The sequence below is a fragment of the Ornithodoros turicata genome, chromosome 3, assembly GCF_037126465.1.
Source record: "Ornithodoros turicata isolate Travis chromosome 3, ASM3712646v1, whole genome shotgun sequence".
NCBI classification, from domain to species: domain Eukaryota; kingdom Metazoa; phylum Arthropoda; class Arachnida; order Ixodida; family Argasidae; genus Ornithodoros; species Ornithodoros turicata.
Window position 1 is genome coordinate 7893414 of NC_088203.1, and position 250175 is coordinate 8143588.

Genomic DNA, 250175 nt, shown 5'->3' on the forward strand with positions numbered 1-250175 from the left:
GGAGAAAGGCGCCGTGTAGACGCCTGCACTGCCGCGGCATTCCTTTTCTGATGACCGTGCTCTGATTGGTGGTGTAGGGAATGACGTTCTCGCCTTTGTCCGGAGAGGAAATTCCGGCATACTCTCAACATCCGGCGTCTGCTCTAGCTATGTATCCCATCGAAGAGCAGTCAAACTGTGCCACTATTTCGCGTGGGATTTTCGATACTGTGGTCAGTGATCCACGAGGAATAAAATGACACGGTAGTTTCGAAATCGGAACTGACGCGACCGCCCCTTTAAGTTGGGCGGTGACGAGAAACCGTTCTGCGAAAATATTTTACATGGTGGCTCCTCATAGAGCCTGATGAATGAGGCTGGCCTTCAAGCAATGTTTGTGATGGTAGTGTTGCTGCATTAATGAGTGTTGTTGCTTTTTATTCCGTGTTAGCACCGCGAAGCAACTGTGAACAGATGGAGAGAGGAGAGCAGGAAAGAGTGGGAGACAAGGCGGGGGGTAAGTATATGCATCCTGGGCCGACTTCAACGGCAACTGCGCGGAAAGTCTTCCAGAAAACAAGAAAGCACAGCCCGTGGTAGGATTCGAACCCACCACCTCCCAGTCTTCAGCATGACCCTGGCTGCCACCGACGAGCCACTGCACTAACACTCAGCCACGCACTCTTAGAAATGAATTTCACCACATAGCACGCGCCTAACCAACCATCATCCCGGACGACAACGTTCTCGCCCCTGATTCGTTGAAAACGGGAGGCGGAGCCTATTTCTGTGCCGTGCATAATGAGCACAAAATAGGCTCCGCCTCCAGTTTTCAACAAATCAGGGGCGAGAACGTTGTCATTCGGGATGATGGTTGGCTAGGAGTGTGATGCTGCTTTAATGGATATTAAAGCCAAATAAAACCAACAGATATTGGTAGCAGAAATTGCCCCAGGGCATATTTGAGAAATCGAGGCAGTAGGTTATATGAGAAAGCTAAAAATAGATGAAGATAGCGATTGGAAAGGTGTACACCCCTATTGTCGCAGAAGCTTGTTTCCTGTACGGCCCGTTACTCTAAAAGACAGTTTTCTGTGTCTGTACATATTATATGTACTAGTTTTGTAAAAACGTTTTCTCCAGACACTGTTTTGCAAAAGCTTGTTCCCTCTATCTTCTGCTCTTCCGTAAAAGCTGTTCATACCGACCTTGTTCCCAGTATGTTTGTACAGGATGCCACATTATAAAATTCATGGTGGAAAGTGATGTTCTGAGAACAGTGGGAGAAGGAAGTCACTGAAAAGGTTAGCTAGCCGTAGGATTCGAACCCACATCTTCTGTACTGCTGATGTGGGTTAGAGTCCTACAGCTAGCTAACCTTTTCAGTGACTTCCTTCTTCCATTGCTCTTAGGCATTTGAGGCTTTGTGTGTTTGTCCTTTCTCCCGTGTTCCAGCCTCAGAACATCACTTTCCACCATGTTTCGCCGCTGCGTCGCCCGATCGTATGAATGTGTGTGTGAGTAAGAAAAACATGTAAGAATGAAAGTGGGAATGAGTGAGTGGGTCAGTAGGATGTGGTTTGTCCCTTCGAATGACGCACCCTTGGAAGTCACTGGAGGGGTGTGTTACACCCCTGTCGCACTAGCTAAACATAGCTAACTTAGCGTCATTTTTGTGGAGTGCACTCCAGCCACGCGAATGTCACTTTCACTACAGGCTTGCTACACGGCTTAAGTAAGTGTCACTTAAGCAATGGTGGCAATTACGACAGATGAGAATAAATGGTGGCAAAATTTTTACGTGCGCGTCAGAGTACCTTCCTCAGAATGTTTTTCTTTGATTTAGAAACACCTCATGCAAATCTTCTTCCAACATTAGACAAATTGACTTTAAACGTGTGCCACAACAAAATGGCTGCTGCCAGATTGCCGAGACCGCGAAGTTTTCACAGGCTATGAATGAGAGCTATTAGCTCACAGGCTATTAATGTACTCCCATTAATAGCCTGTGAAAACTTCGAGGACATGTTTTTTGTGACAACACATGAGTGACACTGACAAGTGCAAGTGTCAGTCGTTGAAAATGACGCTAAATTAGTCTGTCTAACAGGAGTATCAGCTTAGCCGAATCCACCAGCAATCCAGAAGATGTGGCTAACCCTACCGCCGGCTAACCTTTTCAGTGACTTCCTCCTTTCATAAAAGTCATGCTGACAGAATGTGTGCTTAGCTTCCATATCAAGCATTTGCTTTAATGCGACAAAAAAGAGAGACTATGATCAAAGACTTTATACATTAAAAGATTAAAATGCCACATATCAATAAGCACTGCTGTGTCATAACGCATGCAAGTACTGCACCCAGTGAAATGCATGCAATAAGCTCCTCTTGCTGCAAACCTTTGGAAGCAGCAGTGAAAAGCACTTGAGACAACATTACAAAGTATGTGCACAGTTAAAGCATATCAGGTAGGATAAATAAAACACTCAGCACATGAGCATCTGCTATCAATGGTACAGATGGAGTACTATCTACAATGGGTATACTATGATAGGATATGGGACTGGTCACAACATAGGGCACCCTTTGAAGGCTCCTTGTGGGCTCCTTATCATGTCCAAAATGATAAGTTCATCTGCATAATTAAAAAAGCAGGCATTTGAAAGAAAAAGAAAAAGGTCAGCCCAGTATGTTACAAAGGTGTAGAAAACTACAGGAACTACGCATAGATGACAAAATTCCTCAACCATCCTCGACGGATTTCACTACTGTACTTTGCATCTCTCTTCAAGCTGCTTCTCCTGCTCATCTTGCAATCGAGATGAAGACCGGAGACGACGACGCGCGGAGGTGACCGGGGCAACATCCGCCGTTGTCTGCGTGGCAGTCTGTTGATGTGAAAAAGAAGAAAAAATAGAAAATGAAATGAAAGTGTTGTGTAATTCCTGTGCCAAATCAGCTATCAAGTGTTTACCTTTCTTGATGTGGCTGATGTTGGTGGGGTGTTGACAGTTGAGCTTGTGACTGAAACAAATAATTGAGTGAAAAGCATAAGCGATCATGTTTAGTTTGTTTTGTGTTGCCATTAGATAAAACATACGTAATTGACAACCTGGCCAATTTTAATGTATCATAGAATAATAATTATTTATAAATAGAAATTATTAATATTATAAATATCATTAATAATTTTATCATCATAATAATTATAATGTACAATATAATTCATGTAGCCTTACTTGTATGAAGCGAGTATTAGTTATATTTATGAAGCCTTCTTAACAATATAGTAATTTGTGTTCTTAATGATGTATTAGCATGTACTGCATTGTGTTTCATATTTTGTATTACCCATGTAATGGCAGTCACAGTCCTTCGGGTTACTGAATAATACACAAATAAATAAATAAATAAATTTACATATCTAGGTACTAAGGAGGTGCAACATTCCTGTAGACGGCCAAGATGGTGTCAATAGGCCCCCTCATTCTTTGATGCCTTTATCGCGAAAACTGACGGGAAGCGCACGGAAGAAACTAGAATTCATCCAAAAGCTAAAATGTTCATTAGAAAGATGGGGTCTACCAAAAAACATCCAGGCTATCTACCGAAATGTTATGCCATATATATCCCATATATGCCTATATATGCCTTATATATGCCTATATGTCCCATATATGCCTGTTATGCCTATATATACGATAGGACATTTACAGGTCGACCAGCTGGGTCGCAACATTCCCTTGATGGGACTCGCATAGGTGCCAAAATGTGAAGTCCCGATGTTATTTTATGTCATGCTATTGGAAGGTGTTTTATCGTCGAGACACGCCTATTCCTGGCCTCTGAGCTGTTCCAATGGCAAAACATGTCAGCTACAAATTGGTTTAGCTATGATTTTGAAGTGTTCCAAGGTAGCCAGAATGCAGAGCCAGAAAGTACCCACACAAAGATGTAAGCCGAAGCTCTACGGCTGCAAACAAAAGGAGTGTTTGTTTATCGAGCACACACCGTGCCGAGCTACTCACACAGCAAAAATGGCAGCCGGGATTGCGGCACACTAGATAAACAAACACGCAGAGAAGTCATAGAGTTTCGGCATACTTATTTGTATATGTATGTTTCCAGAAAACACCGGGGTGTCTACCAAACTGTAGCCTTCAAATTCCCAGACTGTTCCAGGTTTTTTTCATTGGCTATTTCAAGCGAATTCCCTGATCAAACGAAAAGGGAACTTGGTGTCTGCTCCTACGTCGAGGCAGATAATTTGTTGCATTTGAACAAGTACGATAAATTAAAGTGTAAATAACAATAAAAGTAAAAATAAAAATGTGTTCCAATAAGCGAAGGTTTTTTCTTGCTAAGACATCGTGCACATAACCTTATTAAAATAAAAATGTAAAATAAACAAATAAATAAACACATATAAATTAATTTATTTATTAGCATTTTAATAAATAAAAATAAATAAATTTACTTTAAATAAAAATGTTTGCTTCACTGTTGGAGAACTCGTACTCGTACTGTGGCTCATTTACGGACCGTGTCAGATTTGCCAACGGTCACTTATTTATCACTTACACCCATGCCTCCGAGCTTGTCGTATTCGCGCATCGTTACACGCGGCTTTGTTGCTGCGGCATGGCTCTCCTCTGCGATTTACCCCCTGACTGCAGAGTTTTTTTTGTCAACATTCCTGAAATTCTCGGCTTTGCCAGTCGCGTCAAAATTTCCTGACAATTATCGGTTTCCTAGCTTGGCAGACACCCTGAAGGAGTATCCACCCAATAGATATCGTCAAACACAGGAACAGATAGCAAGCAAGCTCGTGTGTGACTGAAGAAGTTAGCATAATTCCTCGAGTCTGAGGAGCAGAGCAGGGCAGGGACAGGGACAGGGACAGGGACAGAACAGGGACAGGGACACCGAACAGTCCATCTCGTCACGTTCCGCGTCACCCTTGTCGCTGTCCCGCTCCTTAGACTCGAGGAATTATGATACCTTCTCCAATAAATATATTACAATCTTTAAATATTATTTAAAATCTACTGGTGATTGCATTCTGGAAGAAATTTGTCTTATTTTATAACATACATTTTCACATCCAAATAGAAAAAAAAAAAAAAAAGACTCAAAGTATCCCACATCAGCGCGATGCATGCTACGAGTTCCCCTTGCATAACTGGCAATACTTGCTTTGCCAGCAAACAATTTTTCGAGTTGGCATTTTGATCACTTTGCAACAAAGAATGACACTCAGGGAAAGTGAAGCAAAGCATTGTTCTCAAGCTCAATGACGCATACAAGACAGGAAACACCTCAAGTAAGGACCACCACCTCCAGAAATGCTATCATGCTATCATATTTAGAGGCTCAAAGAAGTCTTAGCATACAAGAACCACAAAGACAAGATGCAAACACCACAAAACATGCTTCAGCAGAATGCATGCAAACCTATGTGCAGTGCAGGTGGCAAGAAACCTCTTTGGGCTAACAATAAATGCTGACAACACAGTTTCAACTGCATTTGGATCGACAGATCCACCTCAACTGATACTCTTCGAGATATTCAAGAAAATATTCCACCTTCGTGAGAATTTTCTAGAATAATACAACATTCAACACTGGAAATAAGTTAGAAATAAAGAAATAGGACATCTGCTGGCAATTAATACTCAGGGATCTACTGAAGGCTGCCACAGATGGAATTCCCATAATCAATTCTCTTCATATACATATCTAATTTTGCATCTTTTTTACCAAGCGATGTTTACCAGATCTCATTACCTGTCCTAGCTATCATTTAACTAACATCATCCATGTCAAACTAGAGTGCAAAGTGAAAGAGAACAGTACTGTTACAGTTACAGTAATCCACACACAAAAATGGGAAAAGTCTAACACTCACAAGTGAATAAGATGAGTATTTAAAGAGATTGAAACATTTAAATAATTTATTTTGCTAAGGAACAAGCTTTCGGACTGAGTCATCCTTCATCAGGTGTGATACACTGAACACTTGGTACAGATATTTATACTAATGTCCATATTTGTTAGCATAAATATCTCTACCAAGTGTTCAATGTATCACACCTGATGAAGGACAGACTCCATCCAAAAGCTTGTTCTTTAGCATAATAAATTATCTAGATGTTTCAATCTCTTTAAATCTTCCACACGCCCTGAAGTTGTAAAGCCTCGAGCTCTATGCACTAAAAAGCACTTTAAAGGCTTCCACCTATATTTTCCAATTCATTCACCTGTGCCAAGGGCCCCGACCAGAATAATTGTGATGCTACACTTCAGCAAACATGCAGGTTAGAAAAAACAAAGGCAAGCAAATTTGAAGGCTCAGGCTTGGTGAATGTTCATGCCACATGCAAGCATTTTCTCCCTGTTCAAAGCAATGTGCCCACAAGGAAAATCAGCCAAGGTAGATAATGTGCAGTAGCCAAAGCCAGAGCCACAAGCGAAGCTGCTGCCATCCAGCTAGCCAACTGCGAGGCACTAACCAATCCCTAGGGGCACGCGGCTGTCCTGCAGCTTCCTCCCGAGGCTCCTGGTTCGAGGTCGCTTGGGAGACATGTCCCTGTCTATGTCCTTGTCCTCCTTCGTGAATGCGTCGGGGGACCTCCTGTCCTCCTTATCCGTAGGGTTGACACGTTCCTCGTTCTCTAGATCTATGGTTGTCAGGCCGATTTAGGACATACATTTTGAAGGTGGAGATATGGGGGCAACAACACATTAAAGGTAAATGTCGAAAAACTTCCAAAGATTTTGTACGACTCCATATCTAAACTATTATGTTGATTGTGCGAGGACTTCAGTAATACAAACTGAGCACTGCAAAATGGGCACCCTTTTGTTTACGACGCTTACAAGCACACAGCCTCACATGAAAAATTCAATGGAGAAAATTGCAGAGAGGGATCCGTCCAAAATACCTCACTGACATGTTGACGAAATTTTCATTGTACGACAAGAAACTACAGCTTTTTAATGTAGAAAAAAAAATTGAGAAAAACAGAAAATTTAATAGAGAAAATAGAGAAAAACATGAAAAAAGTGAGAAAATTTAATGGAGAAAATTGAGAAAAGTGCAAAGAGGGATCCCTCCAAAATATCTCACTCTCATGCTGACAAAATTCTCATTGTATGACAAGAAAATACAGCGTTTTAATGTAGAAAAAAAAAATGAAGGAAATGGAAAAATTGATAAAAACAGAAAATTTCATAGAGAAAATGGAGAAAAAAAAAGGAAAAATAGTGAGAAAATGTAATGGAGAAAATGGAAAATCATGTACGACAAGAAAATACTACTCTTTAATGTAGAAAAAGAAAATTGAGAAAAAAAATTGAGAAAATATGACAGAAAAAATGGATAAAACTGCAAAGACAGACCCCTCCAAAACGCCTCACTGACATGCTGACGAAATTCTCATTGTATCACAAGAAAATACGGCTTTTTCTTGCAAAATCATCGCACACATTTTTGCTAAATATTGTTCACTGTGGTCAGCAGAAGAAGTGTCGGTTGCAAACAACATAAATAGGTCAAAGATTAAATGCCAGTAGTAGTTTACAAGGACAGAACGCTTCCGTAATGACATACACACCTCGTACGTTGTCTTCACGCCGTCTCAGCCTGGATTGCGGACTGTACGGAGACCTCCCAGGTGATAATCCCGATGTCACAATCTTTCTCTTCGCTGCTTCCCGCGTTGCCAAATAGGAGCTCGCCTTCTCACCCTTTGCTGTTGCTTGTGATGAGCAAGGCTTTTCATCCTTTACTTTGGCGGATGACGGTCTAATGGGATGGCTGAAGACGGTTAAAAAAAACGGGGAAGTAAAGCGTAGAGGAATGAGACTTTTATCAAATTTCAAATATTTAACTGTGCAGTAAGGGGGTATAAAGCATTCCCAACTTCAGAGAGCTACGTGCCAGTTTTTCTCAGCGAGATGTCCATAAACCGGTGGGGCAAGTTTAACGTTTATTGACAAGTCCTTTTCCAACGTTTATTGACAAGAACTTCGGATAATGTTACTCGAGCTGAACAACAACCATCCGCCAGTGTTGTGTTGGTCCTGCAGAACTAGCGATTTTGTAAAGCTGGGTTCACCTCATGCAGGGAAGCATCAGGTGAAGCCCACTTTCGGGGTGGTGTCCTTCATATTCGTGGAATAGTCGAATATTCGCAGAACCGAATGTTAGATATTCGATTCGCAAATCGAATACTTCGAGTGACTGATATTCGATTCGAATTCGAGAACTCAAATGTTCGCACAGCCATACTTAAAAACTTAAACAATCTAGTTCTGATGGTTACCACTTTTGAATTTAACACAGAACCTGCTGAGTATGATGGCAATTGACGTTCTGAGGCTGGAACACATAGAAAGGACACATATATAGAAAGTCTCAAGTAGTGCTCGAGTAGTCCTACACAGTTTGCCATGCGAAAATGATTAGTCAACCAAACATGTTGTTGCACGCAGCATTTACTACGGAAGGCATCCCCAACAACACCGAATATCCTCTGGATGTACGAATAATGTCCTAACGGATTCGCACGTCCGAGGGATATCTGAGTGACATCCATCGGACGTACGAATCTGTTAGGATATTATTCGTACATCCAGAGGATATTCGGTGTTGTTGGTTATGCAGTGTAGTATTTACTTTACCTGGTATTAACCTCTTCTCTTCGTTGTGTTGCTCCAAGCCTTGCGCTCGTCTGTCGTGTCAAGCGGGTTGGCCTGCTCGCTGGCCCCTCCAGATCTGGTCCGGTCTTTTTCTGAGCCTGTGAACCAGATCGGGCGACATTTGTGAAGATCGATTTCTTGGCAGGCTCTTCCTCGGCACCCCCGGCGGTCTTTGGCGCGGGAGAGGTCGCCGTGGCCGAGATGGTCACCGTGTACCGTTGCTTAGAGGGGCTCCGGTGGACACTCTTAGTGGCAGACGTCACAGTCTCAGTGGTAACGGTTATCCCTCCCGAGCTGGGCGCCTCCCGCGACTGGGATGGCGTCTGCTTTTCCCTGAACGCGCAATGTGGCTGTTAGGGACTTTCTTCCGCGCTACTGAAGATGACTACTTACATCTCAGCCAGGCGCTCCTTGCAGACGCGCAAGCGCGTCCGCAGCCACACGGTGGAGTCCTTGAATTTCTTGCATTCGTCGCTGACAGTGCCGAGGTTCGACCAGGCTTCCGCAGCCTCCTTCTGGTACTTCTCGACGTCGGCTTCTAATTCCTGCACCGCACGATGTTACAAACACAAGCTCACCTTCTACTCGTATCACTGCGATGCTGTAAAAGTAACTTGGTTACAGTTACAGTCGCCGTCAGATTTTTCGGATTCCCGGTGAGATCGCGCAAACCGAGCAGCCCGAAAAAACAAATTTTGCTTCAAAATAAACTTTACTAAGCACTACAGGTTTTCCCGGTGATTTTAATCCAAGCGCCATCGAAATTAATCCACGTGCCATGCAAACTTTATGGGGCATGGGTTAATGTAGCTAGAACTTGGATTAAGATCACCAGGAAAACCTGTAGTAGTCTGGACAAATGTATCGATGCTTTCCTAACGTGCATCCAGCTCTGTCTGATAAGATCGGCTTCCATTTCCCGAAGCGACATTTCGTCACTGTACACTGACAGACACACCACCGTCACCAAGTCCGCAAGTTGGCTTCACCTAACGCCCACGAGCTCTAGGTGAAGCTCGCCTTACAGCGCAGTCGCGCGACTCGCGGGCGGAGAGCACTGCTCGGTCAATCAAGCCATTGGCCAAAAACGAAGACACAAAAGCGTTACGACAGACTTCTACTCAGAGGAATGGAAAATGAATAATCATTGCCTTTTTTTTTTTCATCAAAATTTTAGTTCGTTGATTTCTTTTGATACGAATTTCTAATGATACCAATATTTTCCGTCACCCCAACAGAGAAATTCGCTGGCTTGGAAAACAGAGTCCGAAATATCAAGCGACGGGATTGCACGGCGTCCGAATTTTTGGAAGTTCTTATACATCCACTCTCTGGGACCCGCAGCCGGTCCGCGAACCAGTCCGAATAGCGTGTCCGAAAAATCGGGGTCCGAAAAATCGTACCGCTGCAATGCCGTAAACGTAACTTAGTTACAGTTATAAGCTACCTTAATGTAGTTACTACGCCCAACTGGTATCGACCACATCTTTCATGAAAGTCATGACAGTACACTGATCAGGGGCGGATTTAAAGGAGTACAGAGGGCCATCCAAAAAAAATTTCAGATTAAGACATCTGATGAAAGTGTGTGTGTCATTATACCGAATAGCGCGAAAGGTTTTGATGTGTGCAATTCGTTTCCCAGAAAAAAAATCACGCAAACATAGCTCCGCGCATTCACCCTTAACTCGCCACTCCAGCTATAACGAGGATGAGGAGGTATGGTGCCACATCACCGATGACGGTATAAGGAGAACTCGTTCTGCTTCGCCGGTCAGTGGGGGGTTAGCGCCTTGTCCCTTTGCCGCCGTAAACGTGTTTTGCCAGTTCTCCCGGAGAATTGGGGATAGAAGGAGCGGCCGAAGCATTACCGAGCAAGGAGAAAGGCTTCGTCAGAACCCCGACAGCAGAGTAGCAGACAACGTTTCTCTAGGCCAATCAGCGAGCGTTCTCCTTATAGCGTCAGCGCGAGGTTCCAGGCAGATCACAGGCTGGTACTGCTCTCCACCACCGTTCGCTTTTTGCGGCGTATTTTAAATTCAATTTCTGCGATAATTATGACTCTGTGGTGCAAATTACTTCGCATGGTGCACCTTACTGGCCTACTTAACAGTTTTATAGGAAGAAAACTGGGTGTTAAAAATGACTTCTGTGCTACTTTAAGGGTCTGTCATGGGGGATCATCAGCCAGGAGACAGGGTTTTTACATAAGGAACACAGCCAAATGGGGGACGGCGGTCGCCCTCCCCTTTCCCCCCAACATCCATGGCCCCGTGCCTTACCTGTACTCGCTGCAGCGCTTTTTCGCCTTCTGCACAGCTCTGTTCCATCCGAGCCATTTCCTCCTTTAGGCTGCCAAGCTGAGATTCCAGCGTGTGCCTCTCGCGCTCGTGCTTTTTAGCCGCCACCATGGCTGTGTTGACTTTGAGACGGTACTCGTCGCTCTTGCTGTTTGCGGCGGAAAGTTTTTTGGCCAAGGCTTCCATCTGTAAAGTAAGCCGAGCGATCCCACTTGGAGCACCGGTCGTCGGCAAAACATTGCACAAAGAGCACAAAAGGTGGACGGGCTGTTTGTTCTCCTTTTTGCGATCCCTTAATTATGACCCGTGTAAATTAAGGCTCGAGAGAATGCTGGGAGCAGCAGGGCTGCCGTAGAGAGCCATTTATGCTTTCACGGCTGATGCTGCAGGATCAAATTCCTGATACATTATGTAATAAATTACTTCATAAGTTAATAGATTAGGTGTTAAGGGGTGAATAGATTAGCACAACTTCTTAGGCTCTACTCAGCATTGAACTTAAGCATCTCACCAAGCAACTTAAGCAGCATAACCTTTTTGCAACTTTTTTTTTTTGGGGGGGGGGGGGGGGTGGGAGGGTAGTATGCATCCTGAGCTGACCTCACCAGGAACTGGAGTTTAACTTACACCAGCACTCATTCATAAGTACTATGACAAAAAATTTGTTTGCTTTCAGAATAGGACAAAAAGAACAACGGCGCTACTTGTGCTGGTCGTGCAACACTGCATCTCTTGGCATTAAAGGAGCTGTTACACTTTGATACACGTTGTTCATTGCATTGTGCACGTATTCTATCGTACATCACCGTATTGAAGAAAAACGAATCATCATTCTGGGTGTTGTACACGTGGAGTTATGACAGCAAAAGAGAGAGAGAGAGAGCTACGATCATTCCTATTGGTTAACATGCGACCTCCCTCGCCCTGCCTAATTGGTGGAAATGCATGCAGTGATGTCAGAGCCAGATGAGTTACGATATTTGCAGTGTCGATTCTCTACGGATCCATTACCCTCTCCGCCGTAAAACTTGGAACGCAAGTTCACACTGACGCAAGTACTGTAAACGTATTTTTATTCGCGCTGCACGAATTTTTGCGAATTGCGAGTTCCGTTATTCGTAGTATTTAATTTTGCATTTGCAGGGTCGTTTCTTTTCGCAGGATAAACGTTAAGCTGCGCTCAAGAGCGGAATTTTTCACGATTTTTTTAGCAGTCACGAAATCCTCAAAACCTAATATATATCGCTACACATACATCCTAATAAAAATATGTTTACAGTATTTGACTTTCACATTAACGCGGATAAACTCGCGATAAAGCGTCATAACTTCTGATAAACAATTTCACGATGCGGCCATCGTAAATCGCCGTCTTAAAGATAACTCACCTTAGCAACACTGGACTCCTTCTCCTTGTTCAACATTTCAATTTCCACTAAATTCCCGTTGTACTTCTCCCTCAACTGGCTCATCTCAGCTTCCGTCGTGCACAGCCTCGATTCCACTTCTTCCCTCTGTGACGCACTAGACTCCAGTTCCGTAGCCAATGTTGCCTTCAAACTCTCGACCTGCTCTAGCCTCAACTTGAGCGTTTCTACTTCCTTCTGCTCACTTTCGAGTTTTAATGCCAACGAGGAACAAGATTGCGACGCATTTTCTTTCTCCAGCGTGACACTTCCGAGCTGTTCTTTAAGTGAACTTAGCTCCGCGTCCTTCTCCATCAGCGTCTTCTTCAACTGCGAGGAACGCAGGGCAACTTGATCGAGCTCGGCTAACGTCTTTTTGTGCTCGTCGAACAGGTTTCCCATGTCTTCCTTTTTACGAGAAACCTCGGCCTTCAGTGTGGCCTTTGCGGATTCTAGAGCTGCAACACTTTCTTCCAGGGTCTTCAACGACTCTCCGAGACGTTCCCTCTCGACTCTACTCGAGGAGAGCTCGGACTCCAGAGAGAGCTTTGTCGACTCCAGCGAGCCGATTCTGGTGAGGTGCTCTTCTCTCGTTGCATTGCTGGCAGAAAGCTTGCTGGAGAGATCTTCTGCCTGCACACGTTCCGAAGCACGTTATGGGACAGGTCTATGTGTCGGTCTGGTACTCAATTTCCTTTCTTTGAGAAGGACGACTCAATACTGCTTTTTTACGCCGTCTGCGGCTCATTAAACTTTTTTCCTACAGACGTCACTGATATATACAGAATTTACGCACAACGAGATGTATTCGTATACACTTAGGGAGCCTTCAGTTATGGTTAGGGTTTCTGATTTTCAGTGATTATATTTTCCGAGGTAGAGCGAGGTATTGCGAAGAATGGTGACAAAGAGATTATTATCCTGTTGTCTCACGATGTTATATGACGATTCAATCCTGTATTATATTGTAATTTGGTGTTGCGTTCATTTCTGCCGCATTTTGGAAAGTCTAAAAAATTATAATACGAGAAAACCTGGAACCCTAATTATAATTAGTAGATACGGGTCACATTACGGAGATATATTGATATGTTGATATGTATTGATATGTATGATGATATGATATGTTATATTGATAACATTACAGTGCTCGACACTTTAATACAGGATGTCCAAGCTAACATGTACCAAGATTTAAAGAAAGACTGAGCACTCTACGAGAATGAAACGAATTGGATGTTGTGTTAACGGTTGTGTGTCCCCAGCATTCTTTTTCACTGGGCCTAATTAAATGGATACGGTGCTTGAGACACACCCAAAGAAGGTGTTTCAAAATAAGGTATAATTTGCTGCCCCCCCCCCCCCCCCCCCAAGGAAAGCCTTAGCCAAAGTACTAAAATATTGGTGCATGTTAGCCAGGAACCCCTACATGCAGACACAAGACACACTCAAACTCAATGCGGAACTTCTAATGCATTGCTTGTGAGGAGGTGGAATAGAAGTTCAGCTTTAGACTAGCCAAAGCAGCCGTTGCAACACGTTACCAAACTTACTAGTAAGCTTACTAAGGTCAGCATGCACTATCCAACATGGGCATAGACTTGATTTAGCACCACTGATCATACACCGCTGTGCATGTACTAATACATGTATCGCACAGCTTTTCCCCAGCAGATGGCTATGATAACATCCGTTACAGCAACTCACCTTTGCAAGGATCGCTTCCTTTTCCTGCTTCAATCTCTCAACTTCCGCCAGCTGTTCACTGTGCAGCTCCTTCAAGTGATTCAACTCGGCTTCCATGCGGTTCAGCCCCTCAGCCAGTTCCTCTCTCTGTGCCGTAGAAATTTCCAAGTCGCAGGCCAACGTTGCTTTTGCGACGTCCAGTTCCAGGAGTGCCGACTTGAGACTTTCAATCTCCTTCTCTGAATTTGCTAGCTTGCCTTCCAGAGCATGACACCTTTGCGAGGCACTTGATTCCGAGGCCTGCGCAGTTTCCAGATGGCGCCTCAACGTGTTGAGCTCTGCATCCTTCTCCGCAGACTCTTTCTCCAGCTGCGCCGAACGCACCGCCGCTTGATCCAACTCATCTAGCGTTGTCTTCTGTTGACCGAGAAGACGCTGCATCTCTTGCTCTTTCGACGCAACCTCGGACTCCAGTGACGTCTTCTGCTGTTCGAGAGATTCGATTCTCTCTTGCAGGGTCTTTGACGAGTCTTCAAGGTGCTTCTTTTCTGCAGCAATCTCCGAAAGCCTCGATTCCAAGCAGCATCTCGTTGACTCCAAGGAGATGACCTCCTTTCTCATGTCATCTACTTCGGTCGTTGCTTCGTTGTGAAGTTTGACGAGGGAGCTCTTTTCTTCTGTTGAGCGTCTAATCAGTTCCTCGTACTGGACCTGCAGGTTCCTCAACTGTTCCTCAAGAATGCTGCGCTGGCTGCTCAACTCCGATAGTGCAGCGGAAAGCTTCGATACCTTGTCTAATTCAGTGTCCAGCTCGTTCCGCAGAATCTGGGCTGCTTCTTCATATTCCCTGTTGCTGAGTTCGAGCGCCTTGGCGTGATTTGTCGACCTCTCGATCTTCTGAGACAAGTTTTCGTTCTCCTCGTGGAGATCTTCGAAGCGTCTCGTCAGGTCCACGTTCTTGGATTCAGCAGCATCAAGTTTCGCTTTTATCTCCGAAAACTCGGCTAATTTCGCTTCAGCCCCAGCCAGTCTTCTCTCCACTTCCACCAGTTTCTCTTCGTAGGTCAGATTCCTGTTCAGCGCCTCCGCAAGTTCCTCTTCTTTCACGGTCAACAGTGACGCCCTATCTTGGAAAAGTTCTTCGGCCTCCTCAAGTTTCTTCTTCGTCGTCTGCAACTCGTTCTCGATAGCCTCGATGTCTTTCAGCTTTTCCTCCAGCGTCGCCTTCTCTTCTTCCAGGCCAGATATCTTCGCGGAGAGTTCATCAACCCGCCAAGCTTTCTGTGCCGTCCGTTCCAAGTCCTCTTTGAGCGATTTGTTTTCCTTAGTGACAGCATCAAGACGAAGGAGCTCTTGCTCTTGTTCTTCCGCCTGCTTCAGCACCGCGAACTTCTCCTGCTCGAGACGAGTTCGTTCCGCGGCTGCCTGCAGCTGCGCTTCGCGGAGGTCACCGACTTCGGTGGAGAGGGTGTTTCTTTCTTCCTTGACATGCTCCAGCTGGAGGGCGAGTCCCTCAACTGTCTGTTCATGATCAAGTTCTCTCGCTTCCCAGTCCGTGGCCTTTATTTGGAGGTCTAACAACTCGGATGTTAAACTTTCACATTTTTCTGCGAGAGAACTCTTTTGCTGTTTCAGAGCGTCGGCCTCTGCCTGTAAAGCTTCCAGCCTCCTCGCTGCGGTATCCTGTACGTCGCTCAGCTGTCGCTCCAGCTTCAGCAACTGGTCGTTCAGAGCGGCGGCCCTCTCTGATGCCGTCGTCTCTCTCGATGATCTCTCCCGCAATTCTTGTTGCATAGACTGCACCTGCATCGTTAGCTCGCATACTCGCGCCTCGCGGTCCGAGACAAGCTCCTTCAGCGACGTAGCCTTCTCTTCAGCTTGCTGAAGCTGAGTTTTAACAGCCGCCGTTTCCTTAATGCAGCTGTCACGCTCATTCGTAGTCTGCTCCAGCAGTTCTTCCACTTCTTCGAGTGCACTGTTTAGAGACTTCGTTGTTGCTGTATGGGAGTCGAGCTTCTTCTTCAACGACTCAGTTTCGGCTCGCAGTGCCGCGACCTGTCGAGAGCTTTCGGACGCCATCGGTTTGAGCTCGACCAGTTGCGCTTCGAGAGATTTTATCTTCTCCGTCTGCTCCGCGACCTTGTCATCGTGCAGGGACACCGCCTCTCGTAAGCCTCCCGCTACCCGGTCGAGGTGCAGTAATTGGGATCGTAGCTCGACAACCTCTGCCACGAGCTTCTCTCTTTCGAGATAGAGCTCGTCAATGAAAGAGTACAACATCTTAATCTCGGCTGTCCTCACGGGTGTCACCACGTCAAGCAGCCGGTCAAAGTCAACGTCGGCTCCGAATATCTGGCACAGCTGGCGGAGTCCGTCCCGCACGGTATTGAACTCTGAGCGCAAGTGCTGATGACGTGCGTTGATTGTGCTGAGCAGCTGGTCACACTTCTCCTTTGTAGTTGCAACATCGCAGGTTTTCTCGGAAACACCGCAGGGATCCTGTTTTACTAACAGCGAAGAAACAACGTTCACGAGCTCGTTGAAACAAGCAAAGACTTGCTTCTTCTCCTTACGCAACGCCTCTATGTTACGTTGAAGATCTTCGCAACGTCTTTCAGCCTCTTCCTAAGGTGACAAGAAGAGCAGTTTAAGTTTACTATGCTCCGCATTCACTACAATCTGTGACAAGAAAATTTCTTTTACAGTATCGGTAGCGTCAGTCATTCTGGCACCACTATTTTGCTAAGCCACTTCACCGAAGAGCTCTGTGCGTATTAGCGTTAGTTAAATTTTCGCAATTCCCGTTCCCTGATCAGCATGTCACCATGTCGGCAGGCAAGTTCAAAGGCTTTTTGTTTGCTAAAACGAGGACTTACTTTATGAAAATGGCGGCTTCAGCAAGTACTAAATACTGTATAAGTGTGTCTTTTTTTCGTTTTTCACGCGGAATTATTTTTCGTATTTTTCGTGAGTGCTCCTAAAGTCGCGATTTTAAGTTCCCGTGAACATGACAAGTGGATAAGTACCTATTTATTACAGGATACTTGACATGTAGTTTGTATGCACGTTAAATCGCACTGACAAATTATTGCGCAGACCTGCATGCTATGGGGACAAATTCCAACTTTTTCACATCCAGATCACATCAGATCTTGGCACTGCCTGACCGAAGTGTACACTTCCATGAGCCACGAAGCCCGCGGTGGCTTCAGGAGTCCAGCTTTGTTGGAGACGGTTGATTGATGGGGTCGTGAATTTAAGTGTGCGCGAAATACTAATCGTGCCAGTAGTCTAGGGAAACTTAAAAATATTTTCCATGCGAAAAAAAAAAAAAAAAGAAGAAAACGGGGTACATAGGATTCTTAGTTTTAGGGTTTTATGATTTTCCAAATTCGATAGGGAGAATCTGGTGGTATTTACTCAAGAATTCAGGGAGAAACCCGGCGCTATGATCTCTGTTTGGTATCTAATCGGGGAATTTTTGAGTGAAACGAAAGGCATACAACAAGCCAAACAAGCCACTGCTGTGACACTGGGACAAAAACAGTAATCTTTATATTTTCACTCGGTACTGGGGCAGCGAATGACCGCGGTGTTCGAAAGCTTGCACGAGCTCCACAAAAGCTCGTCTTTGGCTCCTGCAGGACGGGATCACAAAGGGAGGACAAATAGGTTGTCACAAATAGCTCCCTTTGCTAATATTACGACTCACTTTTTCGACGGTTTACCGACAATGACAAGTTGAAGGATCCCAAGGATTTCGGGTAGATATTGGGTTTTACCCGAATTCTTGAAAACTTGTTTGCGCTGGGGTGAAACTATTGTGAGAAATCGAATTTCACCCGAAAACAAAGAACCCCACATATACCGCGTTTCACTGAAGCCAAGCATCGCTTCGTCACAAAAAAAAAAAAAAAACGGCGGAAGAAAGAAAGAGTAGGTGAGCCAACCTTTGCCTCAAATATAAAGTCGTAGCATGCGGAGTCGCCACCGTTAAATGATACGCTGCTGTCACCAGCACCATCCTCGGGCATGAAAGTGATGCGGAGAGACGCCTTTGTCTCCACGGGTCCGCGACAGCTGACACGCACTTCTGAGCGCATGTCAACGTGCTCCGCGGGAGAGGCAATGGGCTTTCGTCGGGTGGGAGACGGCAGCCACACATCGCTGCCCATGTTGCTCCCGATGGGTGAGAAGTCTCTGTAGTCTGTACCTCTCGACAAGAGTCTTTCTTGCATGGCACTGGAGGAGATGTTACAATTAAATGGCTTTGTGATACAACTTTCCCGTTAAGGGGGAATCACTTCTTCGCAAGACAATAGAGAAAGTTTTTTCGCACACCGCTCAGAAACGGCGTAAAATATCGTCAAAACAGAAGTACTGGCGTATTCTACTTGCTTTACCCTCGTCAATGCCACATTTTGTAGAATTCCTGGACTATCTGTTGATTTGTATTGAGCCCGAATTCGCAAATATTTTAGTGCGCGACACTCTATCGAGATGCCAGGACATGTTCGAGGCGCACCAAACTTTAATTTATGAAAAATCACAGCTCAACCTTGTCCTCTAAAAAATACATCACTGACAAGAGAAAGGCTAAAAGAACATGCAGTACCAATGTTATGATGATCGTTTAGACCGTTCAGAACATGCAGTTCCGATGTTATGATGATCGTTTAGACCGTTCACGTGTCTTGTGCAAACGAAAATCGCCCATAGATTTCTGAAGAAGTGATTCTGCCGTAAAAGCTACTGCTGTAAAAACTACAGTTAGTTACTGAAAATAGAGTTTTACCACATCTCAAAACAACCCTCAACATCACCTTTATCTCTGTTGCGCACCTCCACGACGTCTGCAAAGATGCGGTACCTCACGCTTACGCCACTGTCTAAACGATACCGCACATGAAGGTGATAAAAATAGTTTCACTGACTTGTCTTGGCTGTAACTCCACTCCAAGCTCTGATCTCCCATGGTGTTGTTGACGCTCATGAACACAGAGCTGTCGTCTGCTTCCGTCGAGTGCCTCAATTTCATGACCTTCTCCACTCTGCTGTGCAGCATCTCTAACATCATGTCAGCCGTCTCGTAGATCCTATGCTGCGTTTTGGCTAGCCTGTCGTGGTCACACATCAGTTCCACAATGCGACTTTCTAGGTGGACAATTTCGGGGGTTCTTCCGTCATTCTTGCATTTTTCTGCATAAAATCAAGTACTGATCACCATACATCACATACTGAGTGTTATTAAACACTCGCGTTTCCGAGCTTTACGTTTTTCCCAAGTCAAATTCGGGGTGGTGGGGGTAGAAATCGGGCCTAATGTTAGAAATGTTACGTTTTCTTAATGTGAAAGAAGGTAAAATTCTGCGATATCGTGTGAAAGGGAAGATTTTTGTGAGGAAAGCGAATAGCAGAACACGCAAGGTGGTGAGGGGCAGCGCTGAGTGCAAAGTGTGTAACCTCGCCACTTGGATTTTTATTTTTCGTTTTATGAAAATGATGACAATGCAAGTCGAGGGGGCAAAAGCTAAAAGTGCCTTAGAAAAAGAGCTCTTGACGGCCACTGCAACATAACTTAGTTTACCGGGTGGTTTTACTGCGCTTCAAGAAACGCAAAATATTTTCTTTGCAAGGCACGAGTTTCCGAAGATAATTAGTTTACAGGGGGTGTGTGCAGAGGTGACGACCTCGCCCTTGCTGCTCCCGGCACACAGTAACATCGAGTCTGTCACCCCTCCCAGCACTTTTTATTGGCCGCGGAGAATAATCGTCCACTAGTGAAATGGACCAGTCGAGATGGAAGGCGCAAAATTCAACTGCAAAGAGAAAGAAAGGAAAAAGTGCACGCCACACTATTTGGTGATTTGACGCACCGCCACACAGGGGAGTGATGGAGTACATCTGACCCGCGAGAGTTTAAAACAAGACTTCGAATATGATATTACCGCAGGCTATAAGATGAATCTGCTGTGGCTAAGATTTGGTAGTTAAGCGGAAGAACCTCTTGGCGGCCAATCTTACTCACCGAGCAGTTCCTTATGCTTTGCCCGATCCTCGGAAAGCTTCTCTTCGCATAGCGCCATCTCACGGCGGGCTTCCACGAGCTTCTTGCAAAGCTCGGACAAGACGTCGTCCACAGTCTCCACCCATCTGAGGCTGCAGGTCGCCGCCTGCTCTTCATCTTCCACCAGGCACGACGTATTGGGCGTACCTGCACTTCCTTCCCTGCTTTTCTCCCGAAGCTCTTCTTCGATCTGCATCAACTGGAGGTAGAGGCCGTCGCGTTCCGAATTGCGCTCGACGAGTTCCTTCTCGGACTCCGCGATGACTGTCAAAAGCCTATCGACTCTACTCCTCTCTTGAGAGTCTGTTTCCTCTCTCAGTGCAGTAAGGGCGGCGTCTTTTTCCGAGTTTAGTTGCTGCAGTTTGAGCTCGTACGTCTGCAACAGTTCTTCCTTTCTGCAGATTTCCGTCTGCAATCTTTCTCGGGCGTCGAATGCATCCTGTTCGGCCCCTTCAAGTTGCTTTTTGAGCGTATCGATTAGATCAGATTGAGACTGCAATTTTGTGTCAAGGACGGAGATGTTCGCTTGGTAGATGGCACATTCCTGCATTTGTTATCAGGAGAAGGAATGTGAACCATTCATCATGCTCAGTGCTTTCATTGCTTTGCTACTAAATATTGCCAAACTGCTTTTTGCAAGTCATGTTTTGGTAAACTTCAACAATGCCTCATTTTTCATGCAACGCCTTCGATATACAGGGTGCCCAGTGAATGAATGGAACTTTCTTGGCTCAACAATAACGGTGAGAGAATGCCTTATCATTTTTTTAAATATCTTTCGCAACACAACGATATAAAACTACTTGGGATGCACTCATAAAGGTTTTTGCCACACATTATAGTACTTTACATTCGCATCACATATTACTTAGGCTAATTTTGTTATCCATGACTTGAAAACTCGAGACGATACAGGGGACGACAACAGACAAACACAAACACGGACTCCGTGTTTGTGTGCTATCATCCTCTACCTCGTCTCGGGTTTTCAAGTCGTGGATCGTCACCACCAGCTCACTTGTTACCTAACTTTCCTTTCGTTTGTGCAATTAATTATTAGTTAATAATCAGTTAATTTTGTTAACCGAACTCAAAAATCACCCAAGCAGAGGTTCCATTTTTTCTCATGAATTCCCAAGCCCATGGTCGTAACACACTATATTCCAGACAAAACTGCAGTGTTTTTCACAAAATTTCCACAAAAATTTGATGTCCGAAAATCCATCACCATAAGACCTGTGCGAATAGCAAAATTTCCATTGCGAATAGTTTATGAATATTTCGCTTGCACTGCGAATCGGATCCACATAATTACTTTGTGATGTTGTGCTCATTCGATGATATTCTGCTCCAACCGTGTACGCCTTTTCAACCAGCATAATATGTCGTAAGAGATGGTCCATCTGTGTTGTGTACGGTAGACCGCATTAGTGGGATGAACTGCACTGAGAATTTGTCAACATGCTCCATGCAGATTGCTTTGTGTGCATCTCCTCATTTCTATGTTTACGCTGTAAATTTCCTGCACTTTTTTTTACACACTGCACACATTTCCATCCGTTATTAAACGTAACTCTGAAAGCTTTCGGTACATTTACTGGAATATGCGGTTCCCAGAGTAGTGTCGACCAAGAGCTCACAGAAGTTGTAGAGTGGGCTTCACCTAAAACACCAGTGTACTGAGATGAAGCAGACTTACAGAATGGAGCCATACACAAAAAAAACAATGCTGGTGACGTGAAGTGGGCTTCACCCAGCTCTTGGATGTAATGAGGCGAAGCCCACTTGCAGAATGGCGATAAACCCAATTGCGCTTCAGAGCATTTGCCCGCTTTTCGAAATTGTTCCAACGAATGACAGGTGTACTCACCTCATTCTTTTCCAGCCATGTTTTCTCCAACTCCGCCATTTTAATCCTCGCCTCCTCGAGGGCAGACCTCAAGGATTCCGTCTCCTCCTTCAGCGCGTCCTCAATGTCCTTCTGCTGTCGTAGCGCTTCCTCAAGTTCCAAGACCTGTCTTGTCAGCGAGTCAACCTGCTCGTTCTTTTCACACAGCGATTGCTTCAGCTCCTCCGTGGCCCTCAGCTCTCCAACCGCGCTCGCGAGACGTTGCTCGAGTTCTTCCGCCTCTGCGGCCTTCTGCTGAAGCTGTGTCTCTGAGGCAGCCAGGTCGTGCTGCAAGGCCGCCACTTGCGCTTCGGCGTCCGCCAGCTGATTTTCTCTGCAGAGCAAATCCCGAATCGTCTGCTTCAATTCTGCCACTTCGCCTTCGAGAGACGATATTTCTGCGTTTCGGTTGCAGATTTCCTGCTGAGGTTCTTCAAAACGCGGACTCGAAGTGTTACGAGGTTCCTGTTCAGCTTCCAGCTCCGCGATGCGAGCCTGTAACTGCAGAAGCTCAGTCTTCAAAGCAGACTGGGACGCGAGTGCAGACGACAGTTCGGCTTCTTTTTCATCCAAAGCAGACTTCAACACCGCTTTTTCTTCCGCAGACGACTTCATTTCTTCTCGCTCATACTCCGGCCGACCACATTTCCCGTTTTCGTGCGACGCCTCAATCGTGGGCATTTCACGCAGCTTCTGCGCAAGACCTTCAGCGACAGCTTCCTGTTCATGCAATTGTAGCATCAACTTGCGCACGTCATCCTGAAGTGCCTCTTTCTCTTTGCGCAACGTTTCCTTCTCCGCGCCCTGGCTTTTGAGGACATCCGCCAGCTCCGCAATAGAAGACAGCTTTGCCAAAAGTTCGTTCTGCAGCTCGGCTATCTCCGAGGATTTCGCTTCAGAACAGGCAAGAGTTGCCTCATAATCGAGGTTAAGTTGGCGATTCTCTTTTTCCAGAGTTGCAAGTGTTTCTGTCTGTTGAAAATTTAGGTTTTTCAGTTGCTCCATGTCTTTGAGCAATGCAGAAAGCTTCTGCTGCAACTGTTGGATCGCGGCATCTTTGTCGTCTTTCACTTTTTCAACTTCTTCTTGTAGGTCCTTTAGTGTGCGACTTTGTTCGTGAAGTTGTTCGCCTTTTTCAACCAGGGTCGCTTTCATTTCTGCCGCTCTTTCCTCCATAGCGTCGATTTGGGCGACCAGCGATGTCTTCTCATTCATGAACTTTTCTTTCAGCTCAGCGAAGTTCACTTCACCTTTCTGAAGTTCGTCGTTGCATTTCTGCAGTTCCTCTAGTCGTTTCTCAAGAGTGCATTTAGTGCGCTCAGATTCTTCATGCGCCACTGAAAGCTTCTGCTGCAACTCCAAGACTTCAGCATCTTTGTCTGCTTTCACTCTGTCGACCTCTTGTTCCAAGGCCTTCACTTTGACAGTTTCTTCCTTGAGCTGCTCATCTTTCTCAGTCAAGGTTGCTCGCATTTCTGCAAGGCTTTCTTCCACCGCACCAATTTTGCTCACCAAGGATGCTTTTTCACCCATAAGCTTCTCTTTCAGCTCCGTGAAATCCAGTTCCGCTTTCTGCAGCTCCTCCAGCTGTTTCTGCAGTGCGTAAATCGTTGCATCCCGCTGGGCTTTTGCAGACTCGCTATCTTGCTCGATGCGCGTCAGCTCCAGCTTCAATGTCTCTGACTCTCTTAGTTCGGCATCCAGTGCTGTCTGGATGCTCTCCAGCTGGTTGACACGAGACTTGTAGCGCACGACCTCCTCTTCGAGTTGCTGCAACGAGGCCATTGCCGTCCTCAGTTCTTCATCTTTAGCGTGCAAGATGCTTTCCACTTCTTGCAGCTTTTCTTTGAGGCTGGCTCCCTCTTCGATTTCTCTTTCCTTTTGGGCAAGCAACTCTGAAAGTTTGTCATTTGTAGCGCGAAGCTCTTCGACGGAACGTTCTGTGTCTGCCTCCCGTTCCGCGGCTTCGTGCAACCTTTGTTCCAAGGTGTCCATGCAGCTCTCCTTCTCCTGCACCAGCTGTGTCAGGTGATGCAATCTCTCTTCATAAGCCTGACATTTTTCTCGTAAAATATGGTTGCCCTTTGTTTGGTTTTCGATTAGATTAGTGACCTGAGACACGAAAGCTTCATCTTTGAGTGACGATGCTTCGCCCTCGATGCAAGCTCCGCCGTTTTCTTCTTGGCATTTCAAAACAGCTTCCCTCAGCAAACGCTGCATTTCCTTAGCCCTGTCCAACTCTTGCGACGCAGATTTCAACGTCTCTTCCGCCTCTCGAACTTCCGACTCCACTCTGGCACGCACTGCTTCTTCTTCTGAGAGTCGAGCTCGGATTCTTTCAGTCTCTTCTCCCAGGGCTCTCGCCCTATTGGCTTGTTCATCGACCTCCGCACTCTTCTGTGTCAGTGTTGTCCGAATTTCTGTCAGTTCCTTCTCTTTTCCAGCAATCTCCTTCGCCTTCGAGTGCTGCACTTCCTCAAACTGCCTGTTCAACTCCGCCAGGTCACTTTCAGCTTTGCTCAGGTTTGTGCGAAGCTCTTCGTTAGACTTCAGTGACTCCTCAACGTTCCTGGTCAATTCAGAAACAGCTGCGTCATGTTGCTGTAGCAGAAGGTTGCGGCTCTGTTCCGCGCGACTCGCATCTGCTTTCAGAGATTCCAGCTCCGAGTCTTTCACGTTTGCGGCTTCCTTCAAGTCGTTGATGCACGAAGTAAGCTGCAGAATATTCTTTTCGTGTTGAAGCATGTCGTTCCGAGCTGCTGCCAACTCGGCATCATTTCCAGCCTGCGACTTCTCCAGCGTCTGCAACTCTTTGCGGAGGTCTTCACAAACCCTCCGCGCGGCTTCACACTCTTCCGAGAGTTCTTGCTTCGAGGCCAACAGCTCTTTCTCCGTCGCGGCATGCTGTTCGGCGGAAGTCCGCAAGTTCTGCTCGAGGCTCTCGATGGTACCTTGCCGTTCGAGCATGTTCTGCATCATCTTCTGCGTGTCTTCATTCAGTATCTGCTTCTCTTTTAGGAGCTTCTCTGTTTCCGCCTTCCGCTCTTCGAGAAGTTTCGAGAATTCGGACAGGGACGATGCCTTGGACGACAGTTCCTTTTCAAGTTGAGAAACCCTGAGAGACTTTGATTCGATGTCTGCAACCAGTGCCTTGTTCTTTGCGTCCGAGCATTGTCGTTCCTGTTCAAATTTCAAGGCTACGCTCTTCTGTTCACGTATTTCCTCTTTCGCCTGTTCCTGTTGTCGTAGCAAGATCTTGACCTTTTCCTCGAGCTCTCGCTCGTGGGATTGTTTCTGCTTGCACTCCGACTCTTTCTCAGCAATCTTTTCCCGCAGCCTTCCCACTTCTTCTTTGAGTGCCTTTGCACTGTCACGGTGGTCATTGACTTCTGCTTCCTTCTGAGCCAGAGCCCTCTTTGTTTCTGAAAGCTCCTTTTCCTTTGCTGAGGCTTCCCTCTGCAGAGCAGACAGCTTCTCTTCAAGCTTTGTCTTCAGCTCTGCTGAACGGTTCTCTGCTTGTTGGAGCTTTGCATGCTGTTCGTCTTTCAGCTTCAGCGCCTCTTCCAGGTCACGCTTTAAGTTCCTCACCGTCGTCTCTTGTTGAGCAACGGACATTTTGAAGTCCTCCATCTGTTTCCTCAAAGCGTCTGCCTTCTCGGATTCCTTTCTAACTCTCTCATCTGCTTGCTTCTGAGAGTTGGCCTTGTCAATTTGCTCCTGCGCCTAAGGGAGAAAATTTCAATCTCAGCCGCTGCTAGGGCAACAGATATACGACGGACGTTCATACTTTTTGTCGTTGCAGCTGGCTTTCCAATGACTGCACCAGGTTTTCTTTTTCCTTCACCGTGGACAGGGTGTGGTTTAACTCGGCAGTTATCATTCTGCACAAAACAGGAATAACGTCAACTGCAGAGGCTGGATGCAGTGCTCTAAGGCTCACATCCAGAAACCCAACCAAGGGACGGACGGACACCACTACATTTGACATTGGCCGACAATCTACGTAGCTAACTTTTTCACCCGAAAAGTACTACAGGCGAATCTCGATGATACGAATCTCACGGGGTAGCGGAAAGAATTCGTATCATACAAAATTCATACAAAAAGAATTAAACCGAAATAAAAGCTGAGGCAAGAAAAGCTGAGGAATCTGGTAAATAAACGTGGGCTCTAAATTCATGCGAATTCAGGTGGAAAAATTTGCAGTATGCTAAATTCTGGTAGAAATCGGGCTCAGTTATTCAAACTAGCCGTACCGGTTTGGTACAAACAGTGATGTAACGGTATTTGCTGCTGAACAAGTTAGTGAGCATTCCTACAGACATCTTAGTGAGGGCAATTTTCTGGGTAAAAATCGGGATTCACCCTAAACAGGCAGCCTTCAATTCGGGGTGCAAATTCGGGGAAGGATCGGGTTAAGCCCTAAAACTTCGGGCTCTAACGTATATGTCGGTTACTTTGCATTTCACACACACAGTAAATGTTCGACACCCTTTCAGAACAAACACTAGTATGAGAAAAATGTTAGGGTTACGTTTTTTGCTGTTCGCCCCTCTCCAGTTGGGACTTGAAGCTGTCCAGCTGCTTCTCGAGCCGTACTTGTTCCTGATGAGTGCGCATGCGCATGTCATCCAGCTCTCTCTGAAGCTTGCCCGTTTCTGGAGACAGATATAATAAACGTAAGAAACGACTATAAGATGCACAACCACATGACGCTGTTGTACGTTTGCACCCCTGTTTCATGCCTCGGACCAATAGAACATAATGAATACTGTCAACAACGCAGGGTGTCGAACCGAAACGTTTTTCGTTCCGGTTCTATCATAAACGGTTCGGTACCGGTTCTGCTCCGGAGCAATAAAATAACGGTTCATACCGGTTTTAACCAGTTCCGCTACTGGTTTGCATATGCTTTCCCAGAAAAAAAAATCAATGTTGCAAAATGTAAATCCCTTTATTCCGCATACATGGTATTTAATATTAATAAGCAGCTGTGAAATTGGTAGCTCCTGGTTCCTGTAGGTGACTGATAGTAGCGTTCAAATAGGCTTTCTCCTTTCTTGAAGCGCATGATACAGACGGACTTCTTTGTACATAAAGCACTTTCTTGCTGGATTGGTGCGATCGCGTCCCATCCGAATGTCTGCTGCTGCTTCCTAGCCAGCAAGCACCACCGCACGAGTAGAACGCAATTCGAGGAACACCTTCACTCACAAGCGCGCTCGATGGCTCCGTTTCCTTTTTTCTTCGTGTCCTGTGCACAAAAGAGGCGCCACTTTGCACGCGCTTGCCCACGCGGGCGTGACATTACCGACAGAGAAGCCGTTACGCAGCCCCCTTGGGTCGCTGTTTAGTTGAGGAGAGTTTGGGCGGATGAAATTAAAACGAACACTACGGCACATTGGTAGAGAGTCACAACCAGTTACATGTACCTCTAAATATATGTGCGTGAACGATAAAACGTTACAAAGGGAGCCTAAGGGTCATAGCTAAGGCCCTTCTTTTTCTGCTGCGGCAAATCCTGAATTCCGCGGCAGGGAATTATGATTTCTGCATTTTTCCGCGGTAAAAGGCGAATTGCCCTAATTCAGACAGAAAATACTCTCTGTTAGCTCTTAGCATGGAGGAACACAGTTACAACTCCAAAAACTGTTGCGACTTAGCATAACGAGATACATTGTACTTTCTTCCGAGAGGGAGTGACGTTTGTCACCGACTATCAAATTGTACTTGCTACGCGACCTCTCTGCATGTGCAGAGTTTACTGTCACACAGAGGTACTTGACAGCTATGGACACCAAAGCAGGGGTCAGCGTTTGCATTCTACTCCAGAATCCCAATATGCTAGAGGGTTGTTCCAGCACACAGATGGGGCCATACCACGGCTTTTTCTGGTTGCCTCATCTACGCTGTAACGCAAGCCGACCCGGTGCGAGCAAAGTCCGTTCATCTCGCGCATAAACTGAGTTGAGTACGCGGTTTCTGCAAAATTCTGCGCAAAGCCTCATATTCCGTGGCAGACACACAATTCTGCAAACTTTTGCAGAATCGCGGAATCGCAGAAAAGGAAGGGCCTTAGTCATAGTATACCGACATACATTCCACTGTAACCGTAACCCTCGTAAAGTATCCATGACATGACTTCAGAACACACGACGTCAGTTTCATTCGCCTACACTCAAAAAACAGAACTTCACCGCATAGCACGTAGTGCGCCAATCATTGCCGCGAATGATAGGGTTACCGCTTTTGATTCAAGGAGAGCCGGATGCGAACGCCATTTTGTGTTAATTACCATATATCCAAATTGCCACAAAAAGGTGTACGCCCCCTTCTCTCCTCGAATTAGAAGCGATAACCCTATCGTTCTTGGCAATGGTTGGCGCACAGCGAGCTATGCGGTGAAGTTCTGTTTTTAGAGTGCATTCGTAGTCCAAACCGGCAAAGTTTTTTCTTGGACCGAAAACCGTTAAATAAATTTTTTTGCTTCCCTCCTTAGCGAAAAAAATGTATACAGTTTCGATTCCGTTCCGGTTCGCACCAAAATAGCGTGTTTTTTTCGGTTTTCGGTTCGCTCCGACAACCTGCAACAAGGAGCATGCCATATGCAAAGCCCACGAATTTTAGTAGCAAAATGGGATCACTTTTAACTAGGGGTGCGCAAATCCGTATATTTGAAGTTGTATAGAAGAATATCGAATCTAACGGAGGAAAAATGTCATTCATGAAACAAACAAATTGGTGTCCTGCCTCAGCTTTGCCGTGAACGTCTTTTAGCTTCTTAGTGTGCATCTTTAAGACGCGCTTTTTTGTTCCTGGGCTGTAGGCATTATTTAAGAGTCTTAACATTTTACGGAGATCTCCCACTGGCACCATTAAAATGCACACGGGAGGGATGCCGTCCCTTCCTCAGGCGAAGTACGCACAATAAACTTGGGCTAACGTTATCTTAAGCTAAGCTACAATCCATCTGTGTTGGTCCTGCAGCACTGGGGCAATTTCGTAAAGCAGGCTTCACCTCATACAGGGAAGGAAGTATCAGGAGAAGCCCACTTGGGGGAGGGGCCATTCATATTCTACGAACAGCCAAATATTGGGCATTCAATTCGCTTCGAGTAAATGATATTCAATTCGAATTCAAGAACTCGAATATTCGCACACCCCACTTTTAACATTTGACAGACATGACAGCCAATGGGGAGTGGCCTGTGGCTCAAGCATGCGAGCCTCTGGAGAGGGCAGCGATTTTATAAATTGAATTGCACTGTAACAAAACATTGTTCTACTGTTGTTCTACTGAAATATTCTATTCGGGAATGATTTTTACACCCTGCTTACAAATTAAAAATTGCTTTCATCCAATCAAAAAATCTAATTAACAAATCAATTAAAAAAATTTTTTTTTTCTTTCGCTGCAGCGCGTTCTGCAATGAATAACATGAGCTCCCGCAAAAGAACGAAGGGAAGATGTACAAAAGAAGAAGATGGCAAGGAGAGAGGAAGAGAAGGAGAGGGCAGCGATTTTATAAATTGAATTGCACTGGAATAAAACATTGTTCTACTGAAATATTCTACGGGAATGATTTTTACACCCTGCTTACAAGTTAAAAATTGTTTTCATCCAATCAAAAAATCTAATTAAAAAATCAATTACAATTTTTTTTTTTTTCTTTCGCTGCAGCACGTTCTGCAATGAATAACATGAGCTCCCGCAAAAGAACGACGAGCGCAGGAGACCTAGACAGCACGCATGAGGCTTCTGCCGTGCACACCATTAAAAAATCCACTCGTCCGAAGCGAGTCTCAGAGAACGGGGGGGGGGGGGGGGGGGACGTCATGACGTGGTCCCCAGGACGTTACGTAGGGCAGACGTAACGTAAGGGGCACGTGGGTTGCGAACGCACAAACAAAAAAAGCACTGCGACTTCCCCACATGGGACACCGTACAGCGAAAGTATTTTTGCATGGTGGCTCCCGGTGGACAGCTTGACGAATGAGACAGCTGGGTTTCGACCCACGTTAAATGTCACCTCACTGCTCCTTTCAAAGGGCACTAAAATGCAAAAACTTGCTCTCAAACGAAAGTCAGCGTTTCAATTAGTATAACGTGAGCAAAATTAGTTCACACAGCGCTACCATTTAGACGAAAAATCCGTAACAGAATCAAAGTTTTGAACTATGATAACAAGTACGAAATCGACATAACGTGTAACATAATTTGAAGTGAACTTGCTCTTGCATTTTAGTGCCCCTTCAAGCAAACTGTATTGGAATACTCACGCAATACATAGCTAACCATACGACCTCATTGGCCAAAGTAAATACCTAATTTCACCCGTTGTTTACCCAATACATCAATTTTCCTATAACTGCATTCCACTGGGCTAAGTCCAATATTCTCCCGCATTGGCGCTGGCCTTGCAAATCTACCACTCTAAAAGAACCTGCACATGCTAGTTGGGACACCTAGTGCTATTTATTTATTTCATTTATTTCGTGCCCCCTGCAAGTGAACAAGCGCTTCGTACAAAATCAAAAACCTCAATATGCAGACGACAACACCATCTGCATAGAGGGGTTCTCCCCGCATGGTTATGTACGGCACCTTGTATCAAGGTCCTAGTCTCCTCTTTCAGCGCAGCTTCTCGCTCCTTGAATTTCTGCTCTTGTTTCTTACAAGCAGTGCTGGAATTTTCAACCTGGCACTGTAACGTGCGGCAACGCTGTTCCAGTTTAGACATCTGCAACAAAAGCCAAATTTAGTACAAGTTGGCATACTAAGATTTATTTAGTAACGCTACGTGCTAGAGCATAAATTTCATTCAGGCTGTTTTACTAGTGCCTTCCTGTCGACTGTAGAAATAGCAGCAAATCATACAGCAAGCAATTGCCAGTGTTGAGAAGAAGAACCTAATCTAAGATCTCAGATGGGCATGCTACGATAACATCACAGTGATGTGGCCTCGCATATTTTATTGTCATTTGGCATCCTTTCATTGCTGAGGGGATCCAAAGGGAACTCCACTAGCCCCTTCCTTTAGTGCCGCACAGCTGCCCACAAGTTGCATTTTAAACCTACTCCATCTGAGCAAAACTAATCTACAAAAATCCAAAACAATTTCAGGAGCTGTAAAATAAAAGTACAATTATACGATATTAGGTGGAAAAGAAGATTTTTGAATGAAAAATAACAAAACAAAAAAATGCAGTTCAGACAAACACGAGATTCCGAACAGTTGCGTTGAACGTGATGTCCTTAGCATTTCCTGGTGCTTGCATTGGTGGTGCATTTTTGAAACCTCATTTTCAGGGTTTTACACTATGTATACGATGGTGCAAATCAGCAAATCAAATGATGCAAATAAGAAAACTCAAACGATGCAAGTCATGGTAAAACAGGTTTTAAAAAGTTTAACCTGAAAAACACGAGATCCTGATTATACTGAGATTCTGCTGTATAAGTACAGCCTGAAGTTTTAGGGTTTAATCCGATTTTTACCCGGCAAATTGCCCTGACTGAGGCGTCTGCAAGAATGCACACTAACTTGTTTGGCAGCAAACGCAGTTACATCACCGCTTGTACCAAACCAGTACAGTTAGTTCGAGTAATTGAGTCCGATTTCTCACTGAATTTAGCATACCGGAAGTTTTTCATCCGAATTCGCATGAATTTAGAGCGCATGTTTGTTTACCCGATTTTTACCCCCCAATTTAGAGGAAAAAAAAATTCCCGGAAACTGCAGGCTCTGTGTATAAGAAGCTGTCCCTAATTGTGCCATGTTTGAACCCAACCGCTCTGGATGTCACCCTGCCATGCACACTTATCACAGCCTCTCAGTCGTACCTGGTCCTCCAACGAAGCCTTCTCGGACCTAAGTTGGGCAACCTCGTTGACCTCCCTGCCGCGTTGAGGCGTCGAGAGGGCGCGCGTCGGCGTTGAAGGGACGTGTGTGGGCGTCTGCAGCACGGAACCCATGGCAGAACGGGACCTACTGTGGCTTGCTGGAATGATGTACGTGAAAGCACAGAGAGCACTTTAGCCGCATCGGCACTCCGCAGTCGCGGTCATCCTGAGCGGATCAAATTAAAAGCTAACACAAGGCCCACAAACCGAACAAGTGGCTTCATCATTTCACATAGACTTCATCAAATAATGACAAATCTAATGGAACTTGACACTTGGCAGTGTTTGTTTTCATACCTTCAGCAGGATTTTGAACGGGTACAGACACTTGAAAACTTAATGCAGAACCGCCCTCGGGTTATGCTTGCCTTGTACCTAAGTGCGCGCTTTAACGTTTACTTTTCGTTGTTGTTGGTGGTAGGAGGATGTGATTCTTCAATATGTACTATTTTTGCCTGCACTAGCTGCCATCGTTACCCGTGTATTTCAAATCATACTCGTAAATACTTGTATTGTTTTACTACATCCACACGTGATGACTACAAGGTAACAAGGCAAATTGCTGAACTGGAAAACAAACCATTTAACTGCGCTTGTAACTCCTCTACTTTGGCTTGAAGTTGAGCGACTTGAGCCGAGCTGTCCGCGGCACGGTGTCCATTTGACCCGCCAGCAGTCTGCGTTACGAGACGTGTCAGTGTGTGACTGAAACCAGTGAAACTCAAAAACACCTTGAGGGCTTGCTTCTCATTCGTCTGCTTCAAAAGGTCCAACTGGATCTGTTTTTGTTCTTTCTCCTTCTGTGCCCACTGTAGTTCTTTTTCCAAACGCTCTATATGGACTAACGCCTGCGATGGCAAGCCATTTTTCCACTCGGAGCTAGCCCAGCTCATGTTTCAGTCGATGAACTGAACCTGCAAACAGCACGTAAACAGAAGTGAACCGTGAAACAAAACAAAGTTACACAGTTGAAAATAACGCTTTGTGCTCTCGCGGTTCATTAATAACATGAGCAGGAAACACTTACTAAGTTCGCTTTAGTTCAAAGTCATCTCTATGATAGGAGAAATCGACGTTTAGTACTTTGTAACTGAGGACGCATGACGCATCCCTTGCACACGAGAAACCAGTGACCGTTGGCGTTCAAATATGGCGGGCGGAGTGCGCAACGAGCGTAAAGATTGGATTGGATTGTACTATTATTGGCCAAGGGTCGCCTTATCCCTTTTGAATCAGGGCAGAGCTCGTGTAAGAGCTTCACAGGCGTAGAGACAGGAAAAGTCTCTTTCACCCACCACCAGGTTGCCAAAACTAGTTTCCGAACTAGTGAAGTGGAGTGGAGCAAAGTTGCTTCGGCTTCAGTCGCTTCTTGTCGGCTCCGCGAAATGTCACCGCGAAAGATTGAAAATAGGATGAAAGTAAATATATGGCATTGCCAGACCCTCGCTTTTTCTTTTTTTGGTGAGGGGGGGTTCTCTGTCGAAGCTATGGTCGAAGCACGTAGCAGGGGAGGGGAAAATCGGAAAATTCAAAGTATAAGCCTCCGTAGTAAAATAAAAACTGAAGCTTCCTTTTTGGGGGGGAGGGGGGGGGGGGGCGGAGTCCCTGGTTCTACGGGAAGTTCCCATGGAGGTGGATTTCATCCTCATTTTCCCTCTCCCGAAGCCCACCGACAAAAAAAAAGTGGGATTGGGCGATCGCCTCCTCCTCCGAAACATAAGTTTCACCCTCCCTTCTTACATGCTTACGCGCATCCGCAAAGCAACAGCTCCCACCCCCAAAATGAGGATCTGCTAGTTACGCCGTTCGTTTTCCACCAGGAAGACCGCCGCGGGATGGTTCACGTGATTATGAGAACCAATAGGAAGGGCCTCACACTCCATCCCTCCAACGACGAAGCTCGATGCCGGAGCCGGAGTTCTTGAACTTCGCCGGCAATCGCTGCCACTGCTTTGACGTGCAGCGTGCATGTGATGAACCTCTCATCATCATGTGTCCAATGTGTATTTAGCTGGTGGTGTCACCATTCAGATTCACAAACAAACTGTACCCTGGACAAGATATTAACCACCCTTCCGTACACTTGTTCCTGTCATGCTTGCAACATGCTGTAAAGTGCTTGACAGAAAAGAAGTGTGGGTGCTATCTTTATTTGACAACATATCTCACGTTAACTTCACACAGAAGCACACATCAGTAACATACTGTATAAATAAAAGTACACTGGGATGTCCTCAGACCTGCAGAACAAAACAGACTAATGATTTACAAAAACAAGATGCCATTTCACAGAAGCAGTTAAGATCTAAAGTTGAAAATGACTCGTTTAGCAGGTTTCCTTTAATGCCCTATAGGTTAAGCTTTTGCTAGTAGCATATGTGAAATACACCAGATGCTGTACAAATACGCGTGGCATTTTGCTACCCATGTGATAAAATTTCGTCAAGCAAAGCCAGGCTAGCAAGCCAAACAAAGCTCAACCAAGCCAAGCTAATACTAATTGAAGCACTTTAACTGCTGACAAACCACTTTTTTCCTAAAGCACAAAAGAACAAAATGTTGTGACACACAAATCTTTGGCAGGTAATTTATTCGTAGGTGGAATCTGAACTTTGAAGTAAAAAAAAAACAAAACAGAATAAGTTAAAAGAAAGAAAGCAGTGGAACATGGTTTGAAACTGCACATTCCAAAGCGCGCTCAAGTCATGTCACTCACTCCACAAATGCAATTTATCGGTAAGATAGAAAAAAAAGGGGGGGGGGGGGAGGAACATTGGACTATGGCTAATGAAAATTTCAGGTGCAAACAAAAGAACAGCACAGTCCTCACAAAAAAAAGGAAAAGAATCATCACACTCGCTCCCAAGGAAAGTGTGCTTCACGCACACCTTGAAACTCGCTCTCTGTACCTAGAAAAAAAAAATTTGCACACCTCTGCCAAGGGTACAGGTACTTTCACCGCCCTTCTTACTGGTGCGAAAATAACCAATGCCTTAACGACAACCCTCCGAGCGTGCTTTTCCCCCCGTTTTGCCTCGTTATTGAATACAAGCACCGCTACACTGTATATTTTGAGGCACAACACACTTGCACAGTCAAAATTCAGCCGAGTGCACACCCTTTTCCATGCCAGCAAAAAGTGTACATACTTCGAATTGGGGAGGCCCTACGAAGCTGCTAATACCGGGAGAACATCGGATGCAGGTGTATATGTCCGTCCGTCTGTCCGTACCCCACTCAACCTGATCAAACAAAATGTATAAAACTCTTCTCTTTTATTTTTTTTTTCACCCCCGAAGGGACGACGACCTGACTCTCGCTCGCATGTACGTTGGTTCACCTAACTTCCCTCCTCCTGCCGGATCCCTCAAAAAGAAAAAAAAAAGTACCTTAGAGGCCCGTTGTCTCTTTTTCTCTGTTTAAAAAAGATAAATGTGTCTTAAAGCGCTAGTGTCTCTCTCCTCCGCTTACACGAGGGTGTCGAAATCACCCAAGCTCCACACACATCACCAGTCGAGAAAAAAAAAAGAAAAAAAAAGCAGAAAAACCGTCAAGTCACTGTCAGAAGTCTTTTCTTTCCTGCACTCACTCCCTCGAGAGACCTCTTCCCTTTTTCCCTCAGGATGACGAGGAGGCAGACGAGGATGGGGAGGTTGACGGGGAAGAGGAACCGTGGTGGCGCTGCTGTTGCGTGGGCAGCTTTGCTAGGGGAGGGGTCTTTGTGGTTGGATTGGAATTCCTGGAGGAGGCTGACTGCGGGGAAGGCGAGTGAGGGGAAGGGGAAGAGGAGGAGTCGGCCAACCACGGGTGCTGGAGGCAGTCAGAGGCACGTGCGCGCTGGGCGGGGTCGTACGCCAGCATCGGGAGCAAAAAGTCCGCAAAAGCTCGGGCATCCTCGGCTAGCCACTCGTACTTTTCGGTGAGGACCTCGTAGAGGCCCCAGGGCTTCAGGTTGCTGATGTGCCGCAGTTCTCCTGCAGGGCAGAAACACCGGTTAGCAGGTGGGTTGATTTTTTTTTTTTTTTGGGGGGGGGGGGGGGGGGAGTGTTTGCACGTGCTGGAAGGTGTACACGTGTTCTACCTAGTCATCAACTGTCATTCACACCTTCTTGTTGGCTGTGTTGGTTTTGGCTTTTAGTTGGCGTTATAGTGAGTCATTCCTTCTTGCTCTGGCACAAGTATCACTTCTATAAGCAATGGTCATATAATAGCAATAAATAAACTGACCGCTTAATGAGTAAACGTGTCACTGACAAGCCAATAGGCACGTGCGCTTCTGGGCCCATACACACTCGACTACAGCCACCCTACTCCTGAATCTTATTCAAATACAGTCAACCCTCGATTTATGAACCTTCGATTTATTATTCCCTCATTTTATGAACACTAGCACGAGGAACCAAACTTTTTACATGCATTTTTCCCTCGTTTTATGAACCTCGATATTCGAATAATGAATGGAATTTCTGGGAACCAACTAGGAGTTGCCCAGCGTTTTTGCCCTTAATTTATGAACGGATCGTTCCGAGGCCAACAAAAACCTTCAAAGGAATTATTCGTAATCTTATGAATGATGCCTGAACAGACAAAACGTTTTCCAGGTATTGCACCCTCGGTTCTTAACTCCTCGAAATCCGAACAACAAACGGGCTTTTGCAGAAGTGTTCCTGACCTCAATTCATGAATAAGGTGTCCGCTGTCACCCGGAGATTAATAAACATAGGTTAAAAACCCCAGAGGAAATCCGAGACCAGTTGAGCGCGAATGTGCTGACATCTCCTCTTTCCAAGATTGACACAGCGGAAGGCATCGTCCAAAGCAAAATTAAACTATTTAGTATTGCATAATAAACAGAGTGTGAATGCGCTAACATCTGTGCTTCGTGAGATTGATACAGCAGAAGGCATGGTCGAAAGCAAAATTACCGTACACAATATATTGCATTATAAACACAATACCAACTCGGAATTGCTGTTCCATTTGCTCGATAGTACTCACTTAAAGGAATTTTCGATTTATGAATCCCTCGATTTATGAACGATTTTTCAGGGAACCGAGGGTGTTCATAAATCGAGGGTTGACTGTACTAAACCGTAGGGCAGGCCGATATGTTTGAATTATACAGAGTTTTGCACCTTCGAAATATGTGACCTTGACGGGGCACCGAGCATCCGTTCCAACTGAGAGATATCAACTTAACGGGATTGCACTGCACTTGGATGGATTATTCCTTACCCCTCTTGGTGAAGAACTCGCGCGAGTACTTTCCAGAGAATGCAATGTGACGTGGAATTTCTCCGAGCAGCTCAATTATGTGAGCCAAATGGTCCTCGTCTCTCGTGTAGTCCTCACCAGAATGAGGTTCAAACAGGTAGTCTCCCGTCGCCAGTTCAAAGGCCTATGAGGGAATGTTCAGTTTGTTAGGTTGCACTTCCAAAGGTCTCATGCCAGAAAATTTTACCATGCAAGCTGTGCTCCAGATGTCCGCCGGAGTGCCGTAGCCACCACCCAGGAGCACCTCTAGACACCTATACTGCCTCGTCTGGATGTCTTCCGTAAAATGGTGTTGCTGAAATGCAACCGTTACTGTGAAGTGACTTTCGGCACATATCAGACAAGCTAAAACTCGAAGACAAATGAGGCACACGCTTTCTATAAACTCTGACAAGATACGACTTACATGACAATCCGTCATTGGATGCAGATTATACCTCTGCGGTTTTCGTAAACATTTTTGAGCCATTAAAATCCATGTGCAATAAGATGCCAGAATGACCTTCGTAACACTGCACCAATTAGGGTCGCAAACTCCTTTGTATCCAGAAAAGGACTGATCACCTCAGCACTGCTATCAACTAGCTTATTCTATGTTGCTCTATCCCTTTGCATCTTCATTATTTTGAAGTGCAATTTACGCGACACGACGTCAAATTAATTGAATATGCTCCAGTGTCATAGTCTTGACCGTAGTGCTACTCAGCATAAAATTTGTTACAAGGTTGTTACAAGGTTACTTTCTTACTAGTCGTATTGTAACGTTACGGGGGCACTGCCCAGCGACACGTTTTGTTGCCTTCGAATTCAGCTCCCTCCTCCATCACATAACGACCCTCTGAGGGCCTTTGACATGTTTCTAAATAAACAAGCAGTACTTACCACCCAGCAAGCATTTCCTAAATCGGCAATTTTTACAGATATATTACACACTTCATGTACTGGATCAGGCAGCCTTTCAACAGCCTTCTGGTTCTCTGCACACACAAGAATTCAAATTAAAAAAATTTAAATTGAAAAAATTCAAATTGAAAAAATTCAAAACGCTCTCGCACTCCTCATACCTGGACAGGAGGCGACCCGCCGCAGTTCTCCGCCACCAGAGGCGGGCGGTGCCAACGTGGACTCGGACCGCTCCAGCTTGTTACCCGTCCTCTGGCGTGGTTCGAGGTTGTTGGAGAGGGACGGGTTTCCGTCCCCACCGTGCCCGTTGCACACGTCTGACAACCGTCCCCCGAGTGCCCAGGAGGGGTCGCCACATTCTGCACCGTTCCAGCCCATCTCTGTGTCTGAACAACGCGGAAGGAAAGTGCAAGGTGTTCTAACTAGGGCTGTGCGAACAGTAAAAATGACAAATATGAATACTGCGAGCAACCCTGTTTACTGCAATGTGCATGTGCAACTACATTTTGATAATCGCAGAAATATATGTATTATGAAAGGACGAGCAAGAGGTTGCCACTCCCGTAAGACAATTTATACTCCTACAGTTTTGTTTCAGGTGTACCCAGAGTTGTACTACCACGTTACTCGGGAAAAGTAATTGATTACAATTACTGTTACTACTGCACAAAAAGTAATTCTTTACCGTTACAAATTACTTTCATCAAAAATGTAATACGTTACTGATTAAAAATGTAACGCGTTACTTTTTCCGTTACTTTTAAATTGTGGGCCATGGCAAAAGCCAACAAGCCTGCGGCGAATGCAACTATGCAGCTCTTGTTGCAAATCTAAAATGAGACACCAACATATATGGTAAGTGAAATTCACAAGTACATTTGAAAGCAACATACAAAACACATACACACGTTTATTACAAATTTGTTTGCTGAAAAGGGTTGTCACTGTTGAAAGAAGGTTAAAAAAGTAATCGATTACTCTGTAATTCATTACCGAAAATTGTAATCAGATTACTTGGAAAATTACTTGCTCACAAAATTAATTGATTACGTTAAAAATTACTGAAAAAAGTAATTGATAGTAGAACCTCTTTATAGTAACTCCTCTTGTAGTAAAACTCTGGTTATAGTAAACGAGAACTGCGGTCCCGATAGAATCCCATACATTCAATGGCACACCTGATATAATAAAACTCCTGATCTAGTAAAATTTGGTCATGGTCCCAGAGAGTTTACTACAAAGGGGTTCTACTGTACTAGTAACGTAATTACTAGTAACGCGCCACGTACAACTCTGGGTGTACCCCACTCGTTGCAAAGTTCCTCGAGGGTACACTGTGTATTTGATGCACTGTTACCGACAGTATCACATGCTTAACGGCACCACCATTTTGAGCTCGACGGTGGATGTAAGAAGGTGGCAGGTCACACTCACACACACACACACACACACTCCTGATGCTAGCGCTCTGGTCCTGTCGGCTTAACCTGCCCTCTTGTGTCACGGCAGGTGGTGGAGGCACGGAAAACGCTTTATGACAAATGTGATGGGCTGGGACACCTCCAGTCACGTGGTCGTGCAACAGAGATGCAGTGCTTTGCGGGTGTCCGGAGAATTTGGTGGCAAGTTACACTCTGCAGTCACCGGCAATTTGAGCATTAAGTACTCCTTCCTATGCGCCACATTCTTTAACTGCCAGTCAGTGCTGTGTACATGGGGCACTGCTGCCATTCTGGATGTTCATACAGTGTGCACACTGCACAATGTACACACAGCCCTCAGTGTGCATGCCATTGGACTGTGCAGACGCTGATTCGTTGTTCAGGTGCAGCACTGGAGCATCCCAACCAAACGAAGAGGGTTGAGTACACAGGGTGTCTACTAAGCTGCAGCCTTAAAATTCCCCGACTTTTCCAGGTTTTCACTGACTATTTCAAAACAAAAGGGAACTTGATGCCTGCTGCTACATTTGGTACAGATCCTTCATAAAACAGATCATTTATTGAGAAATTAGTAAGACTGCCCTACTTTTCTGCCTCTGTGCTTGTCGTATTGGCGAACTGCTACTCGCAACAACGTTGCTGGGCCAGGGCCACTCAACCGCTCATCAGCACTCGCGATTCACTGTGCATCATGAGAGCACTTGTCTGCGATTTTCCCTGACTTCAGTTGCCCCTTTTGGCAAATTCCCTGACAATCCCCTGACTTTTCCAGTCACATCAAAATTCCCCGATAATTCCCTGTTTTCCAGGTTTTCCAGGATGGTAGACACCCTGGTAAAACATGAGCGGCGAAATGAAACCAACTCTGCACTAAACAGCTGGTGGTGCCGACAGCGATTGTACACGCGCATGCGTCCCGTGAACGCCGCTGTTGTGTAGTTCTGTATCGTAGAAGTTTTATTCACACGACTACCTATGCGTTCTATAAGGATTTCTCATGTAAAATTCCAGCCATTTCTACACTGATGCCCTTTTCAGTTCAGTGAAAGTCTTCTTCACAGTCGTTTGGTTGCTCTCTTTCTTTTTTTGCAAACTTCACTTGCACATAATTATATTTACAGCCTCGTGTTTTGGGGTTATTTCACAGTCACCAAAACAAAGTTGTCGTAGGATTAACTACAGTAAATGCAGATTTCCCCCCCAATTTTCCGCGACCGCCACTGAGGGTATAGAACCCAAAAGGCCCTGGGAACTCTCCAAGGTGTAAATTCAACCACCCATATTGGTACTGGAGAATGCTCATGGATTCACACTCACTCACACACGCTTGTTTGAAGTGCGAGAAATGGTTCTTCCACCCAAAGACCCGCTCTTTCACGTGACACTGCCAGACTTTTCCGTTTTACAGCTTCTTCCACGAAAGCCGTCACACAGTCACGTTATACCGACAACACAGTGTTGCCGGGCCTCCCAGCTATTCACACGTATAATCCACCAAATTAGATAAATTCCAAAGGAATAATGTCAAAATGTACGAGTAGCTCACCGTTGCGGTCCTCTTCTTCCATCCGAACGGACCTCTCGACCGCGCTGCCGCTGGTGGCGCCCCCTCCGTTGAGCGTCTTACTCGTTCCCACTTCTTTCTCTCCCACTTTCCTTTCTTCCTCCCCATCTTCCTTATTGTTCCCCTCTTCCATCTCCAGCTCTTCCAGCTGCTGCATCTGCCGCTCCAGGAGCTCCTGCTGCCGCTTGGCCTTCTTCCGAAGCTTTTTCTTCTTGTTCTTGGACATCTTGGAGCTGCCGCTCGAGGTGTCCTGGACACTGCTCATCCGTAGCTCCTTTGGCGCAGTGCTCACTGCAGAAGGACACTCAATATAGATTGACTAGTCAGTCATTCACTACATTTACAAGTTGACCCACGATGTTCGTGAATTTCATTAGCCGAGAGTCTGTACCAGGAAAACGTAACAGAATACTTCCATCACTGTGTATTCGCATGAGCGACATCCTTACGGAATATTCTAATGGAAGAAAAAGCGGAAACACTGCTCACAGAGACGAAGTTCCGCCCCGTGTTATGTTGAGCATTCACACGGTGTGGAATATTGGGAGTGGCATACTGCGTACTTAGCACACGACACTTAGCAGATGACATCGTCAGGGTCTTTCCTGTCGTCTGCTACGGAATATCTTGTGGTTGTGTCGCAGGATATTCCCCCACAGCTATCAGTGTACGTGAACACTGGACGTTGAGCACTCGCACTCAGAAAGCTAGGACGTTTTTGGAGTCTTCCGCTTCCGCGGGGTATATTCGCTCGTGTGGATGCACGGTTACAGTGTCCGTTACTGGTCGTTGTTTTCGTTCCCGTTATGCTTCTATTTCTGTTTTCGGTACACACGCAGCTAACTCCTCTGTGTGTGTGTGTGCGTCTGCTGTGATTTGCCCGAGCAAAGTTGTCATTCCTTCTGTTCTGTCTCTGCCATGTGACGTGTCTAATATATTTTCTTCTTGTTGTTTGTTTGGACCATTGCTCAAAACCTGGAGTGCAGTCTACTGCACGAAAGCCGTTTTTTGTACAGGGTGGGTGCTATAAAATGTTAGAATGATAAAAAAAAGGACTGCCAGGTACACAAAACACAAGAGTAAAATTCGGAACTAGTGTACCCAAAAGGGGAAATAGGTGGGAAGACGATAATTGGGATACTTTTACGGTTTCGAGCGGGCGCTCTTCATCAGAAAAAAGGAAGATGGAGAAAGGGGAAGGACCAGTGATGGCCACTAACTACTTCTACAGTAGTTTAACTATAACTACTAACTACTTTGTGATTGAGTAGTTTAACTAGTAGATCAACTACTTTTCAGGGAAGTAGTTAAAACTACTTTTTTAACTACTGCAATGTAGTTTAACTACATCTATAACTACTTAACGCTGTCCACCAACACCAATCCCTTGTAGTGTTCTTGGACAGCTAAATATGAATCACAAGCAATAATAAACTTTGGCTCAAGCCATTGCTACGATCGTCAAATACAAAGCTTGCGGCGGGATTCTTTCTGTGCCTACGCGATAAACTAAGTTGCACAATTATTTCACAGCAAATGAGGCTTCACTAGACAAGCATTAAAAGTGAAGATTTAGTTGACATGCACGACACAATTGCTCTGCACCTCCGTTCTCATCAAACAAGTAGCTCAAGGTAAAAGTCGGAAGCACAATCGTGCCGTAAAGCTTGCGGCAAAATCGGAAGTAGTTGGCGCCTTCAGTAACCTAACTACTGTAGTTAACTACTTAAAATAGTAGTTTAACTAGTAGTTGCCACTACGTTTCTGCAAGTAGTTGATAACTACTTTTCAACTACAATCCGGTAGTTTAACTACATGTAGTTAACTACTGGCCATCACTGGGAAGGACCCTTTTTCAGATGAAAAGCTTGGAACGTCAAGTATCCTAATTATCGTCCTCCCACTTATTTCCCCTTTTGGGTACACCAGTCCCAGCTTTTACTCTTGGGTGCTATGAAAGGTCAGTCGCATTTTCGTGCGTGACGCCGTACCTGCTTGACAGACAAGACTTGCGCTACCACACACCTACGAAAAAATCGTGGTTACCAGCCACTGCATGACAAAATAAATACGGCCACGCAAGCTTTCGGCTTCATGTATTTCCTATGCGCTACACCGATGAATGGAGACGAAAGTTTCGGTGGTCGCATTTATTTTGTTACACAGCGCTTGGTAACCACAATTTTTTAATTTTTTTTGTAGGTTTCTCTGGCATAAATTCTTTACTCTGAGGCAGAGGAAGTCTTGTGCGTCAAGGAGGTACCGCGTCTCGCCTGAAAATGCGACTGATCTTTTAGAGCACCCAACCTGTATATTAAACAGATGCTCTCAACTGCCTTGTTATTTATTTTGAATAAGTGAAAGTTTCTCGGTTTCCATAATTGGTCACATGCTCAAGTCTAATGCTTGGAATGCTGACATTAATGACATTAATCCAAAATCATAATCTAAAGTTTTTCTTTTTCAGAGAGTCACCCAGTGGTGTTCTGCATCACATATGTAGCAACATGGAAAATTACTACGCAATTTTACTCAAAACTGGATCTCACTCTTTACGCATGATATCAGCTGTCTCTGTAGAACTACATATCCTTTTCATGGCCAACATGAATTATGAGACAGGACAACGTCATTTGTGCTATGCATTCCACGAAATACTCACGAGGGCGAGTTTTATCACTCATTGCATCGATTTCTGGTCACATTACAGTCAGCTCATAAATAGAGCCTGAAGTTTTTGAGAAATATTTTTTTCTAAATTCGAGGGGTAAAAATCAGGTAAATAAACATGCACTCTAAATTCATGCGAACTCGGGTGAAAAAAAAACTCCAGTATGCTAAATTCGGGAAGAAATCGGGCTCAACTACAACTAACTGTACTGAGCGTGAGAGAACCGATGTTCTGAAGCTGGAACAACATAGAAAGGACAAATACATACAAAGCCTCAAATTGCCTAAGAAATTAACGACGAAAGATGACGGTCACTGAAAAGGTTAGCCGACTGAAGGACTCGAACCCACATCTTCTGGATTACCGTAATCCAGAGTTCAAGTCCTACAGCTGGCTAACCTTTTCAGTGACTTTCACCTTTCATCGTTAACTATACTGGCTTGGTACAAACAATGATGTAAACTGCATTTGCTGTCAAACAAGTTTGTGTTTGTTCCTACAGATGTCTCACTGAGGGCAATTTGCCGGGTAAAAATCAGATTTCACCCTAAGGAGGCCACCTTCAATTCGGGGTGCAAATTCGGGGAAAAATCGGGTTTCACCCTAAAGAGGCCACCTTCAATTTGGGGTGGAAATTCGGGTAAAAATTGGGTTTCACCCTAAGGAGGCCACCTTCAATTCGGGGTGCAAATTCGGGTAAAAATCAGGTTTCACCCTAAGGAGGCCACCTTCAATTCAGGGTGCGAATTCTGGGCAAAATCGGGTTAAACCCTAAAACTTCAAGCTCTACTCATAAAGTCCTTTGCGTGGCATCCACATGTAAGGATAACGGACAGTCTTTTGAAGCTGCTGAAATTTTTTGCAAAAAAGGCCACCTTACATTTATGCAAATATGGTGCCAGAACAACTTTGTAGCTACGTCACTGACACGTGCACGCATCAATATCATAAGTAGACCCTGAAGTTTCCGGGTTTTATATTTTTCCAAATTCGGGGGGTAGAAATCGGGTCAATAAATTGATGTCGAAAATTCGTGCAAATTCAGGCAGAAAAATTACCATCAGACCGAGTTCGGGGAGAAATCGGGCATTATTGTAGAATAAACGTTCACTGTACCGTTTATCCAGAGTGCCAGAAGTAAGGGGCAGTCACATATTTTGTGAGAAACTAGTATGTCAATGCCTTGAGGTGCCTATCCTAGGTGCAGTTTTGCAGGTAGAAATCGGGTTTAACCCTAGATAGGTGAACCTCAATTCGGGGTGCAAATTCATGAAAAATCGGGTTTAACCCTAGAACATCAGGGTCTAATCATAGGCATGGGAGGCGTTTCATACCCAGAGACCCCGGCAGCCGCAAGCCCATCTTCTGCCACTGAGTAGCCTCGTAGGCCAACCTCCTGACGTAGGCCTCATCCACGGCGATCAGGATGTTCTCAGGCTTGATGTCTGTGTGGATGATCTGACACTTGCTGTGCAGGTACTCCAGCCCTTCTAGCACCTGCTTGATAATGGTCTTGACATTTTGTAATGGAATGCCCTGGTAGTTGGAGCGGATTATCAGCTTCAGGAGGTTGTGGCCCAGGACTTCGAACACCATGCACATGTCTGGCACTAAGTCAAGGGAGCACAACTTGAGCAACAGCAATAGCTGCTCATTTATACGGACGTTTACTGCCAGAAAAAGTAGAGAGACGCGATGACTCAATGTCATTTATGACCAATATAAAATGTTTCAATGTTTCGATAGATAACCGTACCTCCTCACCTTTTTGTTTATTGTGTTTTGTTGTTTGTTATTGCAATGTACGCTCATACACTCTACACATATTGATACCACAAAATAAATAAACAAGACCAATGTAGCTCAGTCATCTAGCTGGGGTGTGACCAAGTAAGCACGCCTACAAACACTGCAAGGGCAGTGCAACGGCATCCATCTGAACCACCAGTCAACAACAAGAGGATACGCGTGCCATTGATGCCAGAAATCTTGAAGTCGTCCAGCAACTGAACCACCCTCTCCCTGCAGCTGTCGTCCGTGTCGCTCTCTCGCACCTGCAGGCAGCACCATTCCAGACAGTCTTTAAAAGTCCACCAATCTCACACTTTCAACATTAACAAAAGCATAACCGTCACAGAAACCCAGAAAGCCGTCTCAAGAGTTTTTTCGATGTCTGACACATTATGAGAGGATGGGACTTGAACTAACAACTAACACAAAAAATTTCTCTGTATGCACTATTTTTCCTAGAAAAAGAAAAAAAAGGAAAAGAAAAGCAACTGAATACTGCCGCGCGTCCTACTCACACTGGAGGGTGAAACGAGAAGGAGGAGAAAAAACATGACGAGGGTGACCGCTATCCAATCGGGGACAGCACTATGTTTTTTCTTTTGTTTATATTTGTTTGTTTTTTCATGTTTCACCCCCAGTTCTTTCTGTGTAGCACGTTGCTCTAAACCAATCAGCGGGCTGTACCGTAATGACGTCAAAGCGACCCGGGCGAACCACTGCGGGCATTGCCGCCGTTGCACACGGTCGCAACTTTTTAAATTTAACTTTTAAATACAATCCGCACCTGTCGAATGAATCACTTCGCATAGGTGCTTTTTAAGAGGCAGGTTAATGGCTTGGCTTAAAAAAAAAGGGGGGTAGGGCAGGGTAGGGCAAAACAATAAGCTTTCTATCGCATTTCTATCGCGTGCACACAAACAGCAAACCGCAGGCAGGAGAGAAACGACTCACCGCTTTCAAAAGCTTGATTTCGTCCAAGGCCGTGTCCGTGTAGTGCGATGCGCTCTTCACAACTTTTAATGCTACAAATCGTTTTGCTCTGGAAAAAAGACGGAAACATCAAGGCCGTCATCTCGCAACAAGAATGCGTGCAGCGTGACAGACAAGAAATTCGACACAAAAAGGATACACACACACGCATGAAACAGACTTCCACTTGGCTGCGCCATCTTCTTTTAGTACGAGGCTTCTACGCCAGCTCACTCGTATACACACACACACAAGGTTTTACAAAGGCAACGTACATTAGGTCCCAGCATAGCCAGACAGTGGAGAAGTGGCCCCAGCCCAGCTTACGAATCACGTGGTACCGGTTATGGAATAGGTCGCCAATCTTGACGGGATGGTAGCCTCCTGCAAGGGCCCAACAACAGTCGACAAAAAATTCAACAGTCGATAAAAAATTATTCGCATTGACCAAATGACAAAAGGCTGCGTTCATACCACGACCTACTACAGGTTTTCCCGGCAATTTTAATCCGAGTGCCAGCTAAATTAATCCGTGCCCCATAAAGTTTGCATGGCACATGGATTAATTTAGCTGGCACTCGGATTAAAAATAGGCGGGAAAACCTGAAGTTTATAGCGACCGTGTCATGACCGGCGACCCCTATGAGGAGCCCGTCCGCACGTTCCGATAGGAGCGCCACACATCGACCCGAGGGATTTACATCATGATTGGACAATGGAAATTTGAATTTTGAACGCGCAGCAGCGAACGTACGACTACCGTAGCAGACGACAGCAACAGCTCCTATGAAAACGCGGAGAATGATGATAATCAACTTTAGAAAGAAGCATCTCCCACGGGACGTCCGCAGTAAACAATGAGAACTGGCCGAGGCAGACCACAAATAGGGACGTCGATCGCTTCTACAAAAACACTAAGGTAAGAGGAAGTACAAATTATCGTAGAAATTGCGGAAGCAATAACCGGGCCGATGAGCAGTGCCACCACCAGCTTCCAAATGTGGCGCTGGGAAGGGGTCCATGTGTCACGGTCATTATGATCTACAGGTTTTCCCGGCGATTTTAATCCAAGTGCCAGCTAAATTAATCCATGCCCCCATAAAGTTTGCATGGCACGTGGATTAATTTAGCTTGCACTTGGATTAAAATCGCCGGGAAAACCTGTAGTAGGTCGTGGTTCACACACACAAAAACACCAATTTCTCCCCCCTGCCCACAGCAACACCATAGTCGACCGGAGCCTAACGGCATTTTTGGTGCAAAACTCCAATGGGGGAAGACAGAGGAGCAACAATGCAGAAGACGTGGTTCCCACTGAAATTTTGAACAAAAATTCGACGGTCTTTCGAGGACCTTTTAAGGTTCGTCCACCATTTTGCCTGGGGATGCAAAATACAGTTTATGACCAGGGCTACAACATTTCACAAAAACATTCATAAGGTACAGTTATCACACGAGACTGTGCAATAGTGATCCGTTCATCACAAACGTGATTGATGACTCCTGAACATTAAAGATCATGGGATAGAAAGGAAGATGATTAATGCAACACAGGGCGCCGTACATTTCATGCCCTTCTGGTTTCTGCCTTCTTTATCCTATTGCAATGAGTGCTAACACCTGCGGTTTTGAAGCTGTAGTTATGACTTTGGAAACGTGGAATTTGCGCTCGCAGCTCCAAGATAATCAGCAAAATATGCAATATCAAGGGTTTTCAAGTGGGACTGTGGGAATATTCCAGGGTTTTCCTAGACCTTGAAAATGGCATTTTCAATTCCAGGGTATTCAAGGTATTCAAGGACCGGTATGCACTAAGAATTAAACTATGCAACAAAAATTTGTTTTCAGGTTATTTTTCTGAACAATAAAGTGGCAATGAAGAGGTTAACGAAAAGTCCACCCAACAGCAAGAAAAAGTAGTACAAAACGGGTCACGGATGAGAATGCAAAGTTGAAGCGTGCAAAAAAAAGACACCGTCCCCAACAGTAACTAAGACACAACACCGTGGGGAGTTGGTCTACAATGGGGCCTAAATGCCGACCAGCAGCTCAGAGCTGTGGCACATAGTTGCCTGCTTTGCAAACCGATCATAGTATTACATCATTATATACTAAACCTTCAGCCAGTGGGCACAGCAACATTCGCCATGTCTGTACAATACCTTTGCAGTAGTCTCGAGGGTCTTCCTGCTCGTCATCGTCAGAGCCCAGGATTTCCTCTTCCTCCTCTTCGTCTTCCGCGGCATAGTCGTTGTACTGAGACTCACCCCTGCATTAGACAGGTAGCAATAAGCGGCAGGAAACGGGAGCAACTTTCCTCAGCAATTAATTCGATTAGCAATGTCAGCTAATTTGCTAATTCCATATTCCCGTTTCATATCGTGCTGTGCCATGGAGTCATGTTATGTGCTGGCATCACAGAGACAAGAGTGTGATAGGCAGTGATTGCCAGTAGTTAACTACATGTAGTTAAACTACTAGTTAAACTACCTGATTGTAGTTAAAAAGTAGTTATCAACTACTTGCAGAAATGTAGTGGCAACTACTAGTTAAACTACTATTTTGAGTAGTTAACTACAGTAGTTAGGTTACTGCAAGCGCCAACTACTTCCGACTTTGCCGCAAGTTTTACGGCACGATTGTGCTTCAGACTTTTACCTTGAGCTACTTGTTTGATGAGAACGGAGGTGCAGAGCAATTGTGCCGTGCATGTGTACTAAATCTTCACTTTTATCGCTGCTTGTGATCCCTATTTCGGTGTCCAAGAACGCTATAGAATGGGATTGGTGTTGATGGACAACATTAAGTAGTTATAGATGTAGTTAAAATACACTGCAGTAGTTAAAGAAGTAGTTTTAACTACCTCCCCTGAAAAGTAGTTGAACTACTAGTTAAACTACTCCATCGCGAAGTAGTAGTAGTGGTTATAGTTAAACTACTGTAGAAGTAGTTAACGGCCATCACTGGTGATAGGTGTATACTGAAGATCCCACGATTCACTCCCCATGATGCTGCCCGCTTTTCCATCATCGCCAAAGTTCAATACGAGCACTACCACACTAGCTGTGTTCACAACACCAACCTATTCATTGACTGCCGGTTGTTAATCGTAACAAGGTTGTGTTTATTGAAGCAAATGCCTCAGGTCTAGAGGCACAGATATGTGAATAGATTACAGAGTGATGTGATCACTCACTCGCTCACAGGAAGTTGTGGAGTGAGGGAGCCAACTGAGGGGTCTCGAGAGGGTGTGTAGATAGTCTCATGTTAAGAGGTGAACTACGACCATCGTTCTTGTGCACGGGTGTTATTGTTTAGAGCAGTGGTTCCCAGACTCCCCGCGGTCCATAAAACTATAGACGACCAGGTCGCCCCCTCGCCGGAATAGCGGGCACGGTTTGTCATTGTTCCTTTAATTTGTGGGCCGCCTCGCAACCAACACTTTGGGAACCACTGGCTTAGAGGACAAAAGCTCTGAAAAGACAGAAACACACATACATTTAACGCACAATGTGTGTCAACATATGCGTGTCGTCTTTTTAGCGCTTTTATCCTCTATATCAGCGTTCCCCAACCTGTGGGTCGTGACCCCTCGCAGCACAGGTCCGCACGACGGCTTGAAAGGTAAAAAAAAAAAAGAAAGGGAGTGGCCAACACACGATGTCCTTAGAACACGATCTGCCTACTATTCTGCGTTGCAGAGCTGTAGTGATGAGGAGAGGGGGCAGGCCTGGATGCCCTCGAACGGCAGGCCCTGGCAGGTTTTCGTACGGTATAAAGCGGGAATCGAGAGAATTTGAATTTACAATCTCGGCATTAGCATTTTCTTTTCTTTGTTTACAGAGCTTCTGACGGCAGCGAGAGAGAGAGAGAGAGAGAGAGAGAGGTGGGCTGCTTCATGTTCACCCTGCCCCGGGTGCAAACTTGCCTCGCAACGACTCTGCAGAGACGTAACAAACACCACCACCACCAACTAAAGAAAAAACAAATATATAATGACAAACAAGCTCACAAATGTGGTGTAACAAGTGAGCTCACTTGGGCGAATAGGAACAGCTATTCCTGCTGGCACGCGTTTATTTCTTTTTTTCTTTTTGCAATGATTTCGAGCCCAGCTGATTCACTCTCACTATACTATATCAAACTGTCAAAAAATTTCAGTGACAATTTTGTGTATTAACTCTTCATGCACTAGAGTAGAAAAGCTGAGGGTGGGGTCACAATGTGGAATCTTATCATCAAAGGGTAGCAGACATTGGGAAGCACTGCTTGAATGATGTACTACTACTACTAACAGACCCAATCGGATGCTCCGAGTGCTATTGCTGCATGATCCACAATGGCCAAAAACAAAAAAAATTATGGAGGAGGGGCTTTCACTGCTCCACCACATGCTGCATTTCCTTTGTGCTTCACTGGCCTTACCCACTTTTATCCTCCATATCACCAGGTCTCATTAGCTAGGTTGAATGAAGAATTTAGAGCGCTTTAATGCTAGTCATTCAAAATAATGACGAATATCGTTCTCCCATCAATTTAGTGCACCAAAAACTGTGCGTAAGCTACACACACCAACGAGAACGTCCCAGAAAGGTAGGCGTAACGTGCAACATGTCGAGCATGGTATCAATTACGTGCACCCGACGAAACCTGGCAGCGGTCCTAACGGTCATCCTTCAAAGTTGACAAAAGCAACCCCCAACAACTACGACGACGTCCCTCTGAATCGTACCAACTTCCAATTCGAGAAAAACAACCACAATGAAACAAGTTCACTGTACTCTGAGCGAGGGTTATCAGTAGCCTTCGGGGAGGGTAGCCTGAGTCGAACACCTCAGTTCAGGATGCCCAGTATTTTCGTGACAATCGGATAATTTGATAATAATATGATAATTTTTACGATAATTCGTGGCTTTAAGTTGTAAGAATTATGACCCTGTATAAAGAGTATAGATAAACATCACCCCCATGCATTTCCAATGGTCCATCTCAGTGAAAAGCGGCCACTTTTGCCTGTGTGCACCACACACAAGGTGGCGCAACACACAGTAGGATTAGTGCTTAACGATTGTGCACATTGCCTTGTTGTAGGCAGTGCCACCTGTGTGCGGTGGTGTGAATGTGAAGCAGACCAAAAAAAAAAGGGCTGTTTTTGAGTGAGATAGACCATTGTAAATGCATGCGGTGTGATTTTGCCGGATTCTTAATTAAGAGTGGCAAAGAATCCCAATAAAACTTCAGAAAAATGGCTACCAGCTCGCAAAGTTTGGGGAGGGATAAGCCCCCACTAAGTCTTCCATTTTTATTGTGCGAACCAAGTGTGTAAGGACGAAAAATAATGTAGTTACAAACTACTAGTTACACTGAATATTTTGCAGTTAACTACAGCCAGTTATGTTACTAGAGGTCATACCTACTAGTACTTCCTATTTTTGTCCGTGACCTCAGCATACTTTACAGCTGTGCTAGTCATTGTTTAGATTGGGTAAGACTTAGTTTTTTCATTTTGAGGATAATAAGCCAGGATTGTGGACATGGCGACTGCAAAAAGCATGTCAGAACCTCCGCAACATTGCTTGGAGCATGTCCTGCATCATAGACCAGTGCCGCATTTGAGACGTCTGCAGTGACGTTTCAGTACAAAAATACTACTGCGAACCTTGACAGGAAAAACATTGTTGCATAATGTACTTATTGTCCAAAAAAAAGGCATTATCCAAAAATGTGAAGAGTGAATAAAAGAGTGGACTCTTTCTTCAACACACTTTTGCGGTTTGCGACATTCCCCGTTAAATAATTTGTTGCAGTTTCTCGTGTACATTCATTTCGCTCTAACAAGCCAGCCGTAGCAAGTAGCTTGCCGTAACAAGCTACAGGACGAGAAAAACTGTGCGTTCGGCAGCTATGCACAAACAGATGTGGAAACAAACAACGTGCAACGCTTGGTATCTTAAGTTATCACAATTATACAGTTCATAACTCATGAGGGATGTACAAAATACATGTCATCGGATTATGGATCATTCAGGCGTATAAGATGGTATGTTATCTACACAACTACTGAATGAAAAACACACGACGAAGCGATCTACTTTAAGAGAAGCACATACTACACCGCTAACCAGAGTTCTAAAGCGATATAAATATCGCATATAAACCGGTAACCGAAATCACATTTTTCGGTTCAGGTTACGGTTAATTGCGGCTATGGTTCTTGAAAAAAAATTCGGTTCCGAGCAGTTTTCACTTCCGCTGCGGTTTCAGTCGCTAGTAAATACTGCATGTGATACGTGGTACAACCTTATACATGACTGGAATTCGGAGAGAAATTGGGTTTAACCCAATTTGATCCTAAAACTGATTCGGGAGGCAACAATCGGGGGCGAATCGGGTTTAACCCGAAAAGACCGAACCTAGAGGTCAGAAGTCAAACAAGAGCAGGACCACTGCTAATAAGAGTTGCGGTTATTTCAAGTACAAGAACGCTTCCGGCCCTATCGAGAGCAGACAGGCATTAATTTAAACAACCCACTCATTATCACCTTCACATAGCAGTATAAAACAAAGCAGCCTTGCGGGGGGGGGACAGTCTCAAAAAGAACACAATTTCGGCGCCGTTAAAAGCCGAGGCCGCCCCACATTTGCGGCGCGGCCACGTTATTAAGTCGGCGGAAATCGATACGTTCGGAAAGTGGAAATAAAAGTCGTGTCACATTAAAATAACCAAACTGCCTACCTCGTTGGGTCGTGCGTATGTACCGGAGCGATTACGGATGACATCTCCACTTTGCGTTCATGCCAAATTGGAGACGACATCACGCGAGTTGAATTTCGGGGCACGAGCCAGCGAGCGTGCCTGGCTCACGCACTTTGCTCAAATTCACGAAAGGCCCCGATAATCTAATCCACGTGTTCACCAATTTGCAGATCTGCACCACACGAGCTTGCGATGTATCACCAATAACAACACTGTAGGTGCATTTCCGCATAAACACTCTGAATCACGCCAAGCAGATTCCGATGCTATTTTACAGAGTTCACCACTTCCGAACGTAGTGTTGTGACTTTGGCTTTATTTGACGACCTGCGTCGTTTGAATGTCGAGTTGGGTTCGTCGATCTGGCACGATAAGCGATTATTGCTTAGGCTTACGACATGTGGTTTTTTGCTTCGTACGGACCTGTGAAATATCTTTGTTTGAATAGTAAGTGACAAGGACGATTTACGTGGTTATGCGAAGCTTCAACGATCGGAGCGAACGCGTTGCAACACATGATTGAAGCAATGATGCACTCATTCGGCTGCACACGGTAGTGATACAGACACTCGCTGTTACTGTGACAAACAAACACCGCGTAACGTTAAAACGAAGCGGTTAAGAAGTTCGCGGACGATAAACGTAGGAGGACGAGTGCTGTCTGTGTGCAGCTCTTCGAGAAATTGGTCAACTGGAAACGAAACACACGAGCAAAGTTTCTTAAGCCTACCTTCTCTTGTCAGATGCGTCGGCACGGCCTTTGAGCTTAGACTTGGGTCCCTTAGAACGTTTCTTTTTCGCCTGGATCGCCATAACTGCGAAGAAAGAGCGACATGACGACTTGAGTTTCGTCCCTGACATGATGCGCACGGTGGCTGACGCCCAAACAACCTAATTTTTATGAAAGACACCCACCTTTTCTGTTCACATCGGCATTCATCTTGCAACGGGCACCACAAGCAGCGATGCGGACATGCGCAAGTAAGTGCCCTAAAGTGCCGCCCGAGGACGCTTGCTATTTGCTTTTTTTCACTTATTGAGCGAATTAATTTACTGCATCATTGTAGTTCGACATGTGAATGTATAGAAAAGTAATACTGCATTGGGTCACTAATGTTTATTATGATCATCTTCATCGTTGTGTTCACCGCGTTGTTGAACTTTTTTGTATTTTTTCACGTGACACATCTCGTCCAATCACAGAATGTCACACCTGCTCACGTTTGATGCTCGCTTCCGCTACTGTTTTCCTTGTAAATAATTTCGGTATCGAGTGGGCAGTGTCACGGTGTCGGTCGGCTTATGATTGCAGTTGACAGGGACCTACGATATTTATTAACGAATAAGTACGACTGATCTTCATTCTATAGTTGAGTGCTGAGGCCGACACTGAGGTAAGTGTCCACTGCATCGCTCGACCGCAACAAATTTTTGAGCATGTTTGTCGTGAAGAAATTCTTGAATATTTCGTTCCGCTTGCCTTGCTTATAGAGTGACAACGCAATCCTATTATCTGTAGAGGTGAACGAGTAACACATTTTGGTAAGTCGTGATAACTGTCGTTGCTTCGAAATTGCGCCGCATCTTTTATTGTGTTTGAAGCTTACCGAAAACGACAACTTTTGATAAACATGGAGGCGATGTCTTTTCACGCCGCTGGGCGTATTTTAAAGATGATTATGTTGATATACTTTTCGGGGTCATGCTGTAAGGAATGTCTGCTTCTAAAAATATCCGCATGGTGCCCGGTCTATTTAGTGCAGCTTGACATTGAGGCGCTAGTATGAGTCACAGGCAACGTGGAGTAGCTTGCCACGGTAGCATTGGTAGCATTGCGACAGTGGCAGCAAGAAGAGCAAGATATTACAGCATGCGGCCTCGCATCATCATACAGTGTGTTCAAATGCAGGCATAAGATAACACAGCACGCATAAAACCGAATATCCCAGTCTTCGTCGTTTTCCTCCTCTTTTTCTTTTTTTCGTCATTTAGCGATTTTTGATCTCCGAACTAAATACACGAACCTGCCATGTTTACATAGAGGGACGCAGTGGCTGGAGAAGTACTTGGTTGAAGCGAAATGTTGAAATGTCTTCTTTCTCTTCCAAAGTCCGGCCACGCCAATACTCGCATGTGTGATGTATGTACAATAATAAATATCATAACGTGAGAATGGCTAGGAAGCAACCCGGTGGTATAGATCCGCAATGAACGCGTGTCTGTTCTTTTTCGTGGCCTCTGGAAAAAAAAATTGCCCAACGTATACATAGATCTTGCAAGTGTATGACTTTTTTTCTCGTCGTGCTTTTCAGGCCCAGGTAAAACGAAGCAAAAATGAGCTTTCAGTGGACGATAGTAGCTGCATTTCTGTACGCGGAAATAGCCGTAGTGCTCCTGCTTATGATTCCGTTTGTGTCACCAAAAGCGTGAGTACTGGTCCACCTGGTATGACGTGTAATGCAACACGTCGTTTATTTTTTTTCTGACGATGCACAGCGTGTGATTCACATTTGCGCATCGATGTTGTTTCAGATGGAACCGCATTTTCAAATCTAGGTTTTTAAAAAGTTTGAGTGCTCAGGCTGATATATACTTCACCGTGATGATCGTGGTTCTGCTTCTCTTCTTCTTTGGTAAGCCAGTCTCAGAAGTTAATGAATGTACAATACAGGGTTTTTCACCTACAGTGATAAAAAATTCTAACTGGCGACTTTGGGCAAATTGCCTTCGGTATTCCTGCCGCCATTTAGGAAGGCTTTGGATGGTTTTTAATTGACGGAAATTTATTTGTTTCAATCGAACTTCGAAAATTGCCAAGCGAACCTCACTTTTTTTTTAACGTAAATATGAAGTCCTCCACGGATAACTGTAGACCCAACAAAAACTATGCACAGTATAGCAACAGAAATAGTCGGAAACCTACTAATAATAACTCGTATACCATGAAATAAAAATACATGGTGAAGAGCACAGAGGGAGACAGTCAAACAAAACAGAGAACTATTTCTCATAAGTTCATACCAGCTTGCATCTCCCTTTTGTCTTTAAAATAAAAATAAACACAAAAACAGAGGAGCAGTGCTTCTATTGTGGAACCAGAAGGTGGAGAACTCATTAACTGAAAAAGTCCACTTGACACACCAGGAGAAATAAATGGGCTGTCCTTCCAAAGTAGGTGTTGAAAATATTAAAAACAATTCGAGACAAATGCAGAGCACTGAAATTACATCTCCTATTACGCTGTATTGTTACCTATGTTCAAAAGAAGTACAACGATTGTAGAAAAATGAGATAGAAACAGCTAGCTGAACATTGTTGATAATGAATGGCTTTCAGTTTGCTACGTTAATATGACTTATATATCACATTAAAATACAGTGGCCTCTATACATAACTGTTCCATCTCTATCTATCTTTTTCTTTCTTTTTTTTTCGTGTGTCACTATTTAACTTAGTGTAACTTAGGGTAACTGTAGAAGCAATGCCTGATAATTAGGGAGTGACTTTTTCGGGTTAAACCGGATTCCGCCCGGTTATTCCCACCCGAAACTGACCTCCGACCAATTCGGGTTCAACCCAATTTCTCCCCGAATTCCCGTCACTATGAAATCCTCAAGTGACGTTTTCCACTGAAGACGAACAAAGGTCGCCACGTGTAACCCATGTAAGAATGGGTCACATACGTTCCCAGCAATACGCCCATGTGTGTCAACACTGTCTATGCCTTCGGGAAATACCGCTGGGATGTCACGATACCGCAAAAAAAATAAAAATAAAATAAAAGAGAGATTAGGAAAGGACTTAATAGACAAGAGGAGAAACAATAACACCCGAAGGCACAATTATCGCCCGATTTCTCCCCGAATTACAGATTTAAAAATAGCGCCCGATTTTTACCCCCCCCCCCCCCCCCCCCCCGAATCTGACAAAGGCATTTAACCCAAAAAAAGTCCCTCCCTACTGATAATCTGGTTCTGTTTAATTCGTTAATGTTTCAATTTTTTTTTAGCCTTTGGGCCGTGGAGCAGGTTCATTGCGGGCCACACGGGGGCCGTGTGTTTGAGATCCCCGATTTAAATACTACTGTCACGACAGCCAAAACCAACCGCAAGATAAATTTGAATTTTGTCTGGCTTGAACCTGCTGAAATAGATTCTACACCTCAAACTCTTTTGTGAAAGTCAGGGCAAATCTGAACCCGTCTGTCAAGACTCCCGGAGAGCATCTCGAGAGGGACCCAGAAGCAGCATTGGTACTGAACAGTGTTTACGAATCCCTGCGCAGATTCAATCCGTGAGATGCGTAAGTACGGCAGCCATGGCGAGGAGGAAGCTTCACAGCACCATCACCACCACCACTCCAACTTGGACGCCGAGATGCAGCAAAGCATGCGAATGTTCCGTGCCCAGCGCAATTTTTACATCGCAGGTTTCTCACTTTTCCTCTGGCTGTTAGTACCACATTGTCTTTTTCACCAAATGGTCAATCATTCTTCAGTGTCACTGTCTAGAGCCCTGCGCGGATGAGATTTTTTGCATCCGCATCCGACCCGCATCCGCGCACACGTTATCCGCGTCCGATCCGCATCCGCAGCATACACAACAGTTTACATCCGCATCCGATCCGCTGAGCAAAAGGCACCATCCGCATCCGATCCGCAAGTTTCATATAGGGCGCGTAAAGACCGCAGGAATCATATGTTGGTATAATTTCGGATGCCTCCATGCTGTCACGGAAGGACTCACGAGTCATGACGACAAGCAAAGGTAAACTTTTCAACAAATGCGATATGGAGAGACTTCTGCAACGCGTGGAACGCTACCTCGCCGGTGCTCGCGTGGTTCGGGATGCCAGAATGCCTCCTCTCCCGTCTTGGCCATGCGTGGTCAAAGGTGAACCCGAGCATGCGCTCGCGTTGTCGGTGCGCAATAGAAAGAAATTGCTGGTAGAAAAATTGCGGCACACGGTATATCCGCATCCGATCCGCGTCCGATCCGCATCAGACCTCGAGCCATCCGCATCCGATCCGCACACCGCAGGAAGTGCTAAATTTTCATCCGAATCCGCAGGTATCTTGCGGATATCTGCGGATATCCGCTCCCATCCGCGGATGGTGCAGGGCTCTATCAGTGTCAGTCTTGTAGACCCTGAATGCGATTTCTCTCGCGCAGCGTGATTCGTCGTGTGGTGACGCTCATCAGCGCCCAGGCGGTGCTCCTCGCCGAGAACCAGGCCTCGATGCGTCAGGCGCAGTCTGCAACCGAAGCCGCGCAGAAATTAATGAAGCAGGGCAAGGTGAGGTGCTTTCGTAGTTTTAGGGAACAGTGGGAACAAGGGAACAGGGATATGAAATTTTTTCTCACACGACAGACTCTTGGAGCTGAGGGCTCTAAGCAGAACGAAGGGAACAGCAAGACGGAATCGCTCGAGCAAGATTTGAAGGAGCTGACGGAGGAACTTGACAAGGCACGCAAAGGTGGGCTAGTCTTTCTTTTTCTCTCTGCTCGTAAGTGAATGCTGCCAAATTTAGAGTAAAAACTGTGTGGTGTTTTCTGATCTGCAAACTCCAGGCTAATGTTGATAACTGGACAAAAAAAGTAGAGAACTCAGACTTAATGTAACAAAAAAAAAACAAGTTTTACTCAGACGTTTCGTCCGTCATGTGACGGACATCATCAGTGCCGAACTGAGTGATTTCCCAAATGTTGATACCAATTTTTACAGATTCGGGTGTTACGGGCTTTAAGCCTGATAAAATTTTGGTAAATGTCCAGACCAAGACCGTACTGTAATACACATATTTAGAAAAGTATGTGTTGCATAAAGGTTCAGCATCGGGTTCAGTCAACTACAGTATTATCTGTTGCAGAACTTTCGGGCACGAGTACAGTGTTTTTTGTACACTGCCTCACTGCGTTAAGGTTGTGCAAAATTGGGGGAAATTTAGACAAAAATTGGCCACGTCGGCCAGTATTTAGGAGGCCAGACTTTTTTTTTTTAAACATTTTTATTTGAATTTAAAAAAAAAAATTTTTTCTTTTTTTAATCTGGCCCTATACCAGCGTTGTACATTACTTGTCACATAGCACACTTCAAAACGTTCCCGTTGCAGATGTAGCGCGGATTACGGCAGACCGTGATGCGCTCAAGGGCCAAGCTGAGAACTTGACCAAGGAGTACGACCGGCTGTGCGAGGAACTGGCAAGGGCACAGGTGAGACAGAGCCGGTGCCATTTGTAGTGCAGAAGTATCACTAGTAAAGCAGCTTGTGTCTGCAGACGTTGAGTTTGAAATCGTTCGAATGCCGACAATACGTGTGCATTAGCAGGTGGGATCTGGAGAGTCATCTGGGAAGAAAGACAAGTAGAAGTCCTGAGCGTTGCGAAGACCACGTCTTTGTTCCTCTGTCTGCGGGGCAGGCAATATTTAACGGTCAACACGACAATGTAAAGTGTGTGTGTGTAAGAGTGTAACACACTTTCTCTTAATCAAGGTTGTGTTGGAAAATCACTGACGATCTGCTGTAAGATACTTACGTTAATGTCTACACTCCTTTTACCTTGCTTTTTTTGTGTGTGTGCACATGTTGTAGCATGATTGCAGCCATTAAAAAATTCATCCTTGGGCTTGTTGGTAGTATATCGTATTTGAATAACAGGAAGTGCAGTGAAGGACATATAGGAGATATGACAACACAAGCACCAATATAGTTACAATTTGCAAAACTAAACACTAAACTAAGGGAATGTTGAATGAACCAAGCAGCTATCGTGTAATGGTAAGTCGTAAAAAAAATTGGGTCTGGTAGTGGAAATGTGTATCACGCTAGTGCATTTCTGGAAACAGATTATTGACAGGTAATGGCTATACCGATATACAGTGACATTTTTTCTAATATATATCTACACGACATGGCACGAGGACGCAACCCTGATTTTTTCATTGTGATATGGCAAGACTGTATTGTTTATCGCAGAGACTATCCGCCAACTTTGAAAGGTGGTCTTGTGCCCATCTAGAGCTGCTGGATTTAGCGCTCTGTAGGATTTTATTAAATTTCGTTAAATCGTGTGGCGTGTACACCTTACTTCGAAGCACCACTTCGGCAAAAGGTACGCAGACAACTGAAAGGGCTAGTAACAGCAACTTGCACCGCCTCCATAACATTTGTTCCATTGCCAGAAACGGTAACAAAATTCTAAGTTGGAATCGGAAACCGAAAACTGTATGAGAAATATTACAGTAAACACAGGTGGTAATGAAAATATGCCCAGTGCCTCTATTTTGTCTGTCTGTGTCTATTTCATGTGCATGTCTGTCACTGTTCCTACCAATAACAATGCATTTTTGGAAAAGCGGTACCACCATTTTTTCTGTTACCCATAGGAAAGGGGAATTTGATACATTTTCATTGCAGGATGTTTCCACCGAGTCATCATACTATAGTACAGTAGAATCTCGATGATACGAATCTCACGGGGTCGCGAAAAAATTCGTATCATCCGAAATTCGCATCAAACCAAAATAAAAATTGAGGCAAGCAAATAGACAGTGACTATTCATTTTCCGTTACTGTCAGCGAAAGAGGTCGGTCGTAACGCTTTTGTGTCTCCGTTTTTGGCCAATGCTGCCCAAATACGCGAGATGATTCAAAAGACGTAGCACGTGCTTTCCACCCGCGAGTCGCGCAACAGTGGTCTAAAGCGAGCTTCTCCTAAAGCACGCAGGCGTTAGGTGAAGCCGACTTGCGGAATGGTGACGCGTAATGTTGCCACAAGTTGTCCCGATATGTTCCTTCCACGTGTTCTGGTCGCTGTTTTCCGCCAGAGCGATGTCACACAGCTTCCCGGTTTATTGTTGCGAGGGGGGTAAAACGGTCAAAACAGAGATAAGCTGATAAGGTTCCGGGCCGTGCAATCCCTTTGATCTTATCTCCTCCATCACCACCAAAGGGAAAGTCATTGCTTGCATTGCGCTACGTGAGGTAAGTTGAGTTCGTGGTGAGGAACGCCCTCCCTTTTCGAAAGACGCAGCAGCATGACTCGCGCGCTCTCGCGTCACGGGGGAAGGACCTCTGTCGCATCCTGGGCTCATTCGTATCACCCGTAAAGGCAAGATAACGCGTTCGTATCATCCGAACTCTAATACATGGGGAGAATAGGCATTCCGGCCGGGACCGGAAAAGAATTCGTATCATCGAGATTCTACTGTTAGGTCTACATATAGTAGCATACGAGCATAGTACATAGAGCCGAAACAAACTATTATTGTTTACGTTATTTTCTCTCAAGCTTATCGTGAAGCACATCGACTTTGCTATCCCGAGGACGGACGCACCTGTAGCACTTGACGTCACACTTTCACAGTGGTCACTAAGAGAAACTGCCGAAATTGTAGCTCAAGCAATTCTAGAGGCAAGCTTCACGGCAAGTGCTTATAGAAGACTGAACTGAACTTGAACCTTGGAGTAGTGACGGCGTCGCAGGGCTGCGAAGGTCACTTGAAGCGTGACTACTTTCAATGAGCCAGAACCATAGTTGTGCTCACCTGACGATGAACTGCTCTTGCTTGACTACGCAACGCACGATGATTCACTAAACAAGTACCTATACCTAAGCTACCGACGCCACCTGACTAAAGCCCTATCTACAGCGCTGAAACGCGAAAGCCGTCGTATGTAGCGCATGTAGTAACAGTAATGTACAACATGCAGAACCTGATAATTTGGTCTGGTGTGGTCTGTACCACATTTGTCCTGCCTGAAGGGAAAAAAAAAGTTTCTATTAATGTGCGAATATTTTCTTATCTGGACAAAACTTCCCACTGGGGTTAGGGCAATGATAATGGTGAAAATAAAGCTACGCTACGGACTGTGCCATTAATTTGCTTCGGTGACAACGGAGGAGAGTCGACAGCAAATTGCTAGATGCTAATAGCATCGAGAGAGCAGGAAGAACAGATATGCAAAAACCTCCCATATATTCCTCCCAATATTCTCGCAGTGGTCTGTCACCATTTCACGTGTTTACATTCGTCCTTTATTCTGTACAATTCACATGTTACAGAAGCTGTCCAAGATATAATCACAAAAACATATCACTGACAGTTTAAAAAAAAATAGTGTAACGTAAGCTCGCGTAATTATTCACGCACACACAAGGACTTGGCATCACAGACAACCAGTTATGCCACGAAGGCACCAAGGTAGCAAACCTGGACTAGCAGTCCTTTTCTCCGAGATACTATCAAGCTTCTGCTGCTGAGAAAAAAAAAAATGAAGTGAAACAAAAAAATAAAATCTTCAAACGCAACAACGGTAATGAACCATTCCATCCACCATTCCGATATTAATGCCTCGTTCGTATGTGCACTTTTTCTTTAGGCCAAAAATAACTTTGCAATTGGCACCTCAACACTTAAACCAATATCTTGAAAGTTAGTTATTTAGTCTTATCTAATTAACGATGCACAATAAGAAATAAATACTGGCGATTATGATACACAACTGCTAGTCACACCTAGTCAGTTTCATTCGCACAGTGCTCTCAATTTCCTAAAATTTGAAACCGAATTTCCTAAAAATCTTCGTGCGTGTTTGCTGGGGATACCTCTCCGCAATAAAGGCCCTCTATAAGTAGGGAGTGACTTTTTCTTGTTAAATTCCCCTCCTGGATTTGGAAGGGGAAAAATGGGGTGCTGCTTTCAAAGCTGAAAATTTCGGGGTGAATTTCGGGGTGAAATTGGGTGCTATTGATCCAATCGGATGTTATTGCGCGTTTTTTTTTCTGCTCAGCAAGCGACCTCAGTGAGGCCGACAACAGCGAACCCTTTCACCAGCACCACGGAGCACATACTGCACTAGGTTTTGAATGCAGACGACAGTGATTTAATGCAGAAAACCAGCGTGGATGTCTATCGAATTTTTAATTCCCTACTTGTACTGAACACACATTAAAGAAATCAAGTAAAACTGTGGCAAAATATACCTCTCTGTTGCAGCTCTAAAAACACACCATATCTCTACCTGCAAGCATCCCCATCGGAAGTTGCAACGCCGTACTGTACAGATCCACTCTCACTCAACGGTGTAGTATTTATTATCTGTACAAAAAACCTTCAAAGTCCTCGTGCAGTACTCGAACCATTAAAAAATTCTGGCCAAGCTCACGGGATGGATGCTACGCATCAGAATCAACGAAAAACTTTGTACACAGATACAGACCTGTACACTACAGATGCTATAAATGGCAACTATATCATACATGTATATATATAGTACAAACCGCGTTAAGCGCTATAGATGCTCTCAAGTGCCGACGTCGGACTTTTGCAGACTGGCATATATTTCTGGCAAGGCCACTAAAAGTGAGCGCAAGAAAAGAAAGAAAGCAAAGTCTCGAAGATAGAGAGATAAGAGCACCATGGATAGATGTTACTGGAGGGCTTGTGCGAACTTTAAAAAGAAAAAGGCTGCAACAGTGCGTGGCTGGAAGTCCAGTTAAGGGTTGCCAACATTTGAAAATGCCTGGAACAAGCCATGGGGGAATGCTGGCCACCATTTCGCACACATTTTTTCCAGCATTGTGATGGATGGCATACCTTAGAAGGTGATAATTCGAGAGCTACTAGAAAAACAGATCTTGTGCCCGAGCAGCGCAATATCTGCCAATATTGGCAATACCGGCACAATATTGGGCTGACATAGCCAATATTGGTCCAGTATTGTGCCGGTATTGTCAATACTAGAAAAACAGATCTTGTGCCCAAGCAGCACAATATCTCGGTCAATATTGGACCAACATTGACAATACTGGCACAATATATGGCCGGCGTTAGCCAATATTGGTCCAATATTGGGCCAAGATGTTGTGCTGCTTGGGTAGATTCACCAAAACGTTACACATGATGTGTAACAATCGCTCCTTCCTGTTTTTTTCTTCCTTTTTTTTATGCCATGATTTCGATTCTGGATCGTACTTAAGCGATGGCCAGCTCCACCACAGTTCATCCCAAACTCGGCACGAAGATCGATTCTTTCGTAGCAGATCGGAAGTCTGTCCGCAGCCACGTGCAGTGAGACAGAAAAAGTAATTAAAAAAAGTACAAAAAAAGGAACATTCAGCCTGCAGCTCAGGGTAAAAAACATGATCACAACCAAGCTCACAGAAACGGTGTACAAGATAAAGGCTATGCCATCGCTGACATTAAAGGCAGTGGGAAAGATTTTTGAGAGAGGTTAAATATTAGATGCACAAATATAATATCATGTGGACAGAATGTGGACCGCATTGCTCAGCAACTCAACGTTAAGGCGGAGCTACAAACGGTTCGCGATTTAAACTATGCTTTCCGAAATACAGCATTTTAGATACCGCGGCGGTATGCGCTGGAAAGTGTTAAAAAGCTTAATTTGTCGTTTCCTAAAAAACTCGCCCGCGTTCTGAACCCACGGTTATTTCATCTCGGTCCAATGCCTCGGAAAGTATAATCTCCCCCGAAACGTACGTGGCCGTACATGTGCCGTGGAAGAAGAGTCCGCGAAGTCTTCGACATACGGAGGCGGAGAAAAAAAAAAAAAAAAACGCCAACCATTTCCCTTCGACAGCAAGTTCAGGCAATTGGGGTCGGGCGTTAACAGAAAATTTAAGGGAAGTGAGCAATGCGGAAATGACAAAGTTTAAGCCAAGATGTCGGCCCGCTTGTCGCGTAGACGGTTTCTGGTCTTGGTCCTCGCCCGACAGCTTGCCACGTTCACCATGTGCTGAAAAGGAAGGAAAGAAGAAAAAAAAAACGGTGCACAGATGATGGCACGTTTCGAAGTCTGCAGAGGGGAGGGAGCTTACCCTCTCAAACTTTGTGACCTTGGAGATGATGGCATCCTCTTGCGTCAGAGGTGGTCCCAGCTCAAAGATGTCTCTCAACAGTTCATTCTCCTGATGCGAACGTAAGACAGCACAGGTGAGACGCTCGTTTCGACACGACGGTATTAAAGGCCCCTAGCTTTCCGTGGCGGAAAATTAACGTATCCGCGGGATTCCGTGGGCGGGAGAAAGCGAGCGAGAAAACGTTGCAGCATTCTCCTAAAGACTGCTTAGCGACTCTCATTTTCCAGCCTTTCGTAAGTTTCCAGTGTGCAAAGAAAAATCTGACTCAACTCTGGCAATTTCTCTTCGGGAGTTCCTGTCAAATTTTATTTCGTTGCAGCACGTTCACCAAGTGCCAACGGTATCAGTTGTGTCGGGCACCGCAGTTGTGACTAATCGGGTTTAACCTGAAAAAAATGCTGCAGATTGATTGAAATCCTTACACAATAGTGTAATATGTTACGCAAAAAAAAAACACGATTCTGGGGGAAACAGACCGTTCAGTGAGGCATGGCCAATTCCTCTTAATTTGGCAGAATGCTCGATTCGCGGAAAGCTAGGGAGGACTCTAAGCGTTATCGTGAGCATTACCGCAAGATGAAAGTTGATGCCTGCACCGATGACCTGACAGAAAGCGTCGTACTGCAGTTTCCTGCACCAGGTGTCAAGCTCCAAAACCTCGCGGCCAAACTTCACCGTGATGTCGGGCGATCCATTTTCCTGAATAACAAGAAAGAAAAGGTTGATCCAGAGCCATCCCCAAGATCATAGTACATCAAGGTACTTCGTCACATGGCAAACGTTCCCTTTTTACATCCAACTGGATCCCTCTTTGCGAAATTTAGCATAATCAGAATTATGGATCTCTATAAGTACCGTATGTCCATTACATATGTAACTTCAGTAAAGCAAAATAATCACATCTTTCTAGCCCTAGCCAATTTAACCATGAGATTAACCTCTTATTCACTACGCTACAATGAGCCCTACTTCACACCGTGTGCACAAACTAATTATGGCTCACAGTTGGTTTCATATAATCTTCCACGACACATCAATTCCCATATCCAAAACAACATTGACATCAGCTGTCTTCCAATTCGCTCCATAAAGGCCATGTATGTTCACAAGGATAGTCATATTATTTCGTGTGTTCTCATAGCATTTTTGTTTTATGCATCTTAATGCATTGTGTTCATTACCATTGTCTCACTCCGTAATTCGTCTGGTCTGCTATTTGTCATTGCTTTGTTGTATCTGTCGAGTGTGCAGAGGGGGGTCAGACCTCGTCAAGCTGCAGTTTTTGCAGCTTTTTGTCTGTATCCCCTCACCAAGTGTCATTGGTGAAATAACTTATATTATTATTATCATATTCCGCCTGGAGCAGGATCAGGGGTGGAAGTGGTGTCAGGACTTTTGGAGCTACAATTGGAGCAGCAAAAATCTGCTTCTGGAGGAGATATGGAGCAGGAAAAATTACATTTTGGAGCACACATGCCGGAATTTGGAGCCGGAACGTCTGGTACGCAGATTGGTTCCTTGAAGATTTGAGATCCGCACATTGTCATGTACTGCCAGATATACCATGAATCATGAGAAACTAACCATTTTCTTCATGTAAACATAAAAATATCAGTGTACAAAATTTTATAGACTAGCTAGCACGACTAGTTAAAACATACACACACTGGTGAAAACTAGTGCATATTTTGTTGACCAGCTGGCTTGATTAGTTGAAACGTACCCACACACCTGGTGAAAACTAGTACAGAATGAAACTTTCAGCACTGCAGGAATGCAGTCACAATACACAATCAGAAGAACGTTGTAGTTTTAGTGTTGACTGAGGAGTGCCATGTGCAGTGCTTACATTGGTACAATTATCCATAGTTTCCATGTTACTCGTGCAGCGCTGAGAGTATAACGTTCGTCTGATCCCCTCCTTTTCTTGTTCCGCGGGTTACTCTCAATCTCTCGAATGCGTTGGAGAAACTTTGGAAATTTTGCGTTTGCGTCCTTCAGTAGAACGCTCGCACTCTCCACCTTCACCATGTCCTGTGACTTGCCACCTTGGCTGACCAGTGACTGGACATTCAATGAAAATTTTGGGCATCCTCAGCAGTCCGCGTTCTCTGTTCTGTTTCTCTTGCTTCTCGTTCCAGGCGTTCTTTGCACGCCTTGTAGTAGTTTGGGAAACAACGTACGAAAGTTTATTCCTTCCGCACTGAATGGGGAAACCTAGCTGGGAAAATCTCTGGTGTGACGTCTTCCCATGTGTAAGGTGCAGAGTTCACAATCTCCTAAAGTACGAAAATACTGTCTGCTTTTAAAATAACTTTCTTGTACGTTAGCTCTGGCCTCAAAAGCGTTCAGGTCCTTGCTTCGGCACTTGAAGAATGCCACTCTCGTCTCTGTGATTCTTTACTCTGTCTGTGTGTCGTTGTCTCTGTCTGTGTTTCTTTGATGCTGCATGACGCGTGACAGCCGAACCACCAGCGTGCACGATATGGCCACGCTGCATGAAGTGCAGTAAACATCGGTTTATTTTACACTGGGTTGGCACCACAACGAAATGAGGTCACCATTTGGGTCGATCCATTTGAAGATGTCATCGTTGAATTTCGTGTTTCTTTCTGAAATGTACATGGGCCCTGTCCCGTGATTCTAACAGAAGATAAGAACAAGGAAAAAAAAACAAGTCAGCAGTGACTTATGCCTATCGTTACTTTTGCTCACCGTCGCACAGCGTGCCTGCACCACCTAAAAGATGACAAAGGCAAAAGGAACCGCAAAAGCGCAAGTGCCGCTGCCGCGCACCCCATCAAAGATAAGCCTAACGAGCCTGACTGGCGGCCTAACCAACCTGAAATCAAACCAAATTGTCTCGGATTGGCTGGCTTTAGATTTTGTTGGATATGAAGAGAGCTTCGTGGGCGGGTTGATTGTGGGGCGGATATGGATGCTCGTGACTCCCTTTTGGCAGTGTTACCAGAGTGGTACGGACCTCGGCGGTAGTTTGGCGCAACTTTGATGTTGCGGCTCAAGTTGGTGCATGAAAAGCAGCGAGGCGCAGAATGGCGCAAATGGCGCAGCACTTCCACCCCTGAGGATGAATGTGAATCAAACATTGCTAATTTCACTTTGTTGAACACTGCTGAAATATTTTCCTTCAATTCAACCACTCCAGTGGCTAACGCAGTCAGCTCCCACCAGGAGGTGGAATATGAAAACTGGATTTCAGGCGTCAAGGATGGACAACGATAAGGTGTCAAATGGTGATGCTGCGATTATGATTGGGCTCTGATGTATATTAGAGCCCGAAGTATTCACGATTTTTTTTTCTAAATTCGGAGGGTAAAAATCGGGTAAATAAACATGTTCTCTTAGGGTGGAACATGGGTTCCACCCTATGGGGGCAACCTTCAATTTGGGGTGCAAATTTGGGAAAAAAAATCGGTTTAAACCCTAAAGCTTCAGGCTCTATCTATATCACGCGTGGCAGCTCATCTGGTGTTTGAGATACACACTCTCGTCTAACAGACAGACGCAAAAATTCAGCAGAGGGAGGCAGCTTTTGGAAGAACCAGATTTCAGAGAGCTAAAATAGGCGTGTCAAGTTACACATCTGCTACGGGGACAATATATAAATTTAAAAAAGGAGGCCATTTTTGTTTGGTGCTTGTATTGACGTGACATCTAACAGGCGCAACCAGTACCTTAACGGCACGGTAGACATCCCTGAAGGTCGATCGCTGCTGCCTCCGATCCTTCTTGGCACGGAACTTTTGACTGTCCGTGGCAAGCTGCCGCAGTTGTTCCAGCAGCTCTTCTGAGGGATCTTCGAAGTCCTGTAATGGGATCGAGCCCTCTTAGGGGATAACCACGGGACATATTCTCCCAGCACCATTCCGGGCCGTCAATTCGCCTGGAGGGCCGAGAAATTAATAAATGAACTAAGAACCGCGCTCACTTCGTCGTATTCACGGGCCACCTCGTAGATGATAGCGATGACCTCGCCAGCTGCAATGCGCAAGTCTAGGTCGGAGCTCTGCAGGACCTCTTGGAGCTTCTTCAGCTGGCTGGAAAGCAGGAGTATGTAACAGAGCGAGTGTTTGGGCTGGTTGGTACATGTTTCAATTAAAAACAATTAAAAAAAAAAAAAACAGTACTGGGTAGGACAAGGATGGAGAATAAAAACGACAGGGACCGGAACCGAACTGCAACCAAGTGAAGTTTTATTTTCGAGCAAGCCCAGGTGTGTCTGCTTGGGCTTGCTCAAAAATAAAAATTTCACTCGTTTGCAGTTCAGTGCCAGTCCTTGCCGTTTTTATTCTCTGTCCTTGTCCTACCCAGCACTGGGGATTTTCAATTGTTTTTAAATGAAAGTAGGAGTATGTAGGACTATTTCACTGCGGCCAATCGCTACTTCAGGGTATAAGGGGCATGCCAAAATTAGTTTTACCCCCACAATTTACATCAGCATCACCAGGTAAACTATGGAAGACCCCTGACAACTGAATTCCCTTGGTGGGTATAAACTTTAAAATATTTCTCCCTCAGCTCTGCCTCTCTCCAACGTGTGTTCGTTTCCAATGTGAGAAGTGCTCTCCACCTGGAAGTCTCCTCTTTCGCGTGATACCTCCCAATATTACAGTGTACTACAGCTCCTGACATGAAAACTGATTTTTGCCTCCTCAACTTGGAACACCACAAAACCCGAAAACAGCGACATCTAAAGTGGCACCCCTAAGATCTCCATGGTGCAGGATCAATGTCAGAACTATGGTCCCACGAAATATTTGCCAAATGTGTCTCTGTCCGAATTCACGCATTATTAAGGTCACAAATTTACATAGATTGAGCAGTTACCCGTCAAAAAGAACTCAAGTTAAGTTACCGTGTGCAAAATGTAACCAAGTTAATAACGAAGTTCTTCTGCCTGAAATATAACTCGCAGCTACCAAGTTACCTAAGAAAAAGAATGAGTTACTTCAAAGTTACTTCGGACACAAAATAGCATTACGCAGGTGCAGCGCGCATGAGCAGTTGAGTTAGACCTTGAGTTGCCTGCGGAGGAGTGCAACACGCTTAGATCGTTTTCGTTTATGTCCAACAATAGACCTCTCCCTGTTTGTAAACGAATGACGTCATAGTGTCCGACGGCGCCAAAATTTGGTAGAATTGAACTACGCTCGAAGCTAGAGGTGAACAAGGTCGCGCCCGAAATCCACGGTCTTGAGGGGATTGCGGTCCTACTTTTCTTTCAATGGGAGGCAGCGAACAAGCCCTGTTCGTGGAACCAGCCCTCTTCTTTCGATTTGTTTCGGTTTCAGTCTGTCTACCAATGTCATGATGACGTTTCTCCGGGAGAGGTCTATTCGAACGCTCTGCATCTTACTCCCCGTGGGCGCGCAATGGCTCAGCTTCATCCCAATGGTAGTGGTTCTTACTCCCTTAATAAAATACTGTCATTGATTGAACAGGGTGTCTACCAAACTGCAGCCTTCAAATTCCCTGACTTTTCCAGGTTTTCACTGACTATTTCAAGCGAATTGACAAAAACATAAGGGAACTTGGTGCCTGCCCATACGTTTTGATACCAGATCCAACATAAAACAGACCATTTATTAAGTATTAGTGAGGCTACTCTACTTTTCTGCGTGAGAGCTTGTCATACTGGTGAACTGCTACTCACAGTAACGTTGCTGCGGCATCGCCTCTCAACCACCGGTCAGCACGCGAGATTCGCCGCGCATCATCACGGCACTTGCCTGCGATTTTCCCTGACTTCAGCTGCTTTTCAGCCAAATTCCCTGACAATTCCCTGACTTTTCCAGTCACATCAAAATTCCCTGACTATTCCCTGTTTTCCAGGTTTTCCAGGTTGGTAAACACCCTGTTGAATATCACGTTTTATGGTAAAAAAATGCCACGGAGGAACCGGAGAGAAAACAAGAAAATATGTGGACGTGAGTGAAAGGCGAGTTAAAAGTACAACTTGGAATTTAACTTAAGTTACTTTGGCAAAGTCACCTGAAAAAGGAACGAGTTCCTCTGAAAGTTACCGGGGCGCAAAAGTACCGAGTTAAGTTACAAGTTACCAAAAAAAAAGGAACTTAGTTACAGTAACGAGTTACTTGTAACGAGTTACCTCGAACTCTGTAAATTTAACCCCTTACAGAGTGTGCATGCACACAGTTTGATTCCCCCACCTCGGTGCCACAGCAAGAACCCTGTCCACTGAGGCGACAGTCAACAGGAGGCCCCAGGCCAGCAGGGCGGCGGACTGCAGCACGGCCTGACCTTCCATCGTTTTGCGTGAGGAAGATGTCAGGACCGACTGAAGAGCTTCCATCGCTGACTGCACCACCTTGGTGAGAACAATTTTCGATCAGTCGACGTAAGGTCACCGCGGAGAGGCTGAAAAACGTCAGGCTCACCACGAAGTTGTCGGATTCCGCAATGAAGCAGCACAAACCCAGGGAGGTGGCACACTGTCAACGAGACAAGAAAGTGCCGGTTGTAGCTATACTCCCAAGATAACGTAAGAGTTACAGTCATAGGCGCGTACGTCAGCCAGTGAATGATGTATGCTCCTAAACAGAACTTCACGGCGTAACGTGCATCGCACCTGATTTGTAGAAAGCGCGGGGTGTACGCCTTTTTGGGACAGTTAACGTAACTACGTAAGTGTCACAAAAAGGTGTGGTAAGATGGGGGAAGCCGACTCACGTTTTGTCGACGCCAATGTTTTACACGTTTTCTTTAAAAGCATGCAAATGTGCTCAGCGTATGTCACCTCTGATGAGTGTTTTCACAATCAGTGTACAAGCAATAGTTTCAAGCATGTGGGTGCACTACACTTACTTACTTACTGACTACGTACACTAATGTACTGACTAAAGACTCAGAGGCATTATACACCTGCCTAAGCCTATCTAAGACAGCCTTAGATTTGTAGGAGGAGTTGAATTTACCCCTTGGTATAGATAGAGCCTGAAGTTTTCGGGAAATATTTTTTTATACACTCGGGGGTAAAACTCGGATAAATACACGTGTGCACTAAATTCATGCAAATTCGGGTGAAAAAACTTCCAGTACGCTAAATTCGGGGAGAAATTGGGCTCAGTTATTCAAACTAATTGTAGCGGTTTGGTACAAATGGTGATGTAACCGCATTTTTCTGCCAAACAAGTTAGTTAGTGCATTCCTACAGACATCCCAGTGAGGGCAATTTGCCGGGTAAAAATCGGGTTTCACCCTAAAGAGACAACCTTCAATTTGGGGTGCAAATTCGGGGAACAATCGGGTAAAACCCTAAAACTTCAGGCTCTAGGTATAGAGCAGGGTTCTCTTCCTCTTTTTTTCTTAAGTACACGTTTTTCTACAATTTACATGAAAAAGTAGGTCGTTTTTCTTCAATACTCTCGAAGTGCAGATTATCCCCCGGAGGTCCAAGAAGGTTCTCAACACGAAGGATTTAAAAAGAACGTGACTTTTTTTTTTCTTTTTTTTTAAACAAACCGTTCTCGCACTCGGAGGTCTTTCTTTGAAGGAAACTTAAACGTACGCCCCGCCACCGCGTAACCACTACCGAACCCACCATCCTCGAAACAGCTCGAGCGAACGGGCGCAGGAAAACTTCACACACCTTGGCTCTGGTGTGAGGAGACTGGGCAGGATCGGCCAATGCAGAGAGCAAGGGCTGCCTGAGCGCCGCGAACAGTGCCTGCGAGTCGTCTCCGGCTCCAAAATGCACGCACAGCAGCGCCCCCACTGTGGCGGAGAGCCCCACTTCCTCACCACCTCTTCCCCTGTGCACACCCCTCTCCACCATGTCGCTGACGGTCGTCGGCCTGTCGGCGAGGAAGTCGTAGAGGTATCTGGCGGAGAGTGCCTTGCGGACGGCTTCCAAGCAGGCCAGCCGTCCCTTCGCGCTGCAGCACGATAAGACAGGGAGGTAAAGAAGCACCCAACACTCTCAATAATCTGTCACTTTAAAGGGACGGTCCAGACACACAGCACAGCTTGAAAGACACTATCACACATGCTTTCTTATAATGCTCAAAGCCAATGCGCAAAGTATTTCGATTTAATTTGCTGCCAAAATGTTGACAATTGAACCTCTGTATGCAATAAGGGGATACGTCGATTTATCCCCTTTTTGCTATTTTTGCTGCAATGACATCTACATACCAGTATGTACCTGCCAAAGAAAATTTAGGATCGTATTGCAATTTATTGGCCCGCTACAGGAGGGTAAGAAACGGGAAATGCATGTATGTCAATGGGACGGACAATCAGATCAGGGCCCTTTTCTCGGTTTGAGATTTTTCGACTTATCCCCTTACTGCGTACACAGGTTCAATTGTGCTTCTGTGTTCTCAGTGCTGGTGCTCTTGCTGTCACGACAAAGCAGTAACTTCAGCTTTTTGCTGTGCCAAGGAGTCCAGCCACCAATTCGTGACAAAGCATGCTGATCTGCTTTATTGTGTCTCAAATCAGCTCAAATCTTCAACCACCTTTATCTCTCTCACGGAGCATTGCAACGTCCATCACAAAGTGTAAGTGTAACACCAAAAAAAATACGTGAACATACATATTCGTTCATTCCTCTTTATCTCAAAGGCTATGACACCCTGACAATGAAACTCCCCATTCACCATCTTGCAACAAAGCTGTTGTTCTCGTTGACTTGCGGTCCCTTTAAACACATACCAAACTGGAAACAATATTTTATGTTCCCAGCACCTTGCAGCATGCGAGTGTCCAGCAATACCTTTCATTAGCACAAAATGTGTGAGAAGTGGATATATGATACTTTGGAGAAGGCAAAGCTTGTATGTTTGACACAAACGAGAACTGCCCAGCCCTAGGAGCCTCAAGGAATCGAGTTTCTACAAGAGAGACGTTTCCAAAAGTCTACTCTTGCAAACAGCTCGACCCTGCCTACGGCGCATCCAACAGTAATACGTCAGTCGTTCCTGCATGCCGAAAGCTCGCAACTACCGTATTTTCACGCGTATTAGCCGCGGCTTATGCGCAATTTATTTTTTTCGCGGGCGCTCTGCGGCTTATCCGTGGGTGCGGCTTATCTGGTGATTATTTTTCCCTGGTACTTTCCCCATACCCCGGGTTAAACGAAAGGGCCGACAGTGCCTCATGTTTTTCGGAACAGGACCGCCCTGCCAGTGCACGAACAATACCGAACAGGGGCGGGTCCACTCCACATTCGAGTGGACTAACCCGTCAATCCATGAAAAACACGCAACAAGGGCACAATCCGATCTTAGTAAAACACTAGAACTGACCTTCTTTGTTATACATCATGCCGACACCGGAATGTGGACAGGGTTTATGGCCTTCCCTACGGTCTCCTTTGTCGGCAGACCCACAGGAAGGGTTCAATACACCTGATATCGGGATAAAACGTGGTCAGCTAAGCATCAGTTCTCATTTGACGAGAGCAGCAGCATTCGTGGACACGGGCACGGTTAGAGGTGTTAGAGGTGAGGCATGGCTCCAACGCTGAGGCACAGCCACGAAAGCGGCTTCAAAGTAAAAGTCGTCGACTTCGCGGACAAGTATGCGAACAGGGCAGCTGGCAGGGAGTACGGCGCTGACAAGCGTTGAGCGTCTCTGTTGATTTTGTATGTGCATCACTGGTTTAGCGCACAAAGCAGTCGCGTCGTATTACCCGCGGCTTATCTGCGAGTGCGGCTTATCTGCACAAACATTTTCAAAATGTATCTAAAAACGAGTCCTGCGGCTTATCTGCGGTGCGGCTAATACGCATGAAAATACGGTAGGTTTGACAACTCTTTAAGTTTTCATCATCTGACTAGCTCCATATCAGTAGCTACGACTTGAGTGTCACCTCTTTTGCGAAGTGCCATCGATGGCTTCTTTCAGCTTGTCTTCAAAGTCGTCGTGCTGGATTGTGTCTTCAGCGTCAGGATCTCCCACTACGAGGCAACGTAGCAATATGAGGGCATGCTCCATGATTTCCTCGCTCGATTGCGAGGACAGGAGCGTGGATAGACACGTACCTGTTCCGGCATCGCTGCCGCACCTAGAGTCGCAACTGATGCCGCAACTGGCAACACTTCCGGTATCGGGGATGGATTCGTCATCACTTGAGGCAGCCCCATTGTGGTTCGTGGCTGAGGCGTCCGGCCTGGACCTTGCAGCTCCACCTTACAATATATATAAATAAATATACAGTCAAACCTCGCTTTACGAACACCCTTCGTTTCTCAGAAAATCGTTCGTAAATCGAGGTCCGAGGTGTGCAGTGCACAAATACCTCACAAAACCACGGGAAATTGATTTGAATAAGTTTCATTATTAAAATACTGCATAATTGTGCTTTGCACCATACTTTCGGCAGGGTCTATCCTGTTTAGAAGAGATGACAGAAGTCTGACACTTGACTCATCCACCCGGTCCTCAAAGTACCGTATCGCGCGCGGATGAGACTGTCTCCAACGGCAAATATCACGCTTGTCACCGGCTGTCAGGACTGAACGCCTTCTCTTGGAATGGCAAGATGTTTCCATCTCGGAGACCTGTTCCAAACTCACAACCGTTCGGCTGTAAACGCCGGAATTATTCTTTCAGGAAATGGTGAATCATGTTTGTGGAACCTAGTGGCGTTGGGACATTGTATGTTTGACCTTGGCAGCATGTACTGAGGAACTTTCATTATCCTCCGGTCCATTGGCCTGTCCTTCATAACGCCCGTTCGTATATCGAGGTCAGAATGGCTTGGCTACTTTGGGTCCGTTCCCTAATAATCCGTTCATAGTTCGGATATCGAGGGTTCGTAAAACGAGGTCAAAATACACGGAAAAAGTTTGGTTTCCTGTGGAGCCATTCGTAAGTTGAGGGAATTCGTATATCGAGGGTTCATAAAACGAGGTCTGACTGTATATAGGGTGTTCAAAATTAAGCTTTCACGAGCGCTACGAAAACACAGTGATGACAGGAAACCGGATGATAACTTTATGCTACTTGTGTAAGAAACAGGTGCTGCTAATTATGTAGCACCTGTTTCTTACTCAAGGAACAGAAAAAGTAGCAGCAGTTTTCTTTTGTTCGCCGTTTATAAAGTGCTAGCGAAAGCTTAATTTTGAACACCCTGTATATATATAAATAATTGTCCTGACTTGTCCTGATGAAGGCAGTACTACTGCCGAAATGTCGACCGTTTTGTTAAATGTCTCTTGGGATGTAGTAGTTTTCGCGTTAAATTCTCCATAAATGAACTAGTTTCTGTCATCTCAACCTCTCGAACCTATAAATAAATATATATAAATGAAGTATACACTTAACAGAGTGTGAGTGCAAATATGTTTTATATTATGTTATGTATTTGAGTTGTTTTATCTAACGGCACACAAAGTGCAAAAATTTCTCCTTGTGAAATGAAAGGTGCAGTTACTTTGGCAGTAAAAAATGAAATGACAAACAGAAGGTTTTACTGACAAGCTTTCGAGGCAGGGTCTGCGCTTCATCAGGTATCTCACTAGGTACGACTCAAGTACACACTTTGTCGGATACTTTGACAACAGTACAAGAAGGAACAGGACAGGAACACGTTTGTGTTTCCCAATAGTGAAACAGCCGCATACCTTTGCACATACCGATGTATATTTTGTAATGCACAAACATTTTTACATTCACATAATATTAAAAACTCAGCCAAAGTGTTTATGTCATCCCCTAGACAGAACCGAAAGAAATAGTCAGAGCTCCTTCGCTGTACGCATAGCATATGTTTGTAAGTGCTCGGCAATGTTTGAGCACTTACGTATATATATATATATATATATAGGTTAAAGAGGTTGATACATCAGACGGCTGTGAAGTTGAATAAAAGTAAAGTAATAAGATGTGGACGACTTTTTTGTCCTGGCAAAAACAGTGCTGCTGTCGAACGTTCTCTTAAACGCTGCATAGCATATTTTAATCTTTGTGTTAGATTACCCATTAAATAAACTAGTTTTTGTTAACTTTCCTGCAATCTGTCGTCCACGCCTTATTATTTTACTTTGTATATATATACTGTATATCAATTATTGTATTTGCATTTTTACATCATACTAATTGAAGCACAAAGTTAGTGCACCTTAAATCAGAAACAGTGCAAGGCCATCGAGAAAAGTCCATACAATCTTTATCGAATGATGTCATTTTGGGTAATAAAAACTGCTACACGAAGTTACACACAAACACTGCTTGCCTACTTACTGAAAGCACAGAGCACTGGAAGTCATTTACTAACAATAGTGGTAGGTTATTAACCTTCAACTGCTACAGTAGCAGGAGTGGAGTCATAATCAAAGAACCGAATGTCATTTTTCTCACAATTCTTCACTAAAAACTTCACAAAGTAAAACAGTGCTAGCAGTTCACCCTCCAAAGCATGTTCACAGTTGAAGGAAACAATCTTTCACTGATCATGAAAGTCTCAGAATTGAAAGATAATGACAAAAATCATGTTTTAATGAACATTCATTCATGGCAGGCACATAAGTGACACTGCTGCAAGTTGAGCTGCATCATTCTTACACGACTTAGTTTACAATTACTTTATTACTCATACGAAGAACACAGGCTGAATAACTCTGATGGTTATCTCAACTTGGTGCGTCATATGAAATAACAGACGACAGTACACAAAACTTGCAGAAGACACAGGCGAAGAATGAAGACCGCTAATAAAACTTTTTCTTTTCTTTTAATCTTCTAACGCGGGACTGTCGTGAAGCCACCTGGTTTCTATCTGTGTTTATCCATCAATTTCTAATCGTCCTGCGGTGAAGTAAAATGAGACGGCCAGCACCTCTTGAAATGAGTTGGACGGCAAAAGTGCGTCTGTGGCATGGAAGAACAGTTCTGAGCTCGACTTTGTAGCTCAGGAGACATTATCTGTATGAACGTTTACCTGTCCTCAATAAACCGTCTGCAGTCATAAAATTATAGGGTTCAGCGCAGAAAGCTCCTGCAGGGACGATGGCATCAAAAAAGGAACTTGACGTTTTCCCTGTTCGACAAATGCACAGGGATGAGGTCGTCAAACACGAATGGCTCACGTGAAACGTCCTTGCGCAAATCGGCCTTGAAAACACGATACCTGTACTTATTACCTGTCTTTCCCTTTAAAATCTATACTAGGTGAAGTCCCATACGCACGGAACCAACACTTAAAACAGCAGCAACGTCATTAAATAGTAAACTACGCTAGCATAACTTACAGTGAGTTGGCTGATGATGCATTAAAGCATATGGCTCACTGAATGAATGGCAACGCGAGCAAACCGATTTTCTCTACCGATACTGACGCTGAGGACAGAAAGTTTACATGTTGACATGTTTGTAAACAAAGCTGATTCACAGATGAGTCACGATGTTGCCATATTTAGCCGCAGAAAACAAATATAATGCTAAAGGTCGCGCGCAGTACCCGCTTTTTAGGCATAGGAGCATCGCTTACCTGCTTTTGATCTCCTCTTTCCTTTAGGCATCCTCTTCAGTTTTTCTAATCAAAAACACCTAGATAGCTGCTTGATCAAGATGGGCAACAGGTCGCTATTAATCTGAATTCCAACTCTTTCTTAAAATTACAATATTTGTTGAGAAATTTTGTAGGCTTTATCCACATGGTGAGCTCAAAAACTGCAATCGCTTCTCGCCAGGCGGCTACACAGAGACGTGAGGTGGGGTGGCGCTGCATGTTTCCAGAATTTTCAAGAGAAAAAAAAAATATCGTCAAATTTCGTCAGTAGTTTGCAGGTAAACGCTAGACCAAGAAATACTCGTAATTTTACGCGGTTACCGTACAGTAGAACTAACGAATACCTTGCGGTTGATTTCTTCTTGTTATTATTATTTGTTGATTTCCTTTGTGTTTGTGCAGATATACTTGCCTGCCAAGCATCGCCAAGAATGCCTATGTGGCATCAAGGCACGGGGAAGTTTACCTTTGCGGGAGTTCGGTACTTATTTGGGTACTTTGGGAAAAAAAGAACTCTTGCAGGAGAAACGATCGTCGCCAAGAGGATGTTAAAAACATGTTCGAGCAAGAGTCGAACAAGGGAAGCGGAACGTACTACAACAGTTACGGGACGAACGCACGGGGAAAAAGACTAAAAAAAAAAGAACGGAACAATAAAACATGAAGGAAGTCTCGTCGGATTGAGCGCACATATCACTGACGCTGGCTGCCAGAGGTGGTGGAAGAGTATTGTTCAGAAGCACGTGTTAATTAACACTATGCATTGGTCTTGTTAATCGTCATTTGTTAAAAACGTGGTGGTAGCACTGGTAGTCTGCTCATCGTAGATGAAACGTTCATGTCAAATATGTCTGATCTATCGACGCAATCTCATTTCAGATATTATCAATATTTTCATACATCTCAGTAAACAACCAAAAACAGCTATGTGAGCAGGTTAATTGCGGATTAAACTAAAAAAGAATGAGATCGTTGTTTCTACACCGCCCCCAAGCGGCACTAAAAATGTAGCTACTGTCTGATTGGTCCTCTCGCGGCAAGCGCGCCCTACGTCATGAGCACTATAAAAACGACGTCACGCAGCTAGAAATCGTCAGTTGAACGTTACTCTGAACATGTGTTGGTTGCGTTTGCTGTACGCTGCGCCGCGCCCTGTGTTTCTGTGCTTTTTTCGTGCAACGGACTCTTACAAAGACAATTCTCGGTGGCAGGAAGGCTAGCCTAGGCCCAAGAGGACTAAAACCGACGGACATTCGCGCGTCATCTGCTCCAGACGGTGTCTGCTCTACTCGGGCTGGCCCCCTACACAGAGTCGGACAAGGTACTACTGTCTCAGGTTATATTTATAGCTTGCTGGCGGTATATTCTGCTGTGATTGTAAAGCACGTAACAGAGGCTATTATATTTTTCTCGTTAATATAAGCACGATCCGATGATCACTTGCGCAAATAGACCGGCGGACGTGACTCCGCTTAGTCCATCGCGGGACGCAAGCAACGTGGTTTCAACGCCGCTGGACCACGAACATGATTTCGTCGTTCCCATGGAAGCTCTGGACGAAAACGTCGACCCTGTACGCAAGTCGAGGAAAACTCGGCGCGGGAAGAAACGTAAATCGGGCTCCCGTCAAGCAGACGGTCATCTGTCTTCGGAATCGGATTCGCCTAAAAAGCCGAGGCAGCGAAAGCGGCAGGTTATGATCAGGCCCTCGGACGTTCCCAAGGCTCCAGCTAATTTTACCCAGTTCATTATCGACGATCACGAAAACTGCGCCCTGTACAGAAGTTTCGAGACGAATATAGCGCCCGATTCGACTGCATCGGATCACGAAACATTCTCACTTGTACAGGACACGGTTGGTTCCCAAGAGTCAGACGACGAAGATCGGTATGAATATTTGGATTACGGAAATATGGTTGCCTTCTACGAGAAAGATTTTGAAGCCGTGTACAGCGACGCAAGGGTTGACGAACTGCTCCAGTTGTCACAAGACCAAATGGCAGCTATGTATTCCGATCTGGAGCAGAAGGCAACGGCGTTGCGCGACGAACTGGAAAAGTGCAATCCTCAACACCGCTTGGAAGATTTGCAGAGACAACTTCTCGATCTGCAGGAAGAAAATCGAGCGCTCCGGTTGCTGAACCGGAAATTAAGGAGTGCGGCCGAGATTACGACTTCATCGTCTGAACCAAGCGATGATCGGGACCCGTGTGCGGATGGTTTCGAACCGCAGTTAGCACAAATGTAGTTGGACCAATTCTCTCTTACTTTTTTTTTTTTTTTTCATTCGTTGTGCTTCATCTCTGTACATACTTTTGACGCGCTCATCTGTAAATTTCATTTTGGAACTCTAGTCTACTGTGAACGAGGAAAAAGATATGTGCATACCGAGCTTGGAGAGTGTGGAACTATTTTATCCTTATTTAATATACTATTAAAACGAGGTTTATGTCCGTCCTGTGACGGTTCGCAGATTTCTTGTGTGTTTCTTGCAAAAACCTCAGGCTTCCTACATCAAAGCAGACGACACCGGTAGCCTAATTTCTTGCCGGTAAAAAACCTCATTTCACTCAAATGAGGCCAGGTAATCATCCGTATTTATTTATTTTTAATTTTTGATGTATTTATATTTCTTTTATGCCACACCATATTCTTCAGGTGGACGCAGTCACCTGTCCGGCGATTTTCTTTCGTCCGCTAATTCTGGCATAACGTAAATCCCCTTCCGAGGGCTTAGACAAACATCTCTGAAGTATTTCTAACAGTACGGGGTTTTGTAATCGCGATGACCTTGACACGTAAGGTTTGTCCCTTTTCTGTGGAGACGACGTCTTGTTGCTGGGCGGACATTTGGAGCTTTTTGGCTGATATTGATTACCGATGCAAGTTACTTCTGGCCTTGTCATTCGACCTGCGTTTAGCTGGTCATTTTGGGTGCGGTCAAATTGCCCTAAACTTCATTCATTTCCCAGTTGACCAATTGTGTTACCTCTCCTATTGTATCACGCACAATGGTCTCACAATGTATGTCTCATGCTAGGTGCTGTTGCGGACGCCCCGCCAAGTTTAGTGGCCGGGTCCACCCCTGGAACAACGCTGGGCTGCTCTGGGCACCGTTACGCTAGGGCGAGCTGCTTTTTCATACCGTGTGCTACGCTGCGCTCGTGGACGATAGCGATTTAAAAGTCTGTTTTGCGTGTCTAGATAAAATTACCCCTGGCGTTTCATATCTATTCGCTCAGTTTGCCCTTGATTATGCTTCATGGCAAGCTGTCTTCTGCTAAATTGAACGCTTTCAAAACGCTGTCGTCTGCGATCGCACTGTGTGCATCGTCTGATCACTAGCGTGTGAAATTGAGGTCTCAATAAAAAAGATAATGTTCCAGGTGAGTATATAAAGTGGAAAGGTTGGGGCTTTTGGTTGGGGGAATAAAGAATTTTCGAAATGACTGGTCTCTCTTCTTCTGCTTTCTGCATGACGTCGCAGTATTTGGCGCTGGGCTATCGATCTGCTGAAGCTGTGAGCGGCGGAGCGAATACGCAGGCACTCCTTACAAAGTGCATGTATCGTGTTCCTGACGCTTTGGTGGGCAAAACTGGATTGGGCCGAGAAACGCAGGACGTTCCGGACGCGTTTGCGGACACAGTCACGCTGAGGTTGGCTTTCATATGTGGAGGAATAAAGTGAGGAACGGTACACGCTGCTGTACGCAATAACAAAAAAAAAAAAAAAGAACTGTACAAATTGGTATTTTTAGCACATAGCTTTTTTGGTGCGTAGGAAGGAAGGTAGGTATAGGCAGAGGGGAAGGCCCTAGCATGGGCAAACTCCTCGTCTGCATTGGCAGATAGCATTTGAGAGAGGTGATGTGTTGTTGTCTTATCAGTTGTGCACGAAGATGCTTGTTGATGTATGAAATAAGTGTTTGCGTGATTGATAACTGCTCCATCGATTACGTTCCGAGGATCAAATGTAGCCACGCAAAATGAGGTAACAAAGAAAAGCGCAATTACCTCTTCCTTCAGGGCCGACGTGCTAAATTATATTGCCTGCGAGGTCGCTAAGCTATCGTGCTTCCTTTTCATGGGGCACTGAAGTTCCCATCAACTATGTCATAATAACGGGGTGGTGGAAACTAGGCGCTCGGGGGAAGCGGCAATTTTTCGATATAGCCGCGGTTTTTGCTGGAGTGTAAAAGGCAGCACAATATGATCGAGAGCTGACGCAGAATAATACAGTTGGGTTCCCTCGATCGGTGTGTATTGTCATCAAGCTTGGATCGGATGTCAATACAGAGTGTCACTGCAACAAAACAGGGTGATTCAATTCTGCGGGTTGGCTTTTGTGTCAGCATAGCTTACGAAGTATGATGGTGTCACAACACCTGCGTGCTGTTCATGTGTGCAAGCAAGTTAGATTCTTTGAACATGAGGGAACCTGATCAATATGTGGATCTGATGGAAACGGTTCTATGTTTTTTGGGATGGAAAACGAGAAATATGACAGTCATATATATACATATAGGTACCATAATAGTAGGGTTTGGATGGTGGTTTGTCAAGACATATCAGCCAAGCGGTATCAGTGTTCGTCTCTGTATTTGCTTGCTTCTATGTTAAATGGATATCAGCTTATTTCAGCAGTAGGTTATTTTTCTGAGCAGCGTTCGGCTGTGAATATTAGCGGACTTCACACTGGATGATTTGAAGCTCTTGCTTGCTATGAGAGTGGCTTTTACGTCGCGAGACAGCCGTGATCTTGAGCGATGCCACAGTGGGTGGATTAATTTTGTCCATCACCGGGGGGTTCTTTAATAGACGTGCACTGGAATCTCAGCACACTGTTTTTTCCTCGTCCTCGCGGAACACTGCGTATCTATAAGCAACCTAATTATACCCGCGTTTTAAATGATAATGGACAAATAGGATGAGGTAAGCTAGCTGGTGTACACGTTAAAAAGCACAATCTGTCGTGTTCATTTCGTTGTGTCTTCCGTCTTATTACTCAAGCTGAAGGAAAGGATGACACGTGAAAACTAGATTCACATAGATTCTGATAAGGAAGACTGCTGCTCATTGTTGCTGTGCGCCACAAGGATAGTGATAAGTTTGAGCTTTGGAGATAAGACATTACCACCGAGACTACTGAGATGTAACAGAAACAATATAGCAGCTGTGCTGCTGCTAACATATGTCATGTGGATGAGCATGTTTTATTTTTCGTCTCCGCGAACGAGGACATGGCTGTCTTGCTCGACCACGCATATCTGTCGTTCCCGGGTTGTTATCAATACAGCAAATAGGAGAATCAACGCTCTCGAATGAGTGCAAGGTGTTTTTGCCAGCAGATGGTACAGATTAAAAAAAGGGGGAGAGGGCGAATTGAAAGAGGAAGCTCTCATAAGAACAAACGCATAAAAAACCTCGGAGCCCAACCCACACACGCAGTTTTCACCATGGACGCCTACGCCTGCAATAAGAACGAGAGAAACCAAAAACAACCAAAAAATGAAAGCAAGGCGGAACCCACGTTGTTCGATAGAGAAAATGGCTAAAAAGTAGCCAAAGTCGAATCCAAGCTATGGAAGCGCTGCGAGCCTGAGAATTACAAACATAGATGGCGACACCAGAAACTCCGCCGGCATTTCTCTGTCGTCGTGGTCGACTGTGGCGGCAGCGAATGTGCTCTGCCCTGCCAAACGAAATCAAGCCATGGAGAAGGTGAGGCAGGGAGAAGGGGATGCCTTACTTGTGTCGGATTTTCAAATTTCTGGCAAGAAACGGCGTGTCACGTTGTACAAGAATGGGATTATCTTTGCAGACGAGAGCCCGAATGCCCGTAAGTGGAAAACCTTTGCATTCATCGCCGCGTTGTGTAGTGCTTTCTTGTTTCTCATTCATTCACATCTGCTGGTTGTTTACCTGTGCTTGTTTCAATACACTGTGACCATTTGCTTCAATAATGTACTTGGTGTGACCGTGTATTGGAACTCGAGCGTGTTCGATCACATTATTCCCTCGGATGAAGTATACAACCGCGAAGCGCAGAACATATCTGACTGCTTGTACGAGTACAGCTATATCCTTTGAAGGCTGCGACTGTGTAGGCCGCATATTCAAGGATGACTATTCAACCTCGTATTTATCGTCATCCTGCTATGCTGCAGATTGTATCGCAGAGCAAATTATTGCGGCAAGGAAACAGTTCGGTCCACCGGCCTGTTTACGGAAGATGCTTCTTCGTTACGTAATGTCGGTGGAACTACCCGCTAGTGTCAACAAAAACAAAAAATCCTTTCTGGTCTTCCTCCGATGTCACGAAGCCGTGTTTGTGAGCTTTGATCAACGGGAATTGTTTTGAAAGTTGGTCAGGTAGCGGTGCATGGCGTTCTTCTGCGTCTAACAGGAAAGCTGTCGTGCAGGAATCGATTAGCACGGTGTCGTCTGCTTTTCTTCTCGGTCACACAGATGACTTCGTGACACTATTATTATTCGGCACGTCAGGGGCACCCATTTATGGCGATCATGAAGTATTTTGCAATTTTCTAGTCACGTCAATTATGTTGCATTCCTGGCAGTCCTGCACATAGGTCATTGTTCGAAACACACCTTCTGTTTAGGCCGAGGTTCTTGGCCTGCGCTATCACATCGTTTATCGGCAGGCCTTTGTGGTCGTAGACCTTCTGAATGGACATCCTTCTTTCACGTTTCGTTGTCACCCTCGCCCTCAAAGCAGACGAATGGCTTTTTTTGTCTTCCGTGGAGAACTGTCAGTCTTTTATTGAGGAGCTTTAGGGACGAGGAGAAAAGGGATTTTCGGACAAAGCGTCTCGAAGTCGCTAATCTACAGTAATCCGTACCTCGCCCGTCCGCTAACTTCCGTGAAACTGTCGTCTGCTTTTTGCACGGACTTCGGCCGGCAGGTGGGGCTGGATAGCGGGCCACTGTTATGGTTTTCACTGTCACACATTCAAGGCCTTCAAGGCCATGTCGTCTAAATTAGCCGGACAGAAAAAGGGGTTGGCATGCAGCAGCGGTTGTGCAAGGCTCGTTGGTATGGAAGGGTTAAAAAGCATCTGCTTGAGAAACGTGAGTTGTTGACGCGGTCTCACGAGACGGGTCGTGTGCTTTGAGAATATATCCACGTCTTCCTCAGTATGTTTAGCGGTCAGATTCTGCGCCTGTAGTTGGTTTGCGGACGAAGTCTCTAGAAGAAATGGAGAAAAAGGCTGTTTCAGAATGATCAAAGAGATACGGGCGTGTATTTTGTCGGAACTTGATTTTACTCGACAAGTACGGCCCCTCTCGAGCAGAGCCGTTAAATTTACGTGACACTTTGTCCTGTAAATTTTTGTTTCTGTATGTATTTTTTGCTCTGGTCTGAACTGTTTAACTCAAGAGTTAGGTAGTTCAGTACAACTACCCAATAAAATTCCGAAGGGAGAAGCACGGCAGGAAAGGAAAATTGTGCCCCCCCCCCCCCCCCGTAACATTCATAAAGAAGGAAATACAACAAGACCCATTGTTCAACAACACAGCAGTATATTCCACGGAAAACATACTATAGACTGCACGCAAGGAATAAAGTATAGTTTTCTAAATTAGTTCGTGAAGCACACCATGTTTTTTCGCTGCATCCTCTTGCTACTCGCATTGTTCCCATAGTCGAGGAAGCAAAAAAATCGTTTTGCGGTTCTGCGTGTGTGAAAAGTGGTCACATTGTTGTTGCTTACCGATGCGTCTTTTGCGGAAACTGTCGAACCTTTCTTCTCTACGATACGGCTAACTCGGAAAACATTCAACGAGTACAGCTATGGGCGGCTATTTATCTAGCAGACGATGTTTAGTCTTTCACTTGCAGACGAGATCTGTTTCTTTACTTCTGCTTCTGTGATTAGTTTGGTATAGACAAAATATGTGCTTTTACATTTAGCAGATGAAGTACGCTTTCTTGTTTGCTTAGACGAAGTTAATTCATTGTCTGCATAGTGTACAAAGTAATTCCCTTTTCTCTCTCTCTCTCTTTTTTTTTTTTTGTTTATATATTGAGCAGACGAAGTTTGCTCTTTTGCTTGCTGTAGCAGACGAGGTCTGTTCCATTACGTGCTTAGGGGACGATATCTGCTAAAAATATGCGCCTTTACATGTTTAGCAAACGAAGTATGCTTCGCTTTTTTGCTTTGCAGATTTGGTCTGCTCTTTTAGTAGCTGTAGCTGACTAGCTCCATTCCTTCGCTTACTTCGCCTAAAAGGCGAAATTTATGCCATCAGATATATAGCAAACGACGTATATTTCCGATGGAAACGTACCTATGTCTCTTTATTTGAACACGATTGAAATTGATGTTCTGAGGCTGGAACACAGAAGAAAAGACAAACACACAAAGCCTCAAGTGCCTAAAAACAATGAATGAAGAACGAAGGAAGTCACTGAAAAGGTTAGCCAGCTGTAGGACTCGAACCTACATCTTCTGGACTACCGATTCAGGGCTCTATACCAGCTAGCTAACCTTTTCACTAGCTTCCTTCGTTCGTCTCTATATTTGCTCGATAGACGCGAAATTAGGTATCGGACAGTGACGTCCCTCGTAGCCGGAGGGGACGGAAAATTAACGAAAAAGAGGGGATACACTCAGCGTGGGTACCCGAAGAGGTGAGAAGGAATATGACACCACGCACTCCGTTAACATCAACAAAACGTGATTTAATGAACGAAACTAAACGCTACGCACGTATTATTATTCAGTTCGTATGATGGATAACACAAATCGCGGCAACAACACACATATAAAGCGAACACAACTTAAATACAGTGAACCCTCGTTATTATGACCATGGTCGTTCCCGAAAATTCTGGGCATAATGCGGAATTGTCATATTAACGGGGAGGATTTGCAGAGGTTTCACAGCATTGTTCCCGAAGAGTATGGTCGTAAAGCGTGTATGTCAGATTATCGGGGGTCATATTAACGAGGGTTCACTGTGTATGACCTGATATGGTTACGCAAATCGCGGACAAGCAAAACTCGAGAACCGTGTGTGCAAACATGGGAGACACAACAAGTTGGCAAGAGTGACTGACCCTGACTTCGCGTACCCCGACGGCACCCCATCTTCACCAGGCCATGGACGATGGCGTGGCAGACGAGCTCTGAAGGCGGCTTCGGCAGTGACCTATACGTGGCCGGCTTTCCATGCATGCTGTGGCCTTGATCTTCATCCGCTCTGGTCTCCGTTCTTGGTCCACGGCCGGGTCAAACCATAGCGAAGATCGGCGACTTGGCGGCAGGCCTATATATTATCAGTCTTGGAGGCTCGATCCTAGGAGCTCCGTCTTTTTGCTCATCACCGCCGTCCTCCGGGGCACCTCGTTCGCGTCCGTCGCTGCCAGCTGGGCCTTTAGGTCGTAAGTTCGGTTGCTCGGACGTCAGCGCTGGTGGAAGGAGACTTCGGTGATGAACCCTCGGGTCGAAGGTGGATACCAGGCATCATGGCGCCGCAACCGTCCATCTCCGTCCAGGCTCCCGCTGTCGATCACATATCGATGACTCTTCCTGGTTCCGACTCTCGACAACTCCTACGACCGACTGTATACTACTGTCTTCTCTCTCTCTTTCTCTCGACGTCATCCGTGGTTTATATAACCTCTCCCGCGCCATGTCACAGTTTGGGCCAGTCACGTATGCCAAACCAAAAATACATGTGCCCATGCAGGACGCTGCATATACCGAGAACCAGAGCGTCGAACCGAAACGTTTTTCGGTTTGTTTCGGGTTCCAGTTTGGCCATAAAGGTTCGGTTGCGGTTCCGGGCTCCGTTGTTCACATATATCGGTTTGATTTATCGGTTCAGAGGATGTTAGCCGGTTCGGAACCGGTTCGAGGTTCTAATATGCTTCAAAATTATAGGTAGCCACTGAAAATGATACAAGATCCCTTAGTTACATTTTTTTTGTGTATTTATTTCTGTTTTTGGATCAACAGGACCCCCTTTCATTCCTTCCCCAACGTTCCGCCAATCTAGGCAGGCAGACCGCTGGAATCCCCCCCTCCTCCATCACACACCAACCCGAACCGAACCGGTAACCGAAGTTCTTATACCGGTTCGGTTCCGGTTCAGCTCCAAGATGGCGCTAGTAATTACGGTTTTAGTTCCAGCTAAAAATTCCGGTTAATTCCGGTTTCAGTTCCCGTTCGGTTCGACGCTCTGCCGAGAACACTAATTGCTGGAGCTTCTGTTTACATGCAGTGATACTCCCTCCCACAAACCGCCGCCTCTATAGGGTTTATTCACATGACGTCATCCGCAGGAGACCGCCACTGTCGCTTGCAGGCATCGGCCGCCATATTGTAGGTCCCATCCAAGCCGCTACCGATATCCGCACCCACCGTATATTTGGTGCTTCAAAGTTATTGTGCAGTGTGATTTGTAGCATATCCAAGCAATTTCCGTGTTTTCGACGTTAATAGTCACCCAAAAAGCATATGGCAGCGAACGAATGCGGGAACATAACTTCGAGGGACCTACAGTATGGCGGCGAGGTGACGTCAGTGAAGACACCGTTGAAGGGGGAGCTGATGTCACCCTTCCCCACGAAGAGACACTGCGTGCATGCCAAATAAAGTTTTGTGGCTTTCACTTGTGGGGGAACGCGAGCTCTAACGGGAACACGAACAGGGCACGCTGTCCCTTTGATGTAGGAAAATTTGAAAAAAAGTTTCTGAAACAGATTTCATCAAAAATCCCAGACCGTCACAGGACGTGTCAAAGATAGCCATAAGTTTGTTTTAAGAATTTTCAGAATATTGTTACACGTGCTCTTTAAAAACTGAACCTATAGAGGTGACCCTGCCTTCGTAGACTTTTATTTTTGTAAACTGCACAAACGACAACATCTGTTTATTCTTTATCTCGTTGTGATTTGCTCGCATACTTTTTTTTTTCCTCGCACAATTTGAAGTTATGCGAATGTATAAAGAAATAATGATTTTCCACATTACGCCCTGTAAGCATAAGGAACCACATGCTACCCTCACATGACACACATGGAGTCGGCAAGCAACAGGAAAGGCCAGGGACACTTTGAGAAACACGAGGAAAACAGTCATTAGGCTTCTCTTCCCCGACGGAAAGACGCGAGTTCGGCGGTATGGCGACGACCGGGAAGAGAGTCTTTCAAGGTCGACCGTTTACACTCACCGGCCTTGAAACTGGCACACCAGATGGTTTTATATGCACGTATTTTCTCTGGACGCTGCCCACATGTGCGACCCGTAACAATAACGGGTATCAGATAATGTGTATAGATATAGATAACTCCTTTAGGTATTGACAAATCATTTGAATTGATAGGAGCGTGACTGCGTGGACGCGAGATTTGCGGTTGCTGCAGTGGGAGTGAGCAATCCTGAGCGTATGGCGTGATGGTGACGTCAGAATGGCGTTATGTAGCTTGGGAAACACATTGGTGCTGCAACCTATTCGCTCCGAGATCGAACGGTGTCGGCGCGCTGCGGAGAAACGATGAACTACAGTAGTGTGGACGCGTCGTCTGCTTTTACACGTTTAGTTACGTTACACGCGTTCAGTGCAGTAGGTGGAGCATCGGGGTATGGAACAGTATCTTAGCGTCGCGGCACAAGTGATCTTTCGATGGATATAAACAAGAATTACGGAAAGGAACCATAAACTCCGAACATCGGCGTGTTATCCGCACTAAGAAGGGGACAGTGTCGCCCCCTTAAGAAGACCTTAGTGGTTGTTTTGGGGCACCTGAACAAAAATAAAGTTAACATATAATAATAATAATAAACAATGTTATTATTATTATTATATGTCTATCTCGCAGCGAATACTGTCGGGTCAGCTCTCTAATGCTCTAATGTGTGAGAATGTGTACTCCTTGTGTGTTTTAATAATGGCAAAGGTTCGAATTCTACCATCGGCTGTGCTGTCTGAAGCTCTCCGAAGATTTGAATCCAGTCGAATGTCGTGCATAGTTCCCCCTGAAGTCTGCCCAGGACGCATACTAACCCCTCTGTCCCCCACTCCTTCCTGCTGTCATCTCTTCATCTGTCCATGTCTGCACGCCACTCATACAGCCACAGCTGCTTCGTGGCTCTAATTCGAAAAAGAAAAAAAATGAGAGAGAGACAAAGGCTGGAAATTGCGCGACGAATAAGCACCTCATGTCGTATTCTGATTGCAGTGGCAGCAAGCCACATTTAGTACAGATGAGCTGACGGCTTACATTAATTCACTTTTGCGCGGAAATAGAGATCTAGAAGCTACATTTAATGTTCAACTACGTCGTTAATGGGTAAAGTTCCGAATTCGTTTAATTTTTCTCACCCCATAACCTCCGTTTATTTTTGTACGTCTTGTACGAAACTGCACCGACTGCAATCCACGGGGACTGTGACGAAAGTGAAAGCCAAGTGGGGTTGCATGAACCGGCGCGCGTAATGTATATATCCTATACCTGCTGCGTGTGCGGCGGGGCGTAACCGGCGTAGCTGCGCCAACGCCTGCGTTATGCAAGCCTCAATTCCAGACTGCGTGATTTCGAATACGTTTCTCGCACTAGTGATGCACTCTCTTCGCTGAATAATTTCGAGCGCGATAGTCAAGCCATAGCCATATCCGTAGCTGCGGAGCATGGTGTGATTTCAGTGTTCTGTAGCGTGATTGCACGGATATTTTGCAGTTGGTGGCAGAAAAAATGCTATCAGATCGGCGGTTAAAGACACAGATAAAAAACATAAGGACTATTATAAGGACAACATCTTTTTACGCTTATTGTATACAGGGATGGAAATGTCATCTGCTACGGTAAGAGATACAGACGTCTCGTCAGCTCGAGTCGGCCCATGATGACGTCACGTCTCTAGTAGATGCTTATTGGTTGTACGCGACGCCAGGGAAGCAATTATTGCATACTCTCGTACTCCGAGTTTCGTACGTGAGAGCGCTCTTCACGCTCCAGCTTTTGGAGGGTGCACGAAAAAGGGGGTATCGTGCTTCGTCACGTGACCTCTTCCCTCCTCTCCACGAAAGCGAAGAAAGAGAACGAAGGACCTGAGGCGTCACCAGTGCAGAGAGAGTAAAAAAGAGAGTAAGTGAGAAACGGCTGCACAGCGAGCGTGTTCGAGCGTCCAAGTGCCGTTTAATAACTACACCGGGAGCACGAAACGTGGAGCGCCCGAGAAGGAGTAAGAGAGCAGCTATTTAACGTGCCCATTGTCTATGTGGAGTCCGAGCACGGAAAAGAAGGAGAAAAGAATCTCGTGAAAGTGAAGCTTGTTAACAGTAGCGGTCATGAGCCCTGGCCTGTGTGAAAAAATATTTACGTTACAACCCTACCAGCGCTACCGTGTTTGTTTACTTACGAAAAGGAGACGTGTAGAAGGAAGCGGAGCGCATGCAACTCAACAGGCAACGTCAGTTACGTAACTGGGTGAGCGACTCCGCAAACTTCCGCCCCGAAACCGGTTCCCACAGAGCACGGGTTGGTCCTGTAGGCACGTACTACACTTGATCACATATAATCTGCACCGGTTCTCACAATGGACAAAAAGAATACGACGGGATAAACATTACAATGGTCATTTGAAGTCTACAGGAGAATGTCGTCTGCAAGGCGCGCAGTTGCAGACGACACTACCGCGCATGTTGAGAACGTAGCAGACGACACTGTCTCGAAGCAGATTATAAGCAGTACTTTGCAGAACAGTTCAACAACTCAAACTCTAAAGTACTCATAATAACTCATAATAATCATAACTATAATAACTCATAATAACTCATAAAAATATGCAACTGTATAAGTGTGTATCACGGATCCAGCTTTGCAGTCTTGTGTTTAGCGCAACATGTTGCCAAACCTTCAATCATTCCTGCTGTCTGCGCTGGCGTCTTGCCAGGCAAATATCAATTCTTTTGTTACCGTCGCTTTCTCCACAAGCAGTGAGTCTCGGCTCAAGAATTGGGCGAGGGATCTATGCAGTTGTTTTCTCGCAGACGACAGACGGAATTTAACCTTGAAAGCTGGTTTTGAACGTCAAAACCTGCGAGATCGTCACAACCTGCGCAACATACCGACAAGCACACCTTTTACAGACATCTTTCAGTGAGACCATTCACATTCCGGCCGAACAATAATAAACACATGTGTATGTCTACGTAAATTCATAAATTATATTCGCTCAGAGTGTCATATAATGAACTGGCACCTTTGCAACGGCTGAATTAAGACGTCAAAGTTCTTCACACAATTACTTGTGACGTTGTTTCTGGAGGAGGACGAGCTTTGTTGTCGTTGAGAGATCCGCCCGTGAGACACGCCATGTTTACAGCATGGGTGTATGGAAGTCATCGACCGCCAGGGGGAGCGCCTTTAAAAGAGGTTTCTTCACAAACGCATTCCTAGTAAATCTTCGCCTACAGCTGCTGTGTTCCTGCGGCAAGAAGAAGAAGAAGAAAAACTATGTAGCCATCCCAACAAAGAAATGGAGGCGAAGGAAAAGCAGCGAAGGTCATGGCGGTCAGAGATATATCGATGAAAGAATGCGATAGCGCCTTGCATGATACTGGAGTGTTTCAGCGTAGGGACCCATGAGCTTTGGAGCGTAAAGAGAAAAATAATCGTGAAACACTGTTTGGGATCTGGGCATGCTCAATGGCATCTCTTCTGAAGGAAAACTTCCCACCAATGAACTGATGCAGTATCAAAAAGAAGACAGGAAGGGAGGTGAAGGAAAGAAAAAGCCCAAAAATGAATTCAAAAGCTGGACATTGTAAAATGCAAGTGGCGCGGGAAGGACGGGACACGACGCCACCTCACGTTGAAATGGCGTTGCACCGAAAACACAATTTTGGGCGGTTCCAGCAGGTAACACTGGTTATAGAAAATCCATGCTGGAAGGTACTATGTTTTACGTAATCGTTTTTGAGCAGCTGCAACAATGTTATTTGCCCGTCTTTCCTTGTTGTCCTGGTACTGAAGAGGAATCACCTCACCGCAGGTCCAAAACACCGCGCATATCTGATAACAAATCGTCACTTTCTTGGTGTGCACATCTCAAGTACCTAGGCAGCTATCTGTTTAACTTCTGCAAGCCGACAGGGCTTTTGCTCATTCAAACGGTTCCCCACGGGCGTCGCCACCGGAAAAGGTATTTGACCGGCTCTTGCGCTCTCCTGGTCCGAAATATGCTGGCCGTATGAATATACGTTCTCTAGGAAGTTGCTCTCGAAAAGCGTTTACGACATCTTTCACGAATGACTGGGTTCAAAGGTGGGGCTAGTCGGAGTCCTCAAAAACTGTCACTCAGTCTTCGTATTTTCCCTGGCTGTTCCACTCGTGATGTAGACGCATTCTCGAAAGTTCGTGTTCATCAGGTTCAAGTTAAGCTTCCTGTCTGCAGCCCGCTTGCAGCACGTGAAATAACGTGCCTAAAAAAATTCATTCTTCCCTTATCACCGTAACCGACCCGTAGGTTTGCGTACATCAGCCGTATTCGTGAAATGTCAGCTAGACCTGAAGGAGACTGCCGAACTGCCGACATATGTCTGAGGAAAACCCAGGAAAAATCCCAGACACCACAGCCGGCACCGGGATTCGAACCGGGGTACCTCCCGCTCGCGATGAGATGTACCGTTAGCGATGCATCCGATCACATCCATGCTGTTGCGAGCGTAACCATGGAAATGAGCCGACTGAAGCCGCACGTGCAGCCCAATTAAGCCACTCGTTATCATAGGCTTATGTTTTTAACATCGTCTGTTGCGCTGCGATTCGCTAAAGCAGACATCACCGGAACTTGCTCGTCACGTGTCGTGCAACGAAGACGAATCATGAAGCAGGCTTTGCTTAGTCGATATGACGTAACCCTTGCACTGCTAACAAGAATGGAACAGATGTATTCCGTTTTTCTTTTTTTAGCAGACGACACTGCAGAAGTCGTTCGCAGAAGGTCATCTGCATGCCAGGGGGCTGTCGCGCTCCATAACTTTTTCCTCAATGTCAGTGTAGGTAAAACCCCTCTAATCGCCGTTTTCATCTTCACGCTAAACTCAATTAAATTAACTTTATTTTTAGCGAAGTAACATTCCCTTTCATTCTTGCTTGCTGTATCCGGCGTTTCTAACCCCAATTTCTGCCAAACCTTTTGTAAATCTTGCTTCGTCATAGGAAAACAACGCAACCATTGTTTGCAGACGTAACAGGATTCGCTTCTCTTAAAATAACGGAAAGCGCTCATCCGACGTTCATTTGTTGCCGTGCAACCTTGTGCTCGTTTAAAGGCACCCCGATGTCCTCATTAGGGTTAATTTGGACCTTGCACCCGACGCGTAGAACAAGCTCTCCGGGGCAGATAGATGAGTGGGCAACATTGGCAGCATTACCGACTAGGGCTACGGGCTAAGGGGATTGGCTTCCTAACAAGGCAGACGACAGTGTAGTTGTCCCACCGGTTCTGTTAGCTTTGGTTTTGGGAGCGTACTACCGAAGATTCGATCAGGGCAGTGTTGTAGCGGCTTTAATGGTGCAGCACTCAGTGGGCTGTTCTTTATCTAGAGTGGCTTGTTGAGAATTGATGGTGTGCCAGACGAAAAACTCTCGGACCTTAGGCGCTCCACGGCAACGACATATTGTGACAGATATATAGCGACAGTAATCCTCCGCTGGATGTGTAGCTCTATACAGTGGAACCTTTTGGATTTTGAATTTTTGGATTTCCTGGAAATGCTGGAAACTTTTCTGGAAACGCCCAGGATGCAATGCGCGCGCAAAGAGCACTGGGATTTTTTGAACTCGTCTATTGCGACAGCAAAAATATACAGGTCTTAAGCCATTGAGCCATTTCTTCTGCGGACGTGGCTGATGTCGCAGTAATCAACGAGCTCGGAGCTGTTGCACGACGACACTTCTCTTTCTAAGATCGGATGTACGCCGCATAATTGCGGTGTAAACAGAGTGCAAGCGTCTACAACACCGCCGACGTCAGTGCTGACGCAGTCTCTCTGTTAGCAGACGACGTTTCTTTCGAGGACAATGCATGGGTAGAGATGCTGAGTAAGAGAAGGTATAGCGACTCGCTGGAAGAACCATGAATATATTTTCCATTTTCCTGCGTGTGTCTTCGTAGAATTTGGAAGGGGAGGAAAACTCCAATCTTGAGAGCCGCGTTATGAATACTGTAGTGGGGCTGGGGGAACATATCAGTTATGAATGGCAGTGGGAAACGGCAGATGCGTTAATATTCTCAGCATGCCGTGCGGCTTCTACATATTGAGTTTGTGTTGCGGAAGAGAAAGCTATCAATAAGGCCCCCGTGGTTGCCAGCGTCGTTTATAATTCATGGACAAAAAGTCTTCCAAAAAAAAAGGCAATTTGCTATGCGCTCGACAAATTGTGTATCGAAGGATTACAAATGAATTTTTAAGGTTTAATTCTACTGGTGATATACGTCCTTCATGTGCCATTAATTTTTATGATTATTAATTATATATTTATACCATTCCGATTATTTGAACCTAAATGCAGGGGAAAAGTATTAAGCCGTGCTTTATAAGTTAATAAGTAGCGTTGAATATGCCACATCGGAAGCCTGCTGGCAACAGTGTCTGCCATGACGTCATTCTCGATGCGTATTTGCTTCGGGATACATATCTGTTGGCTTTGTGTTTGCTTAGGTTATAAAATGACTATTCGCACAGCTCTATAGTCAATGGTTGTTTTTCGCAGTGATAGCCTTTCGTGTCCGTATTCTTTTCTCGTTCCCGTAGAAGAGGATATCGTAGTTTATCAGTTAAGGGAACAATAGAAGACGCTTAAAATAACATTTCAATGTGTGTTGACGGAATATTCAAGTGGCATGACTCGAGCAACGGGTTTCCTGTAGCATAGTAGGAGGCATATTGCTTACAACGCATAAAAAATAATAATAATAAAAAGGCAGAAAAAAAAAACGAAGCATTTTTATTGTTCGCATACTTTGTATCCATTGTATTGGAAACATTTGTGCCCTTGTACCTCGTCTGAACCCCCACTTATGTAATGCCTTAAGGAAATAAAAGTTGATAGATGAAATGACATATTAAGCCTCGCATTATTTGCATGATTCCTGTGATTCACATTATTCACACTATTCGGTATATCGGTACTATATCGGTATCGGTACACTATCGGTATCGGTACTATAAGATGATCTCGGTCATCTCATTACCTTCATGATTAGGTAATTCGCGTAATGCACGTTACCCCCTTGCTTTCATCATTCGGCAACTCGCATTTTCGCAGTATTCGGTAATTCGCATTATTTGAATTGTACCCATTATTCGGCGATTACGGATTCGGCATTAACTGATTATGCGTATTGTACGTGATTCGCGTCCCTCGGTTATCCCAATTACTCCACGATTGGAACGAATGGCATTATTCGGCGATTCGCATTAGTCGCATTAACCGATTAGCCGTATTAACCGATTAGCCGTGTTACGGGTGATTCGAATTACAGTGCTTGGTGGTCCTGGTTACTCCACGATTTACACCATTCGCGTTATTCATTGATTCACGTAACATTAACTTATCACCCCCCATTATTCGGCGACACTAGTTGCATTCACCGGTGACTCGCATTACTCAAATTCCCCCACTTAATTATTTGACGATTACCACTGTTCCATGAATCTCACTATACTTGATCTCCTCCATGGTTTCGCTGTTCGCCTTCGACAGTTGATTTGACTGGGCTGGACGACTCGCGTGACTCGCAGCGTGGCACAAAAAAAAATAAAAAATAAAAATAAACACAGGTGCGATAAAAACCTGCTTCCCCGAATCCAAGGTCAACCACTCCGTCACCTTTCTTTGAAGCCGCCAAACTTGACTATAGAAAGAAGACGACGCACCATCAAACGTGGGAATGATTTCTTCCTTCTTCGTCAAAGGCCCCCGTCTAAACTGCAGTTTTACATCACCGTGCTAGCGGAAATCATCACTTACGTAACCACCCTTGTTGCCGGTATATCGAACGGATGTTAGCCCCGATACTACGAAGGGAAGAATAGTTCGCGTAATCGTGCATTTCCTCGCTTCGTATTGAAATGTTGCAACATATACAAAAGACAGAGAGAGAATGAGAGAGAAGAAACGCATAATAGCAGGAAGGAAAAGTGGTTTCGCTGTCAGATCTGCCAGTCGAAAAGTAAAAAAAGAAGAAAAATAAATAAATAAAGTGTGTTCATTGTTCCTGATGCGCTTTAGGACCTGATATGTTTTCTTTTTTTCTCTCTCTCTCTCTCTTTCGTTTTAGCGCTGCGAAGCAACTGTAGCCACGAGCGGTGTACGTCTCCTGCACCAAAAACAAAAGAGCAAACGCAAACATACATTCTAACATTTACGTACATTCAAATCTCCAACGTACAACCCAGATTTGACAGATTGTTCCGTTTCCATTCCATGACTACATTCCATTTGGAATACTTGGCCATTTTCGAATGACAGATTTTACTACAATGAGGGGCTCATTATACAAACATCAGTAAGCTCTGCAAGTACAGTCAAACTCCTTTACAACGAAGCTCAGGGGACAGCAAAAAAAATTCGCAGTAAAGGTATTTTCATTAAAAAGGATGTCCATTATTGGAACTATAGGCTCCAGCGGGACCGCAAAAAAAATTTGCTGTAGTGGTATTTTCGTTAAAAAGGTGTTCGCTATAAAGGAGTTTGACTGAAATACGTACGTCATTGCACCCAACATCAAAGCGCCGGTACCTAAGTTTACTCCTCTTCAAAGCAGTCTGACTCGGCTTACAGCGACAGGTCCGCGTATACTATTGCTCTGTGGGATGCCGGATATTTCAAGGACCCATTATTTTAATTCTTCCGCTTCAGTAACCATCCCACGCTCCCCGCCTGTCTATCCCCGTTCGACTTATTGAACACCAAATCAATGTCATCATCATCATCACCACCTCCATCATCATCCATCTACACGCGATTCCAAAAAGTGCACGTATCAGCGAAAAAACGGGACCGCCGCAGGCAACCCTGATATCTCGACCCGTTCAACGCGGATGCTCACGGTGACTGGACTGTCCCATTCAGAAGAAGTTGATGGCTTCTTCTGCAACGATGATCATCAACGATGATGATGATGATGATGACGATGATCGGCCATCGAACGGGAGGAGGTTCCATCAGCGACGCGAGCATCCGGTCGTGCTTCTCCTTTTCGGTGTCGGAAGCCGCAGCGGCATCATGATCATCAGCGCGGAGCGGACAGGGCGACACGATACGGCCTTTGTAGTTTTTGTGCCGCGGTGGCTGTCAAACTGTGTGGCCGTTCAACGCGGCACGCGGGAGCCGGTGGGGTTAGTGCCGTTCAGTGGCCGTTCTCACGAGCCAGCCGATGGGAAAGGGGGTGATGATCGTGTCACGTGTCTTACAATCCTCCCGTCTTTCAGCTTGGGAAAGGAAGTTTCGGCGGGATGTGATGGTGGGTGCCCCCTTTTATAAAGGTCGTGTCCCGTTGGGGTGTTTAATATGGAGGTGTCGATTGTATCTCATTACGGCCGAAGTCTCATTACGGCCGAAAGTCTCAATACGGCCGATAATCCTTTAATCCCCAAGTGTCTATACGTCGGGGTTTGAGGTGGAGAATGAGACAGGAGCACATGGGCGTGGGCGTACCGTGAGAGGGGGGCAAGGTGGGGGGGGGGGGCGTACTCTCCCCTCTTGGAGCTTCAAGGTCGCTTGCGCAAATATAGCACTCTTTGTTCACGGGTCATCCTGATTTCTCTCAGATGTCGTGCTATTTTTTGTCTTTGTATTAATGTCAGATGTCAGCCATTTTTTTTATTCTACATGTTGTACATTTCTGCTCACTTTTTCCTCCTTCTTCTTTATCTTTTTTTTTTTTTTTTACATATACGTACCTGTGCAATTTGTGCAACTTTGTTCATGTGGACCTCATTTGGAAATATTTTGTATGCTGCTTGTATGAACGTCTTTTTACAAATTATTAACCCACTCCCCTGTGTATTACCTCACTGCCCTGAGGGTAAATAAATAAAATAAAATAAATGAATAAATAAGTAGAATATTTTCAACATCTGAACAGCGGCACAGTCCGCATCGTCCGTTTCCAAGAAAAAAAATGTGAGGGGGTTGCACGTTTCCCCCCTGAAAAACTCTTTGACCCCCCCCCCCCCCCCCGAAAATATCCTAGGAAATACCATGCACACGTAGTGTACTGTGCACACAGTGTGGGGATCAGATATTTAGGTAGTAGTACTTTGCATGACGCGTTGTTTCTTCTATACATCAACTGTGCGGAAGTGGTGTGTCATGTTGTCGCTGCACTGATGAGGCATTTTACCCTACATGTAATGGATCTTTCAGCGCAATGTACGTACTTACAGAGGAGTGGTGTTCGATCAAAGCCAATGAACTGTATGCAACGGTTCGGACTCGCATTTTTGAAATGTCCTGTACAGTTCGGCATCAACAAGCTTCCCTCAAAAGTTGCTCCCATGCGTTAGCCCCTCCCGAAGTCGGCCCAGGAGAGAGGTCTCCCCCCTGTTTCCTGCTCTCCTCTCGCCATCTGTTCATGCTTGTAACGCTGCTTATGGCCACAACTTCTTCGCGGTGTACACACGGAATAGTAAAGAACGAGGTCTCAAATTTACAGAAATATAATGCCCTCTAATGACTGTTTTTTTGGCAAAATCATCTTACGTATCCGACAACAGTGCTACGTCTCTGTGCACGGACGTATTAGAATTGCATGTTCGCTCAGATACCCCATAAAATTTTCGTCGATAATTTCGTATTTAAAAGAGCACACCGCGTTGAAGAGCACCATCTAGCGAACGCGGTATCGCGCGCCAACAACGTCAATATTCCACCCCCCACCCAAAAAAAAAAAAAAAGAAAAAGCAGACTTCCTCATTTCTGCTTCCACCACATCCGGCGCCCTCAGTGTTGCCAACAGAGCGCATCCAAACACAGCGAAGAGCGACCATATATAAACAAAAGACGGAAGTATACCTTCCCAGGCGTATCAGATCGTAACTGTTTCCGACCACCCTTCCTCGGCTGCCATAATGTTCACGTCCACAGCCTTTGAACCGGACTAATGAAAGCAGGACCGGCTCCCTCCCCATATACGATGTGGCTTAATGATCGCCTTTCATTATGCTCAGCCATATACTAAGAATAGCAGCTTGACGTGCGCCTGTACATGCAGTATAGTGCACGCATAATGTGCTGCGAGCGCGCATGTGTATACAGCCATGAGGAAATCGGTTATGAGTGCGGTAGTAAGTGGTTACGCTAGCCCATTTCACGTGTCTGTAGTTAAGTAACAGGAAGTACGGGTGTCCACCCATTTCATCGAACGCCGTTTCGTCGACGCCGTTTTATCGAGCGGCTTTTCGTTCAACGCCGTATCATCTACGCCTAACCAAGGTTAGGTCAGGAGAGCATTTTACGTATTTCACACGTTGGGGAGGCTGACCAAGGTGAGGTTAGAGTCACTATAGGTTAGGTCAGGAGAGCCAAGCTTGCGTATTTTGCGTGTTGCTGCAAGAAAAAGCGGTGGCCACCGATTCGATGAAACGGCGTCCTGTGAATCGGATTTCGATGAAATGTCAATTTTTCGACGAAATGGCGTTCGATGAAAGGTCACGGAACCGGAAGTACTACTTGCAACGCGGTGTTATATGCCCCTCCTCCTAACACTCACCCTCTCCTGAGAGGGCGAATATCTGGTGGTCATACCATCTTTCCTATACCACTGGCTCTGTTGTTCCAGGTTTTCCCTCGGTTTTCCGGTAGATTTTTAACACGAATGTCGGCACCGTTCCCAATGAAGTCGTCCCTGGACGCATACTAACCCCCTCTCCCTCTATCCGCACCTGTACGCCGGTCATAGCTGCAGTTGTTTCGCGGTGCAAACATAGAGAATTAAAAAAAAACATAACATGAGTATATTAACGCATCAGTGCGTCAGGAGGGAAATAAAGAGTTCACCACACTGGAAATGTTTAATAAAAGCAGCCTGTTCCACGGCAATATGGTCAAGGTTGCCTGACAAGTCGATGAGATCCGGCCGTTACGAACGAGCCGATATCATAAAATTTGCATAATTTTTTGCGTTTCCCCTTATATTAAAGCAATATATGCCGCGTGGCGAGCAAACAAAGTCCTTGCAAGCATGGTGCGCAGAAAATTGAAGTTGCGGGCTGGCTGGGACGAAAAAATCAATTGAGCAATATGCAGATGGAGCAACAGCTTGCTCCGAACGACCGACGTTTGACGTTCGGAAGGCCAATCGAAGGCATTGAAATGAGACTATCTTTGGCCGTAATGAGACTTTGGCCGTAATGAGATGTTATCATATAGGAGCATGTTATAGAATATGAGGCAGGTAACGCAGCATGCGCGAGCGTCAGTAACAGTGGGATTTTGATTTTGGGTATCGATTACGTCCTTACACAGATCTTCGCTGTTTTTTACGCAACTATATACACGGACTAAATACCGCGTTCAACACTGGTGTTGGTTGTACCGTTCCGATCGAGACAAAAGCCTCAGATCGGAAACTCCTATATTTCGACACTGTTCTAATGGAACGAAGAATACCTTCTACTTCTACCAGTACAAGAAGAATCTCTGTTCGCAACATCGGTCACTTCTGACGTGAGGCTTTTAGTTTAATATAGTTTTTTAAGTGTTATAGTAGATATACTTATAGTATATAGATATACGTAACATGAAAAACGATTAGGAGCAACTAAGATATATTTGAACAAGAACTTTCGTGCAAGAGACTGCACTTCTTCAGAAGAAGTGCAGTCTCTTGCACGAAAGTTCTTGTCCAAATAAATCTTAGTTGCTCCTAACCGTTTTTCATGTTACGTGTGTGATTCCCTCTTCGCGGGCTACTTGACAGTGTTTCTTTTTTTGTTCCCCTTTCCGACATATATAGATATAGTACATTTGCAGTATAGTTTTAGTGTTGGTAGATATAGTATGTGTGGATACCGCTTATGCGCATAAATCATATTTTCAGCATCACGTCGCAACAAAAAACGCATAGAATAATTAATAACACCAACGAAAACAGTAACGAGTAATAAAAGTAGCGAAAGAAAACTGATGGACAAAGAGAACCTTAGAGTGTCCGACGTGTCCAACGGAAGCAATAACGGCGCTCTGGAATTTCAGGCACGTTCGCGATACCAAAGTTTTTTTTGTAGAACGTTCACCCAGCAGAAGGCCAGGGGAAACGCACCATCTGTCCGTCGCTAAATTTGGCGGAGTCTGAGTCGACACGGTCCCGTCGGAATACCGATCAAAGGGAGGACGCTTACGAAGGAATGCAATTTTCTTACAACTTTGTACAGAACAGAATACGGATGTAAGGTGTAGATGGATGAGTCAGTGTCACATAGTTCAGAGTTTTCCATGCGCAAGTGCTGCATTTGCAAGGAAGCGAATGTTAGAGAGAGAGAGAGAGAGCTCATAGCGTGGGACACGTGACACGCTCAGGAATGGTGTGAAAATTTCGGCCTGTTGTAATGTGTTGTAGTATGTAATGTAATATGTAATATGTTGTAATGGTTGTTGTAATATGTAATGTAATATGTAATGTAATATGTTGTAATGGTTGTTGTAATATGTAATGTAATATGTAATGTAATATGTTGTAATGGTTGTTGTAATATGTAATGTAATATGTAATATGTTGTAATGGTTGTTGTAATATGTTGTAATGGTTGTTGTAATATGTAATGTAATATGTAATATGTTGTAATGGTTGTTGTAATATGAAATGTAATATGTAATATGTTGTAATGGTAATCGTTGTTGTATGTTGTAATGGCGTGAAAATTTCGGCCTGTTGTAATATGTTGTAATTGTAATATGAGAAAGGGAAAAAATGTAGGGGTTGCTCTCTCCGTTGGAGGGATCCGCGAGGTTGGTTGTCGGGGAGTATAATTTACTTCAGTGACTTGGAACTTTTAATCAACTTTATTTTAATGATTAGCGAATGATAATTTTGTTACTGCGTGACTTTAATTTAGCCCTTTACCAAATCGTTACTACGAAAACGTTACACGAAACTTCAGTCACATCAATGGGCTGGCAGTATACCGATGAAATCAATAACTTCATTTCCTGTCGAAAAGACGTAAATTCCACGCAAAATATAATAATAATAATAGTACGCTGCCCCTCTAATGACCATGGCAAAAGCTACCTTCTAAGTCTCGCGCGTACGAGCTTCGTTTATTTCGAAGCAGCGTGAGACTCTTAATACGATAATTATCTCGCTGCTTCTGTTTTTGTCTTCGAGTTTGAGACGTGCTGCGCGTCTTTTGTTGTTTCGCCCTATAGGCGGAGCTTCCGCTTGTGCTTGCTCTCGTGCACGATACTCGAATTATCGTCTCTCTGTTCACTTAATTTTCGCCTAATTACCTTCCTATCTTTCACCTAATTTTCACTTAACAACACAGTATACTGTAAACGTATTTTTATTCGCGGTGTATTAATTTTCGCGAATTTCGCGACCGCTAAAAAAATCGCGAAAAATGGTACTCGCGAACACAGCTTGACACTGATCCCGCGGAAGGAAACAGACCAGGAATCGCGAAATCAAATACTCGCGAACAACTTCCCAAATGCGATTCGCGAAAATTAATACATCGCGAATAAAAATACGTTTACAGTATATCCATACTGGGAAAGGGACGCTCCCGATCCGTTAGGCCACGATCTCGCCCACCCGTATACCGCCCTCTCTTTCATTATGAGAAATTTAAGGAGAGGTCAGCCTAGACAAGCTGGCTTGCTACTTCTTCGCGCTGCAGGCGCTCACAAGCACACCGTTTCGAACGGGCTCCGGTGCGCCCTAAAGCCTCCCAGCAACGTATAGCGATCGCTATATACGGGTAGCAACGCGTGCTGCGGCTACCGATCATTTTATAGCACTCTGCACTTTACGATAGAAATCCCCGAACACCACCCGGTACAGCGAAAGCCCCCTTTTTCTTCCTCCCGCTTTTTACGATTCTCCGATTTCTTGACGCCGTCTACGTCAAAAAACATGCCCGCCATACCCCTATACCGCTCCTTCTTTCCATGCTTTTTTCTTTTGCATTCTATCCGAATCCGCTTTTCCTCTCGACAACACTGTGCTCCAGTTACGTAACAACTTGACCCGCGGAAGTAATGTGGCTTTCTTTTTTTTAAACCTTTTTTTGCGACTTCCTTCTTCCGGCCCGCACGTCCTGCGGAAGCATTTCATTTCGTGGTCTTGGCCTAATTCTTCTCCCCTTCCGTCTCTTATCCGATCGCCAGGTGTTGATACGTTTGTGATTAGATAGTTCGTTGGCTCGCGATACGTCCCTTTGCTTGACATGCTTGTAAACTAATTTTGCGTGAAGTTAATAGCACGAAGGTGTGATCAGCGAAGCGTGGCCAGCAAGTTGGTCAAGCGTGTATACGGACAGGATTTCATTTTACATTACACGCTATAGCGCGTATTTTTTTACGTTATCGTACTCCACGTCTGTGTACAGCCACATATGCATGAAGTGATGTTGTCCTCGACAAGGACAACCAGTAGGTCCACACCGGATGCATGCGGAGACCTTAACTGAGCGAAGGATACGCCTCCAGCGTTGTGAATGCCTCGTGAATTTTGTCGAACTGCAGTTATATGGCGTATTTTATAAAGTTGGCTTCGCCTCATAGGACGTGGTTTGGTGGCAGTGGAGGCTTTACAGGAATGAAAGTGGTGCAAAGGGGTGCTCTCCCATGCAGTGCCTAGTGTTGCGCTGAATGCTATACGGTTAACGTACTGATATGGGTAATGGTAGCCTCAAGAATTCACAGGGTGACCCATGGTCCATTTACAAGAATTCTGCTGTGGTAATAGCTCGTATGACTACTGTTTATAATAGAGAGTAGTTTTCGCGTAAAAAAAGAAAGAAAGAAAGAAAGAAAAACAAGCGCCGAACTGTTTGTGCGACGGTACAAAATGGAGAGTAGCTCCACAATGACGTCCCACAACAATGTACCGGTAGAACACATGCAGTATCGGTACCGTAACGCCGTACACCGCCGACTACACTCTTAAAAATGAACTTCACCGCATAGCACGCTCCTAGCCAACCATTATCTCGAATGATATGGTTATCTGCCCTGATTTGTTGAAAACACGGGGCGTACGCTTTTTTTGTGACAATTATGAACAGCATAAGTGTCACAGAAATGGCGTACGCCCCCCCCCCCCCCCGTTTTCAACAAATCAGGGCAGATAACCATATCATTCGAGATAATGGTTGGCTAGGAGCGTGCTATGAGGTGAAGTTCATTTTTAAGAGTGTACACCGTAGGATGTCTTTAGGTACGTTGTAGGATATCTGAGGGTTTCACTTTGTTTTTCCGCATACTTTCCAGGCGGCTCATTTACCCGTGAAGCCGGCCCAGGACACATTTATAGACCCCCAATCTCCCACTCCTCCTTACTGTCCTCTGTCTTCCCACTTCCCATAGTCAAAGTTGCCCCGCGGAGCTAGCGTGAAACCAGAGAAAGGAACATAATTAAAAGCGATAAAAGACTGGAGAAAGAAACCGTTTTTTTCTCTCTCTCTCTTTTTCTCTCTCTCTCACCACCCTGGGGATCGCACGTATTCGTTCCGGGCGGGAATGTGTGAAGGCCAAAGGGATTAAAAAAAGACCGTGTTCGATCATGTGGCGTACATAATCGCAAGGAGCCCCTTCCAAAAACCGAGCTTCTTTCTCAAAGCGGATCAGACGCAGAGCTTGGTACGTGCTGCTGCGACATCATTTCGTCGAACGTCGTTTCATCCAAAGACGTTTTATCGAACCGTTTCTCATTTCATCAAGACCATTTAATTCGTTAGAGACGAGTCATATATAATAATAACAATAGCAAGAATAATAAACTTTGGACGTCTTCTATGCAGGCCTTTTAAAGCACAAGCAGATCCAGTTCTCTTCGTTCGTTCGTTTTCGCAATTATGCAACTAGCTAATTGTCCGAAAAGACAGAGTAATTGACGTCTTCGTGCTATCCGCATAAAACTTACATCGCGGATCTGGAACGACAACTGGCTGTACTGCATACAGTTAGGCGAAATGAACGGACACCCTGCCGTTCGTGCGCAAATGTATTATCCAAAACGCGAGGCCACCGAAAAAAATGCATAGATATACACTTACAAAAACGAGGTTGGCGCATTTTCTCCGAGCTTTTACCGGCGTCTGCGATGGAGATCTCACCAAATTTTATGGCGAAAGTCTTCCCGAAAGTTTTTAAAGCGATGCTGAGATATGATCGTGCGAAGGACGCCTCTCTGTGTTTGTGTACGGTGAAAGGTCGAGGCTTAAAGAAAAAAAGAAAAAAGAAGAAGACAAAGAAAGGAAAAGAAAAAAAGTACGCATAGTATATGTAGGAGAGCAAGGTATATGAGAGATTAGGTTTATAGCCCACACGGGCGGTCATATCAAGGTCGACCTTTTCTTTCGTTGCACTTCAAAGAGAAGATATGGAAGTAATGAAGAAGGCTCGTGTCCCCTTTTCAGAATTCTGCATGGTCTTCACAGTGGTGGTGAAATTAATGTGTAATCTCCGTGGAGGACGTGTAATAAAAAAAAAAAATATATATATAGACTGTTCGGTGCAGTCGATGTCAAACGTCAGCAGCTTTTTGTCGATGAAAAATAGTGAAATTCGTCAGAACGCGATTTGAAGAGCTATACTATATGTTGTTAGAGGCCTCCAAACTATTGCTGGTTCGTATGTATACGTAATGTCAGTGCAGGCTGTGCATGAGATCTGTCTCGCTTGCTTTGTGGATAAGCGTTTAGTGATTTATTTGCTTTCTGGCATGTTTTAGGCTTGTAGGCTCTCACTGAGTTTTCGTTTGAGCGTATACCACTTAACCCGAAACAGAACCATATAAAACTATGATTATATCGCTATGGCTATGGATAAAATTACTGAGTGTATGACTAAGCATAGCAGTATAACTAAGCATTCTCATTTACGTTTGTGCATTAATTTATTACACAAATTTGATCGTGTACACTCTGAGCTTAGCACAGAACTATATTCTTCTCACTTCCAAGATCGAGTGTCTGTAAATGCTGCTCTGTCAGTATCTGAAGAACGGTCAGAAGTCGTCGAGAATTAGTCTCTGCACGCTGCGGCATTCTCGTGTGTTCCCCAGTGGAGGCAGGGAAAGGTGCAGGTGCGTTTACTTTCCAGCGCATTCCAGCGAAGGCGAAGTTTACTCGGCTACTGTTTGTTCATCCTACCGAATAACTTAATTATAGGGGGCGTCCTGGCGGCGCTCCGACGCGAACACACAAACGCAGACGACAGTTTTCGTTGGTGTTTGCTCGACTTCTGCATCGACTGAGGCGGGACAACAATTATTATAAATGGGTCGCGGTCCGTAATACGTTTTGAGATCTTTTTCTTTGTACGATTAGAAGGCAGTTTTTAATTTGCACAATTGTTTATTTATATAATAAAGTGGGAGTCTATTGCGAAGCGAGAAGAATCGCTCGTGAGCTGGCGTGGACGTGATAAAGGAGGCGTTTCCTTTGTAACTCTCTTAGACAATACTGGTGACACGGTGTCTTAGATGCAGCAACGTGTTTATTGCACACGTTCGGGAAATGCGTTAATATTCAAGCTATTATATTCCGAGTGTATATGAATGAATCATTTTTCGGTGGTTCCCAGTGCCAGGCCTCGGGGGATATTAGTCGGGTCTCACGTTCAAGGAAATGTCATCCAGAGCCTTTCAAGGTCTCTTCCGAGTAGAGACGTGACCTGCATGCCATATATGATCCCATTACTTGAAGGGCCACAAAGCTAATGCTACACGTCGTCCCGACTATATTGCGCATACCACTCTATCATTAAATACACAAGGAATATTATTGACTATATATCGCGACCTGGCACATCTGACTATAGTTGCGTTACCTCCGCACGTTTCTTTTATAAAGCTTTGTTTTTAATTTTTTTTTTCTAAAACAATATGATAACCCTTTCTGCTGACCCAGAATCGCTGTACACACTTCCGCTGCAGTATCTTTAGATTTCACGCTAATGAGGTAGGTGGAAAACTCGCTGAACCGAGTCTGCGCCGTCTGCGCCTTTGAAAGTCACGTGACGAAGGAAGGAGAGGAGAGGCGCCTAGCCGACGCCCCCCTCATTGGTCACCCGCGCGATCGCGAACCATTTCACCCGCTTAAAAAAAAAAAAGTAAAATACGATTTCATAAAACACACAGTTTGTAGATATTCTGCTTTTTTGCAAAGTTGATTCACTGACGTCATCCTTCCAGAGGGCGCTGGAGTGGCGCGGAGGGTCCTCCTGGCTCCAGCATCCCCCTGCGAATGACGTCATGTGAACGAAACCTATATAATTTTTGTCGCCTCCTGCCCCATCTCTAATCGTCGCGAAGAGAAGCCAGAAAAAAAAAAAAAGAAAAACACTCCCCGAGTGCCTTGTCCTCCGTTCCACATTCAATAGGTCCTTCATCCGGCGTTTCCGTGTCAAGGTGCCCCGCCGCCGCCTTATAAATACTATTTTCTTTGGCACGCTTGTCAAGTGAGACTGGCTTTGATGGGAAAAAACTTCGAGCGCTGTTGTCTTTGGTCCAATGACAGCCTGGACACTGGAACGTAATCAAGTCGAGGCGAGAACAAAAAAATGCCCTACGAAGAGTGAAATATGAAGCTGGTCGTGGGAACGTCAGGCACGCCACTGTCTGGCTACTACACGACCCTTCGTCCCTGCATTTTGATACGTATAGCAGTGGGGAGAAGGTGCGGATCAGAAGTGGATCGATAGATGACAACGAAAACAAGTCATGGTGACCGGCTGGACTGCTGGACCGGAAAGTTCCTGTTTCTCTTTGGAATGATGTCGCAGACTTTGATGCAACAGATAATTTTCGTTTATCTTTCTTTTCTTTTTAATTTTTCGGTGGGACATATTGAAAAGTCGATATAGCTTCCGATACTATAAGATAATCAGATGGGTCTTCCGTCACGAGACAAAGGAGGATCACGAGCATGCGAGCGGAGGCAATCACGACCCTGAGGGTCCTTTAGCGTGCACAGAAATCTCAACGCAGAGTGTTCCTTCGCAGAAGACGAGGTGCCCGAACATTGTGTACTCAGCCGCCATCCATTGTATGTCTTGCATGGTCTTCCCCCTGGTGACGGCCCTTGACAACAAGGGCGCCTGGCCGAGGCTGGCAGTGCAAGACGATGGGTACGGCTAAGAACTGCTGAGAAATAAATGTATTTCCTGTCTCCCTTGTTACGTTGTCGATTCGAAGGAGGAAAAAAAAAATAATGCCGAGATAAGTTAATCCGTAGTTCGATTTTAATTCGACGACTGCACGTGGACCAGAAGCACGGTTGGCTCAGTGGACTATGGGCACCGTGCGCTAGAGTTTTCTATCGACGGCAGCGGCCCCTCGAGGGGAAACGCGGCGTAATGCCCTGGTACCAGACAGCAGCGTCTAGCAGTGCTGTGCTAGTTTCGCCGTTCGAAAAGAGCGATTTGAAGCTGCCTGCGTAAGAAAGTCAAAGGAGAAGACAAAATGGAAACTAATTCTATGTGGTAATCTGCCACGACAACCAAGTTACTGTGAAAGAGAGGCAACTTGCCGTAAAGTTTTCGTCCTTCTCGCTGTATCGTCCCGCCGATCACGTATTTGAGAGAGCGCTTTCACGGCAATCCACCCAAAGTGCCGCTCAAATCCGTTGTTTCAAACTTAGAACTCAGGGTCGATTCACACGATGCAACTTTTTGCTGCAACTCGGTTTCCGCTATAGTTGCACGCAACCGAAGTTGCACCAAAAAGGTCCCTTTCATACGGCGAGCAACTCGGAATGCCGTAGTTGTCACCGAGCTCGCCAGATGGCGCGAAAAACATCGTTGTCATCATTTTCGTCCAATCGCACTGCGACTTCTGCTCGTTACGAGTTCAATCCGTTGCGAGTTAGATAATTTTGCATAATTTCCACTGGTTAGTGATAATTTCATCGTCTCGCGTACTGCCGCTGCAATAACTGACACATGGAAGTCTTCGTGATTGGTCGCGCTCGCAAGGCGGAGCCGTGTGATTGACAGGTTGCAGCTAGAGTTGCAGGAGAAATCGCTCGTGAAGCGATCGGCTCTGCAACTCCTGCAACTCGAGTTGCGCAACCAGAGCTTCGCGTTCACACGGTGCAACTTGGTGGCGCAACCTGGTTGCGCGCAACTAAAGTTGCATCGTGTGAATCGACCCTCATTCCTTGCATTTAGTATATTTGTCAATGACCAGTTGAGCATCACGATGCGGACTTATAGCACAGCAACTGACGTGAAAAAGTTGCCAATGAACATCGTGGAGCTTGGCTAAAATTAGTGTCTGCCATATGTCGTACAGTATTTATCTCTTTTACTCGGACCCTAATTTTGCGGCATGTCGGCGAAGACTGGATTTGGACCTCGTCTTCCTTCAATATGGAGCTTGCATGCGAACACAGGGAGTTATTTGTCCTCCCCGAGCTGCGTTTCGCAAGCCGTCATCATTTTATGTAGGTGCATTCTGTCCTTTTGATCTTATTATCGTTGCCACATCTTGTGATCTCGGCTTACAAGTGGTTCTTTGCTCGTTCCTATTCGTCCGCGCGCACACACGCAAACACACACAAAAGTAATCATGCGTTTGTCGAACAGCGACCTCACTGTTTCTTCTTAATTATTGTCATTTTTTTATTTTTTTTTAGCATAGTTTATGTTTTGTGTATCTTTTGCGTGATATTTCTGGCTGCTTCTATGTTGCAATTTGCGACAATGTGTCTGATGCGCTATCTTCACCTATACTAAGGCCGCTGTGGTCGTTGTTTAGCACTAATAAAACATTATTATCATTACATATCCAGTTTCAAACAAAAACACGCTTTATTTATATCCTGAAACAATCTTGATTGACTGATTGATTTTTATTACTATGACTTTGCATCAAATGCAGGCACAAAGGGCTAAAAGGTAATCCCCCGACTTGAGCGATGCGAGATTGGGAATAATTTGACTAAGGAACTTATCCTGACAGTGCATCATCACGTTAACGGATTATGCATATAAGAAAGAAACGAGAACGTTTTTTTCCGCTATCTTCGTAATGTACAGGGTTCGCCAAGATAAACTTCGGGGTTTCTAACGAAGATAAAACAAATAAGAACAGTGTCGGAAAGGTAAAGTAGATGTTAGAGTAGGTATTATGCCCCAAAATTGTATGTCGATACTGCGACTTGCTCCGTTTCTCTGCGGATAAATCGTGAAAATTGAAAAACCGCCGCTGCCTAATCGGCTATACCTGTGTTCCAGCTACTTTCCTCAGATAGCGACACGGTCGAAAGCGGCGTCGCAGAGAACTAGCAGAACTAGTCTGCATTCAGTTCCACATGTTCGATGTCGTCTGCAACACCGCGCTCGACTGCTTTGCCATCTGAAGGAAAGGAGCTGAACCATAGCTTGTGACCTTTCGCTTTCGACCGTGTCGCTATCTGAGGAAAGTAGCTGGAACACAGGTATAGCCGATTAAGCAGCGGCGGTTTTTTAATTTTCACGATTTATCCGCAGAGAAACGGAGCAAGTCGCAGTATCGACATATAATTTCGGGGCATAATACGTTCTCTAACATCTACTTTAGCTTCCCGACACTGTTCTTATTTGTTTTATCTTCGTTACAAACCCCGAAGTTTATCTTGGCGAACCCTGTATATTCCAATTTGTTGTTGACTGTATTATTGTGAATTCTTCAGTGCGAGATTTCCGTCCTCATAGCGCAGGTACTGGACGTAGCTAGTCTCTGATGTGTAGTCTATAATTGGTAGTCCCTTGCGGATAAATATGCACTTAACAACACGTAAATACGGGCCGCGAATACTACACGCTTGTCTGCGCTACACACTGTGTCACACATTGTGCATAGACACATAATGTTCCACGTGCAAAAGGCTTTCCCATCGCATACATTTTACGTGACAAACCACTTCCGCACAAGTAGTCTCACGGGTTAATGAGTCCAAAGCCGTGTACGTCATAGTCCCGTGTGTACGTCATAAGAAGGAAGTATTTGACGCGATACACTTTGATGAGGCACTGACAGCCGTACTGCACGTTCTTATTGTCTTCTTGAGCAACCACACATGTTTCGTTGAATATGTAGTGTAACGCAGCTGCGGCGTATTGAAGTACAGCTATACTGTTGTATCCGGTCTGAGAAGCAGAACTCAACAGTATCGACCATTATACAGTATGGCATTAGCATGGGTGTTCCCAGGATTTTTTCCAGGGGTGGGGGGCAAACTGCTTCCGGAGGGATGGACGAACATGCCCCCCCCCCCCCCTAAATTACCACCTCTTTTTCTGGAGGCGGACTGTGCTTGTGTCTAGAGGCTCCTGCTATGACATCTGAGAATAATCAAATAATCATGACGCTATGACTAAGCGACCTCGAAGCGACCTTGGAGAGCTCCAGGGGGGGGGGGGGGGGCTTGCCGTTCTTTGCGAATGCCCATGGGCACTTCACGCTATAGGTTGCGTAGAAAAACACAATCCTTGTAGGCAGCCTGTGGAGACGCCTGTGGCGGCAAAGCAAACAAAAGACTAAGCTGCATATTGTATCGCAAGTACCTATAGTCGTACTCAACGACTCAGTCCGAAAAAATATATAAATGCCATAGTTTCGGACTCTCCGAGTGTCAGGTGACGTCATTGGGAGTCCTGGCATCTCCCTACTGGCAACAGCGCACGTGCCTCCGACCAAGGCGTTGCCAATTTCGCTTTCTGCTCACTCCGTAGCGCTAAGGATTGTGTGCCGTTCCCCAAACCAACATGAGCCAAATCGGTGTTAAAATGACGCAAATATTCGACAACAATGTTCGCAGGAAGACGGTACATGTCGCCTAGTGCAGCTATGCCAGTGCGTGGCCGCAGACCCACCTTCTGGCTGCGCGCTCCTTGAGCATGCCGCACTCCGGCACGCGACATCGCCAGTGTGTGTGTGGGGCGGCGGGGGTTGTCAAGAAACCGCGCGCTCGCGCGATATACAATGCGTCGTCATTGAAATGGGCGTGCGAGAAAGTTTGTGCTCAAGAGAGATAAACGTTGTGAGCCCGAAAATTGCGGCCACGTGAACGGAATAAACATTGTCCCTCGTATGAATAATTCTGGGTGAAACACAGGTAGACCTGGATGGTAGTGTTTCGTCCCTGCGTAATCTCAGATATTGCGTAAATATTGCGTAATCTCAGTTTTTTTTTGGGGGGGGCGTGTTAGGGGGGCGGGGGCTTCAATCTCCCCCGGAAATTATGCATTTGGAAGAGGGGAAAGATGGTGAGACCCTCCTCCTCCATGTAAAGTCCCCATTGAACATCTCTAAATAAATTTTCCTGGATATGCCGCTGCCTGCGTTAGGTACCTATTTGCACTGGTGCTGCGAGGACACTGCGAGACATTTACTGTTGCATAATGTAAAACCCCGAGACTAGGGAACACGAAGGGACAGACAGAACATGAAGTTTGTCCGTTCGTGTTCCCTACTCTCGGGGGGTTTTTACATATTATGCATCAACTTCACCAGCTCACTTGCTTCTTAGCCATTTTCTCATTGTCATATTTACTGTGTTCACTATGCTCTCTCTTGCGTTTCATTTTTGCATATTCAACGTGCAGTGTTTCAGTCACGCATCATGTGGTCCTTTCTTCTTTGTGTGCAGGAGTTGAATTCTTTCCGCTGCGGCAGCTAGTGGCAGCTCAACCGTGCGACTGCAGCATCGGTCCCCTCCCATGCAGGAAAGGGCGACAGCACTGTGGCCACTGCACCTCCCTGCAGAATTCGGCATCTAAGACATTCACCGGCAGCACACCGTGCCTGAACGACCGCCAGCTCTTACCAGAGGTTATCACCACCCTCTTCAATTTGCTAGATCCCTTGAAAACGTTGAAAGCTAATGGCAAAATATCGTGCTGCATTGAGCACACTGTATAAAACCTTGTATGTCTGAAGAAAAATCGCTTCAGTATTAATTTGGAATCATAAGTGTTATATAGTGACGCGGAAAGGCTTTAAAATTTGCTACATGCTATGCGTTAAGAAAGGTCAAATGTTATCCGCATGCACTGAATCATCTAGAATCTTGTAAAATGTGTTTTTCATATTGCACAACAAATATACAGGGCATGTTTTTTATTTGACACATAGTTTTTATTTGGAATATATAATTAGAGCAGCACAAATTTTGTTTTCTGGTTTTGGTTCATTTGTATAACAAAGGTCGGAAATTTATACGTTCGCTTCTCAGGGTATTTAATGAGGACGATGAATTTGAGCAGTGACTGGCTCCAGTTCTGCTATCTTGCATTTCCCAGGAAACATCTAATTTACTAAGTTAATCAATTAATTTTAGCGAACTAGTCGTCGAGTAGCTGCATACACTGTCCTCTATAGGATGTCCGCCTAGCCGCAAAAAAACAACAACAAAATTTATGCAGATCTCTAATATTTTTATAAAAAATATTGTGTAGCTATAATATTTTTATAAAAAATGTTGCGCAGCTATAATATTTTTATTAAAAATATTGTGTTGATTATATAAAAAAAAGAGACACCATGTAGTGCGACAGCATTCCTATGCAACGTGTGACAGATAGAATGCATTTGATTGTTCAGATCTGAGCAGATCATAGTTGACTGCTCCGTCCACAACTCAGCTGCTAAGGTTCTCACTGAATTGCTTATTTCAGAATGGAACAATCAAGGGAGCTGTGAGTGTTTCATGCCTGGTTGCTGAACGTACTCCCCTGCAGGCCAGCTCACTGAGGTTGCATGTTGCCAAGCCAGTGTGGAGGCATTCCTGGACGCTCCAGTCCCTACTTCTCAAGGGCGGACCCACAGACCACAACCTCATACGGGAGTGGGTGACGGTACTACAAAGGCTCATCGCACGTAAGTACTTTCTTATCAGCTTATGTAATGTCTTAATACCTCTGAGGGCACATATACAGCCTTTAAGGTTACGGCATTAAGAAAGTTGCCCCTCAAAGTTTATACATTGGATTTCCCTCTCTCCCCTCCCCCACTACATGCTTCAACAAAGAAACTACCCCCCTCTCCCCCAAACCCAGCGTCTGGATCTGTAACTGCTGTACGTACAAAGGGTTTTCAGAATCTGCCCACGCAGAAAGTTTTAAAGTTGTGATTATGCCTTACCTGTTTCATATTTACGGTTCCGACTTTTCGATGTTTTCATTTGGGAAAAATCGAGGCGGCTCCCACCAGAGCTCTCAACTTCTAGGAAATTTCGAAAAGTTAAAGTTTTCCGGAAATTGAAATCTCCGGCAAACACCTTCTCGACCATTTCCGAATAAAGACATGGAAAAGTCGGAACCCTAGTTAAAAAATCGCAGGGTTGGGAAGAAAGAAATGCCATATACTGTAGAAGTCATTATCTTTTCATGTGGAGAATATTTTAATTCTTTCGGGTAGAACTGCTGAAAAAGAGATCCGCGGGAGCCTAAATTCCCGAGAGATGCAGGGTTAGTCATTCGGTTTTTCGCTCCTATCAGTTCCGAGGCCAATCTCGGGTCTGGCTACATTGCGAGGAGGGTTGATCCCTGCGTTTCTCTTTGTTTGGGTGAGTTGGGGCAACAATACACTAAAGGCCAGGACGTCCTCTGGTTTGGTCAATCGGTCGTAATAGCAAACAGAGTGTAGTTTTCTACAGGATTAGTCCAGCAAACATTACATATTTCAATTGCGTCATAAAAATAGAAGACGAGGTTTAGCCCACCCCAAACTTTGAAGACTGATAGCTATTTGTCTCAAGTTGTGTTCGAATTTTTTGTAAGCTCTATGGTCATGTATGAAGAAAGTTAAAAATCAAGCAAAATCTCACCCCATGGATTTTCAGTGGCCTATCTCATGCAAACACCGCCATTTTTTTCTTGTGTTTGCTTCACATTCACATCACTTAACACAGGTAGAGCTCCCTACAACGATGTCACATGCCTATTCCGACGTTATGCACTAATCCTCTTCTTCTGTATGTTGGCGCCACCTCTGTGTGGTGAAATGAAATTGAAGTATATACGCAGGAGAAAATGGCGGCTTTTGAGTGAGATAGGCCATCATAGAAAACGCATAGAGTGAGATTTTGCTTGATTTTTAATTTTTTTTTTCTACAGGACCACGACGCTCACAAAAAATTCCGCCAAAACTTCGGACAAATGGCTACCAGTCTGTGAAACTTGGGGTTGGCTAAACCGCGTCTTCTATTTTTACGATGCAGTTGAAATGTGTAACGTTTTGCTAAACCAACCCTGTAGAATGTGCACTACCCTCTGCAGTCACTCCAGAAGAAAGACGACAACGGTGACTAGTTTCGTAAAAAGACCCTAGGGACTGCACAGCATGACCAGTAGGTTGGCTGGATATTGTGCAATATATCTTCAGTAGTTAGTTCCACGTGAAAAGCAAATGATTTCTACGGCGTGCAATCATGAGCGGAGCTTCAGCTGCTCTATAACGAGAATGGCTGTGTGTTTCTTTCATTTGCAGAGCTGGATCGTCCACGCAGGCTAATAGTATTTGTTAACCCATTTGGAGGACGCAAAAAAGCCCCCAGCATATACCTCCGAAAGGTAGCTCCGATATTTAAACTTGCAGGGATCTCAACTGAAGTCATACGTGAGTATATAGTCAATGTCATACCGCTCTATACTCCCAGGTGAAAAAATGTCTGCCATCCAATGTGGTTTATGAAAGGATTTCCACTTGAAACCACTTATGTACAGAGCAGTTCAAAGTGGTTTCAAGTAGAAATCCTTTCATAAACCACTTGGGATTGCAGGCATTTTTCACCTGGGCTGCAGGGATTACTTCATGCATATCTGACATTGTTTTTGACATCGCTGATACGTCTGTCTGAACCTTGGACGTTTTGTTGAATTTCCTAAAGTGGTTTGTTGAGGAACTATTTACATGAATCACCTCTTGTTCTGAGAAGAATGGTTGCACAACGTCAGTGATTGTGCCAGCGTTCCAGGCAGGTGTGGGGAAAACAGTAGACAGGCTTTTAAAACTTGAGCTATATCTTGCCATTCCTGTACATGATCTCATAAAATGCAACACCCATTGTCTGACGTTCCACTAGACAGAATTCATGTCACTGCTGCAGACAGGAAGTGAAAAGATCAAAGAGTGAATATGTGGTCAATATCCTCTTATGCACACGTGTGAAATAGGCCACGTAAGAGAGGCTGATAAGCTTGCTGTATAGGATATCAAGAGGCATATTGCCTTCTGCTGTCAGAGATAATACTTCGCGTGCACACATATAGTAGTTCCAGACACTTGAGATTCTCTCTCCTTCTGTAGTGTTATGTTAGAAAGCAAGTTGTCTCTCTGCAGGGGTCTAACTGTCATTGATGATCTCCATGATATATCAGTTGGGGTAGGTGAAAAATGGCTGCGATTCAAAATGGTTTATGAAGCAATTTCCACTTGCAAACCATTTACGCGCAAAGACGTTCAAAGTAGTTTCAAGTTAAAATTGTTTTATAAACCACTTGTAATTGCCACTTGTAAATGCACTTGTAAACACTGTATATCTGTGAATTGACGTTAGTATACCTATGTCAATTCGTATTCATACAGCATTTTTTTCTGCCCTCGGGACATTGTGTCGTTTTTTTCCGTTTAAAATACTAAATTTATTTGATTTTCTCAAATACAAAAGTTGCTCAAATTATGATTTTTTTTTCTTTCCGTGGGTCAGCCTAGAGTCACTTGCATTCCTTTTTAAATATTTTTTAAATAATTTTTTATTTTTTAAATTTTTAATTTTAATAATTTTTAAATAGCTCTAGGTCTAGGCTCTAGGTCAGCCAATACAGCTGCAAAAATTTGCTGTGCCTTATTCTGATAGAAATCAGCCAATCTCCATTCAGTACCTTACATTCCATACTCACTTTTCGGTACCCATACGCTCTTTTCGGTACCCTCTTTCCACACGACGTTATGGAATGATTTACAAATTACCTTGCGATCAGTTGGCCGTTCCTCATTATTCGGGCGATATTGGGACTACGTACTGTATTTTTCTTTATCTTCGTTGTTCATGCATTCCCAAAATGCTGCTAGCAATATGCTTGCTTCATCATCGTGCTTCTCACGGGATACTTGTTTGTGTGTTTATGTAACCTGTAAAGCCTGTGTATGTACTGTTTCGCGGAGCTTGTGCTCAGATTCCTACTTCCATTTGTATTGGCCAAGCATTGAATAATAACGCCTGTTGAACATCAAACAGAAACAAGATACTCAGGTCATGCGAAGGAGAAGCTGCTCGAGGTTGACCTCAGCGAATTTGACGGGTAAAGTCTTTTTCTTTTTTCAGATATTCAGAGGGCAGGTTGAGGGGATGGGATGATGAATATGAAGAAAGATTTTACACATTGTGTCAAACCGTTTCAGTGTTATCTGCGTTGGAGGAGATGGCATGGTGAATGAAGTGATCAACGGAGTTCTTCTTCGAGCCCAGATAGATGCAGGAATCGAAGCGAATGACGCCAGGTCGAGGCTACATCCTGCAACGATAAAGGTGCGCATTCTTATACATACCTTATACGTACCTCATATATAGGTGCCTTATACGTACATCCCATACCGATTCTGTCTTCAGTACATTGCATGCACAATCAAGAGAGAGAGAAGTACACAGGGGCAGATTTAGGAGGGGGAGGGGGGTTCCGGATGTCCTAACCCCCCCGCCTCAATTCCAGGCTTGAACATAGGGTTCAGTGGACCAATCCCAGCATGCACCTGGCACTTGTCCATGTAGCAGACCCCCCCCTCAGAAAAATCCTAGATCCGCCCCTGGAGGTACATCGCATGCAAGTAGGTTAAAAAACAAACGTAATCATCATCCTTAGCAAGAGAATAAGAGACAGGGAGTAACGTGTTGGGCCGCTACGCTAACAAACGTGTGCACACAAGCCACCTGTCCACTATCCCATCCAATATATTGCCAGTATCCAATCCAATCACAATCTATTGAGCTAAACCTAAAGGAGTTGCAGTTTATGCGGTAAAGTCCTGGTACAGTCAAACTCCTTTATAGCGGACACCTTTTTAACGAAAATACCACTACAGCAAATTTTTTTGCGGTCCCGCTGGAGCCCTGTAGGTCCAATAATGCGCATCCTTTTTAACGAAAATACCTTTACTGCAATTTTTTTTTTCTGTCCCCTGAGTTTCGTTGTGAAGGAGTTTGACTGTACCTACAACGGCAAGGTGTCGACCTCTAATGTGTGCCTCGGTAAAAACAAGGGAGTGCTGCACAAAATTCTGAGTATCGCCTGTCGCGATGAAGTACTTGTCCCGCTCACCATCGTCGGAATAAAGCGTCGTTTTTTGTTGTATCATCCTCCGCCGCATCATCGTCTACGGCGATGTAGCGGAGTAGACGCTCAAACTTTTGGGGATCCACCACGCTCACGTACGTGAGAGCACCATATATGTGTCACGTCCTGAGTCGTGCCTGTTTCTCTCCTCTCCATTTTAAGGTTGGTGTCATCCCCGCTGGCTCAACGGATGCCCTTGTCTGCACCACAACTGGAGAGAACAGTCCTGTCACCTCTGCACTACTCATTGTCATGGGTAAGAAGTGCCTGAACCATGCAGATGGGCTGTCACAGTAACGGCTGCTAACAAACAGCAGCAGCAGCTTGTTCCCATTGTGTGAATTTCCCATTGTCCCCATTGTTCTCTAGGGTGAAACTCGTTTTCACCACTCCTAGTAAGCTCGCCGAAGTGTACACTAAACCGTTTCTTCAGACACACGTGAACACTGAACACTTCACTCTCAGCGCTGTCTTTCACCATCTCTTATGTTCTTTTTTTTTTCTTTTCCATGAAAGAATCTGCTCTTTTGACATGACATCGCCCGATTTTTACCTGCTGATTTGAAAAAACAACACCAAAAAACAAACAAACACACGGAACATAGAAGAAGGACGCAAGCTAGCTGGTGTAAACGTAACGAGGGTAGCATCTGCTCGATTCTGAGGAGCAGCGGGATGATAACAGAAAGAAATAGACAGGGCAGACTTCTTCATCATCCTGTTTCTCCTCAGACTCAAGAGGATGCTAACTACGCCATGGACAATAAAACTCGAGAACACAAATAAATATAAAAATAATATATATATATATATATACATATATAATAAAGTATAAAAATAAATAAATAAAGTTGCTTTAAAAGGGCACTAGCAGCGGCAGATTTAGGGGGGTTAAGATGTCATGACCCTCTCCCCTCAATTTCTGTCATTACATAGAGTTTCAATCGACCTTAGGTTGTGTATATGATGCTTTCGAGGGCAGGACCCCCCCCAGAAAAATCCTGGATCCATCTCTGGGCACTAGTCCAAAGTTTTATCCACGTGGAATTAAATTAGCTGCTGTCTTGACACCAACACAAAAGGAGCGCAGTCATCAGTTGTGTCATTTGTGATTTATGACAGAAAGAAGTCATAAATTTCCACCAAATCACCACACCAGAAATGCTACAATGTGGAGAGGCCTCTGATTGGTCTCCTCACACGGTCCCCCTCACGATTATTGGACAAATTGAATTGAGGAGACCAATGAGAGCCCGCTCCACACGGTTGGCTTTCTTGAAAAGGAGAAGAAGAAAAACGCAAATTGCAGTTTTCTTTCGCACAATACACTGCTGTGCACGAACAATGTGTTTGATAGTGTTTCTATATGCTGTTGTATACCAGAAAGTTCCAGCTTGCCTGTGGGGGACAGATGCTTCCAGTGCTCTCAGAGTAGCAGACTCTCTTGAAACACAGCGTGACATATCCAAACAATATTCCTTGCTTTTCAACAGGTGCAGAAGTGAGTGTGGATGTTGCCAGCATTCACAGCCAAGAGAAGCTCGTGCGATACTCTCTCGGTTTCTTGTCCTACGGCTTCTTCGGAGACAACATAAAGTCGAGCGAACGTTACCGCTGGATGGGGCCTCTACGTTACAACTGGTCTGGTAAGCACCTCTTGTGTGCACTTATGATAAGAATAAATAAGAGAAAAAAAAGAGACAGTGTGTTGATGCCTGTGTACCTTCAGGTTGGCAGACATTTCTCAAGCACAAGGCCTACGAAGGGGAGGTAAAAGTTCTCGTGAAGAAGAACGGTTTGGTGCTGACGCCTTACGATCCAACTGGAAAAGAGCGGTGCAGAGCTGGGTAAGTTTCACCTTGCTAAGGACGATCCTTGTGATGTGGTGTGGTTGGTAAACATTGATTGGCACCCAATGGAAACCCAATTAATTTTTGGTGGCACTCCCGACCTTGCTGTGCTTCATTTGCTGATACGCCCATGCCCAACATTAAATGATTTCTCAAATATGATGTGTTCATGGGATGTTTTTTTTTTTTTTTTTTTACTTCAGGTGTGATGTCTGCTACAAAACAAGCAGTAAATTGCAGCAGGAAATCAAGGAGGAGTTGGAGAATAACGGTGAGCAGCGTAGAACAGGTTACTTAATTTGCGGGAATGCCTATGCACGATTCGTGGGGCGTGACGGCAGGCAGCATCGATATATAGACCTCGTCGCGTTACTCTCAAACCACCATTCTGCATACGCTCCTTAGCCTCGTTCCCAGCGATGACACAACAGGCGTGGACTGCCAAAATCGCATCATGTCATTGGGATTGGCAGACAGGCGTCCACCGCCTTTAATGAGTATGACTGACGATAACGTAACATTTCATATTAACTAGTCACCCGGTAAACAGAGTAGCGTATCAATGTTAGAAAGATCAAGAAAAAAGAAGATTGCTTGCTTCCTGTTCACATGAGCAGTGCTGGCCGATGCGATATCTTTTCTACGCTGGTTCCCAAGTGGTGGACAATGAACGGACATGAAATGAACACAAAAATGAAAGAACACAAACACAGGAAAATGAAGGGACTCTTCAAACGGCAGTCCACACGTGTACAGTTCCTGTGACTACCACTGGGTGGCAGCAGTAATGGCGGCACCCATTCCTTGAATCATGTTTTTGTGTATACTGCAGAACTGATATTTCCCATTAAAAATTTTCTTCCTACCTGTTTTGCCTCGAGCTTTTAAATGGCTTAAGGTTGATACATTGCATCGCCATAAGTTCTATGAACATTTTTGTGTCACTTGACTTCAACATGGGCTCAACAGACCAGCTATTGTAGATCGTGCAAGGCCCCACTTTGGTTTTCTTTCTCGCAAGGACTTTGACACTTTTTGTCTGACATGAACGCGGACAGGAAACGTCATCTTCATGTGGAGTATGTGAAGCGCAGTAACATGAGAGAACTGATGTTCTGAGGCTGGAACAACATAGAAGGGACAAATACATACAAGGCCTCAAATTGCCTAAGAAACTTTGGCAATTTGAGGCCTTGTATGTATTTGTCCCTTCTATGTTGTTCCAGCCTCAGAACATCAGTTCTCTCATGTTCAACAGTTGCCGCTTGCGTCAATCCCTGTCGTACGAATGTGTGTATGAGTGAGCAAAAATGTAAGAGTGAAAGGAGGATGAGTGAGAGAGAGTGACTGGCTTGTCCCTCCAGATGACGCAACCTTGGAAGTTGCTGAGAAGGCGTGTTAGCTTGGCTCAATTGGTAGAGCCCTGGACCGGTAACCCAGAAGATGTGGGTTCTAGTCCTACAGCTGGCTAACCTTTTCAGTGACTTTTATCTTGCAAGCACAGTAACGTTTTGAAATAATCCAGGGTACTGTGAAAGGCCCTCTGCGTTGTCCGTCCAGTTGGGACGATGCAGAAATGTACTTGCACTCTTCGTAACAGGCTCATTTTCAATGTTGCAGATGTGGTGCGTGTGCAAGGTCAGTTTCTGTCCATCAGTTGCGCTCTCATGGCCAATCGGTGTGCACGAAGCAGTGCCGGTGTAGCTCCCACAGCACATCTCGGCAACGGGGTGATGGACGTCATCCTGGTGACCCAGTGCTCGCGGCTCAACTTCCTCAAATTCTTGCTCGCCATTGCAAAGTCGGAAACTCGAAGCCCAGTGAGTGGACGTACGGTCGTACGGTGTGCCGAGCCAATGCCTTCTAGACAAACAAGGCTTGGTCAGTACTATGACACATAATCCTTTGGAAAACACCTAATCGCACCCCACTTTTAGCTGTCGTATCCATGGAAACAAGCCGCCAGTAGCTGCACATTCAATGACATGGAGCCATAGGCTTTTTCCTGAAGCAGACGACACTGTTGTCTTTTATGTCAATATGCAGTGAGGAGGTGTCGTACCAAGCCTTCCGTAGTGTAGATGGCATTGGAAGAATGGTTGAGAAATAATTTTGGAATGTGAAAAATGGAAATGTTTCTCTCTAGTTCAAGTACCCTTTCGTCCACTGCTTTCGAACGTCATCGCTGGAGTTTGTGCCCAAGGCAGACAATTCTCCACAAGGCAGCGGCAAGTGCACCAGCACTTGGCAGTGCGACGGGGAGCTCCTTTCCGAATCGGCACTGCAAGTCAGGTAAAAGTTTAAAAGCGACACATTCTAAATTTTGTGATATGGCGCACGTAGGGTTGAGTTCAATATGGTAGCTTGTCACTCGAAGTTGTGTTTGTAAACCATGTTTGTAAACCATGTTTGTAAACCATGTTTGTAAACCATGTAAACACGACTACAGTTGATCCTTGATATACTAAAGGTAAAAGGTAAAGATTTCTAAAAAGATCATTCATAAATTGAGGTTTTGAATGAATGGAAGAGATGGAAAGCATTATAATTTAGAGCCTGAAGTTTTTGGGAAATATTTTTTCTAAATTCAGGGGAGGGGGGGTTAAAATTACGTAAGTAAACATGTGCTCTAAATTCGTGCGAATTTGGGTGGAAAAACTTCCAGTATGATAAATTTGGGGAGAAATTTGGGGAGAAATTGGGCTCAGATACTCATGCTAACTATAGTGGTTTGGTACAAACGGTGATGCAACTGCATTTGCTGCCAAGCAAGTTAGTGTGCGTTCCTACAGACAGACTCAGTGAGGGTAATTCGCCGGGTAAAAATCGGGGTTTCACCCTAAAGAGGTAACCTTCAACTCAGGGTGCAAATTAAGGGAAGAATCTGGTTAAACCCTAAAACTTCAGGCTCTAATTATAACGGAAGAACAGAGTTGGCTAAAAAACACATTTAAATTTGAAAGTACGTCGTCCATTAATCCCGAGATAAACATTATAATACCGGCATGGACTATGCTTGGCTTTTTTGCCTGTCCGTTTCTCTCCCTTGTTTATCTTATCTGCAACGTGGATACTTTTCCCTCTGGGTCTTTCATCTGTATAAACTGTACTGTTCATTAAGCATTGTCAAGTTTAAATAAATTCAATTCAATTCAATTCAACATGCTGTGTTTCAGGTGTCACCGTCAGTTGCTGAGGCTGTTTGCCTTTGGAATTGAGGACCGCGAAGAGTGCAGCATGCCTTGCATTCCCTGCCCCTGCTCATAGGACGGCGTGGACGTGTTAACACTCACAAATGAGCTGAGAAGAAACCAAGTCTTTCATTTTTTTTTTTTCCTTCTCTCTCTCACTCCCCACACCCTTGTTTTGCAGTCCATCCTCGTTTGCGACCATTCTCGACACATTCCTTTCGTCCGCAGTTGGGCCGTCTTCACGTTGTGCAATGCCTTCTCGATTTTGTTTTGCCCGGCGGTTAATGTTGTGTATCGTCCTAATTGAGTGTATAAATTATTAGTTCTCTACCTTTAACGCTTCGAGCTAATACTGTTAACGTCAATGTGATGAAGTGTCATGAGAGACAGAAGGAAGTGATGCTGACAAATTATATATGCAAGCAGTGGCATGGCCTTGGCTGTCTCCTCTGTTTTCCCCCGTACTCGAGACAAATTGAAAACAAAAAAGCAGAAGAAGAAAGGACGAAGGGAGACACGGACATAATAGGTGTTGGTCGTCAGCGCTCGCGCTACAATATTATTATGTGAGTGCCATCAGCACTTGCATTTGTGTCTTTCCCTTTGTCCCCGTTTTTCGTTGCGTCATTCTTCTACAGTGTGTCTTCCCGTTTTACGTTGGTTGAAATATCAGCGAGAAGCGCGGTATCCAACTTTTAATTCAATGCGCCATTATCAGCAGCCATACGCTAATTGATTGCGCCACTTTTTTTTTCGGAAGGCTGCGGCCACCGTGTGTAGAACAGAAGGTCTGTGATAGCCTTGGTTGAGTGTAAGATTTATACGTGGCAACATGAATGAACTGTGCGTTCCTGTTATGTGTATGTACATTACGAGAAGAGTTTGCTGTCTCGCTAATTTACGTAAACCTACCTACCTTCTCGATCAGTAGGCCTACAATTTGTCGACTCTTAAAAGCTAGATAAAGTAGAATCTTGTCAACAATCTAAGATTACAGAGTCAGCGGAACTAGATCTTAGACCAGCAGCCTCTCTCTCGCCTAGATACTAGCACTCTTAGACAAGAAGTCGGAACAAATACTGTGCAAGGTTATCAGCGATATTGACTAGAAGTATAATCACGTTCTCCATTGTCCCGTGCCGGTCTTCGCTCCAGGTAGACAGCAGCGTGCAGTCACGCTGGCGTGATTCTGTTGCTCAGCGGTGATGACTTGTCACATATCTTTGCGAACAAGAAAGCAATATTTTTGGTAAGGTTTACATTGAGACTTCGATTACTCGCACCATTGTTTGTACATTTCCGATGCACGTTTTTATGTCAGGCGTGGTAACAGATCGTTTTCCGTTCCCGTGTTGCCTTCACGAGGCAGTCTCACTTATATTTGAGGAGGTTGGTGCAGGGATTTTTTTGGTGACGGCAATCGTTTATTTGCATTGTATAGAAAGTGTATTCACAATCATGATGTACAAAGACAAATAAAAGCAGTATTCTCAGTCTAGAGTGACTTTTATTTTTGCATAGTTACGCAAAATTCGGCATTTCAGTAAAAGAGTGGTATATGCTTGTTGCAGCCAGACATTACATCGTTTGCTGCAATTCCATGATGTGCACTGTTCCAAGTGAATGAGGGCGAACTGCGGAAGTCAGGTATACATGATAAGACGACAAGAATAGCAAATCGGTCTAATGTAGTCGAGAGTAGCAAATGTATTCAAACAAATTCAAACAACTCTGGGAAAAGAGGTGCTGACGCCAGGAATTGAACCTGGTTTTCTGATATCCGGTCAGATATGATAGCCACTACACCACACCAGCTGGTTCGATTCCTGGCGTCAGCACCTCCTTTCACCCCAAGCTGTTTGAATTCGTTAATTTCTGGGCGTTTGAGGCTTACTTGTCTGTGTCGTCCCTAATTGTGGTCTGCCTCGGTCAGTAATCATTGTTCACGTCATTTAGCAAAGGTATAATGTGCAAGGGGATGGCTACTAACTGGTAAGACCACCTGCAATCCAGTCAGGGTAGTGTCAGCGATTCTATAACCAGATACCCACTGCTTGGGCACATGGACATCTTCGTCTACAGAAACTTAGATTGTCATGCAAAAAAGATCTCGCGCAAAAGCTATGTGGCATTGCAGTGACCAGTAGAGCGCGGATAAATATGCACAAAAACTCCCGAAATACGCCCCAAAGGTCTAAAGGTTCTAAATACGCAGTAAGAACTGAATATATGCAATGTTTTTCACTGTTCTTGGCGTGAAGACGACTGCATCAAATGCATATTTGACAAAATTTGAACAGCCAGGGAGGGGCCTGAACACCACATTGCACCGAATAATCGAAAATATTCTATTCTGACCAAAATTCTCACGAGAGAGGACCCAAATGATGTCCGGAGGACGTTAGTAGTATCTCAAGATCAGTAAAAACCTTCCTGAAGCCGCCAAAACCTTAAAAGGAGGAGGAGAAAGCTCTCTCACCCATGGCCACCTGGAAATATGGCAAAATATGCACTATGGATGCATTTTCATGCCGGATATGCCATAACGTGCAAAACATGCATTTATGTGCACCATAGAACTCTTCTAATCAGTCCAAAACCACAACAAAAATTGTTGTCCAGGTATGAAACCATATTGAAAAAGGAAAACATGCAGTTGTATGAAAATCCGTGCTCTCTTGATCAGTCTTTTGATTAATTTTGCCCATCTGAGGGTTCTTTAATGCAAACCCTCACATGCGCTGTGCACTGAAATCTCGGCACACCCTATTAACGTCCCTCATGGAAGACTGCATATCTAAGCAAATTATAACCTGCCACTAAGCCGAACAAAGTGACAGAAAAAAAAAAAGCGAGAGCAGAAAATGCCTGCACAGAAGCATTTTGTGCGTGACAGAAGCTGCCAACAGAAATCAATGATGATGGAGGCAGTACCCTGAGACATGTAATGAAGAAGACGACACAACACATGTTCTCGGATCATCATGCTTTACCAGCCAGCCTTTGTCATCCGAAATCAAGTTGTGTGATCAAACAAATCACCGCGTTTAATATGAGATTTCGTAAGATCACACCATAAACTGATGACAAAAAAGCATGTTGAGGTTGTTTTGTAGCACCGCTTAAGTGCACCTTGGTGCTTTTGTGCGCTTGGGCCATTCACAAGCTCAGTAATAACATTACAATGGATGTTGAAGTACCCCTGATCTACAGTGTAAATATAAAAACATCATGAAAAGAAAAAAAAAGAAAAAACAGCTGACAAATTGACCCAGAATAAAGCGTTCCCCCCCCCCCCCCCAAAAAAAATAAAGCAGAATGTTGATCCTAACCTGCAGTGTCCAATCTTTTTTTTATTACGGATGCTTTCACCATAGGCGTAACAAAATTATAACGGAATAAAACAGAAAAACAAAAGTAAGTGTTTCTACATCGATGACATGATCAAAACAAGATGCGGATGATAAAATGACAACCGCTAGGCGCATGAAATTGTCCAGCACATTACATTTTTTAACCAGGACGACTTCGATCACGCCACTCAACGACCTCTCGGAGCCCCCCTTCCTCTACGGTTCCCCCCACCGCTTTTTCCTTTCGGAGGGGGCGACTTTGGTCTGAGGGCCTCGATGCGTTCGGTACAACCCGTCAAGTAATCGTTGGCTGCCTTGTTGAAGTAGCTGTTGTACACCTCGCTGCTGAAATTACTGTTTGTCAAGTCTGGCCCGAGCGTCAACCAGCCGGGCCTGATGCAGGTATCGCGACCAAACACATGCAGACGACGGCGGCCGAGACAGAAATGTTCGATGATGTGAAATATCTCTTCGGGCTTCTCGATGCCGCCAAACGCGGGTTCTTCAGAAATAATCAGGTCAATATCGATGTTGGCGTGGATAAAATCCCCGTCGGTGCTTCGACGGACAGTTCCCTTTATTCCCATCAGGCAGTGCTCCTTGGTGCGCTGGAAGACGGCCCTGGGTTCCAAGTTCTTTTTGTGCTCCGGGTTCTTGATGTTCGTCTTTATCCAGCAGATGTCCTCGCAGCGTCGGAAACCCCATTTTCTCAGGCACTGTCTGCCCAGATCCAGTCCGTCGGAAGATCCGCACCAGAGAAAGACGAAAGATCTGGAGGCTGCGACTTCCTCGATTTCCAGCTTCATGATGTCGTCCCAACTCCAAAATTTCGTGTTGGCTACACCGCAGGTGCGTTGATACTCTTCCAGGGGAGGTTCGACGAGGATCACATCAAATTTGCAATTAAGTTCACGAAAATTGAAACTCTCCAAATCAGACTTCAGATACATGGGCGGTGTGGCTGATTCGCGAATGAGCTCATCTTTTAATCGAATCAGTTCTTTAAGTTTGGGATACTCTTCAAAGCGGTCCGCCAGCCCAACGTCTCTGATAAAGTTTTGTGGCCGCTGTCCCGTATCCACGAAGTGTTGGCAGTAGTCGTTGTGCGGATTCGCGCTCTGGGTACCTTTGAGAAAGGTACTCGAGTCGCGGTACGTGTAGACTTCCTCGGCGTGGCCAGCGTTATCCCTTGCGTCTTGCGTTGAGCCTTGAGGTGCGTCTATTTTCACCGATTTGGTTTCGGAAATGTCGTCTGCTGCGTCGTCTTTTGTAGGTGCGTCACGAGAGGATGCTGAATCGGGAGATGATTGTTTAGCGTGCGCATTTCCCAAAATCTGGCTCAGGTTGCTGACGGAACCGGCGCCGAGTTGCTGGGCCAGCAAAGCGCGTCGCTTCAAAGACCGTTCTTTGAGAGATTGTCGCACAGAGGACTCACCACTCATTTTATCTTGTTGTGCAGACACGAGGGATCAGATATACTACTTGTCCGTCACCGTGCCTTCACCATACCTTCACGTAATAACCGGCGACTGAGCACAACACAAACATCATGAAAGCCCGCTGTTTTAATTTCAGTACGAACGATGAGGTACAGATGGCGATACGTGCAATACGTGTAGCTCTAACTTGTGAAATGAGCACTAGAGGCACTGCGTGTTTTTTGGTTATAGCACGGTTTCGGTTTCAGTTTGGCTGTTCGGCGTGTTTCAAAAGGTACGGAACTAACAGTCGGTTAGCTGGAGAGTGTGTGGAATTCGGTGTTTCAAGCCTCCTGAGCTCGACACTTTTGGCAGTCACTTGGGAAAGGCAAAACGGGTCCATGTACAATTCCCTTAGAACTCTTTCCAAAATATATTTCTGGATATGCTACTGGGAACTAAACACATATAAAAGTAAACAAAAACAAAGATATTGCTTCTTTTTGTTGTTGTTCTCCCCCAGGGTCATACTGTGGCTTTACGTAGAGCTCGTGTGAGTGAGCCCTGCGGAAAACGCCCTCACTACGGGGCCCTGCTTGCTATCAGCAGTATTCGCACGTGTCGTGCTTCTTGCCAAGGATGTGGACACCTGAAAAAAGCTATCCCATATTTATTTCATTTCCATTTCATTTCATTTATTAATCCCAAGGGCCCAGAGGGCATTACATGGGAGAGTGGCAGAGGTGGCAACGGAAAAAGCATATTAATACAATAGAAAATAGCCAATAAAAAGTACATAGACTGCAACATATCAGAACATAACTGAACAAGCGAACAAACATAACAGAATAAACGAACGAAAAATGTGCGAATTAATGCAGTAATCGATATGTGACGTAAAGAATGAACATTATAACGAAACAAACGCTTATTTGTTGACGCATCGTCGCTTTTAAATTCCCATGTATAAAATTTTAAAGTCTGCGCAGCTCGCTGCGAAATCCAGGCGTCTTAGCAATGTCAAACAACAGTTTTCAATTTTAGAGTGAGCGTTCCATACTGAAAGCAAGAAGAAAAGCTGTAGCGCTCTCCTATCGGAAAGCCCTTAGTGGCCACCCCTTGGGCATTCGACAGTCGTGGTATATCAGCTCACTGAAAGCCCAGTTCCTCAGTGCGACGCTTGCACATGTGCTGGGACCAGACTTGTACGTATTTGGAGTATTGTATTTAAAATACTGTATTTTAAATACAATTTGCGGTATTTTGGTACTCTACTCAATACTTTTTGTTTTGTGTATTTGTACTCTATTTAAAATACATTTTATGGTATTTTCTACTCAACACTCTAATTACATATTTTGGACCTCCCTCTCAAACTTTCTGTGTCTCGTCTTTCCATTATGTTGCTTGTTCAGTGGAAATTTCTTGAGTCCCTCGGACTTGACCCGGACATTGGCCCTTCTTGGAAGTCTCCATTTAGAGGTCTTGCCCCGTATGTACTAATCCTTGGCGGGTGAGGGTTCTTTTATGTGTGCCCTGACAACGCCGAATTCTGACCTCGCCGAGCAGGGACCTGCTAGAAGTTTGATTTGTTCTGGGTCAGATATATTTAGTGGAGTTATATGATATCACTTTGTCATCTTTTTGGGACTTGTGTTTAGATGACTCCTATCACACAGGGACAGGAGGAGGAGGAGGAGGAGTGTCGTTGGGAGGAACCCGAGAGGTCTGCCTGCCTGATTAGGCGGCATGTTTCTCGGGAAGGGAAAGATGGTGGACAGGAGGAAAGGGTGAAGTGGAAGACCGAGCGGAATCCGCTCGTGGGGAGGATAGCTGCGTCCATGGGCCGACTTCAGGGGAACTGTGCCGGCATACGCCTATTACACATCTGAGGGAAACCCAGGAAAAACCCCAGACGGCACAGCCGGCCCGCGGATTCGAACCGCGGACCTCCCAGTCTCCAAGCGCACGCGTTACCGCTGCGCCACCGGAGCTGGTCACACAGGGACGGCTTGCATAGTACGCGGGTTTTAGGTGGTTCATGTCACATAGCGGCGACTCGCCGCATTGACCAGTGACTGGTGACTTTTTGTGTTCAAGGATAGATAGTATCTTAATTGTATTTCAAATACTTTTTGAAGTATTTCGTACTCTTTCTTAATTACTTTAATTTTCATGTATTTATACTCTATCTTAATTACATTCTATCGTCAGTATTTATTATCTTATCTTAAATACATTTTTTAGTATCTTGTACATGTCTGGCTGGGACTGAGGCGGTCGCCTCGCTCGCAACCCACCTTGGTCCCCTCGACTGAATCCGAGAGTGGAATGACGAATATATATATTTTTTTATATCTCTTTCACACGCGCTTTTGACTGTTATTACCTGGCATTTCACTTGGCAACCTACGGGGCAATGAATACAGTCCCCATCATAGCGAATAGAAACCCTTTGGGTATCGAGTCACGTAGACCCAATTGGTGATGCTGAGTGAGAAAGAGTTCAATGACATTTCTTTTCCCGGAACCGCAGTAGAGGAGCTTGGAAATCGACAGCTGCGGAAATTTCATCCGTTTCCTACACCAAGGAAAAAAGTGGGTTGCTCTCATCAAGCGTGTCCCCTTCACACACCGATGACAACAGCCACTGCGTGTATCTCCATACACCTCCACGATAACTATATACTAGTACCTGCTCATCATAAGACGATTCCTTGTAGACTGATGAGGTGTGTTTAATAAAGTACCAATTTGGGCCTGTTGGTCACAAGTGATAAAATCGCTAAAACAGTGCTAAAAGTTTTATTTTACGATGTTGTCTGCAGGTTGTTTAGTGAAGTTACGGGAAGGAGGAAAAAGGAAAAGGTGGAAGATTACAAAAGGATTGGTGTGTCTAGGTATATACGTGCAGTATCCCACCGCCATCGAGTAAAAAAAAAAAAAAAAAATATGCTGAAAATTTTGGGGTTAAGGTTGTGTTTCTCAAAAGCAATTGCGTAGGCTCACTTTCAAAGAGATTGGACTATACACAGAAAAGGGATGTAACACAAGGCATAGGGAGAACTTCACGGATTGTAAAGAAACTGTTGTGTATAAAATTCCCCTGACCTGCGGAAAAGTATACTTGTCTTCGGTAAAGGAGGCGCGTTTCAGTTTTTCGTGTCTACGTGTCTGATGACAGATTGGGCGCCATGAAAGGGGCTGTGACGCTTTGATTGATAGATTACATTATGCACGCGCTGTATACGGCTAAATATTTGTAAAACAGAATTTTCCTTCTACGAGTTGTATACGCTACGCAAAACGTAGAGACCACGACATAACCTAGAACTCAAAAAAAAAAAAAAAAAAAAGAAGAAGAAGAACCTAGAACACACGTACGCGTCAAGCTCTGGCTTCAGGAGAGCGAAATCTACGGCCATTCCCATTGGCAGTCGTAAACACGTGACCTCGCGCGCGCGGCTTCAGATCTGGTTGGGTTTCAGTATTCGCGGTGGTGATTTTCTACGCTTCTATTGCCCTTCTGCTGAAAAACCTGGAATGCAGGCTGGCACCCATTGAAGTAATTGTATTTCACATTTATTTGACATAATGTGGGAGCATCGTAAAGGGGGCATAATTTGGCATAATTCAGAAGGAGTCCAAGAAGCTAAAGCTCTATCTTATCCGACCGATCGCCAGAATTAACTTTGACTTCTTTTGCTCCCTTTCTCTTTATTCCATCTGGGTACCGCGAAATGACTGTGACCGTGAGCGGTGTACAGACGTGGATAGATGGAAAGAGTACATCAGAAAGAAATGCGTAACAGTATACACGGTGTTACACCTGACGCGAAAAAAAAAAAAAAAAAACGAAATATCGTATTCAAAAATTTATTTGGCTGAATACTATGGGTCAAAGCAAAGTCAAAATCTCGAGGGAGATTTTGCTATGACTTATGATCACTTTTATTGAATTGAATTCGCGAGAAATTTATTTTTCCCAATTGAACTCCAAAATTTGTAAAGTCAACCTGGATTTTTTTCTTTTTTTCAAAAACAGAAAGCACACGCCGAACTTACCCCATTCTGACAAATGACAAAAACCGTAGTTTCGAGGCGCGCCGGCCGCGCTCAGATCCTCGAAAGAAGCGATGCGAGGAGGCCATGGAGGTCGAGGAGATTCTTTTCCCTTTCCCTTTTCCAAGCTCCTGCTGATAACGGGAGCATGGTTGCAAGGCAAAATTGTCTAAAAAGAGAGCGAGAAGAAAACAGGAAGGAGCGGGGGACTGTTTTTCTCCCACCGCATTTTCCATTAATTGGACGGAGAACTGAGCTCGGCCGACAATTTGCGCACCTCGAAACGAGAAATTTTTCGCATTTTTTTCTCCCAGCTATTACCAAAGCAGTACGGAATGTATTTTATAGTGCAATAGGGTAAATACGACGTGTGCTTTCTGTTTCTGCACAAAAAAAAAAAAAAAAAGAAAAGAAGAGAAAAAGGAAAAGGAAAAAATATGAGGTTGACTCGGCAAATTTCAGAGATCAATTATGAAAACTGAATTTCTCGCGAATTAAATTTGATAAAAATGCTCAAAAGTCATGGCGAAATCTCCCCCGACATAAACAGCGTTGACCCCATTGTGTTCAGGCAAGTAGATTGTTTAATACGATTTTTTTTCACGTTAGGCGAAACACTCTGTATACTACCTTGGGCCGACTTCGCGATGATTCCTACCAACGCTCCTTTATCGAGGCTTGCGCAATTAAAAAGCTAACTATCGCAACTCCATTAACACTGACGCGATAGAGTAGCTGTGGCGCGATTCTTCGGCTCATCCCTTCATGCGCTGTCATTTCTGTTTTAAAATCTACAGTTCCGTATTAAGTTCTATATAACTACAATCACTTAACAAACGATAAACAACATTTAGGTTATTCGTGTTTCGTCATGTTTTCCCGTACTTCCACACCCAGACTGGCAGCTGACTCGGGTTTGAAAGTCCGCACCAGCTCCAACTGGCTGCATGTTTTTTTTTCTATGTTTACCTCGGACGGTGAAGTAAATGTCGGCCAGTTCCCTGTGAATTCGGCCCAGCACGCGCAATGTCCACGAGCACCATGTCGCCATACCGACAGGCAGAGCGCTCGGAAATAACACGCGACCAATAACCCCACTTCCCTTTAGCGCCTCACCCTTCATTTCTATGTTAAATAAATACAAAACAATACAATACAATACAACCACACCCAGTCTTCGGTTAACATGGCATCCTACGACGGGCACAGTCCTTTAAAAAAAAAATCCTAACCTCACTTCTCCTAATTGTGAGAGTCCCATGCAGTGGCAGCGGCTTGGTTCCTTACGTCACGTGGTTGACTTCTTTGAGGCGACAGGCCTAAATGACTCACTATGACCCCAGCAGCGCCCTCGGACACTCCCACCACCACGATCACGTCCAGCATCGTCATCGCCACTTCGATCATTCCCGTCATCTTTCATCGTCATCACTGATCATTGTCACCACTCATATTAGACCCCTAGCTATGGGGTAGCGTTCCACTCCTAGAGTGGAAAAACCTCCCCACTTCATCATCACAATATATATGTTGTTGTTGGTTTCTTTCTAACCCCCAACATTAATCTATGTTGTCGCCTGTCCAACAAACACATTCATGCACCATAAAGCCTCATTTACCGCCCTTCCATTACGAAACCCGCCCTCACCGAGCTCTGGTGGGACCAAGAGCTCGGTAACACCTCGACGAGGTAAGTGACCTATATCCCGCATTGATCGCCAACGGACGGCAACCGAGCGTGAAAACGGGGGTCCCACAGACACAAACGTCTGTCGCGCGATCAACACTTCGCGTATAAAAGCTCCAATTCCGGTCCCGATCCTTTGTTTCAGTTCTCCCAACTATACGACAACGTTCACCCGCGCAGGTTGCTTGTCACAGTGTCCCCGCGTACAATGCGCCCCAAAGGATGGTTGACGTTACTGTGTGCTGTGTGGACTGCGTGCCTGATGGATGCTGTCAGCGCTGGTTATGGCAGGACAGCAGCGAGAGGCCGAAGGAGGAGCAACGCCATGGATGCGACGATGAGGCAGATCAACCTGTCGTTGCTCTATACTCTAGTATGCGGTAGGTGCCTTCAGTGTCTTACACTGTAAACGCTTTCACACCTTTAAAGGTGTAATAATGTGCGTGGCGCACGCCTTTTTTGGTGTAATTTTGGTAACATCATAATGGAGTACGGTTTAGCACTAATTTTCTTTACTCGCATGCTGTCTGTCCTCCAAAAATTCAGTCTTTCAAGTCTCAACATTGTTGAACAGTATTGTAGACACTTGCACGTGCTCGATTATCGCTAGCGATGCATATATGCATTAGCACGTATCTACTATATCCAAGACATAATGAGAGCAAGATTTGGACTGACACCTGATCTTTTGTAATGCTTTTTAAATTTTGTAAAATATCAACCTAGAGGTACAATGTTAGGCAACCAGGTTTAATGTGCATGGCGCACACCTTTAAAGGTGTGAAAAACTTTACAGTGTACAGGCATGACGATTCCATGATTCCATGAACTGTGCTCGTCAGTCACGTGGAGTGACTTCGCCATCTGAAGCTTTTATTTTAACGTGCGCCTAGATGTCGGTACATGTCACACCGTGTTTAAGATGTATTGCGGAAGATGACGTGATTACGCAACTTGTGCCCCAGGCCACCAAGTTGTAGCGTCATTCGGCCTGGTTCGAACCTTGGTAGTGGTGGTGGTGGTGATAGGGCTTGCCGTTGTCGGCCTCACGTATGTGGGCAACGTCACGACTCACGCCCTGGGGGAATGTGCGTCCTGGGCCGACTTCGAACCTTGGGATGAGTAGAGGGACGGGCTGCCAACTAATCCACCGACCTTACTCGTCAATGTTTGCGGATAAAATGTATCTGTAAGTTAGGGGGCATTGGCTGAAATCAAGCTTTATTATTAGGCTTCTAACGGTTTCTTATGGGACTTGGACGTATAGTGCACCAGTGAACTCCTTCCTAAACTGATGTCAACTACCCGCGCAGTGGCCGATTTACTGGACCGATTCTTCTTGGACAAAAGGTCCACTGATTGTTGCAATGATTGCTTACTTCTTCATGTAGCTGTTGGCAACATTTCCCTAGTCTCGGGAGATATACACAAGGACAGACACAAACGCACGAGACGAGACTCAAACTCTGTCCTGATGCATATCCGAGACTCAGGGAAGTATATTACCATCAACTATGTTATAACAGTTTCTGTGTTCTTCATGTTGCCTGGCATGCTTCTGGAGACTATTTGAAACTAGTTGAAAATTTTCATATTTGGTCACAAACCGCATAGCGTTAACGCGTCCCAGTACGTTTCTAGGCGACCTGCTATAGACGCGAAGTTAAAGCTTCACTACAGGGTGATGTGAACCCAGGGGACGGAGACGAAAACACAACGAAATCGCCGTCTATTTTTTTTTCTCCGTCGTGTTTGGAAGTCGCCGTCCCTCGGCTCCGTCCACTTGTCACTTCCCCAACAACACCGAGTACCATCTGGACGTACGAATAATGTCGTAACGCTTTCGTACGTCCGACGGACATTCTGAGGATATCCGTCGGACGTACGAATTCGTTAGGACATTATTCGTACATCCAGAGGATATTCGGTGTTGTTGGGGTTACTCCGTGGCATTGTACCAACCAGCCCTACACATTCTTCTGTTCCATGATGCCAACTGTGGCTGAATCGGTCAGGAACCTATAACCCATGATGTCATATATCGTTAGAGATCGACTGCTGCTGAGAAAAGTACCATCATTTAACTTTTTGTGAACTGGCGTGCCGAGGTCGATGAAGCAGGCGCATGGTTTGCCTGACCCAGATATGTGGACAATGTGTACCACCATCATGTATTTTGTATCGAAATCGTTTTGACTTTATGAGTCTTGGTCATGCACTGTGCACCACTGTGGTGACAGCTCCGTTTGGGACATTACGCGACACCGTCCGTGACATAAGTTACAACTTGGCTGTCTTTTGCCCATAGACGTTATTTATGTTTTCGCAACTCCATCCGGACAACGACTACATTTAAGCAGCATTAGGATGAGACTAGTGGATACAAAGACAATGGGCCTTATGCAAGAGCTACTTACGGAGCAATCCAGGAATTGCAAAATCAAGGCGTTACACTCCCGTCCAAACGATGTCACGGACTGGTCAGCGTATACTTTCTTCATATTTAAGAATATGTACCCTACGACCCAATTACACGCTAAGTTAATCTGCACAAAGACGACAATAATGAAAGGCTGTAAAATGGTCATACACTGCAACCCATATTGTTAGAAGGCACCGAAGCAGAACTGATGGACGTATTAAAATATTGGCCTGTGCGTCCAACAGCGTGAGCTTTCCTCAATCTATGTAACTTTCTCCGGATTGGTTTGGAATGGATTTGAATGAAGAAAATAATATGGAGGTCGTGGATCAACAAGTGTGTCGCGAGCGCTACTCTGTCTCGCTTGTCTCGCTCGTTGATAGCACAAGCCACTATAGGTGTCGTTGGGTGAATGATGACCTCATAAAGATGGTGATGTTTGGTATTTTTATGACGCATCAGCAACCTAGGCCATAATGCGCTAAAAACAGTGTTAAAGAGTGGTTACCAACATAGAAAAAATACTGAAGTATTAGGAAGGCTAAAGACAAACTGCGTAATGCAGTAAAAGGCAGGTGCGTAAGAACTCCTACAATCACACAGCGGGTATACAAGCAACGTCCTTAAAAAAGTCAGCAATAGTGCTGGGTGAAGAAACGACACTGGTAAAACCTACAGTCACTAAATAAGCTACGCTTCAGAGTATCGACACTGAGCCGCCATGTTGTTTCGGATGACCTCCAGCCCCACCTCTATTTTGGCAGTAGAAATAGAAGAAGGTGAAGTTCCGCAGTGGAAGAAGACAACACTTCGAAGAGCGCTAAATGGATGGCGCTGGAGGTCATCCGAAACAACATGGCGGCTCAGTGTCGATACTCTGAAGCGTAGCTTATTTAGTGACTCTAGTAAAACCTTACAAGTGACGATAGCGATGGGGTTCATGTGAGCGACATGTGATGAGAATATGCAGCACAGAGGGGCGCACCTTCCAGCGTGTACATTGGGTTCGCTTCTCTATAAGCGAGTAAAGGAACTTATGTTTCAGATACGTGTGCTGGGAGTAGTACGGGAAATCCGGTACGAAATTCTAAAAATCGCGCGCACGAGGTTCTTTTATCTCGTTTACAGGGATTATCGCATCCTTCACGGTTGATTCCGAAAATATATTGTGCCATTTTACTCCTCGTTCGTCACTGACAATAACGCCGAAAACCCGACGCGAATTAGTGAAATCGTTTCTGTGTAATTTGATGCAATGCATGGCAAGAGCAGACGATGTACACTGCGAGTATTCCGGAATTCCCTCTCTGGAAATCGGAGAAAACGTCACTCGGACAAGGCCAATCAGGGAGCGCCCTTTGGCGCGGACAATTCCAATCAGAGAGCCTTTGGAAACAGACCGGCGAGCGTTTCGGACGGCGTCTGCAAGTCGCGGCGTCGCGGACTTTCTGTGATCGGTTGTGGAATGCGTCATGTCTGGGTTAGCGTCGGATGTGTCCGTAAAGCCAGGAGCGTAACATGGTGCTCCATGCGACATGGTCGCGTCAGAGCTCCCACAGGTAAGCGAAAGTCGACGTACCGTATTTTCCGCTGTATAACGCGCACTTGTGTATAACGCGCACCCCTAAAAACGGGCCGAAATTGAAAAAAGTTCAATGTATAACGCGCACCGCAATGTTGCTACAAGCTTCTGTACTGCCACCACTATGCACAATAGCACAATAATTGCAACTATGCACAATAAACCGAGGCGGAGTATAATATATGCATGTATGCTTTATTTGAAACATAGTTTCGCGTCCCTTCTCAATCACACCAGCCTTCTGAAATGGATTCAGGATTATTGACTGCCCAATAACATCCTTAAGCAGCATCATTAATTTTTACGAAGTCCAGCGCCTTTTCGCCGGCTTTGTCAACTGACCCTAAGAGATCTGTGAGAAACTCACAGCACAAGCTGGAAGAGGCTAGAATTTGTACGGCACCAACCAGAAAAGGAACTCTGTACGAAACTATTGCCATGTGTAACGCGCAGGACATCTTCAGAGCACTTTTTTACTGTATAACGCGCGCGTTATACACCGGAAAATACGGTATTTACTGAGGACCTCTCACTTCGTATATTGCGGTACGAACGTGAAGCAGGCGAGCTCGGAGACAATCGCCTGCGCCGCTCTCCCATTGGTGTGTCTTGCTTACGTCATCACGATGTTACTATCGCTGGGGCTTCCTTAGCTGCAGAAGGAATGCGAATCTTTAAAATTATTTTATTCAATATGTAAGCTCTTTTCGGCAGAGAAACTCGGCCAAGTGAACTGTGAATCGGTGCCGAAAAAATTACCGTGTCGGTCTCGCACACGTTTCCGGATGTAAAAAAGATGTACAAGTGAAACACCATTATGAAATGATTAAAGCAGAGCGGCTGATATCACGCGTCATAAAGCAGTGAAACATATAATCCGCTCTCCGAGTAGTTATTGGAGAGGCGACCGACAGAAGTGGAGGAAGCGCCTCTTTCCGTCGCTCCTGTTGTCTTGATGCCACTTCTTCTAGGCATAGTTCATGGTTGTGCAGGGTTTCCACTACTGCGTAGGGTTTCCACTGTTTTGTACAGCCACCACATGCTTCAAAAGTTTCTAACTCTCTTTTTGTCATATATAACTTAGTTGATGATTGTTTAGAAATGAAACACTCGATTGTTTGAAATTGTGATTCGGAGCTGTTTGTGCTAACCGATTCCGCAAAGTTCCATTTCATCCACAAGCGCGTTATGAGCCAGGCCAGGTTCTGTATAAGTGTTTCTTCCTTTATTTTTTTCTTTTTTGCGAGGAATTATGTTTCGCGTTTATCGCGTGTACCTTCAATATCGCGAATTTAAGTCCCCGCGAACATGGCAACCGATATGACGCTCAGAACGGAGAAGAAAATTTGCAAGTGAAAACAAGTAAGAGCAACGGTAATGCATAAGTACCTATTGATTACAGGATATTTGACATGTAGTTTGTATGCACGATAAACCACACTGATAAAGTACTGTTCAGACCTGCATACTATGGGGATAAATTCCAACTCTTCCAAATCCAGATCGCATAAGAGCTGGGCGCGTGTACATTTCCATGAAGCATACAGCGGTTTCAAGATACTAGCTCGCCAAGTCCAGCGTTGTTGGAGACAGGCCTGGACTCCCCATCGACCTTTGGACGACGCTCGGATTCCAGCGCACACAACAGTGCTTCAGTTCCCTTTTGAAGAAGCTGTTAGACACTAAATCATGTAATAGATTGTACGCCGTGCACGGGGTCGCAATTGATCCGACGGGATCGCGAATTTAAGTGCCCGCGAAACACTTTTCGCGCCAGTAGCCTATCAAAACGCGAAAATATTTTCGGCGCGCGAAACAGACCACTTATGCAGTATTTCAGTTTTTCGAGTCGAGGATGCATCCTGTATCTCATTAACTTGATGCGAGGCGCAAATTGTTAGAGTCCCGCACCTGAACCCGCCTTTGAAATTACTGGCGCTTCCTTCAGCAGAACAACCCTTTTCCAAACTGTTCGTGCGTCGAGCGAATATATTTGCATGACTGAAGCGCGTGCCCGATTGAAAGGCAATGTTACATTTCAGATTCTTCAGTAAGACCTCAAGTTCGAGTGGGAAGGTTCCAATGTCTTCTCCGAAAGATTGTGAGTGATTTTTCTCGTTGCTTTTGCTGTATTCCCAAATTTACGTAAAGCGAACGAATGCAGACACCTGCGGACAAAATGGCGGTCCTCAGCTGTCAGTATAACGTGGCTGGTACCATGGATGCATCTACCTTCATCTCCATGCTTTGCTCGAACAAGGTTTCCTGCTCGAAGGTACGTCCACTTTACACAGAAGTGTTTCACGAAAAATGAGCCAAACTTTAAAAATAGAATCGTTCATCGCACACCAAAACGACGGACTGCATGGCGCCATGCCATGATGACGTCACACCTGACGTCACAGGGTGTCCAGAACTTGTGGTCACCAGTGGTGTGAGGATACTCAAGCTATTTTTTTTGTTTTGTACGTAATTAATAAATTAATAAGTGAAATTAATTAGGCAGTTTTTTTAATTATATGGATTAGAGCCGAAATGTCAATGAGAAAGTTGTAGCTGGCGATACAAGGACACGAAACCCGTTGATTGCAACTTTGTACCTCTGACGGATCCTTTTTTTCTCGGCTCAAAGGCTATAACTTTCGGGTTCGCAAAAAATCGACGCGGGACCCCTCGCAGACGCACGAGGAGCGCCAGATCACAGCGCTGTCGAGCGTCCTGTTATTAAACGAAGACTATAGTCAGTGACAACATAAGTCATACACTTGATCCCGCCCCCACACAAGAATCGCTCCGCGCGCGCGAATGTAGTGCGGAGCGGCCACGTGGGGACTGGGGAGAGAGAGAGAGAGGCGGCACTATATCGCGGAGCGGGGGCGTAGTGCAAAGGCTGGTAGCCAATCGCAGGAGCCTTCCACGGATCAGTGGGCGGTCCCAGTTGTAGGACTTAAGTTTGTCGCTGACCATATAGCCACAGTTCTCATTGACATTTTGGCTTGACATTGACCTGTGGCGCGTCTTGGAGCGAACTTGCTTTATATAGGTAGTACGAAATAAAATATATATAATTATCAATCTGAATTGGCTTCCTTAAAAGAATGCACTCTTACTTTTCCACGTTCTACTTAATTATTTTTATTTTCACCATCCACAAGTGTGTGCCCTGCCACAAGTACTCTCCACTATAGCGGGTTACGAGTTCTTCTGAAATGCTCCATCTGCATTAACACAGAGACGCTTGTCATAGAGGAACTCATATTTGATTAGGCTCACCGACCCCGTCTTCCATTATGCAAAGATCGAACCTTTGTCTGTCAACACTGCTCCGCAATAGAGATGGTTATAATGAGAGGGTGGCAGACCCGTGTCAATGTTTGCACTCTAGCTGCATCGATTGAAGCGAGCGGAGATGACCTTTTTCTTCAGCCCGGATATCAATCTGCATGCAAGAACGGCGGCGATGAACATTTACACGTTCCACTTTGACCACGTGATCTGAACAGTAACGATTACTTGAAGCGCAGGCGTGAAATTTGACGGAGCACTGTGTCGTGCTAATGCGTAATAAAGGAAGTAACGGGACGAAATTAGGTCGAAACGGAGTGAAACCATAAAAGTCTCGTAACGCACAGAAACCATAGAAAAGGGACATCTCGACAAGTGCTGGTACATTATTCCTAACGTGTCGTCGCCGAACGCGTTAGCGCTCCTTCAAGTTGCGTGCGATGTCCTCACTCCACGGGCTACGAGGCTTACACGGTGCAAGGCCCATTCCTTGCTGTAAAGGAAGTAACACAAGTGCACCCAATGTTGGTAGACGAGCCAAAAACATCATGCTCTCAGAGTGCTCAGAGTAAAGGAGTCAGCGGATTGCAAACGCGACTTGGATTGGATTGGGTACGAGTAATGCCAAACGTTGCTGTTACTTTACCCATATGACGTGCTTTACCGAACTCCATTAACTTCACCACTGGTGGTGGTGGTGAAGCCTTACAGGCGCGTATTGTTCCTTATTGCTGCTATTGGAATGTCTTGCCTTTACATGCACTATGGTACACGAAACAATAGAATATCCTAGTTGGCCTTTTTGATGTATGGTCTCGGTCGAGCTGATGTAATGTTTCATACTGATGTTCTGTCTCTTTTCCGCAGTTAAGGACGTGCATGGCAACAGAAAGGGTAAGACTTCCTTAATATTCTCATACACTCCAGAAGTCGTTTACATAATCCGAGTGGGGCCCGTGTGTATTGTCGGAGGTCCAAAGAATTTGGTGAAAACAGGATACGCGGGGCAGTCGCATAACTAGGGTACGACCTGATTGTCTAGACTTCCTTGATGTGATAATGGATTCGTAATACTTATAAGTTTTCGATGTTATATTTACGTTGTTTGCTGAAGGTCCAACCCTTCTAGGGCATTCCACATGCAGCGGAGATACTATTTCAGCGAGAACTTTTGCTCTAATAGGCAATGAACACGTGGCAGATTGCACCTTCGGGGGACGTCATAGAATCCGAACCTGTCTTGTCCGACGACCAAAGGAAAGAACCGATAAAGAACTCCACAGCCACGACGGCAGCGACAACAGAAGACACCGCATTAGGCGACACAGATCTTCCACCAGGAGACGCGACAACGCCAGCGGCTCCTGAAGACCAAGATTCCACGACAGAACCAGAGGCCGAAACGAAGTCTGCCGACGAGCCAGTAAATGAACCTTTATTGGCACCAGTTCAGCAGATGCAAGCTGCTGAGTCGCAAACGACAAAAGGGGCGTCCGTGACGCCATCTTCGGACGGTTCTGGTAACAACCAATCAGATTCATTGATCTCTCTGTAAGAGGGTGGTGGTAGAAGTAAGATCCAGATAAGAAATATCGGTCATTTCGGCATGGTTGGCCCACTATAGTTTCGATGTGAAACAGGAAGTTCCAGGGATCGGAACTGGCATTTTTTTTCGGTCCGGTTCGGGTTGGGGTTCAGGCATATTGGTTCGGTTCGCGTTTAGCTCCGCTGAACCGAATCTATCAGCTTAAACCGGTTCAGGTATATCGGTTCGGTTCGGGTTCGGCTAAGGAAGAACACCTCCCCCCCCCCCTCTCCCGCACCCACGCAGAAAAAAAAAACCTGTCAGCGGTCGGGACATTTACAGGGATTGAAACTTTTTTCGGTCCCGGTTTAACCGGTTCATGGGCAGTAATTTTACTACATGAAAGCGAGCTTACGCTCGCCGTACGCGGTTGTAAGAGAAAGGTGTGAGAGAACCGTTTCAGGTGAGTCAAAAAAAGGTCTGCCAGTAGTTCAATTATTTGAACTCTGAACCGATTCCCGATCCGGTAACCGTATGATTTTTTTTTCCGGTTCAGTTCCGGTTCGGTTCAGGACAAGCAAAATATTGTTCGGGTTCGGTTCGGTTCGGATTCTTCAGAAAATTATGTTTTTTTCCGGTTTTCGGTTCGGGTTCAGTTCCGGTTCCGATCCCTGGGAAGTTCACATCAAACCTTAATAAGTATGCGCATTTATTGCACATACGTATGCATGTACATATGCGCACCGATATCGGACATCCGTTTCGAGCTTTCAGCAGGTTGCCAAAGAACGTGCCATCTACAGGCTGCGGTATTCAGATAGGTCAGGTGTCTCTGAAGACCAATGAGAAATAGCCGGTGTTCTAGCTCCTTTGACGTTGTTGCCGGAAGCAGCAGTACGCTCAAGTGTATATTATTCTTTAGCTAGTCACGCTTTAAAACAATATTTTGTTCATCGCATGAGGAACAACGCGTAGAACATACAGTAAACAAGCGATAACAACGCGTGACAACCCCTTAACGACGGATAGTAATAATAATAATAATAATAATAATAATAATAATAATAATAATAATAATAATAATAATAATAATAATAAAACAGTTGCAAATAATATTGAAACTTCGTCGTTTTAGAGTCACACATGTAACGCTTAATCGCACGATCCTTTCTCTCAGCTGCAGAGTCAGCAACCGCTGTCCCTTCCGCAACAACGATACCACCGGAAAGTTCCGTCCCAGAAACCGACGCGGAACCGGAAACCTCATCAGCGCCGGAAACGTCAACCCCTTCGGGTTCCAAACCCGAGGTGGAAGAATATCCGGAAGAGGCCCAGCTGCCAGCCGATGACGCCATACCGGAAGGAGAAGCCGAAGACGTGGATCTGTACCCGTGTTTGTGTGCCCGACGAGTGCGGAGGAAATACAGGCAGAATAGCAGGAGGAACCGTCGATCGTCCGATTGGAGGGATTATCATCTTCTGTTTCCGTTGGCTGCCGTTAGGGTGAGTGGCATGCGTCGTCGTAGCAGATGACGTGACATCTGCCATGTGCGTGATGTTTCGTATGGCGTGCGCGATGTGGGTTGGGGCGGGCGGGAAGGGCCTGTGAAACCGTGTTGTTGTGTTTATGGGGTATGGGTGGCGCGTGCATTATTTTATGTCGTTGTGCGCCGTCGTAAACAGGCGTTAATTTCGGGGTACAATGGTGGTGACCAGCTAAGGGTTGACCGGGCAACCCGTACGCTCTCGTCGACACGATGTAGAAGCTGCATTCAGTGTGGCTAGTGTTGCGAGATGATTAACTTGTTAACTGCTGCGTTTATTATTTCGATTAATCGTGTTAAAAGCAGAAGTAGCAAACAGGCATGCTGGTGCATTCACGAGGTGATTAACGTCCTCTTTTCCACGACTAAATCCTACTTTCATATTTACCCGACTCTTCCGTGGAATGAAATAGTCTTCCCAGCTATGTTTCGCGCACTACCGATACTTCAAAGTTCGAAAACAGCATCACGTGATCACCTTCATGTAGCAGAGTACGTTCTACCATGTTCTGCTTTGTAGGTGCCTCGATTTGCGTATTGGGCCATTGTATCACTTTTTTTCTTTTTCTCTCTCTTCTTCGTTACATTTTCTTCTTTCTTTTTTTTTTTTTATCCACCAATGTTTGTGTCAATCGTCATTGCCCTTCCCTCCTTGCTGCATAAACTTTTGAGGTTGACATATAAATAAATAATTGGCAGCATCTTCGTCTTCCCGCCCTAAGGGCGGATCCAGACACTCTCTGTTCTTTTTTTTTTTTCTTTGAGGGGGGAGGGGGTGTAATTGGAGAGAGAGAGGAAAAACTAATGCTTGACCTAACGTTTCGGGCGCGATCCCACCACAGGGTCCGCCACTGTCCGATCCGCCACTGATGCACTTGTTTTGCCTATACTCGTCCCACTCGTTTTGCCTGACGTCCCATCTCCTCTGTCTCTGCAGGAATGCCTTGTGACAACCTACTAACGCTTGGACATGGACGCTGTTGGAAAGCCATCTGTTGGAAATATGTACATTTGGAAAATAAAAATAAACAAGTTTGCTGCGCAAGTTACTGCGCAGTGGTTACGCTCAGCCATTGTTCGTTTGCTTTCTTCAAAAACAGAATCGAGAACGGACAGAGGCGGACTTGGAGTCAGGAAAGAATAGAAGTAACGCACACTAGAATAGTGGTACTGTGCTCAGGGAGCACGTACGACTGAAGAACCGAACGTCGACGACGAGAGATGGCGCCACCAGAGCACGGGCTGTATGGATACAGCAGCGTGCATCGTATTTGCTGCGTTCTTTGCAGAAGATTTTCGGCTTTGAAATGTTGATTGCTAAATCAGTTGCGGTCCAAAAAGTCATAACTGCACACAGGAAAGAAGACGAAAGAATTTCGTAATGATAATGAGAGTTTCTGGCTTTCTGTGGGGAAACCAGGGTAACGAAAGCGTGCAGGTCGAGGTGCCTGCCTCGCTTGAAATTGTGCCAATATGAACTAGCGAGAGCTATCTGGTTGCAAAACACGGCCAAAAGATGTACCATTCACACGCATGCACGCATGTTAGCTACGTAACTAAGTGGGCACAAAATGCGGAAATTGTGCACTGTAAAGAAAAAGCTACGCAAAAGGTACATGGCAGAAGAGCCGAGTTGTTTTACGATCAAATTTTTGCACGCACAAGCGTTCTCCTTATTCTGTATTTTATTTTTATGACATTCTGGATACAAAGTCAAGGGGTCGGTGTCGGGCACAGCTCGTCTTAGTCGAACCCGCTTGACAAAGTTCCCGAAGATAACCCTTCCCTATTGTAATACTCCGGGGACGGCTTCCCGCGGAACGACGGCATGCGGAAGCCGGTTAGCTTTGGGACACGGTTTTCTGGGGATGAAAGCTCTACCGCCGAATCCAACCTTGGAGCGTCGTCGTTCTTGTTGGGACAACACCGACTGTGGCGGCGGCGCTACCAAATGTACCTATTGAACGCTGGGCAAATTATTCTACAATTAAAGGAACCTTGACGAGTTCTAGGAATAACGTCGGGGCCCTAACGATGTTTGGAATGAAACACAGATGTGTTGCTCCGGCCTATCATCCACCTAGGAAAGAGTGTTTGGTAACTCTTATTGGTAGGCTTTATTACTGTGCAGCTAATAAGAACTGGGGGAAAGGGTTTTGAATGCACCATTGGTTGGAGAATGTTAGGGATGTGTCCCGCAAATTTTGTCCTTAAAAACCCCAGCACGAGGGGATGAAAGAGGTCTCTGGCACGGGCTCGAAGTGGAACCTTCCGGTCCACCAGTTTCCTGCAATAAATGTATATACTCATTCACACGGCGGTTGTCTGAGCGTCTTCCTCGCAAGGTGTCCGGCGCAGAAAGGATCCGGCGGTGCTCAAGAGGCCGGATGTATCTACTCTGACATCGAGTCATTTCATCAACGGAACAACATAACCTAACTGTCGGCACAACACAATACTGCCACGGTAGCACTCGTGACTACAAACAGCGAATTAGATTTGCATGAGCTTTTTTTTTTCCTTTTTGTTTCATATTGATTGACATCTTTGAGAGTCAGGCGATTCGTATGTTCACTTATATTAATTTTACTTTCTGGAAGTAATGTTTTAAGCGCAATATTCGCTATAGTGGTGCCCGTGTAATGTTCCTCGTCCCCTGTTGAACGAAAATGAAGGGTATGTACAACGACTAACACCAAAAGAAAGAAAAATGCAACGTAAACCAATTTCTTCGCATATACGATATGTTCCGGCACAGTCTCTATCTCTTTGAGACAAAATACTGTTCAAACCTAATAACCCAGTAGAACGGTCGCTGTTCGAAATATCGAAGTCTCCCCTTTCAATCCCCCGTTCACCTTACCGTTGGACTTTACACTTTTAGACGTCCAAGCTTAATGATATTTGTTTCTGTCATCCACACAGATAACGAGTGCTCCAGCCACCTCCTAACAAAGCGAATGGAACAAATGGATTTTGTCTAGCATATTCGTAGTGGTCTCTTATGTCCCTCGTGCATCATAAGACGTTCTACTACGCCTCGTGAAGCTTCTGAATAGCAGACGACATCTTGCCACCGACGAGGATAATAACAAATAAAAATACTCGATTATGCAATGCTACTACCATACTTCCGTAGCAAGAGCAAAACCATCACGGTGCGCGTTGCATAGTGTCACGCACGAGCTTGAGCCCACTCACAATGCGGCTACAACAAAACCATTTTCAGCGCGCCTACACAAAACCCACCACCAAATAAAAGCCGCGCCTCTCATTTTTTTGTCCCCCGGCTCTCTCCTAGCGCCCTCTCTCAACCACGCCATCGACCGCAGCGCCGTCCACTGCCCAGCGGCCTTTTCTCCAAACAAACAAGGGGGCTCCCGCTCCGCCACCGAGCGACCGTAGCAGGAAGCGCGCTTCGTCGAGGGCAGACGCCGAGGGTGGCTCAATTGTGCTTTTTATTTCGTGTGTGTGCGTGTGTGTGTCTGCTTGCTTCAAAAATAGGAAAAGAAAAAGCACGGATCCTACGTCGAACCTTCACTGCTTCTCCCCCTCCACGAGCACAGAACCCAGCCCACCGCGCGTCCCGCCAAACACCGGATCGAAACCCGGAGTGTCTTCCATGATCCTGGCTCCCTCCTCGACGGCGCGGCGCGGACCGGCGATCGGGGGCGGCTTCCCGTCCCGCTAAGCTACACCTTTCTCGCGACCGGATGTGCTCCACGACGTCCTTCGGCGGTCCACATGTCGTCGCGCGAAGTATACGGGAGCTCCGCCGCGCAGCAGCGGTCTCCGCGGCCCACCTCGCGGCATCAGGATGTTATGCTGGGCACGGGACCGCCTTCGTCTAAGGCATACGCGTCCATCTCGCAGCCGGCGTCCGCAAGGGGAAGTCCCATCGCGCGGAATCTATCTTCGCCGTCTCAAGCCCGCCGGATGAGACCTGGAGGACCGTACGGTGTTAGCCGATCCAGCAACAGCAGTCCACTAACCATGGCGCACGAGTCTGGATACTATGACGATATGGCCGAAGCGCGGTCTTCGCATCGCAGCCGTTCGGTGACCAGAACTCCCATGAGGTCCTACGCGTCTATGGATCGAGACCAGGAGTTTGAACCCATAAGAGACCCTCGAGAGCGGTCGTTGGACCGTGGTGGTGATTACGGACCGCGTCAGACGTCGAGGTACCGACCTGAGGATGCGTACCGTGAAACAGCAATCGACGGTGAACCATACAGTTCGTCGTCGCGTTACGGCGGTGGTGGTTATGGTGGTGGCAGAGATTCGTCGTTTGTGGCTGAGCTGCAGACTAGGCTTAACGAATTGCAGAGCCAGTACGGCAGTGTGAAACGGGAATTGGACGCTACGACGCAAAAATTGGGATCCAGCATGCACAGCATCAAAACGTTCTGGAGTCCAGAACTGAAGAAAGAGAGGGCACTGAGAAAGGAGGAAGCAGCCAAGTATGCCCTCATCAACGACCAGCTCAAGATACTCAGATCGGAGAACCAGGTGAGTTGACGTGTCAACAATCGTATGCTGTAGTCGAAAGGGCTCTCTGCAAAAAGCTCGGCTCCTCGATCACTGACATTGTTCTTCTGTGTGTTGTACTTTTCCACCAAAGCATGCAGCAGTATCGTTGAATATAGTTGGAGTATTCCCGTAACATCGCGTCATGTCACAAAAACAGCACAAACATCGTGGACGGTATAATTTCCTTTGGATTTAGGTGGTGGTAAGGACAGAGACACAAAACACAGGAAAAGACCCCGGACTAGACAGGACTAGACTTGTGTTTTGTGTCGCTGTCCCTACAACCTCCTCAAGCTCAAGGAGATGATGCCGCCCACATTAAATACACGCAAGCGTGCTTGCATTTTAATACTCCGCTCAAAGAAATCGTAGCAGACGACACATATAGGTCGACGACAGCGCCTCGATGCGTCCAAAGCGAACGTTGAGGCCATGTCGTCTGCAATGAAAGTGTTGACAGCGATTCACACCGTATCTTGGACGATGCAAGACAAAACAGCTCTTTCCTTCTCATTTCCGTTTGTTTTGTGTGTATTTTTGTGCATACATGTATAGTGATGTCAGAACCAAGTAACCCGGCCTTCATAGCAAATTTTCCGTGTGTAACGGCCTCTGACAAATCTCTCACACATCGGTGTTGTTTACGATGATAGGCCCTCTCGCGTAAGTCTCAGGGTCACGTAAGGCGATACCCTGGCAGGCGTCGTCTCCCGCCTGCTCAGCAGACTGTAGCTCTTTTTAGCGGCGACGAAAGATTGGATTTCGATAATGGCAAATCAATCATTTCTGCGGCACGACAGGGACCCAATGGAATGAGGACACTTTCTTGTGCACGCCTTTTATCCTAAGGCTTTCTTAACGCCCGCTGTTCAAATGTGAGACATAGGGAGGATAGGGCGTTGAAAGTTCGAGAAAGAAGCGCACAAAGCAGAATTAAAATACAACGGGCTGCAGAAGTCCTTCATCGAGGCGCCGCGATTAGACATGATGCCGAGCTGCTGTGGCTCGTTCGCTCTCTGTCACGAACACGGGCAAATATGCAGGGGATTTTTTTATTTATTTATATTTTTTTCAATAAAAATAAATAAAAAGCTATGAGAGCGGCACATAGATGCCGTTTTTGCAGTTGAGTTATACGGCATCATCTCGACGAGAGAATGCGACCACTGGATGGCTAATTGCCTACAATTCATTAGCTCTTTCATTGGAGGCTTTCGGGAAAAAGTAAGGTAGCAGTATGGGAGAGAATCCCTGTTGATAGCATTTCCATTAAAAAAAAAAAGAAAATCCTGGAACGGGCACGTGCGTTGAAATTTGACGCCCAATATTGCTACGCAAATAAACTGAAACCAAAACTACGCGCCCCAGGAGCGCATGACCTTCTTCGTCGGAGGCGCAAAGCGGTTGATGAGGCCAGCAGATCAGCACCTGTTGACCTACTCCAATTATCTCCGTCGCTCCAAGGCGCGTAGACCTCTGAGCTCGATATCAGGATGAGTGCGGTATCACAGTTTCGGTTGTCACAAAGTGGTACAAGTCTAGAATAAATGACCCATACTTGAAGGCCAACAGTTTGTTACTTTCAGCATCTGTCCTCAGTTCATTTACTTGCTACGTACATATTGTACCGTAGGTGTATAAACACAGATGGCGGTGTCTTCTCCGAAACGTCGACTGCATTTTCTGTCACCGTCTCTCACGCCTCAGAATTATGTTAATGCAACTGTAATAAAAGCAAATAACAATTATAATGGATATAATGGTATGTAATGTCAAAAATGGATGTAAATAACAACTTTCCTCCGAAGTTATGAAAGTTATGTTACCAAGGCTTTGCTGTCGTCCATACCTCAGCCAAAACTACAACAGCAAAAAAGGTGGCGACTAAAATTTCTTCGAATTCTGCCCCGCTATATCTTGTAACATATTAAATTGACCGTCTATGCTGCTGACGTCACAGACTTCCTCGCCGAGCAGCTAGCGTGCCCAGCAGCCTTCAAGCATACGTGTCCATGCGATCGACCCGCTGCAATGTCTCATGCCAGGATGACACATTGCCTGAGCAATTTCGCGCTACCGCTGTTGGTAATTTGGAAAGCTCTCCCACGTCGTGTTGGAAAATCCGCCAAACACCTCATCGGTGTCCGTGAGGATAGAAATACAATCGTGATAAATGGCGCACGTTGATAAATGATGCCAGGACACTGTATATAAACACATTTCTTTCTTGCATGTAAAGTATAAGCTTCCCTGAATTCAATATCATCTATCACAAATCATCAACGATGCTCTGAAGTACTGAGGCGAATGATAGCTCCACGTCGCGGCATTTCCTACCGCGGCATGAGATCAATATGATTAAGAATACCATTAAAAGGGCACTGTCATCAAGCAGTAAATAGTCGCAACTTCAACAGAACGACAATCGCTCTTACGAGAAATCAGCTATCACCGATATCCGCGTTCGGAACACCCGCATGCAACCTAAAACGAATGAATCTCAAATCAAACCGGAACTACATTAGCGACGGCAGCACCACAGCCACGAGTGTCCGGCGAAGAAACTAACAAAAGCGGGACACCGAACGCAAGTTGATCGACCGCCACCTCACTTACACAACCATCAAACGGCCGGACAATCTGCAGGGGACATTTATGTGACTGGTAGACCAAGAGAAAAAACGCAAAAGCAGACGACATATATAAAAGCAGACGACAGAAGAAAAAAAAAAAAAAAAAGGCTCGCAGAAGACAAGCAAAGGGAGGCGCGGTACACAAAGAAAATGGGATGGTGGCAAAATGAAGCTACAATTCTCTTTTATCGATTGAGCTATTTTGGTATCCCGATGGAAATAATAGTTAGGTGGATAAAGCCGGAGAGGGATATTTCACCAGTAGTTCCGGTTTGGAGCCGCTGATTTAGCGAGCGCTGGGGAGAGCATACATTTAGGAAGGTGATGTGAGGGTTCATAGGGGTAATGGCGTGCGCTGCTTGCTTGCGCAAGTGTGTGGTGTCGTCGGTTGGTTGAGTGCAAGGAAGGGAAGCCAGGTCGCTAATGAACTCGTGCTGTGCTTTAGCATGGGAAGGGTAATACGGATAATGGGGTAGCATGGTCGGAGTGTACGTGTTTTTTCTTCTTCTTTTCTGTGTGTCATAACTCTTTTTGGGCTAGGTGGAGCTGTTAGGATATGTGCAGAAAGAGCTTGGAGTGTATTGGTGAAGATGTGGAATCATGTGACACAGGAAGACAATGTTGAAATTGAGTCCTCTTGAGTTAGTATTTAGGAACGTTATCAATAAGAATATCTAGGCTTTCAATGATAAAATATTGATTCTCAAGCAGCAACGGTAAGCGGCTGTGGCTGGACGGTATAGTGAGAAGCAGGCGACATGAGAGGGATAAGTATGCTTCTGGGGCCGACTTCAGGGGGAGCTCTGCCGATATCCGCCTGGAAAATCAGCCCGAGAACCCAAGGTAAAGGTTACACAGCGGGGTGTAAACTTTCCTTGCATAAAACACCGCCGTACTTTGTACAAACAGCGATCGTTGAAATAGGTCAATGCAGATGACACAGAGAACCTTTTATGCAACCCACGATGTCGAGAATTCGAAGTTTCACATCATTCATCATCATCATCGCAGCAAACATCACTCATCATTTCAGACCAGCTTTTCCACGAAGCATCATTCTTTCCTACCGGAGTACAAGCTTAAAGCAGAAAGCCGACAAAAGGACAGACAATAATGCAAAGAGGTCTAATCCCAAATGATGCTCTGAAACGCATCAATTATACAGGAACCGTGTGCAAGTGACACGGGCATTTGGGAAACCTCGGCGCGTGGAACGTCGCCTAATGAAAATGATGGCTCATCAGAAATACATCAGCCACCGGCGGCGCTCGCGCGACAAATCAAAGAAGGCATTCTAAATGAGGCAAAAAGTCGCATAACCAAGTGAGGTGCAGTGACTGGAAAAGTGTAAAAAAAGAAAAAAAGGAAAGAAAAGGAAACACAAAGCGTTGTGAAATGGGCGTTTTCATATACATGTATATCCCGTTAGCTGGCAAAGATTTCACCTTTGGACGTCTGCCGTGTCTTCGACAGTAGATTTGCGTACGTTTAAAGAGAGAGTCTGGTACGGTAATATTCTCGTTCTTGCGTTGCTTTAAAATAGTGAGTCACGGCAGTTTTGCATGCTAAAATACTTCGGTGATTGAGAGTTATTGGAGTGCTGTAACCGAAACATCGAATTAGAATGATAACAGTGAAATTGAAAGACGCGCTTTCGTTTTTCTTCGTCCCCGTTATCACAGCTCGGGAGTGACTGGGGCAGTGAAAGAGGGAGTCAGCATGGTTTGTTACAGTAATGAAACGTTAATGAAACAGGCAACACTTCCGACATCGTACGCAAACTTCGTTCGCTGCACGCTATGGTTAGCTTTTCTTCGATGCTTGGAACCTGCTTGAAGGTGCTGGAAATAGCGTTTTTCAGAAAAGTTCATATCAATTATGTCAAACATCGCAGTTATTGGTCCGTCCGAAACAGACTAACAACAACAACAACAGATAAATCACAGATAACAAGACGGAATACGCTGGCAGAGGATAGCAGCCATTTTCATATATATACATATATTTTTGTGTGGGGGGGGGGCGATATAATTAATAATTCGGGGCTTTACGTCGCGAGACAACTGTGACCGCGGGGGCGGGGGTGATGTTCTATGGCGACTTTACATGAGGGAGGAGGACCCCCTTATTTCCCTCTCCTCAATGCACTACCAAACCCCCGTAACTCCCCTGAGATAGAATCCTTATCGGACAACGCTATCTCCTTCACGGTACCATGTTACGAGAATATCGTGCTCCAAAGTACACTTGTTTTACACAGCCTAAAAGTTCAGCAAGCGGAATTGACACAGCAAGGTCATAGGAAGGAATTTTGTGGCTTCAATAAAATCATTTCTTTAATTAAAATTAAAAAAAATATATTATTCGAACGCAGATTATGCAGAAAACTTAACCCCGTTTTGAGATATTTGCTCGATGATAGACCACTCTCGACATGCTCGAAGTTCCTAAATCGAGGAACTTCGAACGTGCGTACCGATTTCATACACCGCGCGGGACCTCGGTGAACACCGCGGGTTCTAAACTTTGGCGGCAGCGCCACCACCACCATACACCACTGCGGGGTCCGTTGTGAAACCAACCAAACATCTGGCTTTTCTCAGCGCCGCGCTCGGTAAAAAAAGAAAAAAAAAAGAAAAGAAATATGAAAAGGAGGCAAGGAGGGGTTTACTCCCGGCGGACGCCTTCGCATGAATGGCACCAGCTGCAGAAGCACGTTGCTGTGTACGTTTCGGAAACGATCTGTGTAGGAACGTTTGGGGAATGTGGCTTTGACGGAAATGTTTCTGAGGCTGCCTTTGAGGCGATCGATTAGGATCTCCATTCAACGACATGCGCTGTGGGAGGCACTGTCATATGTATGAAGATTAGATAACAGGAACGGTTCTCAACTCGCTTATGACAGTCCTTCAAACATTGGGCAGAGAGAGAGAGAGAGAGAGAGAGATGGATAGCAATCTTGCAATCCCGACTGACTCGCATCAATTAGAAGCCGCTTAGCCTGGTCCGACTTCATAGGGAAATGTTGTTCCGCAGTTTCTAGGGAAAACCCAGGGAAGACACTAAGACACCTCAGACGGACCCGGGTTCGAATCTCGTATCACCGTATTTTCCACTTTCTGAAGTGGAATGAAAATTTCTTGCTGAGTTTCCACGAGTTTCTTGCCGAGTAGAAATACTTCGAAGGCTCAGCAGAAGAAAGGTATCTGCTCAAAATATTGGCAACTCCTTACCTGAGCTCCTGTGAAGTCGACCCTGGACGACACGATCCCCCCATGCAACATGCAGCCACACCGCCAGGCAGACCCCGCTGAAATAGCACGCCTTCACCACACCACCTTACCTGCGGCTCTTGCCTTAAGCTTGCTTCACTTTGATTCTTTCACTCGTCTTTTGTCTTTCTTCTGTGACTTTGTATATCTTATGTCTTGTCCCAGGACTTGTCTTTCACCTTTGTGTTTCCAACCTGTACCACGCAGTTTGAACAGCATAAAAGCACTATAGGTCTCGTGGCTTGTCAACATTGCGCTGTCGTTTTCAAAAATGCAACCACGTTTTGCGCTTGCAGTGCCAGTTGAGTACTTGAGTGCTTGATGAGAAAAGTAACTAGAGTACAGTACAAAATATGAAATTTGAAATGTACTTAGAGACAAGTGCCCAGAAATGTACTTAAAGTAGTACTTCATTACTTGAAGTACTTCCCAGCACTATCTGCTGCACTGACCATCACTATACGTTCGGCACTGCTGCAACCTCAGGATATAAGAGGTGCGAACACTTACCATAATCATATTAATCATCGTGTGTATTGTCATTAAATAGGAGAACCATTTTCCGGGGGCGGGTATTGATCTGCAACCAAGCAGTGGCGTAGCCAAGGGGGTGGTTTAGGTGGTCCAAGCCCCCCCCCCCCCCTCCCAGAAATCGTACCTCTGGTAGTGCATTTGGGAGAGTGAAACGAGGGAAAATCCTCCTCTAACTTGTAAAGTTCCCGTAGTACCCTTCCCGAAATATTTTTCTGGCTGCGCTACTGCAACCAGTCTTCTATCGAAGGCTTCAGGATGTGTGTTGTCATCACATTGAAGAACTACTCTTTCGAAGACTGGAGGTGGAGGATGAGTAGGCTTCCGACTTTTTGGATTTATCCGACAAACTCTGATAAACTCTCACCGATGTTTTTTTGCAAAAAATCGAATTTATCCGAGAAACTCCGATCTTGCCAAGGCCCACGTTGCGGCCTTAGGTTTTTCCTATTACCTTCTTCCTTTGTCCCCCTTCTTCCACACTTACTTTTCAAACTGATCCACACACACACACACGCGCACGCACACACACACACACAGACAAAAAAAAAAAGGTCAGAAGTGGTAGCCTCCTTCAGGACTGCTGGACGCATGAATGACCCACTGGGGTAGTTTGGCACAGAATAGTTCTGTGCAACTCACGTCACAACGTCTGCGCAACGTCACAGCTGCTACTCATTTTGAGCCTGGGTACTATTCACAATTTGCAAATATACGCTTGTTTGCACTTTAATAGCTCTAGGTAGTAAAACACGGGTGCGCTATATCGTGTGGTCTCAGTCACTCTCGCGCTTCTTTCCTTGCATTGTCTCTGCAATGACTACTCCGAAATCTGCGCCGTTCATTTTTCAGACTTTCTATTTCTCCGAGAGACTCCGAATTTCGGAAAAGTTGAAAACTTCGATAAACAGCCTCCGAATATTTTGCAAAATGAAAACTCCGAAAACTCGGAACCCTAAGGATGAGGCACGACGCAGTGCTCGACTCAATCGTTTTTCAAAAATATTACTTTTATCGCCCTAAAACGAAGAGCCAGGCTCAGTATATGTACCCTCCTCTTACGGCGATTATTAGCGAGCCTTATCGGGAGTAAGATAGGGAGACCTACCTTCTATTGAGGACTGGTATATAGATGGAAGCGTAATACCCGACCATGTCGCATTATAAATGCATTCACCTTTTTGCATTGGTGACTGATCAGATGAGCGTTTACAAAAACAGTGACCATCTGCAGGATGGGACAAGCGCAATCCTTGCCCACATCACGCTTCAAAAATGTGTACAGTCATCAAGCAGGAGCGCTTTAGTAAACCGTGGTAGTGGTGGCGGTGAAAGAGGCTCGCCGTGCAGGCTACCCGACGCACGTTGTGGTATCTGTAGCTGAGGCCTTGCTCAGGAAACTTTGTGCTCACGACCTTATACCCTGTCACACGGGCATTTCGATCCTTCTCGAATCCGATCTGCATCGAACTTCCCGAGCACGCTACAGTTTTGACGCTGCTACACGGCCACTTTCAATGCGCATTGTATGGTTGACCTGTGGCGCGAGAGGCTGCAAATGGCGGCCGTCGAGCCGTCTTGAAATTCTCAATCCTGTTATGGGAACTGTCTTGAGTCAAGCAGGATCAAAGTTCGATCCTGCTTGGAAGCGGCCGTGTAGCACCATCCGATCTGCATTGGCTTCAAGCAGGTTCGGTCGAGCAGGATCGAAAATGCCCGTGTGGCAGGGGTATTAATCAACTGACGGCACCCCACTCCGACAGAGGAAGGGTAGTTGTGTTATTCCCTACCTGCATAACATCTCGCACCGTATAAAAAAAGATCTAAAGAGCAGGAGCAAAGGCCGTCTTCTCGGCCCCGGAAAAGCCGAGTAAGCTCAGTAAGTTGAGTTGCCCCCATGCAGGTTTCGCACACTTGCAGTACCAAGCACAGAAGTCCCTTCGTTTCCTGTGATGAAGGAGTGGTGTATCAGTTATACCACTCACTTGGGGAAGATGCTATATAGGTCAAACCGTGCGATGCATTAATGATCGCTTGCGTGAACACCGAAACCATGTGAACAACAAGGAAAAAGAGGGGTGGTTGGCTTATCATTGTAACACCCATGAATGTGAACCTGTCTACCGAGATTGCCATATCGTCGCAAGAAACAAGACAAAACTAACGAGGGAAATAATAGAAGCAGAAAATATATAAGTAGCCATCAAGATGCGTGCGTAAGCGGACCTTCCCCAAGCAGCACAATGTACTGAAAGTCGAGTGCAATAGGGGTGGACGGTATGTCTCTAATCAATGTTCCTTAGTTTGAAGAAACTGTTCAAGGTCTTCCACCTACCCGTCCACCCCTATTGCACTCGACTTTCAGTACATTGTGCTGCCTGGGATCTGTATCTCTAACCGAAAAGGAACTATGGTCTTCCTCAGAACCGGTGCGCCCAGAACGGTAACACGTGTGCTATGATTGTTTTTTTTTTCTTCTCCTTTTCTTCAATAAACGTAGTTGGAAGTCAGCGCCCGTCCTGTCATGGTTCTCCGTTTCTTCGTCCGTGTTTCTTGCGCGCTCAGCGCAGAAGGCTCGCAGGCCTCACAGAGGTATAGGCAATGTCACGACTATCGCCCTAGGGAAATGTGCGTCCTGGGCCGGCTTCTAAGGGAACCGTGCCGACATATATATGAAAACATCCGAGGAAAACCCAGGAACAACCCCAGATAGCACAGCCGGCACCGGGATTTGAACCCGGGTAGCTCCTAGTTCCGACATACATGTCGAAAACAAAGCAAACAACTGAAGCAAAGGATGGGGCGCTTATCCTCGTCCTCTGTTTCTTTCTTTTTTTTTTTTACGGTGTCCTTAAAAACAGAGAATGAAGATAAAAAATGTTGTCGACCGTGGATGACCACGACGATGTGGACTTGCTGCCACTCGCTATACCGTGCTGACCCTTCAGTTCTATCAGCAACGTCCTGTCCTGTGTGGAGTGAAGCCATGGGTTGAGAAGCTCCTCCTCAGCACGTCTGGGATATTCCATCATAGCCGATCAGGACTCATGTACAGGAACAACATGTCCTCTACGAAATAAGATAGGCGGACACCGTAAAAGTGGATCCCCGGCGATGTTCCGAAGACTTCGCTACGCTGGACATTCGTTCGGCGAATAGTATAGTAGCCAGTACGAAGGTTCTTGGCAATGGTACAGGGATCCGAAAAATACGCAGTCATTTTTTATCTTTTGTCGAGGTCGTTCGGATAAATAAATACTAGCAAATTTAGCATCACTAGCACTGATAAATGTTGGCAATAAACAATGAGAAAGAGCCACATTGTAAGAAGAACCTGTACGTGAGTGACAGGAACAGGAACAAACGAATGAGCTGTTGTCGTGCGCAACCTAAAAACGGCACGCTAAGCTGCGCCCCACGCTTGTTCTCATTGGCTGCAATAGATAGCTGTGTCACTCTCTGCCGCGACAAGTAGCTATTGGACAAAGATTGCTACTGGAGCCCTATAGGCGGCAGGTGGCCCTACCAGGTGACACAAGCTTGTCGGGAGCCATCTTCAAATAAAGGAAGCCGCCATATTGTGTCCCCGGAGTTGCACGGCGGTGTTTCTCAGTGTTATAACAAATAAAAGTTTCAACAATGGACGAATAGAACGATTTAAGACGACTTTGAGTCGTTTAGCGTGCTTCTTACTGTTCCCTCGGAACGTTTCAATCGATCGTTTATAAACGGTTAACAGCGGTCGTGAAAAGTTCGATCTGGCCGTCCTGGGCACGGCTGCTGGTGTTCAGATTGAACTTGGACTGGATTCGTGGAAGACTACAATTCGCTATATGAGCCAACTTCGGAGCGCGCCGAATAGGAATAAATACATGGGAGAATGTCGACTTATGTCCACCTGGGCCCTACAGTATATATTCTCTGGCGGAGTAACTGTGTAAGGAGGACGGACTACAATCCATGTTTTTCTTAAGTTATATAGGTTAGGGTATATATATAGCCCTGACGCTCTCCTAGTAGTGCTAAAGGGAGAAAATATGTCTAATAGTGTTACCGAGGCATGCCTGTTTTCTTTTTTTTTTCATCGTCACACATCACCAAAGTCTGATTAACATAATCCCCTTCAGAGTAGTTGGAACGCTTCCGAGCTTTGCCATTCATGTCCACGACCTCCAGACAACCACCCCAGCCCTTCCTGACCTCATTTCTGCGTCTCTTTCTCAGCGTTGCCAACTGATTAAGCCAATTTGCAACCATAATCGAGCCTCTTCCGTGGGGCATGCCGCGGTTGAACAATTTTCATGGCCTCTTCCAGCGCCTCAAGGCTCGATCTAGCAACACTGTGACCGATTAGGCAGCACCAGTAGCATCATTTGAAGCATAATCGACGTAGGGCCGTAATCCCAAAGTTCCCGCAACTTCGCCCTCAAGGGTCCCTTGGTTACGAGTGCCCTGAGGGTGAACATCCCTTCAGCTAGGGGAGCGTTCGTTGCTCAAACGTAAGCGTGCACGCCCTCAGCCAAGGGCTGAGGTAGGGAGGCTCGAAGGGGATTTGGACCAGATTAATCGTAGAATGAAGCAGGAGCGCATGCGCACGACAGAGACTCATTTCCGCTTCCGACGGCTGTCCTCTGCTACTTAGGTTTCGCCTGTTCTGCTTGCGTTTTGTTTGGCAACTTCGTGTCAAGAGCTGTGTTTCGGTAGGTCCACTTGCACAATAGAGCGCAGATGAGCGGGACACACACACACACACACTTACATTGGATGAGGATGAGGTGGGTGAGATGAGCGGGAGACGCTGCTAGAACTAGCGGAAAAGTAAAAGGTGTAGTTGAAAACGAAAAATCCGACACCGCATTACTCGGCGCGAAAGCCTGGGCGCAGTGAGCCTGAAGTTTAACGCCAAGGTAATAGCGGCTGAAAGGACCGTAATGCAATTAAGGAGGCTTTTAGACAGCGTAAAAGCCAAAGCAAAGAAGGAGAAATTAGCAGATGTGCAATCGTGGCGGGGCAGCCGCGACATGACGGCAAGCTTCTCTCCCGACCCGATAACACAGAGGGCATTGCAGGTAATACCACATCTGAACCTGCGTCTACCGAATGGGCAAGCAAAAATTGTAAAAGCTGCAAAAGTGTAGCGTACTTCGGAAATGATTTGCACTAAAAAGGCACTCCTGGCTTGCTTTGGTGTCATGTTCACAGCATTAGGCGTTATATGGAAAATGCTCGCATCTCTCGCATGGCACTCAAACAACTTGAACAGCATGAACGACTTGAAACGAGCCCGAAATCAGAGTAGCAGCGCAGGTCAACTAGCAATTGCTGGATGAGGGAAGCCATGATTGCCCATGCTCCTCCTGACGTCAAGTTGCCGATAGGGTTCGTGCACAGAACACTCTACAAACGATATCCTGCTTTGAATTGAAAGTCGTCGTACCGCTCAAGAGTGTCTTCCCAGTCCCGGATTCGTTGCACAGATAGTACAGGAACAACACCGTGACGGTAGCGCTTGAATCGCTCGACGCGGTATATGAAGTCGCACCGGTCCACTGTTCGCTTTGGGGCGAGCGTCCCTAAGGGAGCATACAGGAGCTCACTTGGCTGGCGCCAGCCCTTAGGGCGTCCCTTGCGGATACGGGAGCTTCGAGCAACGAAGTCGTCGACCCTCAGGGCTACGGCATACATAGGGGACCCTCAGTAGTCGTGGGGAATACGGCCCGTAGACACTGCAGAGACACCTAAGGCTAAGGGCGGTTACAGTCACAAAAATTACGCTATTCAGGAGCTACTGCATAAAAAGTCAACGCCACTCTAGGTATTTTCTTTTTCCTTCTCATGCAGTATCGTCTGGTGAGGCTAGGTGTGGTGAGGTCACAGTCCACGCTCTGAGACGAAGAAGAGAGGAAGAAAAGGAGGAAGAGGAAGCAGGCGAAGAAGAAGGAAGGCGAATTAAATACCGTTTGCTCAGAAGTGATGTCTGCTTTACCAGTTACAGCATTGCTACCGTAGCCAGCTCGAGACAACGTTTTATCAGAGGTATACCGTTGCCTGTTGGAAGGATAGGCTTGAACTGAAGCAAGGGGTGAACAGCAACACCTACAGGTAGTGGTGTGGTTGTAGTGCTGAAAGAGCTCGCCGCATCACAGAGATGAGCAAAGTCACGACTAACGCTCTGGGGGGACGCTCTGGGGAATCCTGGATCGACTTCTAAAGGAACTGTGCCGACATATGTCAGACTCTTAGGGAACATCCCAGACGGCACAGCCGGCGCCGGAGTTGGAGCCCGCGTACCTCACAGACTCGACGTGACATGGCCAGCGAGTTAACCACTGAGCCACGTCCAGCTGGTGGTGGTAGTGCTGGTGAAAGGTCTCGCGGATGTCGGCCTCACCGAGACTGACTCCCTGGGGGAATGTGCGTCCAGGGCCAACGTATGTCTGAAAGCGTTCGAGGAAAACACAGGGAAAAAACCCCAGACAGCACAGCCGGTACCGGGATTCGAACCCGGGTACCTCCCAGTCACGCTAACCATAGAGTCACTCGAGCTGGTGGTGGTTGTGAAAGGGCTCGTCGTTATCGAACTCTTTCTCGTCGTGACACTCGAACTGGTGCACCACAAAGCATGATCGCTTCAACGACTTGAGACCGCCAATCACGACACTACTTTCAGCGGTCGTAGCTATGGTAAGGAGCCGCCATCAGCCGCGTATGCAGCCACTAGTAGCCACAGAAGACCCTTGTGATTGGCGGACCTTATATATTTACGTGCGAAGGAGTGACAGAAGGCATTAAGCAGACCTACCAGCTCCCGCGGCATAATGACTAAGATGATGGCATTCCACGCCAAGACTGGCTGTATTCCCTCGGTTTTCCTCAGACGCTGTAAGACAAATGTCGGCACAGTTCCCTGTGAAGTCGGCCCAGGACGCACGGTCCCCCCCTGTGAAGGTGGCCGACTATGGGAAGCAGTTCCATCGCTCCAACCACCACCATTTCTGTATCTAAGGTGGCGTTGGGCTTAACTTCGAGAGTATCGTATCTCCGGTGACGAAGGCTCTTAGAAGATTTCATCTATATACCATCCCATCAATCCTATCTTCTTCTTCCTCTTCCTACTCTTCAAGTTCAACATTTGCTTCAGTTCCAGCTCATCCTTCCAAAAGGCAACGGTAGACCTCTGACGAAACGTTGTCTCGAGGTGTCTCCTCTTCTGCTATCGTAGCAGCTGCTAAATGGTAAAACAGACATCATTCTGAGCAAACAGTATTTACTTCCTCTACTCTTCCTTTCCTTTGCTTCCGGCTTTCCTTTGTTTTTTACTCCCCAATCACCATCATTAAGATAAAGTTGTTGTTTGATGGTAACGAAAATCTCCAACCAAAGCTACAGGAAGGGTGGCAAACCCTACACTTGCGATGTGGGGTAATTGGTAGCGGTACATCATAAAAGCAGCACAAGAGACGAAAACACGGAGAGGACTTTCCCCGACGTTTCGGAGCCAGTTCGGCTCCTTCTTCAGGGGCGACTGCACTCTAAGAAAAAAAGGAGTAAAACGGGGAGTAATTGCAGCTTCTACCACAGTAGTCTGCAATTACTCCCCATTTTAGTCCCCTAACCCGACATTTAGTCCCGACATTTACTCCCCAGGGCTGCAAATTGTGACTGAACTTCGCGAATGGTCTCCTGAATGCAACAGTCTACGTCAATATGTGCCCTTGGTCAATTTGAAGGGCATAAGGCTATATAACTCAGCCAACATAGCAATTTTCCAGTCACACAGAGCAAGAAACAGTTAGCGCACCTTTCTTCGCAAATTGTGCCATATGTATGGCGCAAGATTTTATATCACTCGATATATCACGGTTGACGGTTAGCTTCAAAGTATTTTCATGCATGCACACGAATTATGCATTTGGGATTCTTACAACAGCGCCTGAAATGCAGTCTCCACTCTGTGACATTAATTTACTCCCGTGCATTTACTCCCGAAAGGGACTATTTTTTGTGGCAATGCATTTAGTCCCCAAAAGGAGTAAAAGTACTCCTTTTTTTCTTAGAGTGTGTAGTGGCCGTTAGAGAGAGTAAAGCTTGGGGAAACCGCGGGACGAAGTTTCCGTTCACTCGCGAGACAGCCAAAAGGGGGTATTCGTAAATCGGCCCGGAACTCTGCTCCGGTTCACCGAAGAAACCACGTGCCTCTCCCCCCTTATTCGGGAGAGGGGTCAATGAAGACTCGCTCCGCGAACAATAGGGTATAGAGGGAAACTTGTGGGCTGCGCAGTCCGCTGAGTACCTATAATTCGCAGACAGTTGCGAGTTACTGAACATCGTTCAGCCCGAGGCCTTAAAATAAAACGGAGTACACAAAACGAAGCAAAACATCTTATAACTGTTGCCAGACCGCTCCTGCTTGTCTTTTTTTCTGTGTGTGTGCGCGTGTGTTGTTTTTAGCAGCGCTGACGTTTGCTACTAGCGCTGGCGCAGACGTCAGCAGTTATCCTTCCACTGTACATCTTTTGTATCTTTTGTCAGAGCGCAGGATCGTCTCGTGTGTCTCTCATGCTGGGTTCCTTCTAAACAGACTTGTACGTATCTTGAGTACGTACTCAAAATACAGTATTTTAAATACTTTTTCCGGTATTTTGGTACTCTACTCAATACTTTTTGCGACAAGTATTTTTAATGTATTTAAAATAGGTTTTTCGGTATTTGCTACTCAGTACTCAAAATACTTTCCTTCCTCGTCAAGCCATATCCAGCACGGTTCCCGCCGTGCCGAGATTTTCAGCTCACTGGAATTTAACCCCCTTTTTCTTTGTTTTTCTTTTTTCGGGACTTCGCGAATCTGTCATTTATCCTCTTGTACAATAGGCTGGTCCCAAGCCTGGCCTTGCTTCTCAATAGCCAGCTTCGTCAGAAAACCGTTCCTATTCATATTGCCATGTGAATCACCAGGGGATTAGGTACAAGATAATCCCGGCATTTATTTACTTGGTCATCAAAGCAATAAACACGTGCCAGAGGTTGAAAGACCCGAACCGACATACAGGAGGGATTACGAAGTTTTGGGTCAGAACATATCAACAAACTTTACTTGGGTTCACCAAAGTTCACCAAACATTACTTGACACCAAGACGTTGCAAATGAAAGATATGCATGGCTGATGAAGTTTATTCCTTTCATTTGTAAGGCCACGTTCAGAATACGCGTTTCACTTACTGCTAATACTAAAGTACTTTAAATAGTATCTTAAATACTTCTTAGAGTATTTAGTACTCTACTCAAATTACTTTCAGTTTTGAGTATTTTGTACTCTATTTTAAATACTTTTTCCGTACAGTATTTAGTATCTTATTTTAAATACTTTTTCCGTACAGTATTTAGTATCTTATTTTAAATACTTTTGCGCAGTATTTTGTACAAGTCTGCTTCTAAATCATGCGGGCCTTGTTTTTTCGCCTCACGTGGCGTCGGAACAGTCCCCGTGAATCGCCTTTCCACACAACTCTCCGGGAAAAACCTGGATCGAAGTGAAAGTGGGGAAAAGCGCAAAAAGCGCCGAAGGCTTATTTAGGGTTAGTCTGGCGTCGGTAAGCGGAATGGGCTTTGAGGCGTTGATAATGAGAAGGCTTAATGACAGCTCGATCCAATCTCGTTCTGGGCATCGTACTCTCCTTTTGATAGGCTATTGTTACCGCTTGCTTCGAGAGGGCTCATAGGGTGTCTTTCTTCTTGGCGGGCAAGTTACGTGGACAAAAACATTGTTGCGTTTCTTTTTCTGGCAGATGTATATGGGCCAGTGGTGGCGCCACCATCGACCTGGGTCGGCAGATGTATTAATCAAACAGAAGTGTGATGTCTCTTTTGTGCTTGCACGCGTACGCTTGTGCCGTCGTATGTATATGTCGTTTACCAGGAATGGGTTTTTGTCATTATATAGTCTACAGTCTACAATGTCAGTTACACGTTAATGTATTTTGTAAGAAGCAATCACATTTATTGTTCGTAACATTTTAAAGAGGGACTTTAGAATAGAAGGACAAATTTCTCGCATGTGCTCTTCCAGAGAGCATACAGCGTGTTCGAACTTAAGCTTTCACTAGCACTTTATAAGTAGGCGAACAAAAGAAAACTGGTGCGACTTTCTCTGTTCCTTGAGTAAGAAACAGGTGCTACATAATTAGCAGCACCTGTGTCTTACACAAGTAGCGTAAAGTTATCATCCGGTTTCCTGTCATCGCTGTGGTTGCGTAGCGCTCGTGAAAGCTTAATTTTGAACACCCTGTATTACCATTGCGAATATCCGACTTCTCGAATCCGCCGAAAGGAGAGCGTTACGTTTTATTTTCAAGTCGTACCATCGTCAAGCCTCAGTTACTCCTCTTTACGCACGGAGTGGATTAATACCGCTGGAACAGCGTAGAGAGACCCGTAGGCCCCAGTTCTCTTTTCAATTACTCAATGGTCAATTTCGAATCCATCATCAGGAATACATCACTCCACACGTACCCAGATCAACGCGCCGAAGCCGCCAGCGCACACTCAAAGCATTCCAGTGCAGGACTGACTGCTTCAAATATTCCTTCTTTCCTCGAACCGAACGAAGAATGGAATTCTCTGTCATCTGCTCAGGTCTTACACCGCTCTGTCACGGAATTTGTGAAAGGCCTATACGCGTTTGCATGATGTGATATATGACTCGTTGTAAATTATTTTGGACTTTCTGTGCCTCTCCTACTTGGACCCTCTTAGGGTTTGTAATATTTTATAAATAAAAATAAAATAAAATATCATTCAGCCACACTCTACGATCATTTTACATCACGCCTCTAAATCACATACGCGCAAGGCGGGATCACCCCATTTAAAGTTAAGGTTGTGACCATGTGAACCATTAGAACCATGACAACCATGTGCACACATTAGTAAACGACACTAATCGCAAGCTTTGCTTTTTTCAGGCGTAATATAAGACTTGCCCCCCCCCCCCCCCCATTATCAGTCAAACAACTTGTCTACAACATATTAATACGTCCAAAACTGGAATACTGCTCCAGTGTGTGGGACCATCACACTTTATAAACTATCTGACCTCCTCGAAACAGTTCAAAATCGCGCTAGTCGCTTCATTACTAACAATTATAGTTACCCGTCCAGTATTTCTTCCATTAAGAGCTCCATCAACCTCTTCAACTTTAGCTTTCGTAGAAAGTACAGCCGCTTTGTCTGGTCACTTTTTTTTGCATAACCAACATATTCGACCTCATTTCGTCACACCTGCATCGTATATATAACAAAGATGAGACCTACGTGGTCGGTTAGGGGGGGTGGGGGTGGGGGTGACCTCTCTATAGCGCTTTCTCACTGGCGGAGACGCCTGCACCCAGTCAGAGTCGGTTTTGTGTGCCTCCGTTACCCCTTTGCTGTAAAACTTGGAATGCTTGTTCACATCGATGCAAATAATTGCATTTAATAATAATAATAATAATTCAATTCAATTCAATTCAATTCAATTCAATTTTTATTAGTCTAAGAGTATCATGATTACAACAGTACCCGCCTAAGCCTTGGGGCTTGTGGGCAGGTAACAGTCAATGGCGCACTCAATACTTAAAGTTAAAACATTGATAAGAGTAAAGTAAAACGCAAGCAATAAAATAATAATAATAATAATAATAATAATAATAATAATAATAATAATAATAATAATAATAATAATAATAATAATAATAATAATAATAATAATTATAGAGTATTGAGTTGTTATTGCAGCATATAGTAGTTATACATAACACAGGCCCGCCTAAACCGATAGGTTTGTGGGCAGAGCCCGGCGGTCAAGTGGCAAAACTCAAACTGAATAAAACTCCAGACAAACAACAAAGTAGTTAAATGATCTAGATAGTAAAATTATCAGCTGAATTCAAAACGTCATTATACATCAAAGAAGGTAGTATTCGTTTAACATCTGTGATCGTTTTAAAGTTTAAAGCATCCTGAGGTAACAAGTTGAATATGGTCCGCACATAGTACCGACGGTAACCCTTTCCATAATTGGGGTAGATTCTAGGAACATAATATAAATCTGAACATCTAGTGGCGTAGCAACTTGAGCGGTAATTCATAAATTCCTGTGACCAATCATGCTTTAGTATAACTGTTCTGGCAAAAAGTTATATACATATATAAAGTTATATATAAATAATTCAATTTTCAATTCAATTAAATGTTTATTTACACTTGTGGCAAGTTACAGGGAGTAATAACAGTCTTGCCTAAGACGAGGGAGCTTGTGAGCAGGGACTGGAGTCAGCAGCGGAACGCGTCAATACCCACAAGATAACGGGAAAAGGTGCTAAACGGATGTCATGGAGAAGAAAAATACAGAGGGAAAAAGGCACAGTAAATTACAACTTTAACAGTAATAGTATTCTTTTAACAGACGCTTTAGCTACGATTTTGTACTTACTGTTACAATCTCTGGAGGTAGGTGATTAAAAATATATGGGACGTAATAACATCGACAAAATGTTCCATAACGAGTGAAACTCGACGGGACTATGTATGGACTCTTTAGATGCCTAAGTTCGCGCCGTGCAATATTGGCCTGCTTATACACATTAGATCAGAAATATTTCAACACTACCGTGTACCTGAAGGCGTTGTCGAAACGAGGAAGTTTAGTGGTAAAAGATCTGTATCAGTGGAAATTGCTGAGCCATAGTTTACGCTCTTTAAACAGCTGTTCAGAATGGAGTTAATTTTACACTTCCAAGATTCACTGCAATGACTGAAGGCAGTAATACCATATCGTAATACACTGTAGCCCCCAAGCTTTCGAGGATAGTTCTCTTGTCCTTCACTGTGGGACAGTATAGCGTAGGCGAAACAAAATACAAGATACTTTTCTGATCCTTGCGCAAACGTAGGCCACGTGATCGTTCCAGGACATACCATTAGTGAATACGGTTCCCAGGTATTTAACAGAGGCACTGAACTCAATGGGATTACAAACACAGTTGTTACATGTGGATGAATGCAGAACTACTGGGAGATAGGAGGTCACACGTTTAAGGTGGATTATGAAAAGAGATTAGCTGTGTCTTTCTTTGATTAATATAAATTTGATTTTCATGAAACCAATCATAAACGGAATAGGCGTCGGTCTGCAAGATTCTAATGGATTCCGCGTCATTAACATGAACAGAGGCAACGAGAGTATCATCTGCATATTGAAACAATTGGCAGTTAGAAATCACACCGTTGAGGTCATTAATATATCAATTAAATATAGCAAAGGAGCCAAAACAGAACCCTGAGGCACCCCAGATTGAATCTCAACAGACCGGCTATGTTAACCACACACAGACACATGCTGGGTCCTCTTCTGAAGGAAGTTGCACAACCATTTATAAATTGGACCGCGAAAGCCGTATGCATATAATTTCTGAAGTAGTATTGAGTGGGAAACAGTGTCAAATGCCTTGTATAGATCAAGGAATAAACAGGTAACAAATTTGTTTGTGTCGAACCAGTGGTAGATCAAGTCTACAAAGTCCTCAAGAAGCTGCTGAGTCCCTCTGCCTTGTGTGAAGCCATATTGTGTTAAGCTTATGATGTTATTTTTTCCCAAGAAATGAGACATGATTGTGTGAACACATTTTTCCATAATGACGGCCACAATTGAGAGCAACGATATTGGTCGGTAGTTCTCAACCTTGTTTTTCTGCCCATTCTTAAAGATTGGCCTCACGGTAGCCATTTTGAGTGCGTCAGGTATAACACCGGATGCAAATATTCCGTTACGGATACGTAGTAAGCTGTTACATATGAAACCATATTTGCGCTTGATATCACCCGCGTGTGTTTGATCAGAACCACAAGATTTGGTTCACAGTCCGTTGACATAATAATTCAATTCAATTCAATTCAATTTGTATTAGTCTAAGAGTATCATGATTACAACAGTACCCGCCTAAGCCTTGGGGCTTGTGGGCAGGTAACAGTCAATGGCGCACTCAATACATGCATACACTCAATATACTCAATACAATGCATAAGTTAAAACATTGATAACAGTAAAGTAAAACGCAAGCAATAATATACAGATATTGAACCACCATTGATATTCACAAAAATCCAACAAACCCTGGAAAACCTCAAAAACACATAGCAAAGGTATATCTCAAATCGTCTTTATAGTACCTGCTACAGAGCGCAGCAAAGCCTTTAAAGCTTTAATTGAATCTAAATCAAGGGAATCATGCAATAATAATAATAATAATAATAATAATAATAATAATAATAATAATAATAATAATAATCAATCAAATCAAATCAAAGCTTTATTAACTGAAAGTGGACAGTACATATCAGGCGGGTCCGCCTAAGCCCGAAGGCTTGTTACCATTAATAATAATAAGAAATGCAAGCCCCCCCCCCAGTCTTATCGGACTAAAAATAAATAAATCTACATGTTTGTTATTCGTTATTACCTACGTGACGATGTACTTGCGTATCTATACTCATGCATTACGTGTACTCGTTGCTGCATAATGTCACGCGGGTCCATGTCCCTTCCCCCATTTAATGGCCCTTTTTAAGGGTCTTTGAAATGTATTGAAATACATAAATAAATAAATAATACGTCTTGTACATGTGCCGTTCACGGGTACTCGTCGTATGTCGTTTCATTGTACCTCGTCTCTTTCCCGAAACACGCCTTCACTCTGCCGAATACAAGGGCTCTCCGACTCCAGCGACCAAGCCATTGAAGGCCACTGGGCAGACTCGGATGCCGATTGACAACAGCAACACCGCAGCAGACGACACACCTTTCCTCTTTCACGTCTGCTAACGCTACCGCGAAATATCTTTCCCTGACGCTGGGGGGCAGCACGCCATAAAACTTTCTCGTAACGGCGGCTTATTACAGCGATACCCGTATCAAAACATCGGAGAGCAAAAACACGAAATGGAAATTAGGACTACGTTCATCGATCCGCATAAAGCGGAGAGAGAGAAAGCGAAAGATGCGAAGAAAGAAAGAAGGGTTAGACCTCCTCTCTGTATTTTTTTTCCGTACTGGCATGTATATATATATACATTTTTTATAGCTTGCTTGGTCCCAATTTGAGGTGCGTATAAAGAGAAAGAATGAAAGAAAGTGTCGCCCAGTGCTCATACCGTCGGGCTCCGCGTTCAAAAGTAAGGGTTAAAAAATTTTGGCAGTGGAATACGGCTCTGCGGCGAAGAATGGTGCGGCTCTTTTCACTCCAGTTGGAAGCAGACGAAAGAATTTTGAATTGTGCGTGGCGCGTTTTGTTGTGCTTCCTCGATGACATATTTCCAGTGCTTTTCAACACTCGAAAAGGCATTCGACTCTAGGGCTGTCAGAAACAGACTCATATTCTGTTTTCCTTGGGCTGTTGTTATTTGGATTTCATACTGTTGCGATCACATTGTGCAAAAAGTACCGTCACCTGCTGGATGAGAGGTTTATGTTTGAGGCAACATTGTTGCGAGTGTGCAATTAGTTGCTGAGCAATAACTTGTAATAAAACATGTTCGATCTCGTAGTGCTTAAAACAGACGAGTGGTGGCGCGATTGGAGCAACTTTCTGCTGAAAGGCTGGAGGGAAACACACTTTCGGTAGTTCATTCTTTAACGATAGAAAAAAAAAAAAAAAAAAAGTCAACGCAGATGATATACTAAGTGATGTTGTCAGATTACGTGTCCGGCACGGAATAGCGTATATAAAACACGGAAATGTCGTCTGCACGAATATTCGCCTTCGTCCGCGCGCCATTTTTATGTCGTCTGCTACGAGCAGGAAGAGAAAAGTGAAGCGAGGTCACATTCCACACAGACAGCCTATCTGGGCTGGCGACAGAGACGGACAGCATCAACTTGTGCGTCAGTTTGGTGGAGGATGTCAGTTTAGAGGAGTTTAGGGTTGCGTTTCTCGTAGCCTACCACGTACAGTTGTACGGGGTGTCCCAGAAAACGTGTCATTGGATAATAATGATAAAAAAAAGAAAAAAACTACACAACCTAGAATCATGCATGGGGTCAACGGGATTTGTTCATACCAGATTTTTGCCACCTGATGTTAATGTCATGTAACGTAATTTTAATTATGTAAAGTTTTGCGAATTTAACCTCGGGAATTTGCCAAGTAAAGGTCACTTTTTCATCCCACCAATGTGAAGAGCGTGCCGAATTTACTCAAATTAATTATAATTGGCAGGGATATTGAGAAGCTATCCCATGGAGAATATAATGCTCTGCGGAGCTCCCAGAGGATAGCGCGCGACGAATTTTTCAGGGCAATCGCTGTCAGGCCGACGAAAGAAGGTTGGAAACCCAGCCCTCACCGGCATCGTAGAAAGGGATAACACAGGCAACGGCTTATCGCGTCCGGCTTCCGCTGGGATCATGCCTTCCCTCTCCCAATTTCAGGAGCTGACACTTTTTCTACTATCACGCGGTTGGGTTCGCAACCTCCTTTCGTGGGACTGACAGCGATTGCGCTCAAAAAGTCGCCGCGCGTTATGTTCGGGTGCTCTGAAAAGCATGATGTTCGGCTATTTTTCCCGATGGTATAGCTCCAGAATATCACTGTCAACTATCATGAATTTGAGTCAATTCGGCACGCTCTTCCTATTGATTGGGTAAAAAAGCGACCTTTACTTGACACATTTTCGAGTTCAGTTCGCAAAAATGTACATAATTAAACCTACGTTATATAACATTCAGATCAGAAGGTGGCAAAAACCTAGTAATAACAAATACCGTTGACCGCATGGCTCTAGGTGGCATAGTTTTTTTAAATTATAATTCAATGACACGTTTTCTGGCACACCCTGTAAGTATACTAAAGACGTTTGGTAGTTTAGTGTTTGTACATGTTTACGTAAATTTAGCTATCAGACGAAGAAAGGGAGCGCATGCGCAGAACTCCTGTTTGTATGCGCTGCTACGAGCGAATATCCAAAAAGAAGGATGCATATGTGTGCGTCCTGTTGACGGCCAAACGAAAGCGAAACCGAAACCAAACACGTTGCCTCTCTTCGTTCTCTCGCTGAACACCTTTCATGCAGATAGGTTCGTCATTCGCCTGTACCTCCGCTGTGATCAGCGCAAACCTACAGGCGGCAATGTAAGAGTTGGCGTACTACATGCAGCGTATGCCAACGACAGCTCATTTCAAAGTCACACAGCAAAACTTGATTTTGCTTTCGTTGCTCTTTCTGCGCAATAAAACACAGCTGTTAACATATTTCGGTGGGACTGATACCGATATGCTTTTCTGTGGCTGGCAATGATTCACTCGTGTGAGGTGTTCTCTATTTAGACGTTTTGCGATTTTGTGTATAATTCACGTGTAATTCACCCCGTGCGTCCACGCTACGGAGCTCCATCACTCACAATCACATCCCACACATTCGTGCCGACTCATTTAATCTCACCGCGCACTCGATCAAAGCAATGACCATGCTTTGCAGACCATCAAAGCAGACCATGAAAAAAAAAAAAAAAAAGAAGAAGGCGCAGAAGCGACAGCCAATCGCGCGCCTGCGTCTCGTCTGACTCGTCCAATCAGAAAAAGAAAAAAAGAAAAGAAAAAGTAATTGGACCAACTCCAGACGTGGACAAGCAGTAAGAAGGAATATTTTGATAACGGCTATGCTTAATCCGCTAGTCCCTCGTCCGAAGGAAGAGGCTCATGGGCCTGCTCTTCGTATGTACAGGACAAGCATTTGCACAGAAAGCGTTATGTAATAAGTGCTCTTTGCGTAGAGGGCGTTAGTGTCGTATGGTGGGCTCGTCGCTCTGAATAATCCCAGCTTATAGAGCGTGCTTTCCGCCTCAGCCGGAAGAAATTAATCTCATAGATGGCAACAGTGTTTATTAATAGAACAAACCAATACTTTGTGAGCGTGTTCTACGTGGGCTATTATATTCACGAGGTTGTTTGACCAGCATCGTGGAGTCGCATTTCGTTGTTCACAAGCATCAACTGTGTATACAACCACTTGCGGCAAATCCTACCTGGCAGGTAGAGTTTTGACCAAAATACCGCTGCACGGTAAACTCTTGCGTACTCCAGCAAATAACTACACGTCATTTTGACATCGTTTCTCATATAAAAAAGGTTTCCATAAGTATACGAATAATTTTAGCATAGTTCATTTGGTAGCTTATATTCGGTTTTGCTTGATCTTTGTGATATATTTTTGTTTTAGGAATAGCAAGCCGACCTTCGCTCAGACTGACCTTTCCGAAATAAACGTATATACCCCCCCCCCATTTTTTCACGTTCTACATTACGCGTTCACAAGACAATGCTTTGCGTCAATACTTTAGTCAATTCAGAAGCACATGCTACGTCTAAGTGCTGCTAATTCCCCATTTCGGAGATGTGCAAGGATTGGTAAAATGAAAGTCGCTAAACAGGGAGCAGAGTAGCAACACTGAGCCACGCCGGCGAGCGAGACCGCCATCTTGGGTCCGGCACGGCTGCGTCGCCTAGCAACGGGACGCCAATCTCTCCTTTCTCCGACAGAGAACTGCGCGTAGTCGAGCCAGCTCGTAACCGAGGAATGCGGTTTGGGATGGAGGTGACTCAGCATGGACGTGTACGTTCTTGGAAGGAGAAACCACGTGACACGATCGGTCCAATCGCGGACGCCGAACGGCGACTCCGGCGCGGAAAAGGAACGCGATACTCTGTACTCCTATTTATAGTGACTCCAGGAAAAACAACTCCCCACTGTCCCAAATGACTGTGTCAAATAAGTGCCCCTTCTGTAGCCACCTTGCGGACATGGAGCACATCCTGTTCCATTTACGTTGTACACGAACGACAGCGGCCCAACTTCGGGTTTGAGGGCGCTTCTTGGTCCCATGGCACAAATATTTATTTTTTTTCCTTTTTTTGTCTAATTTTTCATTGTTTTGTGTCTTCTGTATGCATCTTCTTATATTTGAACTTATTGTTACATACGCCCCTCCCCTCTGTAATGCTCAAAGCCCTGAGGGTATCATAAATAAATAAATAAATAAATAAATAATCGCTACGGCGTTCGACCATCTAAGCTCCTGGACATTTTCTTACGGATACAGGTCTGTCGTCTAGACCTTCATCGTGTCACGTGACCGTCTCAATACAGGTGCGGCGCACTTGGGTCTGTCACACAAAACTAGACACTCCTGCTTTCATTCTGGTGTCACCTATAGTTCCACTTGCTAGCAGCTATCTACCGACGAATGCAGAGTAGCTGGTCCTAATTTTTTTTATGGCCAACATCCCTGCGTAACCCCTTTTCTTTTACATATTTTATCTCAACTGAACTCAAAAGTAATAAAGAAACAAGAAAAAAAAAAGGTGAATCAGAGAGCTAAAAAAACACTGCAATCAAACGAAAACAAGTATATTTCTCGAAAAATTACACGTCTTCACGTCTTCGGCGGTCTTCACATTCTCCGAATGTACAGCTCCGGTCAACCTTAATAATAACACTGGAAAACATTCGGTCTGATTTCCGAGCGCGATAACGGCCACCCTTGGTGCACTGGGGGAATGTTAAGTGAACAAAATCCTCGCGTTAAACTAAAACAGAATAAATTTGTCCAATTAAGATTTCCTCATGGCCGCGAGGGTCGCTGTAATCGCGCGCTCGGAAACGAGACCATATTTCTTCCAGTGTTATTATTAAGGTTGACGGGAGTTGTACCTGACCACAGTTGTCCGGTGACGTAAGGCCAACGAATTAACCGTCGTATGGCTAGAAAACCCGCGTCACTCCCGAATCCCACGTCGATGTCTTCCTTCGTATATGTGCAACTCTCGAACAACTCTCTCTCTGGCAACTCTCGAACAAGTGCCCTCGGGAAGCACAATCGCAGGTTCGGTATTCAATCTGGTTCACCCATTGTGTACGGCTCCAATAAAGACCCGCCATTGGCGAACACAAGGGCCGGCAGGGATGGCTCCAGTCTATGCGAGGGGAGAAGCCAGGAAGGACCCGGACGACGAAAGAAACACTAACGAAAGAGCAGGAAAACTTCCGGTGGGAACAGCAGGGCCATCTGTTGCGCAGAGAAAGCCACCTGGCGGGAACGCGGCTAGGTAACGGAGGTTTTATTCCCGTCTATTCTTTGATAGAGGGAATAGCAGAGAGGCTGTCGTCAAGCTGAAGTGGACACCATAGCCTCGAGTTTGAGAAGGAGCTTATTTGTTACGCAATATGCTCGAAAACTCATGCACACAGTTGTTATGTCGTTCTAAGTACTTTCTCAAACCTAATATTCCGGCCTTTAGGCTAATTGCTGGTTTGTGCTACTAAAAAAAAAAGAAAGAACAGAATATGTGAAGCGGATTACACAAAGGCGACGCTTGATAAAATTTGGAGAACGATTCATCTACTGCGCTGTCAATACTTACCTCATTAGCGATTGTTGGGCGTTCGTTAGGGAGGCTTAACTTAATTAGCTGCAGTAGTTTTTGTTTTATTTCTTGCCAGTCATGAACGTGGATGAGACAAAAGAGATGCAGACAACAGCAATGTTGCCGCGAATGGTACAGCAAGCATAGCAAGGAACCGAAAGTAGAAATATTCGCGGCAAAGCAGACGATGGCTGTGGCAGACGACACGCTCAAAAATATTCGGCAGAAAGCAGACGACAGTAGCAGACGATACCCAGAACTACTCTGTACGAAGCGGAAGACATGCCACGCTGACACAGCAGCAAGGTATTGAGGAAGGGTATTGCATGAACGCAAAGAAGACAGTGACACCTTGCGTTCGATAACGATTACGTGCTCGACGGAGAGAGAAGGGTGAGGTAGACGTGCCGGGAATTCCCCATCGCGCTCATCCCATCTATTATTATTGCCTAGCATTTCGAGCGACACATGCAGCATTCACGAAGAGGGCATCGATATCGCAACACTCTTACTGGCTTTTTAAGCTGTCAGTACATCGAAAGCAGAAGTATAAGATGAGGTCAACACCTGAAAGAAATGTGCGCATCCACCGTCAGAAACAGCCATATTTTAGTAAGGTCTCTCCGTTGTCGTATCAATCTGCAGTGTAGATCCGTGTGTCCCCATATGTAGGAACGGTCTCGTACAGGCTAATAAATTCAAAAACTAGACTGAAATTGTATTCATGAGTGGTACAGAGACAGAGCTCTCAAGTCTCACACAGAAAAGCAAAGTCGTTTTCAAAAATAACGTATACTGCAACATTAAGGACAGGCGCCTCGCGTGCAGAAAACCACGAGAAATGTCAATGCGCGCGTCATTCTCAAAACGTACGTTGCTGTCTCCCGTTCTGCAAGCTTTCTTCCCAAGGTAAACATCGCTTCCATTTCCGGAGCAAAAGTGGAACAGCTTCGTGCGTACCGCAGAAGAGCTGAACACTATAGGCTCGACGCACGGGTCTACTCACTGATATCGTTGCAGCACGACACTCGGCTAACCTCGAGCAGAAGCAACTGAAGCCGCTAAATCGTAAGCGCTGGCAACAGTTTTGCGCAACCCTGTCGCCCTTCAGCAAACCGTCCAGGGGTTGGAGATTGGCGCGTAGCCTAAGGGACGGTCTTACTGGGATGGCTTACTATGACCCCTCTCAAGTCAGAGGCGGAGGTATAGGCACAGAATTCTATGGCAGCTGCATCTATAGTATCCCCAACTTTCCAGGCGTCCATCTCTAAACTTTGAGAAGACATTGGACGGATTGACCTGTGTCGAAGGGAGAACTCGATGCGGATTCTTCCTTGGCGAAGCTTAAAAACTTCGTTCTTGTGTTATGGGGTAGAGCATCGCCCCTGGCGATGAAACTCCCCAATCATCATGTTGTAGTTGTAAAGTTGTTGTTTAACATTGTGTTACAAGCGCAGCTCAACAGGGACACAGAGCTAACTTTCAACAACTTTATTGAACCAAATCAGGTCGCAGCCTTTTGTGCCCTCGTCCCTATAGCGGGGGTTCTGCTGCAGAACTAGGTTAACCATCGCAGCATATTTACGTCTAAATATAGGCGAAACATCCGATTTCGTCGCTGCGAATGCTTGTTTAACGAGCTGAAAATTACGCTGATGTATCGGGCATTGAGCGCGATTTCATGGAGAGTCGGTAAACAACTGCTTAAACGCATAATATGGTGCTGGCGGCAGAGAAAACCACTTATAATCGTAAGAGAGTCACATACCGTGTCGTACCGCACAGTATGATGCGAATATTTGAAGCAAAATAGTCTAAAACCAGCGTTCTCTTGGGACCATCGTATAGTCCACCGCCCCAAAGAACAGAGGGCTTTGCGTGCTCCCTCGCGGGAGCATCGCGAAGAAAAGTTCCAGTGCGTTTTTTGAGGCGGGAACGCGGAGTGGTTAGGTCTTCTCTCTCTTTAGTAGGTCTTGGTTTGTGCATGGCAAGGCACCCCAACAGAGTCACCCGTGAGATAATCGATGTTGGGAAGATTATAGGGATCCAGGCCAAGAGTGTATGCGTGAGTGTGCTCTCCATTTCCTTGTCTGATAGGGAGTTCGCCTATCTCGTCACGTGGAGTGGCAAATAAGTTCCCGCTAGGGGCGGGGGTTACAAAAGGCTGCGACCTGATTGGGTTCAATAAAGTTGTTGGAAGGTAGCGCTGTGTTGTCTGTCTCCCCTTTGTCCCTGTTAAGCTCCGCTTGTAACCAGGGTGTCGAACCGCAAAAATACGGGTTCGGTTCGGGTTCTGGTTCGCCAAAAATTAAATACATTCGTAATCGTTGGATGAGGTCAGACTTGTGCCCGTTACCGAAAAAAAGTAACTAAATACCGTTACCCGATACTTCAGGTAAAAGTAACTAAATACGTTACTCGTTACCAACATACAAAAGTAACGAGTTCTCGTTACTCACAGGTAACGAGTTACTTTTACGTTACCGCAGCATAGTTAAGGGAGCCAACGAGCATGCTGTCACTTGCCTTCAACTCTTTATTAATGAGGAATTGCACTTCAGAAGAAGCTGATACTCGAAATTTGTCGTCCGTCCTTCGTGTCCCGTGTCTCTCGGCCCGTTACCATGAGTCTATATCAGTTTGCCTGGACCTTCTCCCTTGTTTCCGAAGTGGGGGTGATCGGAGATTACGAAAACACAAGAGAAAGCACTGGTTTTCGTGCCACCGATCACCAACGGTTCCCAAAAACAGACGAGGGGCTGCGTCATAATTTAGAGCGCTCAGAAGCTTAGCAGACAAGAAAAGGCTAGAAGTCGAAACGCATTTTTTGTAGCCATAGCACAATTGGTGGCCATTCTTGGGAAGGGGTGATGGTCGGAGATCACAGAAACAAGAGAAATGACGACAACACATCCAGCGAGGGACTGCAATAATACTTTGAGTCACACGTCACGCATTTCAAATCTGCATGCATGGCGCCACACAGAGTGCCGAAATGTGTTCCCCCGCGCTGAAGTAAAGGAACGAGTAACGTCAGTAACGAGTTACCAATTTTTGTAACTGATTCCGTTACTATTACAATTTTTTTAAAAGTAACTGAATCGTTACTTCGTTACCAAAAAAAGTAACCGTTACCAAGTAACGAGTTACTTGTAACGAGTTAGGCACAACTCTGGATGCGGTCAGCAGCTGCTTCATGAATGCTGTTATGGACTTATGACACGGACATCTTCGCTGAAACGTCGGTTGTGCTCCCATTCACTCGGAAGCGCGTGTGCACCTTTCTACTGCCACTTGGCAATATTACCCTACGTCAAGTCTGGTGTCATAAATTCATGAGCGTCACCTTGGATAAGAACTTATCCCTTATCAGGTAGACGAAGGCGTAGTGCTGGCTGAACGTCCTTCGGCACTTGGCTGGCGCTACATGGGGTACTGATCACAAGGCTCGCCTAACCATCCATGCTGCACTGGTCCGTGGCACCCTCCTGTACAGTTTACCGGTTCTACACGGAATTTCACGAACATCTGAGCAGCGACTTCGTGGACCGTTGTTGGCCAGAAGCCTGCGTATCTGCCTTGGAGTCCCGCGCGCGGCGGAATCCCGAATGGTATTGGCGGAGGCGACGAGACGCCAGAGGAGGTCTTGTAGTTTCTGACATATAGTTTCTTTGAGACGTACATATACGCTTCAAAGAAACTATATGTCACTACTTACGCCTGGTCGTCACCCCGTGATCGCGAAGATTCGTCGACGGAGGCGGTGCAAAATTTCTATAAGCACATCTCTCGGGATGAAAGCCCTCGCTTCACGCCTTTGTACCCAGCCCCGTAGTGCCTGTGACGTCTCCGTGGACGTTCCCGACCCCTTCGCTCTTGTTCCATTCCAGGGCTGTAAGGCCTGAAGTAGCAGACAGCAACTCCAGTTCTGAAACGATTAACTATGGACGTGACGCAGAGCAGGTGTCATGAGCACACGGCAGCGTTCACGGATGGATCTGCCAGTTCTCAATGCTCGACCGCTGATTTTACCATTCCGGATGACTCGGTGACTGATGGGTACCGATTATCGCATCGCACATCCTCAAAGTCCTGAAGAGCTATACATGCCATCGTACTATTCTTCAGAAATGTCCCATGCACTCATCGCCGTACACTCTAAGAAAAAAAGGAGTAAAACGGGGAGTAATTGCAGCTTCTACTCCCCTAGTCTGCAATTACTCCCCATTTTAGTCCCCTAACCCAACATTTAGTCCCGACAGTTACTCCCCAGGACTGCAAATTGTCACTAAACTTCGCGAATGGTCTCCTGAATGCGACAGTCTACGTAAATGTGTGCCCTTGGTCAATTTGAACGACATAAGGCTGAATAACTCAGACAATGTAGCAATTTTCCAGAAACACAGAGTAAGGAACAGTTAGCGCATCTTTCTTCGCTAATTGTGCCATAGTATGGCGCAAGATTTTATATCACTCGATATATTACAGTTGACGGTTTGCTTGAAAGTATTTTCATGCATGCGCACCAATTATGTACCTGGGACTCTTACAACAGCGCGTGAAATGCGGTCTTCACTCTGTGACATTCATTTACTTCCGTGCATTTACTTCCGAAAGGGACTATTTTTTGTGGCAATGCAATTACTCCCCAAAAGGAGTAAAAGTGCTCCTTTTTTTCTTAGAGTGTAGCTGGGGGGTATACCGCAGTTCTCAAGCATGCCCTGCAATGTGTCGCAGATAAGGGTCTTCGTGGATCCCTGGCTGCGGTAGTTACAGCCACCCTCCAGGAGATGAGCAGTCTACGGACGAGTAGTGGTCACGACGTATCTTTACTGCGGATTCCTGGACATTGCGGCACCCACGGGAACGAAGAAGCGGAGAGGACTGCAGCAGTCGCGTATGGGTCCCGACCGACAATATCAATTATCCTGTCCAAAAGGATAGAAGAAGCGACCTTACCCACATGGTAAAGCCCCTGTCTCATCTACAATGGTGTCGAGATGTCTCATCAAGGACCCTCAAGAGAGAAGTGGATCCCAATTTAACCCTCAACTTGCACAATCGGCTGCCTCGCAACTTTTCGTCCGTTATACGCAGGACGCTCCGTATCGGCGTGGCCTTCACCCCACTCTTTAAACACAGGCTTGGTCGCTCTGATACAATGTTATGCTCCGGGTGCGCCGTGCTGGCAGATATCAAGCACGTGATCGTGTACTATGTCCTCCTCAGGAGCCAATGATAATCGCAAAATGGAACCGCACGAATCAAATCACTGCCGTTCCGTTCACTTCGGCGACAGTCCTTCGACCCTGGAGGCCTGGACCGACATCCTGCGACACCGTTGCGCCCTGCAGATTTTCCTGAATGTTCTGCAAGACAAAACGGTCTCCTTTATGTCCTTTAGTATGCCTCTCCACGTTCCGTGCCTTCCGTGTCATCATATCATTGTTATTTTACATCTCATCCAGTCCCGCCGGCACTGCACCGTAAACTGAAAAACACCCTTATGGGTGTAAAGGGCTTGTCCTATAACTGACACCTCTTTTTACACCATATGGTCTTAGAACACCCTTTTCAGAGGGTGTATTCTGTGTAAGCTTTTCCTTGAAAATGCCTTCTTTTGCACCCTTTAAACACCCTTTTAGGAGGGTGTTTAACAACTTTACACCCTCCTAGAAGGGTGTTTAAAGGGTGCAAAAGAAAGCATTTTCAAGGAAAAGCACCCTTTCAAAGGGTGTCTTACACAACATACACCCTCTGAAAAGGGTGGTCTGAGACCATATGGTGTAAAAAGAGGTGTCAGTTATAGGACAAGCCATTTACACTCATAAGGGTGTTTTTCAGTTTACAGTGTGGGGCAGTGGGCCACAACTCAGGTAGCGGATTTCTCCATTCATCATCATCAGTGTATTCGTTGTCGTTGGTGTTCCGGCGCACGTGAAAAGAACCCCTGGTGGTCGAAATTACCGGCAGCCCCAAGGCACGTATGTGCTACTCCCGGTTGTTAATCTAACCTATTAATAAATTCACTCCAAATTATTATTAGATATGTTAGCTGCTGCGCAATACGCCGCAGCCAAAAAAAACGAGGAATTTACGGCGGGAGGCTCCACCGCTCTTTTAAACACAGGGGTGACACAAACCCGCCATTGTTGTAACTACCCTCAAGCGGGTGCTTTTGGCAAAACTGCCATCTTGTCCTGGTCGCGCGTCATAGAAAACGTCATTTTGAGGTCATGTGACTTTGTTTACATGTCGTTTTGCCGCTTACCGACATATTTTCGCCGTCATAACACCAAGGGATGACCGTATTTTGCCAGCGTAAACTATGCGGTGTTTCTTCCGCAACATGGTAGCCCATTTCACCTTGGTTTAAGTACGTCACATCGGCTCGGTACGGTCGTCATCACATCTTTGGAAGTTGTCAACAATACGAGGCTTTATGTGCAAAACTGCTCGTTTTATTGCGAGATTATCGGATAAAAATAATTACCGTGATCGAAAAACATCCAAAACGTCGTCCAGAAACAACAACCGCATTGTTTACAAACGGTTTGACCGCCGATCACGGGCGCCGCCATCTTTAAGGTCACGTGTGCCTTGACGTTTGCTGTGACGTGCGACCAGGACCTGTCCAGGATGCATTGCGTTCGCCAAGCACGCTTTCGTCCACGGAGCAATACATTGGATGCCACCCCTGTGCTTTTAAAGCTGAAGATTATGATGATAGTTCGTGACTTCACGTGGTAACGATCACGTGACTCCGATCACGAGCGACGTTTCAATGCAGAAGAACAATTTCGTGCAAAGTCACAGCCCCCGTTGCTATGAAGCGTGTCCGTCGTTTATCCTTCGAGTATAGGAAGAAAAGTTGCTCTTTCTGATGATGGATGAAGGTCAAGCTATCAGCTTTAATTAGTTATACACGAGCGAAGAATGAACTCACGCAAGCTCAGCGCCGTACAGGTTGAAGACGTTGTTGACAGTGTGGAGATTAATTATCTGAAAGGCTTTCCTACGCCCTTGTGAAGAATATTCATCCAAGCTGCGATGAGGAGTAAGCTGCGAGCCTGCGACTGACTGATAGAGAGAGCGAAAGAGGATAAATAAATGATAAGGAAAAGGCTGTAGAGAAAAGGACAAAAACGAACAAAGGACAGTTAAGGACAAGCTCCTGAAGATGCGGTAATGAAACGTTGTGAAGCGGGAGTCCGCCTAAAGCCCATAAGTAGGGTTCGGCGTTTTCGATGTTTATTTTTAGGCGGATTCGGCGTATGTTTATTGATTTTCGGGGAAAATCGGAGTTTTTCGATGTTTTTTTCCTTGCGTGTACATGGTTCACCCGACAGTTATCGGCGACTAGCAGTTACAATGTAATTTCAGTGCTGTGCGCGTCTAACGCAGCCTTAACAACAACCAACGCGAATTACCAGTTTAATGAAGTACCAGTTCCGACCAGCGCACCCGATCCGAGACGAAAGGGTCGACCCTGGAACACCCTATGTGGTCGCAGCTCATCCAACCATAGCAAATACCAAGAAAAGAAGAGGAATAAAGGGAAGCCCGCTTGGCATGTTGGAATCTTAAGCTGGGCATGTGCAGCAATTTATCTGTCATGGTTCTGGAATGTTCCTCTGTATTCGATGTTTTTCGATTAAAGCCGAATGAGGGAAAATTTACCCGGCGTATGGTTTTTCGATTAAAACCGGAAACGCAGAACCCTACCCATAAGTTATGCGGAAGTCTCAGTTCGTAATGTCCACGGACTGTCCTCGGAGGTGTCCACGGGACATCATTGTGGCCTTTGGCGATCTTCGACATATGTGCGGCGTTGTTTAGATTAATTTTTTATTGCCAAATAATTCTGTTTCATCATCAACAGCGATGGACAAAGTATACTATAACAGTGTGTTTCTGCGTTATTCAATATGTTGCTCGAAACCTCCTGGTACCAACCATGTTAGTACCCTGCCTAAGAACTTCGTGGTACCCTTTCCATCCGCAACCTCGCCTTCATCCGTACCTTGATAAGCCAGCTCGGGCACGGCTAACCTCTCCTCAATCCCTAACCTCTCCTCAATCACATACCAAACAAACATACAGCTTACTTCTAATATTTCGAACCTCATCGTTGATCTCACCTGCATTTTGGATATTTTGACATAATTTTACTTCGATTTACACGGGTGGCATCGAACCTCACCTCACCACACCCCGCAGGCTCGGAGGCAAACCTCACCTGTCTTTTTTTACATAACGCGGCAGATTGCAAGTATTGCTATACAGCAAGCGAGCTGGTGTCTAGAATACATCAAGGAAAAACCCAGAGACTAGGGTACGAAGACAACAGTGGTATCTGTCGTCGTCGTCCCTATAATCTCAGGGTTTTTCCGCCACATAGCAGATGTCTCTCCCTTCTCTAACGGGCGATCATAACCCCAATTTTAGAGCGCCTCCCGAATCCACATAGCTTTGCCCTCAACACACATCCACGCATCGGAAAAGCAGACAACGCCATTTACCTGCCCATAAAACGTGTACTACAACTGGGGAGCCCTCACCCATTCATTAGTGCAGCGGGGATACAATGTTGGATGGGAACAGCTCCCGACTTCCTTCCGCTTTCGAGCGCGTCGCGAGAAGAAAGCAAGAACACGTACTGCATGTATATTTCTGCCTGCATTGTGCAGCGACCGACTAAAGCCGTTTGCTTCCGCGTGATGTCGCTGTCGGCGTTTCCTTCGCTGGTTGAAGAAGAAATCGATACTCTGGAGGTCAAGGAACGGGAGCTCCTGTCTTTCTACAAACTGCGTTTTTAAAGACACGTGGAAAGTTGTCAAGCAGTATATTGTGTGACGTGACGCGTTCCACGTACATTTGAGGCGGTCGGCCTTTCTGTATAGTCCTTCGAATCCTCGAAATACTAAAGAAAGTAGGAAATACTGTGATGTGAGCGGCGGAATACGGTCAAGAGGTCACTTTGACTCTGTTTGTTTCTTGATGCAATGTGATACTTCACTTGCTCGGGTAAATTAGATTCCTAATCTAAAGAAAGGAAAATGTACTTCAGAGTACGGTACACAGGTACGTTGCTACTGTACCTGAGAGGTCGGCGCCATGTTGTTTCCCAGTGAATCTCCCCGCTCGCTGCTCCACCTGTTGCGACGATCCCAATCGGATCACAGACCTGTTAACTGCTACAGTTTTAGAGTACGCACGGCAGATGACGATATGACTGCCGCTTGTAAGTGCGAAACCAAAATAGCGTCGATTGCTCCTTCTTCATATTTCAGCGACGAGACCCTATAGTGAAGTATGTCTTATCAAATCAGCGGTGTGCTCACGTTGTGAACTTACACACACAAAAGGAGTTCGTATGTTGCTCCTGCAAGAAAGCGTCCCAAGGAGCACAATGAAAGTGCGAGTGAATAGTTATGGACGGACAGATCATGGTTGGTTTCTTCACGGACAGCTCTGTGAAAGGTAACACCGGGCCTCCAGCTACCTCCATGGACTTAAATTGTCAATGCATTGTGCAGCATGCGATGTTAGAATTCATACTCTACGGGGTTGGGCGCAGATAAAGTAGCCCAACATTTATGCATGTATGGCGTTCCCTTCTTACCGCATAAACTTCTGGTGGCGCGGGATGACGCATTTATCCGATGAAAACGAACAAAAAAAATCGTAGTGACCAAACTGCACGTAACAAAAAAGTTATCCATGCAAACGTTGCTCTCCGTGCATCCCGATTTTCCTATGCAGAAGTCAATATCGCAGTCACGCCACAGTTGCGTCTAGCTACCGCTAGGTGTACCAGATCTTGTTTATTTTTCCTGCGTGAGTGGCACCCCCAGCGGTAGGGCGATGCAACTGTGCTACACTGCCATGTCCCATTGGAAATACACGGAGCGAAGTTCGCGTTGCTAATGATTTAACTGCGCAAAGTATGGTTACCACGATTTTTTTTTCCTTCTCGATTTGCATGGCATAAATTTCGGAAGTTCGGAAGTTGAATTTCCGGAAGTTCGTATACGGTATGCAGGGACCGCGCTATGTGCGAAAATGTGAGGCTACTTTATCTGCACCCACCCTGTATAATGACTAGCTTTAAACTGGATTTAAACTGGTTTGTTGTAGATATTTCGGTAAATTATATAGCCGTGCCACGTAAAAACGAAACCACAGAACACGTCTCAAAACAAGAAGAGCTTCAAGCACACATTGTGTCCTGGAAACTCTCACGCGCGCACACACAAAAACCGAAACACACAAAATTCGTCGACAACCTACGTCTGCAATAGTTTATGCATAACTGCATGGATGCATAACTCAACGAACTCGTGGCGGTTAGGTCGCTGTTTCGCCGAACCAAAAGCGTGACATCCAGAATACCAAGCCATAACATAGCCAAGCGAAACCATGCTACGAGCCTCGAGAGACGCATGGAACGAGGTGCGCTCACATTCCTGCAGCGCCCCGCGCACATAAACACGGCTTAACTAGACAATATTTATTCCTCGGGCCCACATCATCGCATTTCGAAGCAGTTGCTATTTTGGCCGCCCGCAGAGGGAAATAGGCAGTTCTCCTCGTGTTTTCTTTCGTCTATGACTTGAAAGACATGGGGGCGCTGCACAACGGAGCAACTTATCACCGGTATTGTGCGTTATAACAAACTGTAGCCTTGCACGCTGACGCAGACAACTTCGCCTGAGCTGACAGAATAGCCGATTTGGTACGAAAGACGCAAACGGTGTCGGATTCCGCAGAACCAGTATATACAACGCAATGGGAAGATGTATAGCGTTAGCGCGCTTCGGTGGTCCTTTTCAGATGTCTGTCAAAGTGTCCGTTACTTTTGCCAAAGTGTCTTTTCTTGCGCTGTTCTTATTGGAGGAAGAAGGGACACGTGACTGGGGATGTGGTACGTACTGCGGGGAAGGTCGCTTATCTGAAACATAATGGTCACTGGTGGATGACGTTTTGTGTTGTACGCGCATAAAGAAATGTGTGCTATGGCTAAATAAAAATAGGAAGCCGCAGCGCAAGCGACATCCGTGGCCGTGACTTGTGCGCCGCCGTTGCCGATGTTCTGCCTTCCGTTGTTGCTTTTTTTAGCATATTATTTATTCTTCAGTGCCAGAGAATTTGCGCAAAGCATTGTTTAGCAACGTCGTTCCTATTTTACTCAACGACGCGCATTTTTTATTGTTAAAAAATCATTGTCACTTTTGCCGGACAGAACAGTCTGTCGAAAATGGTTCGCATAAGCTGTTTTCAAGCCAAGCTTGGAGGAGGAGGAGGAGTGTCGTTGGGAGGAACCCGAGAGGTCTGCCTGCCTGATTAGGCGGCATGTTTCTCGGGAAGGGAAAGATGGTGGACAGGAGGAAAGGGTGAAGTGGAAGACCGAGCGGAATCCGCTCGGGGGGATAGCTGCGTCCATGGGCCGACTTCACGGGAACTGTGCCGGCATACGCCTATTACACATCTGAGGGAAACCCAGGAAAAACCCCAGACGGCACAGCCGGCCCGCGGATTCGAACCGCGGACCTCCCAGTCTCCAAGCGCACGCGTTACCGCTGCGCCACCGGAGCTGGTGGGGCCAAGCTTGTATCGGGCTTCTTCGCGAATTTCGTCAAACGGGAGAAACGCTCGCGATTGGCCGACTGTTACGTAACACCGCATTTGCAGCACGCGTGTCGTGTGCCGCGAACATCCTTTTCGAGCATTCGCAACAGAAAAGAAACGACAAAGGGGAAAGGGAGGAACTCACAACGTTTCTGTTCCCAGAGCCGTAATAAAGTTATCCTCCAAGGTTGTTCCTTTGTGTTGGTTGTTGCGAGATCACAAAGCGTTGTTCTGCTTACGTAACAACACAACTTTTGAACTCGAAGAAAGGAAACAAGAACCAAAATTGTGAAATACGAAGCTACGGAGAATTGGGGAATTGGCCGAAAGCAAACGCCGACGACAAAAAGTTCGCATCAAAGCAGACGACGGGATGCGCCTTCCGATTGCAGACGCGTCGCAATCATGTCGATGTCGATAGTGCTTTCTCCACGAGCAGAGGCCTCTATACAGCCGCCTCATGAAACCGGTATTACATTAGGCCTCCTGCACCTGCGAATACATTTAATTTTGTAATAATCTAATGATATTCTCGCGTAGCTGTATTTGGAGTGTGCCCTAATGTATCGCAGAGAAGAGGCGGCTCAGCGGAAAGACAGCAGGAAAGATACCATTCTTCGTAACCATTTTTTGCCATCAACAACTAAGTATTGTATAGATTTGACATCGCACGTTTAAACTTTGCAACTAACAGAACCAGGTAACCAAACTGAAAAGGTTTCCGACAGGTGACAGCATTGTTCTCCTGTGAAGTTGTGCATCTACTGCGGCTCACTAGGGGCGCTACTCTGCTAGCATGTATCCTTGCCACGTCACTGCAGTTTCTCAACTTTCTTTTCTCCCCAAATGGTTCCTTTTCTCTCCCTTTCTCTCTCTTTATTTCTCCTTCGCTATGCTCTCGAAAACGCCGATGCAAATATTTGATGGGAGCCCTATATTTGTATTTGCCACGATGTCTTTCGCATCTCGACTCCGTAGCTGCGATTGGTCACTCGAAGCAGCCGGGTGGGGCCGCCATTTGCATAATGGAAATGGAGGGGGATCAACAAATGTGCTCGTAAATGCTTGCGAGGAAAACACAATGCGTTTCATTATGAAGATACGGATCGTGCGAAGAAAGCGTAAAAGATCTTCAGTGCTAAGGTAAAGAACTGGGAAGGGGAAAGGGGTATATATAATCAGACAGAGGGGGATTTTGAAGCTGGAGATGGAATAAATGAGCAAAGGAGAGAATGCAACGATAACAGGGAAGGCTTACGCTCAGCTTTATTCGCACAGCGAGGGGGGGGGGGTATCGTGCGTCCTGGGCCGACTTCACGTGGAACTGTGGCGATATTTGTCTTAAAGCGGTCGATCTACCGCAGTCATCTGCATCGCTCCAAAGTTCGTGGCCCTCTGACACCTGCACCCGGCGCCCCTGATGCGCGCGGTGTCGGTTTCGGCTCAGTCTGCGTAGGAAAACTCGGCGACGGATATTTCAGCGCACGCGATGTTTTCGGGAGTTTTTTTAAAAGAAAAACAGCATGGCTTTGAGTGAGGAACTGTCTCCATTCTGCTAGCTGTCTCACTTTTGCTCGAAAGCCCCCAATTAAAGAGTTAATTAATTAATTTTGGGGTAATCAATCATCCTGAGGTTGCTTATTCTCCTCGAGAGAGTGTTCTTCTCGCCGTAGAACCCACCTGCAAAAACGGTATCTACGTCAACGGTAAAAAATAAATAAATAAATAAATAAAAGAAAGAGAGAGGGAGAGAAAAAAAACTGTAACGCATAAAGACCCTGTACGGTGCTTCATTGGAACAAAAACACACTGTACTGAAATGCTAGAGCACTGAAGAAAAAGAAGGATTAGTATGTTGGCGAGACACAAAGTACTCGAACAAGCTTCCAAGTCAAGCTCTGCCGCAAGAGGAACGAGGGCCTCGGCCATTTCCATTTTGTCTCGGAAGCACGTGATCTCGTACGCGGCTGTATCATTGGCGGAGATGCTTGCCGTGACGTCAGAGCCAGATGAGTTTCGATATTCGCGGTGCCGCTTTTCTGCGTGACTATTGCACGGTTTGCAATAAAACTTGTAATGGCGGTTCACATTGATGCACATAACATTGCACTTTCACATTTATCCGGGATAACTTGTGTCGCAACACCTATAATAATCGTTTTTTTCTTATTTACAAAAGACGGCGGGGTGCCTTGTAAGATTGTATTGCGCCTACAGTCATACAACTTTTCCAGACGGCGGAAATCATCGTCTGCGTTTCTGACGGCGTACGAAAAATCATCGTCTGCGTTTCTATCACTGTGATAGAAACGCAGACGATGACTTTTCGTGATCAGAATATTTTATTTAACATAATTATCTAAGTACACAAGTTACTCCTCAAGTTACACTTTGCTTGTAAGTAACACCATAACAACGTAGATGTTCTGCGTGTGAACTATCGTTACAAGAATGTCACACTGCTAAAAGTATGTACAATCTACCGTTCGTATGTACACATATCAGGCAAAATTCGACTGAAAAATTGGTTGTGATTATTTACACTATTTACATAATCTGAATCCCTTGTTAGAAAACCAGGTTCCTCAGAGCAACGCGCCCATACTTTACGCATATATACCGATTGGACCACTGACGCAGGAATTCCTGCTCCCCTAGCGAAAAGAGGCGGTGCTCAAGGTAATCACGGAGCAAACACATAACAAGGGTAAGTCTCGGGTGCATTGCTCGAATACGGCGATTCTGAGCTACAGCCCGACATCGGAACTTCCAGAGTACGAATGGCACAATTATTATGATTAGGTGGTCAAAATTACTGCGAGCGCTCACTGCAACGTTACGCCTTACCGCGAAGCGCCGGCGCACTAAAGTCCACAATGTCGACACTACAACACACTCATGTAGAACATGTGTATTTGTTTCATTTGCACCGCAATTAGGGCAAGTAGAATTCCTTGTAGTTCCCCATTTGACCAGCCGATCTTTTGTTGGAAGTATACCCCAGCAGGCTTTCCAGTGAAAGTCCGCAATCTCCTGCGGCAGTGCAATCGGGTCCCGTCTACCGCTGTGCGAGAACGTGACAGTGGTGGTCCCTTCTTGAGAGCATAGAGCCTCGCAAATTCGGGATACTTGAACTTTTTCTACATCTGTGTCCGGAAGGTGATCTTGTACAAGCTTATATTGCCTGATAGCCCCTTTATAAAACTCTGGTGGATTTTCTGCTGTAGGATACATATTGCCAAGACCCCTGGGTACAAGTGTCCTGCGTCCTGGTCCCAGCCAGTACATGACCAGAGGGCGCGCCGGTGAATCCACTTGGTTTAATATACCTAAAGTGTTCCTCAATGCAAACAGAGAACTGTATGTCTTCACACATGGAAGGCTCCACCCACCCTCTGCTTTTGGCCTCCTCAACACATCGCGCGATAATAGGTGTTTCTGGTTCTTCCAGAAGAAGTTAAAGACTAACGTGTTCACCTTCGCAACGATCTTCGCAGGAGGAGTTATTATCCTTGCAGCATACCACAGTTTACTGCAAAATACGCATTTAATTAGATACGCACGGTCATGATAAGAGAGCTCAAAATTACTAGCAGTTTCCATCTGGCGTTCCAGTGTTTCCACAGCAGTTGTCCAGTTCCCCAGGGCAGCACCTGCCTGAGTGAACTTTATTCCGAGTATATTGACTACGTCTGTGTAGCCAATATCTTGTGGGAGTTGCTCTGAGAAACCGTTCACTGCCTTTTCGTACGCCGTCTCTGTACTCTTCCAGTTCCTCCCTCTCTGCACGTGACGTCATCATTTCTGATCTCCCCGCCGACCCGAACTCGGAACATTAGCACCAATCAGGAACCGAGCCCAGAAGCGCTAACCAAAAGTGATGCGAAAATACAAGCAATGAACGAAAACCTGAGACGGACCATATACGACCCAACAAAAAATAAATCAATCGATAAAGTGCGGAATATAAAATAATGAAAACATTCGCAGTAGTGTCCGTGAAGAAGGAGAAGCTTTATCTCTGTTTTCAGTATTTCACTCTTTATCCGTGTATTTTTTTTTTTTTTAAATTAACGAGTACCGTGACTTTATCGGGTCTCGAAGTTTGTACAGACGGCGAAAGGTTTTATTTTACTTTTCCGCAACCAAGGGACGTCAGGAACACTCCATAAAGTGCGTCTGCTAACTTTTAATGTGGAAGGTCGTCCAATGAAAGCAAGATTAATGTTGAAATAAATTACAGCCGAGCGCGATTGAAATTGTGGAGCAAGTTGAGAAAACTTGTCGGTCTCCGTCGAAATGAAAGCGGATAGCGGGAAATATAAAAGGAATAAGCGCGTTTCAGGCGTCCCGTTTTCGCACTTTATGTCCTTTATGACCTTTAGCGGAAGTGGAACGACGTTTGTTTATGACGTCATAGCGGTTTGGTAAAATGTGAGACGGAAGTTGGAAGTGGTGCTTGTTTGCAATCAACGCGAAGCGGGAATGTCGATGGGATAATCATGTCGGTAATCATAGGTACTCATCGTGATTGTATCGGAGCGGAGATGCAGTGTTCTGTTTTTGAACTAACAAAAAAAAATCAACGAAGTCAGTTTTTTGTGAAGTACATGATTGCTGACATCGTGTTTATTCGAGCAACTGTCGTTCTTACGGTGATCCTTGCACAGAACTTTCGGTACTTAAATGTGGTTTTCACGAGGAATCAAGAATTCTAAAGTTAAAGGGAGACTCCGGGACAATTCGAAACTACTGTTATAATGGCTTTGTACATAAGTGCGATGCGTTCCTCCGAAATGAGAAATAAAGTTGGTTTGGTAGTCGGGGACTCATTAGTTGCCAAAAGAGCTGGGAATGTCAAAACGAAACCGAAACTTCTGAAGGTTCCCTCTCCTACCTTCTGTACCATGCGTGACGTCACCGGTTGTTTTTTCCGGCACGCGCTTTGTTAACTTGATGACCGGTCATCTGCTCCCTCGATTTCGTTCTAAAATATTCGCCAGCGGTAAAAGCAAAACCTACAGAAAGCCGTACACGAGGAATACCGGTGAGATGAAGCCCAGTGTTGCTGGACTACTTTTCTGTGGAGGAGCGCCTAATTATTCAAAGAAAAATATTCTTTTTCTAATTATCTGTGCCACCTGGGGATGAGAAACTGTATTCACTGAAATACCGTACGGTATGGATTGATGTCGCATGTTACCTTAACACGTTTTTGGTTTGTGGTGGCACTTGGAGGTGCCTTCCAAGAAGAAAACACCAAAAACGTTTCGCAAAATTCTTTCTTGTTTTTTTTTCTTTTCCATAAAACATCAAATATATCGAATTCCAAATCAGTTGCCAGCTTCCGGTTGAAACGGGCTTCGCCTCTTCCGGTGACGTCATTGGCATTGCCGAAGAGATTCCCAATCGCTCAGCTGACGGCGTCGCAAGGCTGGATGCGATCCGGATACCACCGAATGCATGAACGCAGATGTTTCTATAGGAACTGTTCGACAGCAGATTGCGAGTTGGAAGACCGCATTTTGTGACGGACAGCCTGCCTTCATGATCGACTCCAGTGACCGCACACTGTTGCCTGAATTCAGCCGGGAACGCGCAGCCGGCTGCAAAGTTCGATTAAATTTATTTTCGAATGTTTCCTTCTGTTTCGAAACGAAATATTCTGGTTACATGTATTTCAGGCACCCACTATTCCGATTGCACATTCATTTCAACTGAGTTTTTTTATCTTTTTTTTTTGTCCGGACACCACCTTTAATTGATAGAGAACTGCAGTCACTTTCAAGTCTAAAATTTCCTGCACGTGGTTAGAATTTCGTTTAAAACTGCTTTCGGAGGGTTATTTGGAAAAATCCACGCCCATTTCCCCCTCTTTGCCAGCGCCCTCCAACGGCTCTCCGTCCGTGACATCTATCGTGACGTAGAAAGCCACAGCCAATAGCGACGCGTGTCATATATGATTGACACATGTATCTGAGGGGAAGGCGTCATATCGCGTGCCGTCTGCTACAACCAGAAACGCGCTACAATATGAATACTTGATATCGATATATACTTGATATATATTTGAATACTGATAGCCATTTGTCTGAAGAATTGTCACATAGAAAGAAAATGAAAAATCAAGCAAAATCTCGCCCCATGCATTTTCAATGGCCTATCTCACGCAAACACCGCCATTTTTTCTTGTGTCCGCTTCGCATTCACATCACCTCACACAGGCGACGATGCGTACAACGATGTGACTTGCCCATTCTGACGTTATGCACTAATCCTCTTCTTCTGTATGTTGGCGCCACCTGTGTGTGGTGAAATGAAGTTGAAGCGGACACAGGAGAAAATGGCGGCGTTTGAGTGAGATAGGCCATAGAAAATGCATAGAGTGAGATTTTACTCCGTTTTTAATTTTTTTTTTCTTACAGGACCATAACGCTTACAAAAAATTCCGACAAAGCTTCAGACAAATGGCTACTATCGTCTGCGAAGTTTGGGTTTGGCTAAACCCCGTCTTCTATTTTTACGATGCACGTAACCTTTGCTAGACTAACCCTGCACTTGGCAACAAAATACGTGCTTGCTTGGTCCACCGTGTCGTTGTTGCGCGAGACTTTTCTCTCTCTCCCGTCCCCGATTTCTGATATCGAAGTCGAAGCTACCAAACAGACCATATCAAACGCTAGCACGCAGGGAGCAGTTAATTTACGAAACAATAAGGACAGACGTCAATACACCATTTCTGTCAGTCTTATATCCGTTTCCAATAGCGGACCGCGTTTACGAAACACATGGTGCCGTCGGAGAGGCCGCATGCTCTCCATGACGATGCGATCGATTCATACCAAAGGAGTCTCGGGTCGCTGGCCACTGCTTAGCATGCCTAGGTGCAACTCGGTAGTTAGTATGGCCACCACCTGGGTGCACGTTTGCGGTGAGGCAAGCGACGGTTGCATTTCCAACAAGTGATTTGCCGAATGCGTGACGGCTTTAGTAACTAGCCGGAAACAACAGAGAGAAATCAGAACGCTTGGCAGCCCCTGAATGTTGCATCTGCTGGTGTTATGTTTTCTTGGTTTTGTTTTGCCGTTGCTTTCGCCGTCACAGGGGCAAGCGGTTTAGATGCACTGTTTCGAAATGATACCTATGGGAAGGTGCAGTGCAGGGATCTGTCGTTAAACGTATGCTGCGCACGAAGTGCAAATTATTGGCGGAATCTGCGGTTTATTCAGAACCGGAAGTGGCACGAAGTTTCTTTTGTTAAATTTTCGTGTTTGGGCCGCAAAGGAACTGTGGCTAGAGGCATCAGCGGCGTAGACGTGGACAAATTGGAGAGTGTGCTGCAGCAGGAAGGAGTGGGGGAGGGGGGTAATTATGCGTCCTGGGCCGACTTTAGGAGAACTGTGTCGACATTCGTCTGGAAAAGCTGCCGGAAAACCCAGCGAAAACCTCAGACAGGACAGCAGGTGGTAGGATTCCAGCCCACCAGCTCCAAGTCTTCAGCATTACCTTGGCTACCCGCAACGAGCGGATTGGGGGGGGGGGGGGGGAGGCGCAGAAATTAAGCTGGGGGCCATTATTACAGTTACGTTGTAACAGCTTTGTGTATCATGGGTAGACATGTTTCTAAAGGTGAACTAACAAATTCTACTCCCCTGGAGGGGGGGGGGGGGGTTGTTGTCGCCATAAAAAGTTGGGCGGTTTGAGGGGCTGTAAGGGGGTCTGGATAAATCTTTGGGCGGAATGGAGCACGTTTTTAACGATTTGGAACACCAAGAGGACAATGGACCAAGTAACGGAGCGGTGCATAAAGATATTCTCTGCTAAATCACATTTTTTTTTCAGAGGCAGGGTTGCTTCTCGTAGACCGAGATGTTCTGGCATCGTTAACGGAGCGAGTTAAAGAGTCGGACGGTACGCGGGTGTGACGTCAGTCAGACATTTGATGCCATAAAAATAAGCACGCAGTAAAGATAGCATGTAATGACATACGTGACGTAAATATCCTGGCCAGTGTGACGTCAGGCCAATGTGTCCTCCGTGTACTGCGAACTTGACACCACACTGATAAAAATAGGAGACCTCATCAGAGGATGTGCATATCAATAAAGGCTCGGCCACTGACACGCCAACCACTGAGAAACACACTTGATAAGCACACTGCGACGACTTTGTTGTGGAGCTGATAGAAGATTGCATACGTGCCAATGAAGAGTACATACATACACAACTTTACGGACACGACATGTCCAACATTTCGTGGTCTAAATTCGCAGTACTTTATGATTACAACAAGCAACTAGCTGGAGAAGACTAGTACTTGGAACTTTAGTACCAGTTACAGCTGCTCTACTATAGTCATCCTTCTTCATGGAGAGAGAAAGAAATAAAACTTGAAATCCAAAAAGATAAGATCCCGCACAATATGGAAACAAACAATGAGACAATGAGACCAAAGGACTACCTTGCATTCATCGACCCTGAAGCACACAGCATAATTCCAGATCGAATTGAACGATCAGTAAAAAGAGCCATACATCGCACACGACTTGGAGCGCTGTACACAGGAACTACAAGGCACCAGCTAAGGCTGTGCGACTCAAACCTTTGCAAACGATGCAATGTCCCACAGGATACACACCACATAATCATGCGCTTCCCAGAATATAGCCAAGCCAGACTTGAACTCCAACAGACTCTCGCGGCACTGGACAACAGGCCTTTCTCCTTTTGCAAGATTGCCGGTAGATGGCCCACAAAGCAACAAGAATCCAAAGCACTGAAAGCGTTCTGCGCTTTCTTAAAAGATAGCGGTATAAAAGACCGCTGCTAAATTTCATCCCTCCCAATCATCATACTTTAATGCGTAAGAACTGGAGCTGCAGGCGCTCCTAGGGCAGACACTTAGCGCCAATACACCATAACCCAGTTAAACTTAATAAAAATTGAGGGGCCGCCGGTCGTCCAGCCCATGTGAACTCGGGTCTATAGTGGTCGGTGTATTTTTTCTGTTACAGAAGCAGTCAGCACTTATCCGTCAACTGGAGGAAGAGCTCCGCATGGCCCACATGCGAAACCCGGACGCAGAACTCCAACAGCACCTGGACGCCCTCTACGCCGAGAAGGAGCACATGGCCAAGGAGATCTACTTGCTCCGGGAAACCATCAAGGCACTTTTTCCCTTCCCTTCCCTTTACTCCACACGAGTTTCTTATATCATTGTTGCCATTTTGCAGGAACTAGAACTTCGGATTGAGACGCAGAAACAGACACTGGCTTCCAGGGACGAGAGTATCAAAAAGCTCATGGAGATGCTTCAGAACAAGGGTGTTGGTACGTCACTTCTTCCTTTCTGTCCTCTAAAAGGTCTAAAAGCGATAAAACCCCGGTGCAGGGGACACAAAGAGACAACACAGACGAAGCACTGACTGACAAACAACTTTAATGGCAGGGACACATCTTAAATACCATAGATTGAGAAGTTACCCGTCAAAAAGAACTCGTTACAAGTTAAGTTACCGTGTGCAAAATGTAACTAAGTTAATAACGAAGTTCTTCAGCCTGAAATGTAACTCGCAGTTACTAAGTTACTTAAAAAAATAACGAGTTACTTCCAAGTTACTTCGGACACAACATAGCATTACGCAGGTGCAGCACGGGTGAGCAGTTGAGTTAGACCTTGAGTTGCCTGCGGAGGAGTGCAACACGCTTAGATCGTTTTCGTTTATGTCCAACAATAGACCGCTCCCTTTTTGTAAACAAATGATGTCATAGTGTTCGACAGCGCCAAAATTTGGTAGAATTGAACTACGCTGGAAGCTAGAGGTGAACAAGGTCGCGCACGAAAGCCACGGTCTTGAGGGGATTACGATATGGTCCCTTAAAGGGACGCGACCCTCGGTCCTACTTTTCTTTCAATGCGAGGCAGCGAACAAGCACCCGTTCGTGGCCCTCCCCAGCCCTCTCCTTCCGATTTGTTTCGGTTTCAGACTGTCTACCAATGTCACGATGACGTTTCTCTGGTAGAGGTCTATTCGAACGCTTTGCATCGTACTCCCGGTGGGCGCACAATGGTTCAGCTTCATTTCAATGGCAGCGGTTCTGACTTCCTGAATAAAATACTGTCATTGATTGAATATCACGTTTTATGGCAAAAACTGCCATGAAGGAACCGGAGAGAAAGCAAGAAAATATGTGGACGTGAGTGAAAAGCGAGTTAAAAGTAACTTGGAACTTAACTTAAGTTACTTTGGCAAAGTTATCTGAAAAAGGAACGAGTTCCTCTGAAAGTTACCACGGCGCAAAAGTACCGAGTTAAGTTACAAGTTACCAAAAAAAGTAACTTAGTTACAGTAACGAGTTACTTGTAACGAGTTACCTCGAACTCTGTTAAATACACCAACTGCACACCCGACCCCTAGTGGCAGCCAAGGCCGTCATGCTGTAATCACAAATTATCACAAAGTTATCAAAAAGATATCACGCAAACAAGGCACCAGGTAAACGCCCCCCCCGAAACAGAATTCGCGTTAGTTATCAATGAATTGCTGGATTATATCCGTTACCAACACGGAAGGCACGCTAATGCAACTATCTCCAGCCTGTTTTATCAACAAGGCTTCCTTATAAAAAAGAACACCTAACTTATGACTTTTAAACATCACTTTTGTGTTTTTGAACAGCGGCTCGCACCCGGAACAGGTTCTTAAGTGTTCTGCCAGCTTACCATACCCCTTTCCTCTCGAAGCTCTATGTTCCATCAGACGTGCATTAACACAGCGTTTAGTTTGACCAATATACTGGCGCCCACAAGACAAGGGAATTGAATAAACAACACCAACAGTGCAAGTCACAAAAGGATCTACGTGCTTTACATGACAACCCCCAGTTTTTGTCCGGTTAACCCTAGCCATCAGAGACCTGAGCCAATAACCTCTTTTGAAAACTACATCAACACCATGCCTACAGGCTACCTTTTTTAGGCGATGGGAGGCCTGATGAACATACGGGATCACCCCAACCCCCCTCCAATCGCTTTTATCGCTTTTAGATGTACCACCAAACAGCCCGGTTTTTATCGCTTTTTAACCTCTAAAAGGTGCCAGTTTTGTAGCAGCTATAACACCTGGACATAGCTAAAGCTAAACTACGGAACCGGTGCAAGCAGGTTGAACACCTCTCCCACAATCACATCTCTTAATCACATCACCGCTCCCATATATGGCCCCGCTGTATATGACAGCCTGCTATTACAGATGCTAATAGTACTGATGGAAATTCATATTCTGAGGCTGGAACACAGAAGGAAGGACAACACAACACACGTGCCTCAAGTGCCTAAGAACAAGGACAGCAAGAGGTCACTGACAAGGTTAGCTAGCTGAAGGAAGTAGTAGCTGTTGGAAGTAGTACGAAGAAGTAGCTGCAGTATAGAAGATGGGTTCGGACCCTACAGCTGGCTAACCTTTTCAGTGACTTCCTTCTTTCATTCAAGCAGTACTGCATGCGTAGTACTGGTACTCCAGCTGTCTTTTCCTGCAGTTCTTCATTTTCTGTGTCTCTTTCCCTTCTTTTTTTTATCAGGATTAAACATATCCCCCCCCACCCACCCAACTGAATTGCGGTTGATTTTAGAAGTGATGTTTGTTTCTCATAATATTGTTAACCCGGTAGTAAGCCATATATTTATGGCTGAATTCTCGAAAAGACATACATTGAATCCTCTCTAGCAGCGTTCGAGGTAACTCGTTACTCTAACCAAGTTCCTTGTTTTGGTAACTTGTAACTTAACTCGGTACTTTTGCGCCGTGGTAACTTTCAGGGGAACTCGTTCCTTTTTCAGGTAACTTTGCCAAAGTAACTTAAGTTAAGTTCCAAGTTACTTTTAACTCACTTTCCACTCACGTCCACATATTTTCTTTCTTTCTCCCTTCATGGCATTTTTTTTGCCATAAAACGTGATATTCAATCAATGGCAGTATTTTATTCAGGAAGTAAGAACCGATGCCATCGAAATGAAGCTGAACCATTGTGCGCCCACAGGGAGTAAGATGCAAAGCCTTCGAATAGACCTCTACCAGAGAAACGTCATCATGACATTGGTAGACAGACTGAAACCGAAACAAATCGGAAGGAGAGGGCCGGGTTCCACGAACGGGCACTTGTTCGCTGCCTTCCATTGAAAGTAAAGCAGGGCCGAGTGTCGCGTCCCTTTAGGGGACCATATCGTCATCCCCTCAAGACCGTGGCTTTCGGGCGCGACCTTGTTCACGTCTAGCTTCGAGCGTAGTTCAATTCTACCAAATTTGTGGTGCTGTCGAACATTATGACGTCATATGTGTACAAACAAGGAGATGTCTATTGTTGGACATAAACGAAAACGATCTAAGCATGATGCACTCCTCCGCAGGCAACTCAAGGTCTAACTCAACTCAGCAGCTCGTGAGTCAGTAGACATTTTGCCTACAGTTGCCTAAAATGCCTACAGTTAGTGGTTGCTGACGAATTGACGATAGTCTGCGTTCCACAGTGGCACAGCTAATCTAATCTCGGACGCCTGGAAGGAAACTAACAACAGGCGCGCAGGCAGTCGTGTTCGATAGCTATCCAATTAACTGAGCTATAGTTAATTAACTAAGGCACAAAGTGGGCCTGTAGTTGAGTTGTAGTCAAGCTTTGCAGACATCTAACCATCACAAGCACTACAGCAATTTCCCTCGAGGAGCCAAAGGATGCAGGCAGGAGCAAACAAACACGCTAGGGATATGCTGAGTCAAATCCCGAAACAGAAGCTGTACACAAATGCAGTTGGTTGAATTAAGAATGTGCTTATGTTTAAACTACGAGCAGCTAGGTAATAAAGAATATTGTGCAATATAGCAATAAGGCGGGACGCATCATTCTATGGGCATTGGTGAGGTTGCGTTTGTCTGAATTGTACCATATTTACGATAGCGAGAGAATAAATTGTTCTTGAACGTTGCTGGTCTGCTGTTCGGAGACCAGTGCAAACACTGTCAACTGCACATAGTTTGCATGGACCGAGGGTTCCACTTATGTGGTCGGAGAATAAAGATGGACACAGCTATCGTAGTAGTGGTCGGGATACGATCAAGTGAATATATGTATAGAGTGTCTTTCCAAAGTTGCGGATTGATGTATGTACTCGTAGCTCTCGTGAAATCTCCAGCTGCTTTCTCGCACATATCTTATCTAATCTATGTATAATGCAGACAGGGCCGGATCCGGGATTTTTCTGAGGAGGGCGACAAGTCATGCGAGAAATTGAGGAGGGGATCCTATCTACTAAACTGGAAACATTATAGTCGAAAAAGAAAAGACAAGACATTAGAGGACCTGTGACTATCGCCCCCATACTTTGCCGTATAATACATATATAAACGATGGTCATTTGCATCGATGTGAACCTACTCGGCTTTGACAACACTGCAGGCGAATCCGCCAATGAGGTAGCGCGAAATAGGTCACGTGGTTTGCGAGAACCACTAGGAATGGCTGTACCTCTCGTTCCTCCCGACGTCAGAGGGTGACGGGTATCTTGCGGTTAAGGGTTATCTCAAAAGAATTCTTGTTTCTCCTCAATGCTCTAGCGTTCAGTACAAAGCGAATGTTCTGTGAAACCCCCCCCCCCCCCCCCCGCCCAACCTTCCTCCGTCAATACCACTATTTGTTTTACGCGAATGAGATTGCTTCTACAACGTTCACTGCCAAATGTATGTCGTCCCCAAGAGATAGTCAGGCCATGCGAACAAACGTCGTCTACGCGCGATGAAGCAGTTTCTGCTTATCTTTCATCCGACATAGGAGACGGATAAAGGACGAAAGAAATTGAATTTATCTGCGGAGTACTCCCGGGACTGTGTAGGGCGAATGCATAAGTAGGCCAGGGCCAATTGGACAAAAAGTAGCTACGTCACATTCTATGGCGAGGAATTGCTTGAACCGCAATGTGTAGCATTTCTGTTCGTTTCCTCAAGCTTTGTCTGTCAGACTTCGGTGCTTCGGTGGACAGTTGGATATGTAGGAGGAATGAAGTTAGATTTATTTTATATGGAAACCGGTAGTCTTGTACTCGTGCAAGGTCTGAGTGTATTATGCAAAAGCTGTCCTATTTTGTCATGAGATAAGAAACATGCGATGTCTTCTTACGAAAAGATGGGTCAGAGTGGGTAAACAACTTATACTAAAAGGGTTGCGGCACTCTGATGCATGTGGTTCGAACGCGTTGTACTGCATACTAGAGTATAGAGAAAACAGGAACTATTTTTCCGCGTGATCTAGTTGGTGAGATACAAACCCCTGAACAGACCTCGTTGTCGAGCTCTGACGACACGGGAGCGGTTTCGGCCATCCCTATTGGTTCACGCAAAGCTCATCACCCCCCCCCCCCCCCGGAAGAGAGACCTGTCGTGACGTCAGGGTTGGGTCAGTGTTGAGAAAGTCCCTGGATTGGGAGAAGTGGCGACATCTTTTTTTATTTCTCGCCGCGACGTTGGAGCTTTTGGTGTTGATGTTGAAATGATGTTTGATGGTGATGTTGAATGATGATGAAAAATAACAGGGAGAGATTGAATTCGTCACACGACAAATTCGGCTACGCCCGTAATCAGATACCCACATAGGCCACAGCATATGTTTGCATTTTGAGTTTCTTTTCTTTTTCTTTTTTTTTTGTGGATTAGCAAGCCGGCATCAGCCTGGCTGACATTTACTCTTTTCTTTCTATGAAACATATATCCCCCCCCTCCCAATCCAGGGACTTTAAAGTGCCACTACGGACTAAATCACGTGTCTTCAGAATCCCACCAAAGTTATGTTACTGATATCTTCTTGTCTCACTTTACATTACTGCAAAATATTATGTCTCTACGTGACGCGAAAGCTAAAGAAAGTAGATTTTTACTTTTTTATGAACTGTGACGTCATGTCAGGACGCCACGGAGCGTCCGGCGACTTCGGGAAAGCTCACTTTTCGCACCCCGTTAGCGGAGCTCCACGTGACATATCCCCGATTGCTCCGACCTTCGAGAAAACACAAAGGAGGGAGAAGACATCTCTCCCACTTTCCCCTCTTTCGATCAGCGTCACGTGACTTCTCCACCACGTGAACCTCACCGGACGCCGGCGTCGTTGCTAGGAGACGAGTGCCCTCTCCAGAACATGACATCATTGCAACTCGTGGGTTTTATAATTACGTCATCCGCTCCTCGCGTCATCGAAACTTTGTGGAGGCTCAGCAGATCTTTAAAAAATTGACAGAAATGCATAGCGTTTGTAAACAGGATGGAAATAAATTTCGCGTTTAGCATCCTTGAGGCACCTGCTTTTCATGGCCTACATAAAATGAACTCTATTTTCCCGAGTCCGGAGTGTCACTTGAAGTGTTGATGTTCGCAGTGTCGATTTTCTGCTGTAAAACACGAAATTGAGGTTAGATCAATGCAGACAACCGTCTTTCAAGCGTCGTGCATCCGGCATAACATCGGGCGAAGCGTCACAGCACCTGTAATGATAGCGTTATGAGAACAATTTGAAACGCGTGCCGGGAATCACTGTCTAGGGCCATCTCGAAGCATCATTCCATCTAGTCACATCATTCCATCATCACAGTCATTCCATCATTCCATCATCACAGAGCACGCGCCTATCACGCGAGAAAGAAAGAGTCTCGGGTGAGATTTTATCCGTGAGAAGCGTTCCTTCTGCGGCTCTCGAAAGCAGTATACTTGCCATAGCCCTATATAGGCTAGTTCACGCTAAGCGCTTGACCTAGAACTAGGCTACCCTAGCCTTGGGCTAGCCTTAGGATAGCCCTATGGTCTAAGCTAACCTAGTCCTAGCCCAAGGGCTTACTATATGGACACATAAATCAGCGGGGAAAAAAGTACGGCGCGTTTCCAGAAGGTGCACTTACAATGACTTCGTTCTAGTGCATCATGTCTGAGACGACTTCTCTATGCACCATGAGACAGATGTGAATGACGTGCAGGGAGCCAGGTGCTGGACGAGCAGCGGATCGAGATGGAGCGGCTGAAAAGTCGGCTCGTGGAGTCCGAAGCTCGGTCGAGGCACCTGGAGACCATGCTGGAGACCCGAGAAAGAGACATCGTCAAGGTGAGACAACTCTTCCCCTCCCTCCCGACCCATACATGTTCCCTCTTGCCCATAGCGTCTCCGAGGTCTCTTGTTATCTGCATGGTCAGAGCCCGCCCGACGATTCTTGAGAAAAATAAACCTATGTCTTACATCCGCATAGAAGCTGTAGTCCTTGTCGAGGTACTGACGAGTGGCAACCACCCATCAAACGGATCGTGTTTGACTCGACCTCCAGCTATATAGCGCTCGATACGCTGCTCATTTTGAGTTCTTCTACGCACCCTCTGTGACAGCCAATCTGTTCAATTCGGCCTCACCGTCATTGTCATGAGCCAGCAGTGGCGCCGCCACATGCTTATAAGCCCGCGCCACGTGCTGTTGTCAGTTCTTTCATCGTACGACGTTCATCATCATACGTCGTTAGTCTGTTGGATCCTCGCTTTAGCTCATTCGGCCCTTCATCACCCAAATTGCTAGGTATATCTTTCCAGTCATTTATTCATTGTATGTATCATACCAGAGTGCTAGTAAACTGTCTGTGTGTTATCCAAATGCCGTATTCCTGAATCTTATTTTGAGTTTGGCAGATAGCCAGGGACATCGGGTCCATCACCAGCGTTAACACCTTTCTTCACCCCTTTCCCTTGGTCTATCTTGCCTCCCACCTCCCACCGCTCCCTGTGCTTCCCTAGAAACCACTTCTACGTCCAGCATGCTCTTCGTGCATAAATAACTGTGATCTACAGCGCAGGGCAACCGAGGACTAGGAACTGACGTCAGAATAGCCCGTCGCAGCCATAAAGCTACTCTAACAATCCTCGCGGAACCATAGAGCACTGCTAACGCACTTCTGCAGAATTGCGCTCTAAAGGAGATTAAGGATAATGGCGGGGCCATTTTTCCACGTATGAACTGCACAAAGTCACGTAGAGCGACGAGCGCAACAGAATAAACAACTTAATTGATGTAGAGCGAGAGGTCGTGCCATTTATCCTAAAACTTTCTCGCTCAAAATCGATTTTTGGGGGCTGGACATGAAGACCAGAAGCAACGACGGTTTGCCGAGGCTTTCGTTAAGAAGAGGGAGGCCCCCATTTGAAACTCCGATTTCCTAAAGTTCTTTCATGCAGCAGATGGAAGGAAAATGGGATGTGCTCTGTGGGTACTGGACTCGCGCTCGAAAAGTGCTTTAGAGTAGAACAGCGTGTGACGTTCTTGGACGGACGAGTAAGATATTTCGAGCAGTGGCCACGTGATCAAGTCGTTCTCTTGAGGGAATGGGGAGATCCAGGGTTGTCACTCGTCCCGGTGCGTGAAAAGCTTCACTCAAACACTCGTTATTACAGCAACAATATTCTTGTTGAACCGCGTTGCATTGTTGCTACCGGCCAGAAACGCGTCTCTTTGGCACTAAAGGACAGTGACGTCAAAATGACGTTGCGGTTCAGTTCAAATGCGATCTTACATCGTAACGTTGCAGCTGGGCTGATTGTTTCACTACACTGCTGATCAAAAAGTCATGTTGGGTAGAAACATGTTTGTTTTCCCTGGGTTTTCCGAAGACTTTCCAGACGAATGTCGGCACAGTTCCCCCTGAAGTCGGCCCAGGACGCATACTAGCCCCCCCCCTGTCCCTCACTCCTTCCTGCTGTCCTCTCTCAATCGGTCCACATCTGTACGCCGCGACCATAGCTACAGTTGCTTCGCGGCGCTAAAACAAACTTTTTAAAAAATGAGGTGCAGTTATTATTTTGCTCTGTCGTGTCCTGACATCATATTTACCTATATGCAGGTGGTATTGTCAGACGCAACGAGAAATAAAGTTTCGTATAAGTCCGTGACGTGTCTTCGATGCACATTCAACACAAGTATAGCAGGTATCTAGCGTGCGTTTCAGAAAGTGAACGCAAGGGGGCTCTGTTCGCGGCCCAACTGTGACGTCACGCAGCGAGGGCGGGTAAAAATTACACATCTAGATCCATTCTGTACGGGAAAATACTGTACAGGGTGTTTTTTTTATCCGTTACATATATAAAAAAAAAAGTTAGCCGAGCAAAATAGACGCCGTTTGTGCAGATGAGTTATATGGTCAGGCGAACATTCCCTCGAAGAAAGTATGAACTACAAGATCATTAATTATCTAAAATTCATTAATGAACCCTTCAATTAGGGGATTTCGCGCTAAAGCGAGATAACAGAACGGGAGATATTCCTCGTTGAAAGCCATTTCATGTTTAGAAAACCCTTAAACGCGCACGTATGTTGAAATATCCTTCCTTTTTTTTAATATACATATATTCAAACTCAAACTCCATCCTCCTACCGCCGGCTGTGCTGTCTGAGGTTTTCCCTGGGTTTTCCGAAGACTTTCCAGACGAATGTCGGCACAGTTCCCCCTGAAGTCGGCCCAGGACGCATACTAATCCCCCTGTCCCCCACTCCTTCCTGCTGTCCTCTCTCCGTCTGTCCACATCTGTACGCCGCTCATAGCCACTGTTGCTTCGCGGCGCTAACATGCAATCAAAAAAAAAATCAAACTCCATCCCTGAATTTCGCTATGCAAATGACCCCAAACAAGAACTACGCACTTTTCGAGCGCAGAAAAAGCGACAGGCAATCCACGTGAGAGGGCCACGTGCTTTGGAGCGATGGAGCTGATTGGTGTTCGTTACAAGCTAACGAGTGGCGGGAAATTCGAAAAGGTGGGCGGGAAATTTAAAAAGGTGGGCACGTGATGAAACACGTGCACGGCGCTCTTCGCGCGATACGACAAGGCCGTGGTACACGTCACGCGCAATGTGTCACGTGCCCACCTTTTTGAATTTTCCGCCACTCGTTAGCTTGTAACGACCGTAACGACGATGAAGCGATTAAGCCCCCAGGTAAGGCGAAGGTCGCTGCTAATACCTCAGTCAGACGGGCACATATACGGCCCTTAAAGTTACGGTATTAAGGAATGGCCGTAAGGTAGATACCGCCCTAAGCCTTGGGGAGCTGCCAGACGGTATCCGTGAAGGCATTTTGTCGCTGATGTCCACGTCGATAAACATGTCTGTGAACGTTGAATGTAATGTAGCGAAATCACGCTTTTTCTTACTGAAAGTACACGAAAACAACGTTTTGTTGATATCTTCAAAATACAACAGCAAACTATATTTGCTTTTAAAGTGCTTTGGATATTTTTTTGAGTGGCGTCTGACTTTTTGGATGCAGACGACACGGTGCGATGCCGCGTGCAGTGGTTCGAGGGTGTAACTACAAACGTAGCTCTTGTACCGATGGGATAAAAAGCGAAGCAAAGTGCAGAAACGCAGAAAAACATGAAAAACAAAAAGATGACAATATTACGTCGGGTAAAAAGCATTTTATTTCGAACTGAATTAAACGTGCTAAATCCTGTTTATGGTGTGCTTGGTAACGAGGCTTGGGCAGTTTCGATGGAATGCCGTAGACTGTCTTGCGGGAACGCCGTTGCCCTTCTACCTCACTTTTGTCGCAAAGGCCTTATTGCTGACCGTCTTGCAGGAAGTTAATGACAGTATGCATTTACGGCCGTGACCGTTAAGGCCGTATATGTGCCCGTCTGACAGGGGTAGTTGGTGCATATCCATTCGTGGTAAACTTCAGTCAATTGGACGAGGAATTTGGAGTTTGCGCCTCTCGTTTCGTCCTCGTCCAATTGGCTGAAGTTTACCACGAATGAAGGTAGCTTCATTTCTGCGCTCGAAAGGTACGTATAGTCGCTGGCAACATAAGTCTTACACTTGACCTCGCCGCAACACAAGAATAGCTCCGCGCGCGCGAATATAGTGCTGCGCGGCCAAGTGGGGACTGAGGGAAGAGAGAGAACCGGGACTACATCGCGAAGCGGAGGCGTCGTGCAAAGGCTGGTATCCAATCGTTGGAGCCTTCCACGGATGAGTGGGCGCTCCCAATTGTAGGGCTTAAGTTGTCGTTGACTATAGAGTTCCTGTTTCGCCTCATTTGCATAACCAAATTCAGAGATGGATATTTCAACACACGTGCGCGATCAAGGGTTTTTTAAACATGGAATGCCTTTCAACGAGGAATACTCTAAACGTATTTTTATTCGCGATGTATTAATTTTCGCGAATTTCGCGACCGCTAAAAAATCGCGAAAAACTGTATACTCGCGAACACAGCTCGACGTTTATAGCCCGCGGAAGGCAACAGCCCTGGAACCGCGAAATTAAATACTCGCGTATAATTTCGCAAATGACTGAATGTGCGATTCGCGCAAATTAATACATCGCAAAAAAAAATTGCGTTTATACTATCTCCCATTCTGCTACATCGCTTTCGCGGGAAATCCCATAATTAGAGAGTTAATTAATGAATTTTAGGCAATTAGTGATCTTGTAGTTACATACTTTCTTCGAGAGAATGCTCGAATGCACTGCACTCAACTGCAAAAACGGCATCTATTTTGCTCTACTTGTTTCTCAATAAAAATTCTTCAACGAAAGAATAAAGAAGAAAACACTCTGTATATTCCGAAGTAGTTCCGCACTTCAAAGAGATCCAGAGCCCCCGGGGCAATCGTCTATCGTGTAATCAGTGTATAAACAAAGCGAGCGCGTGTCGTCATGCATAGACGTCGTCTCCAATCGTGCAGATGGTTATCACGGTGGACGGTCTCGCTGGACGGCTATATAGCTATATTTCTGCTCCCCGGGTCGATACGGCGACAACATTCCACATGAGAAGGTTAATGGCTGTGTCCCATCCCAGACCCGTCAGAATAGATCGGTGGGGGCATCGCGATCAAACAGATTAAAAGGAAGAGCTGATCTATAATACGTCCACATTAGAAACAAGAGAAAAGCATGGAAAATGGGGGGTCATGTGACACACAGGAGCTGTAATTCAGTACGTGTTTGTATAATCGCAATAGCCTCTAAAGCTCCTGTTTTTTGAAAATATATTGCATAATATACCTGGTTAGATAACTTCGACTTACATGACTTCGAAATGAACGGTGTATAATTACTAATCTGTTCTACTTACGTTTTCTACTTATATCGTTATCATCATCATTATCATCATCACGAACACAACAGGGGAAAAATCGTCCCCGCGATGGTTTCCCCTGATTTGACACTCTGCCAACAATGGCTACAGTAAACTTCAACGACAAAGACTAATTCATCGCCAACGACGCATGCGCAAGACTGCTGAAGAAAGAAAACTCTTTCAGAACCGTCACTTCTGTTTCTGTTTCTTTTTACATTTTTTTTTGTTTGCTTGCTGTAAATATATACGGTAAAAGATAAATTTATCGCTTCGGTGTTCGAGTCTGACGACCCTCTGTTAACGAACACCGCACCCATTTCAACCGGAACCAATCAGTGGATAAGATTCTGAGTCACGCACGAGTGCGATTGGTTCCGATAGAGACGATAACTTTATCAACGGTATACTAAAACTCACTATTAACTCGAGCACTCATCACACGCCGCAAACGCATTAACCGTGCCCCCCCCCCCCTTTTTTTTTGTTTGTTTCTGCCGCCTCTGAAAATGTCAGCACCATAACGTTACTGTCTACTTGATATTCGAAAAAGCGGAAAGCACATGCTAAGACAGCACACCACGGCTATCATCTTTGAACTCGTCCTGGCAATGTTTTTCCGAGAGTGCCCTATCAGCGAGGGAAGCGTGACAAATATTCGCTCCGGCTGTTACGAAATGCATTTCACGCCCGACCGACATTCCTTATTAGGGAACGAGACAACATTTTCTTGTGCGAGGGAGTTTTTCCACAGCCACACGGCTTCCCGTAATAGCGGGGGATCTCTGGTTTGGCACCGCGCAAGAATAACACGATTCTGCGAGGGTTTGCTTTTTTTTTTGGGCTCTTACTTCATACACTGGATCTGACGAAACAAGGCCGAATTTCGTTATGCGTGAGGCATAGCTTTCGACACTGCTATTTTCTCGAAGGAAGTGCTCGTGGCATATGTGAACCGGAAGTCGTTAGAATGGGTATAGGTTCCAAGAATGGTGCTATTAATATGGCTTGGACATTCGTATACCGTATGAGACGTCGAGTCTCTCATTCACTCGTGAGAAAACTGAATGGGAAGCTTGCACCTTTTCCGCCGGTGGAACCTCGATATTCCCGGTTGCGAAATCCCCGATCTCAAAATTCCCGTTCTCGAAACAAGGAAAATCAAGGAGAATGCCTGATTCTTTCGTAAGATGATATATGCCGCGTTTAAAAACACGGTATCTCTATTTAACCACCCAAATTCACGGGTTTTCGAAAGCCAAGTTTTAGCGGCCGTTAGGCTTAGCAGGGCAGACACGACGGAACACCACGTTGGTTAGTTTATTATTAGGTTAGTTCAAGTTTGGTGTTTGCATTTTTCTGTCCAGGTTAGTCTAAGTTCGGTCTTGGCAGTTTCCCGCGCGCGACTGTGCATTTTGTAGTGAAATAACGTTTATTTCCAGTAGTTTATTTTGCAGCGGGAATTTCGATCACTTTATTTCGAGGTACACCCTTTTCCGCGACTATAGCAGTTCCAGCAAGAGCGCATGCTGTGGGAGTCCTTGGGAAGCACATTTTCTAAGCTCCTGATATAAAAGAAAAAAAAAAAGCTTCCCAAGTGGACACTTCTTCGTCCCATAGGAAACAATTCGAAATCTCTCATGGAAGCAATGTTTCCAAAGCTAAACGCTCTTGAACCTTTTTAGACGAGCACTTTTACAGCTCTCAAGGAAATCAGACGTTTCCCTGGGGAATACTTTTGATCCCTTAGGAAAATATGAAACCTCTACGAAAAAAAAACAAAAAAAAAGAGTTTCGTGCTTTTTGCTTCTTTAGGGAACACTTAGGAGTTTTAAAAGAAATAATGTTTCCTGAGGGTACACCTTTTTCTATCTTATGAACCACCATGAAGGCCTACGAACTCCAGTCAAATTGCGTACGTATGCGCTTATCGCTCGAAAGAAGAAAGTCCTCGTTATGAGCTTCGTCTTCGGGTCCGCCGTACTATGAGAATCAAAAGCTATGGAAGCTTGAATTGAATTGAAAAAAAATTGTTGACTACATGTATGAACTTCAAATCGCTTCCAATTACATCCTAGCACTTGTGGAGTCACAATCACGCCGTCCCTTAATAAGCTTCCAGGCTTGGAAGTCCTCTAGGTCTTGTTTGCGAACGGCATAACGCATTAAACAGGCTGCCTTTTTGTAATACAGACACACAGATCGATTTCCATAGAGAAACCTCTAATAACGTATCAGCAGGCGTCAACCAGAGAAGCCAGACAATCGGCAGATGGCGCAGAGAACGAGCAGACGACAGTTTCGGAAGCAGAAGAACTGACCACAAAGTACAGCAGTCACATTGCCATGATGGAAGCGGTTCTGGAAATCAAGGTCGGTAGCCGGTGCTGAAGTCGTATACAGGGTGTTCAAAATTAAGCTTTCACGAGCGCTACGCAAACACAGCGATGACAGGAAACCGGATGATAACTTTACGCTACTTGTGTAAGAAACAGGTGCTGCTAATTATGTAGCATCTGTTTCTTACTCAAGGAACAGAAAAATAGCACTAGTTTTCTTTTGTTCGCCTATTTTATAAAGTGCTAGTGAAAGCTTAATTTTGAACATCCTGTATATCCAAAATAAGCAGTAAGGACCTAAAAGTCACTTTTGATATTACGAGGAATACAACAAAATGGTAAAGTGTAGTAATGCAAAAAGCAATTTGCTTTTCCAACTAACCATTTGCTTTAAACGTTGCATGCCAAATGAATTATGTTGTCGTAGCTTGTTCCCAATGATACGTTTGTAGTTTGCACAGTTTGCCGTTTTTAGTTTTGTGTTCTTGTATACAGCACGTACTGTTGTGTGTTTTTGACGTTTGTGTGTTTTGCATTTGAGTTCCGCATTTTTGCTTTGTGGTTTTGTTCCTCGCACCACCTGGTGGCTTGTCCGCTAACCCTGCGTAGTGCTCTCCCAAGACACAAAACCATTTTTGCGAACTTCCTGTGTTAGCCCGCATTATCCAACACATAGTAGAAGTTTTCCCCAGTTCCTGCTATATATGTTTTTATCACGCCTGCTTGCTTTAATTCCTGTTCCTTCTGAAGACTGTATACAGTACATAAGCACGTCACGTGATAGTCACGTGAGCATCAGCGTGAGCATACAGTCACGTGACAGGCGCGATTCTCCAGTCTTGGTGACGCGAACTATAAGGATCCGCCTCCACAAATTTCAAGCTCGTGCTATACTCATTCACGCTATCTCGACTGACACCAAAGCACGGAAAGGCACTCGCGCGATGAAGTGACCTGTTTGCCGCCAGAGGGCAGCTATTTTGCGTGGTGCCCGGGAGCCGTTTATTTGGAGAGTTTGGCCATTGGGAGGAGCCTGTCTCGAAGCGCACCGCATGACGTCACACGATGGGCGGCACCAAGGCCACCATTTTGGAGCCCTGAAATCGCCCCGTGCCGCCGCGGCTCGCGTTTCATCCCGGTCAAGTGGGCGGATCGATGAGGGCTCTGACGTCACGGCGGCTCCCCACCTCGAGGCGGCAAAAGATCGCAAAATGGCCAAACTCTCCTCATAAACGGCTCTGGTGGTGCAGCCGTGTCACGAATAATTTCCAAGTATTTCGCAAAATGTTCCGTAGTCGGAAAAGGTCTATCCTTGCGTTTGCTGACCAAGAGCGAGGGAGGCTCCGCCTCCTGGATGCCGGCCAATAGGAGGACGCGGAGGCCAGGCACTTCCCAAGCCTCTGCTCTCACCTAAGAGATGGCGCAGCGTTACCGTTGTTTCGCGTGTCGCATGGCGCACCAATCTAACCAACGGCTTCGCCGTCCGTCAATCGGCGTACGCGCGACTCCCGCTTGGCCTCGTTCCCCTGTTGACGGACGGCGAAGCCATTGGTTAGATTGGTGCGCCATGGCAGAAGCCTTGCCGCAGGCGAAATATCGGTAACGCTGCGCCATCTCTTAGGCGAAAGCAGAGGCTTGGGAAGTGCCTGGTCTCCGGGTCCTCCTATTGGCCGGCATCCAGGAGGCGGAGTCTCCCTCGCTCTTGGTCAGCAAACGCAAGGATATTCCGGAAAAGAGAGGAAGATAGAGGATATGCTCGGAGAACGGGAACTGAGACAAGCTCTAACGTGGTAAACGTCCTCCATACGTGCTACCGGAGCACACAACCCGAACACAAGAGAGAATGCGTGCAAACATGCAGGAGTTGTGTACTTCAGCACCGGTTCACTCACGCTGACTGAAGAAACATTGTGCACTTCGATTCACACAATGAACATTGCTAGCATACTGTCGAACGCGTTACTTGAATAGTTTAGTTCGTCTTCAGTGAACGTGGATTTCTTCTCTCCTATGTTGCGTTGATAGATTCACACATGGTGGTTCTTTTATCTTTTCCCTAGCAAAAATATGTTTTTTTTTTAGAAATGATCTCATAACCGCTACCAGAAGCAGCCAGGAAGTCCAAATGCGGAAATGACGTCACATACTACGTTTAGCTCCCACCAGTAAATCGAGGGGGGAGGGGATATGTTTATTAGGAGAAAGAAAAAAAGGAAAGGTCAGCTTGCTATTAAAAAACAACAACAAACAAACAAATAAAAAAGGCCGCTTCATCATTAGGGCAATGGTAGAAACAAATGTAAACAAAATGTATTGGAAATGTCGGAAAAAGATGTCAGGAGAGGAGTAGATAGCTAAGACACTGACCACGCCTAAGGCTTGCTGACTTTGACAGAAAGCTCAAACTGAATCACATATGGAACATTACATTTCAATCCACCAGCGTCCACGTAGCTATTTATAATGCACAATAACATACATGATCCATAATGCAGACATAATGCACAATAATATTCGCGATCATCCTCACTAATCAAACCAAGCGTCAAAGTAAACGAAACAGACTTAACGCTTTATTGGCCACCGCAACTACAAGGTCTGAACCCGCCATCACAATTGCCATAACAGAACCCACGACTGCGTTGATAGCTCACTGCAGTGTCGTATGTAGATCTCAAACCTCTTCACTCACGACTTTCTTCTCACAAAAAATGCTACTTCATGAGAGACAACGCGACTTTCATTCCTCACACAACCATTTCCACTCCACGAGGTCGAACGCTGTCGTAAACCCAACTTCTATCGGCCTGGCCAACGAGCCGTCACCAAAGGGGCGACGGATAAGCCACCGCCGGTGCTGCCAGGCACAATGCCGAATAAAAGGGCGCCGACAAAAAGGAAGTACGTCTCCCCAGACGATCGATGGGATTCTTCTTAAAGCAAACAGAACGCCACACTGTCTTCTGCCACGGCTCGCGGGACGTCCCTGCCTGTGCCTCTCTTTTTTATTCCTTTCACGGAATACGCAAGAAGTCAACAGATTTGGGAATGCAATAAGGATTCTCTGACGACGCCATGTGATCTCTCGCGTTCCTTCCCCCTCTTACGTTTCCGGGGGTAAAGTCATCCTTATTTTACATCTAGGGCCCTTGTTTCGGTAGTTAGTTTCTGCTTCGTTTGAAGAGCGTTAGATTAGTTTCGGTCGGTGGAAACAGAAAGGTTTCCGAGACGGTACGTTGTAATAAGAGTGAGCCTGGCTTTCCTAGTATTGCTTCGGAGTAATCAAAACAATAAAAGTGTGTCCCGTGACAGCGTAGTCCGGGCGCGGGAGAGTTTGATTGGTTTAAGTATGCTGAACGTTTGCTGCTGTTTTACGGAATTCCACAAACTTTATCGGAGTTCGGTGTTAACATTAGAGACCCTCCTTCGCAGTAGCGGCGACCGTGCATTATTGTCAACGTTTTAAGTAACGCTTTACTATGACGTCTTGTATACGCGAGAACTTGAACGCTCTGGAAGGTGGAAGCGCGCTCAGACACCCCACAAACCCTGTGCGTTTCCAAGTATCTCTCCCCCGGCTTTTATCTTCTCAGTTTCTATGCGACAGACGGATAATGGGTATAAGCAAATGTTAATGCGCGCAGCAACTAAATGGTATTTATAACACTACACTAACCGCACTCGCAGGGACCTAATCTGTCCGTCCTGAGCTTCCAGGCAAAGTCTGAGCCCGCGATTCGTAGAGTGCGCTGCACCGCTCCTCTACAGCTCGGGAGCGGAACGCTGTTTCGGAGCGATAAAATCGGCGGAAATGCGATGATGCACACAGCTGGTGCTAAGCCTAGCAAACAACGGAGGGTAACCCTCTGTTGGCTGGCACCTCTGCCTACCTCAAATCGTTCTTACTCAGAATCCCAGAGAAAGATCCCCAAATGAATGACGTGTTGGCGACGGATCAACAGTGAGGCCTGTTTCTCGAGGGATATGTTTGTAGCCGTGAAAGAGGATTTCCTAATTCTCGATGTTGTACAAGGAATTCGTGAAGTGCGCCGTGACGTCAATAAAACAGACAGAGGACATCCATAAAGTATCGTCCGCGAAGGACGTTGGAGCGTTCGTGTCATGTCTTCAGACGTGCTCACGCACGTTGTACAACCTAGCATTTCGAACACAACCCCCCCCCCTTCCCGGTTTCACATAGCCTACACGCTAAAATAGCATGTTATGAATCCGTACGACGCCGGGGATGTTGACTGGGGACGTACTTTCTTCCTGGAGGCCCTCAAGGTTCCCCAAGACGCCTTTATCCTGTTGGTCTGTTAATTGCTGATGGCATATGTAGGAGGCCAGGATCTCCGTCGTAGAAAGTGAAGTCGATATGCTGAAGAAAGAACTGGCACAGGCCTTGGACATGGGCCGTCCTGAGCTCACGGCTCATACGCCGCAGCTAACGGATCGTAAGCCGCAGCAGAATGAAGTCGAACTCAAACGGAAGGTAAACCATGTGTTCTACACAGCAGATGTGGTTGAATAGCCTCGGGGAACACATCTATTTTCATATCAGGTGTACCGCTCTTGTAAAACGCCCTTGAAAGGTACGTCCGTATCATACCCTCGTCACAAAGACAGTGTTCAGTTCTAATTCAAACCAATGGCCATCGAACCAGAGCCGTGTATGGTCCCAGTACACGGCTCTGCGTTTAACAAGCGCGTAGCGCCACCTAGTGGGTAACGTGTCAACTTCTCAGAGAGCATTGACTCCAATGCTCCCTGATAGGTTGACACGTTACCCGCCTGGTGGCGCTACTGTTCTGTGGCCACTGGTTTCAATGGACATTGAAGACTTCCCGGGTGACAGGTGTATACTTGGTGAGGTGAGGTGTAGCGAAGAAAATCATGGATATGCCCAGGTTTATTTTTATGTGCCGTTCCAAATTCTATGCGTGCGGTACCTTTCGGTCAAATTTTGGGAGAGGAGGAATAATACTTTGATGAATGGCAAAAAGAGTGCAGGGAGCAAAGAAGGTCGAGAATTACTGCTACAGAAACTATGGAAAATATAGGTGCTATGGAAGCAACGCTGATGGTTCAATGGACCATTTCTATATTCGCGTCGCCCCTGGTGGTGGAATGTCGAACGTCGTGTCTTTCCCACTCAAGCATGGCGGCACTTTTCGGACTGGCACGTTGTGTGGGAAAGTAGCAAGAGAAGATTGGAAGAAGAATGCGGAAACCGTGAAAGCGCATTGTACTCATTACCAAACCTCAATCGTCCGCGTAACCTTGAAACCGATTATCTCCCCCCAACGAACATGACAGTCGCCCGCAGGTGGGTCCATAGTGATGTTTTCCACTCAAAGATGGCGGACGCAAAGGCTGGGCATGCGCATACGCGTTGTCGGAAATGGTCCATTGTTTTTTACTCTTGACTCCCTGAGTGTCCGCTAGTGTTCGAGGCATGGACCAAACAATCACTACCATGCGACAGCAGAAGTTACAGTTTGCAACCACGGACGTGCCCTAATGGCGCCATCTTTGTTTCCTCCATTCACGACATAGTTTTTCTTTTTTTTTTTTCATCGCTGTTGGCGTTTGAGTGTTTTCTTAATGCCCTCTTAAGGGTGCAAGTAGAAGACGAGTCCAGTCTTCGTTTGCATATTACGGATAGTAGCAGGCGATCGCTCCACATTCTCTGAGAAAGTTTAACGTGTATCTATCATGTAGCAGCGATTGCCCAATAACTAACAAGGCTTCATTCGCGTGAATACGTATGAGATAGGGTTCCTAGTATGAGATCTTGCAGAGCGACAGCTAGCGTCCACTAGGTGCTAACGTTGTTCTGCTGTTTCTCCTGCAGATGGATGAGCTTCGTATGGAGCTGAACAAGCGTGAACAAGAAGTGCTGGCGATGGGCGCCAAGATGAAGACGCTTGAGGAACAGCACCACGACTACCAGAGACACATTGCCGTGCTCAAGGAATCACTCTGCGCAAAGGAGGAACATTACAATATGCTGCAAACGGATGTACGTATCCCTATCACTAAAAAAATAATAATAAAAAAAGACGTTGACTGCATAATTCGCTAATGGCCTACCAGTACTCAGAATGGTATCCCTACTGTCTTCCGATTATGCGGCGAAAATGACGAGAGGCCCACGCCTCCTTTTTTTGTAACACTTTACGTATGTTATAAAGTGTCATAGAAAAGGCGTACGGCCGTCGTCTTAAGCAAATCAGGAGACAGTGCGGTATCATTCAGAATGCTGATTGGCCGCTCTTAACCACAGTTATGGTAGGAAGAAATACAGCATGGTAGGCTAGAAAAATAATCCTGGCTGGAGGAGGGTGGTTTTATGGGGACTTTACATGGAGGAGGACGTGTTTTCTTCTCCCACATGTACTACCCAATAGTACGACTTCTGGGAGGTTAAATCCTGTAACCCCCCTGGCTACGCCAATGACGAAATACAATGAAGACCTTGGCTTCTACAACCGCGGCACAGGTTGCTAGAGATCGCGTATACATGAACTAATATAATATAAAAATATAATAAATGTATTATATTATATAGGAAGATAACAAATATATTAAATAATATATAAAAATGATCTAATAATAAAATTAAATAAGCAACTATAATCCCAAATGACATCGCTCCTCTCTCTCTAAGGCAAAGGCTGGGCATGCGCATACGCGTTGTCGGGAAGGGTCCATTGTTTGACTCTTGACTCCCTGAGTGTCCGCTAGTGTTCGAGGCGTGGAACATATGACAGGAGTGACATATGACTCTCTCTCTCTCCTTGATTAATTGAAAACAAATGGGAAGCCTACCCCTTTTTACGACAGTTATTACATTCCCGTTAATTGTCACAAACAGGCGAACGTCCCGCTCTCTCCTCAAACAAGAGGTCCCGATGGTCTCATCCTGTACAATGGTCAGCTTGTCACGAGGCGAAGTTCTGCTTTTGCACTGTGAGGAAACGCCAGTCGTGGTTCATCTCACCATAGAGGGTCTCTGACCACAGCGTCCACTTGGCGGGAGCCGAGGTTATTCTGAAATGGAACGCATGGGAGTACACTCTTAAAAATGAAATTCACCGCATAGCACGCTCCTAGCCAACCATTATCTCGAATGATATCGTTATCTGTCCTGATTTGTTGAAAACGGGAGGCGTACGCCTTTTCTGTGACAATTATGAACAGCATAAGTGTCACAGAAAAGGCGTACGCCTCCCGTTTTCAACAAATCAGGGCAGATAACGATATCATTCGAGATGATGGTTGGCTAGGAGCGTGCTATGCAGTGAAGTTCAGTTTTAAGAGTGTAGTTGCTAGGAGAAATCACAGGCGTTCTTCTGGCAGCAGTGTCTGTTGACTCGCTGCTGTGACTGGTGTACCAGGGTGCCAATAAAAGTACCACTAAACGGGGAAACTCTCGCGATCCGCAGCAGAAGCACCGTTTCGGGAGCTGCCTACATTTCCAACAGAGGCCGTCCTTATACAGGAGAACATAATCTGTTGTTTATCTTATAGAGTCACTAAACAGGGGTACAGAGTATATCGCACTCCTTTTTCGCGCCGGAGCCGCCGTTCGGTGTCCGCGATTGGGCCGATCGTGTCACGTGGTTTCTCCTTCCAAAGAAGTCGCCGTCCATCTTGAGTCACCTCCATCCAAAGCCGGTTTCCTGAGTTGCGAACTTGCGAGCTGGCTTGACTGCGCGCTGTTCTCCACCGGAGAAGCGGGAGATTGGAGTCCCATTGCTAGGCGACGCGGCCGCACATGACTCAAGATGGCGGACTTGCTCGTCGGCGTGGCTCAGTGTCGCTACTCTGCTCCCTATTTAGAGACTCTAATTTATCTAGGAGAGCAGCCCCTTTGCGAAATACCGGCAGCTTCCGACGTGGTGCTTTTGGTTCAGTCGACCACTAAGGCAGTTATATCCTGTCACAGGTTACGTCATGAGCTAGATAAAAATTATGCAAAGCTGGCACCTATGAGATAGCCTTCATGAGTTCAGTGCACAGAGTCAAATTCAGAGTCAAGTTTTCTTTTTGAGTTACATGAGAACCATGAATGAAGCACTATAGGGGACCTGCCATCACGTCTTTCGGTTTTCAGGTTGAAGAACTCCGCCAACGATTAGAAGAGAAAAACAAGCTGATTGAAAAGAAGACACAGCAGGCGATGCAGACGTCGCAAGAACGCAGTGCCATCAGCCAAGAACTGCAGGAACTCAGGGATCATATGGACATCAAGGACAGGAAAATCAACGTACTCCAGAGGAAGGTGTGTTCCTAACTACTACTTCAAGCGAAGTGTCAATGCACGTGGTACAGTGGACGCCGACTCTGGGAATACGGTCGTCATAGTTCCCAAAAGCGACAAGCCAATCGTGCTATTGCTTCGAAGTGGTATATGTCGCATTCCTGAGCTCGGATTAGACAGCTTCCTTTGTTGTATCTTCTACGCTTTTGATCGACTAAGACTATTTGAGGAATGGCAATATATGCAGTGGTCGTTGTCCCATTGTTCAACGCGCCCAATAGCCAACTTAACATTTTTTTATTTCTCTAGAGGCCTGTGTGTGTTCCCAAATAGTTAAAATATGCATATCTTGGTGTTAAAAGTGTACTCTTAAAAATGAACTTCACCGCAGAGCACGCTCTTAGCCAACCATCATCTCGAATGATATATATATGTTATCTGCCCTGATTTGTTGAAAACGGGGGGCGTACGCCATTTTTATGACACTTATGCTGTTCATAATTGTCACAAAAAGGCCGTACGCCTCCCGTTTTCAACAAATCAAGGCAGATAACGATATCATTCGACATGATGGTTGGCTAAGTGCGTGCTCTGCGGTGAAGCTCATTTTTAAGAGTGTGTGCTACCGAATAGATAGCCTATAACAGAAAACTATTGTAGAGTGAGTTGCTGGTATTTTACAAGAGGCACTTACTGCTGTCGTGAAACCCCGTGGCTGTAGTGCGCTTGACCAGCAAATCCTTTGGTCAGGGTACGCAGTTGCTTTCATTAAAAAGAGCTTTCATTAAAAAAAAAAAAAGAAAAAGCTGCCCACTGAAAGGTTCATTGCCTTTTGCAGATCGAGAACTTGGAAGATCTTCTGAAGGAGAAAGACACTCAAGTAGACATGGCCCGTTCCCGGCTTTCTGCCATCCAGGCACAGCACTCTAGCTCCGAGGGAACCCTAACGAGCCTCGAAGAAGCCATCGCGGACAAAGAGCGTCAAGCGGCCCAACTCCGCGAACAACGGGACCGCGCGGAGCAAGAACGCAACGAAGAACGCGAACTCCACGAGCGGGAACTTGCCGAATACCGCATGCGTATGCACGCACTAGAGGGCGACAACGACAAGCTCCGTGTCCGTCTCGAAAAAGCCGCCACTGAAAAGGAGAGGCTCGAGACTAAACTCGAAGCCTCTCAGTCTGAGCTAGGGCAAGCACGGGCTGAGCTAGACCGAGTTCAGGGAGAGGTAAGCAGGTCATCCGGCGAATGGGAACGCCTAAGAAATGAACATGCTCGCTTGGCCCTTGAAAACGACCGCTATAGAGAGCACGTCGGTCGGCTTGAACAAGGCGTTGGTCTAGGCAGCCATACGGGAAGCTTGTACGGCACGCGAACTAGCAACCAGACTCAGTCGGTAGGTGAAGAGGTGGGGAGGTTGCAGGAGCGATTAGACAAGGCGCAGTCGGAGTTGCGGAGAGCGCAAGCAGAGTTACGAATGACACAGGCGGAACAGGAGAGATCGAGAGGAGAAGTAGAACAGTTGCAAGAGAAGCTTGAAAGATCCCAGGGTGAGGTGTACAGGTTGAAGGCTAAGTTGGAGAACGCTCAGGCTGAACGAGAGGCACTCCAAGAAGAGTTAGAGCGGGCGCAGGGTGCCGTAGCGCGTGGTCAGGGAGAAAAAGAGGCAGCTCAAGGGGAAGCTGATAAGTTAAGAGCGGAACTAGACCGCATACAAGGTGCTCTCGCGAAATCGCAATTAGCACAGGAGAAAGCGCAAGCCGCGCTCGACCGAGCTCAGCTAGACGGAGACAGGATACAGGAGAAACTAGACAAGGCGGCAGCGGAAACGAGGCGCCTTCAGGGCGACCGCGAGAGGGCGCAGAGGGAAGCCGAGTCCCTCCAGACCCAACTGACTCAAGCACAGGCGCACGCTCAGCGTTTGCTCAAAGAGCGGGACGCGGCCCAGAGTGAAGCCGACGCCCAAAGGGATAAACTAGAACGGTCCCAGGGTCAAGCTCAGAGACTCCTCCGAGAACGGGAGGCGGCACAAGCTGAAGCGGAGGCCCTTCGGGAGCGTACCGATGTACTCCAGGCACAACTGGGCAAAGCGCTCAAGGAGCGAGAGAACGCTCAAGCTGAGTTTGAGGTGGTACGCGACCGACACGAGAAACTACAACTTCAGCTCGAGAGAGCGCACGCTGAAAGAGATGCGGCGCAGGCTGAGGTGAGGACAATGCGGGATCGACTGGACAAGTTGCAAGGACAATTGCAGAAGGCACACGAAGACCGCGAACTAGCGAGGGTGGAACATGAGAAAGCTCTCGAGCGGTTAGACAGAACGCAGTCGGAGGCGCTGAAGACGCAAACCCGCTACGACCAGAGCCAAGGAGAGATTGATAGGCTCACATTGGAACTCGAAAAGAGTCAGGTGCTCCTGGCAAAGTCACGCGAAGACCACAAGAGATCACAGGAGGAATTCGAAGGTTTGCGAGACCTCTACGTACGTACAAACTCCCAGCTGGCTAAGACCAAGGAGTCTGAAGAGAAGAGTCGACAAGACTTAGACAGGTGCCAGGTTGAACTGGAGGTAGCGCGTGACAGATACGAAAAGGCGCAGCTAGAAACACGCCGGTTACAGGCCGAACGAGACAAGCTCCAAGCGGAAGTCGACCGTCTGTCTCTCGACATGGACCGGATTCAGACTCACGTTGGTAAGACACAGACGCACCACGAGAAGTCTCAAGAGGAGCTAGCACGCATGCAGGTTGAACTGGAGAAGGTGTATGAGAAGCTCGACAGGGCGCAGACCGAGTTACGTAAGGCGCAAAATGAAAAAGATAGGCTTCAATCCGAGAAAGAGAGTCAGCAAGCGGAATTGGAACGGTACCAGGCTCAACTGGCAAAGTACCATGGGGTGCATGACAAGTCTCAAGCGGACGTCGAGAGGCTTCATATCGAAGTTGAGAAGATGAGGGATAAATACGAGAAGACGCTTGCGGAATTGGATAAGAGCAACCAGAAAGGAGAAAGGCAGGGTGAGGAAATGGTTCGCATGAAGGAAGAGCTGCAGCGCCTTCAGGCGGAGAAAGGGGTAACGCAAGAAGAACGGGAAGCTCACGCCGCAGAAATGGAGCGCATGTTCATTGAAGTTGAAAAGGTGAAGGACAAGTATGAAGGAGCTCGTGCAGAAGTGAAGAAACTTCAAGACATTCGAAACCAGCAACAAGTTGAACTCGAACGACTTCGTAAGGCCTTAGACAGCACGCAATCAGCCGACGACCGACAGAAGCAAGAAACCGAAAGGCTGATCATCGAATGCGAAAAGATGAAAGACAAGATGGAACGAAGCCAAGGAGAGCTCGCACGAGCGCAGAAAGAGCGAGACGCCCTCAGGGAAGATCTGAGACAGGCCCAGGTTGCTTTGGCTCAAGCTCAGGGTCAGCTTGAGAATATCCATTCTATGCAGGAGGGTGATCGACAGAAAAGTACGCAGGAAGTTGACCGTCTTCGTCACCTCCTCGGTAGATCCGAGGAAGATTTGCAGAAGACGGTCGCTGAAAATAGCCGGTTGCAAATGGAGGTAGAACGCCTCAAACAAGACATTGAGGATTCTGAAAGGTATATGACCAGTGTACGCGAAAGCTCCCAGAAGGACCGAGGAGAACAAGAGCAACTCCGTCTCGAGAGCAAACGATTGAAGGAGCAGCTAGAAAACATGCAGGAAGAACTCTGGCGAACATCTGAAGACAGGAACAGACTGGAGACGGAGGTCCAGGAACTCATTGGAGAGTTGGAGCGAAGCAGAAGCAATTCTGTCGGGCAGGCTGAAGAAATAACTCAACGGTCTAAGGCTGAGGTTGAGAAATACCAGCACGAATTGCTGAAGGTACAGAAGGACATCAAAAAGAGCGAGCTCCAGCTGCAGAAACTCGAAGCTGAGAACAAAGAGCTGAGGACAAAGCTAGAGAAGTCCTTGGAAACTGCGGCCGAAATGAAGAAACATGCGGAGGAAGCCAAGCAGGAAAACAACAAGCTCAAAGAAGCGAACAGAGTTCTGAAACAACAACAAGCAGAAGGTCTGAAGGCGAACGAAAAGGGACTAGCTGCGGAGAGAGACAAGCTCCAACGAGAATTGGATAGAATGCAGGTTGAGCTCGAGAACCAGCGCATGGAAACAAATCGCATGGCGCAAGAAGCCCAACAGTTACGAAAGCAGCTGGAGAAGTCTCAGGCGGAGGTCAAGAGCTTTGCCGTAGAACGGGATCGGTTCCAGGACCAGTTAGAGAAGCTGGTGCAAGAGATCGAAAGGAGAGAGGTCAGAGAGCTCAAGTGTATTGCACCTGGCAGACTTGCGGAATGGCACGACGGTTCTTCTGCTTTCAGTTTCTCTTGAGTTATTTAGTAGGAAGTTAAGAATTTTATTGAATAGCCGAGGCACGGTTGAGTTTTGGTCAGTTTTCGTTTTGGACTGCTCCGTTTCGTAGATGTACCCTTTCAGTTTGGCAACCATTGCAAAGCATGTTTCGTAGTCCGAGCATGACACGTGGTGACATTAGCATGTTCACGTTCGTCTTAGAGTGCGATCTTTATTTCTATTGACTGCTTTTATTGCAACTCAGGTGCTGTTTTGGCGTAGCATACAACGTACAAATGAGTACAAGTGGAGTGTGCGTACAGTGGGTGCCGACCTGTCATGTAGTCCATTTAATTCCACCTCAATCTTACCACAACGCATATCTGATTGGTTAGCATGTCGCAACACCTGCGATGAAGCATCTCTTGTCGTCATGATGATATGTCCGCTGCTGGTGGTGTGCAGGACAGCATGGAGAGTGCCTACATACATGCGTTTACAAGTTACACTTTTGGTTAATGCAGACTGAAATACAGTCTTTACGGAACCGACCACAAGGCAACCCAAAGCAAGACGCGGAGCTTGAGGCCATTCGCAAGAAGCTGGATGAGAAACAGCGTTCACTCGATGACCTGGACAAAAAACTAAAGAAGCGGAAAGAGAAGCTCGACGAAATGGAGGCACAGTTGAAGAAGGCGAGTAGTTCAACTCTGACACATATTAATGCGAATACTAAGAGCTTCCGGATGCGTAGACCAGGTTTCACCACACTTTTAGCCAGCAAAACCCAGGGACAATTTGACAATGAGAGCGGAATCTCAGGAGAGGGTGTTTTGGGTGTATATTGGAGCCGAGAAAGGTGTACCGAGAAATAGAATTTGCAGTGAGACTTCTACGTTTTAAAAATAACCAAATGTTTGATGACCTCTTTTGTTGCTAGCCTAATACCTTTACCCATAAAAGTCACAGAGTTCTCAAATTTTATCTTAAATTTTCCACTGTCACGACTACCGCGTTGACTGCTGTACCGAGTTTTCAAACATGGCAGTCGTAAGTCGGGTAGCTTATAATGCGGCAGTATGCTCCGGGAAACACAATTTTGGAGCCACCGGCACATCCTCACGTATAAAAATGTGTGAAGATGATAGTCGCTGTTCGCTTCCGTAACAGGCGCAGACGAACGGCTCTGAAACGGAGCAAGAACTGGTCCGACAACTAGCTGAAATGAAGATGAGGTGCGCGGACTTGGAGACTCGCCAGGGTGGCGGCGGCGGTGCTGGAGGAGGAGCGTCAGAAGCAGAACTTGAACGCCTGCTCCAGATCATGTCCTCTTTGGAAGCTGAGAAGATCGCACTCACGGGACAAATCAAGGATCTGCAAGAGTGAGTCCCTTGCTTGTTTCTCGATCGCTGTACACCACGTACCTCGTGCATTCAGCTTCCACTACCTGTGGCGCCCACATTCGTTTGCTGGTGACGACCGTTGACAAACGAGAGCATGCGTCTTCTTTACGGTAGCCCTCTGTCCTCAAACTGTTCCCTTTTGTGGGCATTGAACCTTCTTCTTCTTCTTCTTCTTCTGCCAATGAGATAATGGCCGTGAGCCACTAAGGGGGATTGGCCAGGACAAAAGGGGCGAGAGATGTTTGTCTATGTTTGTGCAGTAATGATAGGGGCTAAGGCCAGGTCAGATCAAAGTAACTTATGACATATATGACGTGTGATGACTAATACAGGAACTGGATATGCACATATGTAGGAGTATGCGTATGGCGACTATATATACACGGCCAAAAGGATGACTGTATGAATGTGTGTGTACGTGAAAGTGTTCATTCCGAACTGGACTTCTTTCTCCTTTCCGCTTCGTCGACCTGTCCTTTCTTTAGTGACATTGTGGATGTTCTTGACCTGTAGGCGAGTGTAGGTATTTATAGTATATCGTTGGAAAACCTAGGGTTTGCAATGGTAAATTACGAAAGAAAAGCATAATGCCTAACATGACGAGCTGCCTACAACAACAACAACAACAGCAGCAATAAATGAAGGAGAAGTGATGATGACATGGGATGTTTCCTCATGGTAGCCACAAGACCCTACCCCATTTCACAGAGGTTAATACGTTGATGAATTATGGTGAACGCGAAGCGACGACAGGAACGGAGTTCTTCCTACAGACAGGAATATATACTACATAAAATTATCTCTCGAGCGTCCACGATCAAGACAAGACCACACTGGAGACTGAGTTAACTTTAAAGCGTCAGCAGCGGGGTTTCAGTGCATCTCACCTTCCAAACTCCTTAGCCATGGTTGAAATAGGACCGTGTAGGGTCTTTCGCGGATGATTTCTGAGTGGGGTCACCACGGCTCCAGCTCTCAGTATAAATGTGCTATCCGTGGGCGCTTCTAACGGTGGCCTCTGTGTCTTGGCGAAACGAAAGACTTTCGTAGTACAGGGATGCAAGGGGTGCGTGTTGTCTTCTTTTGCTCGGCCATTCGGATAGTCCCGCCACAGGAACTACCCATATCATAAGTGACGAAACAACCCGCTAGAATACACGCGAGCATCCCTCAGCGGCCTCATTGGGGAGCTCCCTCCGCCATTGGTAACGCAGCGAAGTTTCCCTATTTTATGTCTATTGTTCGATTGCGCAGTGCCCTGAAGGACCGTGACCAGAAACTGAGCCATATGAAGAGGAACCAACAAGGAGACAAGACGCGTAGTGCCCAGATGCTCGATGAGGCTAGGAGAAGAGAAGGCGAAATGGGCAGGGAGGCTTCCAAGGCACAGGTTTGTTATTCTAGCCTCTTAGCGTATGCTGGAACCTTTGCCGTTGTACGTGCCAGTACACTGTCTCGTGCTTAGATGCTTTTAGTAACCTGACATTAGCAATGAAAACGCATGGCCCCTGCGAAGGATGTGATACTGTCATTGAGTGCCGTTCATATACAAGTGTACTCACTGGTCACATATGCAGACCTGACACGGAGACGTCAGCTCTGTTCCACCTCTTTGCCTAACCTAGAGTATTTACGCATCATACCATACCTGAGGTGCTACGCTCTAACCGTCGTGCCTTTAAGTCCGGGTCTTAGCTGTTTATCCTTCCATCAAAACATCGGCACCTAGTCCTCATGTATTGGTCCCGCGGGAAAACACATAGACCAAATAGCTGTATATGCCACAGAAGGTGTTCCACAAAGTATAAAAATTTAATCGCGCAGAGGATTGATGACTATCAATGACCTCCTACGCATAGATATCCACGGTGTAACATTCCCAGGACGATAACTGGTGTGAGGAGCTGTTGTCCATTGACTTGCCCGTTCACCGGTTCCAGAATTACATGTAGTCGCAGAACGCGATAGCTGTCAGTGTAGTTGTGCAACGTTTGAATTTGCCGACAACAATATCGCAACGAAGCACGTCAGCCACCTGTCAGTTATTGTATTAGCAAAACATACAACCTACTTTTTGGCTGCTTAAAGTGCCACTTCGGACTCGGAAAACAGCGTTTATCCTATTTCGTCCATAAAAAGACGGTGCCTCAAGGATTCTATACGCGAAATTTCAATCCTGTTTACGAACGCTGTGCATTTCTGTCAATTTTTGAAGATCTGCTGGGCCTCCACAAGTTGCCATGACGCGAGGAGCGGGCGACGTAATCGTAAGCCCACAAATTGCAATAATGTGATGTTCTGGAGAGAACACTCTTCTCCTAGCAACGACGCCGGTGTCCGGGAGGGTCACGTGGTGGAGGAAGTCACGTGACGCTGATCGAAAGAGGGGGAAATCGGAGAGACGTCTTTTCCCTCCTTGTGTTTTCTCGAAGGTCGGAGCAGTCGGAGGGTATGTCACGTGGGGCTCCGCTAACGGAGTACAAAAAGTAAGCCCCCCTGAAGACGCGAAGGGCAACAACGTTGCCAGTTGAGAGCCGGGCGCTCCGTTGGAGCCTAACATGACATCACAGTTCTCAAAAATAAATCGCATCACGTAGAGCCAAATCACACTTTCGCATCACGTAGAGCCAAAATATCTTGCAGGAACGTAAAGTGAGACAAGAAGATTTCTGTAACATAACTTTGGTAGAATTCTGAAGACACGAGATTTAGACTTAGATTTAGACTTAGTAGTGGCACTTTAAAGGGACCATGAAACGATTTTCGAGAATTCCGAGTACTCTGCAGGAAACCGTTCTCATGATCCCTCACTATCGTACACACATCGACTTTTAACCGTATTCAGTACAACGGGGGCGCAGTTATCAGACAAAAATAGCAGGGCGTGACCGCCGGATATACGCCTTCGAAGTGGGCTTACGTCATCGCCATCGAATCCTCTCAGCCAACTGCGAACGATGAGGAGGACACACCCCGCCGGACCACGTGGGTGCATGGTTTCGGCAGTTTCGGTTTGGACAACAACGATATCGTATATCTGCCGTTGAAATCACTTGAAAGATGGCGAAAGCGAAATTATCACCAATGGAGGAAGAAATTCTGCGACGCACATTCGGTATGGATCATTCGGTACGCAGCAGCTCGAAAAATGTCACCGACGAAGGTATGTTCTGACGAACAGGAAGTTCAAAGTTCAAATATGGCATAGTTCAAAGAGGAAAACGTGCTCCGGTAGCCATGCTGACACTCAACGGCTATATTACATTTCTCGTGGGATTCTATGTCAACTGTTAGTTACAATCCTGTCTCCAAGTCAGATTAAAACGTATTTCATGACGAAGTATGCAATCTTGTTTGAAACTTTGCAATTTGCTCGCAAAAGCCCGTCATCGAATCGGCAACCTGTTCTGTGTATGATGTCACGGCCAGTTCGCCTCGGAGGCGGGCCGTAGCTGCTGCCGTTCACGCCCGTGGTAAATATAGAATATTTTCGCTATTTGTACGATTTTCAACTTCATATTTCACAGAGTGAATGCTTTAGTACAAGGGAACAAATTAAAAATGATCGTGGGCTTGTAAATTTCCTTTCACGGTCCCTTTAACCCTGTACATACAAGATCCTCGAACGTCGGTAACCCCCGGTGGAGGCCCTGGTATCCTCCACATCATACGTGGGCATCATCAAGGTTGACATGGCAGGGGCAGGGTTCATCGGGGGAACATGGGTACCATGTATTGCGTATACCACGGGTGTGTCTGTAAGATCCTCTCGGGTAACTGACTGCAGTGTGTCCTTATCGTCTTCGTTGCTTGTATATGGGTGAACTACACTGTATTAGCGTGCACTGTAAGGTGAACGTGTATGGCGGACTTGCAATGAACTATGCTTATAAGGAGTGGACTCACTGCTGTCACAGTTTCCCTGTTAGGGAAGACAAATTAGTTAAATCCGACCGTGACGTCAAGACAGTGACGTCACGTGACTGCTTTCTCTTTCCACCGCTCACTCACTAACACCTTCTTTCCCTCTCTCCTTCCCGCACTTCCAGCAGCCACAAGGACCTGCCAGTTTCTTTTCGAGCTTTTTTTAAGGACATATTTTATTATCTTCCTTTACTAATTTGCAATCATTTTATACATCATTCCTCACATTACTGGACACAGACGCCTAATAATGGGGGCGTGGAAGAAAGTTATTTTAGTAGCAGCGTATATCATAACATATATTTCCTATCGTCACGTTTGAATGTCGTCATGCGATTTAAATGAAAACTGCCTTATCTAAGCCACAACTTAACGTGCCGTGTAAACATATTTGCAGCGCAGCTCTTTTCTTATTCGCGCCGGTGTCCGCATGCAGCTTGTCCTGGTGTCCTTACTACATATGCGCCAACCTCCTTTCCCTTTGTCCCACTGTCCACGTTGTGAATTTAAATACAGTGATAGATAAGTATCTAGATTATATATATATATATATATATATGATAAACAAAAACATTATTCGACTCTGCGTCACTCGTTGCACAGTTATCCATGGACACATTTCGATATCACAACAGATCAGTGAGGTGTCCCATCGTCGCCGAACGAACCACACCTTATCTTGTCAATAAATTCATTAATCAGAGACCTATTATATGCTTAAATGTACCCACGTCGTGTCTGATAAACAACTATGCTATCCGCGACATGATTAAAATGTGGCAGGTTTTATCGCATTCCTTTCTATCTTATGTCTATTGTTTGTTTGTTTCTAAAACTAACGTAAGGCACAACCACATCAATTGCTGAGCTTATTTGGTTCATTTTGTGTTTCTGGCACTGTCTTTCTGTTGGTCCTTCCCTTTAATTTCCACCCCGGTGTTCCGGCTGACTTGGAACGTGCGAAAAAATACAAAAAGGAGCAAATCCTAGAGCAGAAGGACAGGATAGAAGTCCTGGAGGAAGCGTTGAAAGAAAGCGTGGCCATCACAACGGAGAGTGAAGCGACTGTAGTTCAGCACAAGGAGCTGCTTCAGGCAGCGAATGACAGGGTAAGCGACACTTTTTTTCTGTTACATTTGCCACTATTTTCGATGTGCGTGAGAATGTGACCTGCAACAAAATGTACGAGATATATTTCCGACATTTTCCCTTCTGCTCGTGGCGGTATCGAGGCTCGTGACAAGACCCAATGACGCCTGCATAACAAGAAAAATGCACTCAGAGCAATGGACTTTTTTTTAACATACGCGTCCTACACTCTTAGAAATGAACTTCACCGCATAGCACGCTCCTAGCCAACCATAATCTCGAATGACATCGTTATCTGCCCTGATTTGTTGAAAACGGGAGGCGTACGCCTTTTTTGTGACAATTATGAACAGCATAAGTGTCACAAAAAAGGCGTACGCCTTCAGTTTTCAACAAATCAGGGCAGATAACGATATCATTCGAGATTATGGTTGGCTAGGAGCGTGCTATGCGGTGAAGTTCATTTTTAAGAGTGTATGATGTCACAGGACGTGACCAATCGAAAGACACTAGTTTCATTACAACCGAAGCGCACTTAGGGAAGTGTTCTATTAGGAAGACAGTCATCTCTTATCCCCTGTACTCGCGGTGGTGGCAGGTCCCTTGACGTCACTGGACGAGGCCAGTGACGTCAATGCTGTGGGCAATGCTCGGTACACCGCTTCACTGAGGCAATGCACAGTAACACAGAAATCTATCATCTTTCTTCCATTTCATAACGTCTGTTGGTGTTGGTATCAGACTCATACCTAAGACACACGGCACGCTCTAAGGGCCTTTCTGCAAAAGGGGTGCTGAAAATCGCACGTGGCTCCAGTTATCGTTTGATAAGCGAACCATGAAAACAGCATTCCATTTTGCCGTTATCAGAAGGTTCGCTTGCCAGACGATAACGGGCGCAACGAGCGATTTTCGGCACTCCTTTTGTGAAAAGGCCTTTGGAGCGGCCGTGTATCTTAGGTATTATATATTCAGAGCAGATGTGATTCCGAGCTGCTTTAACCTGATGAAGTGCAGGTTCTCCACGAAAGTCCTTTTCATTTTAATTCTAATTGTAATAAAGTGTTCCTACCCGTTTTACCTTCCCTCAGTGTAAACACAGTTAGTAGGACTTTGGCATTGTGGTTTTAGTTCTTGTATTGTGCTTAAAACTCTCGTAATTCAAGAGCCTCTAACAAAATCAGCAACAACGTCCACACCCAGAATAGTCACGGGGAAGGGACCCACGGGACATGTTGCGATTGAGAATATCTAGTCAAGGGTTTCCTTCTGGTCACATTCTAATGGTTCCTTCATAATGCAGATTGTGAAGCTGCAGTCTCAAGTACAAGCCCTGCAGAACAGTTACAACGCACGCTGTACCAACTGTCCAGCGCTGAAGTTGAAACTGAAAGATGTGGGCAACAGTCATCACACCCTAGTCAGTGAGAGAAGACAGCATCTTGAAGAGCTCTTTGAGATGAAGTAAGTGACATCCTCAAAGCGATGTCGAGTTGGTCATCAAATACGCAAACACTGTTTCAGTTGTTCGAAACATGGCGAACCAGTTACGCAGTTACCAGTAAAACATCCTTAACCACTAAAAGCCAGTCACAAAAGTATACAATGGTCAGCTTGTCTTCCTGCCGCCATGTCGCGTGGCGAGACACACCGGCTTGTTGTTCCTAACCCCCAAACAAAAACACATTGACTGCATCAGGAAGTGGGTAAAAAGCCGAGCTATCTTATCGAAAACAAAACCGCAACTTTCGCTGGCCATAGCGTGGCACATCCCCAGAGGACTACATCACACAATATTATTCGGGTTCTTAGCGCCTCGCTTGCTCTGGCGCCTATGTTTTCTAGCCTAACACGTGGGGGATATGTTTAATGCTGATAAAAAAAGGGAAGGGAAAGGTTAGCCTTGATGGAGGCTTGCTATTCACGTGGTCCAGAAACAGACACAGTCCTTATTGACCTCGGTACTGTACATACCAGTAGGCCGCACCTCAAGGGAGAAGGGAGGTCTTGCTCAATGACCCATCTAACACATTGCACTTCCCGACGAACTCATGCACCCTCTGCGCATCTCCGCCCTTCATCCTCTACCCTCCATCCGTCTTTCTTTCTTCTTTTTTTTTGCTATAGTCGTGACGACGCCCACTTCTGTGTGGCCAACAACGGCGAGCCGATCCTGCCATTACCCCCCCCCCCCTCCCCCCCGTACCTCAAGTTTTTGCCACCATCAAATTTCATCCGATGTGATAGAATGATGCTTTTTGTGCACAAGGTTGGAAGCGCTATCAGCAGCAGTGAGTGAGAAAGACGCCCACTTGGCCCTTTTGGAAATGTCGGGGATCAAAAACGCACAAACAGCACAGGAGGTGGACAAACTGAGGGCCGAGAAGAAGAAGCTGGTCGACAGGATCCGGGCTGAGGTGAGTCATACATGTCAACTACAGCACCCCAACACACGGAAGCTCTCCTCCCGGAGAGTTCTTCCGGAGGCTTCCTCGCAGTATACCTGACCGAATAATGCCATCGCATTTTTTGCAGAATGAGAACAGAGTCAGCTTGTTATCACGACTCGATGAACAGAATGCAGGAAGAAATGGTGTTCTTCAGTCTAGTGAGGTCAGTATTCCTAGTGAAGTTTTTCATCGCTGTAGTATGTTAATTGCAATGGGGGCTTAGTGTCATGCAGTTCCCGCAGAACTTTGCAAGAAGACTGTGAATGTTGTGAAGTTTTCTCTTGTGTGAGCAGATGGACTAAAGTTAGATCGATTGTAGACACGTTAGCTCAATCAACGCCAGTAAACAATCAAGGAGGGTCTGCCAACCTAGACCATGCTTCGGCGGCCATAGCTATGGAGACAAGCCGACATCAGCCGCATGGATAGCCACTTGTAGCCACAGAAAACCTGTGATTGAAATCGTCTGCGGCGAGTGACTAGAGCAGATGACATCCCGACTCGTGTCCAGGTGGCGAGAGGGGAAGAGCTGCTTAATGCCTAATTGAGCAGCGTTTCTTGATCTAGGTGGCGCTGTGCCTGCACGCTTCCCTTCCTCTCTCTTTCTTCTCCTTCACTAACAACGTGTCTCCAGGTCTGCTACAAGGAATTGCTGCAGATGGTTTCAAACACTGAAAGCCTGTGGCTACTGTTGGCTCCCTGTACGGCTGCACGATTACTGTCTCTAAAAGTTTGTTTCTGATTGGACTATCGATGATATGTCACGTAGACATGTCGGGTAGGGAATAGGCTTTCTTCGACCTCGGTACCGACCTCGAGCTCGAGCCGGTTAGTCGGTAACGTGTTAGCCTGCTTAGCTCAAGGTCGCGAGTTCGATCCCGACCGAGACGGTAGGTGGTCGAAATTATCCGCAGTCCTACCCTGCAGCACAACATGGAGCATGTCGCCACTCAAACAGGCTGATCCATCTTACGTGTAAAAACTAATCCAATTACGTCACTACCTTTCTTAGACCTAGATGGCGTTGGTTCAGCATGCTGAGCCTTTCTGTTGTTGGAAAACGTTACAAAGATAGCAGCAAACGCAAGCTGCTCCTCGATATGGACGTCACCTGTCCTAAGGTGAGAAGGCAAGGAAGGGTCGCTTCGCCTTGGTAATGTCTACCTGTCGTTATGTACTGCAACTGAACAGAAACACGCGAAGACACCAACAGTTGCGCGAACGGAAGAGGTGTCAACTCTGAATGAAAGACGAAGCTAGACATATGTACAACAACTTCCCATGTTACTGACGTGAATCGAGTTTCAGAAAGTTCTCAGGCAGTAGGTTGACCGCTGCTGTTTCAAGAATTCAAGCAAATCCACTCACGAAGCCAAGGGGACAAATCCCATTTACTCTAATACAATACTATGGATGCCGAACACTATTTCTTCAGAGCGCTGTCTAGCGCGGCGTGCTACAGAAAGACGCCTGCATTTATGGCGGTCGTCTACGGGAGTGCCATGTAAAAGGGTAGTAGAGTAGAGTAGAGTACAGTAGAATAGAGTGTTCACTCCTAGTCCCTTTTGATGCAGGGCAGTCTTCAAAATGAATTGTAGCCGCTAGGAGCGCTACTGTACACAATTGTGTAGCGGCACGGGGAGAGGAAATGCCATGTACAGTATCGTCATCATGGTTTCTGCAGTTCTTCTGCCACAGTACCATATACGCAACGTTCTTCACAGTCTAGAACATTACCGCGGTTAATGTTGCGGTAATATACCTCTCTCTGTTTGTAAACAAATGACGTCATAGTGTTCGACAGCACCACCAATAAACCTCTACCTGTTTGTAAACAAATGACGTCACAGTGTTCGACAGCGCCACGAATTTGGTAGAGTTGAACTACGTTCAAAGCTAGTGGCGAACAAGGCCGCGCACTAAACCCATGATCTTGAGGGGATTACGATAATCCCTGAAAGGGACACGACCTTCGGTCCTACTTTTCTTTCAATAGGAGGCAGCGAACAAGTGGCCATTCGTGGAACCCAGCCCTCCCCTTCAGATTTGTTTCGGTTTCTCGTGCTGTTTCTCCATATAGGACCCCCTCTTGAGCTTTTTCATCCTCAATCCTCCTTCGAAAGGTTTAGTGTCCTGATGTTCACCGTGACAACGGTTCCGTTTCTGTTCCAGGACGACACGAAGGATGAAGCCTCGCGATCCTGAGGCCTGAGGATGCCTGAAATCCTAACAAATACTCGGTAAGTATCACTCCACTTCCGTCCATGTCCGTCTGCCGTTGGGCGTCTGCCTTTCCTTCAAGGGAGGTCAGCTTGTTTAGTAACCCGTATCTAGTAGAGTATTGACAACTCTACCGTAAGGACACTGCGATCTATATGAATTCTTCCACCCATTAGGTAGCAGCCGCTCTGCGGACTACAGTGAATCACCTACTCAGCATCTCAGAGGTACTCCGCGTCTGCAAACAACAGTTAGACCACCATGTGCCATACCTCTTGGTTTCTATGGGCATCGTCCTAAGAAATACGTGTATGTTTGTACATATATACCCTGCTCTATTCCATTATTTATTTGTTGGTGCCAAAGAAAAAAATTGTTTTATGTTTACACATATAGGTGCTTACTTGTTAAGTTATTCGCAGATAAGATCATTATTGTTTTCTTGCAACCAAAGTATGTCTTCGTACTAGTATGTACTTTATGTCGTTCTTCCTTTCACATTCCGTGCATATGCTTGGTGCAGTCACGTGATCAAAAGTGAGACTTATCTTACTGTTAGCTACGACGTTATGTCACTGCATTTGTCGCACTCTGCTTTGTGTACATGCCCGTGACATTCGATTGGTCAAGTTGAGTTCGGACTGCTTGTTCCAACGCCGACGTGGATACGAATTTTGAAATCTTGTTCTTTTTGCATGAATCCGAAACCGTGGACCTGTGCTTAGCAGAGATTCGTCACGTCGTTTACTAAATATGCACAGGGGGCGCCCACCACCCGCCATTTTGTGACCACCCTCGAGCGGTCGATCCTCACAAAATCGCCGTCTTGTCCTCGTCGCGTACAACATCGTTTTGTGGTCACATGACCTTTCATTTTTATTTTTTTCGTTTTGGCGTCAGCCGAAATTTCTTCGCCGGCGCTAAATCACGAAATGAACGTATTTTACTTGGTTTAAATTACACGGTGGTTAATTCGTACCTGACATGGCAGTTTACTTCTGCGAATTCTCAGTACATCGCACCCGCTGTGCGCCCCAGCACCAGTACCGTGCATATGATCACTTCGTAGTGGGTGGCAAGTAGTACGGAACCACATTTGTAAGCCTTCGTATCTACTGGACCTTTTTCCTAACGGGCTATGCTCATGCGCATGACCTTGAGGCGCCGGAGAGGGTTATTTCCGTCTTCACTAGATGGCGCAGTATGGGTTTGGTCCTTCGTGCTATTCACGTGGGTTCGTTTTGACGTGCTCCGAGCGTGGTTCTCTAGACAGCCGCTAGGATACGATGCGTATGTGAAAAATGGTCCATAGACCTGTCACATGGGCAGTGTTCAATGAGCATTGAAACCAGCGCCGTGTTTTAAAAGGAAGTCTGGCCATTAGAAGGAGCCTAAAAAAAAGAGGCTCTACCTGTCAATCAAATTGAGCCTTTTTCATTGGCTGCTGTTTCCTATGTGGGCGGCCACGACACTAAAATTTTCCGGCGGAAATGGCGGCGCAGCTTGGAACGGCGAAGAGAGAATTTCATGACAAATTTTCTTTTTCACAAATTACTTTAATTTTCTTCCGTAAGTGTATATATTCTGTTGCAGTTATCTTGGAAATCACCTCTCTATGTTTACGTGAACAGAAAATGTTTCGTCGTCCTTCTTAGGCCTAATAAAGACAGCGATCGCAAGAAAACAACAACAAAAAAAAAAAAAAAACGTTGCGGATGCCCAAAAAGATGCATTTTATGACATACTTTTATTCATATATACACACCTTTGTCCGTTCTTGATTCGATCTTGTTGTGTTTCATAGTTAAAATACGTATAATACCGGCAGCCTGTTCCAACGAGCGGTTCTGCGGCCAATCTGTGCTGTTAGCAAGCAGTTCTGCTGTTCTGCGTGTTCCCGACATGCCCCTCTCCATCGAGATGGACGATAAAAGTGGCCGCAAAATTCATTATATTGGTAGGTCGTCAGGGAACATCCCATTCAATCCAATCCAATCCAGTTTCCCGAAAATAGTGGCACCCAGAGAATACAGGTGAAACATAGCATGGATAGCCTGGGATTAATAACGAACTGTATTTCGGCTCGTGATTGGCCAGGGAGCTCAAAAAGTGGGTGGAGCTCCAGGTATAGGCAGGTCCCATTAATGACCAGACTCTCTTTGGCATACACGGCACTGATTGAAACATGCGACTAGCGCCACCAAGCTAGTAACGTGTCAACTTCTCGAAGAGCACTGGATTGGAGCAACTGGAGCACCTGACAGGTTGACATGTCACACGCTAGGTGGTGCAACATGTTCAATGGCTATTGCTTTCAATTATCATTGCAGACTTGCCATGTCACATGGGGTTTTCGTCGAAGAATATTAATCACACTCGTCACCGAAATTGAAATACGTTTTGTTGCCAATCATTGCCCCCGGCATTTGTATGGCCACGTGAACGATGACGTCTACAATGACATGTGACCAGAGCCTGTCCAGAATGCATTGCGTTGGCCTGGCGCGCTATTTTGTATGGACCGACACTCGGTAGGGCTCCCCTATGCAAGTAAGCGAGGAAGCCGGCCCAAAAAGAGCTTGAAAAAAAAAGTAAAAATTGTAGCGGAGGGAAAGTCAGTCACATTCACATTTGCTCAAAGAATGCCGAAAGATGGCGTTGTAGAGCAACGTGCACTCACTTGGGGTCACGTGGATAATATGCTTCTCGTCCACTGGCCCCACAATTTTTTTTGGATTGGATTGGATTGGATATTGCGACTTCTCCCTAGGCTTGGTCTATATTTCGTCAGAAATTGATCGAACAGCGTCATCTCGCGTTGAATCCGAACGTCGTCCGCGCTGTAACGGCAGCCATTGCCCAACTGGTATAGGCTTCCCTTCTGTGGCTATGAGTTTTCTTTCTTGATTCATTCATTTTTGTTTTGTTTTTGTTGTTGTTGTCGAAGGATCGTTCGAGATTGGAAGCGAGATGTTTTAGCTTTATGATACGATGATGTAATGGCGTGTCGTTCAAGGCATACGCGAGAGAAACAACGCGGAGGGGGCGGTTCGTGTTATTTCCTTCCTGTTGTTGCTTGTATTTTCGTAACGCAGAAATGTGATAAGCGAGAAGGACATATCACTTCGCTCAAAGCGAATCGTTGGCGAAAGGTTAGTGGCGCGAGAACATGAAAAACCAAGCAGGTTAAATCACAGCTAGGTTATATCACTTTAAAAATCACTTATTCCTTATACTTTTGCCTCCCTCAAACGATATCCTATCTCTTACCTCAGCATCACGTGACCGATGCAGTGGTGCAACGCTTGGAGGTATGTGGAGAAGCGAAGCTGAAAGCCTGTATAAAATGCTTAATTGGGGGGAGGGGGAAGTTTTTTTTTTTTTAATTTCACTCAGAGTATATACGAAGTGAAGATATATGTATTGTGAATTGCCTATGTCACAAATATGCTTTGCCTAAGTGCATTCTCTAAACGTTAGAAAGAACCCCGTGCTCCTGTTTCACCGTGGTAGCTCTATATTCATGAAAGGCAATCTCGTTCACACGCGTTGGTACTCACGGAAACTCACTCGTGTACCTCTAGCAGCACATCGGAGGCGGAGAAGCGTTTTTCCTCGTTATCTATGCAATACTTTCGCGCACTTGCCACACATATATATGATACGAAAAACGAATAACTATAGTGCCCATAAATTTCATTTCACTCACTTGCCTCGCTGTAGTTTCGGACGCTTTATTAATTTCATAATCTACAAAAAAAAGAGAGAAGAAAACAAATAATATAACACTAATTACGTGGATGTACATTAATATTTGACCGGTATATCGAGTGCCTCTTGACACGATAGTTAAAATGCCAGTATGGTTAGATAATAGAAGTTGAATCGTTGTGCAACATTTTCTCCCGGTTGTCTTTGGAATAGATGCTATATCTCCTGTTCAGAACGCGCTTTAATCCCTATCAATATGACCAGTACTGTTTAAAAAAAGCAAGGGTTCAGCGTCCCGTTAACTGTGACTGTATTCTTCGCTGTGAAAGACATTCTTGCCTGTGCGTTCTGTGATGTACGTGTTCTATGGTTCGACGAACTAATCTTCCATATACGGACATGTATAGAAATAGACTGGGTGTGTGTATATAACGATGTGAGCTATTTGTACACTGCTATGTTGAAATCATACACATTCATGCTGAAACGCTTGGCTTGCTGCTGGAGCTGTCTCATGGCCTCTATCCCGTGTATCGATGTTGCAAGAGTGACTGTAGACGGCATTTTGTTTAATACGTAGAGGCATCCTGGTGCAAGCGAAATACCACGTGAAACGAAAACGGCGTATAATGACATATATGCATGACCTTTACGGTTGAAGACTGAGGAATGAACTGTAAGACACCCGGAACATCAACTTGAGACAGTGATCGGGATCTGCTAAGGCAGAAACTTGGACACAATTACAACGACTACTCAGGCGTTAAGGGCCAGCGGCAACATACGACATCGACCGTGTTTCCCTTATTTGCTGCTTGATGCAGTGCTTAAGGAAACAAGCAGGTAATATCAGTAACGCCTACAGGACAATCACTGAGGCTACGCTGTAGGGTCATCTGAGACAGTGACTGTAACTGTTATGACACACAAAAGGGAGAGATTATTCATCAGGACCCCTGTGCAAAGACGAAAATTACATGTATGGGCTCTGGACGGAACTGTAGCAACCAACCAACAGCATTGTTGCAGATGCCATACAGCTGCAGTGCATTCATGTGTGCTCGTGGCATGCTAAACCTGCTAGATACGCATGGGACGACACATTGCGTCCTTGTCTAACATGTGCACTTTACTTCCACGACCTGTACCACATCGAGAGGTCAAAGCCAAAGCGAGAAAAAAAAAAAAAGTCATTCAAGTTAAATGTCAAACAGGTCAACGCTGTAGACATAAAGTGTCTGTAGAGCGTATGAGCCCATCACACAAGTCTGCAATAGGTCACGAGAGCTCCGAAGACGTCTCCCCAACAAGCTGAGCTATGACCACCGACCAAAGACTCAATTGCGTACAGATGAACTGCATAGGATTTACGTAATAGAATTGTGCTCGTAACGGCTTTCGAGTTACAGATGACATAGGACAGAAGCCCCATGAATACCCTATGGGATTATAGTTTGTGACAGGCAAAACACTTGTTTTTTTTGGGAATGGCCACCGGGCCACTGTGCCTCTGCCTTACACTGCCATAACATTTCACTCTGCATTTACCATATGAGCGGCAAAACGACGGTGAAGAAAGGAAAAGAGGTTTCGATCACATTCGAAAGGAATCGGTCGTGGGAAAGTGCAGTTTGAACAACCAACGTCCTTCTATAAAACGCTGTAAGTGCTAGAATGTAGCACACACACGTTGAAGACACCCTGCAGAATATGCTAAACAATGTTTTTCTTACTACTCCTCACTTACTTCACTTAATGGTTGAATATAACGTCTTCGGGTTAGAATTAGGCGCATGCGGTGTTCACGATTACAGAGCGTATGACAAAGGATATAGCTGGATACGCCAGGAAGTGTTCGCAGAGCGTGGTGCTGTATGTATGCCAAGATCAATGGATTAACGTTGCCAGTCCGTGTCGATGAAGAGATATTTAAGAAAATTCCGCGTATTGGACAGCCAGTGGTACGTGCTGAGCAAGATCGAGAAAATTTATGTGAAAGGGCTAGCAAGGTTTAGCCAGTAAAGCGACCACGTTATCGGGAATTATGTGAGGTGATATATGTAAAAAAATATGTGAGTATAGCCATACACTAACACTATGCATACCAGGGACACTGCAAGCTGGCTAAGAATCGCAAAACGAATGTTAGAAGCGGGTCAATACAGGCAGCATATTAGCTTTTAAGACGCCACAAAAAAATTCCCTATTCACACAAGCACCTTATGATAAAGCGGGCTGTGAACGGCATACCAACGACATCCCAACGGGCATCCAAGCGGTGGCCATGGGGTGTTAAAATCGAGGGCTCGAATACACTCAGACACACACACACACACGCACAAAAGGATATCCTAGAAATATACACGAAGAACAAGCTAATCCGTGGCCGCAGTAGATATTTGCTTCGACAACATACACCAACTTATCTCCTTAGAAAAATATAAAAGCAAAAATGTTGCAACTTCTTTCCCTTCGCTGTGTGAAACAATACTGTGGTGTCAATGTTTTTCCTTCCTCCACCGATCACAAACAGCCCCACCAATCAATGTCGCCTTCCCTCGCAATTCACTATCGTGACACTGTATAGCCTTTCAGTGTACGCATGCGCGTGAGTGTGCTGCCACCTACCGGCGTGTGGAAGCAACGCAGCTAAAATAGCATGGATCGGTTCCTTCCTCAGTGTTCGCATAAAAACTTAGAAGAATTTATGAAATTGTGTCATAAAAAGTGTGGATGAATATAAGCTTTTCGCTACTGATTGTTTACAACATTGCGCGGTCACAGGACGCGCAGCCTGTTCTGCAACACGCCTTTTGCGAGTCTGTATCTGCTGATGAGTATAGCTTGTTGCTTAATTTGTTGCCCATGAAGAAGAAAAAAAAAAAGAGTTACCCAGCCTGTTTACGACAGCAATATTCAGTGGAGGAGACATCGACCGGACGGCGCCTAGTACAGCGTTTCGCCGCGTCGCGTCGCCCCACTCGGTGGAGTTGCCAACAACCTCGCCGTGAACATCAAAATGACGAACTGTCTGTGTGCAAGACGACGTTTGTTTCGTTCGTTCCTTTTGTGTTTCTTCGAGTGTACATACTTTTCGAGAAACCTTCGCTGACTCACGTTCTTTTTTTTTTTCTTTCTTGGAAATGTACGTTTCTCTCTTCTGTCCTGAAAAAGAAAAAGAAAAATCTCACACTTACGTCGTGTCTTCGTTTTGTTGTTTCTGTGTCGTTAATGTGGACTGTCGTAATGGTCATGCGAAGAAGCTGTGAGGTAGTAACATACTGAGGAACCTGTGGGGGGGGGGGGGGCGAACAATACGCCATTAGCGCATGTTGTCTATCAAGCTTGAATGTTCCGTTAGCGTAGCTTAGATTAGGGTAAACAAGATTTGAATGCACTCATACTGGGTTGATCCGTAATCCTCCTCAGCCATTCTGCAGCGCTCTTATCAAAGAGCATTCTATCCATAGGTCTGGACGATGCTCCTCTTGAGGGTTGTGATACAGATAACTTAGACTTACGATGGACTGCATATAAAGCTGAGCTGGGCGATTTATCCAGGCGTCCCCTACGCCTCTAACACTCCTCCAAACGTTTGGCGACACCTGTCTAACATTTTCCCTTGTGCACTTCCTACAGGAGGGGATGGGAAGTGTTATTTTAGCTTTAGATAAAACTTAACCGTACTAATGACCCCCCCCCCCCCCTTTCCAATAATTTTTTGCAACACCGCCCCGTGTTTGCGATTCTGGATAAACCATCGGCTGGGCTGCCGGGATAGCGAGGTGCCGACAAGCTGTGGCAGTACTTGCTTTAAAATGACACTCGCAACATTATGACGACTCTAGGCGCAGGGTTACACGTGTTGGAGAGTTCACGAGTGTTCGAGGCCCGTATTTAGGTGAAGTAAAATTTCCAAGGGTAACCATGAGCTCGTACAACCAAATGACATGTGATGTATGTTCAGCAGCTCTCTATCCCAATCCGCTCTCTATTGTTATTATTATTCATAATAATATTACTACTAGAGCTCTCCGTCCGGCACGCGTACTTTTCTATTGTTGAGGGGGAGGATCCGATATATCGAGAAAGACCAACGGCACTGTATGACACAGTCTCTTGGGACAAACCCCTTTCCTAATTAATTCCAGGGCCGTTTATGAGGAGAGGTTGGCCATTCTGTGATCTTCTGCCACCCACTGAGCCGCCGTGACGCCAGAGCAGTCATGGCCCCGCCCACTTAACCGGGATGAAAGGCGAGCTGCGGCGGCAGCGGGATGGTTTCAGGGCTGTGCCTTTGCTCCAAAATGGCGGTATGGGAGACTCCAAGGCGATAGCTCTGATCCAAAATGGTGCCACTGGCCTTGGCGCCGCCCATCGCGTGACGTCAAATCGCGCGCTTTTGAGAGGGGCTCCTCCCAGTGACCAAACTCTGCTAATAAACGGCTCTGATTAACTCAAACGGCGAGCGCGCGGTGCCTGCAACCACGAAGGCGCCGAGGAGCATTCTGCGTAACGTCAATAGATGGCGCTTTGCTCAGCCTATCCCCGCGAAACGAACCTCTCGGAGTACAACGCATGCGCAAGGGAGGAGGTACATCGCGAGAGTGTATGTTGCCTTCGTTGTTCGCGCCTTATGGAGCTGATTGAAGCGCTGCAGAGGAGTGCTTTAGGGTGCGTCCGTACTGGCAACAGGGGCGGAACTAGAGGGGGGAAGGATGTCCTGACCCCCTCCTCAATTTCTGTATTCACATAGTATTGACCTCGATTGTGTATCTACCGTGCTGGGCAAGGCTGGACCCGCCCTCTCAGAAAAATCCTGGATCCGCCCCTGACTGGCGACGCCACCTAGGTATAGAAGGCCTGCTTATGGTCTCCTCTCCCACGTTCGCTACGTGGACATATAAAGTCAGAATTCGTCTCCTATGATTGCGATTTTTAATTCTGCGAATTCAAGAACTCGCAAATGATTGCGACTAACTTAGAACCTGTATAGACCTGAATCTGTAGACAAAAAGCGCAACAGGCTTTCCAGAAAATCAGTCTTGAGAAAGATATGGGACCGTTTTGAGCTTTATTTTAAAGTTTTTCCCATTTACTACGCGGGGACGCTCAATTTATACTCGCAGACGACGGCGGTTCGTTTCCATGGCTACGACCGCTGAAAGCACGTTTGTGATTGGCTAGCGCCGTTGAAAACAGAACCCTGATTGGATGACTCTCAGTTGTTACGTCACGTCGACGAGTAAGCAGGCCTTATCTATCTAGATAGTGTTGGTACTAGCTCCCTAGCTAGTATTCAAGTGCGCATGCGCGGCACCCACAGTACCATGTACTCTGTGCTACACCTACCTCACACGGTACGATCACTGTAACTGTGATCGTAGCTGTCTCACGTCGTAAGGCCACGAATCATCACAACTACGATAAACCGGTATAATTGAAGCACGTTTCCCAGAAACAATTAAGACAAAAATAGCGCGTACGAAGTTCTACGAAGCAAACGACGCTCTCTCTCTTTTTTTCTCTTGCCCCCTCACATAACCCTTCACGTTTATACATGGCCGTCGAACGTTGGCGGTCCTCAAAGTATAAACACATTAACTAAAAACTCGTTACGTTTTTTTTTTGTTCTTTCTCTTTTTGTATCATATACATACAACCATATCCCCGTTTCGCACGCGCCACATTCCACCATATACACCGTGTGTGAAGTCCTCTATACGCTTGAAACTTATCCGTGGGATCCTTCTTTCATCGGGTCGGATGCGGGAGCATCTACAACATGGTCCGTCAATTAGGCGCAGACACAAGCAAAGGGCTCACTTTCTCTTTTATCGACACTGAAACTTCCGTTCGCTAAATATTTAGCCAGCGTATATCAACCTCCGTACGAAATTTGTGACAACGCGGACTTTCCAGGGTCTCCATTGGCTATGCGTGCCGTGGCTTTCGGGCGCCACCTTGTTCGCCCCTATAGCTTCGAGTGTATAGTTCAAGCCTATCAAATTGGTGGCGCTGTCGAACACTATGACGTCATTTGTGTACAAACAGGCCGAGGCAGACCACAATTACGACACAAACACGTACACCTCAAATTCGATTCCTGGCATCAGCACGTCTTTTTTCCTGTGTTGTTTGAACCGAATGGAAGCTCTGCGCGAATATTGACCTCTCGTTATCTTCGCGTGACACATTCGGGACTTTCGTAAGACACACATATATGTGAATGAAGCTCGATCAAGGTGCATTAATGCCGGTTGTGAAAGCAAACTGATGTCGTTTGGCGCTAAAAGGCAGGCGTGGTTCATGTAGAGGGCGTTGTATACGCTAGAGATAAACCTGGAGAACGACTTGGGGGATCCGTGGACAATTTTTGCGAGGTGTAACGATATGACGGAGAAGGTAAAAGGATGTTTTCTTAGAGAGGCTGTTACTCTTGCTGTGATTTTTCGAGGCTTCTCCTGGAAAACCATAAAACGCTCACTAACTACCTGTGAGATAGAAGTGCATCAGTCACGGAAGAGCCACTTCACTTCGGACTATAGGGTTGCCACGTGGCCGGTATTTCACCAGCTCGCGCCCGGTTACTTGCTCGTTCTGCCGGTTGCCGATTGAAAGGCAATACCGACAGCCTCTTGCCGGTATTTGCAGCTGGGGGCCTCTCATATATAGAGTCTTTTGCCAGACTTTCCCCTTCACCGTTCCCCAGAAGCACGAAGAAATCTGGAGCGGAGGTTCGACTCTGTAGTCACCCTCTGGAATGTGGACACGAGGTAGTTTTCCTTCGGTTGTCCACTACATTCCTGCGTTTCGAAGGGACAATATCGGTGATGAAAGATGAAAGTCACTGAAAAGGTTAGCCAGCTGTAGGACTCGAACCCACATCCTCTGTATTGCCGGTCCAGGACTCTACCAATTGAGCTAAGCTAACACGCCTTCTCAGCGACTTCCAAGGGTGCGTCCCCCCCCCCCCATCTGAAGGGACACACCAGCCACTCTCTCTCACTCATCCTCCTTTCACTCTTACATTTTTGCTCACTCATACACACATTCATACGACGGGATCGACGCAGGCGGCAACTGTTGAACGTGAAAGAACTGATGTTCAACAGTATCAGTGGTTGTGTGAAGCCAATTAGGAGTCTGGCTCTAATGTACGACCACCATGAGTTCTCCGCCTGCGAAGAGGGTGCACCTGCGTCGATGCGTTTTTCAAAGTTTTTTTTTTTAAATTTCCGTGTTAGCGCCGCGAAGCAACTGTGGCTATGAGCGACGTACAGATGTGGACATATGGAGAGAGGACAGCAGGAAGAAGTGAGGGGAACAGGGGGTTAGTATGCGTCCTGGGCCGACTTCAGGCTGAACTGGGCCGACATTCGTCTGGAAAGTCTTCGGAAAAAAACCAGGAAAAACTTCAGACAGCAGAGCCGGTGATAGGATTCGAACCCACCTCCTCACAATCTTCAGCATGACGTAAACACGACCTTGACTATACCACTAACGAGCGGAACGCCTTAACCCTCTCCGCCATGTCGCTGGTGTTTTTCAATGTGAGCGGCGATTAAATCCGGATTTTTGACTCTTGTTTTATCACGTGCAGCGTTGTTTCCTCTTTACGTTGCAATTTCCAACATCACATGTTCAGCAAGGGGCAGTAATAATTATAATCGCGCAGTATCTTGAGCTAGACCCATCTCTGTACGCCTCCTCTCTTTCCACCATTTCCCTTCCCCTCAGCTTTTCTCCTCTCCCTTTAGCCATGCCCTTTCCCGTGGTATCTTTCACGGTGAATAGTGGCAACCCTGTACTTCGGAAGCAATTGAGTAGTTCGTCATTGTACAGAGTGGTTAAAGAGCGATCAAATTTCCCTGCAGAAAAGAAGCTTTGAGGTGACCATCCGCGAATGCAAATAATTCCGGCGACCCGCTACCAGAAAATGTTGATAAACACTTCCCGGTACACCTAACCCTCGTTTTTTTCCGTGTCGAAGTTGGAAGAAGCTCTGAACTGAGCCACGGAGTCAGCTCGTATATTTTCTCCTAAAGTATACAATGAGGCATTCTTAAAAGGAGACAGACTCGGGGGAGAGCGATATGATTTACGAACGCAGACGGCATACATGCATCGCTATTTTCCCTTCCTTTTGTTGCCCTCTCTCATTTGATCAAGAGCCCCACCTGTCTGTGTTCCTTGTCCCTAACTGTCTGCATCGTCTGCTATTTGTGTCCCGTTAACGGGTCGAGGCAATCGACACAGGTGAAGACGATCCTCAAGCAGACAAATATTACGTAGAAGGGAGAGAGAGAGAGAGAGAGCGGAGGCGTGGGGGGGAGCAGAACTCGACATGCACACATGAGAATGTGGGAATGCAATGGCACCTTAAACCTCCCATGTGCACCGTTACGTGAAACCTGACGCCTCGCAGAGCCCCCTATCAGACGACAGAAAGAAAACAGCGACGATGCCGCAGAATGTTATTTCTTCGTTGTAGGTGAAGTAATGGGCCTTATACATCACGGCCATCTTGGATACGTGCGTGCATGTTGTGCGGTGACAGTTTTTGAAATAGCCTTAGGCCACGCAGCAGCTGACCTCGATCACAGCCGACAGTGCAGCCGGCACCAATGCCCAGCATTGCTGTGGTCTGCAAGGCCAATATGGTACCGTGGGCGAATGCACGGCAGCGCTACAGAAGCGGCGCAGAGTCATAGTAAATATTTCTAAGCAGCCATTTCAGATTAGTTTCAGTAGCCTGTTTTGGCGCGCTATGGCCCTAGATGCTATAGTGCGCCAGTAAAATTCCAATCATCATCAGTTTCAGTAGCCATCACTGTGTTCCAGTTACTTGTCCAACCTCAAGAGCGAGCCATCACACTGTCGCCACGTCCACAGGTACATAGTACGGATGTGTAAGATTCATTAACCTGAAGGCACACATAGGGGAGCGCTGCAGTCGTTAGTCCACGTATGAAAGTGTGCAGTTGATTCACATAACGTCACTCGCCGAGGAGCGCCACAATCGCCAGCAAATCAACCACCATGATGCAGGTCTTCACCGTCCTAATCCTCACCGTCAAAGCATTCACCATTCGTGTGCTGTGTGAATATTGCTTGTTCTATATCCTCGCATTTTTCGTGTGTTCGACGTTATATAACACTCTTCTAAATGGCAGGAAACGAAAACCGAAACCAAATTGTGCCGGACCTACATCATAGCGGAGGTATCGCCTCTTAAGACGGTGACGTCACTGAAGAAACCCTTTTGTATCAGATGTATGCATGATGGTAACCCCCTTCATACGAACAGATACCCTGTATGCACGACACTGTTTTAGTGTCCTGATCTGCCATTCTCAAAATCTGTTTTCCTTGACCTCATCTTCCTGTGACCTTACCTTTACACCAACCCCTGCCGACCGAACAGCCAAGAAACCCGACACGCGGTTTCCCATGCCTTGTTCAAGCACAGCCACCAGCCCACGCGTCGTCAATATGAAAACCCGGATTCTCATTACACGTGCATGGCAACCAACCCGTTCCCACCATCACTCGATCTCTTCAAAGGCGCTAGACAGGCATCCCACGCAACGGTCGCCGTCCGGCACGCTTTCTAATAGCTGATGCATTACACGAAGAGCCAGGAGCAGGGCTATGTCTCTGATGGCTTCGAGATAGGATCCTATATCACGGAGATTACCCCTTTCCCTGTGGACCGCGATATCTACTCAGAAGTTACGACATCGTAAAGCCGTCCTTCCAGCTACTGAATAGTAGAGGAGGAGGAGGAGGATCTGCCGTTGCGTCTCTGAGTTTCGGTCTGGAAGCAGGACATGGGCAAAGTGGAGGATATTCTTAAAGGATATCGAAGGGAATAAAAGAAGGGCTTTCAACTCTGATGCCGCCGTTGATGTTTCCGATTGCGTACTTCGGAGGGTGCTGGTGGATGTGAAGTGACACAAGGTGATGTTTATGGCGTTAAACGCAGAGGGTTCCTTTGTGTAGGAAGCGGAAGATACGTGCTCGAGGCGAACGTGGTAGCTGCGTCACACTATATACAGGGTGTTCAAAATTAAGCTTTCACTAGCACTTTATAAATAGGC

At 45.7% G+C, this 250175-nt stretch overlaps 9 protein-coding genes and 2 long non-coding RNA genes across 21 annotated transcripts; 6 read left to right on the forward strand and 5 right to left on the reverse strand.

Moving 5' to 3' along the window:
- Window positions 1-2243: 2243 nt before the first annotated feature.
- Window positions 2244-33089, reverse strand: LOC135387929 (centrosome-associated protein CEP250-like). 4 transcript variants are annotated; one of them, XM_064617149.1, is made up of 20 exons: window positions 32961-33089; window positions 32665-32847; window positions 32514-32610; window positions 31874-32031; window positions 30635-30770; window positions 26564-26687; window positions 25817-25910; window positions 22012-25752; window positions 20103-20685; window positions 19009-19273; window positions 18025-18316; window positions 14096-16699; window positions 12371-13021; window positions 10965-11168; window positions 9076-9227; window positions 8665-9015; window positions 7596-7798; window positions 6492-6659; window positions 2954-3003; window positions 2244-2867 (listed from the first exon to the last, which is right to left on the reverse strand). In XM_064617149.1, exons 2-20 carry the CDS (start codon window positions 32824-32826, stop codon window positions 2745-2747), a joined length of 10158 nt encoding a protein of 3385 aa, XP_064473219.1. In that variant the 5' UTR covers window positions 32827-32847; window positions 32961-33089; the 3' UTR covers window positions 2244-2744. The 4 variants fall into 4 exon arrangements, with proteins under 4 accessions (XP_064473219.1, XP_064473220.1, XP_064473218.1 ...); XM_064617150.1 differs by having other exon boundaries at window positions 7596-7786; window positions 32665-32876; window positions 32960-33089; XM_064617148.1 differs by having other exon boundaries at window positions 32665-32876; window positions 32960-33089.
- Window positions 33090-33982: 893 nt separating this feature from the next.
- Window positions 33983-54325, reverse strand: LOC135387930 (SRSF protein kinase 3-like). Of its 2 annotated transcripts, XM_064617153.1 has the most exons (13): window positions 54220-54325; window positions 54035-54119; window positions 48710-48816; window positions 46823-46931; window positions 46530-46617; window positions 45754-45841; window positions 45122-45391; window positions 41099-41407; window positions 38272-38496; window positions 38090-38184; window positions 37395-37502; window positions 37169-37331; window positions 33983-35907 (listed from the first exon to the last, which is right to left on the reverse strand). In XM_064617153.1, exons 1-13 carry the CDS (start codon window positions 54242-54244, stop codon window positions 35552-35554), a joined length of 2028 nt encoding a protein of 675 aa, XP_064473223.1. In that variant the 5' UTR covers window positions 54245-54325; the 3' UTR covers window positions 33983-35551. The 2 variants fall into 2 exon arrangements, with proteins under 2 accessions (XP_064473223.1, XP_064473224.1); XM_064617154.1 differs by lacking the exons at window positions 54035-54119; window positions 54220-54325 and adding an exon at window positions 53284-53409.
- Window positions 54326-54516: 191 nt separating this feature from the next.
- LOC135387932 (B-cell receptor-associated protein 31-like) lies at window positions 54517-59930 on the forward strand. Of its 3 annotated transcripts, XM_064617158.1 has the most exons (9): window positions 54517-54698; window positions 54796-54846; window positions 55617-55730; window positions 55837-55937; window positions 57589-57754; window positions 58476-58599; window positions 58675-58780; window positions 59417-59517; window positions 59630-59930. In XM_064617158.1, the coding sequence occupies exons 3-9, from the start codon at window positions 55639-55641 to the stop codon at window positions 59669-59671; spliced, it is 732 nt and encodes a 243-aa protein (XP_064473228.1). In that variant the 5' UTR covers window positions 54517-54698; window positions 54796-54846; window positions 55617-55638; the 3' UTR covers window positions 59672-59930. The 3 variants fall into 3 exon arrangements, with proteins under 3 accessions (XP_064473228.1, XP_064473227.1, XP_064473229.1); XM_064617157.1 differs by lacking the exon at window positions 54796-54846 and having other exon boundaries at window positions 54518-54698; XM_064617159.1 differs by lacking the exon at window positions 54796-54846 and having other exon boundaries at window positions 54518-54698; window positions 59633-59930.
- Window positions 59931-63209: 3279 nt separating this feature from the next.
- LOC135387931 (interferon-related developmental regulator 2-like) lies at window positions 63210-78876 on the reverse strand. 2 transcript variants are annotated; one of them, XM_064617155.1, is made up of 11 exons: window positions 78667-78876; window positions 75218-75364; window positions 75046-75133; window positions 72820-73105; window positions 71609-71662; window positions 71381-71538; window positions 69139-69247; window positions 68885-69016; window positions 65760-65888; window positions 65148-65237; window positions 63210-65065 (listed from the first exon to the last, which is right to left on the reverse strand). In XM_064617155.1, exons 1-11 carry the CDS (start codon window positions 78695-78697, stop codon window positions 64982-64984), a joined length of 1308 nt encoding a protein of 435 aa, XP_064473225.1. In that variant the 5' UTR covers window positions 78698-78876; the 3' UTR covers window positions 63210-64981. The 2 variants fall into 2 exon arrangements, with proteins under 2 accessions (XP_064473225.1, XP_064473226.1); XM_064617156.1 differs by lacking the exon at window positions 78667-78876 and adding an exon at window positions 78428-78599.
- Window positions 78877-79784: 908 nt separating this feature from the next.
- Window positions 79785-82141, forward strand: LOC135389856 (uncharacterized). The gene is made up of 2 exons (XR_010421604.1): window positions 79785-80008; window positions 81728-82141. It is a non-coding gene; the product is annotated as an uncharacterized LOC135389856 (long non-coding RNA).
- LOC135389855 (protein HEXIM1-like) lies at window positions 80003-81161 on the forward strand. Its single transcript, XM_064619891.1, has one exon. The coding sequence runs from the start codon at window positions 80120-80122 to the stop codon at window positions 80933-80935; it is 816 nt and encodes a 271-aa protein (XP_064475961.1). The 5' UTR covers window positions 80003-80119; the 3' UTR covers window positions 80936-81161.
- A 2173-nt stretch (window positions 82142-84314) lies between the features above and the next one.
- On the forward strand, window positions 84315-126753 carry LOC135387934 (ceramide kinase-like). Its single transcript, XM_064617160.1, has 13 exons — window positions 84315-84526; window positions 114532-114713; window positions 115559-115760; window positions 117372-117500; window positions 119122-119185; window positions 119286-119412; window positions 120377-120470; window positions 121708-121860; window positions 121944-122061; window positions 122268-122335; window positions 123685-123884; window positions 124211-124356; window positions 125241-126753. The coding sequence occupies exons 1-13, from the start codon at window positions 84400-84402 to the stop codon at window positions 125329-125331; spliced, it is 1701 nt and encodes a 566-aa protein (XP_064473230.1). The 5' UTR covers window positions 84315-84399; the 3' UTR covers window positions 125332-126753.
- Window positions 91514-93306, reverse strand: LOC135387935 (uncharacterized). The gene is made up of 3 exons (XR_010421269.1): window positions 92919-93306; window positions 92076-92201; window positions 91514-92016 (listed from the first exon to the last, which is right to left on the reverse strand). It is a non-coding gene; the product is annotated as an uncharacterized LOC135387935 (long non-coding RNA).
- A 1835-nt stretch (window positions 126754-128588) lies between the features above and the next one.
- LOC135387936 (N6-adenosine-methyltransferase non-catalytic subunit-like) lies at window positions 128589-130195 on the reverse strand. The gene has a single exon (XM_064617161.1). It carries the CDS (start codon window positions 130048-130050, stop codon window positions 128797-128799), a length of 1254 nt encoding a protein of 417 aa, XP_064473231.1. The 5' UTR covers window positions 130051-130195; the 3' UTR covers window positions 128589-128796.
- An 11788-nt stretch (window positions 130196-141983) lies between these two features.
- Window positions 141984-147157, forward strand: LOC135389857 (fibrous sheath CABYR-binding protein-like). The gene is made up of 5 exons (XM_064619892.1): window positions 141984-142054; window positions 143932-143958; window positions 144248-144584; window positions 145767-146092; window positions 147071-147157. The coding sequence occupies exons 1-5, from the start codon at window positions 141998-142000 to the stop codon at window positions 147092-147094; spliced, it is 771 nt and encodes a 256-aa protein (XP_064475962.1). The 5' UTR covers window positions 141984-141997; the 3' UTR covers window positions 147095-147157.
- A 2357-nt stretch (window positions 147158-149514) lies between these two features.
- On the forward strand, window positions 149515-243268 carry LOC135387937 (trichohyalin-like). 4 transcript variants are annotated; one of them, XM_064617162.1, is made up of 18 exons: window positions 149515-150645; window positions 198202-198354; window positions 198421-198517; window positions 205194-205318; window positions 212570-212704; window positions 217013-217165; window positions 218528-218695; window positions 220793-220960; window positions 221778-225236; window positions 225800-225970; window positions 226446-226657; window positions 227933-228068; window positions 231580-231711; window positions 232995-233155; window positions 233961-234108; window positions 234227-234304; window positions 236314-236381; window positions 236538-243268. In XM_064617162.1, exons 1-17 carry the CDS (start codon window positions 149878-149880, stop codon window positions 236344-236346), a joined length of 6297 nt encoding a protein of 2098 aa, XP_064473232.1. In that variant the 5' UTR covers window positions 149515-149877; the 3' UTR covers window positions 236347-236381; window positions 236538-243268. The 4 variants fall into 4 exon arrangements, with proteins under 4 accessions (XP_064473232.1, XP_064473234.1, XP_064473235.1 ...); XM_064617164.1 differs by having other exon boundaries at window positions 212573-212704; XM_064617165.1 differs by lacking the exons at window positions 212570-212704; window positions 217013-217165.
- Window positions 243269-250175: the final 6907 nt, after the last annotated feature.

Coding starts and splice junctions, on each gene's coding strand:
- LOC135387932 (XM_064617158.1), top strand. CDS start 55,639: ATGAGCTTTCAGTGGACGATAGTAGCTGCATTTCTGTACGCGGAAATA. Junction 58,600..58,674: donor AATTAATGAAGCAGGGCAAG/GTGAGGTGCTTT, acceptor CTCACACGACAG/ACTCTTGGAGCTGAGGGCTC. Junction 58,781..59,416: donor ACTTGACAAGGCACGCAAAG/GTGGGCTAGTCT, acceptor TTCCCGTTGCAG/ATGTAGCGCGGATTACGGCA.
- LOC135387930 (XM_064617153.1), bottom strand. CDS start 54,244: ATGAATGCCGATGTGAACAGAAAAG. Junction 38,185..38,271: donor GCGGGTCGCCTCCTGTCCAG/GTATGAGGAGTG, acceptor TTGTGTGTGCAG/AGAACCAGAAGGCTGTTGAA. Junction 37,332..37,394: donor TCTGGAGCACAGCTTGCATG/GTAAAATTTTCT, acceptor ATTCCCTCATAG/GCCTTTGAACTGGCGACGGG.
- LOC135387936 (XM_064617161.1), bottom strand. CDS start 130,050: ATGAGTGGTGAGTCCTCTGTGCGACAATCTCTCAAAGAACGGTCTTTG.
- LOC135387934 (XM_064617160.1), top strand. CDS start 84,400: ATGGAGAAGGTGAGGCAGGGAGAAGGGGATGCCTTACTTGTGTCGGAT. Junction 120,471..121,707: donor TGCACTACTCATTGTCATGG/GTAAGAAGTGCC, acceptor GCTTTTCAACAG/GTGCAGAAGTGAGTGTGGAT. Junction 121,861..121,943: donor TCTACGTTACAACTGGTCTG/GTAAGCACCTCT, acceptor GTGTACCTTCAG/GTTGGCAGACATTTCTCAAG.
- LOC135387937 (XM_064617162.1), top strand. CDS start 149,878: ATGTCGTCGCGCGAAGTATACGGGAGCTCCGCCGCGCAGCAGCGGTCT. Junction 150,646..198,201: donor TACTCAGATCGGAGAACCAG/GTGAGTTGACGT, acceptor TTTCTGTTACAG/AAGCAGTCAGCACTTATCCG. Junction 220,961..221,777: donor TCAACGTACTCCAGAGGAAG/GTGTGTTCCTAA, acceptor TGCCTTTTGCAG/ATCGAGAACTTGGAAGATCT.
- LOC135387931 (XM_064617155.1), bottom strand. CDS start 78,697: ATGCCTAAAGGAAAGAGGAGATCAAAAGCAG. Junction 75,365..78,666: donor AAAGAGGAGATCAAAAGCAG/GTAAGCGATGCT, acceptor ATATATTGTAAG/GTGGAGCTGCAAGGTCCAGG. Junction 75,134..75,217: donor CGGCAGCGATGCCGGAACAG/GTACGTGTCTAT, acceptor GTTGCCTCGTAG/TGGGAGATCCTGACGCTGAA.
- LOC135387929 (XM_064617149.1), bottom strand. CDS start 32,826: ATGAGCTGGGCTAGCTCCGAGTGGAAAAATGGCTTGCCATCGCAGGCG. Junction 30,771..31,873: donor AGGCTTCGTTGGAGGACCAG/GTACGACTGAGA, acceptor CTTTTGTTGCAG/ATGTCTAAACTGGAACAGCG. Junction 3,004..6,491: donor CCGCGTGCCCCTAGGGATTG/GTTAGTGCCTCG, acceptor TATTTGTTTCAG/TCACAAGCTCAACTGTCAAC.
- LOC135389857 (XM_064619892.1), top strand. CDS start 141,998: ATGGATGCATCTACCTTCATCTCCATGCTTTGCTCGAACAAGGTTTCC. Junction 144,585..145,766: donor GCCATCTTCGGACGGTTCTG/GTAACAACCAAT, acceptor CCTTTCTCTCAG/CTGCAGAGTCAGCAACCGCT. Junction 146,093..147,070: donor TTCCGTTGGCTGCCGTTAGG/GTGAGTGGCATG, acceptor CTGTCTCTGCAG/GAATGCCTTGTGACAACCTA.
- LOC135389855 (XM_064619891.1), top strand. CDS start 80,120: ATGATCACTTGCGCAAATAGACCGGCGGACGTGACTCCGCTTAGTCCA.